This window comes from Melanotaenia boesemani, chromosome 8 (assembly GCF_017639745.1).
Source record: "Melanotaenia boesemani isolate fMelBoe1 chromosome 8, fMelBoe1.pri, whole genome shotgun sequence".
Classification (NCBI taxonomy): domain Eukaryota; kingdom Metazoa; phylum Chordata; class Actinopteri; order Atheriniformes; family Melanotaeniidae; genus Melanotaenia; species Melanotaenia boesemani.
The window spans coordinates 10,596,654-10,823,505 of record NC_055689.1 but is presented as its reverse complement, the minus strand read 5'-3'; the positions used below and the strand labels follow the sequence as shown (position 1 = coordinate 10,823,505).

Below are 226,852 nucleotides of genomic sequence, written 5' to 3'. Positions count from 1 at the left end.
GGAGGGGAGAGAGAGGGACAGAAAGGGTGTGGGGAGTGCGGGTGGGGACTTAAAACATTATACAGAAAACCATGTAATCCATACTACTTGCAACATATATAGCTAAGATCATCCTGGCCAGTAGGTCATTACACAACTAGTTGATAATAGTAACAATAATAATAATCACAATAATAGTAATAATAATAATAGTAGTAGTAATAATAATAAGAGTAAGAGTAATAATAATAATAAGAACAGAAATAAAAAAAAAAAAAGAAAAAAAAATATGATAATAGATATAAGTGAAACTGCTGTATTCAAGAACACGCGCAGAGAAACCTGTGTGGATATGCTGGAGAACTCGGCCACATGGCGACGCAAAGACTGTGTGGAGACGTTCAGGAAGGAGTGACCATGCAGAGTGATCATGCAGATGCCACCTCACTTGAACAGAGGCCAGAGTCAGGCCAGCGGTCCCGAGACCCAGGCCACCAGCCCCCCCGTAGGCTACAGATCCCGACCGGTCCACAGAGACGACCACTCGCCCACCCAGGAAGGCAGCAGCAGGAGACCCCAGCAGGAGCCGCCCCGCGGACACAGGGCACCGGCCCCGGCAGGCCGAGGCCAGCAGTCCCCGACCCCCCCGGGCACCGGCCGCCCGGGACAGACGGGGCAGAGGGCCCGGGCCCAGGAGCGCAGGGACACCCCCCACCCCCACAGGCCAAGGGCCAGCACGCCACCCGGGGGGACCCGGCCCGCCCAGACGGCCACCGCCAGAGGCCAGCCCCACACCCCAGCGCCCAGCCGCACACCCCGAGAACCAGTCCTGCCCCCCCCCCAGACCAACACACACAAACACACACACTCTCCTTCCACTCCTCCATTCATCCTCCCACACATACACCATCCAACCCTTACATACTCTGTCCTCCCACACACACACACCATCCTTCCACCATCCATCCTTCCACACACACACCATCCTTCCACCATCCATCCTCCCACACACTCACCATCCTTCCACCATACACTCTCCCACACCTACCCCATCCTCCCACACACACATCATCCCTCCACCACTCATCCTCCCACACATACACCATCCTCCACCTTCACACCTCCCACACACACACACACACACCATCCTTCCACTACCCATCCTCCCACACATACATCATTCTCCTACACATACACCGTCCTCCCTCTCCTACACCAAACATCCACCTTCACGTACCCCATCCTCCCACACACACACACACCACCCCTCCATCACCCACTCTCCCAAACATACACCACTCCCCCACACACACACCATCCTCCCTCCCATACACCATCCATCCTCCTGTACACACACCATTCTTCCACCATCCATCCTCCCACACACTCCCCCTCCCTGCACCATACATTCTCCCACACATACCCCATCCTCCCCCACATACATCATCCCTCCACCATTCATCCTCCCACACCCACACCACCCCCCCTCCCACACACCACCTCCACACACCCCCCCTCCCACACACACACACCATCCCTCCACACACCCCACCCTCCCACACACACACACCATCCCTCCACCACCCATCCCCCCACACACACACCACTCTCCCCCCCCCCCACATACACACACACACACAAACAAACACCATCCCCCCACCACCATCCTCCCGCCACCCCACGCCGCGGGGGGACAGCCCCAGCCAGGAGGCGAGGAGACACGAGCCAGGCCCCCACCCCCCCCCACCCCGCCCCAGTCCCCCACTCCCCACCCCCAAAACAGCACCTTCCCCCCAGGGCCAGCAGCCAAACCCCCCGGGACAGCCCGCCCACGCCCCGGGCCAACGCGACAGGCCACCCGGCCCGCCCCGCCCCCGGGCCATCCATGGAGACAGGGGCGCTTGAAGACCCCATCGCCCCTCCCTCCCCCACTAGTGAGGGAATATATTATGTGCTGTTTGCAATTAAAAAAAGAGGGTTAAAATTGGGGGGCAGTAACTGCATTGAGGAGGGGGTGGGGCCACCTGAGCAGTCCCACCCACCTGACCTCGCATGTTCCACCCCCCAAAACGTGTTTGTATGTTGCAAATGTTATTTGTGCTCAGTGACTAAGTGGAATTAAAAGCTGGGAGGCATGCTGCCGCTCGGCGAAGCAACGGGGCCACTATGATGACCCCCCCTGCCCCGCCCAGCGCAACAAGCACACCCCCCACGGCCCTACCTGTGTATGTAGTGAAGAGTGGGGAGGGGAGGGGTCAGGAGATGTAGGTCCAGAGGGGGGTAAGCCTCCCCCCTGGAAGACGACCCGCCAGTGGCTTAGGGCGCCCCCGTCCCCCGCCGGCCCCGAAGGGCGCCACAGGCCCAGAGCAGGCACCCCAACCCAGGCACGCCACGAACCCCCCCAGGGGCCAGCCACCAGCCCAAGGGGCCACTTTCCTCTTTCTGAGTGGGAGGGGGGCGAGGCGAAGGAAGGGAACCCCAGGCCCCCGCCCCCAACACCCAGCCAGGGCGCCCCCCCAGAGGACACGTCCTAACCCCCTGCAAACGCACACACTCCCTTTTTTTTTTTTTTTTTTTTTCTCCCCAGCCACTCACACACACTCTCACACACCTCTATATACCAACACCTCAATACGTGCACATACCTCCACACACACACGTCACGCACATACCTATAAACACACACACCGGTGCCCACATACACACACACTCTCATACCCCTCCATACACATACACCACTACACACACACTGAAGGAGAATTTTCTACAATTAAATGAAGACATAACTGAGATTATTCTGTTTGGTAGCAAAGAGAAGAGGGTCAGCATTGAAAAACACCTGGAGACTCGGGCTCTTAAAATCACCAACCAAGTTCGTAACCTTGGAGTGTTGATAGACTCAGACCTGACTTTCAGCAGCCACATCAAAGCTGTGACTAAGACAGCTTTTCACCAGCTCAGAAACATTGACAGAATTAAAAGTTTAGTCTCCCAGAAAGACCAAGAGAAACTCATCCATGCGTTCATCTCCAGTAGACTGGATTACTGTAATGGTCTTTTAACAGGACTTCCTAAAAAGAGCATTAAACATCTGCAGCTCATCCAGAACGCTGCTGCTAGAGTTTTAACCAGGACTAAGAGATCTGAACACATCACACCAGTTTTGAAATCTTTACACTGGCTTCCAGTCAGTCACAGAATAGATTTTAAAACCCTTCTGCTTGTTTACAAATCCCAGAGTGGTTTAGGCCCTGAATACATCTGTGATATGTTCAGAGAATATAAACCTAGCAGAGCTTTTAGATCCAAAGACTCTGGTCAACTAGTCCAAACCAGAGTCCAGACTAAACATGGAGAAGCAGCATTTAGCTGTTTTGCTGCTAACAAGTGGAACAAACTGCCAGTGGAGATTAAACTTTCACCAAATGTAAACATTTTTAAATCCAGGTTAAAAACATTTCTTTTCTTATGCGCTGTTGAGGCAAAAAGTTACTCTGTCAAGGAATGAGGAGTCTGGTTCGGAAGTGAAAAATGATTACAAGTTTATTGAACACAGGATTAAAATACAAGGAATAGAATGAATAGGAAGAATAGACAGAATAGAATTGCAATTCCTGAGAGACTGTTCAGAGGTCTGACAGCACAGAGATCTGAACAGAATCTGATAAGAAACACACATGCAGCATCTTTTAAGCAGAATGATCACGTCACAGCACATCATGAAATACAAACAAAGAGATTGTCTGTTCCTCAAACAGGATTAGACACTTCAGCAAACCTAATGAGCTTTTTCAGTTTATTGAGCACGTAAACAACCCCCGGCTGGGTCATCCTGAGGCGCCTGGCTGGTATCAGATAAGTCACACAGGTCAGAGCGAACTGTTCTAAAGAATGCATCCACATTTACGATAGCAACAGGCTACTCAGTATTAAACTCAATTACCAAGAACTTAAACAAGCTGTTTACTCTGAGAGGGATCAGTAGACATAATATAGTAAAGGGAATAATATGAAATTTCCACAACAGCGCCTATGCATGAAATCTGCATGTTAACTTTTTTTTTTAACTTATCTTGCTTTTAATCATTTTAATGTAATTTATTATTTTATTGTGATTATGTGTTGCTGCCTTTTACTATTTCTAAATATCTGTAATGCCCTATTTTATGTAAAGCACTTTGAATTGTCCTGTACATGAAAAGTGCTTTACAAATAAACTGCCTTGCCTTACCTTGCCTTGTGTATGTCAAAACATATGAAGACTATAATTATGTTGAGGTACCTTCCTTCTGCTCTAGAAGTGCATAACTTTGGAAACTTATGGATGTTTGATGCAAGTCCCGAAGAACCGGGTCCATCAACAGCATTTAAAGAGAACATAGTCCTGAAGAACCGGATCCATTATCAGCGTTTAAAGAGAACATAGTCCTGAAGAACTGGTCCATCAACAGCGTTTAAAGAGAACATAGTATGGCTATATAAATATATATACACATTTCATCCACTAGGACTTAAAATTTTTTACTTTCTGTGTCGTAATGACCTTGTGCTGTGTAAAAAAATGGAACTTCCATTGCAGCTTTTGTATTCGTGTTGAGGTTTATTGTCAAGTGTTGTGGCTCATGTTATGGGTTAATTGTGTAGTATTGTGGCTTTTGTATTCGTGTTGTGACTTTATATTGCTGTGACACTTCAGGGCCACATTAGGTTTAAACCAAGTAAACATTTGAGTGTCTGGTTTTAAACAGTTTCAAGCATCTATTAGTTTGAGTGAGTTACAGAATTCAGCTAAATCTGTATTATAATGATGATCTTGAAATCTTGTCTATCAAGCCAATCATCCATTACTGCATTACGATCTCCTCCAATGAATATATCATAGTTTACATAAATTTTAGATAAGTCTTTTACGATAGTATTTAGAAGTTTTGGTTTGGTTTTGGTTCTGGTTGTTATAACTATAAATATTCCCTAGGATAAGAAATCTTTCACTTATTTCAAAAACAGAAATAAGCCAATGACCCAGAGGGTCCCTCTTTGTGGCTTTTATTTTCCCAGGAAAATTTATTTGGGAGTATGGCGACCCCTGATGACCTATTTGTACTGTGGCTAAAATGATTTTGTCTCCCCACTGATTTGAATTTTTTTATCTGTCTCATTGCTGTGAGTTTCTTGAAGTGTTGCAAAAAAGAAATTAAGAGTTAAGTAAAGACATGGCAAATTAAGAAGAAAAATTAATGAAATAACTTTAAAGAGATGAAGGTTGTTAAATGTAGTTTGTTAGTTGTAAGGAAGAGTTGTGATAAGCCCCAGAGTAAATTGGTGGAACTTCTTCAACATCAGATATCAACTTTATTTAAATAACACATAGAACAGCGTAGTCTGCTTTACCTAATGAACTTAAAAGAGTATAACAAACTGCCTATGAACTGAACCTCTATTCATAGACAGAGGCGGCAACCTGAGTGCAAAAATAATAGGTGTCCCAATTCAGGGTCCTCACACTGTGAGGTGTGCAGACTACGTAGGCGTAGTCTACACACTTCGAAGTTCGCTTAACATTCGTGAAATGGGATAGCCTACCTAGCCAACAGAAATTTCCCATAGCAACACAAGATGCTGAATCACGTAAACCTCTGAGATTACTCATAGGACACTTCAGTGGATGCTGAACATGGACGGCAACACTGACAGTAACAAACAAACAAACAAAAAAAAAACACGGTCTTAGGCTGTTCTTTTCCAGTCGAGACACACTTCATTAATACCTTAAAAATCCACGAATATCAAATATTATTGAATATTAATGTAATCATTTAACAAACATGCTTTTAATGTAGTTGGTTTTGAAACATTTATACTAAAGTGTAATTTAAAAAAGTATTTATTTTAAATAAAACTTTATTTAAACTTAATACTACTCTTCTGAGCATGGTTGCTGATTCGTCACCGTCTTGTGCAGAATATATTCTGGGAGAAATGAGGCTGCGAAGGATGCATCACCAGCAGCCTTCGTTTGAGGCCAAACGAAGTGCGGATTTGAAGGGTGGATTCGGAGGGTCCTTAAGATCTGTGAATTGGGACAGTACTTTGCACTGCAATGACGTATGTGGCCAAAGAATCCGCAGTTCGAAGTGTGCAGACCCTGAATTAGGACACGCCTATAGTAAAGAACCTTAACCAGCTGTATAAAATTTGCAGTCACAACTTCCTCATTTAAAACGCTTTTTTGGCTACTTTAATCTGTGTATTATGCACTTAAGATGTTAAATGTAGCCAGAGTTGCCTAAGTGATCAGATATTTAAGATATCAGAGTATTAAACATTCTTAGGTATCAGTAATGACATTTTACCATCAATAAAACCCATATGGCCCCTATAGTGGATGTAAAACCCATATGGCCCCTATGCTCTTCCCTGCTGCACAGGCTTGCTTCTTTTTTGGCCACACTGCTGCTCGAGCCTCCCGGTCTTCTTTGTAAAAGTCCTGCTTGAGCCTAGTTGACACAAAATTCAAGGTGGTTACTTGATTTTTTCATAAAGGGTGGCCATGCCAAAATTTTCCTTTTTAAATTTGGATCTTTTGAACGGCTGACTTTGAGTTAAAAGGGAATTTCGGCGGAAATAGACAGTGAGCTTAAAATTCACAACTTGTCCGGCTCTCCATCCGTTGGAAGTCCCCCGGGCATTGTTTCTGAATATTGATTCAGCATGCCAAAAGTCACATGATAGACCAACTGAGGCCTCGTTACATCATCAGCGCGTATTGAGCAGCACGCGAAGGGACCGGGCTTGTCAGTTTAAAGGAGTTCCAAATGCTTAGGAGATTGCGGGTTTTTTAGAGGAGATTCTGCTAGCGATTGTGCGACATAACATTTTGACAACAAATTTAGGGGAAGCATCACATCAGCATTAGCTTATACTGGATCAAATTTAGCTTTTAGAGGTTTTGGGAAACAAATGTTTGCGTAAGACGCTGTTGCCAGGGTAACTGCTGAAAGAGCTCGAAGTAGAGTTTAAGAATGGAGTGGGCCGGGCCTTCAACATCACAGGTAGGCTTTATTTCCCTTTCTTTATATAGTTTTTTTTTTAAATAGCCTTGCAAAAAGCAGACTTTAAAGCTAATCATAAACTTCATCCAGGAACATTAGAGGAAAATCTTACTTTGCCGTCCACACTGAATGCCATAAAAGATTATAAAATATAAAAATAAACAATTAAAACGTAAAAACCCTAAAATGATCTATGTACAGTGTGCGATAAACTGTTGTGCCAAATTCAACACTGAATGATCAGCTGTGGAAAAAAAAAAAAAAAAAAACTTTCATGAGGTAGACGATAAGATGCATGTGCAACATCTATTATAAATAATAAGACACATAAAACAGTAAACAATTTTAATACAACCGTATGAAATCCTTAATACAATCACTATCCCCATTGCACAAGCACCCCTTCCCTCATACGTTCCTGCTGTGAGTAGACTACTACTGTCGTTACAGACTGGTATACTTAAGTTACACCACAATTCTGTTACCTTAACTAATCTTACCTAATAATCCCTCTTTATCATTGATATGAACAACAGAAAATAAATATTTACTCATGGTAGAGAACGTATCCTTTATTGAACAATTATTAATAGATGAGACGGATGACCGACGTGCAGTAAGAAAGTCATGTCATTAAATCAATCATTAAAAACAAATCATTAAAAACAGCTGCTCAGTGTTTTTTTTTTATTTTATTTTTTTAAAGAAAGCAGAGTGTCAGGGCAACATATCAGCTGAGCCACTTTCCTGTACATTGGATAGGAAGAGATTTTTGACAGATCAGCTTCAGTCTCCAAGCAGACCAAATTCAAGCTGCTTATTGCTTGAAAATGAGCTTATATGTGAGGGACACTATACTGCCATTGGCTGAACACTTGCATCATCTCACCTGGATGTAATCAGGTGAGCTGCCATTCCACTACACTGACTTTAAAGCAGAGCATGGAGATTTGATTAGCCAGAGTTTCTCAACATATCTGAATGTTCCTGATGATGCAATTTGATGCAGACACCCGAAAACTAAAGGAAATGGCAGAGATGGAAATACAGAGAAAAGTTTATTCTCTTATTTTAGAGGCAACAGCCCTAACAGATGTTCATTCAAAACCTGCTATATTTGTTTGTTCCTTGATGGGAGATCTCAGAAGCCTTTGCAGCACGGTTTATCATGCTGGCAAATTTCTAAAAACATGCTTCGCAAAACGTCTGACAAGATTCTCAAGAAAGCACAGGATCAAAGACCTTCTGACACACAGTCATGTGACAGCAGTAAATCGTTCTCTGTTGAGTCAGCAACAGAAGCTATAAGTGACACATTAAGCAAAAGATACAAGATGGAAACACAAAATGTTAGTGAGGAAAACGTGTGCGCTTCTTCACCCGTCTAACCCACTCTTTCAGCATATAATTCAGCTGCTGAAATTGCCATTATTATTTTAGGAAACATCGAAAGCCCTGAGCCTGTGGCCATCATGCATCCTCCTGAACTTTGCAGAGTTCCTTGTAAAGCTCGTTTTAAGTTAGTGTTAGCTGCTGATAAAATCAAAACGTTTTTTGCAAGTTCATGCTGTTAGAGATCAAAAGCCATTGCAGAAATGATGCCACAAAAGAAAAGATGCTTCTTGGAAATTAACCAAAACAGTTTGACAAGATGAAGGCAGATCTGAAGAGGTCCTTTAGGAAACAAGATGAAAGGTTTGTTGTGAATATCCATCATTATTCGAGAAGCCCACAAGCTGAAGATGCCACAAATGTAGATATCATACCAGGGATTGTGTCAGAATCGTCCAAGCCTGAATTCTTGCATTCATCTGTGACAAGCCAGAAAAGATTGAAAACTGATGAACTAGAAAAGTTTGCAGGTAAGTTTTGAAACTTTCAAAACTGATCTGAACAACTTTATATCTGAGATCAGTTTGTTAGAAGAAACAGAGAATCTCACACAAAATATGGACAATATCCAACTTAGGGGGTGTAAGGGATGGTGGATATATTGGTTTGTTTAGAGTTGGTACACTATGGACAGACTCTGGCTAGAGTATCCTTAATCAGCTTTTTTATTTTTTATCGTGTAGTTGAAATTACAGCTTTGGAATCATGAGCACTTGTGTATGTGGGTGTGGTCTAAATAAACTGAATGAGAGAAAAACAATGTGTCATTATTAACCAAATAATGTGTAAATCCTCTTAAACAAGAAAACTAAGTAACACTGTATCTATAAACAGGCACAAAGTTAACTGTAGGTTGAAATGTACATGACAACAAAAGCATTCTTAGGTTAGTACAGAGGTAAGATAAGCAGTATCCTATTATTCTGTGTGGTCAGAGGACAAACAACGATCGTATCAAAGCCCAATTAACATGAATAATACATGTGGCACACTGCCAGTATTTGCATCAAATAGCATACAAAACAAACTGAGGATCAATATTTATACATTACTAGACATAATATAAGAGTCAAACTCACTTCTTGCTACTTATAATGCACATGGGAGAGACAAATGTCCGTGTTTGTCCATGTTACGCATGTCACCTCGTGGCTGTGCAGCTACTGAAGGCTGTGTGTGGTCCATGCATTGCTTTCGTGATGACGCATTCAGGGGGCGCTCGGAAAATCCAGCAGTTCACAAATAGGCTTTTGGACAGGGGGGAATTGCAGAAGTTTGCCAGACAGTTAACTGATAAGATGTACAATCATTTTATGATTGGGCATTTTTATCAGAAACCCGTTGTACCTGAAGGAAGGTAAATGTCTTTTGGATACAGTGATTTAAAAAATAATAAAGCCAGAAGAGGGAACTAAGAGGACTTTTGCTCCAGAAGTTCTGTATTCCATCACAGAAGATGCTGTTTTAAAATTCCTGTAGCAGGTTTTTCTAGGAAAGGGAAAACAAACAGAAGAACTATTGGAAAGCCAAGTATTAGAAACCCTTACTGACAACGAAAATCTTTTTCAAGAAGAACTTCTATCATCAGAGAAAGCCCAGAGTGGATCAGAGTCCTCTATAGTCTCAACGCCAACATCTTTGTCACTTCAGGAATCACATCTCAGTAAAGAAACTGAACCCAGCATTATTTCAAGAGATGGATTTACAGAACAAAAAGAGGAACCACCTAAAGAAACATCAGAGTCAATTTCATCTTCTGAGGCTGAGAAGTGGACAGACAGCCTTGTTGTTGCATTGCTTGTAAGGTTTCTGTCAAAATACAAAATCAAGAACAGAAAATCAGCACTGGACATCCAGACTATCAGAGAAAGGCTTTCAACTCTGGTATTTGCTAAAGTTAACTTGGATGAAGGTGATACCATCATCATTAACACGGAAAATATTCAAGATCTAACCAACGTTTTAGTGAAAGACCTTTACAAAGTATTTAAGTCAACAGTAAATCTCCTGGAAGCAGCAATTTCTCCAGATGATCTTGGAATTTTTGATAGAGCCCTTATTATCTTTCTGAGCACCAACTATGTGTCAGAGCAACAGGGCGAACATAGATGCGACCTCTAACTTGGACGCAGGCGGTCCGGATCCGTTCGTCTGCCCCTGGGTAGCACTGAGTGATCGAACCCACAGGCCATGACGCTAGAGGGAGCTGAAAATCCACAATTAAGACTACCTGGCCAACAGATAGTGCCTTACTATCCTTTCTCCACTTAGTGCACTCCTGTAAGCCCAGTAGACAGTGTCTGATGAAGGATGACCAAAAATGATCAGCTAACTCTTGGCTATGTCTCCAGTGCCTTTTTTCTAAAGCACTATGGTCATAGATGACTTGGGGATTTGACGAGTCGTGTCGGCCCATTAGGAGGAGGTTACGTGTAGCTGAGTCCAGGTCAGAGGAGTCAGAGGACAAATAGCCGCCTAAGGGCTTAGCATTCATGATACCTTCAGCTTCTACCAGTGTTGTCACTAATACAGGTTCAGGGGCAGTCTGATCCTTAAGAGTGACCTGTAGTGTGGTCTTAATAGACTTCACTTCCCTTTCCCATGTTCTGCCAAAGTGCGGAGCACTGGGAGGATTGAACTGGTAGGATAGCTGGTGCTCTGTAAGGTCATTTCTCATTTGTAGTGCCATGGAGCGACTGCTTTCTGCAGCTCTCGTTCTCCACCAACAAAGTTGGTGCCATTATCCATGAGGAATTCAAAGGGCTTGCCACGACGAGAAATGAATCATCTCAGTGACATCAAGAAAGCGTCGGTGTCAAGACTCTCTAATAGATCTAAAAATACACTGAACGTGTGGCCATAGACAATTCCCCATCACTTCTCAGTGTGATGCCCAATTCTTACTTGAAAAGGTCCAAAGCAATCTACTCCAGTTGAGTAGAAGGGGGGTTTGTGGAATCGGAGCCGAGATGGCGGAAGGTCGACCATTTTAGGAATATTACGTTTTGCTTTCCATCGACAGTACTCCATACATAAATACTGGTGGTTCCTTATGGCATCTCGACCTCATAGAACCCAATATCTGCGTCTGAGCTCAGCCAAGACTCTCTGGCCCAGGGTGCAGTAATGACTCATCCTTGTCTTGTATGATGAGCTTCGTCACAGGGTGGCTTGGATCCATGATTGCAGGGTGGATTGTGTCTAGATCCAGATCTTGTGCATGCCGCAGCCTTCCACCAGCTCGGAGTATCCCTGTGGTTTCATCATATTCAGGTGACAGGGAGATTATCCAACTGTCTGATGGCAAGGAACATCCGGCCCTGATTGCCCTTAATTCCTCTGCAAAGCAGTCCTCTTGAGCTTTCATATACTGGAGTTTCTTTGCTTGTAGGAAATCAGAAGCAGTACCTGTGGAGGTTGTGTCAGTGTTAGCCGCCCCATGAAGGGAGCTGGCAGTCCCCTGAAGAAGCTGTTTCCATTTTTGAGAACTTAGTAGGATCTGGAACTTGGGGAGGCAAGGGGCTGGACACACGTTCCAATGAAGGCACATTTTCTCAACTCTGTGTCATCAGGTTCCGTCTCAGAAGGCGACATGACAGGCCACTGATCTTCCGGTAGATAGAGGAAATGTGTGACATGGTTCCAGCGATGTGGATGTATCATTTCCTGCAGTGTGAGTCCACGAGTGATATCATCGGCAGCGTCTCTCAGAGAGTCCACATAACGCAACTGAGTAAAGTCTGTCAAGTTCTGGATTTCTGTGACTCAGGTCCCCACAAAGACCTTATATCGACAAGATTCCGACTTGATCCAGTGCAGGACAGTCGTGAAGTCAGACCAGAGGGTAATGTTCTTTGGTGAAACAGCCACCTCGCTCTCGATCACTCTGGCCAGCTGGGCCCTTGTGAGTGCCGTACTCAGCTCAAGACGAGGGATAGAGAGTTGTTTCCTGGGTGCGACACGCAATCGAGCAAACACAACGGACACATAGACCTGCTGCTTGCCATCCACTGTCTGCATGAAGGCCGCTGAACCATTGGTGTGTTCTGAAGCATCACAGAAGATATGTATGTGAGTAGCGGTGGTGGTGGTCATTGTAGAAGGTGCATAAGGACGAGGCAACTTGAGGTGCTGCAGAGAAGGAATCTCTTGTTCCCAGCTTAGCCATATCTCCAGTAGATCCCCTGGGATCGGATCGTCCCAGCCAATGTTGACCATCCACATGTCTAGAATAAGCACCTTGCATCTGGTCGTGAATGGCACTATGAAACCATAAACTGTTTGACAAGATGAAGGCAGATCTGAAGAGGTCATTTAGGAAACAAGATGAAAGGCTTGTTGTGAATATCCATCATTATTCGAGGAGCCCACAAGCTGAAGATGCCACAAATGTAGATATCATACCAGGGATTGTGTCAGAATCGTCCAAGCCTGAATTCTTGCATTCATCTGCGACAAGCCAGAAAAGATTGAAAACTGTGATGAACCAGAAAAGTATGCAGGTAAGTTTTGAAACTTTCAAAACTGATCTGAACAACTTTATATCTGAGATCAGTTTGTTAGAAGAAACAGAGAATCTCACACAAAATATGGACAATATCCAACTTAGGGGGTGTAAGGGATGGTGGATATATTGGTTTGTTTAGAGTTGGTACACTATGGACAAGCTCCGGTTAGAGTATCCTTAATCAGCTTGTTTATTTTTTATCTTGTAGTTGAAATTACAGCTTTGGAATCATGAGCACTTGTGTATGTGGGTGTGGTCTAAATAAACTGAATGAGAGAAAAACAATGTGTCATTATTAACCAAATAATGTGTAAATCCTCTTAAACAAGTAAACTAAGTAACACTGTATCAATAAACAGGCACGAAGTTAACTGTAGGTTGAAATATACATGACAACAAAAGCATTCTTAGGTTTCGTGTCTTAGGTACAGAGGTAAGATAAGCAGTATCATATTATTCTGTGTGGTTAGCGATTAAACAACGTTCGCATCAAAGCCCAATTAACATAAATAATGCATGTGGCACACTGCCAGTATTTGCATTAAATAACATACAAAACAAACTGAGGAACAATATTTATACATTACTAAACATAAGACTCAAACTCACTTCTTGCTTCTTATGACGCACACGGGAGAGACAAATGTCCGTCTCTGTGGCTGTGCAGCTTTTTCAAGAAGAACTATCATCAGAGAAAGCCCAGAGTGGATCAGAGTCCTCTGAAGTCTCGACGCCAACATCTTTTTCACTTCAGGAATCACATCTCAGTAAAGAAACTGAACCCAGCATTATTGCAAGAGATGGATTCACAGAACAAAAAGAGGAACCACCTAAAGATCATCTTCTGAGGCTGAGAAATGGACAGACAGCCTTGTTGTTGCATTGCTTGTAAGGCTTCTGTCAAAATACAAAATCAAGAACAGAAAATCAGCACCGGACATCCAGACTATCAGAGAAAGGCTTTCAACTCTGGTATTTGCTAAAGTTAACTTGGATGACGGCGATATGGAAAATATTCAAGATCTAACCAAGGTTTTAGTGAAAGACCTTTACAAAGTAGTTAAGTAAACAGAACATTTCCCGGAAGCAGCAATTTCACCAGATGATCTTGGAATTTTTGATAGAGCCCTTATTACCTTTCTGAGCACCAACTATGTGTCAGAGAAAACCCTAAAAAAAAGACCAAAATTCGAAAGTTCTCTTCTGCAATTGGAAACGGTGTGGAGAGAGCTGTCAGGTTTTTAAGGAGGAATTTAAGAAAGTAAATTTTTATTTTTATTGGATTGCTTTTCACATCAAATTGGCTAAGATGTGATCATCACAACACAAACACTTTCAGGACATTTTGTGCATGATTTCTAATAGCAGCATCACACATTTTGATTGGACTTCACAAATCGAGTGAATTTAAAATGATCCCAAATAAAGAACTGAGAACAAGCAACCCCCTCCCAAAACAAATCTACATCTACAAAAAAGAAAAAGACAAAAAAAATTATTAAAAATCCCCAAACTAAAAAATCTAAAAGACAAAACCACACACAAAAAATCTGCTAAAAATAACCCCACAAAAATCTAAAAGATCAAACCACAAAAAAATCTTAAAAACACCAAAACAAACTAAAAGTGACATAAATTCAATAAATAGATAAAAAATAAAAAAATAAAACAAAAATAAAACAAACAAAAAAAAATCTCCTTGAGCCGCCACCTTACCGTGGTGGAGGAGTTTGCACGCCCTGTTGATCCTAGCAGCTATGTTGTCAGGGGCTATACGCCGCTGGTAGGGTCACTCATGGCTAACAGGTGTCTAGGGGAGGGACTTGTTCTTGGTCTTGGTCATATTCAGATGCAGGTTCTTCATGCCAGTCCACTCTACAGTTGTGTCCACCAGGGCTCTGCACTCCTCCTCCCTTCCCTTATACACCCTACAACAGCTGAATCATCAGAGAATTTCTAAAGGTGGCATGACTTGGGTTGTGTGAATGTCAGTGGTATATAAGGTGAAAATAACAGGAAACAGCACAGTCCTCTGAGGAGCAACTGAACCACTCACCACAATGTCAGACAAGACACTCCCCAGATAAAAGCCCAGTTTCCACCAAGGCATCCAGCTTAGGACAGGATGGTTTGATTTGTTGCAGTAAACCCTGATCTCTGTTGCATTTCCACAGCCAACCATACCCTTAACTGGTAGACAGGTATAGGTCGGAGAGCAATAGATGAGTCATATCGGTGCAATGTCTTCTTGAATTACAACAAAGAAGAATGTATAGGAACAAGATGTAGAGCATTTTGTGTTTTCATCTTGGCATGTGGTTTTAAACAACAAAATATCCACAGTATATTTAAACACAATGCTGTTCCTACTTTGTGCTTATTGTCAACGTAAGTCGCAGGGGATGTGAAAATTCTTTCGACCAATCAATGGATTGCGATGTGTCAAGCTCCACCCTTTCGGGGGTAGATCAGTGCGATTTGGACTCCAACTGTCATGGTGGTGCTTTGTGTGTCTGAAGTTTGCAGATGGGGCTGAGCAGGTTGCCATGAGGACTTAGGGCGGAGACTGGAGCCACAATTGACACCCCACAGGAACACAGTAAGCCGTTCCTCCCCGCTGTTATTTCTCATACCTCGTCATATCCACACTAACCGTCTGCACTCTCTTAGGAACAGCATCCCGGACCTGGACCAAGCCTTTCACACTTACTATCAATAAACACTGTTATTTTCTCCCGCAACTCTGTGTGTTCTGCTTTTGGGTTCCCCTCCACTCTACAGCCTCGGATCGTGACACCAACAACAGCGACCCCAAAAAGTAGGACAGGTCAAATCTAATGTTTTAGCCCCCTTCCAAGTTTTTGCCTGTGGAAATGGCAAAAAAATAAAAATAAATAAAATAAATAAAAATCTTCCCTAAATAAAGGTCTCTTGTGTTTCAAAAGCTTTAAAACAAACAAACAACAAAAACCAAAACTGGATGATCACGCTTCAGGACTACTTTTACGACCCTGCAGAGAAAGACAAGGCTGTTCAGCTTTCACCATTCTGCCACATGAGGGCATCACTGCACCACACTATACTTAAACCTCATCAACCCTGAACATGATGATGTTTATAACTTCTGTTCTTCTGATTTTCAGATATTGGGGCTATTTTTTTCCATGGCTCATGGCTGAGGTTAACAAACATCTGGAAAAGATATACTTTGCAAGACAGCTGCTGGACAGGAAGTTTTTTCTAATCATTTTGATAGTTTTGAATGTATTTTTTTATCATCTGCAAACTTGAATTACTTGAGGGTTTGATATTCTGTCAGTGTAGTCAAGTAGATTTTCCTCAAGTCCTGCACTAAAGCACTATTAGTTAGCACCAGTTTAATTTTCTATGACTTCATTGTCTAAAAGCTAAACACAAAGAACTGTAACTTACAGTTATTTCCTTCACAATATTAGTGGATGCAAAATAGGTTGAAATGTAAAAGCCTTGTACATTTGTTTAAATTTATTGTTAAAAAACGAAAGAAAATCAATAAAAGTTACAGCCATTTCCCAAGTAATTCCAGGAAATCAACAAAACCATCCCCATCGCTTTAAAACACAGTTTGAGTACCACCTAGTGGTGATTGTTGAACATTACATAGATCACCAATGTGGAACGGGATTGCTCACGGAGCAGAATGTGTCTAAAAGACATTTATCTGGTCTGTTTGTTTCACCTATCATTCATGATGTCACCATGAAATAACTGAAGATTTTTTAAACAGTTGGAGACAGCCAAACAGATTTCACTCAAGAAATGATTCTCACAGTACACAAATGTACAGCTCAGAAATAACCATATATAGTTTTGTATGTACTGCATATTTGGTAATCACAAACTGCATCACTGTATAAACTGTATTTCCATATACTGTAACATTTGGCAGATTTTCTTGCTTTGACGCCACCTAACAAAGGCTAATTCTTGCATCCTGTCTCTTCTCTGAGCTCTTTCCAGCGACTGAAAGTTAGCCGGGTGTTGACTCTTGTCCTATCTCTTTATCTATCGCTGTCTCCCTTTCTTTCTCTTTCTGTCTTTCTTGTTCTCATGGATTTCTTTCCTGAATCAGTCATGGTGCACGTTCAAAATGGCCAGTATGTTAAAAGCCAGTTGCTAGCATGTAACGTGGTGCCTTAAAGCAAAATGCTGTTATAAAGTGATCCAAAAAAAGTTGTGGACGTTATGTTAAGGGTTTCTTTCCTGAGGCAGGTGGCGTATGATTAGTTGGAAATAATAAAAAAAAGGGGGCCCAGCTTGATGAATTATATAAAAAAGGTTTTCTTACCAAAAGTGATCTGCAGATTCCATGAGGACTTTAAGGTCAATAGTAGAAATCCCATTAACTCAGTCCCTTTATAGAGGAGAGGGGACACATGATCTTTCTCAGTTCACATCTGGATCTAATTATAAGACTTGCATATGAGAGACATGGGTTACTGCCTACGTACAGTATGTGCAAGGTTAACATAATGCATATGACAATACAAATATACAGAACTAACAGAATGCATGTGAGATACACTCTGTGCACTTCAGACTTCCAGTACAATCATGAGTCCTGTCACACAAACACCTGAGTTCAGCTGGACAACAGGCTAGACTGGAAATACAACACACATGTTGTATACAGGAAGAGACAGAGCAAACTTCTTCATGGAGAAGCTGAGATTCTTCAATGTGTACACAAACATGTTGCAAGTCTGTTATAAATGGCAGAATTCAAACTATTTTACATTTTATCAAAATGCTGAACAATAACAAAGTTACATCATGGGATTGTCCAGCTCTTTTGTTCTTCTTATATTTTGCAGAACACATGGCTTTGCTGTCAGGCTTTGACTTTAGAGGAATTAAGCCTCTAATGAGGTTGATTTATGTCTATATTATCAATCTGTCATTACAATCACCTGGACTCAGGCTTTAGTGTTGCCTTCCTGCTCTGACCAAACCAGGTTTTAATTGGAAGCACTGTGACATTCAAATAATAGTCTGGTTCATTCCTGCTTCCTTTTGCTGTTTGTTTATTATGGCTGTGTGCATGGGTAATTGTTGGTGCAGACTCATTAGACAAAGCAGGGGAACAATGACCTTTGGGCTACAAAGAGCTACAATGCCATGAAAGCAAATCACAAAGATTCCCCCTGAGATTCACTTCACACTTCCTTCGCCCAGTGTGTGCCCATCTCTGCTTCCTCCACATGCCAATTTATCAATATTACCTCTGTACTTACACTCCTGCAGCCACACACTAGGAAAATATGCATTTTACTAGTTATGCACAGCGCTTACTTATTGAAGATAGTCTTATTTTACTGTAAAGTGAGGAGTAACTTCAACAAGCTTCCACTTGCACACAGTGGGGCTTTTTCATCTTCTAAGCTCCCGCTTTCTTCCATGCTCTTGAGAAGTATTCTTTTGCTGCGAGAATCACAGAAAATGCCCACAGAATGAGTCAGCGACAGAAAAAAAACAGGGAGGGAGGATATGTGTCACAGTTTTGAGAGACTGATAAGAGTGTCACACAAACAAATTCCATCATATTGTCCCAAATTCCCTCCTCTTTTCCCTGTGGGCGTCCGTGTTGCTGTCAGATGGTTGCTATTATCTTACAGTTTTGTGACCTGTTTAAGTGCGATAAAAACCTTTATGTGTCATTCTGCATTCTGCTTTCTGCTAGACATGTTGTATGAATTCCAATCTGAAGAGTCACCCTCTGTGTGAGCTGATTGCCGTCAATCTCTTATTCACCTACGGGGAAAAAAAGTATAATAAAAAAAAAACTCCTCCTTCTGAAAATCAACATAAATATAGGATATTTGAGATGCCAAAGGACTCACTGTCTCCCTGACAACAGTCTCCAAGCAACCATTACTCCTCAAAGCATTCCTCCAACCCCGTCTCTCTGTCTGATTCTCTCCCTGTATTCAACTCCTCTGTGTCTTTGCCAGTTTGCCTTCCTCTCAAGAGTCCTTCACTGCAACCACTCCAGATAGTTACTGTACCAGCACCAGAGCCTGAAAACAGCAGCTATCTGATGTGTCTCATGTGACTCGTTGCAGTGCTCTTGCTTTTTGGCCTGAGGCACTTTTCTTTACACCTGCCAGGTTGGAGCAGTAAAATAAGGGAAGCTGGCAGGGATATTTTCATAGTTATTGGTGCAGTTAGGATAATAGGGATCAAACTCCAGTGCCAAGTAGAAACAGTGGCAGCATATAATACACTAAATATAACTGATAATTACAGTCCTGGGCACAATCTTGAGACAACCCACATTTTATTGTCAAGAAATAGATGCAAAGTTATTAAAGAACTAAAAAAAATAAAAAATAAAAAAATGTTATATAAGACAAACACAGTTTGTATTATCCTAACAAGCTTGGAAATCAATAATTGACTTGACCATCTTCATTCTTCAACAAAGCTTGAGCCCTACAAGACAAGTGTTCTTCTATTATCCTTAAATAGTCTTCAGAAATACTTTCCCTGGACTTTCTAAAGCTCTTCTTTGGATGCTGGCTGGCTGATTTTTCTTTGTCAAGATGATCCTACATTGCTTAAATAATGTTGATGCCCGGGCTCCGGGAAGGATTCATCTCTCCAAAATGTCTGTTAATATTAATTTGCAGCCTAGTTCTCGACTCATTTATTTAGTTTATGTGGCACATCTCAGCACTTTCTCTTTGTTTCCCTTCCTTAAAAATGATGTCTAGACAGCCATCTGTCCATGAAGACATTTTCTGATGTTTCAGTGCACAGTGTACTCTTCAAGTGAAGGTCCAGATGCGTCTCTCAGGTCCTGTGTCAGGTCTTTGTTAGATAGATACTGTTTCTCTGATTTAGTTTTTTTCAGATCTGGACTGTCTTTCTTTGTCCTCCACTTACCCCAATTTTTAAGGACACACTGTACACCATGCAGAGGTTTGCCAAGTTTTTAGCTTAATAGCTCTCGGGAGATCATCTTGTTGCAAAAATACTGTCAAATTGTGTTTTATTTGGCATTTTTCTAAGAAATTAGAACAAAAGATGTGTCTTTGCAACAGGTGGCTAGTCATAAAATGCCGTTGAAAAAGAAGGAAAAAAAACACACACTTTTGAAAATCACCGGAAAATGAATTTTCAGGTAAAAGCAGCCAGTGTCTAAAGAAAACTGTCAAAGCCCTTCGGAAAGCCTAGAGAACTATTACTCAGGACCACTTTAAAAGACTGCTTTAAAGACTTTTGCACAGTACTGTATGCAAAAAAGTTTCAACAATTATTGCAATGAATATTACTAAAGTGATTCATCTTAATTCTCTTCTGGCTGTGTCCATTTGAATGACCCAGTTAAAGGAAATGTTATTCATTTATGGACATTTCTCATATGGACAAGGTGGAACTTTGTCACAAATGTGATATGAATAATAAATATGGGTCTTTAATGGCTGTAATGTCTGCATGTGCTTCGGAGAGGTTAATGCCAACTTTAGAAGAGTAGGGGAAAGAAGCTTATGTGTCCTCTGAACAAGAAGAAAAAAAAACAGAAATAACATCATGATGTAAGTAATAATTGAGTGGCCAACTTTCAAAACAATCCATGCCTGCACTTCATACAATAAGTAGACGTAGCCCCTATAACATCACCAATCCTCTGAAGCCTTTAGTTCAGTATTTGGCCATTTAGTTGTTAATTTTTTGTTGAAGTATCCCAATTGCTAATGCCAATGCATTACACTGGAAACACAATATGACTAAGAAAATGTAAAGAAATTACTTCCTTAGCTCCATGCCAGATATATTTTTCTCTGCATCCACCTGCACTAATTTAGCTTTGAGCATGAAGACATCTCTCACTGTGAGTTTACAGGTACCCGACACCTTGTACAAGCAGCCCCGCACCTCACATATCTGAAGGATTACCCACAGAATTCCACAGTGAACCCAGTCACAAGTCTTCTCCAAGCCCATAAAGCACATGCAGATGAGAAAAGTCCCAGGCTTACTCTATAATCTGTTTGTAAAAATTTGGTCCAAGGCCCAGACAAAATGCACGTTGTTCCTTCTGTTTCCAGAGCTTGGTTGTCAGTCTTATCCTCCCTGCCAGTAGCATGGCATAGCACTTACCAGGAAGAAGGAGGATTAAGAAATTCTGATAACTGAACACAGCCTGAGTACCATCACTTCAGTTTTCCAGCCCAAGGACAATTGAAGGGCCAGCTATCAACCAAGACAGCCCCAAAACAATGAGAACCTTCAACATTTCTGGGCAAATCGCATTCACACTTAAGCTGTCTTAAACTTATCTGACTCAAATGGCAATTTTGTTTTATTTATTTTGACAAAATTGAGATGTCTCTTTCATATCTGATCTGCTGAACCATTCTCCAGGATTTTTTTAAATTCAGCTTCCATGGCCTCTTCGAACATCTTTTGTGCCAGTAGATTTGGTATGTACTTGTATTAAAGCTTTAGACCATAGCTACATTACAGCAGCTTCCACAATAAACAGTCCATTTACAGACGTGGACAAAATTGTTGGTATCCTTCGGTTAATGAAAGAAAAACTCACAATGGTCACAGAAATAACTTGAATCTGACAAAAGTAATAATCTAATCTAAGTAATAACTTAATATTTTGTTGCACAACCTTTTGAGGCAATCACTGCAAACAAACGATTCCTGTAACTGTCAATAAGACTTCTGCACCTCTCAGCAGGTATTTTGGCCCACTCCTCATAAGCAAACTGCCCCGGTTGTCTCAGGTTTGAAGGGTGCCTTTTCCAGACAACATGTTTCAGCTCCTTTCAAAGATGCTCAATAGGATTTAGGTCAGGGCTCATAGAAGGCCACTTTAGAATAGTCCAGTGTTTTCCTCTTCTTCTTGGGTGTTTTTAGCTGTGTGTTTTGGGTCATTGTCCTGTTGCAAGACCCATGACCTGCAACTGAGACCAAGCTTTCTGACACTGGCCAGCACATTTCTCTCTAGAATCCCTAGATAGTCTTGAGATTTCATTGTACCTGCACAGATTCAAATCACAAATGTGGCAGATGCAGCAAAGCAGCACCAGAACATAACAGAGCCTCCTCCATGTTTCACAGCAGGGACAGTGTTCTTCTCTTGATATGCTTCATTTTTCCGTCTGTAAACATGATGTGCCTTGGCAAAAAGTTCCATTTTTGTCTCATCTGTCCATAGGACATTCTCCCAGAAGCTTTGTGGCTTGTCAATACTGTATGTAGTTTGGCAAATTCCAATCTGGCTTTTTTATGATTTGTTTTCAACAATGGTGTCCTCCTTGGTCGTCTCCCATTAAATCCACTTTGGCTCAAACAACGACAGATGGTGCGATCTGACACTGATGTTCCTTGAGCTTGAAGTTCACCTTTAATCTCTTTAGAAGTTTTCTGAACTCTTTTGTTACCGTTCGTATTATCCGTCTCTTTAATTTGTCATCCATTTTCGTCCTGTGGCCACGTCCAGGGAGGTTGGCTACAGTCCCATGGATCTTAAATTTCTGAATAATATGTGCAACTGTAGTCACAGGAGCATCGAGCTGGAGATGGTCTTATAGGCGAATCTTTGTTTACATCTTTTTGCGCATGCGCGTGTGGTTGGGTGGCAAGAAGACCTGTTGAGATGGCGGAACCTGCTAGCATAAACAAGAAAGTAAGCGGGCGAAATCCAAATTATATAAGTACGCTAAACTCCGAAGACCAGAGGAGGTTTAGAGAGAAACTAAAAATTTGTGTTGCAGACAAAATCGAACAAATACAAAGCCCATATGAAGTCTGGGATGACGAAAAATACTGGTCTGACTCACCTGCATCTTGGCCACAGATGTGCTAGGGAGATATTTATTCTTATTTAGTTGAAAGCCCTGGACCCTTCACCCACGAGAGGTTAAAAGCTTTTAAAAGCCTCGAAGCTTATAACTATTTTGTTTCAAGAAAGGTTGGGCCAATCTTTTCGGTGAAACAAAAATCAGTGGTCGTGCTCAAAGCGGAGGTCAGACCCGGCCAAGCAGTGTCACAGCGTGATTCGCATCTTCCGTGGGTGATCGCCCAAGAAAACGGTGAAATAATCACATGTCACTGCGACTGCAAAGCCGGGTAAGGCTTTATTTATCAGTGCCTTTGAATTTTTCATTTTAAATCTAATGACTGTTTTTCAATTTTATTGGTCCTGTTAACTATAATTTAAATGGCGTTTGGTCTATCGTGAAAAACGATAATAACATCTTACAAAATTTTTCTTTCAAATCCAGTCTAGGAGAAACATGCAGTCATGTAGCAGCTTTAATGTTTAAAATAGAAACAGCGGTCAGGATAGCACTCACAACAGCTGCGTGTACCAGTGAGGCTTGCAGGTATCAAAGCACGTATCATAGCACGTAACCATTTCCTTCTTTTTTCGGGGTCTTTTTCGGTGGGAATGCGGAAAAACTTTTTGTTGGGCCCCCAACGAGCCGTACAGCCAATCACACAACACGAGTGAACCATGTAGTAGATCGCCCTCAAACTCCAAACGCAAAGAAATCCAGCTAACAGATGCAGCTTCTTGCCACCCAATACCGTGATGCAATGCGGCAAAAGGTAAACACTGACGTCACAAAAGATTCGCCTATAGCCTTTACCTTCAACATGCTTGTCTATAATTTTCTTTCTAATCTCCTGAGACAACTCTTTCCTTTGCTTCCTCTGGTCCATGTTGAGTGTGGTACACACCATTTCACCAAACAGCACAGTGACTACCTGTAGCCCTAAATATAGGCCCACTGACTGATTACAAGATTGTAGACACCTGTGATGCTTTTTTTTTTTTTTTTTTTTTTTAACTTTTCCTGTCCAGCATCATAGCAAGCAAAATGATAATCTGGTTGCTGTATCGTGCTGAACAAATTTGCTCTGCCAAGGGGAGGCCTATGGGTAAGGCTCCTCTTGATAATCTGATTAATTTATTTATTTATTTACTTTGAATAACGGAATCTATGTAATCTTGCTGGACCTGACCAAAGGGGACAGCAAAAGAAGGAAAACAGCAAAAAGAGCAAATGTGAAAGAAGAAAGGAGACAAAAAGATCACAGACAGAATGAAACTACCCTTCAATCCACACCATCACCAGACAACAAACTGTTACACCTGTACATGAACCCACCAGAAAATTTCCTACAACTTTTACAAAAACAAAAACAGAAACACACACACACAGAAAAAACAGAGCTGCTAGTCATTAAGAGTTTTTAAATAATAACCAAATCAAAAAGACATAACAGCGACTAGATACTAGAAAAATAAAAAATTTTTAAAAAATAATTATCGCTTAGTATATAAACCCACTGGACAACTCAGTGACTGTGTCAGCATGCAGAGCATGAGGAATAAGGAGTGATCAGTGATGAAGAGTGGTGAGTGAGATCATGCAAATGCGACCACGCTTCTATGGAGGTCAGAGGCAGACCAGGGCCAGAGACCCGGGCCCTCAGCAGCAGCGCCGGAGCACCAACCCAAGCTACCCCACCATGAAGACGACTCCAGCCCCACCTGAAGGGCGGCAGAGGAGAGCCCCAGCAAGAGCCCCCCATGGTCTTGGGGCACAGGTCCCAGTGGGCCAAGATCAGCAGCCGCCGGCTCCGCCAGGGACCGGCCACCCAGGGCAGCCCAAGCAAAGGGCCCAGGGCTCCAGGAGCCCAGAGGCAGCCGCCCCACCCCCCAAAGGCAGAGGGCCCGCAACATGCCTAAGGGGACCAGGCCCCCCCAGACAGCCACCCGGCGTAGGCCAGCACACACCCCGATGTTCCAGCCGCACACCCCAGGAACCAGGGCGCCATCGACCCCCTCCCCCCACTCCAATCTGGGTTTATATTTTAAAATAATTCTGTTGAAGCATGGTTGAAAAGCAATGTCTGACTTTCATTGGTTAAATTTCATAGAATTTCTATTTATTATTACTTTTTTCAGATTCAAGTTATTTCTGTGAACATTGTGAGTTTTTCTTTCATTAACAGAAGGGTACCAACAATTTTGTCCACGTCTGTACACTATTGCTCCTCAGTGACACTTAAGGTGGGAACTGAAATCATTTGAAAAAAGATTTCTAAAAGTAAATCAGTTCAAACAAACAAACAAAAAACTGTAGCAAAAAATAAGATCACAAATAAATAAAGTTTAAAACAGTTAAATGAGTTGAAAGCTAAATGAAAATAAAACAGGTAAAGAGCTAACATAGCTAAAAGTAATGGACAAAGCTCTAGAGACAAGCAGTGCAAATAATCAGCTATGAAATAGTATATCTAGATATATATAATGTAAAAATGAAAAAACTGATCTATTGAAAACAGCAAATGGCAGGAATTAAAGGCTAAGCCTAATCAATAGCTCAGCTTAACTAGCTAAAAGTAAGGAGCTAACCATAGTAGCATAACTGTTCAAATCTTGGCAGATGGTGGAAGTTTGAAGTCTTTAGAAGAAGCAGACAGGTGACCTCTTAGCTAAAAGTAGCGACTAAATATATACAAAACAACAAAAACTAATTAAAATAATAAGCTTAAATGGGTAAATGGCAATATTGTACATTGAAAAATAACAAATAATGGTTGAACTTATGTGTAATGGCTTATAGAGAGACATTTGTTTCTGGCAAAAACAAGAACAAAGTTTGTTCTGGCTAGGACATTTCTAACTTCATGGAAAACCTTGTTTGCTGTGCTTGGCCAGGTGGGGGTTTGTGTGGGGCAGTGTCCGTGCCTTTACATGCTTTATATGATGTGTTGTTAGATTTTTGTGACAAATTTTACCTTCCAGCTTTTCCGCATTAACCACATACCACTTCAGATTTCTATTTATTAATTAATTTTCTATACGGCATATTTCAATTCATGGTCACAGGGAAGCTGGAGCCTATCCCAGCAATTAGCAGGCGAGAGGCATGATACATCCTGGACTGGTCACCAGTCCATCACAAGGCCAACAGAGACACAAACCACTCAAGCTCACACTAACTGCAAGGGAGAATTCCAAAGTAACCAATTAACCTAACATGCATGTCTTTAAACAGTGGGAGGAAGCCGGAGTATCTGGAGGAAACCCATTCATGCAAGAAGAACACACAAACTTGAAACAGTGTCCTTGCTGTGAGGCTGCGCTGTTACGTACCACACCACCATGCAGCTCATTCCCAACCAATCACACAAAAGTTCACGAGCACCACACAAAGAAAATGTTCTATCGAGATGATAATTAAAAAACACGCTGCAAAAAAAACAAACAATTCTTTTCTTTAGGCTCTGAGAGAAAAAAACAAATGTACAGGCTTTAAGGAGAAATGCAGCTATAAAAAACAATGGCAGAATTGTTCATTCAGAAAGTGAACGTTTTAAAATATGTATAGGTAGCTGAAAGTTGTAGCCAAAAGCTCAAAGTAGTGACTAAAACAGCTAAAAAAAAACATTTAAAACAGCTAAAAGTGTCAAAACTAAAAGGAGCTAAAGCTAAAAGGAGACGGTCAAAGCTTGGACTTAATGGAAAAGTGTTTTTAAACTTCTGACTGGTACCAAAAAGCTATAATAATGGCTAATGGTTCAAACTGTTGCACAAAGTTAAAGTTTGGAAATAGAACAGTGAACAGGGGATGTTTCTAAGTTACATTTTAAAGTTAAAAGTAGTGATTAAAACTGTAAGCTGAAAACAACAAATACTTTGCCAAAAGTAACGGAAATGTGGCTAAAAATAATAGCTAAATGTTTACACAGATGAAAGTATTAGCTGATTGTTACTTTGTGAACAACACTTAGGTTAAAATCAGTTGAAATTAAGCTCGCACCTTAGATTCACAGAAGGTAGTCAAAGAAGATCATGATGTCATGCATGCGGGTATGTCAGAGAAGAGAATGGGTGGTAACGGGGGAGATAGAGAATCTGCTTCAAACACAAACAAGTTTTTGTATTTCCGTAACTTAATAAGTAATTTATTGCATCTCTCAAAATATAAGTCTCCCTCATCATGAAGTCAGGAGCACATGGCTCATATTCTCCCCTGATAGAGTCTATTTTCAACCTTAGATTTAGATCCATCCACACAGTGTTGACACAGCATCTTTGTGCTGCTCAGGCCTAACTGGAACAAGCATCCTGAGGGGCCTTGTGAGTCATCTGATGGTCTATCATACCTTCCCTCCACATGGTTAGGTGGAAGTAATTATACTTTAATTTCATCCAATGATGACAAAACACCCATAAAGATGTCAAACAAAAAAAGCATTTATTCTCAGTGGTAAAGATGACAGTGTTAGATGGACAATTACAAACCAGTGAGGATGTGTTAGTGACAACAGCAGGCTTGACAAGCATCCAAACATTTCCCAAACGTACTCTTTTGGTTGGGTCACCAGTGTGGCCAGCCCCCACAGAATTCAGTCTGAACACACATAATAATTCCAGTGGGTGACAAGAAAAAAAAGAAAACATCAAACAGCCACAGGTAGATTAGGTTTTTTTTTTTTATCTTGTTTGTCCTTCGCTTCAGGAGCATCCCTGCAGTCTGTGACTCAGCTCCGTTTGAAGAGGAGTTCAGTCTTGCCTTCTCTGTCATCGTCTTTTTTATCCTTTGCTTCACATCCTGGAGTAAAGGGTTCACTGTGCTGATTGCTCATGGTGCATTCAGCAGGAATATGGCTTGAGTGCTGATGTTTTAACCTTGTATAAAATAGACAAACATACTGTATGCCACTGGTGATATTACCAAGTAATCCTTAAAATCAGCATGGGACATAAAAGGTAGGTGCAGCGCAAACATGTTTTAGATAAATAAATAGCTTTGCCTATGAGATGACATTGCTTGAAACACAAGGGAGATTGTGCATTAGCTATTAGCCACTGAGGTACTATAAATCAAGGACCATGTACTGTAACTGTAAAACCTACAGGGTCATGTCTTCTTTCGTCTACTCTGCATGCTATAAAAGAGGTTCTATAACAGATATACATTAAATTGCTATCAGTCTCTACATTATTAGTGCGTGCTACTCGGTTATGTGTTTGTTTGTGACCCCATCCTCCCTCTCATTAAGCTTGAAATCAGCTTGAAGCGACTGCTGATTTTCTATCTCCTGATCTCTTCAGGTTACAAGTGCTCGCTGATTCAGCCCACCTCCTTATCAGTTTTTATCTCAGTGTCTAAAAAAATGGCCTTCACCAATAGGTTCAGTGTAACCCAGGCAGTGTGCTCTATGACTTTCTCTAACTTTTACTGCCATTATCTGCCATAGAAAAATTTCTGTCCTTCCACCCTCTAATAATATTCTACCATCTTGTTTCTCCACTGATTCATCTTTATCTTAATCCTTTATTTGTACTCCATCTTTTACACCTCTCTACTCCCTCATTTCAAATCAGTGTGTGTTTGTGTTAATGTGGCGTGTGTTTCTTTCCCTGTGTGAACACATTTCTGTGTGTGTCACAGTGCACTGAGGTCATGGCAGGAGCGGGATTTCTGCCGGAGAATCTTGCTGCCCCGGTGGCGGCTCATTTCCCTGTAGCGGCCCCGATCTCGGTCACGGTCTCGGCCATATGAGCGTGGTACCAAACCAGCCAGGAAGCGCTTGGCGCGGCTTGTTAAACTCTCCCTGCGTCCCGCCGCTGGGTCGCCGTCCGTCCACCCTGGGCCCACGCAGTCTCCCCTCGCCATCCTCACTGCCGCCTCCAGAAGCTCATTCGTGCCATGGTCTAAGGAGGCTGAGAGCTCCAGGTAGAGGCAGTCGAACATCATGGCACTGGATTGGGCCTCTGTTGAGAGAGAGAGAGAGAGAGAGAGAGAGGAAGATATATCTTTTTTTTTTTTTTTTTAGAAACCAAGACTTCTCAGAGAGGCAGCTGCAAACAGCAATTAGAGGCAGTGAGTTGAAATTTACGGACATTAGATCATGAAAGCAGCATAAACGATCCAGCTGCACTGTATTGTATATCCCCACTAGATAAAATCTCTACACCGAGTGCTCACTCACGACCATTTGGGAGAGACTATTAGCCTATAAAGTGTTTTCACACCTGTCTGACCTGAATTGTGATGAATTTGAGTCAGTTAATTAAATTTTACTTTAGATATTGGACTTTCCTCTTTGTTTACTGAGAATACGAAATACTTCCTAAAATCCGAGGAAGAGAAAGCCATAAAGGTTGAAATATTTTTCTGGTATTATGTACTACTTTATACTTTAATAAAGAAAAACTGAATTATACAAAAAAACAACTCTTTTAAATTTAGAAAGACCATTTTCATTCTTGATCATGTGTTGGTTTCACAAACAAATCTTCATAAAAGGATGTACAATCTTAATTCCAAGAAAGCAATGCTAAAACGAACAAATCATAAATCATTTAAATAGCTGAAAATGAGACATTTTACTATATTAATAAAAATATGAGCTCATCTTAAATTTGATGGGCTGTGAACCACACAGGGTGTACCGTGCCTGAATTTGATGTGATGCTTTGAGCCAAATGGGCCTGCATGAGTCCAGTCTTAAGATTGGTGCTGTTAAGACAGCTAGACTCTGGTTTGGTAAAACATTAACCGATAAGCTTCCTGGGATAATGTCTTATAGACAAAAACATCCAAAAGAAGACCACTTCGGGAATGATTAAATCAATCTCATGTAGAAAATGAATGCTGTTTAATAAAGTATGGTGGTGTTTCTATCGTGCTTGTTTTTGCTTCTGGTACTGGAGTCTTTGAATTTATTAAAGGAATGATGAAATAAAGATTAACAAGGCATTGTTAAGCCAGGTCTAAGGTAAAAGTCTTGGGTCATTTAGCAAGTATAAGTAGCAGTGTTTTAAAATAACTCACCAGCCAATATAGTTAATAGATTCCTAAAGTTTCCAGTTAATCAGAATTTACTGATTTTAAAGTGTAACTGAATGCATTTTTTCATGAAAATGTTAAACAATAACAATAAGCTCTTAACATTCTCTTTTCCAGCAAGGAACAAAGAAACTTTTCTTCTTAACACATTTGAAATATTCTTCTTTAAACCTTTGCTTCATAGATTGTTTTTACATTAATTAAAACCCCTACTTCCTTTCCGTTCCTCTAATCAGCGTCGTTCTTTATACCATCCAACCACCACATTTTACCATTTTTTGATTTTTCTTAAATTCACTCCTCATTTAGCTGCATTTTGTTCAGATAGACAATAGCTGGGAAACACCAAAGCACGCAGCCAGTAGATGCATGATACCTCATCCAATAGTGGTAATGGGAAATGTAGTGCTAACACTGCCAGGACAAATAACTGAAATGATTTGCTTAATTTATCTCCCTCCCAAACTGGCCAGTAAGTTTTCCTTATATATCAGCCAAAGTTATTTTAACCCACATTTGGTGGGTCGTGGGTGCTAATTTAGAGCCCTGAATAGTCAAGTGCTTGTACTTGAAACGCATGGTGCAGCAGCACAAAAGAATACTTATAAAAAAGAAAAAGGGTCTGAACGGCACTGGAGGAGCAGCAGAAACTACCAGAATACAGGTGCAGCAAGAAACTTGTGGCTAAGGCTGCTAAAAATGAACGAGGGTGAAAATAATTGTGTCAGGATTACATTTCAGTATTGCATTTATTTACATTTAAATTAAGAATATTTATTATGGGGGTAAAGCAAAAAACAAACAATTTTAAAGGGGTTTGCATAAGAACAGGAAGGGCTACTACTATGGCATGATTGTTTTTGATATTTCAGATTTTTATACACTTCTTCTGCATTTCCCAAACATGCCACAGACAGATCATTGCTTTTAAGCCAAACTAAGCAAAAACAGTACCAGAGGGCCCTAATTAATAATCGGTGCACCTGCCAAATACTGTATATCAACCAACACAAGTGAACTTAAAAGCCTAGAGAGAGAGAGAGAGAGACAGCCATGACTGCATGGGGTTAATGCTGCCTCCAGCTGTGTTGCATAAGCTCGAATCTCTTTGCTGCCGCTCAAATGGGGAAAATGGTTTCCACCTCAATGTGAGTCTCATGGATAAGGACAGGTGACTGAGCTTGTTGTTGATGAGGCTCACTATTACAGCTAAAAGCAGCTGTTTGTGCCTGGTCAAACAAACCGGGAATGATAAGGGAAGCTGACAGATATGGATCATTCTGTAACAAATGGCCATCATTGTCATCGCAAATGTTTTTTTTTTCTTTTTCAGCTGCACCTCAGCTTTTACCTTAAATCACAGAGCTGTAAAATGACTGTATGAAAAGTGTATACTTAAGATGACTACATGTGATAGACGGGTGACCTGTCTAGGGTGTACCCTGCCTTTCAACTGCTAAATGCTGGGATTGGCTCCAGCTTCCCTGTGACCCTTCACTGGAAGAAGTGGTACAGATAATAGATGGATGGAGAAGTACAGCGACAGATAAAATACGTGTGAGACAAATAAAGAACTTTATTTATTTATTTTGCTGTTAGTCCAGAAAATGAATATTCTGTTAAAGCACTCAAATGGGAGTTTAGAAAAACAAAAAAAAAAAACAAAAAAAAAAAAAAACAGGAAACAGAGTATGAGGGTAAACACATGCATGTATTTTTAATCTGAATAGACTTCCTATTAACTGCCTTTCACCTCTATTATTATGTTAGCAATATGCTGCTAGCACATTAGGGGATTACAAATACTCTCTTTTGGAGAAAGGTACACATAAGAATGATTGCATGTATTACATTTTGTATCAGATTAGTTTTTTTGTACCAATTGTGTTTAATGCACTTTAAAAGTTTGAGCATATTTTAGATAACAAACAAAAAAAAAACAAAAGGTTAGTTTGGTGATACCATTAAATGCAACCTTTTAAAGTACCTACAGGAAGCAGAAAGGAAATATGACATCATGGTTAGGACTAAAATAAATCCCTTGTACCACACAGCTGTCACAGTTGAAGCTGATAAAATACCTGCTTTCTAACTTCACATTCATGTGGGCAACTGGCCCAATCATGAGCCTAATTGTTTACATACTTGTGTAGTAAACTTGGGACTCCAAGAGGGGCACATCTGAGACCTCAGACTGGATAGAGCTTCCAAATTTGTAGGGGGCAAACAAAACCCCCAGTGATCTTGAAGATGTTAAGTAAGACCCCTGAACCAAGCACAACGTGATTTATCTTGTAATTAAAAACTCAATACCAGTAATTTCCCATTGGCAAAGTGTGCACAAACTTGTAAACACTAGAAGTGTATTCTCAGGCTTCACTGATGCCAAATTGACACTTTAGATGCAGTTGCCACTAAAGGTTGTATATTTGCAAATCACAAGTTTGATCAAGATATAATCTATTGATTCAGTAATGATTAAATAATGATTTGATGCTTGCTGATACAATAAATTCTGCCACAATGTGATTTCCATTAGATTTGATGCAAGAGCCAGCAATTGAGGGGAAACTACATCACATGCTGATTTAACACAATCATCTCCATTCATATCAAATCACAAACTATTAATTAAACATCAGAATATAATTTAATTTCTGAGTTCAGACTTCTACATGAAAAACATGGACTGTGTCTATATTGAGGTTTCATTGTATCAGTGTATCAAGTCAATGGATTGGCTCCAGTCTCCCCTCTGTCTGCAATGACAAAAAAATATAAAATAGCATTTTCTCATATGATTTGGCATAAGTATCTTAACTCAATGCCCTCTTCAGGATGTTTTCTGATGCTTTAAAATGAAGGTTATTTTTCAGTTTGCTTTATTGTCACAGATGGATCTTCTAGCACGGGAATGGGCAAACTAACCACAGAGCTTCCATGTTACAAAACCACTGCCAAGACAGCTGACCTAATAAAGACCATGTGATATGGCTGAGAGCGCCAGAACAGGCTTGTAGATGGACATCAATATCATGAGGAAAACCAAAGGCAACCATGACTGAAAATCCTCTTTTATATATATATTTTTTATCCCCAGTTACATCGTTATATTTGATTTGTGGGAAGCTGTTTGCCTGTTTTTTTGTTTTGTTTTTCTTTCTTACCCTGTGGCTGTATTTACACAGTGCAAGTGTACAATATACCCTGCAGAGAATAAAAAAAAAGCTAAATTTGATCTGGGTACAATAATCTAACCACACAGAGGGCTGATGGCGGGTGATGTAAGCGTGGGGGAAACAAAGCAAATCTCAAACCAGATCAACAGTAGAAATAACACTAACAGCAATGACAGCTGATTGAAAGATCTGTAAAAATGTTTGGGGAAACTGGAGAGCACAAAACAAAAGGAAAGAGGAGCAGAAAGATCCAGAGACCCATTAGAAGGAAACCAGAAAAGCAAGGAAGACTACATGGAGGAGAAAAGGGAAGGAAGAAAAAGTTTTCACAGGGTGAGAAGAGACAAAAGTGGATGATCTATACAATACAATAAACAAGTGAGGAAGAAGAGATGTGAAGGGGGAAGAGATATCAGAAAGAAGGAGATGAGACAAGATGGAAGAAGAGGAAATGAGGACAGGAGATGAGGCAAAAAAGAGGAGAGGAGACAGGGGGGAAGAAAGGTGAGAACAAATGAGAAGAAGAGAGGAGACAAGAGATGGAGACTACCTTTCTGCTGACACAGGGAAAAGAAACAAGGGATAGTGAAGAAGACAGATGATAAGAGAAGTGAGAGAGGCAATGAGAGGAAGAGGAAGAAACGTGAGTCAAAAAGAGAAAAGATGAGAGACATTTAAAGGACATCCAAGGAGGCGGATTAAATGAACATGCGGAAAGAACAAAAAGGAGACAAAATGAGAAAGGCAGACATTAGGAAGAGACAGACAGAAATAATGTTGATTATGCAAACAGAGCCAGAGGGCATATTAATCAAAGCCCAGAGGAACCTGTCCATCCCCACCACGGTACCAAGCAAATGATTAATATGTTCCAGCGTGACACTGTGTGTTGGTGTGTGAGGTGAAGATGGGGAGAGACAGGAGGAAGGTGAGAGAGAGCAGAATTGAAGTGTCACTGTACATGCCATAAATAGACTTTATGACTTCAACACTCTCAGCCAGGCCACCGGTTCTTTATGGAGGATGTTAGCTAACGGGGCAGGCCAGTCAGCGTCCTCTGTCAGGCTCACATATCAGAAACAATATGTGTGGTCTGTCTGGAGAGAACATTAGAACGTTCTTGTCAGGCGCCTCAGGAACAGGGATGGGGCATTTCCATATCGCTGACCACAATGATGCGCCTGGGTTATGTTTTGTTTTTGTTTTTTTATGGAGACAGATTATGCTGAGTAAAGGCATCTTTCAGTATTCATTCCTTGCTTCTCTTTATGATTCATCTTTCCATTCATATCAAGTGCACATCACAGCTAAGACGGAGAAACAAAAGTCAAACTCGTTGGTTTCAAACTTTGCTGCCATTAGCCTGATTTTACTAGGGGTATAAGTCACAAGTTTGATCATCATACAGAATTTTATCATATACTGTGTCAAATGTAGGGATGGGGGATGGGGTGTGTGGCAGGGGGGCGTTTTTTTTTCTTCTTTTTTCTAGATTATCACGATTCGGATGTGGACCATTCAGAATCGTTGTACGAATGTTTAAAAAAAAATAGCATTTTTTAAAAAAGTGTTATTTAATAACACAATGTGGAGGAACAAGAAGGCGAAACTCAAATTGAAATCTGTGGTGTGCACATAATAGACATGATGGCTGAGCGTGGAATCCGACCGGCACCTTCGGCTTTAAAAGCTAGTGTGCTGAAGCACTTTGGCTTCTATGGGTGGCCTCATTGTTCAGAAAGTCCAGTTTTTTTTAGGGGGTATGAATGTTAACTCTGGTCTGCCTACAAACAAAGGTCTTGGTTACAAAACTAAAAGCATTGGGGGTTCAGTGCAGGGCATTATGGATAAACACAATCAAATACAATACATACAAGCGTGTAGGACAATAGATGGCTCTAGCAAGGAGAAATGGCTTGTGGTCAGGCATGGAATGAAAACAAAGTAAAATTTTTGATAGACATATGGTCAACCAAAGACAGCGAGGATCTGATCCCGTGCCATGATTTGCTCTTAGGTGGTGGAAACAGATGTTGTCCTGCAATAACCAGTAGATAAAGGAGTTTTCTTCTTTTTTGTTTGTCATGACAAATATGAGAAATCATGTTAGGTGTTCCCACTTAGGTAGAAGTAGTCAAGTACGGAAAAAGGATGCATCAATAATGGTTTTAAAATCGAAATGCGGCCATCTGAATCATAATCATCAGATCCTGATGTGCCTGAAGATTGCCACCCCTAAACAAATTAGCTATAAATGAACTGAACATTTGAAGTTTTTCTGATCAAATTTAAAGAACAAATTTTAGTTTTTAGAAGAAAGAAATGTAAACAATTTCACGTGACCTGTCTTAGGCATGTCTTACGAGTGATTACTGTATCTATGTTTGATTAATATTTTCAGTTTAAATTTGCTGTTGGCAAATTAATTATTAATAAGTTAATTAATGCATTGTTGGCTAAACCTGAGCTTACACCACCCAATAAATGCAAACTCTACTAGCAAGGTTAAGGTTAGTGTTAGCTTGGTTTCAATGGCCATTTTGATAAGCATTTAGACTATGAGAAATTAAATGGCAACCACAGAAATAAAAAGAATAAGCTTCCACTGATATTCAAAAAGGTTTATGAGGTCTTTTGAGGTGTTTTTGCATTTAAAAACATACTAAGAGTTGAAACAACTTTGTGAATCATGTCTTTAACCATACAAACATTTATCATGATCATGTTCCTGATCAGCATCTTCCCAGATGTGATATAGTATCCCAAATATTCCCAATAATTAAGTTAAATACTTGACAGCTCCTCCTCTAGTAGTTGTTCTTTTGTCCCCCTCAAGGCATTTCCAGTAAGAAGACAACTTCTTCTACTGAATTAAACTAGCATGCATTTGATAGAGATTTTCTGTGCTAGTAAATGGAAACTGTGAATGAAAGTTAAGCTCATCTTTGTTCACTTGAGTGACAGCTGCTTCAACAAGTTACAGATTAAAAAAAAATCTCTCACATGGCAGCAGTTTTTTTTTTTACAAAGTCAATTCAGCAATATCTGAACAGCAACAAAAAGGAGGTTTTTAATTATCTTGGCAGGCTAGTAATATCTATCAAATCAATGCAAATAAATAAAGGAAGGTGTGAAAAAGATTTTAAAAAAGAGAAAAGAGTTCTAAATCACATCAACAATATCTGGCTGCCACATGAGATCCAGCCTTTACGTGCTCCACTATGCTCAGTTTGAGGGTTTAAGAACTCAATTGTGTTTCTTTTAAGAACGGTAGAATAAGCCCGGCTCTCTCCTAACACACACTTGCACAATACATCACACACTCCTTCAAATGAGTTTCCCATTCATACTCCGCGTACTCATACACCAGCCGTCCCTCTTATTCTCATCCTACTTTATCACAGTTCCCACTTTTAAACAGCCTCGCTGACATCAGGCAGTGAGACGATGTTGAGAGATGAGTGCTGAGCTTGTCAGCACATCTGATGTGTTTATGTACATGCAGCTAGCTGTGCGCATATGGGGCTACAAACATACATAAAGATAGCAACAGCAGTGCTGCCTGAGGGAGATAATGCAAACTGAGATGGAAAGCAAAAGAAAACAGATAAAAAAAAAAAGAGCCGAGGGACACAGTGACAGCAGATACATTTGCATCCTTAATATTTACAAAAATAGTTTTTCGACCGTGTCTGTATACCTAAATTACCAAAAGTAATCAAGGTCAAACTGTGCAGTCAGACTCTCCTCCTATTCCACTCCACTCTGCACCAGTTTCTGTTTGAAACATTAATGAAATGCAGAAAGTGGGTTGGCCTGGCAGCTCTGTATAAAAATTCACCCACAACAACAAGGTCCTAGCTCGCATGTTGATCTCTGGTCAGAGGATTCAGTAAGATTTATTTGGATTGATTTGCATGCACCATAGTAAGACTGTACTTTAATGCAAAATGCAAATGTAAACAAGCTCACTCTTATGGCATCGTCATCTGTAGCACAGAGTATAGCTGAGACCAATAGAAGGTTCCACAGACAACAACAAGCAATTAACAATCATCTTTGAAAATGTCAGAATCATGACAGCTTCAGGCAGCAAGAGATTAAAAATCAGCCAATTGGTAGCACCAATAACAATTCCCCCAACAGTTGTTAACACTAAATATTCCAACTTACTGGTGCAGCTGCTCAAGTCAGAGATCGTCAGAGTCATCATGATTTATTAGATGTGTAACTGAATGGAGCATGTTCCTTTGTAAATATGAAATTTTAATGTTGTGTGTTTAAGTCGCACATGGCTACACATACAGCTGAGCGCAAGATGTGAATAATTAAGTCATTGTGCTTTAAATTTGCACTCTTACTGTTCATTGCTAAGAGCCTAATAGCAAACACTGTAATTCAGTCTTGCAAAATAGAGCCTCAAAAATCTAACTGCTAGATTTTACACACATTATATATTTTCCACCCTTTGCATCAACAACAGATGATGGAAATTTCTCCCGTTGAGGAGCTAAGAACAGAGCATTTATCCCAAATTATTGTAAACAGAGAGGAAATTGATTTTGTTGATGAAAGATGGATATCCCTAGAGTCCAAAACAAATAGGGTAAAATACTGTAGGTAATTGTACAAAGCACACTCCTGCTGTTGCATCTATCAACAACATATTTCCATTGCAGGCTTTTAGGGACTTTTAATTCATTACAAACAGCAGCACAAGCATCATCTACCAGATAACTATAATTGCAAGATATTTGCCCTTTAAGATATTCCATTTGGAAAGCTGCTTCAAAGGCAAAACAAAGAAACAAAGAGCGTGGTGTTTCTTATCTTGAGTCACTCACCCAGAAAACTGGGGTTTGTTAAATCTTGTTGGTGCTCCAGCAGACTCAGGCTAACAGCTCACTGTGTCCTGCCCACGCTAGTCACTGCTCCTAAGCCTGTTGTGCTTTTTATGCTGTCTGTCACAACAATACCAGTAGACATAATTAACAGCAGCTTTTAATTTTTTTTTTCTGAAACAATGGGTCACTGATTTCAGACTGAAATAGCTGGCACTCAGATTGCTCACTTAGCTGTGACAGGTTGTTATATTTTTAGACTGACACTCCAGTGGTTCCGCTCTGAGAACTGTTCTTGCTCTTTTTAGTGGTTGTGGGTAATCAACAAACTGCATTCATAACTTTTAAACTAATATTGGTTACTATTCCACTTACCTAATAATAACCATCAACATAAACCCCTACATAACTGCTGCTTAATGCACTAAGCTAACGTATTAGCTTGCTAGCTCACCTCCTTTCCTACAGCTTTAAATAAACAAGTTAAGTTAGGTTATTTTTGGTAATTTTCTGTTATCTTGTTGCAAACTGACCAAGAACAGCCTCCCACTGATCCAATCTTTGTCCACTGACCTGAGTACCAGGAAAGTTTTTAAGAGGGCTGCTATTTTCTATCTCTGTGCTCACAAAGCAAACCCTGTTGCACTATCACTTCTGTGGTGTGCTTGACGAATGTAGACAGTAAAGTCTTTATCAGAACAGACATGGAAAAAGCAACAGAAACTACATTAGCTAAGATCATCCACATGGTTGATAATTAATGCTTTAAACAAAGTTTCTTTTTATTTTCAGAGTCTGGGAGCTCACAGTATAGATATCATGTGTAAAAGCAACTATACTTTTACTACTATACTATATAATACTACAGTTTTTTACTATACTTTATCTTTTATTATATTTTTCATTCCTTAAGTAGTCAGTAATAAGTATGTAATAACAAGGATTTTGTCCTTACCTTAAATCTTAAATGAACAAGAATAAAATACACATTTGATAAGCACTAAGCAAAAGTACAGAAATAATGCTTAAGAAGTGTAATTCAGAAGCTTGTACAACCACCTTTAGCAACAATAACGTTAAATAATAATTTTTTATATGATGTTTTCTTTCTTAGAATATTGTAAAAGAATTTTAGCCCAGTCTTCTTTACAAAAGTTTATGGGCCTCTATTAAGGTCCCACTGCATCTTCACTCAATCTTTGTTCACATATTTAATCTTTCTTTTTCAGCCAATCTGTCGGAGATTTGCTTCTGTGCTAAGGATTATTGTCCTGTTCCATGACCTGATCTCCTGAGCTCTAGCCGTGTGATAGATGGCTACATATTACCTCTAGAGACTTTGGTACACAGAGAAGTTCATAGTAAATTCAGTGACTGCAGGGTGTCCATGTTTTGTACCTGCAACCCCCAAATGATCAGCTGTGCACCACCACTGTAAAATGATAAACCCTAAAGTTTTTGGAAATGGCCTTATGACCCTTCACAGCTTCTCTAAGATCATTGCTGATGTTTTTCCTCCTTGGCATTGTATTAACACTTACCTAAATGCTACAAACCAGCAAATCGTAAAATCTTCTGCTTTTATAGAGGCATTTACATTTACACATGATCACTTAATCAAGTGCATTTCATTAGCAGTGCCTGGCTGACACTGCCTGGAGGAAGTACTCCCTTGTGATTGGTTGGATTGTGATTACATGCCTCCGGATTTCTGGAGCTTCTTGCTGAATTTGAAGACAACTCCAACACAACACCGCAACCTTACGCTCGAGTACAAGAGCACATTTTCCAGACACCGCATGAGTATAAATCCAGCTTTACTCTTTAAAATCCTATGGAAGCAGGTAGGATGAACTTGGGTTTTGTACATACAGCGACTGTATTTTAGCTTAGTTTTTTTTAAGATAATGACACAGTCATGCGCTGTTGATCAATTCAGGTTGTATTTTCCTAATTCTATGAATTGGTAACAACCAGCTGAGTCCATCTATCATGTCCTGATGTGTAAAATCTTAGAGGTGAACCTGGGTATTCCTTCTTCTATATACAATACTGGCCCTCAATTTCCCAAATTCTTCTTATGTTTTGATTTAGAAAAGGCTCAAGAAAAGAATGACGAGGTTGCTAATTTTCACAGACCTCCTGTGTGAAGTGGAAGGGGTTTGGCAAACAGCTGTGAATTTTCAGGATGCTACAGACCAAGGTTCCACCTACCCTCTGAACTGATTTCACGGGAACGGACAAGGTCGCTCTTGTTGCCAACCAGGATGATTGGTGTATGCGGCTGAGACTCCCTGAGAAGCAGGCGGAGCTGGGCGGTGCGGTGGAAACTTCGCCTGTCAGTCACTGAGAAGACCAGGATACACACATCACACTGCAGAGTGGACAAGTCCTGTGGAGGGCAAACACACATATGGATAATATAAAAATCAATTAAGTGGAGCAGATAAAGATGTACACACAGGTCAGGTGGCAGGTGGATACTATACATAACAGAAGATCCTTTAAATGCTGTTAACACATTTCACTGTTGTGTGTTAGTGAATAGTCATTGAAAGGGCTTCAAAGATAATGCCAAGCAGAGCAGTAGTCAATTTTTTATCACCGTCCCATGAGAGGATGCAGAGGAGGCTTCACTCAACTTGACTGTGTGGACATCATGCTTCACTTTGAATCTCCTGACCCTCTTAACAATGCCCACTAACAGCTCGTCAGGGCTTCCTGTCACAGAGGCTCAATTAGCCCGAGTGGCTCTGGCAGAAACAGCAGCTTGTAACTGCCTGGAAGCATCTCTGTCCTCTCCGGCTGTCCCTCCCTGGTTCAGTCAGCTGTATCTACATTGGGCTGAAAGTGGTTCACTGGTGCACAATGGATCATGATGAGATTTCTACTTCTGTATTATTGCATTCATGGGTCAAATTCAACTGTGCTTTTGTTCATTTTAATGAGAGGAAAATCTGGAAGCAAACAGGAGAAACCATATCCTGGAATGATGCAGAGCTTATCCCTTGTTGACCCACTTGTTTATTGCAGTCTCTGCATCATAATATCTTTTTAATCTTGTTAGATTAAAGGTTTAGTAACTTCAATTCCCTGTACTTACGAGTAAAATGACATGCTATTATGTACTGACCTCATGCAGACTGGATATTCATTAAAGACACAATATAGAAAACCACTGGATGTATCAGCAGAGCAGCACAAACTTTGATGAAGCAACTGATAAAGAAAAGCCCATCAGGCAGCTCATTCATTTTACTCAGGTCTTCTTAGCCTAAGAATTTGAAGGAATGTGTGAAAGAATGCTCAGTCTGGACACAACACAGGGTGGCTTACAATTGGATTACAAAGCACAAACAGCAGGAACCTTTTTCAGGAACCAGGGTCTTTCAGTAGTTCCTTTCCTCAGCCCTTTACACTCCCACTACAAGAACTGGTGCCAAAACAGAGCTCCTAGGGGGACATTTCAGCCCTACAAATAGACCTGGTAGGGAGTCAGTACTTTTGAGACAACCCTGAACCTTTGAGTTGAGAACTTTGCATCTCTGATTGATGGAGTACTCAAATCATTTTATTCCCAGCTTTCTGTTCCAGTAAACTGAAGTTTAATATCCACAAAAAAAAAAAAAAAATCATAAAATCTGTCAAATTTAAGTTCTACAGAAGGAATAATTGATACTGTGTTAATGGAGAACTACAATATTTTTGCAATTTTCTCAGTGACGCGCCCCTGAACAATAGCTAATCCGGGATCCATCTTGCACTGTAAGCTCTCTCCAGCCAGTAAAAGACTATCTTAAATCTCTTGTTCTCTCTGTTTCACTCATTTTTCTTCTTCCCGGAGTGTTTATATCCGTTTGCAAGCGTGTGACGTGGTGCATTAAGTGAAACTCAGCTGCAACGTCACTCAGCAAAAAAACTTGTGTAGTGCAGTTTCTCAGCCTTGGGATGTGCTGGACAGTGACAGCTCAATAAATGCACACAATAGACGTCACTGTGCCATCAAACAAGTCCAGAATGCAGAGTTTTGAGGTCAGAAAGTGACGTAATGCTACTTTAGGGCAGAAATAAAAACACACCCAGCCCCATATAAATATGTAACATCGACAGATTTTGTGTTATTCTGGTGAAGCAGACTGGTTTTACTGTGGGCTCAACGTGGTAGAGACATTCTTCAGTTGAATTAAATAAACCTCACACCTGAAAGACTCTTTTAGCTCCTTAAAAAAACAAAAAAAAAAAAAACAATAAAACGTCTCATGACCACAGGTTCTGGGTACTGTTGGTCAGAATGTGGCTATTAGATTAAATATAACTCTAAATAATTATGAAAGTTTGACTGGAGCAAAACAAATTTTTTTTTTTGGGGGGGGGGGGGGGGGGGGGGGGGGGGGGGGGGTAATCACATTTATAACTAAATTTAAATTTGTTAGGAAAAAAAAATGAAAGAGTTGCAAACATCACAATATATTCACTCACTCATATTTACTATAGTAAATATATCATAAAACATATTCACAAAGCGTATGAAATTTCCACATCTGCTAAGTGTCTCAGTAAGTGAATTTATGCTGTGTGAAGTATGCAGTGCAAAAATGAAAGTGTCAGTTTTTATTAAATTCTATCTATGAAAAAATGGTAAATTTCCTGGTTTCAATATTCTCCGTAATAATCCGTGAATGAATTCAGATCATGACTTGTGGATGGACTGACTCTCTGTTCAGGTTGTACCATACTTCTCAACTGACAGCAGCCCTCCCCCAACAACCCTGCAATAGGTCAACGGATGAAATTTGTGTTTTTGCACGACAGAGCACAGGTATCTTATCTGAGGTTTAGCTGTTGAGTTGTGTCTGAAAACAAAGCGTTTTTCTCTGTCACTTATGGACGCTGACCAGCGGTTTCGTTTATAACTTAGCGCACGCACAAAACGGGGCCTGAAAGTGGCGTACGCCACTCCCCATGCAAAATTTGTGATCTATGAAAACATATCTGACGGGAAAACGTGCATGTAAACATGTATGTAAACACTCTCCCATGCATACGGACATTTTGGAGATGGAGAAAATCGAGAATGCAGGTGGTGAGGTGGTGAACTGCAGTCAGACTGCATCATACTCCCCTCACACATTTTAATTTCACTTCACACCAAACATCGATTATAGATCCACGTTATCGTAAATATTCAAACCAGCAATGTTATCTGTACTGCGGCTTGTAGTGAGTCATAAGTATTCCATAGACAAGCTTTCATGATATAGTAAAATAAAACTATAAATAAAATAGTTCACACTGCCATGACATAAAAAATCTGACAGAGCTTTACCGGGTTCATCTGTAGTCTTTGCTAAGTCAGTGTTTCCCGCTTTTATTTTCTGGTCATGCGTGTGAACTTGGGTGGGATCTTGCCCCCTCTGTTTGCAGACACACTTACACAGTGCAAGGCAAGTCTTTTTTTTCCTCTACTTTGAGGTCCGACCACTTCTTTTTTATTAGCTCTACAGAAGTGGAGGTCATGTATTCGAGGGCGTTGGTTTGTTGGTTTTTCTGTCAGCAATATAACTCAGAAAGTTATGGACGGAAAGGAACAAGTGATTAGATTATGGGGGTGATCCAGATAACCGTCTGGATATAGTATTTTTTTATAGGATTATTTACTATAATAGGTAAATAGGGATAATTTTGCCATTACAGCTTCTAACTAAAAAATAATACGTGCAATCATTGCCAAAAAAAAGAAATAAAAATACAAATGGCTTGGCACAGGTCTGCCCTGCACATCAACATGTTGCACTCGTGCCATTTTCTTTTATTTGTGACCCTGCTGCTGTGGCCACCAGACCACATTCTTTTTCTTGCCTCCATCTCACAAACAAGCACTTCAGTTTCTGTTTTTTATTTTCCTTTCTCTTCTTTTGTTGCCATGATTTCCTCTTTGATTAGCAGCTTCATATGAATATCGTTGCTTCTTATGCGACGATATTCATGACCTGCTTTGCATTTATCATATATAGCTGGTTTGGGCGTGTTCAGGGTGAGCTTGATTCAGGTGTGCACATTTTCAAGTATTCTGTGATTTATAAAGGGGAAATTGCTTGCAGGTGTGCGTGCGCATGGTTTTTTAATTGTGGATTTTTTTTTTTTTTTTTTTGCATACACCAATTTCAGCTTTTGGGCATACATACACTTTTAGTACAGATCCTACGCAATGTTTTATGAATGAGACCCCTGGTGTCACATTGTTCTGAAACAGAAACCCATCACCAGACACCACCAGACTCTTTAAGTTACATGACAAAGAAAAACCAAAGAGGCTGCAGTTAAAGATCCAAGCAGCTTTTCTGCAGTGAAACGAAGACTTTACATGAAATCTTGTTAGAGCACTATCAGAAAACAACATTTGTGGAATATTCATAAGCTTAAGCATAAACTGAAGGAATTTCATGGTTGCTGTAAGCTTGATATAAAACTGTTTATTGTGTAATTTAGAAACATGACACAACCCTAACCCATAGCCCACAGAGACACCACATTGATATTTCAACAGGAAATAAGATTCTGAAGCCACAAACGCTTGTAAAAGAATCAATATCAAAACATGTTATTTCCACTGGATCACCCAATCCGCCTGCTTGCTTTGGACAGCATACTTTATGTGTTTGTATGTGTATGAAAGAGAGAGTGTGTTTTTATATTTGTAGAGTCCAAAACAGACTGTATCAGTGAGGTCTTGATTTGTGCAGACTAAAATTCTGTTGGGAAAAAATTTATGATGACAGCAGGTCTTCATTAATTCAGAAAAAAAAGCTTTATGTGTGTGTGTTTCTCTGTGTGTGAGTGCATGGATGCCCTTGTCCTACATCCACAGCCCTGGAGGTACTGTAAATTCCAGTCCTCCAGAGACTTTCAGCCGCCTGAAAAATTCACAATGTCTCTCATGGCCAAGAACCATCGGATCCAACCCCGGAGCAGGAAATTCACGGAGAGAGCCTCAGTGCTTTTTCTGTTTGACGAAGCACAGGAAAAGGCACTGAAAGAAGGAGAGGGAGGGGAGGGGAGGGAGCTGCTGGCCACCTGTCACCGTCTGACAGGGGGGATAAGGATAAAGAATGGAAATAAGAAGACACAGAGAGAGAAATAAAGAGTGAAAGACACTAATCTTCGTAGGCAAACAAGTACCAACTTGGAGTACACATCGATTTGGGGAATGATTGAACGCCTCAGGAGAAAAACTGTGACCGAGTAAATATGCCTCTCTATCAAACGGAGGCAGAGAGACTCACAACAGTGCCAACTCTCTCTCCCTCTCTTTTTCTTCTTCTCGATTAAGCAGCTCCTCTTTTCTCACTGAGAGCAGGCCATCTGTCAATACCTACTCCTCCCATACTCACATGGGGTTGACACACAAACACAAAGGCTGGGTCTGCATACAATAAAATTCAAATCATCTGCAAATACACACAGAGCTCAATAACTGAAATAATCTAATAAAAAAGCCCATTCAAGCCATTTATGTCAAATTCCACTTGACTAACATGTCCACACGCACTCTTTCATTTACTACATGAATTAGGCAACAAGAATTGTGAACTAGACACATTTTATTTGGTGCGCTAATGTTTTCAGGTAGTTTTGCTTGGTTTGATTTAATCTCCTTAGTTTTAGTTAAGAGAAATGTTAATGCTAGGTTTTTAAATATTGGATGCAGTCTTTCCCAGAAGAGTGTTTGCTGTTTAAATGGCAGATTTATACCGGTAGGTTTACACAATGTGCAAAGATTAGAAGGGGTTACAAACTGCAGAAAGTTTTTAAAATTAGTTTTCCACAAACTAGAGCTGAGACTCTTCCATATGATCGCTAAAGATTCATGACTGCAATAAGATAATCTGGTTGGCACTTGGCATAAAAATCTGGCTCTGAATTTATATTAGTAGTAAATACTAGACCACATTTTGGCAGCCGAAATAAATTTTCCATATGGCAAATTTTTCATCACTTATTTATCTTAGTGGTGGCTTCAATAAGAATAAAAGAAATTAAAATTCTCTGCTGCTTATATTCAAACATAAACTAAAACCTCAATTCAAAGAAATGGTAGGATGTTGTCTTAAGTATATTTTGGAACTAATATCCCTGTCATTGTGTATTTGTACAAATTTTTATACTCTTTTTAAATGTTTCAGACTACATGTGCTAAAATTAAGTCACATTAATGAGATGACTCATTAATCTGTTTGTCCATTTTAGACAATATTAGTCCCCATAAGCTAAGATCTAAGCAACCCATCAATGCAACTATTCACAATTGTAAATCTCCTCTTTAGTCCATTAGACATGATGTTGTTACTGACCTGTTGCCAAAGCAGAGCAGAGATGGGAAAAAAACCTGGCTATGAAAGAACTGCTGTTACACTACTTTTACCTGGTTGAGTCAGCAAACACTCAGTATTTCTCAGATCCTATTTCTTTTAATCAACATAATCCCAGATTACTATTTAAAAGTGTTGAAAAGTTGTTTAACCCAGTCTCTCACAGTGCCCCAGTTGAAAGTGAAGCTGACTAAAATGTATTTATTCGATTTTAATTATAATGTAGAGTCTTTCAGAGCTTCCATTCCCACAAATTCAGCAAATTGTTATGACCATCACTCTTCTCAGACCATATTAAGTTAATTTACTTTTCAGAGTTCTCTCAAATCCCCTAACTGAAAGTGTCTTTAAATCCTGCAGATTTGCTTTATACTAAGTTTATAATCAAAGTTATTGAATCTTTTGGACATTGTTTGTTTTCTGTTGAACAGTTCTCTATCCACAGGATGTGTTCCAGGCTGTTTTAAAGTTTCTTATGTACAACCACTTTCAAAGAAAACAAGCCTAGACCCTTCTATATTTGATAATAATCCAATCTCCAAGCTCCTGTTTATCAAAGGTTTTAGAAAAATGCGTCTCTACAAAATTACTTTTAACAGTTAAAAATAATTACATCTTTGAGAAGTTTCAGTCTGGCTTTCACAAACAGCACAGTCCCTCCTCAAGGTCACTAATGACCTAATGACTAAACTCTTGCAGTCATGTTTTTATCCTTTTATAAATGTTTTTAAATTAGTTTTAACTTTTAAAGACACAGAGACCATTTTACATGCTTTAATCTTCTCATGCCTTGATTATTGTAACAATCTTTTACGTCTCACCCAAAAAGTCTATTAATCAACTCAAAACTGTACAGAACTCAGCTGCCAGACTTTTAACTAGAACCAAGACAAGAGAGCACTTCTGTTCCAGTCAGTAGAGCCAGTATCTTCTTTTAAATCTCTTTTATATCGTACTTTAACTGGTGAGCTTTTACTCCCAATAGTACTCCCAGGCACGAACATATCAGATGATGTAACTGAGACATTTTACCATTTCAAAGAAAGTTTTAGCTCAATTTCAACTTGATGGAGGCATCTCACCTCAAAGAATCTGATGTTTACCATTGTGTAGCATCCTCTTTTCTTTCAACAACTGTCTGTAAACATCTGGAAAGAGAGGAGACCAGCTGCTGGAGCTTTAGGAGAGGAATGTTGTGCATACACCATAAGCACTAATGCAACTTTATACCATCAGAGATGCAGACTTTTGAACGTTTGATAACAAGCAGGATGCTTTGTCTCCTCCTTAGTCCATTCGACATGGCGATGTTAGGAAACCTGTTGCCAATTAACCTAATTACTTTTCCAGCCTTTGTTACCTCTGTTCCACCTTTTTCTTTTAGATGTGTTGCTGTTATCTAATTAAAAATTAGTTAATATTCTCATTGACATGGTAAAATGTCTCATTGTCAACATCTAATGTTATTTATGTTTGCTGGGAATAAAATATGGTTTCATGAAATTTTCAAATCATTGAATTCTGTTTTAATTAATATTTTAGCCCAACTTTTTGGAATCGGGGTTATACGATATTCAGACATTAGAAAAAGGCCTGCATTAGGAAAGTTCCCATATGGTGCAACAAAATAGTAAACATGCCTTTATCCCAATGTTTTTAAATGTATTGCTAAATTTTAGTTTAGTTTGTTGTAATTTTGAAGCACAAATAAGTTGGTCAGTGAAGACAAAGATATAATTTCCTTGATCTGTTCTTGTATCTGGTAAATAAAAGTTAAAATGGACATAGTTAAAAGTTAAATGACATCTGTACATATATCTTAATGTTTCTTTTTTCTTGTATTAGAGCATACTACAGACGTAACTTTTACTTTTAAAAGACTTTTTATGGCTTGTGTAATCATCTAGCACTTTCATTTATATAAAATGACTAGCCAGCCCCAGCTAATTAAGCCCAACAGCAGAGTGTTTGAGTTAAAAAAAAAACACACACACACACACACACACAAAAAAAAAACAAAACAAAAACAAAAACTCAGGGATCTCCTGCAGCAGTGGGTTTCAAAATCAGAAAGAAATTACACAATTTGACCTGCATGGGAGCCCTGGAAGGAAAAGCCTTTGAAGTCTACAAAGAACATTAGAGGGAAAAATGCATTTTGCTGATGAACACACAGGCAAAGACCAGGAGCCAGATGCCTTCAACTCTGTCTTTTCCTAACAAAGAACACACAGAAATGTGCACATGGATTGTTTTTGCAAAGCAGCAGAGGTATGATTCTGTTCCATGAATCTTATTCATGGGGTTACGGTGCACCGTGCATGATCAGTCCCATCCTTAGCTACGAATGGTTCTGATAGTTCTGACACTTACAAAAAGAAGAAAAAAAAATTGTAATTCAGTTAAATAGATATGGCACTGGAAGCAGGAACAAAGAAAAGTGTAACTATTCCTAATTTAATACATGTCATAATCAATGAAGAAGAGAAAATTTAATCTGTTTCATTCACTGATCTTAATTCTCGAATTATGACCAGATGAAGAATATGTAAGTTTGGAGAAAAAAACCCTCCGAAAAGCAGTTTGGGTCACAAAAGAAAGGAAAAAAGTGAATCATCTTGCACAATAACAGAATCTGGACTTATGCAGGCCTGCAAACCTCTGAATTTTCGGCAATAAATGAACAAATTCAGTCATACAGTTTTGCATCGGTTTGTTTATGATCATGTGTGTGACACAGATGGAGCAAGTTGGCTGTTTTTCTTCTCCTTTTGAGAGAGCCTGTGGAAATCGTAAGTGGGGCATGAGCCATTCATCATCCTGTACTAGAAAAGGAGAACAACCTCCAAGTATCTGCTCTCTTCTTAAAATCACATTAGCAAGGTGTTCCAGCTCTGCTCGAGCATTATACTGCCATTACAAGCATGGCTGCATAGTGCGTAACAGAAAAAGTTAAGACGAGAAACAAAAGTGAAAAATTATCATTATACTATTTTTCCAGGTCGGACTAAAACTGACCCAAAATGTGTATACTTAATAGGAAAAAAACGGAAGGTGTGCATATTCTGATCACCGATTCTTCTTTTATAAATACTAGATTGCACTGGCAACAATGCACAGTTGCATGGTTTTCTGCATTGCTTCTTCATCTGGTCTCTGTGCTCTCATTTATAACTTTTGCATACACACTCAGTGTCAGCTAAAGCAGAAAGTTGGAATCTATAAATGCAAGCTTGACAAAAAAATGTACTCATTTGTCTAAATCTCTTATATAAACTTGGAACCTTATGCATGTGAGCATTTTACAGGCAGATGGTAAGGTGGTGAAGTGAAGCCAGACTGAATAAATTAAATTCAAGAACAGCTTATAACTTTAAACTTGTAGATCTACCTTGTAAGAACTAATAAAACCTTTTTTGTCTATTGGAAAATGAGCCATAACTATCCCAGCACATTTCAGTTGAAGAAGACAGAAGTTAACTTAAATACAAATAAAATTCCAGTCAGTATTTTATTAGCACCTCTCTAAGTGTTTCTCCAAAGGTGGGCAACACTATTGTCAGTGACCAGGTTACAATTTACAGAGCAGAACATCACATCAAGTGATATTCCTCTTGGATCAACTAGTGAAAAAATAATTCACCATGTAGGTGGTTTCAGGTTTTCTACCATTATCTAACAATACATCAAAAAGCATAAAATGTGTTGCTTGCCTAAAAATGTTCAAAGTTTCTTTAGTGAAAAGTCCATTATTTCCATGTTCCATTATGCTTTTGCATGAATTTAATGTTAACATACATAAGCATGCACTCTAAAAAAAAAAAAAAAAAAAACACTTAATGCCAGGGCTCCACACAGCATCAGCAACCATTAACAAAGAGGACAATGAATCACTTATCAGACATAATTTGCATAACCAGCTGTGGCTGTGCTAGCATGTAAACTATTATCCTTTCCAGTTGCGCAAAAAAGGGCAGAATACACAAAACACATTTGACCCTTTTTTGTCACTACTACATCATGTAGTTGTGCATGCATTTGTCATTATACAGCATGCTCCTAACTGCCTGGGACAAAGACCCTGAACGACTGTAATTTATTGGCTCCTAAGTTGTTTGCTTTGCAAAATAAGATATATGAGTAAAGCAGCTTAGGGCTCTTTACATGGAAACAAAAGCTCAAACACATCCCCACCTGTTTGCACAATCACGCGCTCACATGCACAGATAAATACATAAAGTCACTAGCTACCATTTGGCTTTATCGAAAGCAAACATGTGCACTTTGCACACATGTGCCTCTTTGGCTTTTGCTCTACCCTTCAGTCTGACTGGCTGTCAGAGCAGAATGAAAGAGCAGGCAGATCGATAAAGATGCAGGCGTGATGAATGGAGGGAACAAAAAAAGGACAGGAAAAGAAGCAAGGAGAAGGAGGAGCAAACATAGGAAGAGGGCTGTAAAACCTTGTGCCAAAGGAAAAATCTGATGATTGCATGATGAAGCTTTAAGCAAAAGAACTGCTGAGCTAGTAGGTTTGCTCTGTTCCCTCACTTTCTGCTGCAAAGATACAATGTTTCCCTAAGGAAATATACAAGGGGTCACTTAGCCTATACTGAATAGGCAAAACACACATTTGCTCACGTCCACATACATCACAAAGTACTGCGAAAGCCCTGAAACTAGAAGTGACCACATCACTGAATGCAGCTGACGTCACAACACAGAACACCATACACACTGCTGCACCATGTGGATTACTGCATGCCGTCTTTAACCACCCCACACGCATGCACATGCCACATACGCAAAAGCATGGTGTGGTAGTGAACATGCCTGTATGACCCAGATTCAAGCTTTAGTTTGTCAGTATCTTTAGCCTGAAGCCTGTCCAATACCAAATCTCCAAATCCCTAGCCTTTGCAGGAATGCTACTCTGGGGCTGATCTTTGACCTCCGTGTAGGAGGGGGGTGGGGGGGTGAGGGGGGGTGTGTGTGTGTTATAAAAGAGGATTTCCTTCTTGGGGACAATGAAACATTATTATTATTATTACTATTAAATATATTATCATAATTATGCTTTGGCAATTAAAGTTTTCCTGTTTTTTGTAGAATCTTACAGCAGGTGTGCTGTATAAAGATAGCTTACAGCTACATAACTACATAGCAAACATGCCAATATTTGAATTCAAGACATTGGAACTTCGAATATTTAGCATTAGCTCCCATGCCAAGTAGCTAACAAGCTGAAAGTGTAAACTAATTTGCATCAAGAAGTTGCTCAAAGATACCGTTCCTTCAACAAAATGGTGTAGCTAACCCGTCCACAAATTGGGTAACTACTTTCTTGACATCTAATTTAACATATAACGTGTGCTAGTGAATACCAGCATGAACAACGTCAGGAACAATGACAATCCCATCATGGGTTAGGCCAGTAATTCTTAACCATGGGGCCACGAACCAAGCATGAGTGCCACCTAGAGGACTGCAAAAATATGTCAGTTTTACATCTGTAGGTCTTGAGGGCCTCAGATGTCCATTAAAAGCTTGGGTACAATACAGCTTCCCACCACTTGGTGGCAGTATTGTGTCAGACAGTTGTTTAACAAGCTCTAACAAGCAGAAGAAGACATTCTGCCAACCATTAGCAGTTAGCAAACATCATGGAGAAGTTCTTAAAAAGTAAATATTAAAATGAAAGTGACAACAACACAGATTGTTGCAGATAAAGTTCGAGCTTTCAGGAGGAAACTTGCTTTGTGAACTAAGAGGGCCCAGCAAAAGAGAATGGACATGTTTCCACTTTTGTCTCACATCTTGGAAAACTCCCCTCAGGTGAAGATCAGTGACTCACTCTCTCAGCACCTCTCACAGCTGGCAGAGAAATTTGATGATTACTTTCCTGAAGATCCCAGAGATGGACATGCGGATATGGGACCAATTTTCTGTGGATCCAACTGAAAATTATGTTGCTTTGCCAGCTTCTGGAAGTTTCCACAGACAGCAATTTAAAGTTGCAGTGCGAACTGAATTGCTGCCTCAACGGAGTACCCACGTCTGGCACTGAGAGCTGCAAAACTCCTCCCATTCAAGACTACATACCTGTGTGAATCAGGACTTTACATTGTGGCCACAAGCCCGAAACAGACTCAGAGCAGCACTGGAAGCTACTCTTAGAGTAAGCCTTTCTAGACTGGATCTGATCGTGTCTCAGAGGCAGGCTCAAGTGTCTCATTAAGAGGTGAACATAAAAGGGGAGTTGTAGCTCCTCAAAAATGGACTGTTGTGACTGTTTATTGTTCTTTTGTCACAGATTTGAAGACTAACTGGTTTTGCCATCGAAAAAGGATGACTGATGAAGCCACTGTCAAATTCATTCAGATTATAAGGCTATATTTTTATTTGCACTTTATTTAAATTTAGTTTACAGTTTATTCGCTAATCCACATAAGCATGGTTAAGAACCCCTGGGCTAGGCTACGTTAGCAGCCGGGCTAAATTAGCAATTGACTGTGAACTGGACTTTTGCTTAGACACACTATAAAATACAGACCAGGGTGTTACAATTGTATGACATTCTGCCTCACTGCAACTGGCCCATACAGTGAAAGTTAAGTTAGCAGCTAGGCTGAGTTAGCAACTAGGATAGGTTAGCAGTTGGCTATGCACTGAGCTTGAGGGAAGAAACACTTCTGCTACAAGGACGTTTCAGCTTCTGGCAAACAGCTGGAGGCCAGTACCTTGTTTTTCCAAAATTATGCAGAAGGTACACAGTTGCATATTATTGGGACTAGTATTGTTATTGTATGATGTGCTTGGTATGTGACATTGTTCCAAAAATACTATACCACAGTGCCTTAACTACTTAGTAATGTGCACTGATTTTTTTCTACTGTAACAGTATAGAGAATAAACAGTAGGAATAAATAGTTTTTTTTAACAATAATGGTGAATATTTGTATCTTCCACTTGCAATTCACCTGATCTTGAAAAAAGTCATTTGATATTGTAGAATCACTTCAGTTATCATGATTCAAACCAGTCAATTTCAGTCTAGATTTTCTGCTTAGTTTATTTTGATTCACACTGAGTTTTCTGTATTAAACTGAGTGGTTCTCTTGTGGATAATACAACAAACAAAACTAGGTATAATAGCTTATGTGGATTAGGGAAGGAAATGAGGAACTGTAAACAGAACGACTTGCATAAGACCTCAGAAAAGAGGAAAGTGAAAAATGTTCTGGGATTTCCTTTCACTAGGCATGAGTCAAAGCAAAAATCCAAATCTGTTCCAAGAATTACGTGAGTGGCATTTTTTCCCCTCCTAATTCAGCAGGAAAAATGTAGTCCAGCAGCAATTATCTTCCTCTAAATTGCATCCTGGATTTTTTCTGACTTGCTTTAATATAATAAACCATCCATTAAGGTTAGACGGAATTCCTCCCAAATGCATGCAAATAAACACATATACGTCACTGGATTACACTTTCCGAGGCCCGAGGCAGCAAAGTTCTGTTGTCCATAATAAATATTTCAATTTAAAGCTATCAAATAATAATGGAAAGTCCTAGATATATTCATGCTTGAAATAATTTCAGACATGAACAAACACTGAGACAAACACATAGGAGAGACGGGTGAGGAAGCCCACGTATCCCCCTACACACAGAAGCCAACTGGCTGTGTAAGGCATCCATGGAACAGCCAATGTCAATTTAAAGCAGAGGACAACATGGGCTGGTTAGGTCAAGGCCAAGTATGTCAGTGTTTCTATTCTGGGCACATAGATGACTTATTTAAAACACCCTACGCCTCATGACACCCATAACGCTCACAACGCACAAGCGTCTGGCTGAGTAGACTCTTCTGTGCATGTGTGCTGTACACTGCTGTGTTTTACTTATTTTATCCATGCCAATGAACCACAGACTTTTTTTTTTTTTTAGCATAGTCACCATATACAGAATTTACAAGTTCCACCTGTGGTTTGTTGTGCACTGTTCCCTAAACTGCAATTGTGAAAATTACTGCTCCATCTAGCCCTTCTTGTGTCAAAGCAGATCAAAGCATGAACCATTTAAAGAAACAATTGCTGAGTGTGAGTGGAACAGTTTTTTTTTTTCACAGTTTGTAATGCAGAGCAATGTGCTGATGGTGCTGGTCAGAGGGAAAAGCACGAAGCACAACAGTGTAGGATGCTGACTGTCCTAGCATGATCTTATGCGTGAATGAGTGATTAATTCAGTTTTGTATGTGTGAGTCTGTATATGTGTGTCTGTGCATGTTGCTATGGTAACTTGGGTGTAGGTTGGGTTGCCCCATGGAGAATGCTTGCAGTTCTACAAGGCCAGACGCCCCGCCTCTTGGGACTGCAGGCAGTAAACGCTGTGCCAGTTCAAGGCCGGGGCACGTGCGAGGCAGCTGGATGACATCTGTCTCCATATCTGACTTTTTGTTTGGATTTTATGTGTGTACATCCTCAATCAAAAGCTTAGTTTTTTTTTTCTTTTTCTTATTTTGCTTTATGAAAACTACAAAAACAAGAGCACAAATTGCTGAGTGGGACGTTGTCCAGTCCTCTCTGCCCCCACCACAACTGCTGACGGCCTTGGAGTCAGTCCAGGCTTCCCACTGAACTAAATCTGTTGCTTCAGCCCTAATGCCCTGCCTTGTATTGACATGCACAAATGTAATTAACTTTCAGAGAGATTTTACCAGAGGAAAGAGGCAAGCAAGCACAAAAATACGTCATGAAGTGAATGGATGGGGAGATTTGAAAGTGATGACAGCTGCAGGAAGGAAGGAAGGGCAGCAAAATATCTGATGAGAAATGAGCAGATTTTCTGTAGAGCTCTTCACAAGTTAAATGTAGCTGCATCTGAATAATTTAACCTTAAGAAGAGGGCTCCTGCTGGGCATGTGGACAGCTGCCATAGGATGAGCCACCCTACAGAGTAATTAGCGTGCTTATTGCTCCATCATATTATTAATATCCATTAATAACAGCAGGCTGTTTGATTTTGCATAATGTTCTAAGTGTCATAAGGTGCATTTTCACAAGCTTATACTACTCTCCTCTGCTGCCTGCTGTGCCTCAAATTTCCTCTTATACAAGAAATATTGCCTTAGGTTCGTTTTAGCTCCTGCACACTGTTCAAAAACCCAATGATCCATAGCGACAAAAGGAAAAAAAAGAAAATGTTCTTGTTAGCGGTAGAATTAAATGGAAACAATAAGGGTTAACAAAGAAGTGATTTCCACTTTCTCAAGCGAGGGAACTTCAAAGAGTTCAAGTACAGTGAGCACTGCTGCTCCGGCAGGATTCTCACTACACCGAAGGCCACACACACATGCATATATGCACATAAAAGCAGGAATATGAACACACTTTTTCCACTCGAATGAACACAAATAATTTGCCCATCAGAGAAATTGAACAAATGGCCTTTTTTCTTTCATTTTAGAAGCACAGGCAAAGAATTTTGACATTAGAGGAACCTGAATACTTCAACATAAAGCTTCACTTATTTGCACTGCATTCCGACTGCAAGGAACATATTCAGGCTAATGGCTTTACCATCACCCTCAACAGCACTTAAAAATAAGTACTCCTTTATATTCATGGTTTGTGAAGACAAGGAGGTAGAGTGTTGACCAGATTAAACCTCAATTTCGCCTTGCATCTGGGGACAGAATCAATCAGATCGTTTTAATTCCTAAACTCAAACACATCAGGACGGATAAGAAGCCTTAATAGTTTATTTAAAATGCAGAAGATAAAAATAGTAAAACGGCATTGTTTGGAAACATTATCTGAAGTACAGATACAGTATATTTAAGCCAAACCAGATCTTTGCAGTCAACTGCCGAAATTTAAACACCTACCCCTAACCAACAAATACCATTGCCTAAACCTAACCAAGCAACGAGTGAAGCTATAACAGTATAGCAGGGTGAATATAACTGTCCCTAACTTCTATTGTACTGAGGTCTTGTGGTTTTCAGCCCTATAAAATGTGTTGTACGCCAGGAAAACATGCCAACATAGGAACCTGGAACTCTGAACTTTCCTCTAGAGCAGGGGTGTCCAAAGTTGGTCCTCGAGGGCTGCTGTCTGGTAGGTTTTCAATGTTTCCTGCTTCAACACACCTGACTCAAATGAAATGGATCCAACAGCCAATTAGGTTTTGCACAATTACTTATTAATTTGAGTCAGGTAGTTTTGGAGCAGGGACACATCGAAAATCTGCAGGATTGTGGTCCTTGAGGACCGGAGCTGGACACCCCTGTTCTAGAGGATGTGCTACTATGTGCCAGAATAGTCAATTTTGACATCTCAAGATTGGCAAGAATAAACATTCCTATACAAGAAACTTGTTTATCAGCAAATAGAATGGGGTGTTGCAGAAATTGCCAATACCCCGAGAAAAATGTTAACTGCTCACTGTTTTCTCTTTGGAGGAAGCCAGCGTACACGGAAAAAACATGCAAACTCCATGCAGAAAGGCCACTGTTTGAATACCAGCTCCAGCTGAGGTTCGAAACAGTGACCTTCTTTCTGTGAGGTTGCAGTGCTAATCCCCACACCTCTGTACAGCCCTTTTATTTAACTATACTCTCCTAATATTGCTGATTGACTGTGCATCATATACTTCAAATGTGAACATTGTCCACACCTGATCCAGAGTGCTCAGCTTTTACATATTTTTGTTCAACATTTCTATAGTTTGTAAGTGATGAAGGGAAATCAGTTTGATATTACTTTTACAGAAAAATGTAAATAATTAATCTTTTAGAAAAGAAGTTGGGACGCTGTGTAAACTGTAAATACAAACAGAATGTGATGATTTCCAAACCTCATCAAGTAAATTTTTTTGTATTTTCAATAGAACATAAACAAATCACATGTTGAAACTGAGACATTTACTGTTTTAATATATGTTTTCTTAAAGACACACTACATAACTTTCTGACCTTAAAACTGTGTTACGCACTTGTTTGATGGCACATTGACGTCTACTGTGTAGATTTCTGGAGTCGTCCCTGCCCAGCAGTGTCCTGAGGCTGAGAAACCCCACCATACAACTTTTTCATCCAGGATGTTGCACGGTGTTACAGCCGAGTTTCGCTTTATGCACCTCATCATGCTTTAGCAAACGGATATAAACACGCCATTTTGAACACACAACGTGGCTGATTCGGCAAAGAAACGCAAGAAGACATTTTCGGATTAAGAGAGGAAAAGAAATAGACAAAGGAACAGAACAGGAGCTAAAACAAGAGTCATGATAAAATTGTCTTTCACTGGCTGGAGAGAGCTCACAGTACAGGTAGGATGCAAGATGGATGCCAAATACTGTGTGGAGTATATTTGTGTTTTGTTTAAGCAAACTTTTCCAACTATAACCTCAGTAGTAGTCTGAGTAGTATTAGCTGTCTCTGCTAACCATGTACCCAGTTTTGGAGGCTGTAGATCAAAAAACTCGTTGCCACAGCTTCAGCTCTAAAAGGTTCTAGGACAGTGAGTACTGTGAAAGCTAAAAAAAACCTTACATCTTCTCGTACAGAAAACCATAGTGAAAGCTGGTAGCACAATTTAGAATATAGAAATTTATTTTCATATTAAACTGAAATAGTAACTTTATTGCACTGCATTCATCATTAAATCACTTCATTTTTATTTTCCAATGTAGGATTATTAGAAATAAATATCTGAAGTGAAAATAAAATTGGGTAAAAAAAAACAAACAATATACATTTTGGGTAGAAAATAGTGAGTATTTGTGGAAAACTTTACATGGGTTCTGCCTGAGCTCAGCGTGAGATTCATGAATTAAGCTTAAAGAAGAATAGATTAAATTCATCATGAGAACCCTGATTTCAATACATGAGATGCATGTATGAGATAAAAAAAAGCTGCAAAAAGTAAGGAAATCTGAGAATATTTTAAAGCTTTATGACATCTCTTTTGAAACTTAAAACAAGAATAATTAAGCCTTTTGGTGTATATCACTTGTGGAGAAAAAGATGAGAAAGTGAAGAAATAAGCCTTTGGTTTAACACAAATCCCACTTTCATCTAGGAGAAATAAATGAAACATTTTTGAGATCTCTTCTGAATTTTATTTCCTCTGGGTATGCACTGAAAGCAGGAACAAGATGAATCATTTTATTGCACCCAGGTATTGCATTCTACTTTTGACACTTACCAAAGTACCAGACTATGGGCTACAAAACATTTGGTACCTTAAAGTGTGCTTTTGTAACAAAAAAAACAAGCAAAACAAGCCAGACAGTAAGAAATAAACAAGATCAAATGACTGTAACTCACCTGTTTCCAGTTGTCAAAAATGATTACTTTGCTGTCCTCGTCATCCACCGTCACCGTGCACTCATAGCCCTCACCTGCAACCAAATACCACCATGACACATATCAGCAAACACCATTTAATTAATACAACATATCAGTTTCTGTGTATAGAAACTAAGGGTGTGGTGTGTATTGGTAAAATATTTTACACTACAGAAATGTTCCGGCACTGCTTAAAAACATGTTCTTGACCTACACTTGATATTTAAACTCACTGTCTCGGTGCATTAAATACTTAACGCTCAAGGGGAATCTTCTAAAAACATAACTATGAACAGGATTAGATAGTATCTTTTGTGGCACCATAATTAGAAAGCAAGGGCTGAAAAAGAGTAAGACTGGAGCTGCATATGTCAGTGTCACTCACTACATCTTCAATTGGATTTTTAAACTCTCTAGACAACAATAAACCCCTAAAGAGGTCTGATTCGCAGAACAACTTGCTGTTTGAATAAATTACTTTGTGCAGGGAGCTGTTCTTTTAAGAGCTTATCTTACTCCATTTTTATATTTAAAATAAAAACTGTATTCACTGAATGATAAAGTGAAACAAATCAGTATGATTCCATGCTAGATATGTTGAGATATTGTAGGTGTAAAAAACTGAACTTTGCATTATTTACTGTACTAAACCCTGTGCCTATGATCATCATGCCCTCTGAAATTATTCTAGCTAGACTGGCTTTGACCCAAATTTCTTGAATGAATCTGCAAAACCTCAATGTTGACTGAAATGTTTTTTCTAAGTACAAGCACATCAAACCCTATGGTGTAAATCAACACCCTCTCACTAGTTATCACATAATGAAGCCACATGTGGGTATGTGAAATATTATTCCACTTAAACTTAATACAGTGCTGGAGGAACAATTATCAAAATCTCTTTCAGAAAAGATGAATTTATGACACATGAATCCAAAAGCATAATATGCTGTTTGGTGTGAGACAGGCACATCAGATTCATGTATTAGCCACTGCAGGCTGACAATGACAATGGCTGATCGACTGGTTGGCTGAAGGGTTGATTATCCCTGGTGTTACAGTGACCCACTGACTGACAGAGGCCACAGGGGAGGGGAAAGGAAAAAGACTGTTTTCTAGCAGCTTTCATGCTCTCAGGGGAAATAGAAGCCCTTTTCACATGAAGTTCACACTGTATGACAGAAAAATCACTCCCTCCTTGTTATGTTGCCTTTGCTCATTCATACTGACTAGGGCAGGGATCCTGAATCCTGGTTCTCGATGGCCGGCGTCCTGTAAGTTTTAATTTCTCTGCTGCAACACACCTGACTCAAATGACTAATTAGCAGACTTGTGCAGAGCTTGTGTTGCAGCAGGGAAGCTTCTAAAACCTGCAGGACAACAGTCATCAAAGACCAGGGCTGATAATCCCTGGACTTGGACCTATTACGTCTTAAGTTGAATTCACACCGGAACAGTCCAGGGGACTTTGTTCGGAATTCTAAAAAATGATTTGCTTTCATATCACCATTTACTCAAGTGGACCAAACCACCTAAACAATGTCATGCAGTTACAACATCTGCTCACTAGGGGCGATATTCCCCAAAACAAACACTGTACAAGAAGGAGAAGGAAATCCTGCTCTTCGATTTTCGAGCACTGAAAACGGCTCGTTCAGCTAATGAGCTCTTTCCATGTCAGAGCAAAATCCAACTACAGGAAAATCAAACCCAAGAGAACCTATTATTATAATTATTATTATATAAAATTATTTTTTTGAGCATTGCCCCCATGTAGCAGTGGAGAGCTCTAACAGGTAGTCGCACATATGCAGAGATCTGTTCTAGCCCTAAAGAAAAAATATTTCCTTTAAAATACACTAATGGGGTAGAAAGTGATTAGTTTAAATTAGTGTTTTGGAGAACTGATTTCTTTTCAACGCTTACACTGATCTAAAAAAAATGTTTTATTCAGAATATCTCCCAAGGTAAGTTTTCTAAAGGTAAACCTTAAAGCTATTTTAAAAATTAATCCCACTCTCTGTTCAGGCCATTACCACAAGCTTGTGTCTCAGAGTCTATAGAGAGGGATCTGTCCGACTGTCCAGCCAAGGATAAGGCAAGCGATGACTTGCCAACACCATTCTGTCCCAGTAGCACTATCCGCAGTGCGCCGCCATGGCTGTGGTAAGCCGGTTGGGCTGCTGCCGACTGGCTGAAGGAATCATCTCGAGGCACGGATGTGTCACTGATAGGCAACGTGGTAGGATCCTCCAATCCAGGGATCCAATCGCAGTCATCGGATACGGCCTCTTCCCTCCGCAACTGGTGTTTGACAGGAAGGGGTGTGCTCCCTCGCCGGAGAGGTGGTGCCGTGGTCAGAAACATACTGTACTAGAATGAAATTGAGATGGAAAAAAAGACAACTGTAAGTACAATGAAAGAGCTACTTGGTTTAATAAGACAACGTAATGCTCCCTGAAACACAGCCTAAAAAAATTCTTCTAAAGTTCCAAACAAACTGCAGATCTACCTGTCTGACAGATTAACACCGCCCGTTGTGGTAAATGTTAACACTTTTAAACAGGTGGAAGGGTGTGTAAGAAAAGGGGAGGCGAGAACAGCGGAGGCGACACAGATGAGGTGTCAGTGTGAGAGAGAGATGCTGATGAAGAAACTGTCAAATGGAAGTAAGAGAGCAGAAGGGAGGTGGTAAGGTGGGGTTGGAGGGGGTATTGAGTTCAGGGAGATGCACAGGCAGGGGTAGCTGCTGAAGAATTGTAAGAGGCAGTGGGCTGATAAGGACTCAGTCAGTGGGGTTGAGACCAGAGACAAAGAAAAGAGGTGTGTATATTAGAAACACAAGGGGAGAAAAAAAGAATAGAGACTGCAGCTGTGTGTAATGGGGCATAAGTGTGGTCAGGTGGCTCTGTGCTGTACACTGCACATAATGAGTACAGGCTCAATTCACATGAAAGAAGGACAAAACAATAAATTAGTTATCACTATCCCTCATTATTTCAGAAATGAAGTCAGTACTGATTGCTGCCAGAAATCTTCCCCAGAATAATAGCTTGACAAAGAAACTGCATGTGTGTAAGTTTGTGTGCATTTTGCAACTGCAGCAGGTCAACCATTGATGACCCTCATTAATATTAATACAGCAATTAATCTAGCCTCAGCAGCACTGCTGGGTAGCTCAGAGTCCACCAAAGCTAACCAAGTTACTGGCACTTAATTAAAGGAGACTGACACAAAAACAGGAGCACACTAGACATAAAAAGAAAAAAAAACCTTTAAGGAAAGTTACCCAGTTTACCTTAAGCTTAGTACCTTCCTGTCAGAGGCTAACAGAATCAACAAAGACCCTAAATGCCACAGAGTCATAGCGTAGTACGGCTTTACCTCTGGGATGTTTTGTTTGACTGGATTAAAACGGTCAACTGCACAGGTGTAAATGAAGTGGGAACTTGTTACCATTTCATACAATAATAGTTTGGCTTTGTTTATTTGCTTTCATGGCATCTTTTAACACTTTAAGACCTGATACAACACATGAGTGTAACATGTAATGATTACTTCAGGACTTTATAGGTTTATAAGTCCAGAATTAAATACTTTACAGTAAATATAATAAAGGGACTGCATATTTCAAAGATACACGTAAATAGATTAGAAATGGTATAGCATAGTATTTGGTGTAAATAGAAATACAATATGCAATGTCAGCATATTGTGTAATGTAAAATAGTAATATGATTAGTTTTATTGTACATCTCTGTCCATAAAGGGTTGGATCATGTGATGTATGATAATATCTTTTTATTGTGTAGTGTGCTAAGTTGTGCACCACATTATACTACTGTAATGAACCTGTGTATATCATGCTCCAAGATATACAGTGGCCAACAACAACAAAAAAAACTCCAAATGCATTCTCCATATATAGGCAACTGTCAATGGAAGCTAGAACATCAATCTATCCATCAATCAGATTGACCAGTTCATTTATTTTGAGAGTAATGAAAGCTTATACCTGCTGACGCTGAGTCAGAGGTAGGGTACAACCTGGACAGGTCACCTGTCCATCACAAGCTTAACTCAGAGAGACACACAGCCCTGCACCCTCACACATACGACCAATTTAGAACCACCAATCAACCTGACATGCATGCTTTCTTTTTAAGAAACTCACACACCAGGCGAAAACCTCAATAGTGCTACCAACTGCACAACTGCACTTAACATAGTGCAATACAGAAATACAATGTTGTGGAGTACATTATAGTACATTAGATGAAGAGTATGCAACATTTATAGCATTTGTTATAAGTCAGTTAATATGAATAGTTGATTGTGAGGGTGCACACTGCTGTAAAGGACAATATAACATGTTAATATTGTATTCTCTTGCTTTATTAATTCAATTACACATTGGTATAGTGTAATACAGTGTTGTGTATTGGGTAAATAAAACACTACAGTGACTGGTATTCAGTCTTGTGAGTTGCTTGGTGGACTGGATGATTAGAGTTTGTCACAGTAATAAGGAAAAAAACTACACGTATTGGCCATTTTTATGTTTTATCAATTTTACACATTCAGGGACCTCAGTAGCGTGTTGAAGATCCACAGATCCACAGCCTGGCACCTCCTTCTCGTGTTGCTCACCGGCCCTGTCACATTTTGCTGTGGGATGGCATCCCATTCCACAACCAGGAGTCGTTGAAGGTCAACCAGCATGGTTGTGTTGGTCACTCTGGCACATACCGCATGCCCAAACTGATCCCGCAAATGCTGGGTTGAGGTCTAGACTCACAGCAGGTCATTTCATTGTCTCCACTCCCAAATTTTGGAGGTAGCCCTGTGATGATTCACAGCTCTGTGGGGGAGAGTGTTATCATCCTGGGAATGGAGTTAGGTCCCAGATTCTGGTAATATGGGATCTCCGCTGGATTCAGAATCTCATTCCAACATGCCTTTCTATCAGTGAGGTGCTAACTGGGTGCCAGTCATACATTTGTGACTGATACACACTTGAATCCCAAAGCAAGAGTGAATACCAAGAGAACTGGAGGGGATTTTGGTACATTTTTTTGGGGGGGAGCTTTATTAAAGAGGAGACAACTGAACAAATATAAATGTCCTTACTTTTGGTGCTAATACTGTAACTCATAATAGTGTTAACTAGCATACAGTTGTGCACTGCAGTGTTATGAGGTGTCTTATAAGGTTAAAATAAGGCTATAGTAATAAACTATTTAACTCTATAACACCTTGTAGTAGATTATTTTCTAGCAGGCTAATAGTTAAGCTCCTATCTTTAGTTGTGTTGGTATATTGTGGAGCTGACTGTGTGGAGGTGTGGGAGGCACTGTTTGGTGTTATAGTGTTTTTTGAAAGTAAAAGCATTGAGGGGCGGTCGCTTGTGGCACCTTTAAGGGTTCTTATACACACTATGTCTCCCCCACGCGCACATCACTCAGACAGGATCAGAAAGCTAGCTCAATTAGGTTAATTGAACAAGCTAATCAATTAAGCATGCCTTCACTGTTTGTGAGCTACACACGCAGAGACCGGCTGAGCCAGTGTGTCAGGGGTTAATCTTCTTCTCGCCAAGCTGTCGAGAAAACTGGGGCAAACAACGGTACACAATACAAAATGAATACTACAGGCAGTGTTTTCATTCTTTCACACATACAAACCAATTACACAGTCACAGTGCTGCTTCATTGCTGACTCCACCCAGGCTTATGTCGAGAGTACTTCTGACTCTTTTAGTACCATTGGGTTAATATCTACAGGATTTTCAGATATCTATTGGAGAACTCATTTTGAATTCATTTGGAAACGATCGACCACCCCGTGGCCGATCAATAAATCTGTAAGAATACAGAAATATTACAACAAACCTGTTAAACATGTTAGAAATGAAGGGCTCTGACAGAAATCTAATATAGAGCTAATAAAAAATATAAATCGAAACATTCAAAGTCGCCATGGAGTTGATAAGACAGCTTGATGGTCCATTCAGTGAAGAAGGGGAATATATGTCCCACTATATGCTAAACTGGGATAAAACCAAAATGTAGTGCAGAAAAATAAATATTACGATAGTACGTGTGCGTGTGTGTGTATTCTTGGCTTATTGTGCCGAGCGCACGAGGTGGGTTTGAGAGGTAGGTGGAAAATATGTCTCCTTACCTGGTCAGCCATGGTTATCAATAAGTCTTCTCTTTATGGAACGGGCGCTGTATGGTTTAAGTCATCTGTGCTGGCTGCAGACCCGGCATCGCATTCACAACAGCGTTGGCACGCAGCGCACAAAAGAGACGCACCTCGATTCATTTAACGTGTTATTCTTCCCGCTCCGGCGCGTAAAAATATCCTCGGCTTGCCACATAAAGAGGGGGCGCGGCTCGTGCAGCTGGGATAGGTAGTAGTAGTAGGCTGGACGTTGCTGAAGGGACTACACCTGCGTCTGAAATAGGAGGTGACTTCTCAAAGGCAGAGGATGAGAGAAAGCCATCGGCACCGCAACGCATCCCCCCCAGTCCTCTCGGTGTCCCAGTGGACAGCAGTTTCTGCGCTTCCCTCTCTACCTCCTGTTAATACCTGCATCTCTCTCTCTCTCTCTCTCTCTCTCTCTCTCTCTCTCTCTCTCTCTCTCTCTGTCTCTGTCTCTCTCTCTCTTTCTCTGGTAAGAGTGTGTGAAGAGGCGCGTCCTTGAGTGGAGGCTGGGTTGGAAGTGGAGGGAGGGATGTTTGGGGGGTGGACTCCAGTCCTCCAGAGCAAAGCCCAGATGCACATGTTCCTGTGTGTGCCTTTTGTCATATTTCAGGTTTGATTAATATCTTTTGGACAAGAGGGTAAAGCCACCGCCAGAGGGAGGCAGAGATGACTAATGGAGACGGTGCCGCCACTCAAAGGATACATAGTGTCCAATTTTACAACTTCTCACGATTTCCTTGAGTCTTATTGAAATATGTGTTGCATGTTTTGGTAAAAACAACAAAAACTCAACACAACACATCTCTTTAAAACTATCTTTTCTTAGGAAAATGGTTTTAAGGTCTTCAGTGAGCAACTTAATCCTGTCTATTACAGAGTTGGTTTTTATTAAGATTGCCCCACAGCTTAGACCTACCATGCAAATTTGGAAGCACATTAAACTCAATAACTCTAGAAGTACATCGTTACCATGGGAGAAAGACAGCATATTTCCATTTCCATCTCAAGTACTGCAGCTTGGTGAAGAACCCTTCAAATCAGTTCTTGATGCACCAGGTGCTCCATAAACATATGTTGGATTTCCAACCCATACGCATGTGATTAATTTTTGAGTCATTCTTCTTTTGTCTTTATTTTTACTTTCAGTGTTTAGTTTGACTTCTTGTAGCCTATTCTTCTCCTAATGCTCACTCCTTTGTTGGACATTACAACCAGGGCTCTACATTATCTTTGTTGATCAGCAGCGGAAGTGGCAGGTTATTATCTAATTTCCCAGTCAGAACCAGCCAAATATTTATAATTTATTTCTAAGTAAAACTTAATGCATCTAATTATACACATTTCTTTTTTTTTCCCATGAAAATGCAAAACAGAAATATTCTCTTAAAGTTCTCTTTTCCAGCGAATGAAGTAACTTTTGCCTTATACACATTCAAAATGATCTACTTTCAATTTTACCTTAATAGATTTTTACACCATTGCTTAAAGCCAACCAAAGGTTACTTCAGCATCTGTCTCTGCTCTTTCCAGCTAGTAAAAGTCAGTGCTATGTAAACCCTTGTCTTATCTCTTGCTCCATCACTTTCTCTCTTTCCTTTGCTCATGTTCTCCAGTAAAGTCCTCCGGTGTTGCTTCGCCAAATTAGTGTGTGTTAAAAACAGTCAGTGTGTTGATATCCAGTTAATAGCACGTACAGGAACAATAATGATTTGCTTCACTCATCACCTACCAAAGTGGCCAGTAAGCTTTAATTCATACCTCCAAAATTCATTTGGCCCACATGTTGGTGGGTGTTAAAAAAGCCATGATCATAATTATTTGTTTAAATTTAGGCAATAAGAGTGTACTGTTGCCCAGAAAGTTGAAATCCAATGTATGTTGATTTGAACTTGAAGTTCAATGAAAATAAAGATGAGGAAGCTGGGCATTTGTGCTGGGAGTATGATAGACTTAATCTGCAAATCTGAACCGCTTCCTAAATGAAAAAGTCAAGTTAAGGTTTGTTGCCCAACCCCCTTTCCATGGTTGAGATGGGAGGTGACACCCACCCTGGATATGTCACCTGTCAATAACCAGCCCCCCCAAAAGGTCTCTAAAATGGTTCAAACAGTGATCCTGAATATCAAAAGTACACTCCCAGCCCCTTACAAAGTCATTTTCAGTATTTGTGAGGATGTTTTTTTAACACTTTGGTGAAAAACAAGTCCAAATCATCAGCCCTCTGACACCATGCATACGAGGTGTTTGTGTTGATGCTGTTTGCTTTTCACCAAATGTGTTACTGTGTATTATGACTAAACATCTTCACTTTCGACTCATCTCTCACTAAGACATCGTTCCAGAGGTTTTGGGGTATGCTCAGATGCAACATTGCAAAACTAAGCTGTGCTGGTGATTTCTTTTAGAGAGGAAATGTTATCTGCTGACAACCCTTCCAAACTAGCCACACTTATTTTGTCTTCTTCTAACTTTACTGTCATGAAGTTAAATATTTAACATACTATGTGAGCTCTGGATAAGTCTCAGATGTAGCTCTCACTTTTTTTTTTCAGTTTCTCTGGGAATTTCCTTAGTTATGGAAACATTTTTTTAGAAACGGGCTTATATGAATATGGTTATTAAAAACAGGGCTTATGTGGATCATATAGTGGATTTGATTAATTTGTATTATAACCAAATTTTAATTATTTTACCATCTTTTATCTCTGTAGAAGCAGTGAGGGTGGACTTTAGCATGTGTTATTCACACAATGCTTTTGCATTTTGGTTTAGTTTTTGTAAAATAAATAATGATATGGTGTGTCATCCGAAGCTGCATTTACCTACTTGTACAAATTAGTGAAGACTAGATTAATTTCTGTCATTTCTGTTATAAACTTAAAAGGAGTGTACTGTCTATTCTGCATGACTACTAAATATCATAGCTTCCAAAAAGTCATTACAAAGCAGCTGCATCTGTTGTTGTCAGCTTCCACACATATTTATGCTTTCTGTTTCTATCTGTAAACTCATTCTGTTTTATCTTCCTTTTTCATCCATGTGCAATTCTCCCAAACCTCTCATCAGCAGATCTGCTGTCATGCATGCTTCAGACCCTACCATTACACAGTGGCATGCTGTTTTAAAGAGACCAACATTTCTACGCCATCTGGAAGCTGACCTGAGTCATATCTACCATCTTTAATAGAAAATGAATCCTGCATGAATGAGAGTGTTCTACTTCTTGGTGCCGTCAAAAAAGGCCTGGGGCCATTAAATGTTGGCAGTGTTGTTGAGAAGCCTCTTTCTCCAGATGCCACTGCTTTTAAAGAGTTACAGTTTTAATATAGTGGCTTAAACATGTTTGACAGCCAGTGGTCTGGATCATTCAATTAATCAATGAATTAAGCAATTTAGAGATTTATTTTGTTGCCTTTGGCATGAATTAGTCAGCTAGCAAGTTAAATGTTCCAGAAAGAGTGCTTTAAAGAAAACATGACATTTGAACATCAGCAAAACTAGCATTAGATTGGCTCAAAATTAGCTTAATTATACACATAAACATACTGGTTTGAAAACTCTGACATCAAATGTTCAAATGAAGAAAAAGCTTCATATCTGCACTAAGCTGGTGGCCTTACACTAAATGGCTATTAATATTTCTACTGGAGCATTAAGGATATGATAAATCAGTATTTTCCATAGAGCCACCAAAGCTGATTTAAAAGACATTTATTGTGGTCATTAATCAAGCTGACACCACCAAGCGAATACCAGTGCTGCCCTGCACTTTCTGGGAATGTGCATTAATAATTCTGCTAACAAGTATAGGCTAATAAAATATGCAGACTTTTTCTTTGAGGACTGGCACTTTTGAGGTGACTATTTCAGACAGAGCCAGACATCCAGCAAGACCAGTTTAAAAAAAAATACTGTTACATTGTTGTCATTATAATCATGCAATCTCATTTTAGGAGTGTCCAGTACATTTGTGAAATTTGTGTGTGGTGGTTTTTTTATTCGTTGTAACAACACTTCTTGGCAATAAATCTTATATTGTTGGAAAGTCTGTTTATTTCCCTTTTATATGGTGCCATGTTTGTAAGGAAACATTTATTTCCCTTTTAAATTGTGCCATATTATTAAGGCAAATGCATTTGTGGGATTAGCAGCAGACTTGGGTGTGTGGCTTGCTCCCATGAAAAACTTGCCATTTGCTTGCTGCCAAGCAACTTATTCTGTTGACTCTTGTTTTGTGTTGTTAATTCGATTGGGTAATTAAAGTCTGAAGAAACAAATCTAACTGGAAATGTAGCAGTTTATTAATTTAACTAGCAAAGGCCTTATGGGGCCTAATGTGGAAGAACCATACAGCCTGGCAATTTCTAGAGGTCGTCTCAGGAAAACCCTGCTCTGTATGAGTGAGCATTGTCATCTTGGAGGATGGAGTTTGCTCCCAGACTGTGAAAATATGGTTTTGCCATGAGTGACAAAACCTTTTCTTTATATTTTTCTGCACTGGGATTGCCTCAAATGATGACAAGCCTTGCTTTTACACCAATAGTTGTTATGCTATTGGTGTAGAAATCAGATCCACATTCTCTGCGTCTTCTTCACATGTTGTGGCCTTAAGACCCCTGCTGACTGCTGTAGCAGCATCCATACTCCCAGCTGATGACAATCAGCTGCCAATCAAGAACCTGATTGTCAACACCTGGGATACCAGAAGCTCAAAACAAAAATCAGTGGCAGAATAGGTTAGCCATTGATTACCGGGATACTCAGTCTTAATCTTCAAGGACCGGTGTCCTGATGTGGGCATAACCCACATACTCAACTTTGCTACTGATCCCACAAATGCATTTTCTTTGCAAATGTAACACACCATTTAAAAGGGAAATAAACAGGCGATAAGATAAGATAAGATAAGATAAGCAAGTGAAGGATTAAAGATTTAAAAATGAATGAGAGTATAAGATTATGAAAGAGAAAAAAATTGAATAAAAGAAGACTAGGTGTGGAAGGCTATAGTAATAACTGTAGCGGTGTGCATGAGTATGCAGTAATATGAGGATTTACACCAGTGATTGTCCAAGTCTGATCCTTGAGAGCTACTATCCCACAACTTTTAGATGTGTCCCTTGTCCAACACACCTGAATCAAATGAATGGCTAGTTATTAGGCCTCTGCAGAGCGGAATGACATGGGTGAGGGAATTCAGCCAGTTGATTTATATGTGTTGGACAAGGGATTCATCTAAAAGTTACAGGATTGTAGCTCTCAAAAACTGGACTTGGGCACCCCTGCTTTACAGCATGTAAATATGAACACTGATAACACTCATAAGAGTAATATAACTAGTTATAAAAAAGAAATATAAGAACTTTACAAATGTAGCACTATATAAAAGCGAAATAATCAGACTTTCCAACAAGACAAGATGTATTGCCAAGAAGTGTTGTTACAACAAAGAAATAATCAACCAAACACAAATTTGCTTTCTTTTTGTGCCTTTTTATACAAATATGCACATATGTGCAAATTTGGAGGTAAAAGGGCTATGTTAATGATGAGTTAATGACCTTTTATTGTAGTTGTTACAATAATGTATTTTCACATACTTATCAGCGTTCCTGTGTGATGTGAATTAATTTTGTATTACAGTCAGAAGTTAAATCCAAAAGTCAAATTGCTGTGCAACTGCTCAGACAAACAAATTTTTAAGATTCACTACATTGAGTGGATTCTCACTGGCTTGATTTTATGCAAATGGCATCGGAGAACGTAAGATCACTGCCAACACCAACATTTTCATTTTATTTTTACAGTGTACAGTTTTTTTTTTTCTGGACAAAACAGAAACACCGATATAAGCAAAACTGATAAAAAAAAATGTAAAATCTACAACCCATATTTATAAATTTGACATTTACACAGTTGGAAGTGATCTGAGATCTGTCAGTCATGGTTATATCCTCATGTTTAACACATTTCTCTGTGATTTGATAAACTTGTTCTGCTTTACTCCGTCCTGTAATGTACAGTGAACCACTTTTATGGTAACATACTGCATTTGAGGTTCATTTTTATGCTAGCAAAAATAGATTCTCAAATTTACAACTACGAAGTTCATTTATTTTATTATTAGCAGATTTTTATATAGAAATGTTATAACAAAACAAAAACAAACCATAGAAATTTTATATTTTACATGATTTTTCTTAAATTTACCATGAATTAGTCGCAAATAAACATTACTACAAATTCATTATGCATATACATTTCAGTACATGAACGTGTATTTCCAGTGGAAAATACCTTTGTGGGCTGTTGCTGGGCTTTAATGGTGCGGTGTAACTGTTTCGTAGGACTTGCTTAAGGCTGTTTTGTGAATCACTACAGATCTATGGCTTTTTGTATTAAACACATCTTCCCAGTGGGACCTAAATAGTACTCAATGACAATTAATGACAGAACATCCTTTTAAGGCTATTAAGTGGTAAATGCGCTGTAACACAGAAAATCAATACGTCCCTTAAATGCTCATCTAAAGGATGGGAAATCCCTGCCTTTATCATGTCTATTTCTTGAACCATGTGGATATTAATCTTCTTTCAACTTAATATACAGTCCATTCTGCTTTATATTTTCAGTGCAGCAAGCTTAGAGATTCGTCAGGGCCTCAGTAAACACTCTGAGTGGAAATGAGAAGGATCCTCTCAATGGGCCTGCTGAGCATGACTTATATTTTAGGCTTTTACTAAGCTACTGACTTAATTAGGTCTCAGCTTGCAGTGTGTAAGTGGATCACAGTGCAGACATACGACACAGATAAGTACTCTAATTAGCCACCAAGATAATGTCGATGAAAAACTGCCTGGACACATGTGTTAGAGACATTCTGCTGTTTGGATATGCAGCTTTGCAATCCAGATGTCAAAAGGTCAAGTAGTAACAAAAGCAGGATTTATGGCTGCTAATAAAATGATACCCACAAGGTCAGAGATGACAGTGTGTATCTGGCATGCACAGATCTAATGGAACAGGTGGAAATGGTTTAATTGTGCATGCAATGAAAGTATTTTAAAATAATCACTTAGGCAAATTTGTATTTGTTGTAAAAGGTTTTATGACAATATTTAAAATACAAATGTGAAAGAAAAGGAAAAGCATGCTCATAAACACAAAACATAAACATAACATTTTCTACAGAACATCCTCATTCTACATTTCATCTCATAGCTCAGTATTTTATTCTATTTATGCATTTATTTTTATTTATTTATTTATTTATTTTATTTATTCAAGTCAGATGTATCAGAATTTGTTCCAGGCCAAGTTACGTGAGGTTGTTAAAAAATACAAAGGGTCTTTTAGAAGTCTACCAAAGCAAGCAGCGGATTTTTAGGTCTGCAAATCCCACTAGACACTACCTACCAAGTACATACGGTTAACAGACAAAATTAGCCACCAGCAGGTGAACATTAACGAGCTGCAAATTTCCCTTAAGAATTTTTGGAGGATCTAAAACAGGGAGAGAACACATCGGACTGATAGAGTTCCCATATATTGAACAGATGTGGCAATAGATTAATTTAAAAGTTGCTCATGCTGTTTATGAAAGCTTCTAAAAGGAAAAAGATAATGTTCAACTTCTGTATTTGTGAAATAAAAAACTACATTCAACAGCTAGCTTAGCATTGCATAGAGATAGCTTTTAGGGAAACACCTAACCTGCATCTATTGTCTAAATATTGGAAAACAAACAAACAAATAAATCTATATTAATATCAATATATGTATTAGTTATATCCTCACAAAAGCACTATACAATATAGTTTGCACTTAACAAATAATAGGGCACACACTAATATACAAATACATTTGAACGTTTTCAGATTTCTACAGCAGTATCTTTGTATAAATTCTGTTTAATTTACATGAGCAAAACCAAAGAATGCACTAACATTTCTTATAAATGAAGACTTGTTTTTCCTATAACCTTAGCCTATTTCACTTTCAAGATTATTTAAAAAGAGAGAGATGCTGTTAACTTTCTGCTGTTCCTCGTTAGTAATTCACATAAGCAAAACAGGAAGCTCAGCACCACATCAGTGTGTGTTTTCACACAACACTCCAGTGTTGTAGAATCAGTTAAGGAGCAACCGCAGACTTACTGCTTGCCCTTACACCTACAGCCTATTTCTTATCTGTTAGAAGTGTTTCAGCACTGGATTAACTTGAGCTGCCCCATGCCGTGTGTTTTTCTCACACAGTTTTTGGTGTACTGATGCACAATGTAGACAACATCATTCCCAGCTCGATAGGCATGTCAAAAAGGCTTTCTGCCAAACAATACATGGTGAATGTTACAGACCACAAGGCTCCCTGTTTGAATATGAAACTCAGTGTCATTTAACATCTTCAGTGGTTCAGATTTACCCAGCTGTACTATTCTCATGTTATAATATTCTGCCAAAGCTATTTTAAAGACAATCAGAAACCACTGTTATCCATGTCAGCGATGGGAGCTTCCCTTAGAAAAATATCTGTCTATAATAGTTTTAAAAAAGAAGAATGTACCTTCAGAGCAATTTCCAGAAACATCAAAATACCAGGAGGCGCAGTTCAGAGTACCGGCTCAACTGGCATCAGTTCACGGGGTTATACTCAGACCTGACCTCCAGCTGCAGTGTTTACAGCTGTATGAAAATGGATTAAGGCAGGCTTGCATGATGGTTTGCAGGCAGGGGGGACAGATTTATACTCACAAACACAACAAGGACAGATTGAAAAGAGTCAAACACATCTATGATGCACTCATGATACCTGCAATCTTACTGACAGATGAGTAAAATCATTTGATCTGTAGTTCCAGTGTTATTTTAAGCTTTAGTTTATCTCTTTGCATGAGAGAAAATTTGCTTTCATAGTCTGTATATCGTAGGGTAAACATTTGAAAGTTTGTGTTTTATTTTGTTGTGTGGATGTATGTATATGTTTCAAGGGCGGAGCTAGTGGGGTGGCCAGGATGGACTGGCCACCTCTGAAATCTGGTTAGACACCCAAGGTCACTGGAGGAAGAGAGTAGAGTCATCTTTCCAGACACTCATGGTTCACCGGGATCACTACACCAGTTTATAGTTAATTTTTAAAGTAGTTTCTCTATTAGTCATATTTTTAAAATATTTGACATTTGGCAGCACATTTCTAGAAGAGATTTTGTTCCAGTGTAAGTACAGCTACTAATGTTATGTAAAGCAATTACCCTGATGTTAGCATGTAGCTACGTAGCAGTGCTAATCTAGTTATGTAGTGGTATTACATTAGTTTTAAGATAATGTGGACAGACCATGTCATACAGTGAGTGTATTTAGTGAACACACATCAACTCAGTAAATCAAGATTTTCACATCACAGCTGAAAATAAATTATAAAGATGCTCAAAGAGTACCTCAGTATCCAAGTTACTTAGCACTAACTAAGCTACAGCTACATGAACCAATTTAATTACCAACCAGTTTAAACAGAAAGCTAGCAAGGCTGGTAGTTGATTTTAAACTAAGCAAGAAAATGACAATGTGGAGCTTGTAAACAGTTTTGTAGAGGAAGATACAAGAATTAGGAGAAAATAAGATATTTCAGATTTTTTTTCTTTTTTGTAGAAAAGAGCTAGCCACAGAAGTCATTGTCAGACACAAGGATTTTTTATTTTAATATATTTAAAATATTTCAACTTTTTATTCATTTCATTTTATTGTTTCTTGATGCTTTGATTAATCTTATTCACTGTGCATTTATTCTTCTATACCTCACTTTGGTCCAGTGGTTGTTTTAAAGTGCTTTTTAAATACATTTGGATTGGACTGGACTGGATCTGGTCTACTACTGTGACCACTACCAGAGAGTAAACCAGAATTTCTAGGGGGTCAAGCCATTGATCCATTGATCATCAAGCTCTACATACTGCACCCCAAAACAACAAGCTTACCTTCCTATGAACCTTTTGTAACTTATTGCAGATATTTACACTTGCAGATCCAGATTATTAGACATGGCAATGCAGTTTATTTGTATAGCACATTTCATGTACAGGACAATTCAAAGTGCTTTATATAAAACATTAAAAGCATTACAGATATTAAGAAATAGTAAAAGGCAGCAACACATAGCAGGAATCACAATAAAATAATAAATCACATTAAAATGATTAAAATCAAGATAAGTTAGAGTGCAGAATTCATGCATAGGTGCATGTGAAAAGAATTTTTTTTTAACCTGGATTTAAAAATGTCTACATTTGGTGAAAGTTTAATCTCCACTGGCAGTTTGTTCCACTTGTTTGCAGCACAATCGCTAAATGCTGCTTCTCCATGTTTAGTCTGTAATTTTAATGTAATTAATATTAATGTAAAGATATTTTATTTCTCATGTCTCTCTAATGCAGCGGTTCCCAAACTTTTTGCTGCAGGACTACCTTTTTATCAACAACAATAATGCCCCCCCTGATCCCACTACCACATGCACCTCAATGCTTACAAAGAAACGTATTTAGAAATGTGACATGAAATAATCTTTAGTTTATTAGCTGTTTCTTTGTTAACTATAGTTAAAACCATGTCAGTGGCAGAAGGAGTGATCAATTCCTCACCAGGATCATGTATCTATGTATAAATGTCTAGCTCTGCCACTAATAGGTTTTAGTGAGTTTTATTGGGTCTTTTATCTGAGGAATGTTTAACCTTTTACTGGAGTAAGACATCCACTGGGTCTGAAAAGTCCTGGTGTGAACAAAGAACTGACGCAAGACGTTATAAATCCTAGACCTGTATTCCTAGACTTTTGGGTTGTGGGGTGACTGCACTGCTCTGCAGCAAAGCAAATAAGCTGAAACCCAAAATGTTGAACTATGTTCATATCTTTTCTCTCTCTCTCTCTCTCTCTCTCTCTCTCTCTCTCTCTCTCTCTCTCTCTCTCTCTCTCTCTCTCTCTCTCTTTAATTTAAGTCTTTTAAACTTTAGCTGCAAAACAAACCCATTATATAGTATTTCATGGGTAGTGCTGCTAACATCCCCATAAATTTTCACCACTGCTTTGCATATCTTAAAATAAATAAACACACAATAAAAATAAATAAATAAAAAAGAATCCAATTACTCTGCCATGGCCAATTCATCAAACCAAGCCCCTGACCACAGCAAGTGCATGACATGCCCTTTACTGGAGGATATTAAACCACTGTGGATGCAGATGGGCTCCACTTGTAGAGAAGTAATTTTCTTACTGCTGGTGTGATCCTTGTGTCAAATCTCTATTTAATAGGCACTTCTCTGCATTAAAGTTTGGAGCTAAACAAATCAGCTTCTTTTAATGTACGTCATAAGTCCAGAAGACCTTTTCCCCTGAATTTACAGGCTATCGCTTGCGAGCGCTACAGGTAGATTTCCTGGTATGCAGGTTCCCCTCCTTCTCGTTTTGCTTAGTAATGGGGTTACAAGGCTGCAATGTTTGTTGTGATGCACTAGATGCTTTATCATAATGCCCTATAGAAGCTTCTCAAAATACATCCCATTTATCATACTTATCACAAGCGTTTTTATTTTATTTTATTTTTTTTTGCGCTTAGGAGAGGCTTTTAAAATCTCCATTTGCTGGACCCAGCAGATTTCCTTCCACTCATGAAAAAGGCTGTAAAAATTGTAGGTCCGGCTCCTGTGTGGGAGCTTAAAGATTTATTGTTAAGTTCTGTGACCTTTATTTATAAACCATGAAATGAGCACATTGCATTGTTTGGCATTTTGATTTTTTTTTTTTTTTCCCCCCCATTTAGTTCAGATTTCTTGCTCTACCAGCTGGCCATTGCTAGGAGGATAAGTGACTCTGAATTGTGATCCAGGACATAAACTTTGTGTTTTTATGACTGACAGTGTCATCTTTCTGGGAGCTAAGCACACTGTTGCCAGCAGTAATGTGTGTAAGTGGGATGTATTCTGCAGACTGTATAGCACAAGCTGTGAATTGTGGATTTCTTGGATGGGAAATGTGAAGAGCATTTCATGGTGGTACGTGACTGAGCACAGCTGTGTGACTTCTATTGAGTCAATCTGTGTGTCAGGCTTTGGTGAGTGTGTGAGTGTGCAGGAGGATGAGGCATTGATGATCATGTGAGAGGAGCTGGAGCGACATGCAAGCGCTGGGCAGGTTTTTTCCCCAACTGCTCTAGAAAAACATTAGGCAGAAGAGCTCTCAGCTGACGCACAGCTGGGCGTGACAACAGGAAGTACAGCGGAGGGTTCCAACATGGTGCCAGGCACACCAACAAAATGGCCGCCAGGGAGGACACTTCCCACAGCAGGGTTACCCTCGTCAGAACTTGCTGATTTGGCAAACACGAGGTGGCTGACAAACACAAAGGAGGCAAAGTTGAAGATTTACTTGTAGGAGAAGCTGCTGTGCTAACATGAGCGGACATGACATTGACAAACTCAAGAGCGTAGTAAGGCAGCCAGCTAACAGCGAAAACCAGCGTAGAGCCGACAAGCAGGGCGGTGGCTTTCTTGTTGCGTCTGACGGCAGCCAATGTGCCCCCGCAGCTGTGGAGGTGACAGATGATGATGCCGGAGTTGATGGCAATGCACAGGAGAGGGGCAACATAGTAAACCAGGAAGGCAGGAACCAGGAAGAAAAGCCACTCTTCACTGCCAACTGGCCATGTGCATCCGCCACTGAAGTTAACATAGGTGACCTTTGGTAAAGCCATGGTTATTGAGACCAGCCAAATGGCAACAACAGTACATAATCTGTGGAAGAAAGAGAAGAAGGTCAGTTGTGTAACACCTGAGACAGCTGGGATAGATTTTTTAATTGATGGGAGAGGATGTATCATCACCCAATATGACACATGACACTTGTGAAGTGATTTGTCGTTTAAATTATAGAAGTCAATAGAGGATGAGGGGGTCAGATTAAGTATATTACATTTTCACCTATTTTATTCCTACAACCAGAAAAACCAAAGTACCTTTAAAATGCAGTTATTGTAGAAAACAAGAACATTTAGTTGCCACATTGTGTTTTGTTTTTAGTCCATCAGTCACCGTCTGGGACTCCATTAAACTTTGTTGAAACTAAATTATTATATTATTACTAGATTATTAAAATTTAAATAGAAATTAGTGGGGATATTAACTTAAACCTTTAATTCAGAAACAAATAGTTCCAAAAACACAACTCTGAAGCAGTTTCATCATCACACAGAGAGAGTTTGTGGGAAAAAATGTGATGGATCAGGATTTAACATGCAAACTTATTATTTTGAATGAAAACGTTCAAAGTTAAGAGCAATTCTGTATAAATAAGGTTATACTGACTCATAAATCTTTATGTAAGTTATAATTTATCATTTAAATAATAATTTCCCTTGGGATTACCAAAGTCTTTTCTCATTTAATGTTAACGTAATTTTTATTACTCATTTGTAAAATCCTACACATCTTACTGTGTGGAATTATTGGGATTAACCTTTAAAGCAGCAATTAACTCAACAATTTTCTCACAAAAACAGTTATACATATTATTAATAATATTTAGATAGTTTCATGTTTTATGCTGACTTGGCTATTATTAAACAATGCAACAGTGTAAGACAGAAATTATCATTTTAGGGGTACACACACCACTTTGCTAGTAATGTGTTGGACCACTTTTCCCTTCAGAACTGCCTTAAATCTTTATAGCATAGATTAAACAAGGTGGTGAAAACATTCCTTAGATATTTTGCTCCATATTAACATGATAGCATCACACATTTGCTGCTGATTTGTTCATGATGAGATTCTCCTGTTCCTCCACATCCCAAAGCTGCTCTATTGGATTGAGATATGGTGGCTGTGGAGGCCGTTGGAGGACAGTGAACTCATTGTTATGTTCAAGAAACCAGTTGGAGATGATTTGAGCTTCGTGACATGGTGCATTATCCCGCTGGAAGCAGCCATCAGACGATGGTACACTATGGTCATCAAGGACATGATCAGCTACAATATCCAAATAGGCTTTGGTCGTTAAATGATGCTCAGTTGGTTCTAAGGATCCCAAAGTGTACCATCAACATGCCCCCCACAGCATTACACCACCACCAGCCTAAACTGCTGATACAAGGCAGGATGGATCCATGTTTTAACGTTGTTATCACCAAATTCTGACCCTTCCATCTGAATGTTGCTGCTAAAATGGAGACTCATCAGACCAGGCAATGATTTTCCTTCTTCTATTGTCCAGTTTTAGAATAGAATAGAATAGAAATACTTTATTAATCCCTTTGGAGAGTCCTCAGGGAAATTTGGGTGAGTCAGTTTTGGTGAGTCTGTGTGAATTGTAGCCTCAGTTTTCTTTTTTAAGCTAACAGAAGTGGCATCCAGTGTGGGCTTCTGCTGCTGTAGCGTGTCCATCTGCTGTTTGATATGTGCATTTAAAGATGACGTACACCAGGGCTACTAAGTTCAGTCCTACAAGGGCCACAGATTTTCAATATATCCCTGCTCCAACACACCTGACTCAAATTAAATGGACCCAACAGCCTATGAAGTTCTGCACAATGACTCATTAATTTGAATCAGGTGTGTTGGAGCAGGGATATATTAAAAACCTGCCGGACTGCAGCCCTTGTGGGATTGAACTGAGTAGCCATGGTGCATACCTTGGTTGAAACCAGTGGTTATTTGAGTTACTGATTCTATAATCTCCAACCAGTCAACTCATTCTCTTTGACCTCTGAAATCAACAAGGCATTTTCATCCAGCCAGCTGCTACTCACTGGACATTTTCTCTTTTTCAGACCATTCTCTGTAAACCCAAAAGATGGTTGTATGTGAAAATCCCAGTATATCAACAGTTTCTGAAAGACTCAGACCAGCCTGTCTGGCACTAAGAACCATGCCAAGGTCCATTAAATCCCTCTTCTTCCTCATTCTGATGCTCATTTTATACATTAGCAAGAAGCCTTTACCATGTCTACATGACATTAAGCTGCTGCCATGTGATTGGCTGATTAGCTTAATGTCATGTGTTAACAAGCAATTGAACAGCTGTACCTAACAAAATGGCTACCTATGTATATCATACAAAAAGCTGTAAAAAAGAGCTACAGTTAAAGCTTTTGTTAAGGTTAAATTATGGAATAACTGTGACATTAATAATTAAAGAAAATATGTAAATTCTTTTTGGCCTTGAAAAGATCATTTCTAAAGATTATCCCGAAAGCTCCAAAAGTAAATAATTTTCTCCTTTTGTTTCAGTTATTATTAGTGAGGATCTTCACATGAAGAGACAAAAGGCTGAGATCTTTGCTTCTATCTGAGCCTGTTGATAAAAATGCTTGAATTTGCTCAGATTGTAAAACCATTTATATTTATCTTATGTTTTAACTAAAAAAAATCTAACTGAAAAAAATTTTACTTCTCAAGTCCCTGTCATTTTATTTTACTCAGTTTTGTTCTCATTATATGCTTCTTTATATGAGAGTTGAGCGTTCATACCAAACATTGGACAAATGATTGACCTGTGCTTTTTCAGGATTAAAAACAAACTAAAAAGTGAAATGGGGATTGCACTCCTTTCATCATTTAAAACCCTATTAGTTTTTTCAAAGAAATTCTCCTTTTTGTAGTAAATGAGCTTGCACCTTTCAACAGAGCTCCCTTGAACAATTTAACTGCCCTGATGGACAGAAAAGGAAGTTTAAATAAACCACATGTCACAACTGCCGGGCACATTAATTATTATTATTATAGGACAAAGTCATTAAACTAACTATTAAGAAATTATAGACAATATAAAAATCGGTATTTCAGTACTAGACAATCATCTTGAGAGAACTACTTTATCTTAAGATAACGTAACAAATGATTTCGTTATCTGGGAAAAACCATAGCAGCTCAGCTTCTATATTTGTCAGTATGTGGGCGGATTAAAACACAAATCTAAACGATACTGTCAATAAACCATAAATGTGTCAGATTAACATCAAGTTTAAAGATGAGTGTGGCTCAAGTTACACAAAGTTCTTATGTTTTATGGACCAAATGACTGGTATGATCCAGGTGTGTCGTTTCTCATCGATGATGTTTTAGGTTTTTAAATTCTGTAAAGATATTTCACACAGAAACTTGTAAAATGAAGGTCAACACAGTGACCCTAATCTTTTAGCAAAGCCACTTTTTGCATTACACACAATACTCACACTTGTGTCAGACTAGCAGGCGGCCTCATCCGTGGTGCAACAATACGATACCTCAGCACTGACAATGCTGCCAAGCTGAAAATCTCCACTCCGACTGTCACTGAAGTCATGAATCCCAGGAGAACGCAGGTCCCACCACCCAGCTGCCAGTTCTGGAAACTAGCACTCAGGAGCACGCAGGGCAGGGTGAGCAGGGTGCCCAGGTCTGCCAGGCTGAGATTGAGAAGCAGTACGGAGCTGGGCTTGGAGCGACTGTGAGGGTTCTTCACTAGCACCAACCACAGCAGAAGGTGATGTCCAAGCCCAACCAGAAGGGAGATCAGGCTGACCATGGGTAGCACCACGGTGAAGGAGATGGTTGTGTTGGTGGAGACCACATTGAAGAAGAGGTTGACAATGGCAGACATGGCTCCAGGAAATCTGACAGGGGATAATTGAGAAGAAGAGGTTAAGAGAGAGAAGATGGTGCAGATGGGTTTGTAAAATCAAACTTTTTATAATTCTCTGATACCTGACTTTGGATGAGGAAACTGAAGCCGAGGGAAAACAGTAAGGAACAATGTGAGAGATTACAAATGAGATGAAACCAGAGCAGTGCAGGGCTCAGCAGCTACTCTGCCAACAACTGTCAGCACAGAGCAAACACTAAGTCAGAAATGTAGACAGAGGCAGAGTAATGGTAGTTTTGAAAACTCATTTTAATAAACAACCACCTCCAATGTATAATTTATATTTATTATTGTTTCCTCTCCATGTTTCCAGAATAACTTGCAATTCAAAACTCAGCAGACCCTTCCTGTGACTGACAAGCCTGATGAGTCTGAAGTCTCTCAGGAGACGTATTCAACAAACATCCGGCGACGTCTCAACAAGTCAGCTGCATCACGACACAAACAACACAACTTACCTCGGCGGGCTGGAGTAGTCGTGCCAAACATGCAGAGGGAGGAGGTTTGTTTGTTTTCAGAGGGGGCAAGAAAACACACAAGCCAGTCACGAAAATGTAGAAAAAGGGCAACCTTTTATAACAAGCAAACTGGTAACCTGCTGAAGCTTTATTTTTATGTTTTGGGACTCCATACTGTTAATATATATATATTATAGCCCAAACCCCCCTACACATTAGCACACACTGATTAAAAATATTTGCGTGGCAATTCTCAAATATTTACATTTGCCTCATCTGGAGTTCAGCTATGGACAGCTGGGACTCGACCCTCTTTATGGCATCATCAGTACTGCATTAAACTGGTCCAGGTTGGGAAAACACTATATTACTGACAGGGTTATGGTTTATGAGTCTTTACTGTTAGTCAGTGCTCACTTCAGACACCCAGATAAATGTCGTACAGCTTAGAAAATGGTGATTACTTTTTCCATAATATAATAACCATTATAAAATGAAAACGATCAACAAAGAGCTACTATATTATTTACACTAAATAACATAATTTAACTTTTGTGCCTTAGCAGAAAAGCTAAAACTAATTCAATTCAGAAAGAGCAGGCACTGCTACCAGTAAAAACCAGTAATCTGACTGGCTTAATATTTGAATCTTAAGAGTATCCAAAACATTATTTAATGGTATATCACATATTTGTATTATAATTCTGCTAGTTTCTGGATAAGAAATGTAACAGTTATACAGTATCTAAAGTAGTAAAAGAGCATGTTTTATGAATATGAGCTTCTTTAACAATAATTATGACATAACTCTGATTTAATGCCAGCGTGGTGGTGGGATGCATCATTACTCCCACTTTGTCAAAATAGGATCCACATGCGAGCAGATGGACAAAGAAATGATTAAACGTTTGTTCATTCCTTTATCCATCTGTCCCTTCTGTGCAGCATCCCAGTCAAGCTTTCAACTTTGGAGGTGGGTGATTATTTGGTTTCACACTCAAAGAAAAAAAAAGGTCAGAGAGACGGCTCAGCTAGTGTTTTGAACTAAGAGTCAGAACAAGCTAATATCTATTCAGACCTAAATAAAGAAAAAGGCAACCAGGGGAAGAACAGCTATTTGAGGGGAAATAAAAAAATGAACAGCCTGCTTCTAGCCTTTAACTGCCACTGGCTTTACCACAGCAGGCAACTAATGGATTGAAAATCAGAAAAGGGGATAAAAAGGAAATTCTTGGTACCAGAGATGAGGAGCGACAGCTGAGAAATAAGACGTGACCAGAAACACAAAATGTGCAACATGAGGCTATACTAAATATGTTTAATTTTAGCACACACTGACCTCAAACTGAACTGGTTTAGGAGTCGTGGCTGGTTCCAGGCTATTTTCAGACCAGCCACTTTCATTCCTCAGTCACAGTGTATAGTGTAGATTTACATATCTGTCGTATGAAAATCAATGAATCATAGAGGATTTTGGAGGAAAGCAAAAATAATGCTACACTGCATTTTGGACTAGTTTTACTTTCTGTTTCTTTTGCTTCACTAAACCTCCCCACTTGTCCAGTTAACTGGGTGCTGCTCTGGGCAGCCTCCCTTCCATGTGTGGTCTGACATTCTCCTCGGCCAGATCCTCAAGGAAACCCTCCACAGAAAAAGACAAAACCTGTCACTTTCACTTTTAGCATTTTGGTTCTGGTAGTCAAGCTAACCCTGAAGATAAAGAAGTTCAAGGGAATGTTTAATGTATATGATCACAGTAAGTCATAGTAAAAAAAGAAGAAGAAGAAAAAAAAAGCTACAAGTTACGCCCAGTAAGAGTTAAATTAAGACTATGTGACCCAGGTGTGGGCAGGAGGTAGACTTTAAAAGACAAAAAAGAGTTTTGATATATGGAGCATAGCCAGAGGGAAATACAAAGAGAATATTAAATGAATGTGGCTCACTTACTGTGAATGGTGACCTACCCCTGGGTAAAATCCCACCGCTCACCATCAGCTGATGTGCTGTATAAAGAGGAGAAATAGAGGGCACACACCTGCATTACTCCTTGTGCTTACTCCTCCTCTTGACTTCCTTTGCTGTCCTTTGGCCATGTACACACAGTCACATACAACTTAAGTTGAAAGACCATGCTCATGTTTTTACCCCCTTCAGCCCACTAAGTGTCAGGATAATGAGCAAAGGTAACAAGCAGGTGAGTTCCTGCTTATATCAAAGTGCTGATGAACAAATTGAAAAAAATCACCTCTGGCCACACCAATATTATACTATTTAATTTCTGCTCTAGGTGCAAGAAGAAATCTTGAAGCTACCACACAGAGTGATATTTAGACAGTATTCATTTTAGAATATCTCATCTGTGTGGAGCCTAAAGGCCCATTTATGCTCACGGACAGATGGTTTTGTACATCTTTTGTATCGGTTGGGTGTGTAATTTGGTCCGTATTCAGGGAGCTCAGCTAACCGTCGCTTGACACAGAAGACGGAGCAATACCACTGGAAATAGCGGGGGCAGTGCTGAGCAGAAAAGCTGATATGCAACCATGGAGAGAAACAAACCAGAGAAGAAGAAGTGCATTAAGAAGGGAACAAAAGAGAAGAAGAAGAATGAAGATGGGCACAATTACTGTAGAAATTGCGCAAGCTTTCATAGAAAGATTATATACAAATGTTTAGGGTGGGTGGAAACAACTTTATATTGATACATTGCCGCTGTCAAATGGTGTCTGAAACTGATGTCGGCTCTAGGGGGTGAACTCTGAACTTAGCACTGCCCACTAATAGAGGAATTGTCTTAACAACCATGGCAACGCAAAACACCCATGGAAGTATGAGGATGCGACGTATGTCAATGTTTGAAACAGACATCACTATTTAGATACGCAAGGAAGCATAAATGGACCTTAAACATTTCTATCGAGCATATTTGGGAAGGATTAGAAGGGCTGAGAAGACCCAATGTTTGTCTTGTCGATTCCTATGGTTTTAATGATGGTAACAAATTGGAGTAAGCACGTTCCAAGAAGACAAATATGAATATAATAAAATAATAATCATATAAGGAGTTAATGCTTTATGATTAAGGTGCCCAGCTGAGTTTCAGCCATGTTTTAAAATAATTTATCGCTGAGGTCTGGCAGTCGTAATGGACAAATATCCTGGGATATTACTAATTGAATAAGCTTATACTTTATGTTATGTTCAGAGAATTAGCTAATAGTTTGGTTTTTTCAGAGTTTGCATTTTGCAATGTTTTTATGCATTATCCATGGACATAATAGACTATTACAACCTCAATTCTAAAAAGATTTGACTTCAGGAAGAATAGTTGTACTCCAACGGATATCAAAATAAATATAATCAAATACAAAGATTGGGATGCTGAATAAATTTTTGGGGAATTGTAAAATACCTTCTATGTAGAACTAGAGTCCATCCATCCATCCATCCGTCCGTCCGTCCGTCCGTCCGTCCGTCCATCCATCCATCCATCCATCTATCCATCCATCTACCCATTCAAATTAAAACAAGAAATTATGTTATAATTGCTAATTGTTTAAGCTAACTTTCAAACAGTTACCAGTCACTTTAAATAGCATCATGATGGCTAACGCTGTTAGCTGAATGGAGGACAGCATAATTAGCATGTCTATGTTTGTTACTCTCAATCCTTCATTTTGTGTCAGGTAAAGAAAAAGAAAAAAGAAAAACATTGTTAAGGTCTCACTTATTATTGAGGTTCATCTTCTGGAAAATGAATGTCTGAACCAAACATATTTCAGTTTGGGCAAAACAATTTGATGGATCGAGCTGTCAGACTGACGACTGCAAGTAGCACTGATGGATAAAAATCAAACATGTTATGAGTTAGCCAAGTGAGAAGCAGTATTTCCAGACTGCCTCTTACCCTTTAGCTATTTGTTGTGTGCAAAATATCTCACTGCCTTCTCCCAACAATGACCTCCCGGTCACTTTCTTCTCTTGTAAACATACACTCATGCAAAACACCTACGCTAGCACACACAGCTTTAATCTCTGCTAATTGCTGGGAGCGTGTATTAGAGACTTTTATTTTCAGGGAAATAAACAGGTATGTAGGAGAGTGTCAGAACTCGTGGGAAGAAAAGGGTGAAAGTGCATTCAGAGCAAGGCAGACACCGGAGAGGGAAGGGAGGATGAATGATTTCCTCCACAGACTGTGTGGAAAGTGTCAAACACACCTCCTCAAATTGCAAAGATGAAGGCTATATGAATGGAAACCTTTTATGACAGCCACGTCAGTGGGAGATGTCTGAGTCGTGTGGAGGTGTGCATGGAGCTGCAGGAATCTATTGAGTGCACCGAGCTTGGCTTTGTCATGGTTTCTCTCTCTCTCTCTCTTTTTAAGGAGGTATAAGGGTGGTAAACTGATAGATTGTAAGGAAACAGCAGTAAAGTTCATGGGCGAACTGATTTACTTATTGGCCTCATTTATTGTACAGTGAGGTTTTCAGACTTCAATTTACATGTGCAAGTTGCATTTATATTTTTCAATTTGAACTTTTAAAGCAGCTGCTTCTACATTTGCTTGTTGTTGGAGGTGTTAGATAAAGTGTTAACATGTATTTCTGTTAAAGGTTTATATAGCATCTGCTTTAAGGACTAAGTTTAATCATTCAAAATAAAAAACAAACATTTTTAAAAACACAATTGTTTTTAATATGAACATAAAATAACAAATTTCTAATATTTCCAACAGTGTCTGCCAGTAGTTGCACATAAATCTGAAGCTTGTTTATCAATCTACTTCAAACAAGTTTGGTAACTTTTGAAGACTTTTGATCATGAATAAAATTTAAATGTTAGCTATGAGGAAACGTTTTCTGTTAGCAGTTATAATCACTTTATAACTATAACCAAAACAAGAGTGGATTACCTTGGGTTTTGAGGAATTACCTTGGGTTTTGAGTGATCCGGACAGTATTTTCATTAATAATTTCTGGGATGCACTTACACTGTTGACAAGAAGACAAAGTACTGAGGTGGCTAACTTAGCTTGTTGTGGTGGAGGGGGGCTAACTTTTAGTTGGAAATAATTGTTTTCCATCCAGCATTTCAACCCCTGAATGCAGTTTGAGAGTGTGAACTGAAGAATTTCCACTAACCAATTGTTTTCCGGGAAAATAGGCCAAATAATGCAACTGATCGCATTTAGGCTATCCAGCGGAGTTTCATGGTCTTTCATTTGGTCTCCATCTTAATATCATTTGTCCTAATAATTAAATGTTTTGTAATACTATTTTCTTTGGTGCAGAGCTCACAGTCCAAATGTACAGTTCAACACTACCTGCTCAAGTCTGAAAAGTCTGAAAGGCATTTTGCATTAACGCCTTTTTTGTATTCAATGCGGATTGAGCCTACTTTTTTTTTTATCCCATCCAACCGCTGCCACGTTGCTGCCACGTTTCTATTTATCGTTTTACCCATCTTTTACCTTGCTCAAATTTCGCTCCTCATTCAGCTGCACTTTGTTCAGGTAGGCAGTAGCTCGTAAATGACACCACACACCCTACAGAAAGCATACAGCCAATGGATGCATGATATGACATGGAATAGTGTTAGTGGGAAATGTAGCAATAACACTTCCAGGACAACGCATCAGAATTATTTGCTTAATTTAATTACCTGCTAAACTGACCAGTATGTTTTCACCAACACATTTTAACCCACCACTGGCAAGTTGGCAGGTGGGTTCTTAACCTTTTTGACTCTGAGGTATAATTTTTCTAGTGCAGTGGCCCATTTAGAGCCACTCTGCACTAGAAACAATTGTCAGATAATAACACTATGTTGGTTTAATTGATCTCACACTTACTTTAATTTATATTCAGTAACTAAACTAAATCCACTTACAGCTTTATGTTAAAACCTTGACAAACACATAACATGATACAATGGGACAGTCACAAAGAAATGTATTTATTATGTGTGTGTACCTGCACATACAACAATGTGCCCATGGGCCAAAAATTCATGAAATAAAATCAGACTGTTGGATTGTTGGAAAGTAACAGAAATGTCTTTTGTTAAAACAGAAGCTAAGAAATGGGTCAGAAATTATCAAAAACTTTTTATTGAGAGTCTGCTAAAAATGTTCCACAACTTCCATGATCCACCTGTTTACCGGTGATCATCTTAGAGTCATACATGTCAGATAAGCTTTGCTTCCTACTACCCACAATTTGAAGGAAGCCTCTTATATATGAAATGAATTAAATATGAATAAAGCAGGATTTAAATGTCTATCTATTAAAGTTAATATTTTCGATTTTTTGAACTCAGGATGTGGTTCTATGAACGCTGCTAATATTTATACAGGAAAAGCAATTCTTAGGTATTTGTAAGAGGATTATTTGCACAATGTAGGATTTGGTATGACGGTACCCCACTCTAAAAGCAACATTTTGGCTCAGACACTAAGCTGAAGTTCTTTGTCGGGTATAATGTCAATAATACAGAAGCCCGCCAGGACCCAAAACCCCGTCTTTACATCATGAATAAAGAGAAGCGTATAATTTGTCATGTTACGTGTTTTTGTGCTGCTCTGTAGGTGCAGAGTGAAGCACGCTGGCTTGTATAAACTCATTACCAACCTTCCAGTGTAGACGTACAGAGTTAAATGGCTTGCTGCTGACCCATCTGCTGGAGATGCACATGTCCAATACACACCTCTCAACAAACACTGTGGACTCGAGGTTAAAAAAATGCAGATAAGTGTGAACCTAACACCATCTGATGCCCATCAGTATGAATAAATTAGAATACCTTTTTTTCTCCTCACACACACATAGACACACATTTTAAAAAGTGGAACATTATATTAATGCGTGCGTGGACTGTGTAGGTTTACATATACTGTGATGAAACACTCAGCTGAGCATATGGTATGTGGAACATGAACCATATGGGTGTGTGTGGAAAGATAAAGAGGGAATTAGCCGAGCTTATCTGAAGACAGACACAGAGAATGTGAATGCAACACCACTGGCTGCGATCTGGCCTGGCAGTGTGGGAGATCAGGTGACTGCATGGAGGGAATTAAAAGCTCCTCATTGTCATGAGACAAACAGGCTTGTCATTGTCTGGAAAAAGCTGACGAACTGTCTAAGCCAGAGCTGACTCATATACAACAAAAGCAGGCAAAACATGCTAATCTGCAATTCACATGTCAAAAATAGGAATATGAAATTACGATAATGTTTAATGATGTCTCTCTATGAGATGATACCTCCGTATCATCTCATCTGCAGTATTCAATATAATTACAAGTACCTAATCCTCATGTTTATTACACCTTCATTACAGCAGTGACTGCTGCTGTTTAATTGAAATTATGGTGCATCAGGACTTGGCAGTAACATTACAGTGGACTAATGAGTCTGTGTTTCAGGCCAGAGGAGCTCCCGGTCTCTGCTGCCATCTGCTGCAAAGATATTGCAGCTCATTTAAAGTGTGCATCCTGAGTATGCCATTCTGTACTGAGAAAAAAAATACATGATGTTACATTCAGAAGCACTCAGATGTCAACAGTCCCAACAGGGCAGTGTTGATTTTTCTGGTATGGTTTTATAGCAACTGTTTTTACATGCTTGGTAATAAACTAATAATGAAGATGATCTTTTCATGACAGATTACAGGTGGATCTGGTAACTGTGATCTTCAAAATTGTCACCACAAGGGGGCAAAGTTTAGCCCGATGAGTTTCACAAGATCAAGTTATTCATAGAAAAACAAAAACTGCTAGTTCACCACAAGTAATAACGGAGTAACAACAAATTTGCTCAGTCTTGTGGTTTCTGTTTTTTCTTTGGGATTAAAGCCTAATGCAGTTTTTACCAGAATTTGTCCAGTATGAGCAACAGGAGAGTTAGCAGGATGTCCATCATAAATCACTTCTTCTCTTTGGACCACTGGCTGGTCTGTTTGCATTCACACTATCAGCGTACCAGACCGGGTTCACTTGCAAGGACCGAGATCCCTAGTTTTCAAGTAGACCGCTTTTTGTTCGGGAGGGGTATGAGGCAGTGGGGAGGTGGGCTATCCTTGAACATGGATGAGAGGTCCCCAATTATCTTCTTCTCTCCCACCATCTCAACTGATGGAACCAAGGGGCATCCCATTGTAAAGCTGTTCTGTAATGGTATGACTCAGTAAAGTGATGGAAAAATCTTTTATTGATGATATTGTGATCATCTGTGAGAGACACAGCTAGTCCTTAATGATTGTGACGAGAACTGTTTTCACAGGACAGTTATCTTTAGTGCCCCTGGGAGTGAATACAGTTGTAAAATACATCAAAGGACTTTATGGTCGGTCAACATGTACCTTACTCCAGGTGTCCAGCACCAGAGGCCAAGAGAGACCATTGTTCCCAGAGGGATGGGCTATATAATCATGTGTCCTGAGCTAAGAAATCAGTTCTAACATTGTCGGTTGGCCCGTGTTTTAACTTGTCTTCTGGCTGTGTCTGAACTCATGTGATCGCAGTAAACAGCTGTGTCTTTTCACCGATTTGAGTGTCTGTTGTTCATGTGAGGAATTTTTCGAACATAAAGACAAGTCAGCAATGGATTCAAGCTAATATCAGATCAAGCAACATCCATCACTGATCAATCCATCTGATTTTACTTGCATGTGCATCTGCAACATGTCTGACTATTAAAGGGACAATGTGTAAATTTTTTTGTTGTTTGATGGCCAAAACTAACGTCTGAATATGTGTTATAATTGGTATATTTTGACCTTTGCTAATGATCTGACACATTTTCGCAAGCAAAGAATTTTAGATTTGTTCACACACATGACGGGTAAGCTGGTAGGAAAGCACCATGAAGGTCTGCTAACTTAAAACTACAGCCGCCGTCAAGGGACAAATTGCACCAACTATGCATTTTCTCTGCCAGCCAGCACACAGTGATTGGGAGGAGAAGATAAACAAGAGAGGTTTACCATCCCGGCAAGTTGGAAAATCTGTTAAATTGTCATTCACAAAAAGACCATGCATATGCAGCAGCAGAGCACGGGAGCCGTTTTCGCCATCGCCAAGAAAGGACACCTAAAAGGCAGCATGACCAGACAATCCAAGAAAGGAGAATTAACATTGAGCTAGCCTTCCCTGGATGTCAGGAGCATACAAAGAAGAAAGATTTTAAGAAAGGATAGTGAAGTTGCCAACTATCTCCTTGACAATAAGTCAACGGTACTGCCTAAAATAGCCTGAAGCTAACTTTTCATTTGGTTTTGTTAGACAGTGTTGCTCATTACCATAGGCAGTATAACAGTAGATCCTGCTAAAATACACCAGCTTCATACAGGAGTGTATGTTTATGTGATTTCAGTCACTTTCATAGTCATGATAAAGCGAGAATAAAATCCAGTGAGAACGTTTTATAAGCTAGCTTTTAATATGACAAAAAGCCCCATGAGGCCAGTTTTCCCATCAAGATCCGTTCCCCCTGTGAGAACGATTCCTCCTTCTAAACATAGAGGAACAATATCTGTCAGTCTGATGGGATGCAGTTTACGATATTTATGAAATCACGAACGTCTTCATCTGAGTGAATACTCCATGAACTATTGGATGACATGCTTTCAGTGTTGTCTAGGCTTTGTGACAGATAGCGGCTACCACTGTTGCAATGCCTGTTTAAGAAAGTGGGGCGCTAGAATGCACTATATGTTAAAATGCAATACCTTAAAATGTTAGATGGAAGTAACTTTTACACAATGTCCCTTTAAGTTTAACCAATCACTCATTCACAAAATTATACATATACAGCATGACCGTAGGCCCTCCCCAGCTGACATGGGATCTATTTTGAGCAATCAAATCAGGTGTAACACAGTCACAACTTACTATACTTTTGAGCCCACCTTAATCATCTGCTATTTTCACCTTGAGAGAACAAGAAAATAAACTTATCTTGAGACAATTGAAAAAAAGAATAATAATCTAGTACAGCCACTCTTGGTTTCAGTAGTGACTGGTAATGCTGGCTACCATGTCTTCTCCAGGGTAGACTAGATATTACAGTGACTGCTCCCGTCAAGTGGTACAAAGTGGTATTACAGGAAGGTCTGGTGCAACCTTTGAGTTGTCTCAATTTTCTATCTCAGCTGCATAGTACATAAATTTTGTTTTTTAAATTTAACATCAAATATGTTACATTTTAAAACTATTAAATTTTGGTTGATAGTTGCAGTTGAATTTTAATCATTTAAACAATTTTCTCTCTTTGTAACTTTGTAAACTCAATGATGTAATTTTCAATTTTCACAAACATTCAAAGTTGCAAACAGCCAATAAGAGACAGTTTACATCTCTAATCAGTCAGTCACTACTACTTGTTGAGAGGTTATTATCCTGATCATGCATGATTGTTGTAGGGGAGAGCTTTTGATATGAAGCTGAGGCACAGCAAAAAGAAAGGGAGAAGGGCCAGCAAGTTGCATCCATTTACATTTTTTTTTTTTTTTTTTTTTTTTAATTTTTTTTATTTTTAAGTCCATAATGTCATTTAAGGGCTCTCAAATTTAATATCTCTGTATAAGAAAATAAAATAAATAAAAATGTAGCCGTTGTGAAAGAATAAATCAATCAAATAATGAGGAATTAAAAAATTGAATACAAGATGATCAAACACACAAAAAATAATTTTGCATCCAATTTCATATTTTTCTTTTATATTTTACCCATATTTTTCTATTGCTTTTGCTATTTTTTTCTCCAAAGGCTTTATGCATGTCCCAGTTGTTTTTATCATTTACCTTTTCTGTCTACAAAACCAGTCAAGAGCAGATGTCAACAGCTGGTTTTTCAGACAGCAACCCTCTATGAGTCATTGTTTTTAGACCATGATATGCCACCTTCTATATGTATATATCAAAGTCTATGCAGTGTGACTGTAGTGACTGTGCTGTGTGTATGATGAAGTCTATTATCTGGTCAACGAGAGGCTTTATTTAAAGTTACTGAGACAAAATGCTGACATGCTAGATGAGAAACATATCACTCCTGCCAAAGCCTGGGCACACGCGTTGTGTCCTGTTGTATACGTCAAAATGTTCCTGCCTAAGACAAGGTGTTTGTGTGTCTGGACAGAGTGTTCACCCTATGGTGGTAGTTATAAGGAACACTGCTTTATGAGGTGAAGGTTGCATTTTAAGACCAGATCATGTGTACCTGGATGTTGTTAAATAGTGAAAAGCACAAGTAAAAGAGTAAAACCTGTTGTGAGATTAACAATGGTGTCACAACCTAACCTAACCTAATCTTACCCTAGACATCAATATACATTTAGGGCCTCGGGGGGATGGGCACATGGGCTGTGGGTGGGTGGACAGGAGCCATCGAGGTGGCCCTTCCTCCATCCCCTCCCTTTGTGACCTCTTTGCAGTTGTTTGACCTGCAGACATATTCTTGTCCCTGGGGTACCTAGCCTTGGTGTTGTTGGTTTGGCGTGGCCGGCAGTGGTTTTGTCTGGGGCGTTTGGGCCCCTTCGGGCTCCTGGGCGGGGCTCTGCTGGGGGGAATGGGTGGCCCTTCTGCTCTGATCTGAGTGGGCCGCTGCTCTGTCTGCTTTGGCTGTCCTGGGCTTGGTGCTCTGTGGACCTGCTTGGCCTTTGGGGCCTCGGGCTTCCCCTGTCCCCCGCTGATGACTTGGGGTGCGGCGTGATCATGGCCCTCTTGCATGCATACATTTCTTCCTTGTTGCATGGCCACATACGCACATTCACACGTGCATGCTCACAAACGTGCTCGTCTCTCCATCCGCTTCTGACTAGATGTTGCTGATGTTTGTGTTGGTACGTTTCTCTGCAGGTATGTTTGATGACTACTGTACTTTTCCATATTATATAAATAAAAATAATAAAAATATCAAGGGCAGCCATCTATATAACACGTCTCCCTTGGTAAAGCAAATCTGTCAATCAAAATATGGCACACATCATTCTGTATGTTAGGATGCTGGAAAGAACAGGGTTAAAAAAAAAAAAAAAAAAAAAAAAAATACAAACGGCATCAGGGAAATGGATAAGGAACTATAGACAACTATTAATGAAAAACCAAAGAAATGCACGACCTTTTGAGGCAATCACTGCAATCAAACGATTCCTGTAACTGTCAATGACACTTCTGCACCTCTCAGCAGGTATTTTGGCCCACTCCTCATAAGCAAACTGCTCCAGTTGTCTCATGGCTTAGCCATTCTTGGGTGTTTTTAGCTGTGTTTTGGGTCATTGTCCTGTTGCAATGACCTGTGACTGAGACCAAGCTTTCTGACACCTGTCAGCACATTTCTCTCTAGAATCCCTTGATAGTCTTGAGATTTCATTGTACCTGCACAGATTCAAGACACTTTGTGGCAGATGCAGCAAAGCAGGACCAGAACATAACAGAGCCTCCTCCATGTTTCACAGTAGGGACAGTGTTCTTTTCTTGATATGCTTCATTTTCCATCTGTAAACATAGAGCTGATGTGCCTTGACAAAAAGTTTTGCTTTGTGGCTTGTCAACATGTAGTTTGACTTTATGGTTTGTTTTCAACAATGGTGTCCTCCTTGGTCGTCTCCCATTAAATCCACTTTGGCTCAAACAATGACGGATGGTGCGATCTGACACTGATGTTCTTTGAGCTTGAAGTTAACCTTTAATCTCTTTAGAAGTTTTCTGGACTCTTTTGTTACCGTTCGTATTATCCGTCTCTTTGATTTGTCATCAACTTTCCTCCTGCGGCCACGTCCAGGGAGGTTGGCTACAGTCCCATGGATCTTAAATTTCTGAATAATATGTGCAACTGTAGTCACAGGAGCATCAAGCTGTTTGGAAATGGTCTTATAGCCTTTACCTTTACCATGCTTGTCTATAATTTCCTTTCTAATCTCCTGAGACAACGCTTTCCTTTGCTTCCTCTGGTCCATGTTGAGTGTGGCACACACCATGTCACCAAACAGCACAGTGACTACCTGTAGCCCTTTATATAGGCCCACTGACTGATTACAAGATTGTAGACACCTGTGATGCTAATTAGTGGACACACCTTGGATTAACGTGTCCTTTTGCTCACATTATTTTCAGTCTTTTCTAGGGGTACCATCATTTTTGTCCAGGCCTGTTTCATGTGTTTATTTTTTAAAATAATTCTGTTGAAGCATGGTTGAAAAGCAATGTCTGACTTTCATTAGTTAAATTTAATAGGATTTTTATTTATTACTTTTGTCAGATTCAAGTTATTTCTGTCACTATTTTGAGTTTTTCTTTCATTAACCGAAGGGTACCAACCAAAAAAACGATTTCCGCAGCGAAACTGTTGAATCACATTTTCTCCCCCTGTGCTGTAGATTGGTTTTAGCAAAGCATGTGTGAAAGAACAGCATGTTCAGGATGGGGCAGTAAAGCAATTTTTCATACATTTTTATTTTAAAAATGGCTGTATTTTAAGTTCCACTTTTTTTTTATTAGTCTGTATTTATATATAAATAGATTGCGTTTGATTTAAACACCTGAGCTCAAGAATAAAAATGTTAAATGATATTCTAGTTGCTTTTAGTGATTTTGACATGAATGGGAATGACTGTGTTCAATTAGTTATTGTTTCATATCAAATAGTGGATCCTAAATTGAATGACTGTCAATGAATATGAGGTATCGGCAAACAGAGACTTGCTATTTTCTAAATCGATATATCGTGTCACATGGTAGCAACTGGTCCACAGGCTAAGAAAGCTGGTTATTGATCCTGGGACTGGACTGCCAGATACAGGTCTTTAGCAGGTTGCATCATGCTAGCCCTTTGTTGACACTTGCGCTGACTTACCTTTGTAGCTTGTGCTAGCTTTTCATGTAGTGGCCGAATTAGCATTTCTATACGTTATATCACCATTCTCTGAATGTGGAAAATGGTATAGTCATACCTAATCCCAAGGCTGAGAATTTTTTTCATGGCGAAACTGTTAAATTTATAATTTTGATGAAAACAAATGTGATTTTAAGGGGAATAACGGCCACAGTGGGAGTTTTACAAAGTACACATGAAAATTGTCAGGGTGAGCTGAAATTTTCTGGAAAACCAGTCATTGTCTAAAGAATTTGAGAGACCTTCTGAAAGCCCTGATAACTATCATTCACAACCACTGGGAAGTCTTGCATAGACAGAAATAAATTATCATAAAAAAAAAACAATTTTTTGACGTCCTTGCATGATTTTCATTCATTCCCCTTTATATTTTTTTCTGTGGCATATGTGCCATTGCATACAAGTTTACTCTTTATCTTCTCAATGTTACCAGGTTCTGTTTCAATGAGACCCCTTTTTGCCTTTTTCAGGCATAATAAATGCAACTTTTCACAGTTAATTTCCTTCTGTAAAGTCAATTTTATTAATTCTGATTCATAGAAGCATCTTTAGAAAATATACTAATTTTCAGGCCAATAAAATCAGATTAAAACGACTCACTGACTGATTTAAATACTCCTGAAGAGATGGGAAAGCTAAATTAATGGTAAGACATTTCTCAGTCATCAGTCAGCATACACCAAAAGCAAACTTACAAACAAATTCAATATCACAAATAAAAACATGATTGTTACTTGGTAAAGTTACCACAATGGTTAGTGCAGTTTTATATTAATTATCTACCTCTCACTAGAATAAATACAGTACAAACTCACTTTTAGTAGTCACAGATTGTCAGTAAAAGAAGGAGGGAGGGTGAAAAGATAGATTTCATTATTAAATGATTTGCACAAAAATGCATAAAACAGTTCATAAGCATACTGGAGAGAGAACCACTGTGTTTTTGTGAAACCTTATGCATGGGAAAACCAGAGTAAGTTCAAGCAGTTGGAAAAAAAAAAAAGTATACAGTTCATGCATTTTCAGCAACAAATGGAATAAAAGAAGAAAAATAAGTTGTTGTTAAACCCCTTATCAGCTGAGTCCATACAGCTTTAAAAGCTTGTCTCGCTCCAGTCCTCCGTGTTCCAGTCTTTTCTTCCCAGCAGTCTCCTCCCGGTCCTCAGGTAACGTCATAATGCATCTCTGTTACCAAGCTGGGGGCTTTCGTAACCTACAGAAGGAATAGTAATGTAAACACGACGCTTGAAAAGCTGTACTCGTGAAACTGATAAGAACACCAGGTTCAATACAAAAACCCATGTTCATAAGGTAATAATACATATTATAGTTAGAGAAAAAATATGGGTTTAAAGTGTAAACTCTCAGCTTTAAACAGCATTACTCTGTCTCTTCAGGGGTTTGAACTTAAAAGGGTCAATGAAACCGTGAATAAAATGTTCATTTTTAACACTGGCTTGAATCTTCTCCAGGCAAACTCTCAACAAGTTTCTTACTTCCTCACGCTTTGTCTGGCTTTACACTACAGCTGCCATCTGTTTGAAAAATGCTTGTCAAATGAACTGAGATAAAGCATCTGACCAGGCCATTGGAGAAAATCCCACACCTTTAATTTTGCTGTTTGAGTCCTTGACCATCTTTCCGGTGAAACACCACCTTAACATTCATACAGTATATTTGTCTAAATCTGAAGTTTATCCTGACATGCTTCAGAATTAATCTGTCATTTGTAACATCATCAGTAAGCAGTAAGTGTTCCAGTCTGGTTTAAAAGCCCTCCTTAGCCCTGAAACTGAACTGCAAGAATTTTAATGATGCTTTATTAGACACAGATTCAGGTGACAATCCATCACAGGATCAGCTGTCCACAGCATCATTTAGTCTTGCTTAGAAGTTTAAACGTCTGAGAGCCCTCAGTTTAGTTAACTCTTTGTCAGACCCTGTTTTTTGTGGAGTCCCTCGGGGTACTAAACTTTAGGACAGCCTCCAGTTGCATCTCAAACACTAGAGAAAAGAATTTGATGAAGGCTGCTCTTGCTTTCAGACAAAGCTTCTCCATGTTTGTGACACTTCACCGCTTAGTATAATTCTAACGCAACATGAACGCTATGAAATTTTTAATCCTATTTCTCATGTAAAATTGTATTGATATAATTTAAAATCTCAAGATATCGCTAAGCTCCAACTTAAACCATTGTTATTTTCTACATACAGACTTTATCCTGAAGAATGCTAATACAGTATGCTAACTCATGCAACGCTCACATTTACCTGCCTGTGAAACATGACACCTCTGTTTTAATAAAACCACTGTTAAAAGTGTTTCTCAGGGAAAAAATAAATTAAAATCTTGGACAGACTGAAACTATATGAATTCTAACAAGGAGATATTTGAAGTTTGGACCAAGTGGTGCCTGTAGTGCTTTGATTTTGGATTTGGATGACCTTAAACCAGGGGTGTCCAGCTCTGGTCCTTGAGGGCCACATGTCTCCCTGATCCAACGCACCTGAATCAAATACAATGGCTGTCCTAAACAGCTTGTTGTCAAGTTCTGTCCAAGCATGTTTATCCATCAATCGTATTCAGGTGTGAAACATCTAAAACCTACAGGACGATGTCCTTCGAGTACCAACTTTGGACACCCCTGCCTTAACCTTCTCTAAACCAATATGTTTAAACCTGGCTGGGATGTTTGACACCAATTTAAAATTTCTGACACCGATTAACTCAATTTCTAACCTGAGGCTAAAAACAAACCTTTTTTTTTTTTTATATATTTTTTTAATTTATTTATTGCTGACTTATAAGGTATGGAGGACCAAAACTGCCAAAATAAAATAAATATAAAAATGGCTCAATAAACAAATTGAATGTCGATAAATTTAACAAAAAATAGTTAAAAATAGTTTTTCCATTACGAAACCTATCAAACAAGACACAAATTTATATTTCTTTTGTAATTTTCAACAGTTTTAATTTAACTTTGTGTTGATATTCCTGTTTATTTACTTTTCATGTCATTTTCAGTTGAATTTATTGACTTATTTAGTGATTTTTATTTATTTCTTCCTTTATATTTATGCCTGCATTTTTTCTGTATTATTTTCTCTTACCATTTTCTTATCCCCAAAAAGATTTATTTTTGTATTTTACTTTCATTTAACATTTTATTTAAGGCACTTTCTGACTTCTTACAACCATATTTGCCTTCCAGATCAATTAGATCTATATATCAGTTGCTTTAACATCTGAAATCCAGGTTGGTGCTCTGAGGAAGCTGGACCGCTGTTGTAGCAGCTCCAAAATTACCTTACATCTTAATTAGATGTCAGTTATTTGCCTTTTAATTTAAGTAATTTTGTGGTTTTAGTTAATAATTTTCAGATTTTAATAAAGTGTTTTTTATGTCAGTATTTCTGATGCCTTAATTGAATTTTAATGTGAAGCACTTTGGTCAGCAAGCAGTTGTTTACAATAAACTTGACTGGAATATAAACCACTTCTTTTCAAGCTCAAGGCATTAAGCTTCCCCGCAGCAGATGTTCTAAATATGCAGCACCATATTCCAGAAATAATTGTAAGCGTTTTTGCTATGCCGTTAGTGCCTGTTGAATTCAACTGCTTCAGGGATTTCTCATTCACTGAACTCAGAGCAGAAAGTGATGATGAATCATCTCAAGCTGGCTGACAATTATCACAATAATGGAACCAAATAAGGAACAGGCTCCATTTAAAGCATAAGTATGTACTTCAAAAAGAAAAAAAAAAAAAAAATGGTCTCATCTAATTACGCTTTCATTGAGACAGTGTCAGATCCAGAAAAATAGTCTAATTATGCCTTTGAATGACGTTTTATGATCTCTTCTTTCATCAGCCATTTATCAAATGATAGCACATGCATGGGTTTAATATGTGGGGTATGACTCATCCATGAACAATGTCATGAAAAAGATTATGTAAAAATAAAAAAAACAAGAACTGTTTCATCAAACTATAACTATAACTTGAGTAAAAATACCTTTACCCACTTTTTCTGGCTGCTCAGCTGTCATACCACACATATTAGGAGGAAGTGAAACAGATACATACACCTGGTCCCTGCAGGGTAGTCCAGAGATCTGTTTCTGTACTGGGGGAAACGGGGCTTTTTCACAGGGAATCTGCGATCTGAAGACCTGTCCAGATCGTAGGGGATGTCCTGTTCCATGCCTGAGGGGAAATGGCATGAGACATACACAGGGTGGGGTGTGGGAACTTAAAAAGGGGATACAGCAGTCAGACGGTGCACAGCCAACAGACTCTACAAGCCGAGGAAAACATCAAAGAACGGACTCCTGCTGATTTTACTTAGGGATACAAAATAAGAAGACGTGATGCTATTGTTATGAATTGTGAACAAATGCAGCAAGATGTGCATTTGTTTCCATGGGTTCCACTACATGCCAACTGTCTACTCTTTACTACAATAGAGCAAATGAAAAGCAGCAGGGATGCAGAAACAAACAGCGTCAGATGTACGGTACCTATGTCAAAGGAATTGGACTTCCTGGTGTGACGCAATGTTGCTGGGAGTCCGTTACGACCTTCTTCCTCATCTGTAGCTGTGATGGAAACATCATAATCATCATTAATCTTCGTCTGCTCATCTGACTTCAATAACATCTCTAACACACTTTGTAGGATGGATATTTGGCAGTTTATCCCAGATTTTAGCCCTGAACAGACTCTTTAAAAAGAGAGAAAATCCATCTGGAAGTTTGTTAGAATGAAATGATCTTGTACGTCACAATTTCCATCCACCATCAGATAACATCACTACAATACCAGAAGACATGGAGGGCAGATTGGCTGCCTCTGTTCCAGGCTTCATAGACGCTAATAGACTCTCGTCCTCAGTCTCGTTCTCTTCACTGATTGGCTGAGCAGGATGCAGACCCCTCTGGTCATTGGTTTGTACTTCTGGTGTGACGGATGAGGCTTTGGGAGAAGTCTTGGTCTTTTCCGGAGAGGTCTTGTCTCTGGAGAGGTCTGTGCTGGGCTGACGAAGGAGCACAGTTGGTGGTTATGTGACAACAAAATTGATTTTCTTTTCTTTCATTTTATCCAGTAAACACACCTTTTTGGGAATGAGAGGACGCTGCCCCTCTGGTCCTCGGCCTCTCTGCTTCTCCTCATGAATTCTTTCACTTTGGTCGTCTGCCTCCAGCCTTCCTGCCTCTTCTGGTAATAACAGCAAACACACTCACTCAGTCATTCATCAAAACTTCCTCTAGAATTTTAAAAACGGCTGTGTTGTGGGCTAGCTGCAACATTCAGTGTGCATACTTTTTGTGTATTCATGCTTTATACATCCACTTAATTAAAAGATTTTACATTATTCTGCAGACATAAAACAGATAACTACTTCTGACATCTGGCTGTGCACATCTCTAAATTCCCTTTCGAGTCTGTCTGCAGTCTGAACCACTACAGAGATTTTGTCCATTAAAAAGTCTAGACTTGAAGCTAACAATAGCCCTTATCAACCACACTCTGTGAAGACAAACCTCCAGCTGGGGCAGCTTTCCTTAGGGACTAATCTAACATTGGAGATCTCATTAGATTAATTAAATCCTTTTAAGTTTTTCAGCTTCTTTTTTAAAACTACTTTTAAATAGTTTTACTTGATAGGATCTTGGTAAATAAAAACAAAACATGTGACTGTGATTCTGAATTCTTTAGCTTGTCTTGTATGAACACAGTTATTATAAATTGGATGAATGTGGATTTGTTTTATTGGATCACAATGACTTGGTTTTAATTGAATATGAGTGTAAAATGCCTTGAGATGACTGTTGTGATTTGGCACTATACAAACAATGCTGGATTGATTTCATGGCTGACATCTATATATGTAGTCACACTTCCATTCACACCATTATATTATAGCAGTTATATTTATTAAGAAAGGATGTCCTACAGTTACACTCGAAAGGAAAACTAACATACTTTCAGAAAGTCTGGAGAATGGTTGCTCATGACCACTTTAAAACAAAGATTAAAAATCTTTGCTGCTTGGAAGCAAAATATAAAAAAAAAATGAGGAATGGTTTCTTTTACAGGAATGTGTCAAATGAGCCAATCCAGCTTCTTGTATTCTAATCTAACAGGTAGACAGACCCTTTTCTGTACTCCCCCTTTGTAAAACAACTTCAGTTGCAGTACCTAAACTCTCCTGCAGGTGTCTCTGCCTCATCACAGCCAGACTGGGCTTGGTGCTCTGTGGAGGTGGCTCTGGCCTGCCGCTGCCACCACTCTGTACATCCTCCTCCATCTCAGTCCGTAAGTCTGTCAGGGGAACAATCCTCTCCTGTCTGCCCGTCTCCATCTGCTGCATTGAGGACACCACATGGCCATTAGTCCGGGTTTCTGTTGGGCCATCTGAGATGCCGATCAATTGGTCAGCATCGTTGTCAGATGATTTAATGTCACTGTTACTGCTGCCATCGGAGTCCTCAATTTCTGCCCCAATACAGCTGTACACCATGCTGACCAGATCTGTAGACTGGATAAAGACAAAAGTCATAGATACAATTAATCAAAATGATTATCAACAATTAAAAGAAGCCTAGTAAAGTACTAAACCATTTAATTTTAGTTTGGGGGATGGATTTGTACAGATGAAACCTACATCAAGAAGGATTCAGATATACCCGCCTAAAAGATCTCTCATCTTCTGTGGCATGTTCTTAAAATCTCAGCAATCACTGAGGATTTGTGGAAACTACTTAGAGACAGAGTCAGCAAAACCCAATTTGGTTCCCAAAGTGTGTGAGATTTAAAATAGATTATATGATCTATATTTCAGACAGGCTGCACAAATCCAAGACAGAAAAAGGCTGGGAACAGTGCATGGTGGGCACAGCACGCAGCTCTGCTCTGTGTCATTTCACATGAGACAACAAGAACAGAGAAGAAGATGCTCATAATTAGAAATCTAGAATTCGAAATAGACTGGAAGACTATCATAGTCTCTTTGAAATACTTTAATCATATTGCTATTGTTTTCAAAGGGCTGAGAGATACGGGTTCATACTGTCAGGTTTGGATCATATCGAATAACTGTGGTAATTAAACTGGTTCTTTAACTGTCACTGGAGCCTGTTGGTGCTCTATTTCACTGCACAATAATAAAGTGCATCACAGAGATATTTGGGAAATTAACAAACAGTTTTGCTGTCAATAGGCAGCTCAGTTAACCTCCTCCCAGTCTGCTAAAGCCGGTCCACAAAACCGCAAACATGGACATTTTCAGAATAAACTCAAATGTCTTTCATTGACAAATGGATTAAGTGCTTGAATTACTTCATACTTGCCTCTATTTGAGTAATAGATACTTATATATATTTAAAGGGAGAAAAAGTCAGTCTTGTGACTTTTTTTTTTGTTTAAAATCAGGTGGCTTTTGATTGGTACAGCTGTAAACTACGGGCTGAAAAATCCAACTAAGACCACAAGCTGAGTCCAAATCTAGTGTTTTTTTCTAAAGTCATGCCTGGATATGTACAGATGTGTCCTCCAGACAACTGCATGTCTCCATAGCAGTTCTCAACAAGCTTATTTGGAAATGACATGGAAGTTACTATAGTCTGAAATTAGGTGTCAGTGAAAAGTAAAGGGGCTGGGTGTATTTTAAAGTTTCTGTATCAGGAATGTTTACATACAAACTGGACACGAAAAGCTTAAGCACAACTGCCAGCTTACTGGGAAGGATGCAACTGTTATCTAATCTTAAATGTGTTTTGGTGCGAAAAGGTCATCAATTTTGTCCATGTCTTGTCCATGAAAAGAGATTGATTGATGGATTATCAGGAGTCATCTTTATGTTGCAATGTATTTTCATTATTGCTGGTCTTGAGGGAGGGCAGGGTGCTCCTATGTAGTCACTGTATCCTAAAACTTATTGCATCAACTGAATCACAAAAATCTTAGCTGTGAACCCAAAAGTTTTATTTTTTTTTATAGTCAGTCTTCTGGGGGGTTACTGTATCTCCACAAATCCAGCACAACTAATTTAGAGCAGGCATGTGCAACTCCAGTCCTCAAGAGCCACTAACCTGCAGGTTTAAAATGTTTCCCTGCCTCAACACGCCTGGTTTGAATTAAATGTTGTGCCTGTTCATTATATATTCATTTCAGATCAGGTGTGTTGAAGCAGTAAACATCTAAAACCTGCAGGACAGTGGCCCTCAAAGACTGGAGTCCTGACTTAGAGTTTCAGTGGCTCCATATAATCACTTTGGCTGTCCATGACACACTGTACCTGTCGTTGCATGAGACAGGGGGGGCTGGCAGCCCTCGACCCATGAACAGGTAGACCTGGAGTTAGCCGGGGTGAAGGCATGGCCCCGTTTGCCCCAGAAACAGAGCTCTCCGGCCTCACAATGTCTTTAGGGTGCTGGATCATTGAGTAGACATTCTCTGAGGCGCAGCTGGAATAGATAGAAAAAATGTCAGAATTATCATGCACCTCTAAGCATCTTCAAGCAGGAGGGGAGAGAAGTGATCAGTGAGTTTATGATCAAATTGACCTACATAAATGTGGTTTGTGTAAACAGTCCTGATCATTCTTTTTTTCCTGTTAGTTTGAAAACACTGAGGTTAATAGAAAGTGAAAACTCAGATGCTATCTCATTTCCCACACACTGCGTTGTTGTTACAACAAGAAAAAAAAGGAAAAGATGAGGGCAGCCAAGTACAGACAGCAAAGAAACTAAATCTCTTTGACAGAAGCATCAATCTGCAGGTGAAACATCAGAAAACATGGTCAACTGTTTTTGAAAGGATAAATTTGTCACGACTGGCCTTCAGATATCGTCTCTTCTTTTTATTTTTCTGACTGCTGTAAAACTTGGCCTCCAGAAATGTGTTTTTCTGCACCACAGTAAGATTTTTAACCAGCAGAGGCAATGCAAACTACCTGAGTGAGCTGAGACACAAACTGTGGAATTTTTCTCAGATTTTTTACAGCCTATTGCTTAACAGTCAAATTTTCAAAGTGTTTCTCTATGTTCTGAGGCTGTAATTTTATTAAAAATGTCTACCATTATATAATCTTCCATTTCTAATAATATTGTAGGTTAAAGAAAAAAAACAAAAAAACAACAGCAGCTTAAAAATACGCAAAGCCATAAATTTCAAGTAAAAGGGAAAACAGTTGGAGATGAGGCAATGTTTTCTTGCACTAAAATATTTAAGGTCCAGCTCCGCGTCAACTCAACAGCCAGCTTAAATATTACCTTGATTCCCTCCTTCACACTGCTCCTGGTGCTGCTTCACTTACTCCGAGTCCTGATTAGAGATGGTGGAGTTTCGGTTCTTGCGGAAGCCGGAGAAAATCGACAACACACTGCGTCTTTTCTTCCTCCTCAGCGACTGGGTCTGATGAAGGGATGACAACTGACTGAAAGGGGAGAAGAAGAGAAAGAAATCTAAGGAGGAAGGATGAAATTATTGGCTTGAACAAGAACACAACTATGTTTTTTTTTCTTGGGCTGAAATCCTGGCTGGTCTGTGTTAGACTGCATTGCATTTACAAACATTTTACTCTGACCTGCTTGCTGAAAGGAAGGTTTTGCTGCCTTGGTGATTTTCCTTTTCTTATGTACTGCTGTGAGCAGGACGTACACATTGTCATGGCACTTGCAGCCCTTGGAGGGTTACCTTCTATTTTCATGTGATAAAAATATAGTTCAGTTCTGAGCAGCAAATTCCTCAGTCATTTATTATGATCTTCAAACTGCAGTTAAAACTAACGTACAATGGGTAGCAAAATATCACAATATCACGTTACTATTGTGGCTGTAAGGGGGCTTAAAGACTGATAATTAATGGCAGTGATGTTATAGATCACAAAATAATCAGAGGTTTGGTTTTTTTTCTAATTTCTCCAAATTTTGTGTTCAAATCAAAGATTTTAAATGTGAAATCTGATCCTAACAAATACGATTTTACCTTGTAGTGTGTTGCATTACAAGTAAACCTGGTTGTGACATATTTGTGTTTGTGAAGCGAGGGCAAGTAACTATAGTTATCCCAAAATGTTCATTGTATTAAAATAGAAATAAAAACCCCATTCATCCAAAGTTAAGCTGATTTACATAACGGATAGCAAACAGCTCTAAAACACAGTATTTTAGTAGCTAAAATCTAAATGTATCGGGAATCTAATTACACTGTCAACTGCATAATGGCACATAAAAAAGACTTAAATAAGATCATATGGATGCACTGTTAACTTTGACAGCCCTAATAATGATGCAAAACAAAACTGTTTCTTATTTGCTGAATGACCTCAATTAAAAGTTTAGCTGTTGTTTTGCTTGATGAACTCATTGCTGCCATTTTTTAAATGTTGCATAACAAATAATGTACAAAGAAATGTTATTTGTTTTTATTTACAAACATGTAACCTCATATTTTAATTTAGTAACATCAAAAAAGAAAATTAGAAACTGGCTGTTCACATTAATCAAAAGATTGGCATTGATGTTGCTAACAAGTTAAAGATGCTAATATTTTACACATTTCAAAAGTGCAAAGTTGGAATTGTCATACATCCTCCTAGTGAATGTAAATCCTGTGTTTGTACGCTATTAAACAGATCTTTGGTCTCTTCAAACATCTGAAGACGATAGGTATAAGAATTAATCTGCATAATTCACTATGTTCACAGGGGGGCTTAACTGTATCTTTGTACTGCTGGGCTGGTAGATAGCTGTGTGGTTTAAACTCAGTGTCTATGTTTGTTTGTTTTAATATAAAATAAATAAATAAATAAATACCACAAACCTGAAACTGTAAGAGAAATGCAAAGAGCATACAACATGCTAATATTCTCTGTAGCGCAAACAGAAAGTGCAACATCAAGTGATAATCTGTGGTGGTTCCGTCCTGTAGTGGCTACTTTCACATACAAGTATATGGGTACAATCCCTAACCTGGGAAAATAAATTACATTCATTTCATAAATGGAACCCAAAAGATTAATTTATTCATTGGTCTTTTATTATATTTGCATTCTACCAAGAACAAATGGTGTAGTCATGCCTTCTGTAAATTAGTTATAATTATTTTAAATATTACCAAAATGAGCAAAAACTAAAAAAAAATAAACTTAGTCTCATTGCATCTGGATTAAATGATGCTTTGATGACACATTCTCACAATGTAAGTTAATTTAGTTATAAATCCATACACTGGCCTGATGATTTAATTGATAAAATATATGCTGAAATTTGCTACAGTTATTGAATAAACAGAGCTGAAATGATCCTTCCTTTCAGTGCAAACGATACCCCATTCCTGATTCTGTGTCCAAGTGCTGGAGGAGCAGGAAGCTCATTCATTTCTGATGAAACTTGACACGAGTATAAATGAATTTGCAGATTAGGGAGATCTAACAGCCTAACAGTAGTACTCCAAGTATCTGCTGCATGAAGTACCAGGATGCTTCATTAATTTTAGAGTTATATATCTTCAAAAAGCCCAACCTTACTTACATCCTCATACACAATTTACCTGATGTGTTTAAAACAGCCACAGATTTATATCTGTTGTTTTAGCCTTGAGTATTTAAAACTACTCACAGGATCATTTTCAGTTCACTGGAGCGGGCAGTGAACTGATCTGCTGATAAACCTCATTTAGCAGCCATTTTTATTCAAAGCATCTTAAAACTGAGGCACAACATTCAGCTTCAGTGCAGTAAAAATCATGGTCTATAAATAAATAAACCTATTTAAATAGTAGATAACAAACAGAGCAGGTATGGCCAAGTGTTGTAAATTCAGATTTATGGAAAAATGAGTGTGTACTACCCGATTTATAGATTTTTTTTTAAATATTAGTGGGTCACTTTGGGTACTTAGAAATGCATTTTCTTAGACACACAACAACACTATCAAGCAACTTTACAAATACACACATAGTAAACTGAACAAATATTTCACATGTAGCTTGATAGTTTTGAGACTATTTTCACACGCTTAGGTCTTCAAATTTGGTCATGCTACATTTAAATGTAAATGGAAAACTGGGCCATCTTAGATCAGTTACATCTCCAAAAAATATGGGACAGAGACAGCGAAAGGCTTAATAGGTAAGCGATTCTTAAAAAATAAATCATTGGAAACTAGAGACAAATTCGCTCAAAATAATTAGCAACAGATCAGCAACATGACTGGGTTTTAAAGAGCACCCTGGAGAGGCAGAGTCTCTCAGAATAAAAGAATAAAAAAAAACAAAAAAAAAACAAACTGCATCTATAAATTGTGGAGCAATTTCAGAAAAACATTCTCTATATCTCATTATATCAAGAGTCTAGGAATGTGGTAAATGGCAAATGGACTGTACTTAAATAACTATTTTCTTCATGTTGACCACTCAAACAGCTTTACATGTCACATTCACCCTTTCACACACACACACACACACTCATGCAGCACTTCTAATGATATATACTATGTGCTGTGCTCAAGCACACACATTCATGTCCCGATAAACACATCGGAATGCAACAAGGGTTTCAGTGTCTTGCCCAAGGACACAGGGGGATTGATCCACTGACTTTTAGGTTGGCAGACAACTGCTCTTCCTCCTGAGCTACAGCTGCCCCCACAGCCATGGACACATGTAAGTGTGCCTGTGATCTTTGGGCCCTCAGGCAGCCCTGCATCAAAAGCAGGCATGTTCCTGTCATGGATATCACAGCATGGGCTCAGGAAAACTTCTAGAAATCAATGTCTGTGAACACAGTTTGCCCTTTCATCCACAGATTCAAATTCAGGTGCTACTGAACCAAACAGGAGAAGGACTTCAGCTCATTAAAAAGCTCCATCTCTGATGGTATGTTTACATTCGTGCTTGTGTAACTGATCGCATGTCTAGAATGGCACCATTAATGCTGAAAGGTATAAACAGGTTTTACAACAACATATGCTCCCAAATGATGCAACACTATGCCAAACTACATATCGAATCAATCACAACAGTGTGATCCATACTAGTGCAGGACTGCCTGAAGTGTAGATCTTTCACCAATTGAACACACTGAAACATGTTCAGCTGCTAGAATCCTATATCAGACCAGAATGAGACAAAATTCATCTTCTAAAAGGTCCAGCAGCAGATCTCTTTAGTTCACAGACATTTAAAGTTTATTGCTAAAGAGGGGAAGCTACCCTGTCCCTGTCCCAAAGGTGAGCTAAAAAAATCATAAAATGATAAGCCCTGTAGATATTAGATAATAAAAATATTAGGTTATACTGTGAAACTCAGCTCTCTTAGTGTGTTGTGTAATGGATCAGGGGTCAGTCCAGTGAGGAGATTTGATTTCACTATAGTTGCATAAAACAAAACAGATCTGCTGTTATACCTGTCGGGTAAAACTCTCTTGCTGTAGAAATCCGGCAGTCCATCCTCCAGCATACTGACTCCTCCGTTCTCAGAGCAATGCTGCACACACACCAGCAAGACATAAAACAAAGATCAATCTGACACGACTACAAAAAGCTGCAAAGTTTACAAAAGGTTAACATTTTTTCAAATGGCCTGCTGGTTTCCTTGAATCCACTGCAAGTAGAGGTCTGTTTATATTTATATATTAAAAAAGCTTCTGATTGTGCAGCCACTAACTGAATTTATACTGATTCAGAACATCTCTAAAAAAAGCAAAACAAACAAACAAACAAAACAAACAAACAAAAATAAAAAACCTGCTGAGTGTGTCGATGCCCTGCAGCCCTCTGGGAGATGGCAGTGCATCATTATCATCTGAGTCACAGAGACACATGTGACAGCTTCCTATTTTAAAAGAAACTTATTTTTGGAAAGAGCCTCTGGTAACGAACATCAGATGAATAACGTCACACAAGCAGCCAAGGGATTCAACACAAAACACCTCAAACCCATACATCGTCTCATTTCTTCCACCTTTTGAGCACTTTAGTGGAAACAAATGGATTGAACTTGAGTTCAGCAACCGGCCAACATATACAGCAGCACCCAGGGCAAACAAACAAACAAACAAACTCAATTCTCTATATTCAGACACACAAAAACAGAAAAATCTAAAAGAAACAGGTCTCTACCCACTGGAGTTCAGAGACAGGACACAGCTTCTACTCACGGATTCAGGAGGAAGGTGTACAGCTCTGTGTCTCCGTGGTGGGCGTGGCCTGACGTGGGTCACGTGGCGTAAGGGCGAACCGTTTGTGGGGAGTGTGGACAGACACTCCCACGATGCCGAGTGAGTGAGAGAAGCAGAGTGGGGAGGAGCGGACGGTGTAGGGGAGGGACTGGGCTCATCACCTAAACCTTGGACATGGAAATGAGTTGTGACAAAAATCTCATTATCTTTTGACCTGCAGCTCGCTGCATATTAACCCGTTTTAGGTTCAATCATCTTTCATTTATGATGAATATGAGTTCACACCAAAGGTGCAATTGCTCATGAAATTACACCCCATTTTTTTAACCAAACATGGGGCTTCACCATTAGAAATTAAGAAAAAAAAATCATATTTGTTCTTCTTCACTCTTGTAGCTTCACTACAAACAATTTATCTATTCCTTCTCATTAAAAAACATTTTAAAATACCATTAATGTAATCATTAGAATAGCCAAAGGACAGTTACAGCGAGATTAAATATGGAACAACATGATCACCCATTTCATCGTAGCACATCTTACACCTTTTGGTGGAGAAAAAAAATACTTTGTCATTAATTAGAAATGAAACATCAGCTGACCCCGGGCCGGCTGTGATTGTATATCATTAGATACAAGGCAGAAAACTCACTCAGTTTAGTGGAGACGGGGCGAATCCGTCTTGTTCTGGAGCTCCGCTTCTTGATGGCCATGGTGTCCTTTTATTAGAGGATAATTGAACACTGAGAAGACTTTTTGAAACACTTTTGCTTTGTCCTTGACAAATAACTTTTAATATGAAAGAAAAAAAATAAACTGTCAAGTCTTAGAATAAAAACTATCAATTCAACAAAAAACTGAGTCAAAATGCAGAAGCAGTGTGTGAATAACTAAGAGCATTACTTGATTCAATACGTTATAGAAGCACTTAAAGCAGCAACCATTTCAGTTCGATATTCTCAGTCGCTCACATCCTTGTGGAGGAAATTTAGTGTCTTTGCTTCGGTTCATTGAAGTTTGCAGGCATTTGTTTACATGCAGCTCTTAAATGACTGCCAGCTCTGGGCTCTAGTATGAAGCATTTGTGTTGCTTATGGCCAGACATCTCCACTTCGGTCTCATTTATCCAACAGACACTGCTGCAGAAGACTTGTTTGTCCAGATATAACTTGGCACAGCAAAGCTGAGCAGCCATCTTCTTTAAGATAAAACAGTACAGGGCAAATGTAAATGATATCATCAAAAATATGTTAAGATATGGGTGTTAAGATGTTAAGATAAGTGATGGGTCTTGGTAACCTTATGAATGTTGTGAAGAAAGATGACCTTTATAGGACTTGGATCTTAATTGCAGCAAGCAACCATCAGACACTGGCTGAGTATAAATAATCCGAATCAAGAATAGTCACTAGAAATTATCCCATGATATTATGATATGAAACTGACATATATCTAAAGGGTCAAATAAGACATATTTTAGGAAAATAGGGAGGAAAAAAGCATATTTACACTGGAAATTTCACAAATGAGGGCTTGAATATGACAAACTGATGTGAAATACCCAAACACCACCAGACAATTATGGTTCTTTATGTCATCTAAATGTTTTCATGAAAGCAGAGAAAGGTGACCGCTCCAAAGTCATGCTTGTTGAACTTTAAAAAAGTCATAAATTTAGCATTTAACATGCTAACTGAGGCCTGTAGAGCCTGAGATGTAGCTCTTGGGTGTTCTGCAGTTTCTCTGATCATAAATTGGTCTAACCTTGGACGTCCATTCTCGGGAAGATTGGCAGTTACTTTTAATTTTCTACACGTGAATCATTTTTCTCATGTCTCAAAATAGTTTGATTGGCTTCTCCAAGATCATTGCTGATATCTTTTCTCCTTGGCATTGTGTTAACACACCTGAATGTTACCAAAACCTCTGTTTGATAGAAATCGTTACAGGCGATGATCAAAAAAGGAAATGCTTTTGATTAGCAGCACCTGGCTGCTACTTACTCTCTTAATTCATCCATAAGGAGTAAAAATGAACTTAGTTTTTCACACACAGCTTCTAACTTTTGGCTTCGTTTTTGTTAAATAAATAATAACACACTCATTAAGAAAAGGTGTACTTTCATTTTTTCTATTTTCTACAGTCATTTCACATTTCACGTGGTTATATTAAAACTATTGTGGGGAAAATATTAAATGATCACCAATTAACTTCCTTTATTAAGTTGATGCGTATGTATCATGATCAGTCCAACATGTACGTGTTGTAGTAGAAGTCTAGAGTTCCAGTAGTATCACAGTGTAACTTAAACACTTACAATTCCCAAGGTGACACCAAATTCCTCATCAGGGAATTCCAGAGACTCAACTAATCTCGACTGTCTGACCGTCCTTCTGCCAGTCCCGACATCATCCCAACGCTTGACTTGAGATATCTGCCGCAGCTGATGCAACACACACACACACACACACGTATATTAAAAACCTTCCAACACCACGTACATACAAATCCTCACATCAGTGGATCATTATCCTTAAAAGTAATCTTAGAGGAGTGGCATGCTTTAGAAGCTCAGAAACACAGCAAGGGGGGCTCTACTATCATTTTAGCAATAGGAATATGAATTAGAAGCAACTTTTTGATCATCAAAGCAGAGTGAGAAATGATGGAGGACGCACCGGTACTGCAATAACACAGGGAAAAAAAGGAGAATGAGATGTAGCGGTAAAAGGAATGAATGGAATGCAAAACAGGGCAGAGCCGGGCAGGGAGTGTTATTCCCAGAGAGGACCACTTCTGTCTGCCTATTTATTGTCTTCATTTAAAAAATTACCCTTTTTAGCGAGGAGAACCTGCCAGGTCACATCACAGCTGTCACCTGTTTAAATCAAGTTACTTTGTAACTTGATTATGGGGAACAGCATTCCCCATAAAAAAGTGACTGGTCCAACAAAGCTACGTTCTGATGATGGCAAATCCCATGAAAACAACTGAGTCTACTTCTAATAATTGGACGTGTTAGAACTCCGAGATCCATTAAGCTTATTTTCTCGGCATGGGAGGTCAATACCACAAAATCTAAACAGATTCCACTTTGATGGTTTAACAGACACACAGGAAGCACTTCAGAAATATTCAGGTTTGTGTTGCTGGTCTTTATCCAAATGACAAAATCTGCATGACCGTAAACAGCAGTGAATGGTTTTGTTAGAGCTGCATCTGGCTACTATCAGATTATCGTTTACATACAGGCAGCTCTTTTTAGAAACAATCCAATGAAATATATAATGTTTTATTAGTTAAGGTAGCCTTTTAAGATCTGGCCAGGGGCTAATTAGCCTTTTGGCTAACCCTGGCATAATTACACCGATTTTTATTTTTGTTTCTTAATATGTGCTGTCCCTGTTAAATAAATTAAATAAATAGACTCACATAAGACGTTGCTTGAAAATGAAGATGTAAAAGTGCTGAGACATTAGGCTGAAATGAAACACTTCTCACAAAAAGTAAGGGGTATTTGGCTATTTTGCATGATATCAGAATGTACCTAACTTTTGCAAGTAGTTTAAGTCATGTTCAATTTTGTGTGGTTATAAGAGTGAACGGCTCTGGTGTCAGAACAATTGTTCACGGTCTGCTGTTACAAGACGATTCCAGCAGGTGGCACAAAGCTAAATTTAGAACTTCCAGATTTAAAGGATTAGTTTAATAGAGACAGCGCACGTGAATAAACGCTGCTGTAAATGTAGCCTAAAACGTTAGAAAAAGTAAGAATTTCAGACCCCAAGTCAAGAATGTTGGTATATTCTGTAACATTTATCCCCAAACTGTCTCCAAAGGGCTCCATGCTGCAGCCTGCCTATATGTGCAGTCATTTTTGACCAAATTCAGAGCCGACAGAATAGATGAGGTGAGCCATCATAACCAAGCAAACACAAAAAAGCAAGTATATTCCCAGCCTCTCCCAACCATGTTTACAGTTATTTATTTATCCAGCTTATTCTGTCTTGCACTGTTAATACTTTATCATCATGTGTTATTTTTTATCTGATTTATTAATAGTTTTATACGCTCTCCACTGCAATATGTCTGCCAGATCATTATCACATCACATTTGACCATCACATAATTATATTCTATGATGCTCTTTCCATCACTGTATGATGCACTGTTATGTATAGGTCTGCTTTCTTTTACCATGCCTAAAAGTTGCCCATCAGGGACAAATAAAGTCTGAGCCAGAGCTTTTGTGAGGAATGCACATCTTTTGTGTTTGTGCTGAGAAAAGTTCTTCCTTTAAGGCCTGAAAGAAACATACATGGATACTTCTGTGAAGATATAAAACAGGCTTTAGGTCTTTGAGTTGATGTTTCCAGCTTCACTTTAAAAATTTCCACTGATTCTCTTCCTTTTCTGACACATTGGATAACCTGATTTAAAGGTATGCACGCTAGACTACAACAAGACACTTTCTTCTACAATCTAAATGAAGTCATGCATTAAAGCGGTATTACCAGTACCAGGGTTTTATGACTGGTGTAGAGCTCCTGCAGAATCTGATCCACTATGGAGTTGGTCAGGTAGGAGACCACAGACAGCTTCACCTCCCTGACACAGAGAAGAAAAACCGAGTCAGCATTGTCACTTAAGTTCTGACACTGGCTTGGACACTTTTAGTGGTGCTTTGTTATCATACTCCAGGGCTCGGTTGACATCCTCAGAGGCTCTCTCCATCAGGGCGTTGCGAATGGCAGAGCGAGGGATGGAAACTTGTTCGGAGATGGAAGACAGCGGCGGGCTGAGTCTCTCAGCGGCTGAGCAGGACATGGGGCATAACTCCCGACATAAAGACACCATGGAGTCCACCACCACCTGGACAGACATGACCCAACGCTTGCATCACTTTCAGTACTGAACATTTCATCAGTTCTAGTGCGGACATGCTGCTTTGATGCATTTTATTCGTCATCCTTGTTGCTTGCTTAGATTTTCATCTTTGTATATTCCATGTGTGGTGCAGCAGTTCATTCAGTTGCTACGGTAACATTTCTTATGACACATTGCTGCAGATGTTTATCTTTATCAGCGGGACATTTTTGCATCTGAAAATTTGCAAATAAGAAATGCATCTAAATGCAAAACAACTAAGATAGGGAATGCAAACACCAAAATCATCACAATGTACCCCTGACTCATCCTCAGGGTATATGCTGCTTCTTTTTCTTTTTTTTTTTTAACCCTTTGCACATATTATACCACAGAATTCCAACAGGACCAAAGAGGGGATTAAAAAAAAAGAAAGAAAATTTCTTCCCTGTGAATGTAAATGCCACCTTTCCTTTGAAGTCAGCATGCTTGTCTTACACACACACACACATACACACACAGTCATGCAACATTAGTGGGCTATTTAAATGCAAGCAGTTCCCTACTGTTTAAAACACAAATGCATCAGGAAAAGAATGTTTCTGCAAATACAGAGATGATTCAGCCCTTCTGGTCTTACCTGCAGTTCTTTGTCAGCAGCCTTGGCCAGTTCTCCGGACAGAATGTCCAGGCGTTGTTTGACTGGGCCGTCCACTGACAACACATGGGCCAACTCACACAGAGACGGATACAGCTGATGGAGAAACAGACCGTTCACTCAGCGTAAAACACAAATCCATTACAAGCTGAAACCCTGGATTAAAAAGGATCCTCAAGTTAACCTGCAAATAACTAAATATACTGTATGCATTTCAATAGGAAAAAAAGTCATTAAAAGGAGCTTCTTAAAGCTAAGACACTACATCTTCATTAGATTTTTTAATCAACAGTTATGTGAACGCAGCATACTGCAGCCAGCCAACATGAAGCAAATGTTGCTGGATTATATATGAGAAAACTGTACTATGAAACAATAATGGAGATAATACATTATTATTTTTCACAATTTCTTCACATTATCATAGCAGTCTCATGTAATGTACAGTATATTCCATCTGGGCCTTTTTTTGTGAAAAATATTAAAAGCACAACAGCTGCAGACAGATGCTGCATGATTAAAACACTGCTCATGCAATCATTTTGCTAAATAATACAGTAAATGTGTTAAATAGCATCACACTTTATGTCCTGCTTAGAAGTGCTAAATAGTGGAAAATTATGGAAAAGCAGGTCCAAATAGGGAACACTGCTCCAGCTTGGTTGTACTTTGATCAGGAGTGTAATTAGGAGCAGAATTCCCCACCTTTCTGTTATTCTAAGTGTGTGACAGTGCTGCACACACAGAGGGGAATAGAAAAAGAAAGAGGAGGAGTATTTGTCTGAATTCAGCCAGAATTTGATACGAAATGAGCCGATTGTTGAGGCTCAGAAGTGAGCATGTTTTTCTAATTGATATTCAAATAAAATTAAATGTCACATTATTTAAAAACTGAGAGCACATGTCAGATGCTGCTGCCCCTCTGTTGTCTGCTAAGGATTCAATGGGGATTCAATGTGTGCTTTTTTTTTTTTTTTTTGAATTGCAGAAGTGTGTGTGTTGATATTTGGGTTATTAATTCTTCATTAGTGTGCAGCCCAAACAGAATTCTTCTCATCTTCCATTTGGTGTAGCCACTCTGCAGTGCTTGCAGCCTAAAGATATGTCTGCCACAAGCATGTCTTTGCAGAATCTTAATGTTTCTGATCTCCTAATTCTGCAGTGTGTCCTGTTCATATGCCATTAACAAGCTACACCATATGACTTTTCTGTGTCTGTGGATTTCCTTTGCATCTCATCCCAAATAGTGATACCAGCCTCGTGTCTGAGCTTCTGTGGGAAAAAGCCTAAAACTTGGAGGGGATTTGCAGTTGTTGCTGCAAGCTTTTTAGATCTTCAAAGGGTGATCATCAGAACTGCTGGCCTGATGGCTTGTTTGACTAATTAACTGATAATTACGATGGCATAGACTCAGCAGGTTTTTATCACAACTTGGCTAGCCAAAGTCTTTTAAATTGCAGCTTATGGTTCACTCAATAAAGACATCGATAAAGCAATACCACATGACTAATTAAACATTATTAGGATTATTAATTGTAACTTATAAGCATTTTATATCCTGTATACTGCATGTGACTACTGAACCTTTGCTAATGGTTTAGACTTCCAGAATACACAGAATATTATAAAAACTCCTTTTTTGGGCGTTAAGGTTAAAGTTTACTGCTGTGTTAAACAGACATTTGTGGTTGAAATGTGCCAGTGAGAGTGTAAATATATTTACTCAACTATTGCTTTACTCCACTTCTTAGTTAATCTAGAGAGGCCATTTCCCTGGAAGGGTTACCGAGGTCACAGAAGGTTTAGTTCAGACAATTCATGCAAGGTTTCCAAAAAAGGCCTTTTGGGCACAGTATATTAACATCTGTTCTCTCAGGTGTGACGAGGTCAAATTAGTCTAAGAATAAGCTTTAATCTCAAACTAACCCTAACAGTTATTAAAAAGAGATTATAACACCTGGACTTTTTAATCTTCAACTTAAGTCCATCCATCCCTTAACATAGAACACAAAGTTGCTGGGGGTGGATGGGGTGGGGGTTGGTATCAGCCGAGAGGAAGGGTAAACCCTGGGCAGCTAATCTTGAACTAAAGAATAATTGGATTACTTAAAAAACACCCATGTTAGTCTGAATTAGCAGGACCGAGGTTGCTTATAAAGCATGGAAATTAACCAAGAAAATTCTAAAATCTAATTGACTGGTGGAGCAAATCCAAGGAAAAGAACAGCCACAGAGAAAAAGACTGCCACCATAAAACATTACTGAGTCTAAGAAAACATTTATCTTTACATAATGGCTTCAAGACACCTGATCATTAGAGGTATCAGCAAACATCTTTAAAAAAAAAAAAGTGATGTGGTTTGATGAGTCCAGATTTAGATGCTCCAGAGAGATGGGTGCATCAAGTCAAGGAAATGAATCCCGGCTAGTTCCAGCTGTACAAACCTGTGATCTGGTGTCGCCTGTTACTCAGGTCTCAGTTATGTGTTCATTAAATGAGAGCAGCTGATTAACTGAATACATCAAAAAAGGATTTAAGGGAGAAAAATTTATGCAATTCTGGAGAGAAATGAATATTGTGACATTGTGCAATTTCATCCAAAGGGTGCCATGGTGACTGTGAAGTGGAATCAAAGCTACAGATAATCCAAGGTGGTTGTTAGTGTGTGTGAGACTTGATTTTTGGCCTGGCAGCACAAACTGGGGGATCTATTTCTATAATTTAAATAGATTTAGCTGCAGTTACTGATCCAGGACACTCATTAATGTAAGACTTATATGTGTAGATTGCTGTGTTGATCCTGATGAAGTTAAACGTGCTCTCAAGTGGATAATTATATAAGAAAATGAGTAATTTTCACTGTTCAGCAGCTTTGTTGATTCTATTAATTTTCTAAAGGTTTTTAGTTTTGCATGCGATAATGAAACAGCATCTGTAGGGAGGCTGCTCGGCATGAGGTGATGTTTGATCGAAGAAAGTTTTGTCAGGAAACCGGAGCCTAATAAAAAAAACTGAAGTAACAACCTGCAGAGCTGCTGGTCAAACACATTCAGCAGAATACAAAGAACAATATTTTCCTCTTAAGTGTAGTGAAGTGAACATATTGAGTGAAAAACTGAGTGAACAGATCTAATTGCTTTCCACCAGGGCATAAAGTCTGCCAGTAAAACACCACCACACATCCAGTAACACACACTACTCTCTAATGTAGTCAGCCTGTAACACGTGATGAGAGTCCACTCACAGCTCTTGAGTTCCTAGCTTCTTTGAGGATTTGTCTGGCCGTCTGGACCTCTTCTCCTTCCTCGCAGCCTTTCAGGACACAAACCTGCTGCTGCACCCGCACACACAGACGCTCCATCACCTGCACACACAAACAAATTTATGAATAAATAAACAACACAAAATAACTTCAATCTACTATGAAAGGTGTTGACCTTATCTCCAAGAGCATAGAGACACACCTGTTCAGCAGTACTGGTGACGAGGCCTTGGTGCAGCCTGAGAGCCTGTTTCTGGGAGAAACGCTGAGTCTGGTTGTTTCTAAGCAGAGCACGCTGGATCTGTCGGATGTGCACAAGCACAGAAAACAAAGCAGCAGTACAGATGACAGGTGTTTGAGAAGTGCAGCGTGCAGGAGACAACAGACAAGTCCATTTGCATGGTAATAAGGAGGCTGCAGAACGAATTTAGATCCCTAGATACAAGAAAGGGATGTCTTTAATTTGTTTTGTTGACTCAGCAGGTGGAAAAAGGTTCCTGCATCATCATCTTATGTAAAGAAAGATGGAATCAAACAGTCCTCAAGGACGTATGAGGTTCAGATAATGCAGAGACAAACAAAATCAAAGCGTAATTAAAAGCTTTCTATACGACACAGACTAAAGGGATTCTGGCAGAGCGAGACAGTCATTAAAGCCAGCACACACCAGATCTGGTCTGATGTTACAAGAAGTTTCAGTCAGACACTCGGCACTCACACATGCACAGGTGATGTTACGTTTCTGACAGGTGAGCAGTCGTATAGATAGAAGTTGACACGTCATATAAACACATTTGCTCTGTTAACTGCAGCTAACAGGTCCGGTGACATACAGCATTTAGCTAGCATTGGTACTGAAGGAACATGACCAACTCTTTCAGGTTTTACTTGAACCATCTCTCCTAATGATTAGCTAAATCCTAAAAAAAGCTAATGATTAAAGCTTACATAATATTGTCTGCAGCTGTTTTCAGTCTTCATTGTGCCTTTTCAGTAGACGGTTAAAAGTAGAAGATACTGAATCTAGAATGAAGTTAAAAATCTTGACATGTCACATGACATTTGTACAATTTGTTCATAAAAGCCACATCCAGCAAAGCTCCAGGGCTGAGTGGAGCCAAATTCTTTAGTATCAACTTCAATCGTGGAAAACCAGTGTTAAAGCAGCACCAACTCTGAAAACCAACATATTTTAATCACCATGTAAAAAAAAAAAAAAAAAAAAGAAGAAAAAGAACTTAGTGTCACACCTGCCTAATCCTAGAGAAAATTAAAAAGATTTTGAGCTTAAAGAAGGACATGATACAGAAGTCTGAAAACACAAGTTTATTGTTTGTTTTTCTTGATGTTTAAGGGATTATATATGGGTGTTTGTATATAAACTAGTGATTGGTTTGCATGTTTAAGCGCTGCCTCTAGAAATGCTCTTAATAGAGGAAAGTTCTAATTAAGAAGAAAATGTTCAAAGTGACAGAGTAATGGGATTTTGTGGTAGTTCTCTGGATGAGTAGTTTTTAGAAGCTTTTAAAGTTGAACTTGCCTGAACTGACACAGAAACAGCAAAGTAGGAGACAGGTTTGTGTTAATTATCCATGTCTATTTTCTTCAGCACAAAAAAAAAACCTTAATCTTAACCCTTTAAGGCCCAACCCATGTAAAAATTATATAAAAAAAAAAGTCCAACAAAATGTAACTTTTTTTTTGGGGGGGGGGGGTATTTATTACCATGTGATATTTCAAAATGATTAGACAGAAGAAGTCCGAAGAAGAAGACAAGTATCAGATAGTGTTCAACACAATTTTGACCAAAGTTTTTAACATAAAGTGATGCAAAATGTCTCAGAAACAGTATATATCAAATATGACACATTGGGATCTGAATCAAAAACTACCAACCTGCAAAATATGAGTTAAAATTAATTTTGGTGGGTATAAATGAAAACTTACTGTCCGGTTTGGCATGAATGAAGGGAATCATTTCAGCCATTTGTCCAGGCAGTGTGATCACTATATTTCCCATGAAATATTCCAAGATATGTCATACATCCATGAGCTGAGTGTGTGCATTAACAACAAGCTGCTGCTTGAACAAAGTGCAGCTGAATGAGGAGCAAAACTTTTAAAAAGTAAGTAATTCATAGAAAGAAACGTAAAAATGTGCAGGTGGTTTGATGGTGACAAGAAAAGAAAGGTCACTGACAATATATATATATATATATATATATATATATATATATATATATATAAACTAATGTTTAAAGTAAATAATTTCAGACGTGTTAACCCTTCAAAGTTCATACTAAGAAAAACTTTAGAGAAAGAGATTGTCATAGCAAGAATCAATGTTTTTTTAACAAACTGGTCTAAAATCAACACTTATTTTTTGGAATTACATACCTAAACCAGGTGGTAGAGAAGGCTCAAGCAGGTATACTTTTACAAATTTCTAAAAAAAATTATTATAGTTCCTGAAGAATTTGCTCTACCAAATAGTACAACAGGCTGTTGAAGGCTAAGAGCAAACCTTGTTTTTTGAAAGAAATATCAATTAAAACTACTTAAAGAAATGTATGATTAAATGCATTAAGTTGCACTTATCAATCACAATTTCCACCAGACAAATCTATGAGGGAAAAAAGTTCCTTTAAAGCCCTCAGAGGTAAAACTTAAAGCAAGCACATCTTCACTGCAAAAGCAACCACGAAGAAGTTTACAGATGATGCACCGATGGCGCCGTATGACACCAGACTGAAACAGAAACACTGGACTCATCGATGCTGCAGGCGACTGTCATACAGCACGACTGAAATCCGTTCATAGGATCAACCTAAACCACGTCCTGTTACACCAATAATTAATCATTAATCAATGCTCACATCAGGAGGCTGACCTCCATTTAACCCAAAATTTGCTACATTCTTACTACGACAGCAGCATCAACATTTATTTAATCCAACTCTCCCACACCATATAAACAGGGCTGATTAACAAATTAATAATGTACTTGTTCAGTTTACAGATTTTTACCAACCTTTAAAATTTGAAGTAGAGCCCTGTTTGCTCTGCAAAGGTCAGATACTATTTACCATAACAGAAAATGTTTATTAAAATATCTTAACTAAGAATGAATCCTCACATTCATCAAACCACTGAAACAGTCTGACCCTGAGCTAATGCTGTTATTAACCATGAGCATGTTTCTAACACGACACAGTAAAGAAAGAAACCGAAGGCCTCCTCACCTTGGCCAGGGCTTGATCGGTCTTTTCTGGGGCGCTGCGGTACGCCTGACTGATATCACTGAGAGGAAGAGGCATGTACTGCAGGGTGAAGTTACTAAAATTTGGAAAGGGAAGAAACGAAGGCAGAGAAGAAAAGTAACTTTACTGTTGCAATAACAAACAGGAGGAATCACATTAATTAGAACAAACAAAAACTGTTCACGGCTCTTTTTAATAGTTGTCACTAATTCCCAAATGTGCTTATACCCACAGACGGCCATTTACACGCAGACAAAAAGTACAAACTTCACAGACACACACACACACATCTTTGACTGACACACATGTCAGAAGACTGATGAAACACTGTGAAATAGTAAACAGTGTACAGAGATTGTTATCTGCCTTTTATATGGCTGTGTGAGTGATCAGATTTATGTGTGTATCCCCTCTTCAAAAAGACACGCGTGTGTGCTGCGTTCGGCTTACTGCTCCAGAGCTCTCGCCACGTCTTGGAAGCCTGTTGCAGTGGTGTTGTTGCGATCCCACGTCACACTTCTGAGAGGGATCAAACCAGCAGGAAATAGGGTGAGACAGGCACAGAGATGAGGAAGAAGAGGAGGATCAGTCTCCTAAAGCTCCTGAAGCACGCACACACACACACACACACACTTGAATAGACCTTTCTTTTCCTACACACACAAACTAAGAAAAGTCCGCAATGCAACTAAAGAGCTTCTGTAATTTTACTTAGTATGTCGTTCACTTACACTCAACAACTCCAACTCCAGTCACTCATCCAGTGATTTCTTAACTTTCTTTCCTTTTACTTAAATTCCATTTATACCTCTCCTTCTGCCCCCCTACCTCGTTTTGCCCTAGAAATGTAATAATCAAAACCCATATCGCTCTCCTTAGGAAGTCTTCTTTCCTTCTCACACTGATTTACCTCACCATACCTTACACTTTGGGCATCTTCCACTCTTATCTTCCCAACTTTTTTATTAAACACAAAAAAAAAAAAATCATCAAAAGTCCAAGAACGAACCTGAGGGTTGTGTTGATCTGCAGAGCTTTGCTGAGCATCTTGGCTCCGGAGTCTTCCAGAAGGTTGCCACTTAGATCCACCTTCCGGAGGCAGGCGTTGGAGCCCAGGGCGTTGACCAGCACTGTGCCCCGCTGGCGAAGCTTCGAGTCTGCCAAGGAGAGGGACTGTAGAGCCTGAGGAAATTATGGAGGAGACACAGAGGAAGGTTGGAAAATTTTATGATAAAGCAATCAAGGAGTTTACAATGTGGATTTAAAAATTTTTTTTAATCTTTATAATTTTCAAATGTATTATTGTAAAATTATTCAAACACATAAATAAAATGCTTTTTTGGAAGTTAATACTCTGCAGACATCCTTTAAGTAAATACATGTATATTCATATTTTAGATTACATTTAACCATTTGCAAGCTTCTAGTTAAAATCTAAGAAACTAAATCTGCATTCTGAGTTCATCACACCGGAAAGTGTCTTATCAATCCTTTGGCCAAACATGAAGGATTTAAACAATAGTCAAATATATAGAAATGGGTTTCAAAATCAAGAAAAAACAATCAGTGTTTTCTGATCTGAGACACTTAGTGTGTCGGCTAAAAGTTTGCTTTAACTGCTTTAACAAAATGTTAAATAGTTTAACAACCTTCCAGCTGGGGACTAAGTTAGCAAAGATTTTTAAACTTTTTAGTACTCACTTTCATGCATGTGTTACCTCCTACCATCCATGTGTCTTAACTGTTGGTGTAGCTGTAGTAGTGGTTATATCCTTTAACCAAAGTTGGCTCTGCTAAAGGTTTGTACAATTACCAGGAGAAAATTAAGATGTTGATGATAATACACAACTCTCTACTAGCATTGCTTTGCATGAACTCAGTGCTCACTCATTCATTTAGCCCTCTAACCTCTGAACTGAAAGGCAAGTAGAAGCACATAGGCAGCTAAAAAAAAAAAAAAAATCAACAGAAGATTGCAAAATGGGCTTTTCCATCCAAACAGCATAAATCTAATTCTTTGAGCTTGTGTGTAGCAACTTCCACACCTGCAGTGCCACATATCTACGTTGATCTGGCCAAAATTATCCCACTTCTTTTTCAACTCAACTTAATTTTATTTGTAAAGCACCTTAACACAACAGCTGAAACAAAGCACTGAACATACAACTCTTAACTTAATATGCACCTGCAGTTTAAGTAAGCAGCTTAAATTTAGTTAACTCTGGCATTAACAGGATACAACCACTAGCTAGCTGTCACACAGCTAGATGATGTCGTTAGCTTGTTTATGCTAATACATTCTACTAGATCTACTTATGACATCAGTGTTAAGGATGGGGCCGACTTTAGTTTGCCTTAAATACTAATCTGTTGCATCCTGGATTTCAGGCTACCCAGAATATTAATTTAAGAAATGAGGGATCTAAGCATAGCATTTCATGAGACACACTCAAGTTTTGCCATATAAGGTTCTCTGTCCTAGAGACTCACTGGATTCACACACAAACATATGTCCTGAGCACACGCACATCTTATATGTAACCAAATGGCCTGGATGTGATTGGAGGATAAAGCATCCTGGAATGTCTTTGTCTAAAAAAAGAAGTATATAAGACACAGCCCACAGATAGCGGGCAGGTCTTTGTTCTGGTTTTGGACCTCTAGATTTTTCTACAGAAATCTGTATTGATGCCTGAACTTTTGTAATAAACTTCTTTTTATTTTTCAAGTCAGCGTCCAGAGACGTTTTTGCCTGAAAGCCAACTTTTCCACATCTCCTGATCAAGATACATCAGAAACATAAAAAATTATTTCAACACCCCAATTACATCATCATTGTCAGTTCAACATGTTGTAAGAAACTGTTTTCTACTCCATACATTTCCATGAAAATATTACCTTTTTTCTTTACCCAGACTTCAAATTTTTTAAAGTCCAAATTTAAAATTCACACTTCTATAACATACTGAACTATACACACTTCTTTGCAAGAGTTAGATGACAAGATCAATACTTTGTTTATCCCAAAGAAAAAAAAAACAACAAGACAAAAACAAATAAAACAACCTGGAGCTGCAGTAGAAGTTCACTCAGAGCCCAAAAAGCACTAGAAAAACTTGCACAACAGAAAACTAAAAGTGTATTTATGAACTTTAGAGGTGCCTTTTGTTATCTTTAGACTCAATCTCTGTTCCTCATTTCCAGGATATGTACTCAGGTTAACCATCTTCTGACTGTAGTTTTATATTCAAAGGACATGAAGTGTAAAATCATGTTTCCAGAAAGTTAAACTAAGTTTGTGTGCAGTTTCAAATTGTTGCATTTAATTAAGACTGCAAGGAGTTCTCATTCTCTCATGTTTGATTCTTGCTGCCTTTCTTCACATGGGGCTCACAGCGAAGAAACATGTCTTCAGGGTGCATTCAAATGATTCTGAAGTTTGTGTTGCCATCACTTAGTGCATAAGATGACTAACCAAGATCTGACAAACTAGTTATGCAGTTCCCTTAAGTGTCTGCTTCCGCACCCGCCTGTGTTCATGCACATGCACACAAGTATCAGTTGGTAGTCTGTGAAAGAGCATCGTTGTGAGCTATCACCATCAACAGTGGTAAATAATTGAGTAAGCATCTTGTCATGCTTGATTTGCAGAGCAGAGAAAAGAGAGCCTCGGGACTCTCGCAAATAAACTGAGACCAAATGAATCATTCTTCATACTTACAAATCTGACTTCTGAGCATGTTTGCACCTTGTATGTGGCAGGTGGGAGACATGAATGGGGACGAAGCATGCTTTTGTGTTTGTGTGTGTGTTAGGTGACAAATCTGTGAGGTGTGTGTAGGCGTGCATAACACCACAGAGAATGTGTGTCCACAATATGTTACATAATCAAACTCACACACTCTTCTTCTTGCACCAGATGAACCAGTTTCTGCAGGATTTCATCCAGCACCCTGAGGAGTCAGAAACAGAAATCTTTCATCATCTGCATCTTCAAAACCATCTGCACCGCTGGATGCAAGCTTGGTCCGTACCTGCCCTTGATGTTGAAGTTCTTCCCCAACAGCAGGTGTTTGAGAGAGGGGTGCCGTGAGAGTGCTGGGATGACAGCCAGCAAGTCAGCATCCAAACCTAATCCCCACACAAAAACACACATACACACACGTTACTAGAGTACAAGTGCAACGCCAGCAGTCTCATGCTCTATGGATAAAATCCCTCATCCAAGATGACCTTTAATTACATAATTCTAAATACCAATAAAATATGAGAGCAGGCATGAAACTTAAACTTAGCTTTGAACTCTGAAAGCCAAGATATAGATAGGTACATTGAATAGAAAGGTTCATATTTTTACCACTTACAACTGACAGTTTCTGGGCTCTTTAGCAGTTCTGGGCTACGCACCCAGCGGTGACTCATCATTTAATCTGCCAGGTGTGAACATTTCTGGCACACAAAGCTTTGTTTTCTGTTTTTCTGTGCTTCATTCTGGAAGAAAATCTCACTTCCCACTGAAATTCCGAAATATTCCCAATTTACTCCCCCTCTCACGCCCACTCACCTTTTCAAAGCAGCTAAAAGAGAGGAAGCTGTAACCATGGCAAGATATGTCAGCATGGAGCATTAAAATGCCTCATTCAGACAGAAAAAACAAAATATCTGTGGAGAAATAAGCTCATGTGCTTTTACAGAGATGCGAAGCAAGTTTATTTAGTCAGTTTCCTGTAACACAACAGCAGGAAGCAGCAGGGAGCAGGAAGAGGGAGACAAACAGCATAAATGGATTGTGCTGGGAAAAACATATTAATGCTAACGATTCTATCAAAATAGCACATGACTTAACAGCTGTTCAGGGAATATGGTGGTCAGTTCTTACCTCTTGCTGTTTTTGTTAGCAGGTTAGGAGGTTACAACTTTAGAAGCTAAGCAGTTCTGAACTCTGCAATGTTGAAGAACAAACCTCACCCAGCATGTTGTAGCTTCACGGTGGAGGGAATTTCTTTATGAAATACCTGCCTTTTAAACATGGACTTTTACAATACAGTGGGGGAATTTGACTGACATCCCCAATATGACAGGGAGAGCAGTGTTTTTTATGTCAAGAGATAAAACATTGGACCTTTACTAAAACACGGACACGCTCATTTTCACTAAAGTTGCTGTGCTTGGAGCCAAAAGACCAGCTGGCAGCCCACTCTCAGTGTCAATGGGAGGGGCCGACTCCTGCAACACCGACCAAAATACATTTTTTAATCACAAATTCATTCTTATCAGAAACTGAGGTCCAACACTGTCTGTAGAATGCTGCATGTTATTGTTGCTTAAAGGCTGATTTGTTGGATTTTATTGGCACAACTCTAATTCCATAAGTCTCCTCCGGGATCTGGGAGATAGCAGAATTTACTGAATCTACATTAAGTAATGCGAGTATGAATGTAGAGGGGAAAACATGCTCCCACTGGCAGTGCAAAGTCATTTTAAAGGCTTGTTTTAGCAGGTGCATCTGCATTTATAAACAAGAATTATCATTCAAGAAAGGATCCAGGACATTTCTTTAAGGTTATTGTGCTCTGCTTGTTTAAATTCCTAAAGAAATTTGCTGAATGTTTGTCACATTTGGTGTTCAAAACAGAGAGCAAAGCAAAGGACTGTGATCCCAGTTAAGCTTGGACTGGCTAGGATAATAACTGGACTGGACTGTTAAGTAGCTAGAGTCCAAAAATCAAACAAGAGTAAGACCACATTCCTCTCCCAAAAGTAATTGCCCATCTTCTGTTCCTGTATGTTTACAGAGTGAGATTCAACTGAGAAAATCATAAATAATCAAGATTTACAGCTTGAGATTCAATGATAAAAATCACTATAATGATCTTTATGTGTACCTATTATAACACCAAGTTACAGGACTTTTAATGATTTTGCAGATCACATCAACTCAAAGTAAACCTGGGACAAGACCAGTAAAAAAAAAAAAAAAAAAAAAAAAATATACTGATCCATAAAGCACAAAGGATTACATCAAGTCCTTTGCTCTGGCCAATCAGCAGTCATAAGAGACCTCTGTGTCACATTTCACTATTGTTGAAGGTTCTTGCGCATCACTGATTTTTCTGCTTGAATAGATGAGCCGTCCCTGTTAGTGGTATGTTACAGCAGGTGTTTTCAGCACGGTTGTTGAAATAACATCAAATATTAAAGAATAAATGCATCACTTATGTTTTATAACTGTTGTCTCAGGCTGTTTAGATGATAAAAAACTGAAATTCGTCTTCATGTAGCTTGACAGGGCAGCCATTATTGATTGTTTTCACTATCAAATCTGCAGACCCCTCAAACACCCACAAATAACTTTTTTGGCTTCCGATGTACATAATTTAACCAACATGTTTACATGTGTTTGTTTGGGGAAAATTTACTTCACCATTATAATCTCTGTTGTAATTTTATTTTTCTAAAAAGATTCTCAGAGCAGATGGTTTTTTCTTAAAATTTCTTCACATGGCACTGGTTAAACTCTCTAGTGCTGAATAATAACACACATTTAGACATTTTTGTTCCATAACAACACCCTTTTCTCCTTAAAGTGTCTCATGTACATCTATACTTCTACATTTACTTTATAATTAATACAGATATTTGCAAAGTTTCTTTCCTTTGCTTTTAATCCATTTAGACAATTTTGAGCTTTACAGAGTAGGTTCAGTTAATAAATTAAAAACAAAATCTGTTCTCTCTCATTTTGTCTCTATTCCGCTGGTGAATCTGAATTTTCCCGCAGGTCTGTTATCGCTGTCACTTTCCTTTCACAAAAAAAGCCATCCTCAGTTTACACATCACTGCTCTCATCTATTTATCTTTTAGCATAATTTCTGGGCCAATTAACCCCTAACCCTTTTTTTTAATATAACAATGATTCCGTCTTTGTGCCTATTAGATAATATTTTCTGCTCCCATCTCCTCCCTGCAATCGACTAAATGATCTCCCAACTCTGCTACCACTAGCATCTAAACCCCGGGAAATGCTGGGACTCCATTTCTCACAATGTCACTGCTCACTGGAGTCTGATTTCTAAAAATCTAAGCTACATGCCTGCTTTTTGCAATAATAAGAACTTTCTTTGAATGATCTCGTCCTTAATTGAAATATGTTAGCTTTGTTTCAAAAGCTGCATATCTGGAGGTCCAAACCACTGTGGGTGTAATCACACAAACAGTCCATCTAAGTGAACCTTTGTGGGTTTGTGTACAGAAATGTTTCCTACCATTGTCAGAAATGTCTAAAGTCCCCACGCATGAAACTCGAGGAAACAGCTCCTGAATCACTCCAGCACCTGCTGACCTTAACTGTGGGAGGAAGACAGGGGTGGGAGGGAACATGATGGGATAACCATGAGTGTTAATCTGCAGAGATGATGACTGAATATACCTGGAGCGAAGACTGACAAGAGCCTACCTCGCAGCCGCTGATGTCCAGGTGTAAATCTGAGATATGAGGGTTATTGGACAAACCCAGGAACAGAGCCCTGATGAAAACACAAGCAGGTTAAGATTGGAAAGAGAGACTGCATGAAACACAAAATGGCAAACTGGGAAGAATTAAATTTAAGTGAGCGAACAGACACAGGAAGAGAAGTGAGAAGAGTTGTAGGAAGTTGAATGGGGAGAAATAGTCAATTAGGAGAGAAAGACAAGTGAAAAGTAATAAAAAGAGATCTAATTCCCACATAAATTCAACAGCTTCTTTCCCTCTTTCTGAGGACCTAAATGGGATCAACCATCCCACCTCTGCCGTTTCATCCAGTTTTATGTTCTCCTTGTGCACAAATAAAAGTTTTAGAGCCATAGTAAAGGATTAGAGTAAAGTAGCTTAGAAAAGAAGATTTATTACTCATTAAGTTCCCAACAGAAATCACCTCAAAGGCTTTCAATATCCATCCAGGAGAAGCTGTCAGGTGCTGCGTGCTTATACTCATGTATACAAGCTCTGCTGGCTGGAAAAAGGCAAGTGCATTTGCACACTGAGGCCCTGCTGGGTGTTGCTACTTTAAAATAAATACATCTAAGAGTCAAGCACCATGAGAAGGTAATGAGGAGGAGTGCTAAGTGGGGACTCCATCCATTTTGGCTTGAGTCCAACATACAGCTCGCAACCATCTTGACTGCTGGCAGTTTGTTTTCCTCTGCTATTGATTGTGGGGTTTTTTTTGTGGCTATAGGTAGTTAACAGCAGGCCATTCACCTTGCAGAGAAACTTTGAAATTGCTATGTTCAATTTATCCCTGCAGGGAAACAGAATCTTTGCTTGGTTGTCTGTGTGCTGGTTGAAAGATGGATCTCCTGGAGCTGGTGAGAAAAGCTGATGAGTCCTGCACAGAGACGTGTCAGCAGGGTGGAAGCCGGCCAACATGGAGGCTTCCGTCTGTGTCCAGCCTTCAAGCCCAGCCTTCAAACGTATTAGCAGACTGGCTCAACTGCTAAACAAAAACGTTTGAAGACTAATGTGCACCTTGATGATAAAATCTTACTGGTGGCTTGGATGCAAACTACACTCCATATGGCACAAACTATTTTAGTATTCAAGCCCATGACAATAAAAAAGAAAAACAACACCTTTGTACTGTAAACAGAGTGGTTCTGCTCAAAGTGAGGGTGGATTACAACACTTTTCTCTCAAGGCTGTAGTGTACCAGCTACAGCAACCAGGATAGAAAACATAAAGGCCCTCAGCAGTGAACCCTCACCTACAACACCCTTCAGCATCATGGGTGGATATATTTTTAACACGAGCAGCTTCAACTTCGAAACATTTAACATTCTCTGAGGCAAAAATTCTTCCTGACAAAGAAGCGGCATCAGTCAAAACTGCCGCCAACAAAAGGCTCCTGGTTAAAAATAGGATTCACAAGTTGTTTTAGTGCCTATTTATAATGAATCACACATCATCATGAGTCTCAGCTCAGCATTATTCTTCACGAATCCATGTCACATTTATATGATCAGAAGGCTGCTGGACCAGACAAATGCCAAAATGGGAATTAGCACTGAACCTCTCAGATTGCTTGTGATTTCCAGAAGTGTTATATAAAATCCCTGTGGATTCAACTAGGCACTATCTGTAGCAACAAAATTAGCTATGTAGCATGTACATCAATGGGCTCAAAATAAACCTAAAACACATTTGACAAAGCTCAGGAACTTTTCTAGCTGAATGAAATAACCCAGAAGCAGCCATGGAGCTGGTCGACTCCTCCAAATCCTATAGAAAAGATGCCCAATGATTTCTTCCAGCTCTCTTTTGGCACAGGATACACTGGACCATCCTGGATAAAAGAAAGGAGGTAATCCCATCCCACACTCTCTGTACAATATTTACTGAACATCTGTAGGTTTAGTGCTTGGTTGGATTTTCATTGCAGCGCTGACATCTTTGTCAACATCCCTCCAAATTTCTCCTACCACTTTCCTTAATCCTATGATGTTTTTAAATAATGCCACGGAAAAGGGCTAAGGAAAAGACAATAGGTTGTCACAAACATCAGCACCTGTGATTGGCCAATCTGCTCAAGGCTGCATGGAAATCTCAAAACCCAACTCTAATGGCAAAATAAACTGCTTTCACACCAACTTTTTTATAGTTAAAACTTTTGGAAGAGGTCCCAACACCACAGAATTCCTAAAAGCTCCTTTTATGGGGGGTTTCTTGTTTTTAGCTCTAGTGTAGCAGCTTTACTGGCATGTGGGGAGCCATTGTGGACCTAAACTGAAAAGAATACAATAGAAAACGTAAAAATCTGTGAAATATTATATAACCAGATATCAACACTTAGCATCAGTCTCTACAGACTTAAACTAAACACAGAAGAACAATGTGAGAGAAGCTCTGGGTTTACTGAGCTGGTAGGCAACAAGTTGATTCCAACATAATTTAGATTAGACCATCTGCTGCTGGATAGTTGCTACGCCACCTCAGTGGTCTGTTTGTGGTCTCAATGCACCTGAGAAAAAAACCTTATAAAAGTATCTTGTTCTTGAAGTCAGGCAGGCTCATAATCCTCAGAGAGCCTCAAGGAACTGCTCGGTTTGAAAGCTTAATATAGGCTCTATTAAATTTAGTTTCTTTACTGGATTACTTTACAGATATCATCCATCCAGTTGTACATTAAATTGATTATATATATAAAGACTTTAGAGCAATCCACATGCTTCTTTAATGAATCCAAGACTAACTAACCCTTGTGTTCTGGTATTCCTTTCATATTCCAGATTTTGCTAGAGCTTAGTAGCGGTGCATACAATGGTGTTTTATGTGCTTCTTCATCAATTTATCTAAGCAGTACTGTATTTAAACTTGATGACTCAACTTTATTGTATGAACAGAGGAAATAAAAAGTGTTTTTGCAGTTTATTCTGCCAACTTCGTACATAGTCAAAGATTTTCTAAATGAAGAGAAGATTAGGTTACAAACCGGCTGTCACGGGTGGTGAAACAGTAGTCAGAACAACATAGTCAGCAGAATATTCATAATGTAGCCACATTAGGAAAGCCTGACTCATCAGTATATGCACAACATAAACAGGATGAGGTTACATGAATAAGTGCTGCTGGGTATCATCCACTGTACGGCCAGGAGTGATGGGCTCATTAATTTTGTTTTTAAACACTAATTATGACTTTAATTCATAGTGCCTGCCCCGTCTATTGTTTATTATCCCCCCATTTTCTTGTTTGGCTTGTTTTTACTACAGCTGTGAATCTCACTTTAACATGAAAGCAGACTGTAAAGAAATTTAATGGACTGAGCACATCGTGAAGGCATCATGACACCTTTCACTTTGGCACATCAGATCCACACATCTACATGGTCTACAGTCTATACGGTCAGCTAAGTATACTGACCGTGTAGACCCCCTCTTTGTTATTGGCCCACTCGTTATGTGGCCTTAAAACAGCACTTTCGATGGTACTTTAGCACCTACATTACGAATGTGCTCAGGGCTGATGATGAATTTCTGTGTCACTTAATGAAAGACAGGCTTCCCTCATCACAGGTTACTTTATTTGTTATAGCTGGCTTTAAAAATGATAAAACCTCCAATGTGAGTTTCTTCTCGCTGCTTTCTTGAAATGTTATTTTGATGTCTTACTTGGACCTCGTCATTTGTTTAGCATATCTAGATCTAGATTCATGTTTAACAGTAGAACAAGTTGGACTGGAAATGCAACAACAAAGCTGTCTACAAGAAGATACAGAGCAGACTATACGTCATGAGAAGCTGAGGTCATTCAACAAGATGTTACATATCTTTTATGAGTCTGTGATGGGGAGTAAAATTTGCTTTACAGCCATGTGTTGCGTCAGCAAAATCAGAGCCAGTGACGTAGCCCTTAATGCCTGACCCAAGTAATAGTGGACAGTAAATTATATATATAATTTTTCAATCTGAAGTTTTTATTTGGCCCTTTGATAAAATGAGAAAAAAGGAGCAACAATGTTTTTATATATGTGTGGTTTATCACGGGTTGTTTTTATTAGATCCCCATTAGCTGCTGACCTTTCACAGCAGCTACTCTTCCTGACCAAAATAATCAACTGAATTACAACATAATCATTAATTAAAATTCATTAACATACAAGCTCACAATAACTCACAGATAACAGACACAAGGACACCTGCTCAAAGCACAAAAATAACTTCGGTAACATTACAAACCACAATGTAGTCTGGTGATTCATCCCATGCCACCATTGCTCCGTAATTCACTGTCTCCTGTTTTAAGTTAGTTTTACATGGAGGCAACAGAAAGCAACCTGCTGATGTCTGGCTCGTTATTTCTGGTGTTTTAGTCATAACTACTTTTTTGATAAGACACATCAATGAATATTGCATCCTACAGTCTACGTTTAGCCAGGCTAGATGGTGATTGATAATACTTATACTGGTCTGATAAGGACATTGAAGAACTAAAGCTAGTACACACATAAGGATTTTCTGAATCTGAAGAGATTTTTTTTTATCTATTAGAGACCCCACACATAAAGATAAAAAAAAAAAAAAAAAACTGGCATTGAACATTTTTGATCATATTGCATGTGTGCTCCGGTAATCTCAGCATAGAACACCACATATATACTAACTCTGTCCCACAGCCAATCAAGAATCCAGTTCTCCGAGTCAGAAATTTTGCACGATCAAACATGAGCTAACAAAAATGAAGAACCACCATGGCAACAACCGGAAAACAAACCATCCAGCATGAAAGAGGGCATACAAGATGAAGGAATTCTGGGACTATTGTTATCTGAACTAAAGAAAGAAAAGACTGGAAAAAGACTGGAAATAAATTGGAGACAGCGTGAACACAGACTTTATATCCTTTCTTGCTCCCCAGTCAGCTCGCTCTCTGGATTGGCTACATTCTGTTCCACGTCACAATCTCACGACTCAGGAGTCGTCGGCTTTCCCCACACACAAAGATTTTTGGTCGTAAATATTTAATTGCAAGTTTAATACTTGTGATTGTCGATCACAACCTGTTTTAGAGCTGATTTTCAGGACAGGTTCATTCTTAGCACACTTCAGAACACAGGATAATCTTATAAGATAATCTTTTAAGATTTATAATACTCAGGCGTTTGCCGTCCTTCGTCTGAAGGGGGAAAAAAAAAAGAAAATCAGGACAAAAACAACCTGATAATTTTTATGTGTGTGTCCTGCTTAAGCAAGCTATGTGATATATCAGAATTGTTATAGTGCAGAGGGTATCCACCAGGGGGCAGAAGACAAGTTTCAGAGTGTATACAACAAAGTGTTGAGCAGATTTTACCAAAAGGTTAAGCAAAAGGTCTCAGAAACAGCAGGTATAAAGTATGATACATCAGGTTTCGAGGGGCTAAACAAACTAAATGAGCCGATAAAGACACACCCTCTCCACTTAACAACAGAATATGCTGAGTCAGAAGGCTCCAGAAAAGAACGGTACAAGGCTGTTAAAAACCATTGTTTTTGTGACACATGGCATGACACAGTACATTTAATTAAATAAGGTAAAGCATACACAACTGTTTTTTCAGCTCAACTCATACAAGTGATTTAAACTTAAGATAAAATGGCAGATTTTTACTTTCAAATATTTTATTAAATCCTTGCCTGTGACAGTGACTTACCTCAGTGAATCAGGGGGGACCTTCATAGAGGCCAGGCTGACGTGGGTCAGGCTGAATGCTGAGCTGAAGAACTGGCGGAAAGTTGGCAAAGAGTCTCTCGCTTTTCTGGAAAAAGACAATACAGAAAGAATAGAAAGTTGTTTAAACTGGAGGAAGGATGATGAATCACAATCAGGCAGAACAAATAAAGGCAGTAAGAAAGAGATCGGTGCAGATAAAAGACTTAACCAGAAAAAAGGATGATGGAAGGACAGGATGAAGTGTGATGGAAAATTTGCATCAGATTTGGACGAAAGTCACAAATGAAAAATGTAGAGGGGGGGGACAGATGTTAGCTGTGACATTTAGGTCAGCATTACATCAAGTCACTACCATGAAGTGGTGAAGTTGGCATTTATTACAGCAACTGATTAAGGCATAACACTAATCAATCATCCAAACATCTGCTTGGCAAACAGTGTAACTGAGCCCATTATCAGGGGAAAGCCAGAGTAGCATCGATGTCGTCCTCTGAGTCAGACAGAAGACCATAATGCAATGAATGTTGTGTGCAGATTCCGATCTGTGTTCAGCAATTGTCAAAGCAGCCAATCTGCCACTTCAGCCGCCTATGTACAAATAATACACCACCAGGGAACACGACAAAATGGCCTGTACTTAGGGTCTGTACTTATAAAAAAGTACAAAGGGAGTCTGGAGAGAGTGGGATGAAGTGATGAGTGGCAGGGACAAGGAGAGAGCAACAGGGGTGGATGGATTCATCTTTACAGAACGATAAGGTTTATGTCTTCAGAAAAAATTACATGCTACCTCTCCAGGTAGCCAATATGTTGTTTACTTGTGCAAATGCTTTTTTTTCCCTTTTGTTTTTAGACAATTTTTTTCCACTTCTGCAGTTTGTTTTTATCCTTAACCTAATAAACGAGTTTATAAATTATACAAAAGATGGAATAATTTGAATTATCTATTTTATTTTGGCCTGAGCCTCTAAGACAGATCATCACAGAAATAGCTGCACTGAGTTTCCATCTCTATGACTGCTGAGACCACTTTTTAATTTCCCCATGTGTTTGGCACAGCTGTTTTATAGATATGAGAGCAGTAATGTACTTGCTTGGTAATATGATGAATAATCGCAAAGCCCTTCCAATTTATGGTCCACTTTAGATTCCTTTTTGGACATATTAAAGAGTCACCCCATCCAGTATTTGTCTGCAATGACTCAGAGTTAGGATCCCAAGTAAAAGGAGAACTCAGTGCAGGTTAAAACATACATAAAGCAGAAACAATTACTGTTTATCAAACTAAAATGCAAATGAAGCATCTGATACTGATCAAGGGAAACTTGGTAATATACAGTACCAGCCAAAAGTTTGGACACACCAATTAAATCATATTTAGAGGGTAGTTTTAGAGGGTATTTTTTTGACTGGTACTGTATATGCTGAGGAAGTGATAACTAATAAAATCAATGTAAAGTTCTAGCCCCAAACAATGGAAATATTACTCCTTCAGTACCTGCACGAATACGTATAAAGGATGTGATCATATATTTTTCTCACCAGACTGGAAAATGCTCAGTTCATCCAGTGCTGATTAATACCATATCCCTCACAAATAAGACATTTATTTTGAATGGCTGTATTTTCACAACACATGATCTAGATTTCCTTTTTGAGACCTGGCTGAAACCAGGTGAAAACAGCGCCTTTTCGGAGCTCCCCCCACTGCTGTGCAGTAAGCCAGTAGCCTAACGAGTTTAAAGGCCTTTTGGATTCCTTTGGTCTTTCTCAGTCTGTTAGTGTACCAACACATGAGCATGGGCACACACTTGATCTTGAACATTTTTCATGGGCTTTCAGTTTCCCTCAGAGAAATAGTTGACACTGCCATGTTGGATCACTTTGCCATTGTTTTTGACTGTGCTGCACCCCCAGCTGCCAATAAGCCTGTCTCCTCAGCTTGCAGATGCTGTATCTTTTAGCTGGAGAGTTTTCCATACCTTTAGGGACTCTCAGCTGCATGCAGACAGTGGACTGGTTCCTCCTCTTTGCACATATGTTCTGCTATTCCTCTGTTGCCCCTTTCGGCAAAAAAAAAGCACCAAAAAGCACTGGCTGAAAGACCGCACCTGTCTGCTCAAACAACAATGCAGACAGGCTGAACAATGCTTGAAAAAGGACAAATTGCATGTATCCCAGGGCTTGGTAAGGGTCAGTTTGGTTGTTTACTAGAGAGCTCTGAAGGAGGCCAAGTTCAAATATCTTTCCTCCATTATAGCCAACAGCTCTCTTCATCCAAGAATATTATTCAATACTATTGACTGTTATTAACCCACGTACCGCTGCCCTGTCTAACGCCTCTACCGCAACCTGTGAAGAGTTTGTTTATTTCTTTACTGACAAAGATGCATCTGTTAGACAAAATATTAGTAACACTGATGTCTCCTCTGATGACGATCTGTCTGCTCCTCCTGCGCAGTATGCCGCTTTCAAAGTGGTTTGAGACTATTTCTTTGTCTTTTTTAACCAAGATGGTTAGTGGCATGAAACCCACTGACTGTCCCTTATCAAAATTTTTATTCTGTTAGGTCAAATCTGCTTGTTTTTATAAACTCTTAGTTCAGGGTCTGTCCCAGCTGCCTTCAAACATGCTGTGGTTAGGACCCTCTTAAAAAACCCACACCTTGGCCTCCTCCGTGGTGTCCAATTTTAGGCCTGTCTCCCATCTTTCTTTTCTTTTCAAGGTTTTAGAAAAAGCTCCCCCCTTCCACCAATTATATTTTTAGAGGTAAACATAATTCTGGATAAAGTCCAGTCTGCATTCAGATCCTGAGACAGCCTATACTCAGCAATGTTAAAAGTGCATAATGACAATGCTTTGTCTGTGGATGCTGGGAACCCTGCTGTGCTGGTCCTGCTGGACCTCACAGCGTCCTTTAATACAGCTGAACATGCAGTTGTTGTATCTCGCCTGGAGCAGTATGTTGGTATCCGTGGAAACGCTCTCCAGTGGTTTAAGTCATACCTGGTAAATAGGAACTTTTCTGTAATGATTGGTGATCTCTACTATTCACATGCAGCTCTCTCATGTGGGGTGCCACAGGGGTTTGTTCTCGTTCCTATTCTCTTTTCATTGTATTTGCTACCTTTAGGATCAATTATAAGAAAACATAATCTGTCATTTCATTTTTATGCTGACGATTTGCAGATATACTTGCCTATGAGACCAAATGAAAATACTGCATGTATGAAGCTAATGGATTGTATAAATGATGTGAAGCAGTGGTTGGCACGGAACTTGTTGCTCTTGACAGACAGTTTGAAACATCACCTATGTCGAATGTTTTCACGAACTGTAGTACTCTGGCCCCCTTTTTTAAACCACATGTTAAAAATCTCAGCGTAACATTTGACAGTTGGCTCAAATTTGATAAACAGATTAGTTCTGTTGTTAGAACAAGCTTTTTTTAGCTTCATCCTTTGGCCAAAGTGAAGCCCTTTCTCAGTCAGCAGGATCTTGAGAAGGTAAGGCATGCATTTATAAGTTCAAAACTGGACTACTGTAATGCCCTTTACATTGGCCTCAGTCAGTCTTCAGTTTCACGTCTCCAACTTGTACAGAACGCCTCTGCCCACCTACTTGTCTGAGATTTTAATTATCCGTAATCCTGTGTTCTTCCTGTGTCCCAAGGTCGAGATACAAACAATGGGGTGATCGTTTTTTATTTTGTGGTTGCTCCTAGATTGTGGAACAAACTGCCCCCCCCCCCCCCCCCTCCCGCATTTGCATCCCTACTGATCTCAGCCTTTTTAAATCAAAACTGTAGACACACTCTTTTAAATTGGCTTTTTTATTGCGATTAGGGCAGTCTTGCTTTTAAGGTGTATTTTGTTATTCTTATTTTGTCCAATTTATGCACTTCTAGAAGGTTCTTAATACTCTGCAGCAGTGTAGCACTTTCTAATTGTGTTTCTCTGTGTTTTTACATACTTTTTATGACTCTGTTGTGAAGCACGTTAAGTACCTTTTGGTTATTGTAAAGGGCTATAAATGAAATTTAAATGATTAATTACTTGATTTACTGAGAAAGTAATATAATGCAATGCATATAAAACATCTGGCAGGAATCAAATGAAACCTGGTAGTATAATACACCGAAGAAAGGGATAAACAACACAGGTTTGTGGTATTGAGGAACTTGGCGTTGTCAAGGGCAGCAAGCACAAGAGAACAAAGTAGAACAAATTTAAGCTGCATAAGGAAAGAAAATTTACATTTATTTGTCAAAAAAAGAGAAAAAAACAGGAATAGGGTTAACTAGAAAACATAAAATGGAATTCTAAACAACACTAAAATCAAGAAACAAAACCTCAAAAAATCCCACAGACCACAACCCCTAGTAATTTACATTTTTATGAATGTGTTAAAATTAAGATCATCAGAATGTAAATATCCAGTAATCAAGTTGGCTTGTACTGAAAATAAACTCTGCATGCTCCTATGCACACATACAGGGAGAGGAAAAAGTATTCGTCATACATTTTTAAGAATGCGCCAACGTTTCTCCAACACAGAGAAAACCATGTTAACTTGGCAGCATGATAAAACCAAATAAGGGAAAATATGACACAAAGATGAGAAAAAGAAGAGTAAATTAAGTTATGGAGAAAAAAATAAAATCAAGAGGATCACGAGAAATGTAAAAGGTCAAAAGTAAAAAGAAGATAAAGACATTAAGATAGCATTACAAGCTGCAAAAGCGATAACTTCCCAGTGTGTGGAACACCAGCTCTCCTCTGGCCTATTTGTAATGATTAGCATATAGCCTGTCGAGCCTCCACAGCTACAGAACGGCTTCTGTCGCATAAGCAGATACGGTGTCACTGTCTCTCTTACATAACACTCTCTGGAGAGCTGTATCAGCAACTTATAACCACACGCACACGTGTGAGTAACAGTATCTACATGGATTGCTCATTGTCTCTCCAAAGTGCAGACACCTGTACATGTACACTTGCAATGAGTGAAGAAGGGGTCTGAGGCAGCTGATTCTATATTCATGAGCCGCAGTCGAGCTGTTCTTATCAGCTTGGTTCAGCTTTGTGGCTCCATGTTGTCACCGTATGACAGGCAGCACTGACCCAGCATGCATTTAACACCAGAGGACTGGTAGGAGGTGGGATAGACTACGGACAGGGGGGTGGAGGAGGTGAGAAGAAAGAGTGATGGTGAAGATGATGAAAGGTGAAGCAAGAAAAAAAAAAAAAGAGTGGTAAGGATACAGAAGGGGGGAGTGAGGTGTATAATAAAAAAATGAGGGGAAGGGAAAAGGTAATAGGAGAAATGGGAAGGCAAGATAAAATCTAGAGGATGGATGCAGCAGGTGCTGCCAGGCAAAAGCCAAAAATGAAAAGATAGAGACATACTGTAGATACAACTAAACAGACAGAGGTAGTACAATAATGTAGACATGGGAGCCTGAGGATTAGAACAATAATTCTCATCTAAAATTAGACTTATTTTTCACTAACTTCTCTCTCTCTCTCCCTCAGTAATTCTGTAATGTAATATGCTGAGCAGGGAGGCTCCTGGGCTCCTATGGGACATGACATGATGAGAGCCAGAACTCTGCCTTCTAGCTAGGTAAACAAAGACACACACACATTCAGTCAACACGCACATAAAAATATGAAGGGACAAAAAAAAAAAAGAAAAAAAAAAAAAGACTTGTGGGCATGCAAACAAGCGCCTGACAGACAGAAAACTTGTTAGTAAACACAGACATGTGTAAATGCGGAAAAAAAAAAACCCAAAACATTCTGCACACACACATATGCAGCAAGGCAGAACGAATGAGGGACACAAGGCGTCCAATCTGTGAGAGAGGTCCAGGGCTAAACGCTAATCTACAGAAAGAAAAACACTGATGATGGTCGCTCTTCTCCACGCCTCCTAGCTGAAATTCTTCCAGAGCTGTTTGGCTGAGTCATGAGAGCAAAACAAATGTGTCTGCGTGCTTTTTTTTCACAATTTTTTCCATTATGAAAATAATACAAATCAAAAAGAAAGATGGATTTACATTTGAGGTTTGTGCTCACCTGTGAGAGAAGGAATTCTTGGAGAGATTCAGGTAGGAAAGGTCAGCACAGCAGCCTCGCAGCAAGGCCCCGAACAACTGGCAGGGACACACAAGACACAAATGGGTGGGATTTTCTTCACTAAAGCAAAAGCGACCATGTTGTGTAACACTCGTTTTGGCTCCACATTAATTATTATAGGCAAAGATTAAAGCTGACACAAATTAAAAAATGAACAGACAGAAAAGAAAAATAAGTATTTCCAGTTTTGGCGAAAACCTATTAAATAAATATATCCCTTCATGTATAATGCAGGCATTATTTGAGAAGGATTCGGGACTTGGCAGGCTGTCTGAAAGACAGACAAGAACAGAATGAGATGTTACCGCTTGTCAAATTCAGAACAAAACAGGGTTTTCATCATTTCTAAGATTTATTACACCATTTCCATCTAATACCGCCACTGTTGTACAAAATAATAGAGGGTCTGAGCATTTCAGTTACTACAAACAAACAAGTGGATTTATCGGCTGCTGTCTGATTTCTACGAAATACGAATGAGGGACAAATTTAACGAAAATATGTAATACAGCACTCTGCTGGGTGTAAACAGATCAACACATACAATATATGTTAGAACTAATTGATAAAGACCTTCTGTGACTCCAGAGAAATACACTACTTTATTATGTTAACAGGATCAATGCACTTTCAATTAGGGTCTAAATAGAAGGTGCTTAAGTTTATGTGGGGAACGCTAACAGGGAGTTTCGGCTCTGGTAGTCCTTATATCTACACCAATCAGCTGCATACAGCTGTGCACTGCAACCACATAATCATCATTCTCATGTGTGGAGGTGCTTGATTGGAACAATTAAAAGTTCAGTTATATTACCTAAACAATATAATTGCAGAAGTACTTGGACACCTCAAATGTTCAAGCAAGATCCATAAAGACATGGATGAGTGAGCACGGTGCGGAGGAACTTGACTAAGTCCTGACCATCACCCGAAGCAACAGCTTTGGTATAAATAAGGCTACATTCACACCACGGGTAAACATTTTGTGAGCCATATCAAAGTTTTTATGATGGTCTGAACAGCACAAACCCACTTTTCGCCCCCAATCAGATCCACCTTTTTTTTTCCCAATCCAGCAAAACTTGGAACTGCACATTAAAACCTGCTGTGTAAATGAGGGATGTCACTATTATTTAATTTCATAATTAATCGCTGTATTAAACATCATGATTAATTCATCAATATCGTCACTGTACACAAAAGATCACGTCTGAACCACAACAGCATGGCAGCTCAACGTGCGAATGGAACAAAAACAAATTATCTGTTGTATCACATGGATCATCCTGCAGCCGTCCTCTAAATATAAGGTTTAAAAACAGTCAAACTTCACAAATAAGGAGGATAAAATGGTTTTTGCTGGATTCAGTTCACCACTGTGACAAGTCACCACCTTCTCTCGCAGAAATGATGCCAAATGTGTTTAATTAACATGACATGAGTAATAACTGTTGTTTATGCAGTTAATGTAAAAAAAATGCATTAATCCACAGATTAATCTCTTTGCATTAATTTTTGACAGCTCTGCTTAAAACTTAAAAGACATAAAAGGAGTGGTCATGTGATTTTACACATTTTTAGTGTTGGAAAATTATTAAAGCATGATTTTGCGATAATCGTAAAATTCGGATTATTTCTTTTATGTTAATTACACCAAGAAATATACAGTAATCGTGACATCCCTAGTGTGAACATGGCCTCAGGCCTTTTTGTCCTACATCAGTGCCTGACTTCACAAATGATTTTCTGAAAAATGGCCAAAGATTCCCACCAACACACTCCTAAACTTTAAAGCCTTCCCAGTTGAAGCTATTATAGCTGTTCATGTGTGAGTAAAGGCAGACGTCCCAATAATTTCAGCCATATAGTTTATGTCAAACTTAGAAGAGAAAATGCATTATTAAAAATTAAACCAGTGGTTCGAGTTCCTACAGCCTTAATAGATTTCCCTAAGATTTAATGAATAAAAATGTATTCTCACTCTGGTCTTGGGCTCTTTAGAGTTAGGAAATTAATTAGATTTGAAGCTAAAACACTGATTTATAGAGGATTTTATTCTTAGTGATATATAACCAGAAAGCATTTTCGCTACAATTCAGAGAAATAATAAAGTTCTGAGGTGAGTTTCTTGCTCAGAAAAGTGGTTGTTAGTCTTCATTATAACCATAACTCAGACTCACATCCAAAATTGAGCAACTACTCAAATGAAGTAGACAGCAGCATCTGACCATTTTCAAAGACTTATTTTCCTTAATTATTTCAACATTCCTGCCTATTAGAGGGTTAATGCCTCCGAGCTCCAGCAGCCAGGGTTCCTACCAATCTCCCAAAGTGTGCACGGAAAGTGCTCATCTGTCAGAGAAGTCTACTAATTCTCCACAGCAGGAGCGAATGGGCAATAAGAAGTGTAATTGTATTGCATTGAATCAAAGTCAAGCTGAAGCCATAGCAGGGAAAAAATAATCACTTACTGTTCTTCAATTTGTTATCGTGCATATTCATCAAGTTTCACATTAAAAATGGGAGAAGGCTTCAGAGAACTTCACATCAAGTATGCAAAGCCACAGGCAGTTTCCCTGCTTATGTGATCAGTGTAACATCATGCAGCCATCCACCATCCATCAATGGGCGTTTCAAACTGAGCACTCATCTTGCGAGGACATGTCCGACTTTCAAAAATAAAAAGCTTTGGAGGGGATTAAATTGTACAGCGACCCAATTACCTTCATTATAAAGTGATTTTTATAAAATATGTGTTTGTTGGAAACAAGGCGAAAACATGACAGGAATGAAACTCTTTCAAGACGTTTTAAGTGTTGCCTCATCACCAGGGAGAAGTTAAGCTATCAGACACATCCATTCTTCCCCGACAGTGTGATTCATCAAAAATTGATCGACTGTCGTGTGAACATCAGCACAGATTAAAAACAGAAACTTATTAATAATTCAGCCCAACAAGCCAACACGAAAAAGGGCCTCCCTCAGACAGTTCAGCTTTAAAAGGATAAATGACAATTATCCATCTCATAGAGAGAACTCTCTGCCCTCTGTTGGAAAACCTGTCAAAAAAACATTAAAAAAGGAAAAATAAAACAGATGCAGTGTTTTTAACTCATGGACATAATCCAAAACAAAGTTCTTGGCCCCCATTAAGAGAAAGGAAATGAAAGAGATTCCTGCTTGAACTGCTCAGGTGAAGTGGAGCGAAGCAAAAATCAGAGAAACCAAAGATGCTGCAGCTCAAAGAAACCTGAGGCAGAGGAGGTAAAGATGCTTCTCCTAAAAGTAGAAAAATGGGGCGCCAGGTGGCTCAGCCGGTTGGGCGGGTGCTCCATGCTCCATGACTGGAGTCCCAGACTCAGCACATCAAGTCAAACTACTTGAACCGAAAACAAGCTACCACATAAAATATGGTAATATTGTGGGGAAAAAATGGAAGTGACCACAATAAAAAAGATAAATGAAATAAAGAATTATTTGTATAGTACAAGAAGAGACATGGCAAGTAAAACCAGCAGGCTATTCACAAAAACATATCAAAATAATGTGTATAAAAAGAGATATCCCAATTACTTCATTTCACAATCAATTGCAGTATTAAACACAATAATTACTTAATCACAAAGATACCTTAATATAGTCACGTTCCATCAAAGATTATGTCTGAACCATGTTGGCAGATCAGTGCAGCTTCAACACAGAATGAAAACGAAGTTACACCATCTCTGCTTGATGCCGCTTTGTTTTCATGCAAGCTGCAGCAAACGTGTTCCTCAGTGGGAGGTACAGCAAAGGAAGAGTATTTCCCTTTTAAACAAACAGATTAAGTCAGATTTGTTTAGGCTTAATTATAAAAAGGCCAAGGTGTCATTGTGAAGGGAGACTAATATTTTAATAAAGTATATATATATATATATGCGCCTAGGGCAAGATATGTCTCATTATATTGTCCCTCAGCACATTTTCTTTTTCAGCATTTTTTTTCTTTTTTTTTGGTAGTTGAAATCTGTTGCTTCATTATCGTTTGCTCGTTGGTACTTTCACAAATTTGTTCATGTTTTGTTATTAGTTCCAAAACTTTAAGATTTTTAGCCTTGCTGCACCCCCCTGTTATGCCTCTTGGCCCCCCTAGGTGGCCCGCCCCCCAGTTTGGGAACCACTGACCTAACAGCATTGACATGAAATCCTGTTATGGGCAATTTTCACATTTTTCTGTGTTTCTCTACTCAGTTAAAAAAAATAAAAAGTTCAAAAACATTTTTGTGATGTAATTTGCAGAAAGAAGCATCCCAAGTCCAGGTGGAGGTCCTGTAGCCTTTTCCATCTGAGAGAAAAATTAATATGTAATATTTATTTAACTGAAGTAGAGTCAGGTGGACAGCTATTTTCACTGCAGATTAAACAGTCCATTCACATGGTGTATGAACATACTTCATATGGAAATTAAAGCCACATTTTGTCACGTTTATTCACACTTTATTAAAGAAACCATGAGTGCTGGAGCTTGACATTTCAAGCCTCGAGGACTAAGAATACCTTAGCTATGAAAATGAACTTTTTTAATCATCAAGCTTATTCAGTGCCACAGTAATATTTTCAGAGGAGCACATTTAAAAAGCCTTGGTTTATGAGAGAACACACTACTCATACACAAAATTTCAAGGCTTACTTCCCCCATTTCATTTAAACAAAAGACAAAGTGTGACTGATTGTTCTAGAAAGTAGTACAAATAAATTGCAAAACATTATAAAATGCCATAAAATGAACTAACATGACTTGTACAAAGGCCTGACATCACGACAGGAATATATAGTGCAGCACAAAGGCCGTGTCTTACAAAGAAGTTGCTGAACAACATCAGAGTTCAGCGTAAATCTGTAGCTGACACTGATCTCTAACCTCACTGCAGAGAAGGAATTAATAAAAGGACAGATATCTATCCAGCTTCGATGGCCTTCAGGATCAGACTCACCACCACAAAACAGAGGCAGCTGAAACAAAGGAGTACAGTTGTAACTTCACATCTTCCTCTGAGTCTCAAATATTCACAATGAAACAACCGGAGGAGCCATCTAAGCAGTAACCAGCAGCGGCAGACGCTTCACCTGCAGTCACTGCAGTCACTCTCAGGCGACATCCTCACAGCTGTGAGCTCACCTGCTAATGCAGCAAGATGCTGTATTATCATAGTGGCACACAGTACCTAGCTAAGTCACTATGTAGAGATAACGCAGTAAACTAATACTTCATCCATCCATCTTTTCCTATACCAGCTCTGTCCTACTGAGGGCTGCAGGTGGGGGTTGGAGCCTATGGCAGCTTACATTGGTTGAGAGGCGGGGTACACCCTGGACAGGTTGCCAAGCCATCACAGGGCCAACAAGGACGCAAAGCAGAAAGCAACCACACACTCTGAATCAAATACTTCTCTGTGCTTTTCATTAGACATCTGCACAATTTCTGCATGTTGTAGTTCTTCCTAAGAGCATTTAGCATCACTTGCAGTCCTGCACACAAGAGCTCCAAGAAAAAGTCAGCAGAGGTTTTGCATGATGGACATTTCACATTCAGGACAAAAGGCCTCTCTGTTTCTTGGCCTGAATCCCATCCTGGGGTTGAAATCAGACAGTGATGGCTGTTTAGGGACTGTAAAAGAGAGAGAAGAGTACAAACCAAGTCCACAGTGCAGTCTGTCCCAGACAGATCCAAATGGACCAGGCAGTTGGGCTGTGCCAGGAACAAGTACAGGTTCTGGATAAGAAGACAAAGAGAATGTCTTTGTTATTAAGGCAAGGGTTATTTTTTTCCAAACATTTACTTGATCTATTTTCTTTGAATAGATTTTTAAGCATTGTGAAATATGTTTTTATTTTTAACTGTTCTATAGAAAAGGCTTACTGATGTCACCATGGAAACAGTTGTCTCCAAAGACATTTACACTCAATACAAACCTAATACAGACAATATATATTAGTATGAGTACTTACAACACTTACATTTATTTAAAACACCAGTGAAACAGCCAAAAAAACAAAACAAAACAAAAAATCTGTTCGTTACAATTTGGTGTATAAAGAGATCCCTATTTACCAAGTCAGATTTTTGGTTTGTTAGCAGCATGTCAATACTTCTCTGAACAAATCTGCTGAAATGTGACTGAAAAGCACAAATGAGGTGGTACATTTCCAAGTTAGTGAATCTCTCCTGAAACAGGGATGACATGTCCTCAAAAACTGAGTGAGTGAGAGGTAGACAAGGGAGGGAGACCTGAGGGAACGTCCAGGCAGTGCTGAGGAGGATGGCTGGTTGTGTCAGTTTTCATTGTTTTAAGGGAGGTGTTCTTTAAAAAAACTCGGCTGTCAGGATTTTCAGAAGGCATGTGGGAGATAAGATGGAAGAAACCCCCCCCCCCGGTCTGATGACAATAACAGTTTTGGGTCAGAATGTGTTGCTAAAAAAGTTGTTGACCAGGTAACCTGACAGCTAAGGAAAAGAAGTGTCAGTGCTTCTGCAGATGTGTTTTATGTTTTCTTTACTCTGATCATAACCACAAACAGGTTTAGTAAAACACATTAATGAGCTTGTTTAATGGGTAGGATTTGTACCCGATGGTAAAAAATTATGTCTTTAAAGTTGATGGAAGCAGAAAAGGGTAGCCATAATAATTTGTGCAAGTCTGAGAATGGGCAGATTATGATGACGACACTGCTGGGTCGTAGCATCTCCACAGCTGCAGATCTTCTTTCAAGTCCGAAGTCATCCAAAGAATAAAAAACGGACATGAGGAGAAAAAGCTCATTTATGTATGTCGGGAGAGAAGACTGCTTTGTATGTTTGAACAGAAGAGCTACTGCTTCACAAACTACTCAAAAAGGTAATGTTACTTCTGATAGAAAGATGCCAAAACACACTGTGCATCACAGTTTGTTGTGTATAGGGGGTATGTAGCGTCAGATCAGAGTTTCCATGCTGACCTGCGTCTATGGTGGAAAGCACCTACAAGGGACACAATAGCTTAAAAACTGAACCCCGAAGAAATAACAAATGGTGGTCTGGCCCAGTTAATCTTGTTTTCTTGAGTCTGTCATGAAGTTCTAAGTCATCGAGGATGGATGTTATTTTTTAAAAAACACTACTGCACTTAGACAGATTAGCACAATGTTGCACCACCTAACGATGAAATTCAGCTATCCATTGTGCATCCTGTCTCTTCTCTGAGCTCTGTCCAGCCAGTAAAAGTCAGTCTGATGTTGACTCCTATCCTATCTCTCGCTCTGTTCCTTTCTCTCCTTCTTTCTCCACTTCCTACAATAATGTCCTATTGTGTTTCTTTGCTGAATCAGCCATGGTGGACATTCAAAACAACAAATTTGGTGATATCCAGTTGCTGATGTGTGACATTGTAGTGTTGTAAAGTGAAACAATGCTGTAGCGTGATGCACCGCACCAGGAAAAAAACGCCTCTCAGCCTCTGGACACTGCAGGAATCTCCTTAATGAATGTCAAAGTGACATTAAATTGAGTCAGAAGCACAGAGTTTTAAGGTTGGAAAGGTACACAGTATTGCTTTGACACATAACACTTAAACATTATATTATGGCATTGGCGTCTTTCTGCAAGATAATGTGCCCCTGCTACACAGTAAAAATGGTTCAAGAATGGTTTGAAGAACCTGAGCTTGAAGGATTAACTTGCTGTCCAAAATTGGCAGATCTCAATCCAATCATGCATCTGCTAGAAGCCCAAACCATGGAGGCCTCATTTTACAGGATTTACATATCTTTAGAGGTCTAGTCGAGTCCCTGCTGCAACAGGTCAGGGCTGATTTGGCAGCAAAAAGAGGGAGTAATTCTCCAGCCAGTTCCCATTAAGACTTTGTGGAGAGGGGGTACAAGCAGCTTATGTGATCAGACGATCACTCATCAAACATCAAACACATAAGAAAAACATAGTGTTTATACCTTTAAAGTTCGTCTACTAATCCGAGCAAATATCAGCTTTAAAAGTCACATTACTTCATGATTTATTCAACAAATCTGCTTCTGAGATAGCGCTCATTTCCATGCACCGACTATGCAGCCTCAGCCAAGTGTAAAAAGCTTTTTCTAGAGTTTTTCTTGAAAACTTTTACTTATTATGTGTATTACATGTCACTTACTGTGGCATCCTCTCCAGACAGAACTCCAGGGTTTTTGCTGAGGTCCAGGTGCAGCAGAGAATTGGAGTAGTCATCACTTGAACACAGAGCCTGGGACAAAGAGACAACACCTAATGGAGGGAAGGAAGATGTGATAATCAGAAAAGGAGAAGGGATGCATCATTGTGTAATTTAACCAACTGACAGTTACAGAGACTTTTCCATGGGCTAATTTGCTCCTCTGGACAGGACTTAAAAGCAACTATTGAACATAAAACTGCATAATGATGGACTGTGAGCAAACTTTGGAACAAAATAAGATAATTGAGCTGAACCTTGTGAGCTCAGGTGGCAGGCTCACATAAAAAAAAGAAAGAGCTCTCCGAAGAAGCCAGCAATCTCAGTTTCCAAGTGAACCCTGAAACCCAAACAAAAAACACTTTTCTCAAATCAGATCACAGCACAATTACACCCACAGGCCTGATGGAACCCCTCATTAAAATCCTCCACTCTGCAACACTGATGCAAAACATAGCACATCATAGCAGGCGGAGGACTGAATTTAAATACAGGAGCAAAACAGGAGAGATTTCTAATAGTGGAAGATAATAAAACAGTGTGCAACCATCATTAGTTTGTGTCCAGTTCAAGGTATCAGCGGATGCAGGAAGTGCATATGTCCTGTTCTGTTGCTTTGGAGAGCATTTGTGGAAGAAGCTGGCAAAGCGCTAAGCTCTTCATCCCTAATTTGTAGCGATTAAGAAGGAAATGAGGGGAAGAGGGGACAGAGTGTCTAATCCCCCCTCTCTCCATCTTTTCATCAACTGCTCCATTCTGTTGCAAACAGAGACTTTTGGAAACCATCCAGTCAGTGTGACATTGTGAAATGTGTGTGTGGGACAGTAAAGGATGACCTTTGATTATGTTTATAGCAAATCTGTGCCTGTGTGGGCAAATGTGGAAGTGTTTTAGAGACAGAAAGAAGGGAGCAGGAGAAGAGGAGAAACCTATAAATATTCAACAACAAGTGTCCAGCCCCTGCAAAGTCGCACCAACACCCACCACTCAAGGTCGGCACCATCGTGGCGTTCCTGCTGAATCATTGCGTCAACCCACTGGTTTTTAAAATTGCACCTATTCCCATTCAAAAGATACACTAACAGGGTATGAAGGTCATTGTCTGTGCTACAGTACACTTTTAGCAGTATGGTTAGTTAACATGTCCTCATCCAGACTGCCACACAGAGGAGCAAAGAAGAAAGAAGTTAAAAAGCTAAGCATATTTAAGTGTACTTTCTTCATTTTTTTACATCTGTCAACTAAAAATGCTGCACCAGATTAAATCTTTAAATGAATCTTTTAGTACTTGAAGGATAATCTAATCTAGTTTGCTTTAAGTAGGCTTGACTGAACTAAACAGATCTTTACACTGGCTTCCTGTGTGCCAAAGGATTGATTTTAAAATGGCGCTGCTGGTGTACAAGGATCTGAACGCTTCTGAGCCAAATTACTCCGCCCCCAAAAGTTTGGGATATTTGCACGATGTCGGAATTAACCTAAAAAGAAATATAAGCTTTACAGGTTAACTTATCTGACTCTCCCTAAACATTTGAATGGACAAATCCAACTGTTTAATGATTCAGTACTTATTCCATAACATGCTGTTCTCCAACAAGGTTATTAACTGCAAAAAGTTTAAAAATAAAAAGTAAAAATAAATAAAAAAAATCAAGTGTCTAAACCATAAATTGATCACTAAATGTTACTTAACCCATGACAAGTTATTGAGACATTTTAAGCTGTGGTAACCACTATTGGTAGCTTTTTTTCAATGAATTGTTTGAGATTAGTCATTACCACTGCATGATTTTAAGTGTTCTAGGTTAATAATATATTATCAGTGTGTAGCATGAACTTTTTAAAACTTTCTGTAAATTTCACCCAAAAGTTGAAATGTCCTTGAATGTATGTGAATGGTATATATCTGATCTGAATCTCAGAGACATCAAAGATCATCCGGGTCTAGTTTCCTTCAATCCTGGGAGTTAAAACTGAGCCTCTCAGGAAAGAACTATAACAGAACTATAACTAAGGGTGTGTTGGGGAAGAGATGCATCTAAAAGTTGCAGGATAGTTGCTCTTGAGGACCGGACTTGGGCACCCCTAATTTAGAGTAACCAGTTCAACCTAACATGCATGTTTTTGGACCGTAGGAGGAAAGCCAGAGTACCCTGAGAGAATCCACACATACATTGCAAGAACATGCAAACTCCACACAGAAAGGCAACCTTGAAACAGGAACTTTCTTGCTGTGAGGCAACAGTGTTAACCCCCACGCTACTGTGCAGCTCCACAGAAAATTAAATCACTAAATCTCCAAATCTTAATTCTTTAAAATCAGGCCTTTACACTTTATTCGCCATTACCTTTAATCAAGCTACGGAATTTCTCTTAAATTTATTTTCTTAAAAAAAGTATACTGTATACGTTGCAAAAACTGTTCTAATGTTTATTTTTATTTATGTACAGCACATTAGGTTGCTCTAAACATGAAATCTGCGTTGAATAATACATTTATCTTGCCTTGTGTGAAAAGTTGTTGTTTTTGTGAAGTCTAAAAAAATTTCATAACTGATGTTTGTACAGTATTTGAATACAAGACTGATCTACACTGTAGTGGTAGTAATACTATCAAGTTATCTACAACCCCAATTCCAAAAGCACTGGAACACTAAATGTTTTCTATGCCCCTCTGCAAAATAAAAAAAAGTAAAAATAAAGCTTTGAGATTTCTACAACGGAGTATTAAGGCCACATCAAGAAAAATATTTTTTCACAAGCTTTTTAATTTTACAAGAATAAAGTTATTTTACTAGTTCCAGCCATTTCCCCCTCCACAACAGCAGCAATTTCCTCCAAGTCCGCCTGCTTATTTCTGATAGTTGTGATAATGTGGTGCTGATATACCAAAAAAATTAAGTATCTCCTGGCTTGTGAAACCTGTGCTGAAGTACAACTTCACGAATTGCTCCACCACCTTCATTTTAACAATATCCCTCTTCTAAAAGAACTGGTTAAAATATGAGTTTATTCTCACAAAATTACAACTTTATTCTTGAAGCCTGAGAAAAAACTTTTTTCTTTATGTGGCCCTAACACTACGTCCACTCTTATTATGGAGATTTTAGTGTTTCAGTGTTTTTGGTACTGTATATTTACTGTAGGCTGGAAAAGTAAGTGTTTCTTTAACAGCTGGAAGAACCTGCTGCAGCTGATCAGGTTACTCATAATAATATGTATGGTGTATATCAGGTTTATTGACAACAGGCCAGTGACATAACTGGGTAGAAAAAGAGCACCTTAGAGAGGCAGAGTCTTTTAGAAGTAATGATGTGGCTATGGTTCAGCAACCTACAAAACTAGAAATTGCCAAGCAATTTCAGAATATGTTCAAAGTCAAAATGCTAAAAAGTTAATATTCTACCATCTACACTAAATATTATGTAGGAGCAGAAGGGACAGGGGCAAAAGTCTATATCAAATGCCCATGGTCTTCAGCCCTCAGTTTGTATTACCTTAATGGACCAATGACATATTCTTTACATACTGCATATATTACATATTCATGAACTCATAGATTCATACTCATTCATTTTCATAGTTATTTGAGTGATTTTTATCCATTAAATAGCTCAGGATAAATGCTCCTGAGATGTATTTGAGAAGTCTCTGCTCATAAAGTCCCACAATTATCCAAATAAAATAAGTAAATAAAGAAATATTCTGCCTTATTAGAATATGATTTTAAACAATCAAATGCAAAACCATTTTACCTACACTACTTAACCTGTGTTCATATTTTGTTTTTACTTAATTATTAGAGTGGTTATAATCCAGTTGCATGAATGCACCTAAATGCAATTTGATAGAAAGTGAAAACAGCTTGCAGGAGGTGGTGAAACTAAAAAATGTTTCACTTTGCAAAAACAGTTTCCAGCTTATATCAACAGCAGAATACACATCTAAACAGCTGTGATGGACTCAGGCGGAGGACAGCTGCTGTGTAACTAATGATTTAGACGTAACCGATGAAGCGTGAGTGTGACAGCTCACCTGTCTGAGGAGAGGAAAAGCAACAGTGTCATTGGCCATTATATCCAGCCTGGATCTAGTCATGTTGAAGTAGTTTTTAATTTTAGTTATTTAATAGGGTTACTGCTGTTATGCCACATGCAGATCCATCAGGTTTTTCATTAACTCGGATAGAAAATTAACAACAACTTTCAACAACTTAAACTCAGACAATAAAACTCCTGTTAAAGAGTCGATACCAACTTCATGTTCGGTGAAGTTAAGTTTCATTTGGATGGACAGTTCAAGATATGATGTTCTCTTAAAGCTGTAATGTGAAGAATTTAGTAACTTCTAGCAGGCAAGCAGATGACTGCAACAAGCTAAACATCCTTTTTTTCATTCTCCTCTTCCAAACATAACAAACTGGGGGCTGTGATGAATGTAAATGGCTTTCTCTAGAGCCAGAGGTTGTTTTGTTCACCCTGGACTACACAACAAACATGCAATGTGCAATATGACAAACAGCAAAGAAAACATCCTGCACAATCTGTCGCTATAAAAAGAGCTCATTAAAAAAGGTTAAAAAAAACCAAAACAAAAACATACCAAATATATATTTTAATGCGATTACACACATATTTGAAAATTACTGTACAGTAACAGATCAACCTAAATTTACACACTGCAGCTGTAACAAAAGGCAGGTGAGTGAAAAAGACACAACAGGTGCTTTGTCTAATTTCTTATTAGATCCATAAAGCCCTACCGTGTTCTCAGCCAGGGATCTGAATTTCTGCATCTTCTCAGTTATCCAAAGTCAGACATAAAAACGTCTGATTTCCCAACTGTAGCTTATTAGTAGTATTTTCAGCTTCTGATGTTCTTAATTTAGTTGGAGCCAGTCCTACACACTCCTTCACAAAACATTCTTTCTTCTAGGGTGGAAAAATAGTTTTCATATCGTAAATGAGACCCAAAATTTAGGCTGCTTTTCACAAACATGTTGTTACTATGTTTTATTGTAGCAGGAGAAGAGCTTGTCTTCTGCAACCTGGCAACCAAAATTTACTCCAGATTAACTTCAACCACGCTAATAAAGCTAAAATATGCTTTTGGCTTTTTTCTATCAGAGGCTATAAATATGAGGATTCACATCAGTATCAGTTTAATCCTTTTTAATCTACTGTAATATTAGTAAATGGCTGTAATTTCAGAGATAAAAAGCAAAATAACTGGGACACTGAACCAATGCATGTATGGGATTTTAGACAAAAACAGATCAACTACTTACGATTCGGACCAGATTATCTTTTGGTAGATGGATCAGAGAGAACATTCACTGGGTCGACCAAATGCAGCTAAAATGTTTAAGACAGTGGCGTAAACCAAGATTATGTTTCAAAACTAGAGTTTCCCGTCAGTGTTTTTTGACAAAATGCAGTTTTGCAATATTCTGAGCAGCAGTCTTTACCATTTAATTAATAAAAAATTGTGCCTTTATGAAAAAAGGGGTTGGGGTGCCTCAGAGGAGCTTGCTTACCCTTGGAGGAGAGAGAGGTCTTGGAGAGATTGAGGAGGCGCAGACCCTTGTTGAGTCGGCAGACCTGTTGAATCAGGTTGGAGACTCCTGAAAAAGGAAGGAAAAGAGAAAATAAAAGTTTATTTTAATGAAAAAAAAAAAAATAAAAATAAAGTTGGCCAAAAACTGAACAAGCAAATGTTGTGTATTGATTTTTAAAGGAAAATTCCACTAAAACGTGCACATTAACACTTATAATCTCAAATACAGAATCATAAACAATCAGCATTTTGAAGGCTAGTCCAGAAAACCACCACCTGAAATTCTGATGAAAATAATTGTGTTTCTAGTTACATGAAGCAAAAACTCAAATCATTTAAAAAATCTAATTATAAAAAGGATGTGTCGAACAATGCACACCTTTTAAATACCAAGAAAACTTTTTCATCTTTCTCAATACAAAACATAAATTACTGTACTCATATGTGTACTACAGCTAAAATAACAAAATATGCTTTACAATCTCACTCTCCCACACACACACACACACTGTGTATATGAGCACCTTATGTCAAGCTAGATTACATAACACAAAGTTTTCAGTTCAGCAGTTTTATTCGAAACGCTGCAGCCACAACAGCAACAAAAGGCTCGGCTTTATTAAAAACGGGACTCATTGCACTGTGATGTCTACCCCTCATTTCCTGCTCCGCCTTGGTTTTCTCATTTTTTAATAATGTGTGCAAAACCAGCTCACCTAACACCGCAAAAGTTAAGGATGCAGCTATTTATTATACTGTAATCATAATACAAATGTTCACAAACCTTCAATACAGATCAACACACACATACAAGCAAGCCAGGGGGAGAAAGTGTGAGCACAAAGAATTCTTTGAGTCAAGCAGAAGTGACAAGTGTCAGACAGGGAGACACACATTAGCTAATGAGCAATCAGTGCCGGCGTGCCTGCAAAGCTTGACGGTGGCTTACATAGTGCACATGCACACACACAGTACAAACAGTTGATGCATACTGTAACACAACTGAAAAGTGGATTTGAGCAGACAGAAGCGTAAACTATAAGAATAAAGCTTTCACCTAAGGATCACTTAGGATAAGGATAAGGACAGCTTAAAAGACACATGAGAGACAAAAGGAAGTAAAGAAAAGCAGAGAATGGAGATGCATCAAGGACACAGACTGATTTTAAATTCTTTGAACATAAACAAAGCTGCGGTGAAGCAATAGAAATAGAACAGTCGGAGACTGAGAAAGACAGAAAAGTGGTTGGATGAAGGAAAGAGTTCAAAGCAGCTACCTTGGTTGTCAAGTGTGTTATGAGCCAGGTTGAGAGAGTGAATTACAGAGGAAGGGTTCTCAGACAGCGCCGACGCCATCTTCTGTGGAAAATCTCTGGAGGCAATAAGAAAAAAAAAGAAAAAAAAATGTCAATTTTATACTGGCAGAAAAAACTGAAGAAGAAATCTGTCAGAAGTGGTTTCTTGACACGAAAAGTGTGAACAATCTTACAAAACATGTCAATTTGGTATTAAAATCCACTTAATAAAATGTTTAATTAACCATTCAAAGTTTATTTCTATAGCACCTTCCAACACTAAGTTGACCAAAGTGCTTTACATCATAAAAACAAATAAATACAAAGCACATTAAAACAGAAAGATTCAAAGAAAGCACTAAAGAAGCAAAGTGCATTAAAACTAAGTATTAAAGTACTACAAGTAAAACACTTTTACATAAATAGGTCTTGAATTTGGTTCTGAATAGAGGAGGTCAGGAACTCTTGAGGAAGGATATTCCAGAACTTCGGGAACTGCCACTGAAAAGGACCAAGACCCCCCCCCCCACCGCCCATCAGGGCACCTCCAACCGAACGTAAAGCTCTGCTGGGCTGGTGTGTTTTCAAAGGTTCAGACAGATAAGGTGGTGCAAAGCGATTCAGTGCTTTAACAACAAACAGGAGCAGTTTAAACTGTTCCTGGGCTGAAGCGGGAGCAAAGATAACAGGACAGGACCGATAAGCGAGCGGCTGTAGACGGGAGATCCAAGTTTCATTAACACAGACATATAAAACATTGTAATAATCAAGTCTGGAGCTAACAAAGGCATGAAATGTCTCTCCAGAAAACTGCGGCTGACAAATGACTTGACTTTGGACAACAAGCGAAGCCGAAAAAAGATTTTTTACCACCTGATTGAAGTGGGAAGGCTGAAAGACCTAGACTGGGTACAACATCATTTAGCTCACTGGAGGCATCAAACAAACCCATTCTGTTTTATCATTATTTAGGTGGAGGATGTTTTGTGAAAGCCAGTGCTTTATGTCCTTTAAACAGCAGATAGTAAAATTTAAGCTGAATTCATTTACAAACTACCTATAACAATAAAAATGTATTGTTCAACAATGTTTAATCAGCAGCAAACGAAGCTGCTGGTACTGGATTCTCTGTTTTTTTGCTTCTTTAAATAACAATTTTGCTCGACAAATTTCTTGCGCACCGCGTCATGTATTTTGCCGTTTGTCCCGACATACCTGCAGAGGATTATTAGCCAGCTTATTTGCAATTTCCCTCACACACACACAGTGTATTTGCTGTAGCTAAAGGGCTCGTCCACACTTGCTGCTTTTATAAATCCATTTCCAGCCCAAGTGAGAACTGGTGCAAAAGGAAAAAAAAGAACTCACTCCAATCTGCAAACAGTCAGAGCTACAGAGTGAGCACAGCAGCTTAAGAGGCAAATATTCCTCACAGAGCGAAAAGGAGTCAGAATATTACAGTTATTGTTTGCTGGCCAAAGAAAAGACTCAGAGTGAATACTAATACAGATTGCTCATCCACAAGTGGTAGAACAAATCAATAATATAAACTCTGCTTTAAAGATCCCCAGCGGGCATGTTGGGATATATATTCTTCTTTGAACAATATTTTGTGTCCGGCAGGGTTTTCTCATTCAAAAGGGTGTCCATGAATATGCTAATATTTCTTCATTTCAGAAGCTTAACAAGTGGGAACAACATGAGTTCTAGTTCAATAAAAATGTATTCTAAATGTTAAATGCAGTACAGACTTAAAAAGACACATACTACAAAGGAAAGAAATCTGAATGAGTAATGTGATTACTAACTCAAAAGCTCTGGGAAAAAATGGACCACCCTCCACTGTTAGAAACACAAAAAATGAATGAATAATAACCATCATTCCCAAAACAGATCACTATTTGTACATCATAAAATCCACAATTAGCCTTAGTAAAGGTTAGTATTACACAACAATTAAAGTTTCATTGTTATGAAGAAAATTTTAAGTTTTCAATAAGCTGCTTTTTTTCAACAGTAGTCCTCACTTTACGCAAAAGTTCAATTATAGAGGAGGATCAGTGATGATCAAGGGGCCTCAGCAAGGCTGGAATCAGGCAGATGTGTCTTTGTGAAGGAATTAATAAAGCCACATACAAGGCTATCCTAGAAAAGCATTTACTTCCTTATGCCAAGACTGTGTTCCCCAACTCAGAGGATTACAGCAGTACAATCCTCCATCCCACACTGCCAGGGGAATGAAGGTCTGGATGGAGGCTCAACACATCAAGAGCCTGCCATGACCAGTTCAATCTCCAGATCTGAACCCTGCTGAAAAACTCTGGAATGACATCAAAAGGAAGATGGATGTTCACAAACCATCATGCAAAGCTGAGCAGTGTGATTTTTTTTGCAGAAAGAGTGGTAAAAAGTTGCCCAACAGAAATTTGAGCAGTTTGAGCAGTGGTCTCTTATTTCTTTCTAGAGCGCATATGGTTTTATTCATAAAATAATTTACTTCAGTTTTTTTTTTTTTTTAATTTAAGCTCACTTAGAGATGAATATGATCACAGGTTTAATTGTATATGTGTTATTTGACAGTTATATTACTCCATTTCCTTGTTTGCACCAATTCTGAAAGACGAAAAGAAAAGAAGAAAATAAAAGACTGTTTGGTTGTAGAAAGACAATGGTTCTGTTCTAAAACAAATAATAATAATAAAAAAAGATAAATAAATGTTTACCTCTGTAATACCCTGCAAAAGGGTGCCACATTATCGGATAGCATGCCTCAGTTCTGCTCACAGAATCTGTGAGTAGAGTGCAGGGCATCCATGCAGGGAAATTTTAAGTGATAACAGGTTTTGTTTATCTTTTTGTCTACACCAGCTGAAAGAGCAGCAGAAATCTACTCATCCATTCACTGTACAAAAAGATTTTAGCCCACAAAAGTCATAAGGGTGGCTAAAAATAAATATAAATAAAAGGAAACAAACAGGGAGTCCGTATTGAAGCAACACAGAATGTAGGATATTTCTTTTAAAGGAACATTCTACCTACTCTGTATAGTACAAGAACTACCAAGAATGATAATTTAAGGTCAAGCTTTGGGCAATATCTGCTCTCCTATACATGTAAAACACGAATGTTTGGAAATAAACTCTTATTAGACTTATTAGCTCTTTAAAGAGCATGATAAAATCAACTCATTTGTAACTTCTGATTCTTTCAGTCTTTGATATGACAAACCTAATATTCCATTTCAATAAGTATATTTGAATAGGCATCCGTTTAAGTCGTATAAATTGCCTTCCATGTAGAAAGAACTTCACCATTATGCAGCAGTAACTCATCCTGCCCTGAGGCAGCAAATTCTCCTCAGATAACGCTAAATAAGGAAAATGTTTTGCTAAATGATACTAGCCATGCATTGAAGATGAAAAGTCTTGTCAGGTGTCAAGCTCACAATTTAACATGGATTTCAGTGGATTAACACCACGCTTGCTGTCAACATTCAGGTTGCTGGAGCTTTTTGGGGATGGGAAGGTGGAGAATAAGAGGTGGGAGAAGGAGAAAAAGAAAAGAGACAGGTTGGAAAGGGCAAGACATGAGAGGATGGATGAAAATCTGGAAGGTGGGAAAAAAGTGTAGCAGCGAGGTGAAGAGGTGAGACAAGAGTGGAAGTGATAAGATATAAAGACTTGAGGTGATGGAGAACTGATACAGAGATGAAGGTGAAAGGCGGAGAAAAAAAAAGAAAAAAAAAGGTGAGGGAATTAGATTCAACTAGGAGGGGGAATCAGTAGGAAAACCTACGATTTGAGTCCTGCGTTCTCCAACGTGAGCTCCTCCAGACTGTTGGACTTGCTGATTGTGTGCAGAACCTGGTCAATCACCTCTGACCCCTGACGGAAAACACACAACAAACACACTCCAGATTGAAATTTCCTGGGCAGAGAAAGTGACCTTCAGACATGTCGGGTTGTGATTAATCTCCAGATAATATTTTTAAACTTAACAGTTGACCTATTTAACACTGGGGAAAAAAATGTGTAAGAAATATGTTTAGTTAAGATTTTACAGTAAAAAAGTCATTTTAAAGTTTTTTTCCCCACTGATATTCCACTTGCATTTTAGATATTTAATACAGATGTAGTGTAATATTAAACCGATGCATAAAACTATATTAAGGATGGACCTTGGCTCACCATCCTTTAAGATTTGCCTTACTAATTAGATCTCTAATGAGGGCACAATCTCTCATTTTAGTTTGCATGTTTTGGGTACATGATACGTAGATCCACGATGACCCAGAAAAAGGGAACAAGTATGAAATTAGGTCAAAATCAATCTGTTTTTAATACCTTTTGCATTATATACACACACTACAATGCATTTTGACGTTTTGGACTATCGAACAACCATAGAAATGTTCGTAACAGTGAACATTTCAGTGAACAACAGTATGGAGCTAATTTAGGGCCATAATGTTTGTTCATTGAAAGAAATATTTCAAAGTCATAAAAATCTAAGTTGAAAAATGCAAGTTATGTTTTTACTGTGAACTTTAAAAAAACAAATAACTGGATTAAGAAATTAAAATAAAATGTATCAAATATTTATATCAATTTGAATTTAATTGGATTTTTTTTTTCCAAATATTTCTTTCAAATGAACAAACATTATGACCCTGATTTAGCTCCATACGACAAAGTTCAAGCTTCCTGCTGTAAATAGTGTGTGAAATGATTTACCTTTGATGTGCAAATTACAGTTACATAACACAGCTATTACTGCTTCAATAATTACACTAAGCTATGAATCTGTGTCCAAAATCACAACACAAACATAAATTAGGTATATAAATGAATAAAAACAAGATTCAGAATTTTCTGAACATTTTTTTTTTGGGTAAACATTTGGATCATACATTGACTAGCAGAATAGAAAATAACATATGAATACATAAACTGATTGGTAGCCTACATCTGGCAACAAGAGTTATAAATGAGAAGGAAAAAATAAAGATATTACTATGCGCATGTCTTTGCAGTACAGCTTGGTGAACCAGGTGTTGTAAGCAATGGATGCCACGATCACTGCCAAGTCCCTGGAATGAAGGAATACACACACATATATGCATACATATTAGATATATATTAGCTTTCAATTAGTAAACTCCATCTGCTGGAAAAAATATTTGCTGTCATTGATCTATAAATGTACATTCTCTTGGGCTAGCTTTTTCTTTGCTCCCTGTTTGGTTAAAAGCAGTTTATCATTGTGACAGGGAAAACTCTACAAGCTAGGCTGTTCTGCAAAAGATGAGTGATGCTCAAGCTCCTCTGTGGAAAAGCAGAGAATGAAAAAAAGAAAAAAAAAGAGAGATGTGGTAATCGATGGCTGGGTCAGTGGATTATTCAATAAAACCACACTTTGATTCCAGCAGCAGACCTCAAACACAGCCATATCCAGCATTGTGGACACAGACAGAGCCCACAGATTTGTGTGCTTGGGAGGGAGACATTTTCAGAATCCCTGAAGGTCCAACTAAACCCTTACTGCAGCTACACCTGCTATACATCATCTGACAAACAAGAAGCAAAAGAGTAAGGCGAGGCAGGGGGAAAGAAATCCAGATAGAGAAAAGAATAAAGGATGAAACAGAAAGAGTGAGTGACAGAATAACAAAGAGCAAGAGAAAGAGGCTAATTTAGCCATGGAGGGTCCTTGTGCCAGTTTTGCCATTACTGACTGCAGCCTGCAGACCAGTCTACTGTGACTAACACAGCTGAGTCCTTGTATGTGTTAGCAGATGATGCACATGTCAGGATTCATCACCAACACTGATTCATATTTTGACAGCAGAACATGTAATTGACCTTTGTGTTATCTCACTCAGTCATGGAGTAATACAAAGTTTCTGTCAATTTGTACTTGTGCAGTTCATGCTGACAAACATCCCACAGTCTGTTAGAGAATGACGGAAAAACCAAAAAAAAAAAAAAAAATATGATCAATACCTCTAAAAACAGCAGATACAGTAAGGGCAGATTTTGTACAGTATGGCTCATGGGCAACCAGTGAAAGGACCAAAGAAGAAGAAGCTACGAGGCATTTTATGGTCATACAGAAAACAACAGTCTACTGTGCTGTCTCTTTTTAAGATCATATCCACTGTTGCCATGTTTAATATTGTATATTACTTAAAACTGACGTGAAAACTCAGAGATTAACTCTGAACACTGCCCTCTAGTGGATGTATTGCCAAACAACCATGCCAACATAAAGCACAGCTGGAAGTACAGTATGTGGGCAGTGATGTTTGAACATTTTACATGGACGTCCCACTTTATGTTCATAAAAAGGTGTAAATATGCGTGTGTCTTGTATTTGGATGTAAAAACCTTTGCTTCCTGCTGTTGTATTTATTGCACTAAAAATGCCATCATGAAATTTTAAAGAAATGTTTTAGGTCTTACGTAAGATCCTTTTTTTATTCTGTTAATATTTCAGTGAATAGAAAATTTTAGCAGGTGCTAAAAGAAGACTGTTTTTCCAGTACAAATTCACACTTTAAACATTTGCAACAATTATCTTTCAAAAAATGTCGATTCACCTTAAACAGATTCAAGCTAGGTTATTACCAACTGGTAAAAAATTTTATGTCCCTGTACTAAACTATAAGGTACAGTTACACTTATCTCTACATGAATTATATTATTGACTAAATAGTGCAAATTAAAGAATATAACTCAAAAATTTAGGCAAAGGCTCAAGTTGCGTTCTCCTAACCTAGCCTGTTAGTTTAAACTTACTTAAAGCCTTAAAACAGAGGAAAATGTTAGCACGGTTCTGCCAAAAGTAAAAAATCCTGCCTAATGTTTATGCTGCAAATGTATATCATATCTCTTTTTATCTCTTTTGTAACAAGTTTATTAAAACGAGGCAACTTTTAAAAAGTGCTTTTAAACAGAGTCAAGCTAAATGTGTACGTTTCTCTGCATGCTAAACTAAGTGAACGCAAGCTGTAGCTTCATATTTACGGTTATACGAGTGTTGGCAGTGATCTGAATTATTCAATCAAGCTAAAAAAAAATCATTTGCACTCATGTGGATTGAAGGTTCAGGTTGATGAAACTTTAAAACACCTGTGCACAAATCTGCATGTTGATTCATAACTATTAGAATTTTTTTTAAATTGGGTGAGAATGTGCTGCTCACAACGTGATCAACGGTAGCCTTGGATGAGCAATTAACAATCATCACAGTTAAACCTAACTTTATTTTGTTCTGTTCTGAGGAGGTGCTGGAGGAAAGGTCCTGAGTGTCGTTCAAATCAAAGACTCCCTGAAACATTTCATGGCAACAAGCCAAGATAATTAATTACAGGGTAGATACTATCGAAGTGTATGCAGCAGATGTGTTTTATTCTCTGTGGAGCATTAACGAGCTTGGTAAATGTCATAGCAATCTGTCTATTACACTGTATTTCCAGGGATAGACAAAAAGTCAACTGGTGTCACTGAAAACATTTTACATATCAATAATAAACCAATCCCCTCTCCAGCTGTAAGCTGGCTCGACTGGAAACATAAATGTACTTTAACACTGCAATAAATCCGTGCAGTGTCACACTAAACATGTCTCGGATGCAGCAATGGTAACAGATGAGGCACAAGACAACACTGGTGCAGATGAGGGTGTGTTTAGTGAACAAGAAAAATTAAACCATCAAAACTGAAAAACAGTTGGACACTGCATGGAGACTTGCATATCAGTATGTGTGTTTGCACACAGAGGATTGACTGTCATGCCAGGAGGTGCCAAAATAAGTTCTTGAGGCAGAAAGGCATAACCATTTTCACAAACACACAGGGAGCACAAGCAATTGTACGTAAGCCAAAAAAATCAACTTAAACTGACACACTTTCTCTCTCTGCAACGTGATGTCAAACTGCAGCAGCCAGACAGAAACAGGCAGTCTGAGTGACTCAGCTGAGGAAAATTAATGAGAATGAGATGAGACAGGGGAGCAGAAAGAGGTGTCCGCTTTCAGTCAACAGGTATAAGCAGAGAAGGTGTTTGGATGGACAGCAGTAGGCAGAAGAAGAATCACCCTGTCTCTTGCACTAACAGCAGACGAGCTCGATCAGGAGAGATGGAGGTAGTGAAAGAAGAGAGGGAAAGGGGGGAGGACAGTAATAACAACCTCTAGCATGTGATCAAAGAAAAACTTTTCCTTACAGACCTTTTCTGTAGACTTTCTATTATTTCCTCACTGTTTTTTTCATGTGGGTTGGTTGTTCTTTGCAGAGGCATCACTGGGAAGATAATTGCATCCTCAAGGCAATAATATGTTAAAATAAGATCTTAAAATAATCACACAAAATGCTTACTGTAGCAACAACAAAGGCTAGGAAGTGGTTTATGGCTCTTAATATGAAACACATTAATATATTCATGACTCACTGCTGAATCATATTTCTAGGAGCTTCATCATTTCTCAGCACAGCTAGGTTTCACTCCTATGATGAGATATGCATTTTTTAGTGTGAATCCATCCTCCTCTGTAAGGAGTGTTGTTGCAACACATGGAAAAAGAAAGAATTTAATTGCCCTCTGCAATTTTAAAGATAAAACATCAACCCCCTTGGAAAAAAATGTAGAAAAAAACCCATATGGCATTTTAAAGCTGTTTTTGAGCCCTTGATTCTGCTGCTGACAAGCATATCCATTCTCTTTTGTAAAATATTACCGAGTATCTATCAAAAACAAAAGCCCAAGACAGAAAGACTGACAGAAAGTGAACAGTAGACTGACAAACTCTAAGGGGAGGTCTTTTGAAACAAACAAACAAAAAAAAAAAAAAAACCTCCACTGTCATGAGGCCTGACAGCTAAAGATGCACCATATCGTCTGGGAACCATTTTGAAAAATATCATGGTGTAAAATGAAAAGCGAAAGTCTTCTAACACTACCGTGCCGTCAGAAAGTATTTCGACAAATGTGGTTTATATTTTGGGTCTGTGCTCCAGAGTAATAGTTATAGTTTTTGTATGAATTTTGAGGTTTAAATGTTGAAATTCAGCTTTAGTTACATTCCCTGGGACTACAAGCCTGGTTTATTTGGTGCCACATGACAAATTAGACATGTGCTGAACATTTAATTACACAATATCGATTAAAACAAGCTAAAGGTCAATATACACTAGTGCTGACTGGCTCACCTACATTATTCGCAATGTGTGTTTCTTAATCTGTCTGGAAAGAAAATCCATTTTCTTAACAGATTATTATCTTTTACTCAATCAATTTACAGACTTCAAAAGAGAGCTCTAACCTTTTTATAATGTTGTGAATTTTCCATTCTGTGCTGGAAACTATACCAGAAGAGCAGGTCATGACTTTTTACACATAGAGTCAGACACTGAGAAATATTTGCAATTTCTTTACAAACTATGTGAGAAAAAAAGACAGCATCTTGTGATTTCTATAGACATGAAGGGCTATTTTGCCTGCCATTGTCCAGAGACCAAACAAAACTGCACTCCTGCAATGAACTCCAGTAGTAAAAACTTTACAAGCTGTAAACTGGATCAGATGCAGCAGATGATTCATTCAGTTTTACTAGACTTGTGATACTGCAATATGGATGAGGATGGGTTTCCTTGGTATGAGCTGTAGCAAAGAGGGATTTGCCTCTGCTTTGAACAATATATTAATAATGCAGTGGAGAGCCTTTATTCCAATGCATGCACAGTAGAATCTGTTACTGCAAATGAACTTCAAAACTGAATGGCTAGTGCTTAAAACAGCAGGCTAAAGATGGTGCATCAGCATAGATTGAACCTCAGTGTAATTGTGTGACACTAAGAATAACTGAGAAGTCTTATAAGTCCAATCAAGTGCAGTTTGCAAGTTGTCTTATTAACAAAAAATATGCACAATTTTTGTGGAAATTCAAAGTGCTAATAAACCTTTTTGATTGGTTTTTGCAATATCTATCACAATGGATTATCTTGTTATCGTAGACTTTATGACAACACCAGCATTTCAAAACGTTATAATATTTCTGATCTAAAGCAGCTGAAAAGAGTTAACTTTCCTGTCTGGATGCAGAGTTTTACTAAAAACAAACACAACTCAACAGAGGATAACGAACCTGGAATACCAAATGTCATGTGAAAACCAGTTGAAATGTGAAGGCGGTTTATTCTAAGCATCCGCTTCTACTGTAAGTTCCAATGATCATCAGGCTGCTAAGACAAAAGTAAACAAAAAGGAAAAAAATAGCGACTGGGCGCTGAGATTACATCTGGACAAAGCTGTAAATAACTTTGTCTTCTTTTCATTTTGAATAGTTTCACCTTAGATTTCTCTAGATTTACCCTCCTTCTCCTGTAGCCTACTCATGTCTGGGACAGAATCTGTAAAACATAGCTTTGTTTTGTTAGGCAAATGTCACACAGCTAATCTTTGGACAGGTTAGACTTTATCTTTTGTCATGTTGTCATGTTTAATACTACAGGAGTAAACCACCAACTCTGATTCTGTAAAATAGAGTTAGCAATTAAGCAAACGTTGGCTAACAGTGCTATGCTTTCAGAACTCTGAGTTTTCTCATTCTACAAATTAATTTCTATTTAATGGACAATATTCCCCTTAATCCTTGACCTTTCTTGTGCTTGTACATTTGTAATCTTCTCAGTGTGTGGATCCATGTTTTTATTGTTAAAGTTGTTGTAGCTTGTTTTCTAATAATACATCACTGCATTGCTTTATTTTTTGAGGTGGACAGAATTCTGACAAACATTCAAGTTGTTATAGGAGGGCTTGTATAGATATATTCTTTCATCTTGTTTTTGGTTCATATTAAGTCGCTGGGGTTGTTAACCTGCAAGTTGGCTTTTAAACATATTGCAATGATAAAACCTGCAGCACTAAGGTGATTTAGAAGGACTATTAAGTTAAGAAGAGATATCGTAAGTGAACAGCTTAATTAAGCATATTTGAAAATACTCAATCATCATGAACTTCATAGTTAATCACCTCTACATTAAGCTATGCAGCTGAATGGTCGTGACCGGCAGAGTCATGCAGCCAAATAGGCGTTTCCTACTATGAGACTGAAGAAGAAAATGAAAAACTGAAGGTGGCTGCAGCTCAGTTTTGGCAGACCATTACAAAAGATGATGAACTATGCCTGGCTGATGTGTGTAGCCTACAGACACCAGCCTGATATTAACTTCAGCATAACTGACAAGCATTAAATAGGACTTGTATTATTTTGTGCAGTTATTTCTTGTCTCCCTAAATGATGTAGATATAAACAATCACAAATAAGCTCATTCATGTCACATTCAGTGTGTTAAATTACAGAACTAACATTGGCTGCACTCTCTACTGCTGCTGTCTGAGTTTGGCATAAATTAGTTGTGGCTTCTGAATCAGTTTAAGCGTGCAACCAGTAATGAGCCTGGGTGTTAAGATGTCAGTAAACTGTGTCACCTGCTGTCAAGATGGCTGAAATCCAGCAAGTTGAACTCTCGGTTGTCCTGAGAGTGGTAGATTGTGTCTACATCCTTGAAAAGACACAAAGAAACAAAGCAAGACAGAGAAAACTATAAATGGAGGTTAAGATAGATATAAGGCTATTTTTTTTCTAATATTGCCAACATCCTTTTAAAGCCAAAAAACACTGGCTAGTGCTGCTGTAAAGTCAGTCTGGCCTTCTCACCCACTGAACTTCTTCTTTGCAGCCAATTCCATTGTAGTCACAAAGAGCAGCGTATGTCTCAGAAAAACCACCTAAAATGTGAAGAAAATATACAAATCAATCCAAACATCATAACAGATCACAAATGGCAATGGTGGAAAAAAAGAGGTGTAAAAAAAAAAAAAAAAAAAAAAAAAAAAAAAAAAAAAAAAAGAGAGAGAGAGAAACAGAGAGGCAAGAGGGTGCAGGCCAAAGATGAAAGAGACTGAAATAGTCTGTAGAAAGATTAGCAGTAAACACTGAAGTGAGATGAAAGCACAGAACAATATCATCAAAGAGTTCGTCTTGTAGATAAAAAGGATTACCAGAAAAAAGTGAAATCATCTTTAGTCTTCTGACCCAGTTAAGGACAATTACCAAAAATGATTTGTTGTGAGTCAGTGTGTGTCAGTGGTCACTGAGATGATGTCTGTGTGGATGTCCCTACGCATGTATGCACAGTGGTGATGCAGACCCAACAGTTAGGGACTAACCGCAGGTTTTCGGAGGCTCCAATGACGATTCTGAACTTGGTGAAAACTTGTGACTTTCATCGGGCATATCTCCCTCTGCTCGACAAATAGGAGGACTGAAAACAACAAGAGAGGGAAGTTAACCAAACCATACACAAAATTACTTTAAAATCAATGTAGTTCATCCAGTGGATTCTGCTGACGTGTGCAAGACTTGAAGACATGCATCCAAGTATTTGAGACATTTACTAAAAACCCAGAATCCTCCAAGCACCTTAACACCTATGCTCTCCATCATGGTATAAGTTCTGCAGGAGCCCTGGCCTAGATCACTTTGAAGTCCTCTGTTGCAAGTTGTGTGAAAGAAGCAGATTATTCTGTAGTTATTCTTTTTCTTCCCTAAACTGTGACTGAGGCACCCTCAAGCAAGGCATTTAAACTTCCTGCTTAAGTAGTGCCCTGAAATGCCAATTAGAATGACAGAAAGCTGCTCCCAGGCTTGAATGATTTACCAAAAGCAACCCTCCCTTTCTCTGTGAGCACTTCTCCTGCAAGACATCACCATCATAATGATAATCAGAAAAATGCATTAACAGACATCGTTGAGTTAAATAAGGACATGAGAAGCAGCTAATCTATTTCTACAAAATAAAAACACAAATGAAAATTATCTCTAAGATTGTAGACTTACTTTAATTAGAATAAAGTAATTAGAAAGGATGCTAATTTGTAGCAGACTTGTTTTTGGTCAAGTAGAGTTGGATGAAACTTAACTTAGCATTTAAACTACTTATGACATTGCTTTGGTCATGAATAAATAACAAGTCAAGTGTAAAATTGGATCTCTGAGATGCTGTTTGAAGCTCCCTCCTGCAAACAAATGAAAAGGAGCATATACCTCAGCTTACTTGTGCTGTTCTCTCTGAAAACTGCCTTTTACATATATTTAAAAAAAGCATCCAGTGTGCAGTACAGTGAAGGATTGGGATTCTAAACTTTAGTAAATACTGCGCTCATCTGTAATTCTGTGCCGATTCTAAGTGCGTCAGTGTTTTTTCTGTTCTGGGTTGAAGGACATACGATGGATGTCTGAAAATCTACACATGCACACATAATGCTGCAGTTTATCTATTTTGCCATTTTTGAAAGGATTACAATATCATACTTCCGAATTTAACACACACCATCCTTAATCCCGTTTATCAACAAATCACATGCCACACCTGACCACATCCATGACCTTAATCCCTACCGTATCACTCATCCTCATGTTATTTTTATACTACTTGCATTCTGCAGTTCAATTCAGCGGCTCCAATCAGTTACACAGCTCCATGATCAAATCGACAACTACATCCCCTCTCCTCCGTTCTCTCCACTCTTTATTCTCTTTCAATGTTCTCACTAGAAGCAATCATCTGCCGTCATTCAAAAGGAGAGTACAGGGCTGAGTTAGCCTTGTGCAGATCAATATCAAGAGTAAAGTCAATCCCATTGCTTTTAAAATAGTGGATGAGACCCAGGAGAAGGCATGTTCTCTCCATTTTGCTCCCTACTTATACAGCCACACGATCTTAGGGGGGGGGGAGATATTCAATGACTCAAATACAATTTTATCCAGGATTTTCTCTGGTGTGTCCACTTGGCTTTGAAAGTGCAGAGGAATGCAGCAACCACTTTAGGATTATGCATAAAAAGGATTCATGGCTGGAGAGGTTGAGTCAACAGCAAACTTGTCCTCTGATATTCATGCTTTTACCGCCTAAACTGTGCTAGAATAATAATAATAAAAAAAAAAAAAAAAGAGAGAAGCACACAATCAACTCTGTGTCAGCTGGTCAATTTAATTCAACCAGTGCTGTTTTTAATGTGTCCTGTGACACAGAAATGGATTGGATGCAAAATTCACCAAGACAAGAATCAATGTGTTTGTTGGGGATGAAAACTGTTGCTGCCAGCCTGCCAGCACACGGGACAGTGTTCTTGTTGATGTTGGCTAACTTGTCTTTGCATGTCAGCACAAAAGCACAAAGTTTAATGTCTGGAGGGCTTACGCATAAATCGAGTTGTTGAAGACTCTGGAGAGGGCATAGTTGATGTGGCTGACCATGTGATCCAGCTGGTCCTGAGTCTGTAGTCTCAGTGTGTAGGTAGTCTTGTCAGTATCAATGATAACCTGTAATATGAACATGACTGTTTATTTCAGCTTTTAATTTATAGTTATATTTTGGTCCATGAATACAGGAAGTGTGTCTCTCACCTGGTGTTCTGGGTAGGTGTTCATTGCTCTGATTTCCAGAAAGTTGAAAGTGACCTCCACCTAACAGTAAAAACATTACTGTCGTTCATACAGACACAAAGGCGTATTCCTATTCAACATAATCCACTTAGCTCATGTTTTTTGAACACTTATAATAAATCAACTACAGCAAGTAATGTGGGATTGTTAGTTTGATATTGAAAGCATTAGTCTTTCTCACAGGCTCTTTCCTCCCATGGTGCACACAGATGTCCATGCACATTGACCCATCTCTCTTTGCCCCATGGTCCAGTTCTGATGTTCATGTGCCCATTGTAGGCACCAATATCATTCTATCAGAACCAGCATATAGTATATTGACATACAATAGCTCCTCTACTGGATTAGACAACATTGGCTAACCTTCACCTTGGTCGCCCATGACCACCAGTTCACTGGTTTTCCCCACAACTTATGGATCTCAAAGAACACTACTTCTAACTGTCTGGTCCATCTGCTCAGCTTAATGTCTGAAATCCTTACAGACCAGATTATTTGTTAACTCGAACCCAGTATTTAAACTTTTCCCAAATTCAGACAGATTTGAATTTCCAAGAAACAGCAACCATGTTAACAGTTAGCTAACCGTTAGCCAACTGTTAGCTAAACAGATAGTTAGCTGCAAACACTACAAATGTCTGTTGACATATTTATACCAATATAACAGTATTTCTACAATTTATGCTATCTTAAGCAATATACAAATGATGAGAAATTGCTAAAATAGCTCAGCTAACATGGAACAGTTAAGTTATCCACACCTCTAAAGCCTTCTAATGTTTTTAACACTATCTTGTTTTTTATTACCAAAAAGCAGCCATTAATTTAACCTTCCAGTTATAGCTGTGTATTAAATTTTAAAGTGAAAAAGCATGTGAAACGGCCTTTGTTTTCACTTTTTAAACAATGTTTTCCTTAAGGTTTGAATGGGGAGTGAATGAATAATGGATTAATAACACTAAGTTGCTTTGGGTGCCTTGAAAAGCACTAAAAGTCTAATCCATTATTATTATTATTATTATTATTATTATTAAGAACAAAAACTGGTAAGAGCAAAAGACCCAACAGCTTGAAAAGATAGTGCATGTGGGGCTATAAAAAAAGAAACTGCTGGAATTTCTGTAACCAACCAATTATTAAAATACAAAAAAAAGCTTCTCACTGTTGAAAAATTAGTACACATCTCATGCAGGATGAGTCATAAACATCCATTTATCATTTTTCCAGGTAAAGGACAAAAATATTACAAAGAATGCCTTCAGAATTAGTTTTTTGTCCTTGGTGGTCCAGATTCTAGCATAAAGGCAATGAGTAATGCTGGACACATAAAATCCTTTTAACATCAAATTTGATTTAATCTGAAATTCAAACTGTTACAGTGCAATTGCTCTTATCCACCTCTTGCCAAGAAAGCTAATACACATATTTCATAAAATGTCTCCTGCTTCTTTAGCCTTATGAAACTTCCCACCTATCATCTTTATTGTCATCATCATTCATTGCTGCAATTCTTCTGAAACATTACCACAGTCATCAAGGTTACCTTCTTTCTCTTACTCTGAAAAATCTTTTACAATTTTACTTTTTTGTTTCAGCTCTATCGAATTACCACAAGATCAAGGAAGGTAAGTGAAAGCCATAAAAACCGTCTGAGATAGTGGGGGGAACATTTACCTTGGTGGGCACTTTGACAGCAAAGAGATACAGTCTCCATGTTGCCAGGACCTGAGGGGAGAACACATTTATTTTTCTGTCATTGAGCAGGAAATGCAAAATGCAAATCACAGCAAAAAATAGCTCAGCACAAACATCCCATAAAGACAGCACATAATCTTTGCAGTTCATCCAAATGGTTTGTAAGTCATACAAAGCACTGAAGACATTAGCAAGTAAATGAATGTGTTTGAACATGTTTGTGAAAGAAAGATGATGTTGAGATTGCAGGTCATAAGTTTTGTGTATTACGCCTCACTGGGCTAGAGAGGAAAGCCAAAGAAATAAAGACAAAGAACATGGCAGGAGAAAAGATGTGTTTTTGTCAGAAAAAAATGCATTACCATTTTTAAGTGTCTAGGGTGAAATAAGAGAAGCAAAAATGTGAATACATTCACATTTAGCCAATGAAATTAATCTCATTCATAATTCAGAAATCCACTATTAGCATACCCCATGCATGCACTGTGCTTCTCTACCCCTCCCAGTTATTTCTCCAACTCTTGGCCACACTTTCACTCTGCTCTTTTTCAGCTAGCTTCCAAACTCCCCCTCCTGCCTCATCATAATTCTCCCCCCTTGCATCCTGCCATTCCTCTAAATTGTCTCCTCATCTTCTTGGAAATGTGTTCATTTTTCCACATCTTCATCCTTAATCCCTAATCCCTCCATCTCCCTTTGCAACGCTTTCTCCTGTCTGGCTTGCTTTGCTCCTTCCCCTCTTGCCCTCACACCCACCTCTCTCCTCCCTTCTCCCCAACTCCCCTGTCTCCTTTTCCAATTCAGTTTTGCCATTCTTTTTCTGCTCTGTCGCTTTTAATTCCTCAAGGCCTCTCTGTGCTGAATGGCTAATGGCGCCCTGCTGAGAGACGGTGAGAGGAAGAAAGAAAATGAAACGTACAAAGAAGTAGAGAGGAAGGAGAGATTGGAGGCGATAGAAAGACAGAGACACCAGAATTCCCTCATGATAATAGAGTCTTCAGATTCTGATCCACAACTCCTAGAGAAGCTGGCCTCACAGATCAGCCTAGTGTCCTTAATGTATAGGCATCCCAAACAGACTCCCACAGAGAAGATAGGCAGAATAATAACCCCCACTAAGGGGGGGAAAAAAACAAACTCACCACTTCGCTATGGGGAGGTGCCTTTGCAGAACATCGTTAGTCCAAGTCAAAGCTCATTGACAAGTTTGAAAACAGTTATAGATCCAGATAAAAGTAGAGGTATTTCTGGCACCCACACAGACAGAAAGCACTCAAAAGCTCTGCTACCTGACAAAGGGTATCATCTTGTAAACAAAGGCATTAATAATGCAAACCCTCAGATCTCAGGCCAGTTTGATCCTCCAATGCTGAGACGATTTAATAAGAAGACTTTCTTCTTTTCTCAATGTATAATTTGCAGTCTGCTTAAGTAACACTGACAATCAAGAATCCTGTGCAGCTGTTAATTAATAAAAACTGAGTGGCATTAAATGAAGAAGTACGTCCAGCAAAATCATTTTTAGTCATGCTACAATTCCTGTCCTTCAAATCCTTATTCTAACCTCATTGCAGCCAACGGTCCTCCATTAAAAACCAAGACAGGATTAATGCTGCTAGCAAACCTTTCGTCTTGTTCTATATTTTATGATTCATACAAAAACTATTAAATCAGTTGCTGGCACTTCAATCAAAAAGTGGTTTTCTGTGTGGCAATTCTAAAATCTACTTTATATTGTTTAATATTCATGAAATTAGTGAGATTTGAGTCTCAATGTTGAGCTAACACCTGTTAATTTAAATGTTCAGCCCCCTGCATTAGTTGCTAGGCAGTGATCAAATAGTGAAGGAAAGTGAGTCAAAATTATATACTTACACTTAGGCTTCACATCAATATTTAAGTCAGTTTCATCCAGACCTCCAACTCAGAGATGAGGATCTACTCTTCATGATAATCTTTTGCAGCTGAAGTCATCACCCGATTTAACAGACATGAGATCAGTCAACATGATCAAATTATAAGACCATGCTTTCTCACCTGGGGGACAGTAACTTTAACAACTGCACACGCTGTATTAAATAAATAAAAAAGAAAACTGCTGTTAAACACTGGTAAGTAGGCTATCACTTGTATGTTTGAGAGTGGTACTTTGCAGCAATTTGAGTGTTTGCGCAAGTTTTCCAAGCAAAAACATTTGAAATTACATACCACTGTGTTAGGTGGTAACCCTTGCAGCATTAATTCAATACTAACAAAAAGTTATTTTAAAATCATAAGTATCCCTAACGATGATATATATGTCCTTTGACATTTCTTTAAAGTATACAAAAAATGCAGCTCATCCCAAGATATGTACAAAGATAATATAATTACAAAAAGGAATATGTTTAAAAAAAAAAAAAAAAAAAAAAAAAAAAAACTCCCAGATAAAACTCTTAAAAGGTTTCTCATTAAAATTCTTCCACTAACACAGACAAATATTTGCTGGTTGCTGATAGTATGTTTTTAGGACAAGCAAAGTGTGACTGTCCACTGCTGACTTACTGCCTCATGAAGTAATGAAAAAGTGGAGGAAAACATATCTTTTTTTTACATGTATAGGTTCTCCAGAGGGCTAGGAGGATGTGCAGACAAGCACAGACCCTTATATAAGCCACCTAGTCCTTTGTTCTTGGTCTGTTCTTGGTCTGATGTGGCAGGTGAAGATGTGCAGGTCCTTTGCCAGAAGAATAAACCTTATAAAGGAGAAAGTTCATCTTGTGTTTCTTGTATTTGACTCATCATTTGAAGAAGCATCCACATAAACGGAATCATAACCACAGTTGCAAACCATTAGAGCCGTAAACAGTCTGGTGACACTGAAACTCCGAGACAGCATATTTCTTTGCTTTGGTGCTGTTATAGTAATGCAAGACATAGGAAAAAGTTAGGGAAATTAAAAACATTTCTTTCAACCACTATAACGGGAACGGTGATGTTTGTGAAGAAAGCAGACAACTCAAAGCTCTACAGAGGCTGTAGTATTATGTGTTTTACTGAGACATGGCTGCAGGAACATGTCCTGTTCTCTTGCTGAAAGACGGTTGTTGATTTGCTCCTACAAAGTTAGCATTAGCATTTAAACTATTAGCAATGATTTCTTTTTGTCGATATTATCTTTCAAGAGTCAAGGTCAAGACTACGATGGCTGGCTCTGTGCAACAGAGTGAAAAAAACAGAGTGTGTTTGGTGAAAGGCTTCTTGAAGTAGCTGCAATACTGAAAGAGACATGAAGTCATTCCTGAAAACAGCAAAAAACATAAAACCACATTATTTCCCCTCAGCAGATTAACAAGGCATTTATCTTTTTTTCCATTTTATACAACTATGGTGGATTGCAGGTTTTGTTATTTTTGGTTGTCGTTTCCCCGTCCTCTTTCCAAACATTAACTTGGTTCCTTTTGAATGAGTGCTGGAAAGGAACAGGGAGCCAAAAACTAGATAAAAAACAAAAAACGTGGTATGTAAAATCAGCTTGGAAAAGATCAAATGTTTGGTAATACAACAAATGTGAGAAACCATGGTGGCTTTCTTTTTTTTTCTACTAAAGGAATGCAGACAGAACAAATTACTAGCCAAGAATTAATGAGTCACTTATGAGAGACAGAGAGAGAAAAAAAGATCTCACCAAAGGACCTTTCGCTGTTAAGAGTCTACAACTTAGAGATTAAGTTGTAGATAACCTCAGGGCTCAGCAGCCAGGTTGGTCCAACTGCTTGTTTTTCTGAATTACATGTATCTATGTGAAGTTAGAGGGATTTCAGGAAGCAAGATTTCGGATTCAGATGAGACAGATTGTTATGAGGTGGACTGTACCTGAACAGCATTGTGAGGAAAGAAGATTCACACCTCTAATACTTGGTAGTGAATATTTTTCACAGCATAAACTGCAAACTTCATGGTAGAAAGCCCAAATCTGTTAATGTGAGTTGTCTTGACAACCAGCGGAAGCTAATTTATTAGCTTATTTATTACAGTAAAAACTTCCAATGTGACATCCCTGTATTAACAAGACTGTCCACAAATCCTTGGTTTGTTTGATTAAACTGGAACACTGCAATATCCCACTTTATCCTTAGTAAAATATTGCTTGAGGCTAAAGAAGGGGATTAAGACAAGCTCAGCACTTGTTCTGTATCGTTTTCTGCATCAGACTAATGTTTTTAGACAATTGAAGAAGCTCATTTTGTAAACTGACATCAGTTCACAGAAAGTGTGAATTGTGTAACAGAAGGAGCCAACGAGCTTTGAGGTCAGAAAAAAGATAAAATTGATTCTGGTGCTTTGTTATCTCAAAAATTTTCATTTGGGCTTTATGTTGTATTGTTGCAGAGTAAGTAAGCAGGATAAGTATACGGATTAGAGTTGCATAATATATAAAAAAAATGTATTGTTCTTTCAATATCAACAAGGGGAGCATCAATAAAACAGAATCAGGAGAAGAACAGGTGTTATTAATGAGGGCTGCATTCCAGCTAAAGTAAGTTCCAGTTGTATAACCTTTCACAACTAAGTATATCTATATCAACGCAACAATTAATTAATGCTGTTAATTTTTTTAATCGCTGGGCCAAGCTTTGAAATGTTGAAATCATAGAAACATGGCGTCCCTGCCTCCCTTCCCTGCTGCAGCGATGTGTCTGATGTAATCCGGAGAGAGCAGGTTTATTAAAATGAAGAGACGTTTTCTGTCTGGAACTTAAGAAAGAAGAAAAAGAACCGGCGTTTCTCTTTGTCAAAACTCATACAAATGGACAGAACATCGTGATTTTTGGACGGGAAACTGCTCCCAAAAGACAACGAGAAATGTTTTATTTATTATTATTATTATTAATAAATGGTTTTAATTTAGGCAAGACAGAAAAGGTAAGACATGCTTTCTGACTTTTACAAACGTAAAGCATAAATCAGGTCTTCTTCTGCCTCTGGTTCGGCGAATCTTGGTCGTAGCGAGATGAAACTTCCAGCTGTGAAACCTGTGAGATGTGAGCTTTCAGTAGAGGAGTCGTTTGTTCGCGTTCATGGGGAGACATCATCTGTGTTTACATATTTTTCGGACTTTGTGTAGCTGGTCTTTGAATTGTTTGTCTTAACTGTGTTTGGTGGTCATAGAAATTGCTTTGCTGAGCTGGTAGCTGAGATTCTGAGATAGCTGAGATACCACACATGTTTATAGTTGCACATCTGACGCTACACCCAGAAACGAGATGTTAACCCCTTAACTCCCTGTAGCGGTGGCTGCAGGTGCAGCGGCAGGTGCAGTCAAGCTAAGAATAAAAGTTTAGAGAATTTATAGGCCTGAAATTTAAACCACTGCCTAAATAAGTAAATAAATAAATGAAAAAATCTGATCTCAGCAAATAAATTAGACTAAGCGCTAAAACCTGCAGTGCAAATGTAGCCTGAATTATAACAATCACACTAAAACACTAAACATGAACCAAAGAAAACTGCTTTGGAAAGAAAAACATTTTTGACAAATGTTCTGATAAAACAGTTTTTTAACTCCATTTTCCATTAACTAAAAGTTTATTTAAAAAAACATTTCCACCATAAATTTTTACATATAACATCTGAGGGGACAGATTTCATCCTTAGATTAGCAAGAAAGATGCTGTTGGTGCCTCAAACACACAAGCTAAGCACACAGCTGATAAATGAGCTGTCATCAGCACAAAAAAAAGAGAAAAAAAAGACAAGGAAAAATTATACAGCTATTAATATTACTTAGCAGAAACAAGCGCTTATTCTCAGGAGATCAGTCAAAAATCCCAAAAATAAATAAATAAAGAGACAAAGATCTCTTTCTCGTTTGGAAAAGTCACAAAGTCAATTTTCTTTTCTGCATCTGCTCTGTCAGAAGATCAGCAGGTGACACTCTGAAAAAGCGATGGAACGTGATTCTGATGGAATGAGGGGTACAGAGGTGCCCTTGCAGTGATGGCACAGTGTCAGAAGCTCAAGTTCAAAGAGCCAACCAGCCAGCCGGCCCCTGGAGCAAGACTGCGAGCCCAGGGTGGGAGCTGTGTGCTACTCAGAGGGAATGCATGTAGAGTGCATGCACAAAAACAACAAATTTAGCTTCCTCTTGTTGTGTGTGTTGTCGTGCACATGCAGCAGAGGGGGCAGAGGGCGGGGGCTTAAATTAATCATAAGCTGTCAGGCTCTGGGTCTTGCACTTCAAACGAGATGGTGCAAATCAAAGTGTGTCTCTGGGTCGTGTGTGTGTGTGTGTGTGTGTGTGTGTGTGCATGCCGCTGCATTGCCTCTGAGGGAACAAGCAGAGGATCGGTGCCAGATTTTGTCACCCACGGTATTTTTGGCTTGGCCACAAGGGCATTCTGAAACGCATATGAAAACTCCATCACAAAATCACAGACGTTTTAATACAGACACTTGGTTTAAGCCAGCACGCTGATGCAGCACACACTTTTGTGCACGTTTAAGAATGCACAATAGCTTGCTAAGCTGGCTTCACACTACACTTGTCTTTCACACACACACACACACACACAGTCAACCGCCATCAGTCATGTGAACTTGGCTTCATAAGAAAACCCTGCCATCAATCTGTCAGCTTTCGTGCACGTGTGAGTGTGTATGTGTAAGTGACAAGGGGGAATTGAAAGTACAGATGCCCCAAGTTCTGCTTCATAGCTGGACTCTGGAGGGGTAGATCAAGAGAGAGAAAAATGAAGCGAAATGAGAGGACGGAAATGCAAAGCTCCAAAAAACACAGTGTTCCACATTTTCTCATTAATACTAAGTCCTAAAGAGATGCCAGACAAGCACTCTGAAACCCAGACCTGAAACTGGAATAAAAAAAAAGAAAGGGGGGGGGGGGGGGATAATGAAGCTGTATGGTATCTACTATAAAGGAAACTTGGAGAAAAGTGTGGAAGAAGAAATGTGCAATCATGTGAAAGAGAAAGTACGCCTTCCTCCTTAAGGTTTTAGGCATCAGAGTAAAAAAAAAAAAAAAGCAGAAACAGTGTGAAAACCACGCAAGTAGAAACCATCAGATGATGGTCAAATGCTGTTAACTGATCCATGTTAGTTTGACATCCTCTAAAAGCTGAAGTTTTAGCAGTTGGTTGGTTTTCAGCATTCAGCTGTGTTAACACAATGCCAAGGAGGAAAGACACCAGTAATGATCTTAGAGAAGCAATTGCTGCTGTCCAGCAATCTGGGAAGGATTGTAAAACCATTTCCAAAGTATCTGGAGTCACTCATTTTACAACAAGAAAATGTATGCACAAGTGGAAAATATTCAAGACAATCGTTCCAGGAGTAGACATCCCAACGAGTTCACCTCAAGCTCATACTGCCCGCAGTTCAGAAAAACTAAGAAAACCAAGAGCTCAGACTCCACTGGCTTCATTTAGCATGTTAAATGTTAAAGTTTGTAGGAGCACAATTAGATAGAATTATAAAAACAATAAGCATTATGGTTTGTTTGGAAGGGTTGCAGGAGAAAGCGTCTTTTCGCTAAAAAGAATGCAGAAGCATAGCGTAGTTGCAACTGAACATATAAGTTTTCTGAAATTATGTTCTTTAGACAGGTGAGACAGAAATATTTGGTCATAACACAGCAACAGGTCTGAAGAAAACCAAACAGCATATCAGCACAAAACACTGCATACAATCTGCCAAGCGTGGTGGTGGAGGGCTGATGAGTTTGGCTCATTTTTGCAGCTGCAAATACAGCTGAAAATTGGCAGCTGGATGGCTGAAAAACTAAAGAAACAAGGTGTTGCAATGACCCAAACAATGTCCAGACCTCAACCTCATCTAAATGCTGCTGTGGGACATTAGAGCACCGTGCATAATGCTGTAAATCTCAAAGACCTGAAGCAACGATGCACAGAAGTAAGCGACTGATATCAAGTTATTGCTGCTAAAGGTTGTTTTACAAGCTATTGAATCAGGGAAAACACTTCATTCTTCACTGACGTCTGCATTTTATTAACTTTTTTAAATAAAATTGTGTAATACGTCATATGTTGTTGTTAATCAGAGGATGAACTTGCCTAAATTTAAGACCTGCTAAGAAACAGATGATATTCTGGATTCCTAATGTGTAGAACTGAAAGGAGGGTGTACTGTGTCTCCTCTCGGACACTCTTGCCTTACTTACATTTATTGTAGAACCATGCAAGATTAAAGAGGACAAAGCCCAGAAGAAAAGAAATGGGAGGAGAAACTGAAAAATCTGAGTAAACGTGATAATGAGGAATGAGAAAAGAGACACAGTAAGTGTGAGTGAGGTCCAACAGATGAGGGCAGAGGCAAAGGAAGGAGAGAGCAGTGGATAGAGGAGGATCAAGACCATGAAAACAATAGAACAAGAGAGAGAAAAGGATGGAGGGATAGAAAAGAGGCAGCGATACTCTAAGTTGCCCTTCAGCCCTGACATACACACTCAGAGTTTTTCTCTCACAGGAGAAGAGAGAAGGTCAGCAGTCACACTTCACAGCCTCTCTGCCATAGGCTACCAACATGTTATGATAATCACAAGAAAGCTCGGTCCTAATTACAGCACACAGTCCTCGCCACGCACCATGAGATGGTACATCTAGATACTTACTGAGAAAATGACTCTATACTGACAATTTCAGCGAGTAAAAGATGAAAAAAGAAATCATGGATGATGCTGTGGTAATGTTGGCCATTACACAAGCATATTATGTGTTGGTGAGAGGCGAAATGAATGCCAGGATTCAGCCGCGAGCTCTGCTTTCCCTCTTTGTGCTCTGCTTTTCAACACAGCTTGACTCTGCGACAGAGCCGTCTACAAGGCCCAGTTTCATCATCATAAAGTATGTAATTCACCCAACATCTTTTTCTTTTGACTTTGCTTACAATCATAGATGATTTATGTATCATCAAAAACAAGCACTCCAGTAACTGATCAGTTCACTGAAGTAAAACCCACAAGAAATGTAGTTAAATCATGGATCTGAATCTGGATTAGTCTGGTTAAACTGTAGAGGGTTGATAAGGTTATAAACGGCAAAAATAAGTTATAAAAATATTCCATTCCATTCAGTGGGCTATTCTCCTACTTATCATCTGTTTTTCTATACCTGCTTATTTCAAGTAAGTGTCACAGGGGTGATTAAGTCGATCCCAGCTGCTCGGGGTAGGCAGGGTACGCCCTGGACAGGTCACCAGTCCATCACAGGGCTGGTTGCAAATCAATAAATCAACAATTGGAAATAACGATTTGATCACACCCCAAGGGACGGAGCTCAAGTATCGGCATCGGCAGTGATGCAGATAGTGCATCAGTGTGTTGTGATGAAGAAGGAGCAGAACTGAAGAGCGAAGCTCGATATGCCAGTCGGTTGATCTACCTTTGTGCCGTTACTTATGGTCACGGGCTGTGGCCAAAAGAAGAGAATACATGCAGCTGAAATAAGTTTCCTCCACGGGGTGTCTGGGCTCTCTCTTAAGAGATAAAGTGATAGACTCAGTCACCTGCGAGGATCTCAGAGTAGACCTCTGCTCCTCCACATCAAGAGGAGCCAGATGAGGTTGCCTCAGGCATCTGGTAAAGATGCCTTGTGGATGTCTTCCGGAGGTTTTAGGGCATGTCCCACCGGGGAGGCCCCAGGGAATACCCAGGACATGGTGGGGAGGGCTATGTATCATGCCCGGAAAGTGGCTGGGGAGAGGGAATTCTGGGTTCTTCTGCTAAGGGTACCGCTCAAAGCAACCCAACCCCAAAAAAGCAGTAGAAAATGGATGCATAGCTTAAATAAAAATATGGAATAAGTTCAATTAAAAGCAAAGTAAAGCTAATTAAATTAACCGAATTTCTTTGAATCTCTTATTAATAGCAAAACAAGAGGCAGGTACATTTGCGCAGCATGATTTGAACTTGAAGTTGGGTAGAGAGTAAGGGTCAGGTCGACTAATCCTTTATTCCTAGAAAGTTTCCCAACTGAAGAAAAGGAATTTGGCATGTGAAAGCCTTTTTTTTTTGCCCACAAGGATTGTGAAGAGATGATTTGTTGTTGCAACTGAAAGTTTTTGTTCCGAGTTTTCCAAAGCACAGAAAAATGAGGGCTGTATAACTTTAAAGAAATTAGCTATGTTCTCTGATCTAAAGACTTCCAGTGCAACAGTGTCTGCGATGAACCGGCTCCTTCATCTGTCTGATGATGCCTAAAAATCTGTAGCAGGATGGGAGTGTTAAGAACAACACAGATAAAAAAGTTAAAAGAAGCACAATGCAAGAACCTCATGCTAAATTTCTTGACACCATCAGAAATTAGCCTCTGGATACAAAGTCTTTGGAAACAGTGGACTTTGAACCTTTAAGTAAGGCATCTTTTTTAGCCATGTTAGAAGATAACCCCACAAATTTTTCATGTTGGTTGTTTTTTATTTGGGACAGCTGTTAAAACAACTGGGAGAGCTGGTATTGTTGCTTTCAGATGTGAATTCACAGTAGAGCATAGTAGCTAGGAGTTAGCCTTGCTCACTTTCCAGTTATGGAATAATTGTGCATTCCAGTTGTTCTCTGATGGAGGAATTCTGAGGAATTTTTGGCGGAAATGACGAAGTGGTCTTGTTTTCTCGAACGGCAAATTTTTAAGTTTCAGACAACCCAGATTTAAAGATGGCTGCGCCCAGTACCACTTGCAGTCCATTGTGGGCTTTATGTATAAAATATTTTGAGTCCGTTAAGTTTCTAATGTAAACAACAGCGAGTTATCAGTAATTACGTTATTACAGCGGGTTTTTCATGAAAAATGACGTCAATATGTTTGGTTTATTAATCATAATCACGTCATCTACACTCAAACGTTCGGAATTCCGAAACAAGCGGAGCGCAGCATAAATTTACAGACAGAGCTAACCTAAGCACACAAGGAGACTTTTACTTAGTGGAAAGTAAACCTTGATGATGATGATGATAATAATGGTGATCTCAGTATTTATAATGACATATTAAGGGTGGGTTATTTTTAGATATGTCAGCATCATTTTGCCAGGAAAACTTTTAAAAAGAATCTTGACTATAAAAATGATTAAACAAAATGAACAATCCACTTTCACAGTTCAGTAGAACAAAGTTAATCTTGTCATGTTTTCTTGATTTCTATTTTTAAAGCACTTAGAAAATTAATGCATGTAAGTCTGATGAGATCTCTGGGCAAAAAACCATGTGCCCCTTCTTCTCTTTTTATTATTATTTTTCTTTTTTTTTTACTTAATATCCCTGCTTAAAAAGCTGGTCAGTTACTTAGAATCATCCGTGTACCATATGTGGGGTACCACTTTAATGTTCTACGAACTTGGATTTACCACCTCTGAAATACTTCAGGGTCTTAAACATGAGTCAGTGCTGTTTAAACTGGAGCAGCTTCATAGAATAGTAATGAAATTCACTCCTTTAGAAGACGTGGCACCAAAAACAGAAAAATTGCAATATAAGGAGTTAATATAGAAATAAATGTAGAAATAAAACTCAGTTAAGGAAGATGAGAGTTATGAAGCAGACTGTAAGGCATAATGAAAGCAATATTAAGTTTCAAAGACAAATATTGATAAATTAGATAAACTACAAGCATGAGGTTGGTGTTACTGATGTTTAACAGCACAAAATAAAAATACAGTTTGTTTCAATGGCTGTAGACCCTCAAATTACAACAAGAAGCTCTCCCGCTTCAAACAGAACACTTTGTGGGGATGCTAACTTAAGCAATTTGGTTTTGTTTGTTTTTTTAACTAGTTTATTTTCTATTCAGACAAATTTCTGTTCACTTTGTAACATCTTTTAAACGCATGCTCTAACAATCATAAGAAAAGCAGTTTTACAGCTATATACAAATAAAGTTTTTTTTTTTATAAATAAAAAAAAAACAAACAAAAGGGTGAAATAAAAAAATAAAAGTTTACTTTAAACATGAAAAAAATATTTCACTGATTAGATCTAGTTGGGTCTATAAATAGTGGATCAGTTTCACGAATGAATGATTTATGTGCAAGAAGGGGGGCTTTAAAAATGATTAAAGACCATAAATCATAATTACACACAAACATCCACCACCTCACAGTTCTGCTGTAAACTATGCAGCCACCGAGCACAGAGGCAGGCCAGGTCCTTACATACAGCTGCAGTAACTCGACCTCAGTTCTACTTGTGCCTCATTCGTGGATCCTCCTCCTAACTGCAGATCTTAAGCAGGAATGAGCACCCAAGTGTGTCCATGACTGTCAAACAGTGGTGCTCTCGACCAGTAATAGGCCCATTATTGGTAAGAGCGCAGAAACCGCAGAGTCAACAGAGGATAAGACTGAGCAACCCATCAAGATAAATAAGTAGTGGAAGAGCCAAATCGGCAACTGGAGCATCACAACACATCAGAGATTTCCTCCTCTCTCTCCATCTTTCATTCCTTTCCCTCTAGTGAGATGCCCTCCCCTCTTCTCCCATCAAATTCACCCACTTTTCTCTCTCTCCCTCCTTCCATGCACCCCCCCCCCCCCCCCCCCCCCCCCCCGGCCTTTGAAGATGCTTTGTTTTTGGAGTTGCCTCTAATCTTCAAATAGGGTGATCTAATAATGGCTGCTAGAGTGTGTGTGCAAGCAAGACTTGACGGGCTGAGCTGTGTGTGTCTGTGTATATGCCTCCTGCACATGTCAAACTGCTCGTGTCTGCGTTTGAGTGTGCATGGGTGTGTTTGAGCGTGATAGAAACATGCATGTTGATGCAGCCCAACTCGTAGCCCTGGGTGCTGTTTGGATGTCATGCTGAGCCCTCCCAGTGTCTGGCTGAGATGGGTGTGGGGGAGACAGCTATGTGCCACGTGTGTGTGTGTGTGTGTGTGTGTGTCGCTGTGTGATGGCTGGTAAAGTCAACACACGCAGACAGTTGAAAATAAGCTATCTCCTGAAGGGAAATGGAGGCCAAAAGAAGGCGTAAAATGTAGAACAAAGATTGTAACGGTAAATAGAAACTTAATGTTTTAAAAACCAGTTCGTTCCACAAACTAACACACCAGAGAAATCAAGATGAAAGTGGGGAAATTACACATTTCAGAAAGGGAGATCTGCATGAAAAGGGAAGATAAAAGCAAAAGACAGCCTTGTCTAATCCTTCAGGCTTAGAAATTATTTTGAGAACAAGAAATTCTCTGTCGAAGATAGCCATCAAAACAATACTTTACTTCCTCCGCTTGTGACATTTTTAAGCCCAAGCAATATTTTCTGCACAGGCCAGACAGAATGAAAACAATCCTTTAACAAACCCAGCTTTTCACCCTTCATTCATCCCATCTAATACATTCATTAAGAGTGAAAAGGTTACCTTTAAGGAGAGGAAGACCTTGACAACTTACTAGAAAGACTGCAGATGCATCTATATCAACACCCCCCTCCCCCACCCATGCATAGAAACAATCTAGAGTTGTTGCAGGAGAAGCAGCCAAAGCCCATTTGGATAGTTAAAAAAAAAAAAAAAAATCTTGTAAGGCAAAGACCTAATTGAATTGCTTTTGATGGAAAGAGAATCTCAATACCCTTTTACAGGTTTCAGGGAAGAAGGAGGGAAGAGGGGAAGGGCATAAAGGGGAGTGAAAGTAAGAGGCAACTGGCATGGTGGTGGGTGGGGGGTGGGTAGTGGGGGGCATGTGTGTGAGGGTGATGACGAGGGAGGAGACTAATCGAGATGGACAGATAAGGAGGGAGGGAGAGCGAAAACAAAGAGGAGATGACAAAGAGAGGTGGTAACGATGGAGATAGATGGAGGAGAAATAATAGCAGAGGCTGAAAACCGAGAAGAGCACTGATTAACAGTTTTGATGTGCTTATCAGGCGCATCTTTCTCACCGTCTTGGGGGGGGGGTTGCTTACTCTTGTGCATAGCAACACCACGCAAGTAACTGATCAGTCACTAATGTGGCGGACTAATTGGCAATTTCTCTCCAACAGCGGTGGCCTTGGCTCGCACAAACTCCTTCAACACATCGCAGGCTGCACACGCACACACACACACACACACACACACACACACAAGGTTTATTCTCCAGCTAACAAACACTGCATGACCTGTATGTACACAATGCCAGAGCTTACACATCCACACATACCAGTGTTGCCTGTGGCATTAAGGCCAACCTGCCACATCTAATAAAGTCTGAGGATGGACTCAGTAGGCCATGGCATGGTGTCCACTTCGCTCTGCTTAGACAGCATCTGTCCTAAGCCTGATTTACAACACGTCTGTTGTACACCTCACAAAGCATAGTCTGTGACTTCTAACCACTCTCCTGTATGATTCCCTGGAGGCGTAACAAATCGTTCTACATTTAATGTCTTAAATATGGGGTTGTTTGCACTTTAGCTATTAATATTGCATTCAGGTGACATGAGGGTGACAGCAGGGTAACTGGGAGGAGAAAGGGGGGAGGGGGGTCTGTAGAGACAAAGCATCGGCTGCTCTCACCAGGATTCTGTCCTCAGATTTGCCGCTTCTGGTTTCTTGCTTGATGGCACGTACAAACTTAATGGCCTGTTTATCCAGCACCTTCCTGATGCTCTCTGAGAAGGAAAAACAAGGAAAAAAATAAAGGGAGAGTTAATTACAAAGTGTAAACACATCACACAAGGGCTCTGCCTTGAGATGTGAACAGAAAACACAGCAAAAAGCTTTCAATGGGGAAAACCATTTTCAAATACACATCCTGGTGATAAATGAGAGTAAAAACCTGAATAAATGAGAACATGAAGGATTCATCTGTGTTCTCCCCAGATTCTAATATCTAGAAACAACAAAATATTATCATTCACTGCCTAATCCGCCCTTATTGGATGATTTCTCTTAATGTGCGCAGGAGGATGATAGAACTTCACATCGTCTCTTACCTATATTTAGAGACTATAATTAATGGATATGTACTTCCAACAGAAACAGAAACAATTCAATGTCCAGAGTGAATTGTACAGTATATTTATATAAAGCAACACTGCACACATGAGACTCCTGTAATACTCACGATTATGTCAGACCTGCAGATTCTTAGAGGTGAAATACAAAAAATAAATAAATAAATAAATAAACTCACTGCCTGGCAGCATATATTTGGGTCTCTAAAATAATCAACTAAAAAAAAAAAACACTAAAAACAGAAAAAAAATAACTGGTAAATAATTGGTTTGGAGCTCCCTTCACCTAAAAATATCTCATTCAGTGAGCTTTTATTAGGTTATTCCTGTTTCACAATCCACTCAGAGTCGAAGCATCCAGCTCCCCACACATCAACTTCAAGTTTAAATCCTGCTGCATGTTCAACACCTGGGGGAGAAAGCTGAAACTCTTTTCCTCTCATTTTTGTTTTGTGTCCATGAGCTGTTAAAAAGTTCACGTAAGGAAGAAACAAAATGTGCTCCGTCTTTATTTTGCCTAAAGTTTTATATTTCCAATAGAAAATCTTAATGGGCTTTATTTCCCTTATTCGAAATTAAAATTTCTGATTTCCACTTTATTACTGAAGACATCACTTTTCTTCCATTTTTCCCCCACCATTCTATTTTTGGATAAGCATAAAAGGATGATTACACTGTTTTTTTTTTTTGTTTTTTTTTATGTTCATTGACCAGATTAGACCATGTCCTATAAAAAAAGATTCTTCACACTTTTACCGATTTATTTTACACAGCATGCAGATTAATCAACACAGTTTGATTGTGAAACCTTTATTCTACGTGTAAAAATGCAAATTATGCTCATTTTCTTGAATTTTTTTTTTTATTTTTTTGCATTCAGACCCCATCTAGACTGTGTCCTGCTAAAAAACTACAATACTTAGACTCTTCAGAGCTGAACTATTATTCTACACAGCATGTGGATTCAATAAAAGAAAACATTCTCTGATCCGTGAAACCTTTGGTGGAAATGCAAATAAAGACAACAATAGTTTCTTTGCAGGACCTGGTCCAACATGGAAAAAAAGAAAAATGCCTATATTAACAAATCAGAGACAGTGTGTTGGTTTATCTAGACACTGTGTTGAATATTTCAATCCAGATTTAAAGTGTCCAGGTTATATATATATATATATATATATATATATATATATATATATATATATATATATATATATATATATATATATATATATATATATATACATATATAAAATCTAACGGGGTTAACGGTCCCCCCAAAAAGCCATTTATGCATATCACTAAACAGAACAGCAACAGTTTTTAGCATTAGTTGTTAAAAACAAACAAAACACTGAGTTAAGGCCATTGAAGCTCGGGGTTAATGGAGTCGATATGAGACGGAGGAATTATGACCCATTTTTGACGGCTGATTTAACCTGTCGGCCATCTTTATGTGACAGCTGCCTTCCTCTCTGCAATGTGATGTTTAACATGAGCCAGTAAGCACATGAATTATGATGACTTTGAGCCTATTAAAATGGACGAGTTCTAACTGCCAGTAAAGTGTTCTTTCAGTCAGGTCTGAGCTCAGTTTGCTGTGTGTGCTAACGTGAGCTCTCAGGATGTTACCATGCATTCTCTTATAAAATAAAAGGAGTTTCAAGGATTATTACATTTAATTTGCACCCAAATGTACATTTACATGGCAACTCAAAACTCTATACAAATACAGCAGCAGAAGTTGAGACGCTATCTCAGCATCCTAAAACCAACTACATAAAAAGACCTGTGAATTAATAGCTTTAAAGAGAAGTTCGTACTGAATCTGAACATATATATTCAAAACATCAGTCAACTTGCTAAAAATGTGAATAAATTCTCTTTTAAATGATTCCAAAAGAGATCTACTGTAGGTCTACTAAATCACTTTGGTCAAGAGCTTCAAGGTTTTCTTTCATAGATCACATTTGTGCTATTAAAATATTTACCTGGCAAGAAAGAGGCTGACAATGATCTGTAACACTGTTAAAAGTAGAGATGAAACACTTGAAATCAATTTGCTGAAGAGTTAAGTGATGTAAAGTGTGGGCATATGCTGGTTTTTCTCAGCTTTATGTGATGTTAAAATGAACATGTTTGGGGGAGTTTAGTTAACCAGAAGAGCTGCTGTAGCTTAGGAGGTCAGGTCATCCCTTGTTGGAAGACAGTTGATTTGATCTCCAATTTCTTCAGGGTACAAATGAAAGTATTCCTGGTGTACGACAGCATTTACTGAACCCAACACTACCTCCCACTGTGCCCCTTGTAAGTCGCTTTTCCATAATAGTGACTGTTAATAGTAGCGTGAGCTCAACATCAGGGAATTAAGACTTGGATTTAGGACACCAGCAGGTGACACTTTTTGGAAACAATCCTATGAAGACAAACCAGGGAATCTGCCACCGTGGAGCTCTCTTGGAACTATTCCATAAAAAGGTCTTACTTGAATGTGGATGTCAATTGGTAAATATGTGCATATTCTAGTAAATGTGCCATGTCCTCCATGGTTTGTCTTTGATTTTAAGCTAAGGGAGAGACAGGTGGATTATTGCTTTAAGGATAAAAAACAGTCACAAGCAGACAAGTACTGTCATAACTGGACTATTTTTGGCTTCTTAAAAAAAAAAAAAAAAAAAAAAAAGCACCCAGGTTTATCTCGGTGGAACCAAACACACGTTCCAGAGCTGCAACCTTCGGGGACAGCTCTCCACCATGCTGGGCGACCCTGCTAAAACTCATTGAACCGAACGAGAGGCCTCCTCCTTTTACATCCTCTCCACAGCAACTATCACACAACTCGCCATTCACAAACACAATGTCAACCTATATGCCTCAGCCTGCAAACAGGTTCATATGCCTGCAAGCTGTGTGATATTTGCAGCACACGTTTCAAACAGGCTCACCACGCTAAATATGCCTCATGGAGCCCAGCAGATGGAGAAGCACCCAGTCATGCTGTGTCACGACACTATTGTGTCACAGCTCTCTCACTGTTATTGCACTCTCCCCATCCAGCAACATCCATGAAGTTGGCTGTCGCACTTGACTGAGCAGCAGCAGATGCGAGAGAATGAGAGGAGGATGGAGTGGGTGAGTGGGTGGGAAGGCTGGTGGATTGAAAGCAGGATCAGCTGAAGGCAAACACGGAGTTTTTGACGTTAAGCTGGGTAAGACCCAATCACTTAAACCTTTTAACTTACTATGAAGCACCCCAAGGCCTGCTGATGTGACCTCAGCATCTGCTCACAAAAGTAAAAGGCAAAAAGAAGGGCAGAAGGAGGAGAAAGGGAAGAAGACATACACTCAATGACTTTATGACACTTTAATATAAGCCCCCCCCCTCCAGCATCCTGTTCTCGACTGGCAGGTGTGTTAATGAGCCTAACGCCGCCTGGTGCTTATCAGCAGACCAGACAGAAGGGGCTTGACAAGGTTGAGCTGGTAAACAGCGGGACTTAACTCGCCGCATCAGGATAATTAACAGTGAGAGACGCAGCTTCTTTGACATCTTCTGGTCCAAACACGATGATGCGCGTTTGTGTACCGAGCCTGTGTGCAGCTGAACCCCATGCTGCCTTCTGCACGCAAAGCGCCCCCGGTCACGTCAAAACTCCCACGCACACACGCGCAGGAAGAAAAGGGGATAAATAACTCCTAATGAATGCACACATGCACGCACCGCTCAAACTGTTAAAAATAACTCAACAGGACCCATGTGTCTAGTAGTTTGGACTCCGATGGCAAAAATCAATTCCAAAGTGTAGCCTACGTTCTGGCACCGAGATCGATTGGATTACAAATCCTCACGAGCTTCAGGATTGTTTTCATTTTCAAAGGTTTTGTCTTGGGAGGCATTCCCACTGAGCAGCTGTTTAAAGAACAGCTGAGTGGAGAAAAATCAAAACATACGCATCCTAGAGTCCCACCACTCATTCCCCCGACTTAGAAGGAATTAGCATGAGGTGAAAACACACTCTCCCTCCCGAAAAAGTCATGTTGAACTCACCTGTGATTTCCCTGCTGACGTTGACGAAACCCGCTGATGTGGTCTCCTTTGAGGCCATGGTCCGTTCCTCCCGCCCTTCCGGCCGCTTCTTCTTCCTCTGCTCTCTTTTAAACGTCCCCCTCAGACCGGCGCTCTCTGCTTGCTGCTTTCCAGCGCCTTTTCTCTCCCATTAACGCCCCGCGCCGGCAGGTGTACGCTCCGGACGTAGCAACAGTCCGTACAGTGAGGCGAGAAGCGACGCCGCGGTGCGCACTGGATAAATCCAACGAGCGCCTCCGACTTGAGCACTCAGGCAAAGAGGAGAAAGAGGGAAAGGGAGGGAGTGAGAGAGGAAGAGAGACGGAGAGAGAGAGAGACTGGTGAGAGGGGTGGAGGGGTTGCTGGACGGGTGGATAAGTTTGAGTTTGTGTTTATCTTGTTTAAATGGGTCCTGGTCAATTGATGACAGAATTACCCACTTATAAAATAACGAGTCATGGGTGGATATTTCGCTCTCTGTTACCAACGGGAAAAATTGTCTAGAGCTCTCTTTTTTGTTTGTTTGTTTGTTTTTTTTTAGCTCTATACAACTCTATATGTGATCCCATCCAGTGGCGAATCTGGGAAATTATGGGGTGGCCAGACAGAAGTTAGTGTGGGGTGGCTAATCAAAAGATATCACTAACATAGACATGTCTAGCGGGATCATGGTTAACTTTGGTTAGAATTAGTGTGTGTGTAATTTATGGATTCTTGGATGTCTGAAAGCCTTTAAATAAATCCTTTTCAATGACAAAAAAAGGCCCTGCTTACAGAATTTAAAAAATACTAGCCAAGGTGTCGTGTGGAGGAGGGATCCAAATGCATGACGTAGGTCAGGGAGGCAGGTGGACAAGAGAATATGTGATTTATTGCCCCAGAACTAAAGACACTGGCTCTACTCTATTTACCGCTCAGGCAATCAAATGACTAACTGGAGGGGTGGAGTTTTCTCTCCATTTAAAACGAGTGATCAGCTGGACATCAGCAGGATAACCCACTCAAATCTGACAGCACGTTGGGCTAGATCTCCCCTTTTAACCACAGTGGGGAACAAACAAATCAGAGTGAGTTCACAGACAAACTTAGAAAATGTTCCGACTTCAAAAATAATGTTGATGTATGGCCTTTATTTAGTTTAAGAAGATAACCTTATTTTAAAGATTCCTCAAACAACTTCTGCCTATATTATGATTCTGTTCAGCTGCTGTAAGCAGCAAAGTTCTGTCCCAGTCAAACTCCTTTATACTGCATTGGCCTTATTTGTTAAGGGACCTCCAATGGATACTGTTGTATTTTGCAGACAACAGTCTGAAACAAATGCATGCAAAATCATGACTTTATTAATTTTTTTTATTATTTTATTATGAACTTTGCTCTGAAATATCCAGGCTTCGGAGCCGATTATTGGGACGAATTCATTCTTAACACATCTCAGACCAAATGATAATTTTATAGGAAAATCTTATAAAACTATAATTGGGAATTTACCATCCTTGGTTAGGAAGGGGCAAAGTCAGGACAAAAACAGCCAGATAATCTTTATGTGTGTAGCTAACTTTAAGCGGCAAACTCCTCCCCTGCTCATCATCACCAGACCTTATACCAGGGCTACTCAATTCGGTCCTACAAGGGCCGCAATCTAGCAGGTTTTCCATGTATTCCTGCACCAACACACCTGAGTCAAATTAGGTGGCTCTAACAGCCAGTCAGGTTCTACACAATAACTCATTAATTTGACTCAGGTGTGTTGGTACAGGAATACATGGAAAACCTGCTGAATTGCGGCCCTCGTAGGACCGAATTGAGTAGCCCTGCCTTATACCATATAACCGATAGGCACAATGGTAACATACATCCCAAGAAACAGGCTGACAGAAAAACTAAGAAAAGGAGCATAGCTGGGACATGGAAGACAAAACAACAACCAGACCATGACAACAATGTGGCAGAGAACAAAAGAAACCAAGGGGTACACATATACTGAGGAAAACCAACTAAACAAACTAAAAATCTGGCATTTATGCTCAAGTTGATATTGTTTGATGAATTCGTGATCTTGTATTTAAACAAAATGACTTACAAAAAAATATAAAAAACTAAAAAAAAAAATAATAATTATGTGCACTGCCTCTAGCACTACATGACAGCACCTGGGTCCAACTGGACTCACAGCAGTCTGACTATCACTTAATTATGATGTCCCGTTTGTTTGAATTCTTGCTCGTGTTGTTCTTGCTCTCAAATGTAAGTCGCTGTGGATAAAAGTGTCTGCTTAATGACTGTAGAAACAAGGAGCAGGTGGAGCAAACAGCAAATTACGACCAGGTGTGTACTGAACAGGAAGCAAAGATTTCAGAACATTCAAAGGGTTGAACTCTACAAAATAAGACAGGAAACAAAAACACAAGACTCAAAAACAACCCAGAACAGAAACAAAGGAACAGACGAGGACAGAAATAAAACAACTGAAGCAAAAACCCACAAACCATGAAAATTTTATACTATTACAAAATTTGAAAAAGAACTAATTTGTATTAAAAACAAAAAGTATTTTATTTCATGGAAATAAAAAGGTTTTAAAGATAATCTATACACAGTTAAAGACCAATAATCATTTAACACAAGTGCAGCTGTTCTTATAGTTGTTGGAATCTACTGGCTAAATGTGGCTCTGGTTTTAATGGCTGGTCACCCACCAAACCCTCAAACCTCACTACCCCAGCCTCATGTCCCATATTTCACACACTGGTCAGTGACATAATGGTGTCCCTGTTAAATAAACCCATCTGTAACATTTGTTGTCACCTTCTGTCATTAATTCAGAAAACATACATGTATATTTGATGACAATATTCAACTCAGCTTTACTAATATAGCACCTTTTCAAACACACAAAAACACCTTTTCTCTTATCCCATCTTTTCTAGTCATCTGAAGCTTCAGGTTTTATTTCAAACTGATCCTTTAACTTCTCAAAGTGTCTGAAGAGTGAGTCACAGCACTCAGGCTGCTATCTTTATTCAAGGTGACAAGGCTCTGTATTTCACAGCACTGATAAAAGATCAACAAAGACACCATTAGAAATAACATTTAAATAAGAACTTCACTCCTTTCTTTCTACTGACTTTATGTCTCTGGGGACATGTCACTTATTTTGTATTTACTGCAGATGCTCTGAAAAAAGAGCTGATGTCTCTTGCTCTTTATTTTGACCTAAGTGCCAAACAAATACACACAAGTTCACACATGCACACCCAAAAACAAATTACACTGAATTACAGAAGAAGTCACATTTCTGAACGGAGCCAATAAATTCTGTTCGGTTTTCCTGATTCAGCGATCTGTTTTAGGGTCAATATGTAAAACTCCAGAACAATACGAAAACCAACCAGGAACTAATACTTCAAATTTGTAATGATTGTATCTCATTAAGTGTTTATTTCCAAATGTATAACCTAAAGAAAATACGAAAATGACAGAAAGCTAATATCCAGTATGAAAAAACATACTTACAACCTCATTATTGACATTTCATTATAAACTACAAAAGACAAAGTTCTGGGTTGGATTAAGCAAAGTTGCTACATCTGAGATGAAAGTATGATCTTTATAACAAATTAAATAGCTTGAAAATTGGTTAAAAATGGATAGCTGTGATAACTGTTGTGTGTATTGTGAAAAATCTGTAGGGACACATGCAGACAGGCTGCTTCAGCCACTGCAGTCTGATGCACAAGAATAAACTGCAAATTAATGGTGCAGAAATAACAGCTCGTAACAACTGTAAACATGTTCCACTTGAATTAATAAAAAATGTTTGACACGTCTTTTGTTTTAGCCTCATCAAAGTAATTACAGCTGGAAATCACAAGCATTGAACAGGAAAGGAGAGCTGTTACATAGGTGCAAGCAGGAGGACTTTGGGGGGGAATGGGGTGGGGAAAGTCGCTATAAGGAACCCCCTCCATGCCACGATTTATGCCTACGTTGCCACAGGACCCTTGAACTTGGCAGTTTTGAATGACACTTTGATATTTTTATCAAGCTGATTTATCACTTGGTGATGAATGATGGTAAAATAAAAACCTTTGTAATTGAAAAAAATGCACACTTTCCAAAAGTACAAGTTGATGTCAATAATTAATTTTTTTTTTAATGGTTTTAATCCTTAAGGAAAGAGAATGATTATCTATCAGCCTTGAAGACACTGAGCTAATTGTTAAGGTCTTGGCCAATTCAACTGATTGATTTATTACTCAACAAGGGCCTATAATGAATCTATGCTTCCACAAAGGAGTATCAGCATGACAGTGATGAATCAATAAATAATCAAATACCAGAGGACATCTCCTTGAGAAACTTTATCCCTGGATTAACCCTAGAGAGAGATGTACTCCTTTCAGCATTATCAATGGCAACCACAACTTGGAAGTGACGATGTCTAAACTTGACACTGGGTTTGTTTTTGCATTTTGAAATTTAATGTCTTATAACTGCTGTATGTAATAGATGTTTTAAATCATTATTTAAGCTGCTATATCAGTCGATCCCACCACCAGCCATTTTTGAGTGTTGCAGTCAAGGGAATTTGTGGCTCCTTAGTGTAATGTACCTTCATCACACAACATAGTAAAGAGCAGCAAATTACTTACTGTAATGTAACAGGAGAAAACTTCCATTTTAAAAATATCTTAAGTTGCTTCATTTAAGTTGCAGAGCACATTCTGTGAATTTCATTTAAATTGGATAATGTTTACCTAATACAGAGAACTTTGTTACCTCTAGCAGGCAGAGTTATGGGGGAACTAAAGGGAAATCGGTTCCCCTCATAAAAAGGTGAGCTCCCCTGAAAACACTTACCTTAGAGACCAAAGGAGAGCTTCATTTGCACCGAAGTCCTAGTGCACGCTCAGATATAAGGCTTGCCCCAGAATCCCCTGTTAGGTAAGTTAATGTTTGCCTCAAGATGTCTTCAGTTTTGGGTGCTTGAAAGTACATTTTAAGTATGAATTACAACAATTTCCTCCTTTATAGCACATCACAAAAAATGTCAAGCTGCAACAAACATAGCCTAGCATTTAACTAAAAGCTAAAATTTATCCAGTTAAGAATTTCTATAAAATATGTTGATCTGCTCTTAACTGTTGAAGTTCATTCAAAATAATGTGCATGTTATTTATCCCTTTTCACATGCCACTTGTATGCATTTCCAATAAAAAAATAAATTGCTTGTGGGCAATCAGGTGAAGTCTTGTCATAAAGGACATTGCTACTGCGATACAATTTGACTAACTCACCACGTCAATGCTATCACATCATTGCGATATACAGGGTGTATTTCAAAAGCATTCTGAGAAATTTAATCTTAAATCATTTAAATAATGCCTCTGTTAGGTAAATATTCAGGGAATTGCATCATTTTCTCCCCTCCACTGTACATAACATGAAAACTAGAAAAACTAAGAACAAACAACATACTGTAACTTGGCATGCGATAACTTTGCCGCTTTTTGTGACAACAGGCTGTTCTAAATACAACTAACTACTGGTCAAAAGGGAAAAATTAACTAATTTCTGACACACCGAATTATAGCAGCTTAAGCAGCAGCTAGCTTCAGCTAGTTAGCTTACAGTTAGCTCTGCAGGATGTGGCTTACAGACATATTTATACATTGTGTGTATGTGCCTGTACAGACACACACACACATAATGTAGAAACGTGAAGTATCAATACCTAAAATCACAAAATTTTTACCTTTTTAAGAACAATTTCCTTTTTGATAACAATGCTTAGCATTTAGTAGTTTCCTGGTGTGTTAACAGATTACTTTAATGGCAGTTAATTAGCCCATAAACTAACCAAGGCACCTGTGATAAACTGAACAGGGAAATGGCCAGCATTGCTGACAAAATACTGAATTTAAAAGGCTTAAAAAATAAAGAGGAATATATGAACCCTGCCACTGCCCTGCTAATTGTTGGAATAAGCTGAAGCTTCCCCCTGAATTGGACCCTGACCCTGATTGAGCGATAGATGGAACTTATTGTCTGTCCCAAGCAGTGACAGGAATATATGATAATATGATTATAAGAAAAATTAAATGTGTAGCACCTTTAAACATAAGGCTCATTATTTAAATGTTTTAAAAATAAGTTAATGAAATAATAATAATTATAATAATAATAATAATAATAACAATAATAATAAATCACCACAAATCTTCCACTATCACGTGGGAAACATTTCTTTTCTGAGGCAAACTACAATACATTAAATAACATTCTAAAGGCATCCAAGATAAGGTAAATAACTTTGATCTAAAATTAATTAAATTATAATAAACAAATGTTTTAAACAAAAAGGGATTCATTATAAAGAAAAACAAACATTTAAATTCACAAAGACAATTCATCTACTTTTAAAATAATCTGTATAAGACTCCAGGGACACGAAGCAGAATAAATAAAAGTAATTTTACATTATTATGGAAAATGAAGCTTCTTTTAGTCTAATCCCCAAACTTCCAGACCTTTTAATGTTCATCTGGGTATAATAATATATTAAAAATAATGACCTGGTCTTGATGATACTAAAATATTCTGTCATGTCAGAGTTTTCTTTCCTTTTTTGTTTGTTTTCTAGACAGAAAATATTTATTTGAAGAATGCATTAGTTTTCCTCAGAGTAATGGATTTATTATGTCAGAGCGGAAAGCTGCTTTGTTGCTTCTGATAAATGTGTTTTCATAGTAATGTTCCTGTACTGATGTGAGGACATTGTGGGAATAGAGCCATACATCAAACAGTTTCATTCAGTAGCTTTTTCTCAGACTTGTGAGATCACCACTCACGGCTGTGAAAGGATTCAGGACGGAGAACTGGGGGGTCAGGTTGAAGCTCAGGCTGAAAGTAACAGTGATATATGATTCAACCACTCATCTGAATGACTGCTACTTGTCAATGTCATTGCTCATGCAACACAGTTAAGATGTATTTCTTAGATGCCGTCAAAATTAGACCTGGATTTTAACTACTTTATTCCCATTTATCACTTTTTAATATGACAAATCTGTTCACAGAGACATGATGAATGGGTGCAGCTGCCTCTAGATTTCCAAATATTTACCCCATGGGGCCCTGTAGCCAAATGACAAAGGTCTACAGTCTGCTCTATCCATGCATGCTTCTTTGTAGATTTTGTCCTGTGTATGAGAGACCTTTGTGTTTGCATCTCACTGATACTTCACTCTGATGAAAGAATAGCCAGTGGGGGGCATTATGGGAGAGAGTGAGGGGGGTGGGGCAATAGAAAGAGAAAAGCTGAGCATGTGAGGCTTGAATAAGAGGTTTATATTCTGGGAGACTGTAACTGTCTCCAGGTTTCATTGGGTTAATACTTCAGCTCTGTTCAAAGGTGCACTTGAAAAGATGAGCTATTATTTATTCATCAATGCAGTATCTCATAGATACGTAGGAGTTGAGATGCTCACTATGCTCTCAATTACTTGTCTGTCTACTGTATGGGTACGATCCTACTTATAATAAAACAGAGCTGGAATAAAAGAAGGCCTTGCCACTCGGGCAGTGAAGCAAACAATACTCTTTCCAGTAAAATATTTGTTTCTACTCCTACAGAGTCTGGTTTTCATTTGGCAGACAAAGATTACACTTGACAGACAGATCAGGTATCCCGTTTACACATAATCAGTAAAAGAAGGAGAAGAAAGGCAGGTGTAAGGGCGTTTGAGGAGGACAATCATCTGCCTCATAAGCACAATTTCTAAAATGTATCACCAGTTCTGCTATCTTTATGCATTCTTTGATGGAGTCAGAGCACACCCACTTGAGTAGATCATCGCCCCTGTAAAAGAAAAACAAAAAAACAATATAACGCCAACTGGGAAATGGCACAGAAACTGCATTTAGTCTGTTACAACCAGTGGAAATAAACTCTGGCACCATTCATCTCTCTGTTCTTCCTGATGTCGGTAGTAATTCAAGATGATGCTTGAAAGCAGGCTTTCGATCCATTTCCAGTGTTCACCTCAGGCGGGGCTGTCCTCAGAGTGAAGGATGTGCTACAGTAACGCTGGCTCTCAGGCTGTGCAGTGAGAGCTTTAGAACTGTATAACACTGCCCTCATCTGGATGAACACAGTAAACATTCGACCCCTGGATTTAAACAGTAAAAGACATGTTTATTCATGACATGATAAGGTTTGGAAGCAGTCTAAATCACAGGCTTTAAATAGGATTGGATTCCCAAAATAGGCTCCAATTATGGCTCTGTCTAATTAAAAGTTTTACTGACATGTAATGGAAGCTTAAATCTTAAATCTGTACTCAAATGTTCAAAGAAGTTGTTTTTGGTTTCTTCACTGACCAATTTGACTGTTTTGTAGAAAAGATAAATCATTATAAAAGGTGATAACAGTAGCACTAATAAAAACGAACAAAAAAACACTGCTCTGTAATAATCTACAAGCAGTAGATGGCAACAGGTGAGGGTGTCAAGATTGGGTATAAAAGGAACATCTGCCAATGGATTAATCGTTTCTTTTTAATTGGATTAATTAAAACTTTTCCATAACTCCAAACCTTCTTCGATAGAAGCAGCTAGTAGAGGGGTAGGACTTTTCAGATTGTCTGTAATTCTTGAAAGGCAATCAGAGTTCATCAGCTATACACTGAAGAACTGAACTGAAGATTGGCAGAACATACGTACAGCGTATGAACTTCTTTTCACGGTTTAAGCCGGGGTGTAGCAGCAAACATGTTTCTTTTACTACTACAAAACTTAACTATATGTTATGATTGTTTGAAAAATGGAGCTATGAAGCTGGCAGAGCTGGATGTAGGGCACACACAGAAAGAAATTCAGCAAATTTTTAAGAAAATTAAATCATTTTAATAAACTGAAGGATTACAACAGCCAAAGTGGGTCTGACAGCTGTAACAAATGGTACCAGCCTGGTTAGAATAAAATTTCCAGGACTATTTAGTGTGCTGGAAACACAAAGCAGACTACAGGGATTTTTTTTTTACTTTGGTAAATAAATTCCAGCTAATAAAAAATCCTGGAAGTGTTGATGGGAAAACCCTTTCTCATTAGATGTGCATGACTTTTGCCCTTGGGCAGCACTGCATCATAGAATGTATAGTCATATGGGCTGGGAGTACTTTGGAAAACTGTTTTAGTTCCACACAGTCTGTTGCTGCATCAAGACATGACACCTGAAAGTGTATTGAGTTCTCCAGCAACAAGGTCATTTCAGATGGGCGGGCAGTGAGGATGAGTTAGCTGCTTTTGAAGAATCTGAAATACGGTTCTATGCAACAAATATAAGAAAATACCATCTAGGCTGATATGAGCAAGATCAAAAGCCAGCGCTCAGTGATGATATGAGGGGGCATCAGTATGCACAACATGAATGACTTGCATGTGTGAAGCGACAACTGACACAAAGTTGTTTATTGGAATTCTGGAGAGACATATGCTACCATAAAGGTGACTTCTTTCCTGTGAAGTAAGTCGTTCTTTCAGCAGGACAGGGTCAGACCTCATTTTGCACAACTTAAAACAGTACAAAAACAACAGGGTGTGCGTGTGTTTGTGTGTGTGTCCTGATCTGTGTCTTAGTGAAAATACACAGCACAATCATGAAGAGGAGGATCAGACAACAAGCACCAACTTCTGGGATTAAAGAGTGTTATAAAAGAGGAACGCTGATGAAACACAAAGTAAAAATGCCTCAATCCCTTTTTTTCTCTTTTTTTTTACCAATGTGTTGCTGACATCTAATTTGACATTTGTTTCTATTTTCTAAATAAAACTGGTGTTAGCATGAAACTCATACATTTAGATAACTAGAAAAAAAACCCAAATGATTGTGTTTGTTTGACCAGAATAAAAACACATAAACATCAAAGCTTTCAAGACCTGACTAATACATTCAGATTAAATCACTGCTCTATGTTCACTACGCTAAACTGAAACAGCCCTCGGCATGAGGCACATGCTCTGAACTTCCATCCACTGGTTTAGTAGCTTAACATGTCAGAACTTGTGACATTTGAAAGAAAGAAATGTCAGAAAGTCTCGGATGTTATTGCATCATCATTAAGAAAAAACTATTTCCTTCCCATGCATGTCTACTTGGACAAGGAAGTTGGTCCAATAAAAAAAACATAAAGGAAAAACCTTTTTTCATTTTCTAACACACAAACAGCTGTTCAGCTGTACACTGCCATTTATATTCCTGTGGCTGTAAGTGATGCACCAGCTGTGCCGATAGTAAATGGCAACAGGAAAATGTAATTGTATAGCTCTGGCTTGCCAGCAACAAACCATAGAGGGATAAACACATGGCTCCCAAGTAGACAACATATCAAGTCAAATCTTGAAAACGGGCTTTTGCCACTACTATTCCCCCTGTCTTTATTTACACTTCCTTTGCCCTACTTTTGTAATATATATATATATATATTACTAATTCAGTTCTTTTTTCTACATTTCATGTCATTTAGGTTAGCCATTAAAATACTTGGTTAACAAAAAATGTCACTTTAGGTGTATCATGCTTTTAGAAAACAGCCACAAACGTCAGTATGTGATGAATCAGAGGTTAAAACAGATTTCTACATCCTTCATGCAAATATTTTAACTTCTCTTCTTCAGCTTCCTGTAAAATGTAGAATTCTTCGGCTCACATTTAAGCTCTTCATGACCAGTCTTCATGGTATCTTAAACATCTTATAGTTTTATATTTTCCCAACAAAGTACTTTGCTCACAGACTTTAGAGGTTTACTCCTGGTCCCTAGAGCCTCTAAAAGTACACTGGGAGGCAAAGACTATTGATCAGTTCCCTCTCTTATAGATCTCCCAGTGTGGGTTCAGGAAACAGAGCATAGAAGTATAGTTTAAAATTATTTAGAAAAGAATTTTATATAGTAAAAAGTATTGTTTTGGTATGAAACTTCTGCTTGACTAAATAAGTGTAACATAAAATGGAAATAGAAATGTTTCATTTCACATTTTGCAGCCTGCATCATGGCATGAGGAAAAACACAATTCTTTTTTCCATTTCTGAAAAAGTTGGCAGGCTGTTTAAATGATTAAACCAAACGTTTTATTAAAATATTACAAAGACAACATATGTGTTGCTGATACCTAAAAATATGTTGGGTTTTGTTTCTTTTTGTTAAACAAATACACTCAAGGTGGTGGTGTGGTGGTTAGCACCGCAGGAGTTTGCATGTTCTCCCCATGTATGTATAGGTTCTCTCTGGGTACTCCAGCTTCCTCCCACCATCCAAAGACATGCATGTTAGGTTAATTGGTCACTCTAAATTCTTCCTAGGAGTGAGTGTGTGTGTGAATGGTTGTTTGTCTTTCTGTGTTGGCCCTGTGATGGACTGGTGACCTGTCCAGGGCGTACCCTGCCTCTCACCAGCGGCACAGAGAATGAATAAATGAATACACTCATTTTAAATGTGAAGCAGGTGGCACATTTCAGAGTGGTACTAGTTCAACAAAAGACCCAGTAACTGTAACACAGGGGGAGCCTCTCACAGCTAGTTGTGTTAATAGGCAACAGGTTAGATTTGGTACAAAATGTGTCATGGATTGGGGGATGTAAGGACCCAAATGCACGATGGAGAGGCAAATAGGTGCAGAACGAAAGATTTTAATTTAGAAACACAAAGACGAAACAAGGGAGACACAATGGGAAAACACGACAGACGATCTGATAAAGGACAACTGAAACCAAGGTGTATAAATTCACTGAGGAACTAATAGGGAACAGATGAAGTGAATGAGCAAATCAAACCAAGTGTACTAATGAACAGGAAACAGAAAGCAAAACAGAATACACAAGGGAAAGAACTACTAAAATAAAACAGGAAACCAGACAGGCCTATGACAAAGAAAACCTACAGAACTTTAAAACAACAAACCACTTAACCAAAAACCTACAGACATGACAAGAAGAGCATTTAAGAGAGGCTAATTCTTTTAGAAGCAAAGCTCCAGCAGTCCCTGATTCCATATTAACTTAGTGGTATGACTAAAAATTCTCTAATTTAACATTTTTGCTATGTAAAAACATCCTTTCGCCTTAACATTGTTTTGCCAATTCCTTCATCATTTAGTGTATGAATATGATGAACTCTATCTACAGTCAACTTTTCCTCGTTCTCCTCCAACACTGTAAAACGTCCCCATGGTAGCTCATGTTGGCGGTAAGACACAACAGTAAAATAATGATCAGAGTTGCTTTTATTAGTGACAGGACATCAAACTCTTGGGCTTTCTATAGGGTCTTTCTACTCATGAAAGCAAAACAATCAACTGGACAGCCAGCAACAAGGGAGCTGCTCGTGGTCACTTTAGCCTCTGCTGTGTGGGATCTGTGAAAAGGTGTGCAGACACCTTCCTGAAAAAAAAAAGTCTTGTCAGGGATTTATTTATTGTATTTTTTTCTTCAGCAGCATGATTTGTGGACAAGACAGGGACAGAGACTGTGTCTCCCAGAAAAATGTCTGGACTAGTTGTCAGTATTATTCATCAGCCAAGTGGCAAACCTGACTGGTTTCGGGTTAAATTTGAAAATGGGGAAGAGAGCTGTCTCTCCTCGGGGAACAAGACAGAGAAACAACACTCACTCAGCCTGAACTAATTCAGGATGGAGTCGAATAATGAGAAAATCCTTTCTGTGGTCTGACAATTTAATACTTGAGATTGCTTTCAGAAATCAGGGATGTGTCTTTTATTATGATCTCTTGAGTTATTATCTAGCTTATTAACTTATAAGCAACCAATTCAAAAGAGCATTCATGATGATTTCAGTGTGAGTACACAATCCAAGGTTCAGTAAACATCAGGGAACAATATACAGGTTTTTGAGAAACAAGTCTTCCTGTTCAGGCAACTACTTTTACTAAGGCTGTGTCCGAATGTGCACCCTACTCCCTACATAGTGCCCTGTATAGGGGTCACGCCATTTTGTCGGAGTGTCCAAATGCCGAATGTCCAGAAAGAAAAAAGTAGGGTACTCAAAATTACCCACAATGCATCTTGAAAAGTGAGCATTGATGGTCACTAGACGGGTCAATATAGACCACAATGCATTGCGGGTAGAAGCTCAACATGGCGCAAGGAGGCGAAAAAAATTGAGCTGCGTGGAATTACCTATAAGCAAACAAACAAAGAATAAATAAATAAAAATATTTACACACAACTTTGGATTGGATTTGGAATGACATCTTGACGCGGGTTGTGGTTGCCATGGTGACAGCGGTAGTCACAGGGTTTCCGGCGAGGAAAAAATAGGCAGCTTCATGACCGAATCGCCAAGAGGATGAGTCACTATGTAGCGTGCTACGTAGTGCAGTCCTATGTAGTAAACGAAGGGTTAGGGACTAGGGTGGACATTTGGACACAGCCTAAGAGTGCCTTGCTGATTTCAGCAAAACAATACCAACATACATTCTTTATGTGCTGTATGGTAACAACTGGAGTTTGTGTCTGCAGTAAAGGTCTGTATCCCACTGAAAACATTTGAGAAAGAAAAAATGCCACAAAAACTGTTAAGCAGCTTAAATCTTTTGTCAAATAAGCAAGAAAAACATTTCACTGTTAAAAATTACATCAGTTGATTTCCTTAGAAACAACAGCCCTGTTAAAAGAGCTGATGCAACACAGTAGTAATGGTCCTATTTTCTATTACATGGTGCTGGAAAATTTAAAATAAGCATTTATGTTTAAGAAAGGAAAAAAACAACAAGCAAACAAAAGAAAACAATGCACAGCATGCTAACTTTTGATGGGTGAAAGTGAAGGCGTGGACAAATAGGCTTTACTGAGCTCAGTAAACTACCTCTTTCCTCCCAACCCTGGTCCTCAAGGCACATCATCCTGCAGGTCTTAGATGTCTCCCTGGTGTGTTGCAGCAGGGAGACATCTAAGACCTGCAGTATAGTGAGCCTTGAGGACCAGGGTTGGGAATTATTGTGTTTAAGGACCAATATCTCTCTGAATCGTGGCCCTAGTTTTATTCTGCTTTCACACTAACATTTTCACAGATGCACTGTATGATTTTTCAACTATATTTAGAGCCTACCAACAGCATAATTTTAGTTGACCTCTGCAGCAATGACTCTGCTTGAGAAAAGTGAATCCACAGCAGCCAGTTGCTAAATGAGCCTGCATGCAGATTCAGGGGGAATGTGAAACAGCTGGCTACATAAAGACAGCCTGACTGACTGCATGTTCTGTGCTTAACCAGAGGCAACCCACTCCACTTTGTGAGGGCTCCTGCTGTTACTACAATTATTTTCTCTGATTCATCTCTTCCTTACACTTTGCCTTAGGAAAAGATAGTATGGCCAGTAAGTCAATGAGTTATTAGAAGTAACAGAGGATCACTTTTAAGACTGTGGAGTGGATAACAGCATGAGCTGAACTCTCTAGCTCCCTATATCATGGCTCCTCTCATCTGTTAATGTCACACACCAAAAAGCAGAAAAGAGTATTGATTGGGCACAACACCTAAAGTGCTTCACTGTCCTTTTCTGGACACCATTGATGACTTGTAGCACAACAGGCTAAATCTGTTTTTTTTTTTTTTTTTTTTTCAATTTAATTTTTTATTGATTTTAAGACTTTCAGTAAAAAAGAAAATGAAAGAAAAAGTTTGGCTGGTGCACTCCACCCCTTCCCCCTTTCACAGACACATGTTACAGGTACAGAAGTTTTTAAACATAAAACATCACTTTCCTGCAATCCACTGGAAATAGAAGTATCCAGACAGAGTTGTTTAGATGACAGGCTAAATCTGAAATAATGTGAGAATAGGAGAGGGAATGAGACCTTCACATGATATAATTTAAATTTGAATTTTATTTTGTTCTAGAAAAATCTCAGTAGCAAATTTAAAACAAATCATTTCTGAATTTAGAGCCCTTCTGCCTGAGTCTTAGGTATTAAACATTTGGACAAACATGAAGATGTAGAGGGAAAACATCCTGAAATCATGCAATTCAAAATGATAATGTCGACACAGATGTTATTAAGTTGAGAAAATAGCAGCAAAGGGATATAGCTGTCTGATGCAAATGTCACGCTCTGTAAAATGAACCATTTTACAGGGTTTATATGAACTGCTATAGAGTTTTTGAGGTTTGAGTTGTTTTAGATGTGAAATTTGATTTTCTGTGCTCCTTTTCTGCTAATTTCAGGTGGTCTGGTTTCTTATTCAGTTTGAATAAAGCAGCATCTCTTAAATTCTGGATCATTTGCTTTTTTTTTTTTTTTTTTTGGTGACATAGTGAAAAGTTAAGAATAGTACAACTTTTATCAAGTGGCAATGGATGCCAGCCAATCAAATTGCCTGACTAATCATGCGTCTGATTATCGCTACGATTCCAAGCCCACCATCGAGTTTTACAGCCTTGTGTCCTTAGTTATCCATACAGCAGCAACGATAAGCCCTATTTGATTAGTCTTTCCTTTTCCTACTCACAAATGAATCAAACACGTTTTATCCTGCCCTGGAGTGTCCTTTCACTAATCATCACGGAATCAGAGCCGGCATAACACTAACTTGGCCAGGTTGGCATGTAGTGTGTCATACTGATGTTTGACTGATATAGACCGTCTCCTCAGTTAGCCACAAGTAGCACAACGTTTTACACAGAATGGCATCACAATATGGACATATTTAGACTAGTTGTGTCATAGTGTGCATGATTAAGTGTTTTTTATAAATTCCCACATGTGGTCTTTGCATAAATCATGCATCATCACAACTTCACACTCTCATGCCATGATGCAGGCTAAAGGCACGAAAGGTCACAAGCTACTCACAAAAAGTTAGGGGTGTTCAACTCTGAGGTGAAATTTGTAAAAAGTCCACGCTTCACTGAAACGAAGAGGAAAATATGCTAAATCATGCAAAGCTAATTTTCTCATCCCAGATGACTTATTGAAACAAAACCTAACCACAGTGGTGGCTACAACCATATCAAATGTCAATGTCGCAATCAAAGACATATACGCAATGTTGTTCTAGTTACTGGGGGAAAAAAGTAACTAGTTACAGTTACTAGTAAATCAGTTACTTGGTTGATTACTTGCACCAAAAAGTAAAAAAAATCAGTCAGTGCACAATCACACAAACAACAATAAATATCTAAAAGGACTTTGATATATAGAAAAAAATTACAATAATTTTCACTGCGGACGCATCTACGCAAATTTTACTAAGATTGAAGATTATTTAAATACATTGAAACATAATTTTAAATTGATAGCTTTGTCCAAGATATGGTTAAATGAAGGTATAGAATTTCATATTCAGAGTTAGGTTAAGAGAACCATCAAGAGGGGAGGGAACGTGGCCCTGTATATTGACAGTGATCTGAAATGCAGAGAGGTTGAAAATATGACAGCTGGTCTGATGTGTGACTGTGGAAACTGAAAGGAGGAGAAATATTGTTTAAAGTTGTGTTTACAGGAAACCGGGGTCAAATGTAGAAACACTTAAAGATAGTTTGGAAGAAATAATCAATAAGCTAAACGAAAATAAATATTTATAACGTGTGGAGATTTTAATATTTACCCTTTAAAGGTGTCAAAGCATGAAATTTTTTTTTAATACTTTATATAGTATATATATAGCCAGGCGGCATGGCTCAATGGGTAGAGTGGTCGTCCTGTAACCTAAGGGTTGCCGGTTCGATCCCGGCCCGGAGAGCTCATGTCGAGGTGTCCCTGAGCAAGACACCGAACCCCTACTTGCTCCTGATAGGTCGTGGTTAGCGCCCTGCATGGCAGCTTCCACCATCAGTGTGTGAATGTGTGTGTGAATGGGTGAATGTGACGTATATGTAAAGCGCTTTGGATAAAAGCGCTATATAAGTACAGACCATTTAGTAGATAATTATACCCATTGATTACAACTTTGATTGTCAATATTTTTATGAATGTCATGAAGAATAATGTTAAAGGTGGGCAAGTAATTTATTTATCTGTTTTTGTAACTTATGATTGGCAATTGAAGAAAAGGAAAGAGGGAAAATTGTATACATATACAAGAATAAGAACAGATGAGGCAATTGCTAAAGATTTCTTTAAAGAGAAGTGGAATGGGGTTTATGTAGGAGATGTAAATGTAGCTTATGAGCCAATTTTAAAGAGCTACTTATTACTCTATGAAAAGCATTTCCAAAAATTATATATATATATATATATATATATAAGTAATGATAATAAACAGCCTTGGATGAAAAAGCCTTGAGGAATGCATTTAAAAGGAAAAATAAACTTTACAAAGACTTTATTACATTCAGAACAAAGAATGCTGAAAATCAATATAAGCTTTATAAAAATAAATTGACAAATATACTGAGACAAGTTAAGAGGGAATATTATAACAAAAAGTTAAAAGAAAATAAAAGTAATATCAAAGGTACCTGGAAAATTATAAATAATGTAATAGCTCCGCATCCATGGGTCTGCCTGCTTATTTCATTATTAACAATGGTAAGATTATAAAAGATATGAATGAAGTTGCAAATTAATTTATATTCTTTGTTAATGTAGGACCTAATCTTTCTAATGCTGTCAAAACATGAGGGTAACTGGAATGGCTATAAAGTGTTGCGATCTATGTTTTTGGAATAGAATAAAATGGAATCAGATCAATTGTAACTCAAACTAAAAATAAGACATCAGTTGATTGTGATGGGATGGATATGATTATTGTAAAAAAGACTATAGATTGTATTTGCAAACCACTGTTATATGTTTAATCTTTCTTTCCATAAAGGCATTTTTCCAGAGAAAATGAAAGTTGCAAAGGTTATCCCACTTTTCAAAACAGGAGAGAAGCATAAATTTACTAATTATGGACCAGTGTCTTTCGCAATTTTCAAAAGTGCTAGAAAAACTATTTGCACAAAAAACTGGATAATTTTATTGAAAAAAAATAAAGCCTGGTACACACATAACGACTTTTGGGCTGTTTTTGTCCCGATTTTGCCTCTTCCCGACCTCATTGTCCTGTCCTGTCCAATCATCATTTGGTCTGTGGCGTGTTACGAGCCGATTTGTCCCGATAATCCGCTCTGAAACGGATCGTAGCCCACAATCGGGAATATTGAACAAGTTCAATATTTCAGAGCCGATTTCTGAGGAACGCCAGCGACTCGTGCATTCTGACTGCGTGGATGGTGACGTGGTACGGAGTGTAACCAATCAGAGAGCGAGCTGGCTGGGGAACAATGAAGTAATTAAAGTCTGCATTCACGCCGTCTCCAGTCTGTTTTTGTTCAGTTCTGGTTTTTTCTGTTTACAATATTCCCAAGACCACCATCATTCCCTCATCCTATATATCTTTCAGGCTGTGTGTTGTGTTTTCCAGTTGTTACTTTGGTTCTTCTTCTTTGTTTTTTGCCGGTTGTTGCTATGGTTCTTCTTCCACGTTTCAACGTTTGTCCTGCTCATAGGACTAGATTGATGAGTTGTGGGACGGCATCGTCATGTGTGTGTTGTTCTGTGATTAGATTATCAGCGCACACTATGGTCAAAACTGTTTAATGCCTGATTTTTTATCTTCACGTGTGAGGTCTCGAGCGGATAACATATGTCATAAGATTAAAAAAATCGTTATGTGTGTACCTTAAGTTACTGAGTGAGAGTCAGTATAGATTTAGAACTAACAGATTTACAGCTTTGGCACTTATAGAAATAGTGGAAGAAATTAGTGAGAGGAGTATTCTTAAATTGGTTAATCAGTTATTTGGAAAATAGACAACCGTATGTACAGTTTGCTGGTAATATATCGGACTCAATGAATATCAAATGTGGAGTTCCACAAGGCTTATTTTTGGGGCATAAACTTTTTATTTTATATATTGACATAATTGAAGAGTCAAAATTGTAAGATTGTTTTATTTGCCAATGACAATTTATTTAGTTCAGGAAGTGACTTAAACACTTTATCAGAAAGTATAGCAAAAGAAACGGTTGAACTTAAAAGCTGGTTTGATAAAAACAGGTTATTTCTAAATCTAAACTAAACTAAGTTTATGGTTTTTACAAAGAAAAAAAAAGATAGGGAGGTTTTTTTTTAGTATAGACGAGTTAATATTGAGAGTGTTTAAGTTTAGGTTTTGGGGTGTGATAACTGTAGCATCCCCGATAGATAAGATGGTCTCTCAAACTGATGGTTCACAATTTTTATTGAACAGCCGTGTATGTAAACACACCGTAAAAGCTACAAGATAAACAAAATACAATTAGTAACTCTTAAAAATATGTTTTTTACCTTATTTATTATACCTCATGAATTACCTTATTAATTTCTCTTAACAATCTCTGTTCGGAGTGCTATGGCTATGTATATCTGTTCTGTGTACTTATTAAACATTTTAACATGGTCTTTTACCCTTTTACATTTTATACATAGGAAATATAGCCAACATGTTGCAACTACATTTATCATTATGTTACATTAACATTGAAACTGGTGAAACTACTTTGCTGACTAATCATAACCTTTATCAAAAAGCATGAGCACCCTCTACTGGGTAAAAACGTAACTTCACACTTAGCAGTAAGTTTTTAAACTATGTAAAACATAACAAAATGACATTTACCAAACACAACACTTCTACTAACCTTGTTCCCTCATCAACCGTAGGCAGCTTGTTTTTAAACCTTAACATTAACGTTTTCCTTTTTTTTGTCCGTGTGGCACACCTTTCTTTGAACATGGGACTTCCCGCTGCTGCTGTATGTTTGTATTGATTTGCTGATGTCAAGTAATTAGCTGACAGAACACTTATATGTGAGATTTTGTTTATGACAGGGGCCGGTATTATAAGTTTTTCTTCTACCTGCTCCTTTTTAATCGTGGCATCAAGAAGTGGTTCACCTGTTTTGTTGTTTTGTTATATTTTGAGGTTGTGCTTAGCTATGTGTGAATAAATGAAAATGAATGAATGAATGAATGAATGAATGAATGAATGAATGAATGAAAATAGAGCTACTTGTTCAGCCTATTTAACAGGGCAATGGCCACAGGGACAAAAGTCTGTTAGTCTTGCATCTTGGTAGGATGTACCTGTGCCCTGATGGAAGTAGCAGGAACTCATGAGCCAAGAGGTGACTTTGATCTGCAAGAGCTGAGAAGTCATTCAGTTAGATCCCTGCAATTTTACCACACAGTCTTACAATCAGTTCATGGTTTTTTGGGAAAGGGAGCTGTACCAACAGATAAAAGAGAAAGTTAAAAGGGACTTAGTAAAACGAGGGTAAAACATTTGCATAAAAGTCCTGTCAGCATTAAAACAACAAAGCTTCCGATAAAAATACATGCGCTGCAGAGCGCCGACGTGAAGGTCAAAAGGTCAGTCTGTCATCCAGGTGGGTGCCCAGGTATTTATAAGTATTAACCGGCTCTACTGCTTGGTTCTCAATTCTGACAGGAGAGATGTTCGGAGGATTCTTCCAAAAGTCGATGCATATTTCTTTTGTTTGCTTTTGTTAATATTTAAGGATGACCTGCACCAGTCGGTGAATTCCTTCACTACAGGTCTGTGATCAGGGTCATCACTGGTAAGCAAGGACATGATGACTGAGTCATCCGCGAATTTAACAATGTTCCAACCTACACATTGGTTGCGGCACTTGTTGATATGTATGGGGCGCCAAGTGTAAAAATTCAGTATAAAAGTTGTAGCTGACACATTTTCATTATTTATCTCACTTTTCTCACATTTAGCACATTTTTCCTACATTTTCCTACATTTAACATAACTTTTAACCACATGTATAATGGTCAAATAGAACATCTAAATCTAAATTTTAAATCTAAATCTAAATGCTATATGTTAAATCTAAATGTTATATGTTATATCTAAATGTTAAATCTAAACCTAAATGTTTAAATCTAAATCTAAATATTATATGTTAAATCTAAATGTTTAAATCTAAATCTAAATGTTATATGTTATATCATAATGTTAAATCTTAATCTAAATGTGTAAATCTAAATCTAAATGTTATATGTTATATCTAAATGTTTAAATCTAAATCTAAATGTTATATGTTATATCTAAATGTTAAATCTTAATCTAAATGTTTAAATCTAAATCTAAATGTTATATGTTATATCTAAATGTTTAAATCTAAATCTAAATGTTATATGTTATATCTAAATGTTTAAATCTAAATATAAATGTTATATGTTAAATCTAAATGTTTAAATCTAAATCTAAATGTTATATGTTATATCTAAATGTTAAATCTTAATCTAAATGTTTAAATCTAAACCTAAATGTTATATGTTATATCTAAATGTTTAAATCTAAATATAAATGTTATATGTTAAATCTAAATGTTTAAATCTAAATCTAAATGTTATATGTTATATCTAAATGTTAAATCTTAATCTAAATGTTTAAATCTAAATCTAAATGTTATATGTTAAATCTAAATGTGTAAATCTAAATCTAAATGTTATATGTTATATCTAAATGTTAAATCTTAAATCTAAATCTAAATGTTTAACCTAAATGTTTCGAATATATGCTAATTAACCCCGCCCCTTTTAACCTCAACCAATACGCTAGTAGGGAAACACTCGCTCACACGCACACACACACACACACACAGGTCTTTACTGTGAATGTCTTTCTGCATTTACGAGCTGCACTTCAAAGTACACTTCCAACCAACCACTCACACCATTAATGGTAAGATGCATATATTTATTTTTAACTTTCTAAACAACATTTTGCGGACATTTCAGCTCTTTAGTTGATCTTTAGACCATGATGTGGAAAAGGAAAAATTTCCAACGAGACCAGCCTAAGCTAATCTGGTCTGGGTATGACAAAGACTGATGCTTCTGGAGAAAAAGGCAAGCATCTTGTTTTTATATGTTTTGACTTTGGCTCAAGTAACCTGATGAAGCCCCATTTCGTCAAGGGATAGATGGCAGAGGAGCCTATTGAAAAAGAGAAAACAAAGATTTCTCTTAATGGACTGAGTACAGGTAGTGGCTTTTAAATAATACACACACAAACTTTGGACATTACAACATTTACTCAGTTAAGGATTAGGAAATGCATTCTTGGTTCACTTCACTTTTCTTTGTGACGTGACAGCAGTAATAGCGATAAATTTGCCCTGGACGTTAGTTACAGCTAAGTAGCTAGCTAACAGTAAAAGTCCGCAAAATGTTGTTTAGAAAGTTAAAAATAAATATATGCATCTTACCATTAATGGTGTGAGTGGTTGGTTGGAAGTGTACTTTGAAGTGCAGCTCGTAAATGCAGAAAGACATTCACAGTAAAGACCTGTGTTTGTGTGTGTGTGTGTGCGTGCGAGCGAGTGTTTCCCTACTAGCGTATTGGTTGAGGTTAAAAGGGGCGGGGTTAATTAGCATATATTCGAAACATTTAGGTTAAACATTTAGATTTAGATATAAGATTTAACATTTAGATATAGCATATAACATTTAGATTTAGATTTAAACATTTAGATTTAACATATAACATTTAGATTTAGATTTAAACATTTAGATTTAGATTTAACATTTAGATATAACATACAACATTTAGATTTAGATTTAAACATTTAGATTTAGATTTAACATTTAGATATAACATATAACATTTAGATTTAACATATAGCATTTAGATTTAGATTTAAAATTTAGATTTAGATGTTCTATTTGACCATTATACATGTGGTTAAAAGTTATGTTAAATGTAGGAAAATGTAGGAAAAATGTGCTAAATGTGAGAAAAGTGAGATAAATAATGAAAATGTGTCAGCTAAAACTTTTATACTGAATTTTTACACTTGGCGCCCCATAGGTATGGTTGATTTGTTCCTGTTTAACATATTCTATCCTCTGGCTTAAAAGGCAGTAGTAAAGCCTAATTTGTTGTTATCATGAGTTAGGATAACAACATTAACAATATGCCTTAAAAAAAAAACAAACAAACAAACAAACAAAAAAAGACAGTTGTTCATTCTTACTATTAAAAGTAATTCCTGGTGATTGTGTTAAAAGAGTGTTACAGTTTATTGAGCACCAAACTGCAGAAAATCCAGGCGCATTTTCTCTGTTCAGTCCTGTTGAAAACTGATAACTTGCCAGGAACAATATGGCGGCGCCGTTGACTGAAGAGGACGTTTAAATGCAAGCTCACATAGAAACAGAATAGTGGTCTGTTCATGGTTCAGACACTTGTTTTGTTTTGTTTTTTGTGTGGTTAATCACCTTGTTAGAGAACACCATGTTGCACAATAAGTAAACAGTTGAACAAGTTTATTTAAAAGTTGAGAGAATGGTTTAATTAAGCTCACCTGTAAAGGCTGTACTACATTTTAGGAACATTCTGACAGTATACAAAAGCCAAATATCCCTAACTTTAAATGAATATTGTATATTTTCATCAACATTATTTGCCTTTTTGCTGTAAGGTGACAATACTCACATCCTTACACACAACTCCAACTGGAGAACCAGTCAGTTTGAATCTTGGTAGGTGTGGAGTTTGCAGGTTCACTATGCACATGTATGAGATATTTCTCCTGGTACTTTGGTTTCTTTTCACTATCCAATAAACAGCTGAGCAAGCATGTCTACCCCCCCTCACGCTACCATAAATAATCTTTCTATATAGTGCCTAAATAGCCTAATATATCCTTATTTACACAACTTGTATCCACCTCACAACTAACGTTCCCTGTGGTCTCACCTACAAATACACTTGGATCATCCATCAGAATTCACTACAAACAGATCCAGCATTTTCAAAATTAGCAAATGTGTGTCTTGTTGCAGTAACAAAGACTCCGTTTGAGTCTTTATTTCAGAAAAGGAGCTTAATGACATATCTATTGATTTCTTGGCGAACATTAACTGCTTTCTCTCAAAGCGAGTCGATTATACTTCCGAGTGAATCTGCAATTCCAGCACTTTATCTTGGCTGCCAAGCTGTTGCAGAACATCCACAGCATGAGCGTGCAGTGATCTGAAAACTACACCAGACAGATGCATTCACAAAATTTCACACCCTTTCCATGCTCATGCTCAAATCAAATGCTGTTATGGAAAAGATGATTCCAGTCTTTCATACAGACAACCAGCACAATGAGGCCCCAACATGTCTGCGCACTGACACTTCATTAAAATGAGAAGTTTAATTAGTTCTGAGCACCTATGTTAGTTTTCATTCAGTGATCAACATATTTATAGGTGAACAGTCAAATTAGCATGAAATGTTTTATATATTCAAACTCCGGTTTCAGCTTTATTTTCACCTACTTTTATATAACCAATGCATTAGAAATGTGAATCTAAGACCTGATTAACATTTCAAACATGAGATGAGGCCTGCACTCTGTTTAGTGTGATATTGTCTGTCTGCACCATTAGCTAACTTGAATGTGATGCAGACTTACTGATAAAAAGAAAGAAACCCAGATGATTCAGCATGCAATCATCATGCAAATGAAATCAAATAACAGAATTATGGAGTGGATTTAAATAACAGCTAATAGAATGCTGTACCTCCCTGCAGAAGGAAGAATCTTGCTATGAAATGTGGATATAGCAAGAGACAAGAGATGCTAATTGTTTTAAAAAGTCAAACGTTGCTTTCAAGCATCAGCCTTTTGCAAGTGAGCTGAAATGACAACATTTGCATGCAGGCATTAGTTGAGGCTAAGAGTCTGAGGGTACCACAGTTAAGCACACTCCATTTAATTCAACAGTCTGGTTTTAAAATAGCTGAAGTGGAAGAGTTGGCAAATGTTGGTGGATTTAAATTCATGGCTGGGATCAGCTGCAATTGAACTATGGTCTTCTTAAAAGAAAAAAGTTATTAGCATGTCGCCTTAACAGGCGCTTCAGAGGAAATATCCATTTTCTAAGACATTTCTGTACAGTATGCTTGTTTCTTGACTTTTGTAAACACAGAATTTTAACTGCAAATCGTCCTGTGCTTTAGCATGCAAACCTGTTAGAAACTGTGTGAAAACATGCCATCATTTAAATAAATTATCAGACTGAAAAAAAATTGAATTTTTAAAATGAGTTCAAAGTACTTAAACAGTACTGATCGTATTAGGTAATAGACTAAGTAAAAAGAAGAAAAGAAAAAAGGCTGCCCTCTAGAGAAACTGTTCAGTGAGCATGTTAGTGATGCATGCAGCACCCGCAGATCCTTATTCACCCAGACATTAATTTTCTTTGCCCATCTGTTCTTGCTCCGAGGCATTGAGGCGGGAACCCTCCCCAACACACACATGTTGAGAGGAAAGCATGACTCAAGAAATGAGTCATGTTTAGTTGGAAATGATCTGTGAGAAAGCCAGAGTAAGTGTAATTTGGTACTCATTCACAGAAGCAAACACAGCTTCGTTTGAAGCGTGCAGAAAACCGTTAATGCAGTTTGATTTTCTGAGGATCTGAGCCTGAAATTCTGAGCCTGAAAATGACCCAATACAGAAACGAAAAGTTAATTTGGTGTGCAAATGCCAAACAAAAACAACTGGCTGTTCCCACTTAAAAGTGCTGTTTCAGTGTGTCTCTTGACACCACAAGACTTTCGATCTCGACTGCAGCTCGCGCCGAAAGGCTGATATTTGCCACTGTTAATCGTTAACAGTCTGAGCATTTTTAGAGGAAGATGGATTATGTGACTGTGTAAATACAGCTTGTGTAATTGTTCTAATTGCACTATACTCCAAATTTTCTCACACTACAATTTCTCCATGTAGACTGTGTTCAGCCTTCAACAATTTTAATTAAAATGGCAACATTAATCTTCATAAGATTTTATCAACAAAGTTAATAGAGAGTGTTTAATTGCTAATTATCAATAACAGTTATAAAGCAGTTGATATTAATGACTGAATAAATAAATGAAGTATCAGCCGAAAAACTCAGACCACTCTGGGGCCAACAACCGTGCTTCATTCAAAGTCACTTAAATCCCTTTTCTTCCTCATTCTGATGCTCAGTTTGAACTTAGTCATCTCTACTATGTCTTCATGTCTATTGAGAGTTGCTGGCATGTGATATATAAACAGTTATATGTTTGCATATGGACTTGATACTTCTTGCTATAACAAAAAATTGCTGTGACCCAATTTTTGATCCTATACAGTAACAGCTTTCTGGATATTTAAACAAACATACCTGTGATGTGTTTTTCTGTGAGACGGGGTTCACTGTTAAATTATTTTTTACTTTATCCTTCAGAAGACATGGAGTGCAGCTACATCTTTATGCCACTCGTGCCCTGACCAGTGTTCATACTTCTTTAATCTGCTATTAAATCCTATTAAAGGAAAAACAAACATTGTTAAAGGTTCAAGAAAGCTGAAAAATCGATAACTTATATCTGCAAGGTTTCTTTCTAACTCAGTGTTTTGTTATCAAGATAAACTGAATTCTTCAATCTAAAAAAAAGACCACATTAGATGTTTTCATGGGGAGCCAAGCATGCCTTTGTGTGTTCATGTCGTGGTTTCAGCTCTGAGTGGGATCTTTGGTGAGGACTGGTTTCTTCTCTCATCGGGCTGCAGGTTACATCTGCCACCTGGTTCTGTCACAGAAAAGGTCATCTATACATTCTGCAGAACAACATATCCCTAATAATAATAATTATGATAAAAAACAACTCTTCTACAAGTTTTTTGTAACCTCATAAAACCAGAACAAAAAGAAATAGCACAAATATATCATCATAAGGTTTAAGGTTACAACATTGATGCTTGTTGTGGCTGTTATATATGCATAAAAAACTCAGTTACTGTAGCTTTAAAAAGGTTTTACAAACATAGTCTGAAACACCGTCCCTTACTTTAAAATTTAGAATTTACTTTTCACACCTACAAAAAAAAAAAAAAAAAAGAGGAAAATGTACATCATTGTGTACAAGCTCAACATCTGTATGACCTCAATTTATTCCTTTCCAGCAGGAAGATGAACTCTGGGGAGTATAGTAGGAATCTCCAGGTGAAAATATATAAGAGGTGGAGGTTTTCTTTTTGCTATGGAGCCCTGTGACGATCTGCCCTTCAGGTTAGTCTGTTTCTAACACAGAGCAGGGTACATTGTGGTTTCATCAGACTGGTCAAGCTGAAAGAGAACAAGCCAGAGAGCTTAGCAGAGCTGTCAGTCTCACTCAGAGGTATATGTCACTTTATCTATGATTCAGTCTAAAATAAAAACTCCATGAGTTCAAAAGTCCACCAGTCTGGGGAAAAAAGGTTTAACTGGAGCTCATTGTGCAATCTAAAAACCGTCTGTTTCAAAATAATTTGACTCAGGTTGAAAAAAAGGTCTTGAAACAAATCTCACTGCTGTGACAGCGAGATTTCCCCAGCACATTTCTCTGGAGTGCTTCAGACTTTGTACAGGATTAATGATTTATGAAGGCAGAGATTTATATGCAGTACAGGCTTTTCCACTTATCAGAGCATCAAAGTAAAAAATGTGGAAGAAATATTGGTAGTCTGGTAGAAGATCTATCACCACTGTTTCACAATGTCTAGAACACATACTGCATACTCCAAACAGACATTTTAAAGCTGCTGTATGTTGTAGAAAAATTACCAAGAGTCTGGAACGAGTAAAAGTATATAAGGTTTATTTACAGGAGAAGTATTGAATACAGAATTATTTGCAAGTAATGAGAGTGGTCGTCCCGACTAGCGTGAAGTCGGGAGAGACTCTGAGAAGGCAAGAGGAAAAACAATAGCTCTACATTTCTGTAGAAAGAATCCTCCTTCCTGAAGACCTTGGGTGGAAACACAACTTCAAGAGCTGGTGTTAAAACAACCTCACATAGTTGTGTCTCCACCAGAACCAGTCTAAGGGTCTGAGGAAGGACCAGATAAAGGTCATCTTACCCTCGTAGGGAACTTTTAACAGAGCATGTATATGAAGAGAATAAACCTTAAAAGTGAATAAAAGCATGATAGTAAAAATGTACAATGTAAAAAGTGTAATATAGTAACAGTGTAAACACAATTTATAAATGAATATAGTAAAGGAAATAATTATAGGTGTGATTATAATATTATATATAGAACATAATAAGTAAAATTTCTTCCACACGTACCTTTTGATATTTCTCTGTAGGAGCAGAGGATAAGCACATAGTCACTCATCAATCACAGGCTCCAAATCAAATTACTTTTCAATAACCAGCTAGCAACAAAACAAAAAGGAAGAAAAATTGTTCATTGTACAAGTGACAAATGTCCTTGCATTTTATTTGAAGCTTTTGAGATTAAAGAACAGAGGAAAGACTGAGAAGAAATGTAAAGAAAAGATGCATTTTGATGCTCTGAAAAAAGAAGTTTTTCCCACAGCCTTTTTCATTTAAAACCTTCTTTCAGTACATTTTCTTTTAAAGAAACAGTTATTTATGATACATTATTAAATAATTACTTATATCCTTGGAACTTACATGAAACATAAACTAGTCCATTCTTACAGCAATGCAAGTACATATATGTGTTGGTGTCTACTCTCCTGCTTAATTCCAGTCATGACTGAGCAGGTAGGGTATTAATTAATAATAGGAGTGGATGCATATACCCAGAGTCAAGCAGTTCATGCCATTGTAATTGAATGTAGACATTAGCTGAACAATAAACCTGAACTCTCTGCTGGCACTGTCGCCTTCAGTGCCATTGTGCCGGATGTAATAAATATCATGCTGAAGAATGAAATGAATGAACTACAAAAAAGAAAGCTTTATATTTATTGGAAGAAGACAAAGTCTTATTGTCTGCAAATCATGAACAATAAAATGCTTGTGGATGGTGTTGTAGGGTTCACTATAAAGATCTTTATCATGATTTATTTCCTGGAAGCATAAATATGCTCAGCAACACTCTTTTTAATATGAATGTCTTCTTCCCAAAAATGATCCCATGGGTTGTTTATTCCAGCTCGGGGTAATGACCTACAATTATGTTTAAAGAATAGACAACCTTTAATGGTCTTGAGAATAACTGCAGTGTTTATGATGGCAAAATGGTGACAGCTGTGTTATACAGGGGATGAATTTTATAAACCAACCATGTTTTTTTTTTTTATTATTTTTTTTTTATACCAAAGTAGTTTCAGTCCAAACAAGGCAAGTTATTGCTTTTATCTGACATCACATCTGCCTTATTAGTTCTGTTCAACATTAAATGTGGTCAACAGAGCTCTTTGTAGACCAGAGTGTGTGGCATTTGCTGGAAAATACCTTAGATTTGTGTTGTTTTTGATTGTTCCAGTCATTTAAATCATGAAACTAACTGAGGTTACTTCAGGGTTCTTCAAGATGTCATCAGAAAGTGAGCGCAAGCAGAGGATATTACAAAAAAAAAAAAAAAATGTGGAAAAAATAGCTTGCAAACTTTATGTTCGGATCTAAAGGAGCTGAATCAAACCTTGCCAGAGTTTGTAAATATCTATACATCAGTTGGTTTGGGTCATTCTGTGTTAGTTTCTGATATTTTAGTTAGTTTCTGATATGGCAATGAAACCTGCAGCCACTTTTTGTTTTACTAACAGTGTGGCTGCGCAGATTGTGACTGCTAGTGAAGAAGCGGACAACATATAGCTTGTGTTAACTTTGACATTGTATTTATGATGAAAACACCAGACTGGGCTCCTACAGAGAATCTAGGCCAGGGATCTTTCATCCTGGTCCTCGCAGGTTTTAGAAGTTTCCCTGCTGCAATACAACTGATTCAGACTCACATACAGAGCTTGATGTAAAGCTCTGCGCAGGTCTGTAAATTACCCATTGGTTTGAGTCAGGTGTGTTGCAGCAGGAAAACTTCTAAAACCTCCAGGACACCAGCCTCCAAGGACCAGGATTAAAGATTATCCATGTCAGAGCAAAACAGCTGGTCAGGGTTTGTTTACACAAAACACACACAGCATCAATGCTATTAAAACAGCTAAATACATACTTGCATGAGCAGAAACAAGGCATGATTTGTCATCTGCTTCACTGTGTAGACGCCTGTCTGAAGCACCAGATTGTTCGAGATATCTAGAACTGAACTCATTGTTAATCCAACAAAGTTCATAATGAATAATTTTCTACAGCTGATTTAGTTCTTATGTTATCAGACACAAAAATTTCTTCATAAGCCTACCTGACATGTTTCAATGGTAGTCTGCTGTCTTTATCAGAGGTGTCATTGGATGGTGTGTGACGTGTACAAATCAGCTGATGTTCACTGGGGATGGTGTCAGCCTGTCACTCTGACTCATCAGAGTGACAGGCTGACACTGCCCAGGCTGATGTACACATCAGTTGATGTCCACTGAGGCAGAGCCGACCCACCAATACGGCTTATCCGAACGACAGGTTGATGCCAATGATCAATGAGGCTGGATAGCTCGGTTGGCAGGGCATCCGTCTCCCATGCAGGATACGGGATAACATGTTAAGATCTATGCCATCGCACAGCGTGATGGTGTGTGTACTTTGGAAATGTTTGGACACTAACTTGCATCTTTCCTGCACATTAGCCGTTTTGGTTTGTCTGACCACCTGTTTCTTCCTGAGCAAAAGTCATGTGATTGAAAATGTGCAATTCCCTGAACCTAACCAGGAGCCTGTTCTACACTGCAAGTTCAACACAGTCAGGGGAACTTTAAGAGATCTGACTTAACTAAAACTAGCAAAGAAGATCTTGCTGAGTGGTACAACTCACGCTGGTTAACAGTCAGTAAACCCAGATTTTTCTGACTCTGGAAATCCAGACAGAGCTGACATCAGAAGACCAGTTATACTCATATATTCTAGTGGAAGTACAACACACCAGCTGCAGCCAATGTATAAAAAGGTTCCAAAAAAAATTATGACTATGTGACAACATAAATTTATCTGATCAATAACACCATTAAAGCACAATGATCTCAAACCAATGATGTACAAGTCGAAGTGTACTTGGGCAAGATACTGAAACCCAAGCTGCCTTTGATGTGTTCATCTGTGAGAATGTGCGTCATAGGTAGAAAAGCACTACATGGATAACAACTCAGAAATTCTGTATGAGTCAGTGCATGAATGAATGAATGTGGCTTGTAGAGTAAAAACACTTTGAATGGTCAAAAGACTTGAAATGCTCTTCCCATGTATCGACTATTAACAATGAATTTTATTAAATGAATATGTTGCAGGTTGATTACTGAAGCATGTATGAAGGTCAATGCAACACTGACTTTTATCTGCATTTCACACCAAATAGCAAACAAACAGAAAAGCAATTAAAAGCAGTCAGTACTATTTAGGTGTAAGTTCATTACTATTATTTAGGAATGTCCAGGCATAGTCAGCGTATGAAACATCCCATCAATAAAATACTTTGCTCCAAACTTCATGAAAATTCCAAGTGTTGCAAAAACCTGTTGAAAACCTGAAACTGGCCTCTTGGTAATGAATATCCTGCCGAAAGAAAGTAGGACATACTTTTTAGAACAGCAGTTTAAAGACACACTCCGTAACTTTCAGACCTTAAAAGTCTTCACTCCAGACTCGTTTGATGCCACAGTGACATCTTTTATGTGCATTTCTGGAGCCATAATTGCCCAGCAGCGTTCCAAGGCTGAGAAACTGCACTGTACAACTTTTTCTTCTTTGACGTTGCAGTCGAGTTTTGTTTTAAGCACTGCGTCACATGCTAGCAAGCAGATATAAACACACTGGCCGTTTTAAACGCACACCTTGGATGATTCATGAAGGAAACTCAAAAAGTAATTGTCGGAGGAAGAGAGGAAAAGACAGTGTGAAAGAACAAGAGATAAGACAAAAGTCAGAATAAGACTTTTACAGACTACAGGCTGAATGGATGTCAAATTAGACGTAGGTACGGGGCACATCACTGAGAAAATTGCTAAAGTACTGTAGTGCTTCTTTGAAACAACAATGCACAAGTTCCCAACATTACAAGTATTCTGATTAAATTTGATGGCAAAATGACATTTATTATCTACATTATGGGAGCCGCCATTGCCCTGCAGGATCTCAGGGCATTAAAAACCACACTTCACAACTTTATCTTCCAGCAGGAAACATGTGACTGCTGTGTTTTCCCTAATAGCACTGTGTCACATGGCAGCAACTGGATATCAACATACTGGCTGTTTTGAACATGCACAATGGCTGATTCAGCAAAGAAACCCAAGAAGAGATTGCTAGAGGAAATGGGGAAAAGGAAAAGAAAGTGACAGAGCAAGAGATGAGACAAGAGTCAGCATCAGACTAACTTTTACTAGCTGCAGAGAGTTCAGAGAAGATACAGGATGCAATACATTCACGTTGGCGCTCACTAACCCCAAAGTCTCCTTAAGTTCAGTAGTGCTGCTTTAAGAAAGAAATAAAATCTTATCCAACTATTTTTCTACCAACACTCACTGACAGATCGATGACTTTGACCTAGTGGTGTTAAGAGGGTAGCGGCTGCAGGACTGTTATCATGTAAAAGCAGAAAACCCTATGATTTTTCAAAATTATGTTAAAGCTTAAATCATAAAAGATCTTTGATAACAAATATGTGATCATTGGGTTAATCAGACCAAACATTGTAATTCTGAATGACTGCAATCCACACAAAGTTCCTCAAACCTTCCTTTAAAAGAAAAAGCTTCTGTGTCTTTTTAAAAAGATTTATTGTAGCTCTAATTACAATAGCTCTATTTTGGTTTATGTGGCATTCCTTTTTTTAAAAATCTTTCTCATTGCTTATTCATGTCTTTGCACATCTCTCCCCTTTATTTTATTGACAGCCATGTTTACCCATCTTTCACAGCAGCTATCAAACAAGCAGCTGTGGTCTATATTTTCCACCACAGCGTCCACCTGGGACTGAAGACAGTGCGACAGCTGGGTTGTAAAATGTACGCCATCTACAAGTCTGTAAAATATATAAAATTGTTATCTTGAGACTTAATAGAGAGTTGCCTTTCAGTCTTAATCTCAGTCTTTTTGTGCTGAAGCCTCTCATAGGAGTTCATTATGACCCTTTGTAACTGCTACTCAACTGGGAATTTGGACTAATAATAGGAAAAATGGAAAATGCAATCACTGAGGCTTGGAGCTGGAGAACAGGGAGCTAAATATGAGCAGCTGAAAGAATTAGAGAAAAGTCTATTCTGCATTCAAAGGGGATACTTTATTCTTTCATTAGTTTTTTTTTCCCCCCAAAACACAAAATCAGTTTATTTGTTCCAGCTTTCAATTTTTCATGATATCCTCCAGAGCAAATACATAAGCTGAAACATGGCAACAGTGCAAGAGGCTTTTTTATGTAATGTTCAAACCAGGGGGCAAAAAAGTAGGAGGCAGGCAGAGGATGCAGGCAGAGCAGATTGATGGACTTGGATGAAAGGGAATCGTCACTGACTCCAAGGCTTCTGAAGCAAGAAGTCAGGGGAGGGGGATCATGGTGTGTAAAAAAGGGGCAGCTCAAAATATATGGTATGAACTCGTACAGAGCGAAGTACATATTCTACACCAATCCCATGACCTCAACAAATAATATGGAAAATATTCATAATGGATATGGAATAAAGGCTTTACACAATACTTTCCTGAGTCACAAATCAGTTTAACTTACCAAAAAGCTCAGCATGGCTATGACAACTCCAGGCTCAAGTTGTTGCTTAGGCTATGTGCAAGTTCCAAAAAAAAAAAAAAAAAAAGGTTGGGACACTGCAAATGTGCATTAAATGAGCAAATCTTATAAAACAATTTTTTATTCACAGCACACCTTGAAAAAGTTAGGATATTGGCAAAAAACTGCTGGAAAAGTAAGGAGAGTTAAAAATAACTAAAGAAAGAAACAAATCAGGATAAAAAGGAACATGATTGGGTATAAAAGAGCACCTTAGAAGGGCAGAGTCTCTGAGTAAAGTTAGGCAGAGGTTCTACAAACTGTGGGCCAGTTTTAGAAAGATGTTTTTCAGTGAAAGATGTTGACGATTTTGAATATTCCATCATCTCCGGTACATAAAACATTCAAAGAATATCAAAACAGCCTTCACTCTCCGGACCCCAAACTGGAACTGCTTTGAAAACAGGCAGTCATAAAAATCACTGCATGGGTTCAGGAAAACATCAAGATATCAGTATGTATAAACAGCTCGCCATGACATTCACAAATGCAAGTTAAAGCTTGCATGCAAAGAAGCAGCTGTATGTAAAACAGATCCAGAAACGCTTTAATCTTTTCTGAGCTAAAGCTCATTTAAAATGGACTGAGGCAAAGTGTAAAACTGCTCTGTGATCAGACAAACTGAAATTCTTATTGAAAGTCAAAGATGCTGTGTCTTCTGGACTAAAGAGATAAGGACCATTCAGTTTATAATCAGCACCCAGTTAAATTTCATGCCTGCATCTCCTGATGGTTTGGGGGCACATTAGTTCCCATGGAACTCTTAACTTACACACCTGGAAACCCAACATTAAAGTTTCAAGCTATCAGAGCAACATAAGCTCCCATCTATGCAACATGTTTTTCAGGGAAGACATTGCATATTTCAGCAAGACAATGCTAAACTACTGCATCTCTGCATGGCTTTACAGAGGTTTCTGGACAGAGCCTGAATAAAATATAATAATAATAATAATAATAAAAGAAAAAAAAAACAACTGGGTGCATCATAAAATCTAAAACAGACAAGACAAAAAGGTCCAGTAGCTGCTTTCTCCATCCCCAGAAATTTATAGACTTCTATAAATAGAGGGGATGCTATACAGTGGAAAACACAGCTCAGACTCTGATGGTGGAGTGTGACATGTTGGAGGAAACTGATCCATCAAGATCCTTCAGAGTGAAAAGTCTGCCACCTACCCAGAGTCTGGAGGTAGCAGACGGCTGATGAGGCTTCTTTTTGAGCATCAGGAAGAGCAGGAGAGAAGGAGGGGATGGGTTGCACAAGAGTCAGTCTGGAGAGAGAACATCAGAACAAATGCTGGTTTTAAAAAGGACAGGAAACATGCTGACTGGCTCAAAGACTAGAGGAGAAGATCACAGAACCAAAGGAGCAACATCAGTATTAATATAGAAGAAAGTTTTACAGACCGGAAAAAGGAAAGTGAAAGTTTTATTCTTTATTAAAATCCTCGTCATCACTAACATGGCAAACATGTCAGGACTGAAGTCTGCTCTCTTCCCTAAAC

General features: G+C 38.6%; 3 protein-coding genes across 7 annotated transcripts; all 3 read right to left on the bottom strand.

The window, feature by feature from the left end:
* Positions 1 to 27,183: 27,183 nt before the first annotated feature.
* On the bottom strand, positions 27,184 to 65,186 carry rem2 (RAS (RAD and GEM)-like GTP binding 2). Its single transcript, XM_041993721.1, has 5 exons — positions 64,731 to 65,186; positions 60,584 to 60,920; positions 58,527 to 58,600; positions 40,042 to 40,219; positions 27,184 to 28,729 (listed from the first exon to the last, which is right to left on the bottom strand). The coding sequence occupies exons 1-5, from the start codon at positions 64,740 to 64,742 to the stop codon at positions 28,401 to 28,403; spliced, it is 930 nt and encodes a 309-aa protein (XP_041849655.1). The 5' UTR covers positions 64,743 to 65,186; the 3' UTR covers positions 27,184 to 28,400.
* A 15,508-nt stretch (positions 65,187 to 80,694) lies between these two features.
* On the bottom strand, positions 80,695 to 83,878 carry si:ch211-119o8.4 (endothelin receptor type B). Its single transcript, XM_041993620.1, has 2 exons — positions 83,828 to 83,878; positions 80,695 to 81,393 (listed from the first exon to the last, which is right to left on the bottom strand). The coding sequence occupies exon 2, from the start codon at positions 81,378 to 81,380 to the stop codon at positions 80,970 to 80,972; it is 411 nt and encodes a 136-aa protein (XP_041849554.1). The 5' UTR covers positions 81,381 to 81,393; positions 83,828 to 83,878; the 3' UTR covers positions 80,695 to 80,969.
* Positions 83,879 to 96,273: 12,395 nt separating this feature from the next.
* carmil3 (capping protein regulator and myosin 1 linker 3) lies at positions 96,274 to 226,602 on the bottom strand. 5 transcript variants are annotated; one of them, XM_041992025.1, is made up of 40 exons: positions 226,524 to 226,602; positions 187,109 to 187,203; positions 172,591 to 172,641; positions 170,878 to 170,937; positions 170,672 to 170,793; positions 168,639 to 168,733; positions 168,127 to 168,197; positions 167,898 to 167,971; positions 161,421 to 161,496; positions 160,203 to 160,291; positions 156,390 to 156,484; positions 155,093 to 155,179; positions 149,500 to 149,609; positions 147,015 to 147,092; positions 141,281 to 141,357; positions 135,180 to 135,284; positions 129,467 to 129,536; positions 129,276 to 129,357; positions 126,045 to 126,141; positions 125,909 to 125,963; positions 123,020 to 123,192; positions 122,461 to 122,529; positions 121,993 to 122,086; positions 118,953 to 119,051; positions 118,733 to 118,852; positions 115,470 to 115,583; positions 114,660 to 114,835; positions 114,478 to 114,571; positions 112,281 to 112,406; positions 110,616 to 110,682; positions 109,943 to 110,130; positions 109,190 to 109,269; positions 105,098 to 105,217; positions 104,078 to 104,246; positions 101,980 to 102,319; positions 100,892 to 100,995; positions 100,600 to 100,813; positions 100,299 to 100,376; positions 99,865 to 99,984; positions 96,274 to 96,987 (listed from the first exon to the last, which is right to left on the bottom strand). In XM_041992025.1, the coding sequence occupies exons 4-40, from the start codon at positions 170,899 to 170,901 to the stop codon at positions 96,947 to 96,949; spliced, it is 3,993 nt and encodes a 1,330-aa protein (XP_041847959.1). In that variant the 5' UTR covers positions 170,902 to 170,937; positions 172,591 to 172,641; positions 187,109 to 187,203; positions 226,524 to 226,602; the 3' UTR covers positions 96,274 to 96,946. The 5 variants fall into 5 exon arrangements, with proteins under 5 accessions (XP_041847959.1, XP_041847955.1, XP_041847956.1 ...); XM_041992021.1 differs by lacking the exon at positions 226,524 to 226,602 and adding an exon at positions 191,597 to 191,875; XM_041992022.1 differs by lacking the exon at positions 226,524 to 226,602 and adding an exon at positions 191,597 to 191,875 and having other exon boundaries at positions 114,484 to 114,571.
* Positions 226,603 to 226,852: the final 250 nt, after the last annotated feature.

Bases quoted from the DNA above. Each gene is read 5' to 3' on its own strand.
- si:ch211-119o8.4 (XM_041993620.1), bottom strand. From the start codon at position 81,380: ATGTCTGCCATTGTCAACCTCTTCTTCAATGTGGTCTCCACCAACACA.
- carmil3 (XM_041992021.1), bottom strand. From the start codon at position 191,654: ATGGCCTCAAAGGAGACCACATCAGCGGGTTTCGTCAACGTCAGCAGG. The intron at 100,377-100,599 runs GTATTGTAGTGA...TTTCCATCACAG, and splicing joins TCTGCCCTCCATGTCTTCTG to CTACAGATGAGGAAGAAGGT. The intron at 96,988-99,864 runs GTATGTATCTGT...TTCCTTCTGTAG, and splicing joins CTACCCTGCAGGGACCAGGT to GTTACGAAAGCCCCCAGCTT.
- rem2 (XM_041993721.1), bottom strand. The intron at 58,601-60,583 runs GTAATGGCCTGA...ATTTGGTTGCAG, and splicing joins CTCTGAGACACAAGCTTGTG to GTGAGGGCTATGAGTGCACG. The intron at 28,730-40,041 runs GTAGGTGGAACC...CTCTCTCAACAG, and splicing joins CCGTGAAATCAGTTCAGAGG to AGGCCCAATCCAGTGCCATG.